The sequence below is a fragment of the Panthera leo genome, chromosome D2 (genome assembly GCF_018350215.1).
Source record: "Panthera leo isolate Ple1 chromosome D2, P.leo_Ple1_pat1.1, whole genome shotgun sequence".
NCBI lineage: Eukaryota > Metazoa > Chordata > Mammalia > Carnivora > Felidae > Panthera > Panthera leo.
The window spans coordinates 50,667,137-50,955,494 of record NC_056689.1 but is presented as its reverse complement, the minus strand read 5'-3'; the positions used below and the strand labels follow the sequence as shown (position 1 = coordinate 50,955,494).

The 288,358-nt window shown below is 41.1% G+C and overlaps 3 protein-coding genes across 20 annotated transcripts; 2 read left to right on the top strand and 1 right to left on the bottom strand.

Moving 5' to 3' along the window:
* Positions 1-40,127: 40,127 nt before the first annotated feature.
* On the top strand, positions 40,128-49,482 carry ANKRD1 (ankyrin repeat domain 1). Its single transcript, XM_042908341.1, has 9 exons — positions 40,128-40,359; positions 41,034-41,213; positions 42,104-42,241; positions 42,371-42,478; positions 43,941-44,039; positions 45,596-45,694; positions 45,903-46,001; positions 46,140-46,238; positions 48,794-49,482. Exons 1-9 carry the CDS (start codon positions 40,333-40,335, stop codon positions 48,902-48,904), a joined length of 960 nt encoding a protein of 319 aa, XP_042764275.1. The 5' UTR covers positions 40,128-40,332; the 3' UTR covers positions 48,905-49,482.
* Positions 49,483-57,440: 7,958 nt separating this feature from the next.
* Positions 57,441-83,713, bottom strand: RPP30 (ribonuclease P/MRP subunit p30). Its single transcript, XM_042908700.1, has 11 exons — positions 83,627-83,713; positions 82,159-82,214; positions 81,487-81,543; positions 80,767-80,841; positions 77,475-77,546; positions 71,254-71,343; positions 62,329-62,445; positions 61,730-61,759; positions 61,296-61,333; positions 60,834-60,913; positions 57,441-57,641 (listed from the first exon to the last, which is right to left on the bottom strand). The coding sequence occupies exons 1-11, from the start codon at positions 83,706-83,708 to the stop codon at positions 57,532-57,534; spliced, it is 807 nt and encodes a 268-aa protein (XP_042764634.1). The 5' UTR covers positions 83,709-83,713; the 3' UTR covers positions 57,441-57,531.
* An 11,842-nt stretch (positions 83,714-95,555) lies between these two features.
* On the top strand, positions 95,556-249,958 carry HTR7 (5-hydroxytryptamine receptor 7). 18 transcript variants are annotated; one of them, XM_042908292.1, is made up of 15 exons: positions 95,556-96,150; positions 164,650-164,739; positions 171,270-172,028; positions 178,227-178,410; positions 183,237-183,405; positions 206,395-206,455; positions 207,951-208,144; positions 208,400-208,476; positions 211,731-211,872; positions 212,470-212,590; positions 219,825-219,968; positions 227,284-227,421; positions 229,417-229,665; positions 236,372-236,505; positions 249,861-249,958. In XM_042908292.1, exons 1-4 carry the CDS (start codon positions 95,606-95,608, stop codon positions 178,267-178,269), a joined length of 1,437 nt encoding a protein of 478 aa, XP_042764226.1. In that variant the 5' UTR covers positions 95,556-95,605; the 3' UTR covers positions 178,270-178,410; positions 183,237-183,405; positions 206,395-206,455; positions 207,951-208,144; positions 208,400-208,476; positions 211,731-211,872; positions 212,470-212,590; positions 219,825-219,968; positions 227,284-227,421; positions 229,417-229,665; positions 236,372-236,505; positions 249,861-249,958. The 18 variants fall into 18 exon arrangements, with proteins under 18 accessions (XP_042764226.1, XP_042764227.1, XP_042764229.1 ...); XM_042908293.1 differs by lacking the exon at positions 249,861-249,958 and having other exon boundaries at positions 178,227-178,303; positions 236,372-236,880; XM_042908295.1 differs by lacking the exon at positions 249,861-249,958 and having other exon boundaries at positions 212,501-212,590; positions 236,372-236,880.
* Positions 249,959-288,358: the final 38,400 nt, after the last annotated feature.

Genomic DNA, 288,358 nt, shown 5'->3' with positions numbered 1-288,358 from the left:
AAATGACACATCACAAGAAAGCTAACAATTCAAGTCTTTATGAGAATAACTCAGAGAGGCTAAGTGCATTCCCAAGGGCACATAGCTGGTAAGTGATGGAACCAGCATTCTAGCCCTTTGTAAGACATCAACTTTGTAGCCACTGAAGGCAGCAGGGAAGGAATTCTGTGCCATTCATCAAACTCCAGGCTCCAGGAAAATGGTTTCTGAAAAATTAGTGTCAAAAATCCTGGATTAGGATCTGGGACTCTGACTTTTGGCTCAAATTGTTGTGAGGTCTGGAAATTATTTCAAAAAAAAAAAAAAAAAATGGCCAAAGATGTCTGAGTGCTAAGCAAAGGTTCACTTTTTCTTATTGAAAGTTAACTCTTTGTCAGACCTTAACATGGATGATAGGTTCTGATGCTGTCATTATTTCTAGCCCATCCTTTTTAATGATAGCTTTAAGTCAACAGGTCACCTATCTGCAGAATCATGAACTAGGGACATGGGAGGCTTTGTGCCTTGTTTAGATTGTTCAGGGAGTTGACAGTTTTCAATCAACTCTCCCTTTCTCTTTATCCAGTGCTTTATCACTTTGTTTCCTTACTAGTTATCCTAAAGCACCCCAAACTTAATCTTCTTAGGTACCCCAGAAATGAAAGCCATTAAAACTAAATGCATGAGTAACTAAAACTCAAGACTCAATTTCATTAGAAAAAAAGTCTCACTGAGATATGCACATTTTGTAGCAGGCTTTTACATCCGGTTGTCAACCCTGCCCATACCTCCTCCCCAGTAATAGGGAAGTAGATATGTGGAGAAGAGCCAAGATAAGAGACTATGTGCGCCTGGATCACTGGCAAGAAGGGGCCAGTCCCGTGGAGCCTGCTGTCCTGCCTGCCCTTGGGTTCCAGGAGATCCCCATGTGTCCTTCCAACAAAGCCACCTCTCAGTCTTCAGATCATTTTAATTGTCCTGGACAAAAGACACCCTTTCTTGCTCCTTATCCATTTGTCACTGGACTTCTTTAACATATTCTGTGAGTGTTAGTTGATGTCTTTGCCATGCCTTTCTAATTTCATGAGTTTACTTACTGGCTTGAAGTAGTTACTTGATTTTGCTTTTATTTAATCAGGACAAAATATATCTGGCTTAACTCACAATGGAATATAACAGTAAGCCAGAGAGTAAATTGGGGATATTTGAGATAGGAAAAGATTATTTTAGGTTATAAATCTGAATTCTATCTCTAGTCACAAATTGCACAGGGGATTTCCAAATAGCTTTTAAAAAAATGCTTGTTTCTTTTATTTATACAACACCAGCACATTCCATCATCTTAACTCTTAAAAATCTGAGCTGGGAAAACCATGCAGGCTAGTTCAACTCTAATTTTACAGATCAGGAAACTGAGTCTTAGAGAGGTTAAATATCCCATTAGAATGTTTTGCCCCGAAAAGGTTACTTTAGGCCAGAATTTCCATCGCTGGCCTTGACATCAGTGGGAAACAGATATTTCCACATCTCTTCTGTTGGTAGGAATTTCCCTAGTTGCCTTGGGCAGTGGCCCTCATCTGTGATATAAGTCCTTAGGGACAGACAGGGGTCTCTTTATTGCAACAACTCATCCTGTATGTAATGGGATGCTGTGAATAATTGATCGAGGATGTTTTCCTACTCCTTTGCTTTATGGTGCAGATATAACACACTACTGACATATGAATAAGTTCTCAGAGCTGCTGGAATTCAAAGAAAGCCCCACTCTGAGCCCCTCTCACCTGCCACTACCCACCACCTGTGCAAGAGAGGCCACACTGGGGCCATGGAGAGAAGAGATATAAGAAGGGACAGGAATCTAGAAGGAGATTGCCTTTGAGGTAGCCCATGATTTTCAAAAAGAGGATGCCCTTCTCTCAGGAAGAAGGCCGCCACTAGTCCCTCTCGAGAACTATGGTAGTGAGGCCCAAGAGAGTTGTCTTATAAACTCTGGTGGGTGGACTGCCATTTTGATCCCTAGTTGAATGTCTGCTCAGCTTTTTGATTTGCAGATCCACCCCAGGGGTATCTGGGCCCTAGGGAGAGAGCAGAGGCAGGTGTGGAGGCAAATAAAGTTAATGACATCACCCTCAAGTTCTCATTTCCCTAAAGGCACACAAAATGAGTTTTTGTTCCCAAAGTCTCCAAAGGATAGATAGGATTGGGAAGAGAGGAAGAGCAGGGCTGTGCTCGTTGTCAGGGACCACCACAGTCAAAGACACAGAAGAGTTTGCCCCAGAGAAACGGGGCATGAGGTCCTCAGCTAGTGGAACAAATGGATTTTTGCCAGGGGCTACTCATGCCTGGGGTTGCTACCTGGGGCTGAATAACTGCATATTGCAGGGGTCCCTGAGCCCACCACTTCTCTAGCTCATGGAGAAAGGGCCCAGATCCAGGCAGGATGTTGTCATAGCTGCCGCATTTGGAGTCTTTCACCTCCCTGTGCCATATCCCAACACCAGAGAAGCAAGCGCAGAGAAGAAGTAAGAGGGCAGATCATTCTCTCACTGCACCCCTGCCCCATCCCAGGCAACCAGAGAGGCCTGTGCTGAGCAACAGGTTTGGGAGCAAGAGAGCTTCGAATTGGACATGTATGGATGTTTTAAAATGAATGGTCCAAGTTTAAGGACCCGCCTAATGAGGTTGTTTGAATGACTGGAAGTGATGGGAAGGGTATAGAATCAAAATCTGATATTCCTCACTGGCTGGAAAGGATGGCTGGAAGGAGCTGCTATTTCCTGAGGGCACTTCATGGGCTTTGCACTATGTTAAGTATTTTCTGGGCTGCAGCAATATAGTGGTTTATAGATTGGTGGGCAAAGAAAAAGTCGGTCCAAACCTACTATCTGCTTCTATTATATGCCTGATTTATTGAGTCAAGGATCCAGAAACTTTGAGAAGCAGGTAGCTCCATAGGGGAGGAGCAGAGGAAGTTTATACTAATAGATTTGCCCCTGCTCTAACAAGGGGTTTGAGCTTCTGGTGACAGTTATCTACACAAAGTAAAGTCTTAACAGATGTGAGAAGCTCACATCTGTTGCTCTGCCGTTGCCCTTTCACACCTGGGATTGTATTACTCTTCTGGAAAAACTGGCGCTTACATCTATGTGTTTATATTTAAGAAAATGTTTACAGACATTGGGTTCTTCTGCTTCTTGACTAAACTTGCTGGCAGCCAGGCCACATGGGGAAAAAAAGCAAGAGTGTGATATTATGATTTATAATAGGAAATAGATATTTGGTATTCATCCCATTCCTGGCACAGAGCTCCTAAAATCCTTAGAATTTCCTGAGTGATAAGAGTGATAAAAGTGTCTTGATTTACAATAAACCCCATTTCAACCACACCTGAGTTTATGCTAATGAGGTGAGTTTTGGAAAGAACCTAAGGACGAGGGCTGGTTGCCAGGGTGAGCAACCCTGTGGTTGGAAGGTTGGAATTTCCAGTCCCAGTCCCCTTGACCTCCAGGGAGGGAACATGGGCTGGAGGTTGAATAAATCACCAGCGGACGATGATTAGTCAACTGTGCCTGTATAGAGAAGCCTCCATAAAAACTTACAAGGATGGGGCTCAGGGAGTGTCTAGGTTGTTGAAAGCACAGAGGTGCTGGGAGCAAGACACATTCAGAATGGGCGTGGGAGCTCTGTGCCCTTTCCCCATACCTAAGTATCTCTTCCATCTGGCTATTCTTTTTTAAAAAAAAAATTGTAATGTTTATTTTTGAGAGACAGAGCATGAGCGGGTAGGGGCAGAGAGAGAGGGAGACACAGAATCTGAAGCAGGCTCCAGGCTCTGAGCTGTCAGCACAGAGCCGGATGCGGGGCTCGAACTCACGGACCGTGAGATCATGACCTGAGCCGAAGTCGGACGCTCAACCGACTAAGCCACCCAGGTGCCCCTCCATCTGGCTCTTCTTGAGTTACATTCTTTTATGACAAACCAGTAATCTAGTAAGTACATGTTTCTCTGAGTTCTGTGAGTCACTCCAGCAAATTAATCAGATCCTAGGAAGGGGCCATTGAAACCTCCAGTTTGTAGGAAGTCATTCCAAGCACAGGTAACAACTTGGACTGAAGTGTCGGAAGTGGCAGGGGCTAGTAGGGCTGTGTCTGCTAGGACTGAGCCCTTAACCTGTGAGATCTTATGTTATCTCCAGGTAGCGTGTCAGAATTGAGTTAACTGCTTGGTGGTGGTGAAAAACACACATATTGTACAGATTTAATGCCCATCTGTCCCTGATGATTACCTCTTCCTCCCGCCCTCCATTCCTTGACATGTGTATCATCCAGGGAAACTCATTATCCCAAACAGATATCATTTTGGTAGTGTCTACCACAGACTCATGAAGTTGGGCAAAACTGAGGCTTAAGACATTACATAAGTTGCCCCAAATCACACAGCTAGTAAGTGGCCAAGTCAGATTTTGAACACTGGTCTGACTCTTGGCAAATACTCCTACTGCCTTTTTCAGAAGGTGGCACAGGGCTTCCCCCCCCCACCCCCACCCCATCTTCTCCATCTGGTGACTGAGTCAGAGTGGAGCCAATGAATTGTAGAATGTTGCATCTGAGGGATGTGGGAAGCTAAGTCCCCATGTCCTGTGAGACCTCTAGATGTGGCCAGTGTGGATCCTCAAAAGCCAACCCCCAAGACCAAGTGGTGAGGGAGAGACTTTAGCTCTGGGCTACCTTAAGGGGTCATCCCCAGAGCATCCTGACTGTATATAAGTAGCAAAAGGCCTATTAACCCAGATATACTCTTCATAACTGGAGCCACCAATTTTTTAAAGTCCCTCATGTTTCAAACACTATACTAGGTACCTTACATACATCTTATTATTTGATCTTCCCAATAGCCTTTGAGATAGATGCTACTGTTAAGTCTATTTTGCAGTTAGGGAAACTGAGATGTTACTAAGCTACTAAGGTTTGGGGTGGCTTACTACATAGCAATGCTGGGTTGCAGTTCTAACCACAAACCTGTATCTTTTCCTCCCTAAATCTCCTGGGCTCATAACCTTATATTGGAGGCTGTTGAAGAGGGACTTTACGCGTCAGGGGAAAGGATGGATTAGATGACTTCTAAACCACCCTTTCTAAAGTTTCTTAACCTTCAGTTTAAGTTAACCTTAAGCTTCAGTTTCTTCACCTATAAAGTCAAAATAAACCTTACACTAGGTCCTGATATTAATCTGGCAGAAAAACTTCCTCAGTTAACATCAATAAGAGGACAAAAAATAGTTTGCATTCATTTTCATCAGAGAGCAGTACACATCCACTGTCTTGTTCTAGGATTATATCCCAGGAATATCTCTATTCTCTGTCACGATATAGTTTAAAGAGCCTTGATCACCTTGACATTCTACAGAACCTCACCCAGACCCACCATATTGATTGGATTCGAACCGCAGGAAGTGGTAAGTAGTTTGGATGCTGTTGTAAAAACTACATATGCCAGAGAGAGGTTGCTACACCTTGTGAAGACCTAGCTACTCTCCACATCCACCAAGTTTGGGGGTCCAACAGTCCAGATTATGCTGGCACATCCCCTCCAAGATAAAGGGCAAGTCATTGTATTTTGCATTCCTTTCCACTAATGACAGGCACAGCACTGAGTGGGTTTCATTGGATCCTGGAGGTAACATGTACTCCACTTGGGGATACTTCTGTACCACATTTACCGAAGGACTCAGAAGGCTACCATTTTTGAGTGGCACCCAGAGCAAGAGAGTTTCAGGAGATTCAAGCTGCAATATAGTCAAGCTGCCACTTGGGCCATTATGACCCATTAAACTCAGCAGTGCTAGAGATAGTTATGGTAGATATCAATGTTGTGTGGAGTCTCAGCCAAGGGCTAATAGGAGAGCCACAGCACAGAGCCCAGCCACATCATCTATGGCAGAGAACTAATTACCATTTTCAAAGCAGCATCTGTGGTAGTACTGAGCCTCCATAGAGATTGAGCACCGAGCATGGAACATAAAAGTACTAATAATGAAGTAAGTGTTATCAGATCCACCAGGTCACAAGGTCAGGCAACCCATCATTTGATGGAAAAGTACATTCAGACTCGGATCCAAGAAGACCCCAAAAGTACAAATATGTTTTGACGCCAAAGGTAAAAACAAATCAATTGTTACCCCAAAGGTAACAAAGACGTTCATGTCACCTCCATCTGTTGTACCAATGCCTTCACCGCAGCTCTCACCTATGGCCTCATGGGGAAGCCCCTGCAACCAACTAACAGAGGTTCACAGATGGGTGCTAGGTGAACGTTTTAGAACCACAACACAGAGGGAGTTCTAAAAGTGCAGAAGGAAAAGCCTCCCAGTTACCAAGGCTTCCAGCAGCGCACTTAGTCATGCAATTTGTGAATAGCTTGACGCACAGCTATACACACAGAAGTGGAAAAGAGTATGGCTGGATGGTCAGGACCCAGGAAAAGAAAGATTAGAAGTCCAGAGAAAAGGCAGTTTGGGAACGAGTCATGTGGAAATGACTTGCGTCTTTGAAGAGGAGTCACCACTATACGTAGGGAGGATAAGTTGCCCTCTGGATGTTGCCACCTTCTCCTCTCAGTCACTGCAGGGCTCCAACAATGTGCCCACGAGTGGCTCTTGTGGCGGGGGCGGGGCTGTAAGTGGACCTAAGATCATGGGATTCCTCTCATTAAGGCTCTTCTCTCAGCTGTCACTCATGAATTTCCACCCTCACGACTGAAGAGACTGACACTGAATACTTGATATGGCACTCTATCTTGAGGAAACAGGCTAGCCATGTGGGGGGCATTGGTTAATGATTATTGATTATTGATTGCTAGATTGCTTAAAGGGGTTAGATTGGTCTCTTTCTATCCCGATAGAGTAATGATTCTTCCTTACCAGAGTTGATACCTACTTCTTCTGTGTAGGGGTTTGCTTTCTCTGCCTGCTGCACCTCTTCCTGCACCACATCCAAGGTATTATATAATGCCTGATTTACTGATATGGGATCCCTACATAACTTTGTATCAGATCAATAGATCTATTTTACAGTGAAGAAGAGGTGACATTCGGCATATAACTATGGAACTCATTTTTTCTACTATATATCAAATTACCTGGAAGGCACCAGCATGATATAATGATGGAATGGCCAATTAAAGACTCAGCTATGGCATCATCTCAGGAAAAACACCCTGAAGAATTAGGAAACTATCCTCCAGGATGTAACATATGTACAGCACTGATGGCTGATATATGGTGCTGTGTCCTCAACAGCTAGAATAGATGATTCTAGGAACCAATAAGGTAGAAGTAGGATTGTCCCCTCTCATCATAATTCCCAAAGACCCAGTTGTAAAATTTGTACTTCCTATCCCTTTAATCTTAGGTTGTTTTGGATTAGATATCTTTCCCCCAGTCATACTCCCCCATGAGTGGTAGGGGAAGAATATTTTCACAAGAGGATTCTCTAAGTGTCCCACTGAACCTGAACTATCATTGGCATCTAGTTATTTTGGTTTCTTAAGCCAGTGAACCAAAAGGCAGAGGCAGGAATCACCGTATTAACTCATTTCCCTGATTATCATGAGGCTCTGGGATTACCTCTATATAGTCAGGGCAAGAGAGAGTACATCTTGATCAGGGGTGTTTCTTAGCACCTCCATGTCCAGTGATAAGCATAAATGGGAAATTTCTGGCTTCATGACCCAACAAGGATAAAGCAACTATGAGTTCTAGACCCTCAGAGATGAAGTTCTGGGCCACCCTACCAGGCAAACATCCTATACCTACTGTAGATCAGCCGAAGGTGAGAGATATATAAAAAGAATGGTGGAGGAGGAAAAGGATAAATATCTATCAATCATATCAGAGGATCAGTTGCAGCAGCAGAGACTGTAGCTTGTTCCATTTAATCTTCCTGGATTGAGTATTCAATAGGCCTTGAGACTGGTCACCACTTTGTAAGCTCTCTGATGGGCCGGACTGAACAGAGTCCACAAACAGATCCAAGCAGTGGATTGGATTGAGCCAGATTTGCTCCTTGTCTCAAATCCTCTTGGCCCACCTTTATACTCCGGTCATTGGTGCCACAGTCTGCAGGTATAACCCCAAAACCCTATTCTCTGCCACTCTATTCGTTCCTTTGGCTGCTGTAACAAATTACCACCAATCTATGTGCTTGTCTCTTCCAGCTCTAGAGCTGCATTCGTTGTCCTTGGCTCATCGCCCCTTCCTCTGTCTTCAATGCCAGTCATGTAGCATCGTCTCTCTATGATCCTGTGTGAAACACATGACTTTCTTTTCCAGTGTGTAGTCAAATGTCCCTCTTATAAGGACGCTGTGCTTGCACTTAAGGCCTACCTAGGCAATCCAGGATAACCTCCCCATCTCAAGATCCTTAATTTAATCACATCTGCAAAGACCCATTTTGCCATATAAGGCACACCTACAGGTTCCAAGGGTAAGGACTTGGATATCTTTAGGGACCATTATTTAACCCACTATAGCCACCATCATACTCTAATGCCTAAGGGAATCTACTCTGACGTTCTGGTGCATACACAAATCTGGGAGTTTGAGGACTTAACACCCCATGGAGCAAACTTCGACCAAGGGGGACTGAGATCCAGTGGCTTTTCCTCTATCCCACATCTCAGACAGACAATTCTGAGGCATATTCTACATAGCTCTTCAAAGTACCTTCAGCACAATGGGGGCCTAGTTGCCTACAGTGATTACAGGCCAAATAATGCAGCCAATTTTATGACTTTAAATATGATCTCTATGCTGACAACTCCCAAGTGTATCTCCAGAGTGGACTACTCCTCTGAACTCCAAGTGTCTATGTCAATACTATCTTCTCTACGGATCTCCTAGATGTCTAATTGAAAATCTCAACACGTTAGAAACAAAAAACCAACCACCCTTCCCCTTCCCCGCCCCGATTCCTTTTCCCTTAAAACATGTTTATTCCAGAGTCTTCTCCATTTCCATACATGGCAGCTCCATCCTCCCAATTACTCGGAGAAGAACCTTGGTGTCATCATTGACTCTTTTCTTTTTCTCACACTCAACCACTTCTCCACTAGAAAATCCTGATTGGTTCTACCTTCAAACATATCCATCATCTGAACATCCTTTATCCCTTCTACCTCTACCAAGCCACAGTCACTTCTCACCTGTGTTATTGCAATAGCCTTTGAATTCGTTTTCCTGCTTGCATCCCTGCTCCCTTGTAATCTACTCTCGCCATAGTGGACAGAAGATCCCTTTAAAACCTATGTCAAAACTTGTCACTCCTCTGCTCAAACTCACCAGTGGGTTCTCATCTCATTCCGAATAATCTCAAATACTGCCTGCGAGCTACAAAATCCCATGTGATCTGGCCCTGACAACCTCTCTGCCTTTCTCATTCTGCTGTAGCCACACTGCCTCTTTGCTATTCCTTAAACATGCTAAGCATACTTCTACCTTAGGGACTTTTCACATGCTGTTCCCTCTGCCTGGAAAACAACACGTCCTGCAGATATCCATCCCTAGGGCTCCATCTTCCTTCAGACTTTGGTGTAGCTGTTACCTTACTGGCGAAGCCTGTCCTGATCACCTTGTGTAATACAGCAACTCTTAACCTTGTTTTATTTTCTTTCCTGGCACGTATTGACTTTCTGCATGGCACATGCAGCCTACATATTTGCTGGTTGATATATTTATTGTTATCTCCTCTCATTGTAGAATTTTATCTCCTTCATGAGGATCTTCATGAGAGCAATGACCTAATTTTATTCACTGTTCTGTCCCTAGAACAATACCTGACACACTGTTAACATTCAATATATGAACGCTAGGTCATGGTCAGGTATTACTAGGTACTACTATTGCCATGTGGCATGCTACGTAATATTCTATTTCTCATCTGTGGAGAAGAAAACGCCTAAGGTGACACAACATGAGAACCTACATCTTTTCACTGTTAATGTTTTATTTGTTTGTTTTTTGGTTTTTTTTTTTTTGAGACAGAGAGAGAGAGAGAGAGAGACAGAGACAGAGACAGAGTGCAGGTGAGGGAGGAGCAGAGAGAGGGGGAGACGCAGAATCCGAAGCAGGCTCCAGGCTCCGAGCTGTCGTCACAGAGCCCATCACAGGGCTTGAACTCACTAACTGTGAGATCATGACCTGAGCCGAAGTCAGACACTTAAGAGACTGAGCCACCCAGGCGCCCCTACGTCTTTTAACTCTTAACTCAGTGATGCTTCAGATAACCTTGTGGGAACTTGGCTGCTGTGGTCAAGGCAGTGGCTCTACGTTAAGTGGGAAGATTCAGACCCAGGTTTTCCCAGATCTCATGAGTCCCAGCTTTCATTGTTAGAGGCCGGAAACTGCTTCTGTGGTTAGACTATGGCTGTGTCTCCTGCACAGGAAGTCAGCTAACCATGGCAGTCCTCAGAAAGCAAACTGATGCAGCGTGTTTCGTCTGGGTTTGTCTTGCAGCAGTTCAATTCTGTGAGCAGTGAGGAGTACACAAAGGGAGGGAGCGAGCTTTTGTTTGCTGTTTTCAGGCACTTTTGTCAGAATCATAGGCTACTAGTCACATAGCATGAAATTCAGAAAATTGGTTTAGGATGAAATCCAATGTAAACCTGAGGACATTTAATATAGTTTCGGGAAGAGTTTTGATTCGACTAATTATTTGCTCCCTGTACCGTGAGTTAAAAAAAAATAATTACCTGAAAAATTACAACCATGCATGTGAAAAAAAAAAAAAAAAAAAAAGGTTTGAGAAGTTTGGTTCAGGTTCCCAGTGGGTTAAGAGATTGATTTGTTGTTGTTATTTTTGCCTGCTGGTTTTTGCAAAGACAGACACGTTTTGTTTTGGTTTCATATTAAAATTATTTCCTACTTAACTTGAAGTCTGATGCAGAAGTATTTTGGTTATCTATTGTTGCATAAGAAGCCACACACACGCAAGGATTTGTTCTCCTGCTCCTGTGGGTAGGCTGGGCAGACCCTCTGCTTGCTTTCCTTTGGGCTCACTCACGCAGCTGCGTTCAGCTGGAAACTCGGCGGCACTTCAGACAGGGGTCAGAAAACCTTACCTATCAAGGGCCAGATATTAAATGTTTTAGGCTTCAATGGTTATATAGTCTCTGTCACAAATCCTTGAGTCTGCCATTATAGCATAATAGCAACCACAGACAATATACAAACAAGGGAGTGAGGCTGTGTCCTAACGAAGCCTCATTTGTGGGCTCTAAAATTTGAACTTCATATAATTCCCATATGCTATAAAATAGTACTCTTCTTTTGATATTTGCCACCCATTAAAATGGCTAAAACCATTCTTAGCTCATAGGCTACACAAATATAGCTGGGCTGGATTTAGCCCATGGGCTATGGTTTGCCAACTCCTATTTAAAAGGTCCGGGATGGTCTCACTCAATGTCTGGCAGTTGTTGGTGGCTGTCGTCCAGGGCATCTTGGTTCCCCTCCACAAGGCTTCTTCTTTAGGAAGCTGGTCCGGCTTGTGTTCATGGTGGTCTCAGGGCTGCAGTCCAAGGGGCAGAAGGCAGAGGCTGCAAGGACTCTTGAGGCCTATGCTCTACACCTCATGTAGTGTCATTACTGTTACATTCACTTAGACACAGTAAGTCACAAGTGCTGTCCAGACTTAAGGGATGAGACAATAAACTTCAGCTCTTGACAAGAGGAGCTGTAAAATATTGTGGCCATATTTTTCAACCTCTCCCAATAAGTAACTGTTACTGGTTGAATTGTGTCTCCCCAAATCTTAAACCCGGTACCTTAGAATGTGACCTTACTTGGAAATAAGGTTGTAGCAGATGTAATTAGTTAAGATGAGGTCATGATGGAGCAGGGGATGGGCCCTAATCCAATATAACTTCTGTTCTTTATCAAAAGGAGAAATTTGGAGACACACACACACACACACACACACACACACACACAGTATGCCACGTGAACTTGAAGGAAGAGACAGGGGTGCTGCGTCTCCAAGCCAAAGAATGTGAAAATTGTGAGTCTCTCAGTTTCCTGGGGCTGCCATAACAAAGTATCACAAACTGGGTGGCAGAAACAAAAGAACTGTATTGTCTCACAGTTCTAGAGGGTTGAAGTCCTGGATCAAGACATTGGCAAGTTGCCAAGTCTGGTTCTTTCTGAGGGCTATGAGGGAAAGAGATCTGTTCCAGGTCTCTCTCCTTGGCTTGTAGACATCTTCTCCCCGTGTCTTCACATCACCTTCCTTCCGGATGAGTCTGTGTCAAAATCCCCCTTCTTATAAAGATTCTAGCCCCATTGGATTAGGATGCACCCTAACGACCTCCTTTTAATTTGATTAAAGACCCTGTCTCTAAATAAGGTTACAGTCCGAGAACTGAGGGTTAGGGCTCCAACTTATGAATTTGGGGGGAACGTAATTCAATCCAGAACAGCCAGCAAACGACCAGAAGCTAGGAGAGAGGCATGAAACCGATTCTTCTTCAGATCCCTCAGAAGCAGCCAACCCTGTTGTTTAAACCACGCTCTCTATGGTACTTTGCTGTGCCAGCCCTTGGGTACAAGTACAGTAACTGTAAGTAAAAGGCAATGTTCCAAGAGCTGAAACTGCCACTAAAACAATAACGAGAGGTTATAACACGTTGAAGATCTGAAGTTCGGCACTCGGATGCCTCTATCCAAATCTGCCGACAGATAAAAATATTCCAAAAGTCACTGTGAGTGATTTTACATGTGTTAGTTACAAATACCAAGGTTTGGAAGTCCTCACATTTCACACTTTTTCAAAATAGAAATCCAGGCAGTAATATTCCTGATCCTAATTTATATTCCTACACAAAAATGGAAACGTAAATTGAAGCAAACCAACCATCAAGCCCCAAAATATTTAGGGATCAAAAGAGGACCTTTAATTAATTTCATTTAATAGTTGAGAGAAATTAATTTTTTAAAAAAATATATGGTTCATCTAAATTCAGGGAGTTAGAGCGCTAGGTCACTCACTGAGACCCACTATGCAAATACTGTGATCTCTTTATTCTTTTTTTTTTTTAAATTTTTTTTTTTTAACGTTTATTTTATTTTTGAGACAGAGAGAGACAGAGCATGAACAGGGGAGGGGCAGAGAGAGAGGGAGACACAGAATCGGAAACAGGCTCCGGGCTCTGAGCCATCAGCCCGGAGCCCGACGCGGGGCTCGAACTCACGGACAGTGAGATCGTGACCTGAGCCGAAGTCAGACGCCCAACCGACTGAGCCACCCAGGCACCCCTGTGATCTCTTTATTCTTAACCAAGCGCTCTTTCAGCCAGCCAGCTACCTCCCTCCTTTGTTTGAACTCAACGCAGAAATATCATACCATATAATTTAAATGTAGGGTTTAAAAATATTTTTTACATATATATATTCTCATCTTTGTCCTAAATGGTAGGATTTGTTATATCAGTTTCATAGATGACAAAATGGGAGCTTAACATCACTCAAGATAATCAATTTAGATGGACAGAACCTGAACCCTGGTCTTCAGGTTCCAAATACACTACACATCAGCTGCCTTCCTAATACTAAACAAAGGTATCAGAACTCAAAGTCAATTGGTTCACATAATCCAGAAATCAGATCTTGCTTTAAGTGGTGAAACTAATGCTTCAGTATGAAAGTTTCTGTGAGTCACTATTTTCTTTCTTCTTTTAAATTTTTTTTTAATGTTTATTTATTTTTGAGAGAGAGAGAGAGAGAGAGAGAGACAGAGTGTGAGCAGGGCACGGGCAGAGAGAGACAGAGACACAGAATCTGAAGCCGGCTCCAGGCTCTGAGCTGCCAGCACAGAGCCTGATGCAGGGCTCGAATTCCCAAACCATTAGATCATTACCTGAGCTGAAGTCGGACGCTTAATGAACTGAGCCACCCAGGCACCCCTGTGAGTCACTATTTTCTTAAACCAATATTGTGCTTTCTTCAAAAAATTCATATATGTTTTTCAAATTCCTGACTTCTTATAAATTACTTTAAGTCTTTCGTGGGACCAAGTCAAGTATGTCACTAGGTTACTGAGGAGTTTCAACCTGTTGGAGTATAAACATGAAACATTTTTTTTTTTTTTAATGTTTATTTATTTTTGAGACAGAGAGAGACAGAGCATGAACGGGGGAGGGTCAGAGAGAGAGGGAGACACGGAATCCGAAGCGGGCTCCAGGCTCTGAGCTGTCAGCACAGAGCCCGACACGGGGCTCGAACTCACAGACCGTGAGATCATGACCTGAGCTAAAGTCAGACGCTTAACCGACTGAGCCACCCAGGCGCCCCAACATGAAACATTTTGATTTAAACATTTGAACCCAAGAGACCTGATGCTCTCAGTTCAAGTTCCAGTGCAAGTCCAAAGGCCTGAGAACCAAGAGAGCTAATCGTGTAAGTTCCAGTCTGAGTCTGAGTCTGAAGGCAAGAGACCAATGTGCCATTTCAGAGATAGTCAGGCAGAGTTCCATTTACCTCTTATTCAGCCTTTTATTCTACTCCAGCCATCAAAGAACAAACTGGATGAGGCCCAGCCCCTCTGGGGAGGGCAATCTGCTCTATTCAGCCCACTGATTCAAATGTTAATCTCATCCAGAAACACCCTCACAGATACACCCAGAGTAATGTTTCACCAAATATCTGGGCAACCTGTCCATTACGGTTGACACGTAAAATTAACCATCACAAGCGGGGAAAAGGAGAAAGGGCAAACTTGTCTTTACTTAACGGGTTGAGGTCTTCCCTTGCTGTATTGCTAACTATCCAGCTCATGCCAGTCAATGACCACACCTCCAGTATGATAGATATTCATGCAGAGGTTCTTTGAAGCTCCTGAAGCCCCCCTCCCTCTTCGTACTTTACAAATCCCTCACTAGCAGATGTCACTCCAGCTCTACTTCTACTCCTGGGCTCTCCTTCCACTTCAGTTCCCAGCAAGGGTGGCAAATGCAACATCAACTTGTTGTTGGGTGTCTGCGCAATAGATAATCCTCTCAGTGGGATAACAGCGAGATGGCTCAAGCCCAGATCCCTGCAATCCGCTGTGTCCAGCTTTCCCATGGGAAATTCAAGCTCATTGCCAGGCCCAGTGGTGGGCGGGCACGCAGCTGCTCCAAGTTGTGGACAATCTCTCTGTACCCTCCACATCTCTCCAATTCTCCTCAACACAGATGCAGAAGAGGCAGTCTGCTGTGAATATCCAACCTGGGGAGCGGGATGTCAGTCTCCTTTTCATGGCGGAAGCCCCAATCTCTATGCCCAATTCTCTTGACGATGCCCCCCACCTCCCCTTACTTGGCTTAGGTAGGAAGCCACTCCCTCGATCTCATCCAGGGAAATGCAATAGTAGCTATGCCTGATAACACTTTCTTAGACTTTGATTTCTTTCTTGGTCTTCTGTGTAGAGGACAATGTCTGCAACAAGGGTAACACCATCTCCAAGGGGCACTTTGGAAATATGTGAAGCGATTATTGGTTAACACAGTGAATGGGAGACTGCACTGACACTTAATGGGCAAGGCCAGGGATTCCACACTGCCAGGAACGCATGGGACAATTCCATACCATGAACTGTCTCATAACCAGCATGTCTTTCCAGTTCCCTGCAAGACATTTTATAATTATCTGAGCCTGGAACCTAATTCCATTTTATAGAAAAACTACGAAGTATTTTTGTCAAAGTATTTTTATATAGCTTTAACAGACCTTGAATTCTCCAGAAATGTAACTACCATTGTGAATAAAGGGAAGATTATAGAGTGCTTATTTTTTTGGAATTTTACCAAGAACTGTTGACAATTTTGGACCATCAAAATCACTGATGGCGAGGCCATTTGTACTGCCTAAGTTGCGAATCTATCGATCCACATTTTCTCTGTTCCATTGACAATAAATCTATACAAAAAACCAAATTTACTTATTTAGGTCTTATTTCAATATGTTAAGTATAAAGACAAGATGTTAACAATATTCAACTTTGTATTGGCTTCCTCTTTTTTTTTTTTAATCCAAACTTATTCATTATAAGTAGGCCAAGCAATCGACTACTCCATTATGTCTTCTAGTGTTCTTGTGCCCCAGGAAATAAGTACTAAAGCAGATTATTACTTTAATTACAAATTATGTCCCTTTTATTTATATTATTTCTGTCAAGTTAGGGCATTATATTTGGTGTTTAGGGTAATTGTATGTATATACAAATTATATCTGTCAATTACATTTTGTGATGGCAACTTGGCATTGCATAATATTTGTTGCTAAAGGAGGTGTATTGTCCAAGGGACCTGACAGTCATTCAGATAGACTGAGAAGGTACACTGGGAGGAGTGGTAATGGGGCTTCTACAGGGCTTTCTACTATCTCTTCCCTGTGGTAAGGATTTTGGCCCCAAATCTTATAGTATGCAGATGCTCACTTCATTTTTCAGCCATAGGTCATACATACCACATCTCAACATCTTATTATAGGTGTAAATTAATTAACAAAATTTACTATTATTAATTTATTGGTGCTTTCTAGATATTGGGAGTGTGGGATAGGGCGATGCTTTGTATTTTCTTTCTCACCAATTCTAGCTGATTCCTCTTTTATTTAAATATTTCATTGTGTAATATATCGATCACCAGGCCTAACATTATTATTTTGGTCCAGGTACATTAGTTTTTCACTTCAGTTCATTCAATTCTGTTCCAGTTCAATTGGAATCAACTCAATTCAAATTCTGAGTATTCTCAGAATTTCTGAGATCAGCCTTCATTCCTTCTTCTGGAAGATTTGAGATTGTACAAAATAGATCAGAAATGACATAATTATGGTAAGTGCACTGCCACACCCCACTTTAGTGTCCGTGCAGACATGGCTAATCAATCATGACAATTTTTCTCACCAAGTCTTGATCCATCCTGAGACTATTTTTCAAAAATATTTCGGAGTAGTCATGATCAATTGACTGGAGTTGGCCCAGATTGGTCAAAGGTCACTGGACAAAGACTTAGGTGGACTTGGCCCAAGCCTTGGCTCTGAAGTTACCAGATATGTGACCTTGAGTAAGTACCTCACCTCATTAGGTCTTTGTCTTTTTTTCTGTTAAAACAGGAATGACAACCCCTAAGTCATAGAGTTCTAGAAAAGATCATCTGAGATAACAGAAATCAGGCTTTGCAAGTGGTATAGGGCTTGATGAACCTGGGTGGTTCTTCCTACAATGATCCCCATAACATTCTGAGATCTACTGAACAGGCCTAGGGAGGGTGAGCAGGCTCCCCATCTGGGACATTTATTGCCACTGGTGCTCAGAGCCAATTTTCTCTCCGTATCTGGACTCTTATGTGGCGAGTCTGGCCATGAGACAGGTATTTGAAAACATAGACTGTAAGGTTAGCAGATGTGGGTTTGAATCTGAGATCTCTTCCTTCTTAGCTGTGTAAACAAATTTCTTTAACCCATCAGGCTCCATGTGTTCATCTGTAAAATAGGTAAAATAATCATATCTGTATTAAAAATGACTATGAGATGTATGCGAACTAATTAAACATTTATCCCAGGGCGTGGCGTATGGTGAGTGCTCAATAAATGGTAATGAACAGGTTGGGTTGAGGGAAAGTCCCAGTACAGTTCAGAATTTGTCCTAGGTGGAAATTTCCACACCCTACATAGCCCTTCGACGAGACTTTAAAAGCCTTTTTTAATCAATTTCATGAGCCATGAATTTAAGGGATAGGCTTCCCAGCTTTTCTGACTTGGACTCCCCTTCAAAAAAGAAATCACAAAAGGGAAATCTAGAAAAATGAAGCTGTACCCTTTACATTCTTCACAATTGCCTGTCTTCGCTCACCTTCAGTGACGCTGTTTTCTGCAGCTGAAATTGGTGCCGTCCATTTTGGAGATTTCCCGCATATTCTAGAAAGATTCGGTAAAAATAAAATCCCTAAAGTGCCACGGAGGAATGATTGATTAAGCACACCTCTTTAATAAAAAAGTTGTTGTTGTTTTTTTTTTCCCATAGATCGGTTTGAAAGTTTTGCAGCCAGTCTTGACCTTGAGGAGCACCTTGGAAAAATACTTCACAGGTGGGTTAAATCTCAGGCAAATAATCCTCTATCCTTCATTGTAAGGAATGAGCGATTGTAGTGTTCTAGAATGTTCCTGGCATTAACTCCAGCAAGAAATGAGAGGAATTCTTGACATTTCAGAACTCTGATGTGGCAATTTCTTTGAACATTCTTTTAAAAGGAGGGTGGATTAAAAAAAAAAATCTTTCAATAGTTGCATTGTTGTATCTGAGCATTCCTCTTCCAGTGGATTTACTCTAATGATCTAAATGTTTCTAGGGAAGATGGTTTCCCCTCCAGTAAGGGCACAGCCTAGTGATCATAACAGAGACATGAATGTAAATTGCTTTAGGATGGAAAATTGACTGAATTGTAACAAGTGGCAGCTGCCAGAAGAAAGCCACTGCTGCCTTTTATAGACCAGGGTCTGGCTGCATCACTCTGCTTCCTCTGATCTCAGGAGGCTGGATAGAAGGTGGGCCCGTGTTTGTGACAGTCCTGAGTTTCCTGAGCACTGCCTGAGCAGGGTGTGAGCATTGCCTTGCTACCATGATCTCAACCCTGACTGAAAGCGTTACCATATTTGGGCATCCTTAATGCTCACTCCATCAATAGAAAACACATCATAGCAGCAGCAGCCATGGCCAGAGCAAAAGGCAGGAATAAGGAAGGGAGGAGAACAGAGAGAGGAAGGGAGAGGGGCAGGCAGCCAATGACCAAGAGAAATACACTGAGCCCCATGGAGAGACACTCAGAGACAAGACCTACCTACCAGCAGACACACAGGAAATGAAACAGAGAGTCAGATCAGGGAGGAGAAAGAGAAAAGAGGAGGCAAGGAATGGAGAGGAGGCAGAAAGAGACCCAAGTTGATATCTATTTCTACCTTTCCTTCCTTCCTTCCTTCCTTCCTTCCTTCCTTCCTTCCTTCCTTCCCCCCTTCCTTCCTTCCTTTTTAAAAATTTTTTCTTGATTTATTTTGAAAGAAAGAGAGAAAGAGAAAGAGCATGAGAGGGAGAAGGGCAGAAAGAGAGGGAGGGAGAATCTCAAGCAGGCTCCCTGCTGTCAGCAGAGAGTCTAATGTGGGGCTCGATCCCATGGCCCTGGGATCATGACCTGAGCCAAAATCAAGAATCAGACACTCAACTGAGCCATGCAGGCACCCCTCTCTCTCTTTCTATGTGAAGTTATATATAGAAATATATACACATGTTACGTGTGTGTGCGCGCGCGCGCGCGTGGTTAACCCTTTCACAGCCAACCTTGCTGGTCAATGACCTAGTAGGGTCTCTGGTCCCTGTTTCTACAGAGTTCAGAGGTGTTCATTTGGTTTGGTTGTAGAATGTAAGGTCCTAGTGACCTCAACTGCATCAAATCCCCTTCAAGTACGGGGATCTCACCTAGGTACCTGACATAGGATCAGGAGGAAAAAGTCCTCTTCTCTTGAAAACTATTAGCATTTCTAACCAATTCCTTGTCTAATTTATACTTATCAGAATATATAAACTCTAGATTAGCACGAACGAGTTCTTGGGTTTTTCTTCAATATCAGTTCAAATTGTGTCCCTTCAAAAGACATCATTTAGATTCCTAGAGGCCCAAGTTTGTCCACAGACAACCTTTTCCCTCATTAGCTTCTTGGCCCCTTTCCTCCATTGCCCCATGTCCTGCTGGAGAAGATGAGATTTAAGGATTGACTGCTTTAGTTACTTACTTTTGCTAGGAATTTCATCTCACCTGTGAGAAGCTCTAACTGAAGCCTTAACTCTCTTGCCCAAAATGTGGTAGATATGAATTGAAGTAAAGTAACTGGTTTTCTTTCTGTCTTTATTTCCATTTTTGGCAGGAAGGGGTTCAATAGTCTGGCATAAATTCCTTTCCTGGATTCATGCCCACAGCCCTGGAAGAGTTTAGCTATCAATCCTCTAAAGTTTGATTGATTTGTCATGTTCTGATGCTGGAATGAGTTTGTTAGGGGAAATTTATGAACACATTACCCTAACTGCCAAGAGCCTTAAATGCTTGAGGATTTCCTGAAGAGACACTCCAAGAATCTTCTTTGGCTTTTTGTTTTTCCTTAGGATGTGGTGTGATTTTCACGGTCTATTTGTCATAATGCTTCCCTGACGTAAAATACTCATACAGCATAAATAAGCTCTCCCTGAAATACTTCGAGTCTTTCCAATCTGGAAGTCTGAGCTTAAGTTCCCTGCTTTAAATACATGGCAGACACATTAGCCATTATTGGAAGAGATGGCAAGTTTCTATCAGGCCTAAAAGGAACTTTTTATTATGTGTACCTGTTTTTAGCATGCCTGAGTACACAGATTTGGTCTTTCAATGTTTCCAATGTTATGGTATCGACTGCATGAACCTTAATTATCTCTAGAACTTCTTGTTGGGTGGAGTTTTTCATCTCTCTTTCTCCCACTTGGTGCTTTTTGCTTCAAAGTTATTTTGTTTGGTACTAATATTTCCCCTCTGCATATTTTGGTAGCATTTACACAGGATCTCTTTGCCCATCCCTTTAGTTTCACCCTCTCAATCTCGTTCTGGCACACATGTGTCTCTTATAAACAGCAGATAGCTTGCTTTGTATTGTTTCACCCCATATAAGAGTATTTGTCTTTTAAAAGAGGCATTTAACTCATTCATATGTATCCATTTGGATGTATCTCCTGCCACTTGATTTCAGATTTACGCCCGTTCGTTTGTTTAGCAAATATTTCCTCTGCTTTCTTGTTGTTTCTCAGATATAGAGACTTTGTCCATCATATGTGAGTTATGGTGTAACCACAGTGATGTTGATGAATAATGGAATTGTACCTTTTGATACCATGCCTTGAAGAAAGAACACTTGTCTCCCAAGTTAATGATACCCAAACTTGGCAAATCTTGATAGTGACTGCCTTCAGAGACAGGCTTAGTTCTGATGGGATTTAACTACAATAAAGGTTCTTTGGACTTGGAGTCAGCCCGGGCTTTGAATTTTCATGCTCCCCCTGCACGCGCGCACGCACACACACACACACACACACACACACGCGCTTGCTATGTGACTGTGGGTATTTAATTAACCCCTGCACCTACTAATTTCCCCATCTGTAAAAATCTTGAGGTGATTGAGGAGATTTACTGGAGCAACATGGGGAAGCACTTGCCATAATTCTAGGCTTACTGCCGTCTTAACAATGTCTCTATAAAAATAAAACTCCATCTCTCTTGGTTTGTGGTGCGTTTCCTTTTCGGAGCTGGGGTCTGGTTGGTATGCAGGAAAAGGAGAAGGCATGTGAGCTATGTTATCTGCTTGTCATCACAAGAGGAGCCAAGTGGCAGGCCACGGATTGAAGCACATCCGGAGCATATCGGGGTAGGCCGTGGAATTCCACAGTAAAGACTCTGAGATAAGGAAGTGCCAAGGGTGGGGGCTGCTGAATGGCCTGGGCTTCTGCTGACTAGGGCCAAGTCCTTGTGAAAAAAGAGATGAGGAGGGAACGTGGCTTCTAGAGCCACCAAATAAGGAAGGACATCTTCTCTCTCAACTTTATCCAAGGACAGATGTCAGCCACCAGAGCAACTCACCCAACACCGTCTAGTATCCCCCAAACACCGGTTTCAAAGTGACGAGGGAGCATGGGGAAAGCTGAGCGCAAAGGGCAGGCTAACAGCACCCGTGTCCCCGCCAGGTGGGATATGTGTGCTATTCCTCGGACACTCCTGGCTGCCCAAGAACAGGGGAAAGGAAAGAGAGCAAATGGCTGACGGACAGAGGTCACAGTCACGCGGGACAGGTGTCTCCTTCAGTTTACGGATAACTTAGTAAACTGCAAGAAAAAAACCAATCTTATCCATAGGCTAATCTCCAGACACCTATAGACTCCGTTTCCTGGAGCCCTAAGATCACCCTCATCAAGATGTAAAGGGGTTTAAGCGCTTGCCATGGTGATGTGGGAAACAAAGGCAAATGGAAAATTAAATTCCCTTACTGCCTAAAGCCCACTGACAAGTCCTTCAAACAGGCAGTGTGACCTTCCTCTAGGAGCTGAGCTGCCTCAATGATGACACTTTGCTAGGCGCAAAAGAGAATCTTGGCTTAACATTATCCTGGCCCCCAGGATCCTGTAAGTCTACTTTAACATATAAAAATTCCTCTGGAAACTTCCTTTATCTCAACTCCCCCCAGATATATGTTAGCAATCATACTCCCAGCTATGGCCCCCTGATATACATCTGAAGGGTCTCATGACTGAGGCTTTACTAAACGGTAATAAATGCCATTTTCCTAACAACACCTAGCCCCTCGAGGTCCTGGAAACCTCGCTTCCAAAATTCCTTAGAGACTTAACTCTATCCCTGACCCCCTCCCAACCTAAGGATATAGAATCAGTTACCCACCACAACCCCAGTGCAGCTCTTTCTGCCCACGAGCGCTGTCCCCATGCTTTAATAAAATCACCTTTTTGCACCAAAGACGTCTTCAAGAATTTTTTCTTGGCAGTGGGCTTTGAACACCACCATCACCCCACAAGGACCTAGGTCAAGCTCTGAGCTGAGTGGTGCAGTAGGGAACACTTTCATGAACAAATCAAACATTTCTTTTATTTCTCAAATGATTTCTAACCTCTCATTGTGTTTTCCTTTTCCTTCATCTGCCATGCAGAACCTACCTAGAAAAGAGGACAGCTGTCCTTTGAAGCTCCTGTAACCTCAGCCCCCTCCCCTTCCCTTCCCCACCCAGCACGCTTTGTCCAGGTCGGTGGTTCTGATCAGTTACCAACCCAAACTGAGTCCCCAGGGAGCAATTGGGTTGTACCTCCAGAGGTCATTTTCTTGCCAAACATTCCTTTTCAGTGAGAGGACGTTTTCATCCCCTGGTAAACAATCCCCAGCCTGCACAAAGCAGAGAAGGGTGCCTGTCCCTCTGCACGGCTCTCCACTCAGTCCTGAGCTGATTCCAACCCCAGAGGCGTCAGTCTGCTCTATAAATTCCTTTGTGAAACCTGAGAGCTTGGGCTCCGAAGGAGAGCAAAGATCTTGGAGGGGTTACAGTTTCCCTCCTCCCTTTTAAAGGTCTGCTTGTGTTGGCAGCAGAAAAGTGTGTTTTTCCAAACAGGCTCTTCCCTTTCTTATGGGAATTCAGTTCAGAAAGCCCTGCCAGGCTCCTTCTAAGTGGGAGAGGTAAGATCACCTCCCTTGCAGGTCTACACAGGAAAGAGATGCCATGCCTGGGGCCGGGCTTTCCAGTTACCAGGGTCTGAACCTCTTTCTGAAACAGGCACTTATTAGGAGGGGCATGGCTCCACTTACCAGGTGGTAGGGGGTGGCGGCTGGGCTCATCTGAACTTCACCCCTGCCTTTAGTTTCAGTCCCTGTTGTTTTTGAGAGAGACAGAGTGGTACAGACAGAGAGACAAGAAGAAAGAAGGAAGAAAAGAAGGAAGGTAGGAAGGGAAAGGAGGGATGAAGGAGGAAAGAAAGAAATCTTTAGCTGGCCGCCCTTGGGCTGAACCACTGTGTCGGCACCTGAGTCCCTCACCACCGCCTGGTACTCTCCTCCTCCACGAACCTCCAGGGCCATTTTTGTTTTATTCATATTCTAGCCATTAGTACACATTCAGCCCCAGAATTTGGAAATGAAGTGAGAAGTCATCAGCTGGTGGAATGTTAGAAAACTCATCTTTTGAAAACAATACACGGTTTTGGTGGCAGCGAAGGGGATAAAATGGAGAGAGAAGTCAGCTGCTGCCCTCTCCTAAGCCTTTCAATTTCACCACCTTCGTGGGGGCTCTCGGACCTCACGACCCCGGAGGTTTAACAGACAAAAAGTTTTCCCTTGATCCACCGGGTGCCTGAGCAGGTGTGTGCTGACAGACGCCACATTTTTAATCTCTCATCAGAAGCATCTCCTTGCCATTTCCCGTTGGAGGTGGTGGGAAAAGCGGGTCATGGGCAAGCCATTCTGGCTGAGTGACGCTTTCCCCAACCAGCTGCCCGGCTGGCTGCTCGGAAGCAGATGCAGGCAGAGGGCTCCGAGCGGGGCATTCCTGAGGCTGGAGGTCTGCGAGTCGCTGATGCGCAGGGCGCGGTGCCCGTAGGCAGCCTGCTCCTCCCCCCCCCCCCCCCCCCCCCCCCCCCCCCCCCCCCCCCGCCTCGGGCCTCAAGCCTGCCTCCCTCTTCGTGTTTGCTTTGCATTAAACACAGGTTTATTGAGTGCCTACTGGGTGCCGGGGTCTGCTCCAAGTGCCTGGCATAGATCGGTGAGAGCAACAGGCAAACAGACACCCCTTGCTTCACGGAGCTAATGTTCTAGGGTTCCTATTTCACTAAAAGGTAGTATTTATTTTAAAATTTGCAAAGGTTCAGAAAAATTGAAACGACGACAGTAAGAACCCATACACACTTCACCCAGATTCAATTAATATTTTACAGTTGTGTTCTTTTTTCTTTCTCGGCCTTTTTTCTCTATACATACATATACACACGTAGAGGTTTTTTGTTGAAGCCATTTGGAAGTAGGCATCATGACACCTCACCACTAAATAATTTAGAATATATAGGGACGCCCTCCTACATTACCTCAAAACCACTACTGCACATAATACTATCATTAGGGGGACCTGGGTGGCTCAGTCGGTTAAGACTCTTGATTTTGGTTCAGGTCATGATCTCACGGTTGGTGGGATCCAAACCTCCATCAGGCTCTGTGCTGACAGTGTGGAGCCTGCTTGGGATTCTCTCTCTCCCCCTCTCTCTATCCCTCCCCTGCTCGTGCACGCTCTCTCTCTCGCTCTCAAAAATAAATAAATATACTTAAAAAACACTTTCATTAATAGTGCTTAAAATACAAGTTATATTCAAATGTCTTTAATTGTCCCCAAAATGCATTTTATGGCTTTTGTTTTTTAGATAACAGGATCCAAAGAAAGTTCATGCATTTTGTTTGATTGTTATGTCTCTTTCAGTTTCTTTTAATCTAGAACACCCAATTCTTTTTTGTTTGGCTTTTCAAGTCATTGACCTATTTGAAGAGCCCTACTGGTTTTGTTTTTGTTTCTGTTTTGAATGTCCGACATTCTGGATTTGTCTGAACGCTGTCTCGTGATTGGATTCAGGTTAATCATTTTGGGTAGGAAGAGTACATAAGGGATGGGGTGCACTTTTGATTTCAACACTTCAGGAAATGCATAATGTCAGGTTCCACAGGCACAAGCTAACTAAAACTGAATGAATAAATTGTATAAAAGGTGCATTTCTTTCCCATAGTCTTACTGCCACAATTCTGAGACTGTGATCAGGATGGCTTCAGTTTACTACAGCTTCAAAAATACATGTCTATGTATATAATACACACATACTCGTGTAAATCTCAACCCTACGATGGTATTCTCAACTCTAGACTGGAAAAGAGAATCAGCTGGGAAGTTTAAAAAATTACGAATACCGAGCCCCAGCACTTCCTCTGATAATCAGTTTGATCATTCATGAAAGTGGGGTTTGTTGGGTCTCTCCATTTTAAAGATGCCTTTTGTCCCTTATTATTTAATAAATAATCTTTGTGATCCGGGAGTACTAGGAGAATATCCTGATGCCCGGTGGCCTTTCATAAAATCACTTTAGCATTCACTGATGATTTTTGCTTGAATCAATTATCTTACAGGGGTGAACTTTCTAATTTTACCCTTCTCTCTACATTAACTAGCTGGCATTCCGCGAAAGGGGAAGGGCTTCCCCTTTCCTGCCCTTTCTCTATTTACTTGTCTATATATTTATATAGAAACAATCATTTATTGAATGTTGCCATGGACCCAATAGATTGTTTCATACATAAGTTACCATCAGTATTCCTTTTGACGCTCAACATATCCCAAATTCAGACAGCAGGAGCCCCTTATGGCTGCTCCTTTAGCAAGTACTACATTAGCCCATGAGCACCTTTTTACTTTTTGGCATCGAATATTCTAAGTTCATCTTGTACCTTCCCTGTCCCAAACCTGGAAGCAGCAATTACTCCAAGGAATGGGAGCCAATACACACACACACACACACACACACACACGCATCTGTATATATATATTTAAATATACATGTTTAAAGTGACAGAGATATAAACTCCTGTATAAGAGGACACAGAAAACATGAAATAGTACATATAGGAACATTAACTTTGAAGGGAACAGAGCACCAGATATTAGCTAACATATCTTTGTGAAGAAAAATACCTTTAATCTGAGGATGGAGTGTGAGCCTGGAAGTAGGGAGACTTGGATTTGTATCCTGACCCTGCATGCAATTTGGGACGAGCCACTTCTTCAGGTACCACTTGCCCCAAGGCAAGTTTAACTAGGGGACTGGGCTAGACAATACTGAAGCCTTCTCTACATTCCAAAAGTCAGTATGCAAAAGAACTCGACAATACCTAGTTATAAGAAGCGTTTTGAACCAACTGAAGGCCCTTAGTTCCTGTAGGATTTCAGTGGCAGGAACTTCACCTTTTAGCTCTGACTCCCTTGATCTAGTAAGACTCATTGTAAAATGTGTTCAGTGAATGTTTTTGTTGGTGATGGTCTTTTCTGAAGCTAGAATGAGACAAACAGATAAAACTGCCAAGATTTTAGGTAAGCCACGAGAAACTGTGTTGCAGTGAGATTGTAACAATCAGGATTTTGACAAAGGGAGGTCTCAGTCTTTAAAATAAGGGTCCTGCCTACCTGAGCCTGGCCTCTCCTGATGGCCAGACAGTGGACTTAGTGACCAGTCAGTGCTTTTACTGGTTTTTACTAAACTTCTCTGCTTCCCAAAGAGCCCATACCTAAGCTGTCTTGCAGCACTTTCTCTTTTATTAGGAAACTCCAAACTATACCGAGACATTTTTTTCCAATTCTCCTTACCTGAAGTCAAAAATTGCATTTAAAAAATAATTCTCCCTTGCTTTAATAAATTGGCTAAAAAGGTTAAATGGATTTTCCTTCTATGTTTGCGGTCACAGAAGCACTTATCTCTCACCCCAAGTGGATGCCCTAAGTAATTGGATGTGAAGTTGCATCAAAATCTTTTCAAAGCATTGCTATGACAATCAGACTTCTTTTTTTTTTCCCCCTGAAATGGCTTCAATGCAAACTCTCCACCATCCCGCTGTCCATTCAGTGAAATTTCATCTTATGAAGTAAGTTTAGCTTTTCAGAAACTTTAGGGGCAGGAAGGGGTATCATTATGCATTCAAATTAGCCGATTCTCCCACACACCCACTCTTCTCCAAGTGAGAGACAATCCACTCAGCCTTATCACCCTCTGCGAGTTTGATTGTTAAAGGCTCTGCCTTACTAAGACTATGGAAATTAATGCAGGGGCCTAAAAAAGAATCCTTGTTTGGGGGAAATAACACATTTAATACAAAGTCTCTGACAGTCCTTCCTGTCCATTTATCAGCCTTTTTTCTACATGGATTCCAAAAATGCAAGAAGTTGTTTGGGCAGAGATTCTCAGAGGGGAAGAAGGAGGGAAGAAGCTTTATGAAGATCTCTAAGGTCTGGGGAAGATTGGAAAAGCATATTCAAAATTACTATTGCTTTGATTTGGTTTTGGCCCCAAGTTGATCTTGACATTTCTATTCATGTTAACAGAAGGTGTGAGATTTTCATGTTTATCAAATGGGGGTATGTCTTTAAAATGGCTGAAATACCCAGGGCTAGTGAAGGCTTTATGGACCATTTTCCCATTTTAGAGGCTTTGGAGAATCAAATCTGCCATCTGCATAGAATGCTGTAGTCATGAATGTTTATTTCTTCTACCTTTTGATTCAGTGGTTTGAAGACCTCAATAAAATTTTAGGGCCCCAGAGATCATTTCATTGAAAGCTCTCCTTTGGTAATTGGAGGATTTGAGATTCTAAGAGGTTAGAGGGCTTGCTCAACTAGACACAGAGCAGGACCAGGATTAAAAGCCAGGCTCCCTATTTCCTCATCCCACACCCTCCATACTTTGTGGCAGAAGCAGCATGTCATATGGTCTGCGGTTTCCTTTAAATATTTCAGTAAAGCTGTAAAAACTCCAAGAAGACAGGGGAATTTTTCTGCTGTGAGATTTGGTATATCTCAGTTCTTTAAAAATGCCTGACACACAGTAGGGCCAAATAAATATTGAATGAATAAAGTGTGTGTATGTGTGTGTGTGTGTGTGTGTGTGTGTGTCTTCCATAGTCTTAGCAAAGGCAGAGTCTTTAAGAATCAAAATTCAGAGACTGGGATAAGGATCGCTTAACTGCCTCCTCCACCTTCAAGAAGGTATGTATGTAGTGGGGAGGGGCCAAGATAGCAGAACAGTATGGAAGTTTTTTTTTTTTTTTTCATCTCTCTTCCCTTAAACGTAGCCAGATCAACACTAAACCATCTTGCACACCTAGAAAACTGATTTGAGGATTAGCACAACAATCTGCACAACCTGAGCCACAGAATTCAGCAGGTATGTGGCGTAGTGAGGTGAACTGGGGGAAAGAAAAGCCAAGGAGGACAGGAAGCTGTTTTTGCTTGTGGAAAGAGGATGGAGACAGGGAGAATATGGAAAAAGCACCTCCCCCCAAAGCAGCTGGCAAGAAAGTGGAAAACTGGAAACAACAGCAGGGACTGAACAAAAAAGGGAGAAAGGAGAAAGGAGAAAGGAGAGGATTTAAATTCCATTAAGGCTCTATAAACAGGGGGAGTGCAGAGTTGGAAACTCCACAGCTCGATACCTGGCAGTGCTCTAGTGGGAAGGGCAAATGCCCAGGAGCAGAGAGCGAGGTCCTCGGGGTCGTCAGGCCACATGGGGAGAGGTGGTTCCCTTGCTGGGAGGACATTTGCTAGAGGCTGTGCAGCCACCCCACAGGCAAAGATCCCAGAGGACTCTGGAAAACAACCACATTTGCTGGTGCTGGAACAAGGACCTTAAGTGAAGCTTGGTGCCAGGTGTGTGTTGTGATTTTTCCATAATCCCTGAAACACTGCTGCTACATGATTGCGTGAACTTTTTCCTGGGGTGGGCTGGCACCTGTCCACAGTCTCTAGGCATCAGCAGCAGCACGGTCCCGCAAATGTTCCTGGATGCAGCCGGCACCCCAGCCATTGCTCAGTGAGACCCTCCCCCAGAAGGTCAGAACAGGTCAAAGCCAGAGTCCCTCAGAAGTGAGGGGTTGGGAAACACAGCAGTATCTGAGATAAAACTCAGGAGGGAGGTACAGCCTGGTAAACCTGACGGCTTAGTCACGGACAGTGTAAAAGCAGGGAGTGGACGGAAGTTGGAGACTGGTGCACAATTGCTGACCAGGGAGAACAGAGTTCCAATACTGGAGACTGGGTAGCTGGGTGACACCATTTTCACCCCTCCCACGCATGCACATACAGATCTACAGGCACCACAACAATCCACCCCAGTAAGCTATGTAATGCCATCTAGTGGAGAACGGAATCGTTACACTAAGCCCCACCCAACTGGGCCAACCTTGCTCTTCAGGAACACAAGTCTCTCTACCTGCTTAGTTTACGGACTATAAAGTGCTTTATAGTTTGACTTCTAGAGGAAAACGATGTAATTTTAATCGTATTTCAGTCTGTTTGCTGGTCCATCTATTCAATTTCTTTTTCTTTTTCTTTTCTTATTCTTAAATACAGAAAGAAAAAATTTACTTTTATTTGCCATTTTTATTAAAAATATTTTTCTTTAATTTTTCTACCATATTTTTTACTTTTTGTAAATTTTCAAATTCTATTTTATTTCCATCATTTCATTTTCTTCTATTTAACTGTCTTCATTTTTTCAAATTTTCAAACATTTTCCTTTTTTTCTTTCTTGTTTTTTCGTTTCTTATCTTTCCCTTTTTTCTTTAATCTATCAAGTTCCTTTCAACAACCAGAACAAAACACACCTAGGATCTAGTATCATTTATTTGACTTTTTGTGTGTGTTCTTTTTAATTTTTTTAATTTTAATTTTTTTTACCTTATTAATTTCTTTTCTTCCTTCAAAATGATGAAATTAAGGAATTCACCCCAAAAGAAAGAACAGAAGAAACAATAGCCAGGGACTTAATCAACACAGATACAAGCAAGATGTCTGAACCAGAATTTAGAACCACGATAATAATACCAGCTGGAGTTGAAAATACATTAGAATCCCTTTCTGTGGAGACAAAAGGAGTAAGAGCTAGTCAGGATGAAATAAAAAATGTTGTAACTGAGCTGCAATCATGAATAAATGCCACGGCAGCAAGGATGGATGAGGCAGAGCAGCCAATCAGCAATACAGAGGACAAACTTATGGAGAATAATAAAGTATAAAAAAAGAGGGATACTAAGGCAAAAGAGCATGATTTAAGAATTAGAGAAATCAGTGACTCATTAAAAAGGAACAACATCAGAAGCATAGGGGTCCCAGAAGATGAAGAGAGAGAAAAAGGGGTAGAAGGGTTATGTGAGCAAATCATAGCAGAAAACTTTCCTAACCTGGCGAAAGACACAGACATCAAACTCCAGGAACCACAGAGGACTCCCATTAGATTCAACAAAAACTGACCATCAACAAGGCATATCATAGTCAAATTCACGAAATACTCAGGCAAGGAGAGAATCATGAAAGCAGCAAGGGAAAAAAAGTCCTTAACCTACAAGGGAAGACAGATCAGGTTTGCAGCAGACCTATCCACAGAAACTTGGCATGTCAGAAAGGAGTGGCAGGATATATTCAATGTGCTGAATCGTAAAATATGCAGCCAAGAATTCTTCATCCAGCAAGGCTGTCATTCAAAATAGAAGGAGAGAAAAAAAAAAAAAAAAAAAAAATAGAAGGAGAGATAAAAAGTTTCCCAGACAAACAAAAATTAAAGGCGTTCATGACCACTAAACCAGCCCTGCAAGAAATTTTAAGGGAGACTCTGAGGGGAGAAAAGACGAGTTGAAAAAAAAAAAAAAAGACCAAAAACAACAAAGACTAGAAAGGACCAGAGAACACCACCAGAAACTCCAACTCTACAGGCAACATAATGGCAATAAATTCATACCTTTCAGTACTCACTGTAAACGTCAATGGACCAAATGCTCCAATCAAAAGACATAGGGTAACAGAATGGATAAAAAAAAACCAAGATCCATCTATATGCTATTTACAAGAGACCCACTTTAGACCTAAAGACACCTTCAGATTGAAAGTAAGGGGATGGAGAACCATCTATCATGCTAATGGTTGACAAAAGAAAGCCGGAGAAGCCATACTTATATCAGACAATCTAGACTTTAAAATAAAGATTGTAACTAAAGATGAAGAAGGGTAGTATATCATAATTAAGGGGCCTATCCAGGGACGCCTGGGTGGCTCAGTTGGTTGAAACTCCGACTTCGGCTCAGGTCGTGATTTTGCAGTTTGTGGGTTTGAGCCCTGTGTTGGGCTCTGTGCTGACAGCTCAGATCCTGGAGCCTGCTTCAGATTCTGTGTCTCTCTCTCTGCCCCTCCCCTGCTCATGCTCTGTCTCTCTGTCTCAAAAATAAATATAAACATTAAAAAAAATTTTTTTTAATTAAGAGGTCTATCCACCAAGAAGGCCTAACAATTGTAAACCTTTATGCTCCATATGTGGAGCACCCAAATATATAAATCAATTAATCACAAACATAAAGAAACTCATTGACAATAATACCATAATAGTAGGGGACTTCAACATCCCACTTACAGCAATGGACAGATCATCTAAACAGAAAATAAGCAAGGAAAATAAGCAATGGTTCTGAATGACACACTGGACTGGATGGACTTAACAGATATATTCAGAACATTTCATCCTAAGGCAGTGAAATACACATTCTTCTCCAGTGCACATGGAGCATTCTCCAGAATAGATCACATATGAGACACAAATCAGCCCTCAACAAGTACAAAAAGGTTGAGATCATATCGTGCATATTTTCAGACCACAACGCTATGAAACTCAAAATCAACCACAAGAAAAAATGTGGAAAGATAACAAATACTTGGAGACTAAAGACCATCCTACTAAAGAGTGAATGGGCTAACCAAGTAGTTAAAGAGGAAATTAAAAAGTACACGTAAGCCAATGAAAATGATAACACCCAGCCCAAAACCTCTGGGATGCAGCAAAGGCGGTCATAAGGGGAAACTATATAGCAATCCAGACCTTCCTAAAGAAGGAAGACAAGTTTCAGATACACAACCTAACCTTACACTTTAAAGAGCTGGAAAAATAACAGCAAATAAAACCCAAAACCAGCAGAAGACAGAAAATAATAAAGATTAGGGCAGAAATCAATGCTATCGAATAAAAAAAAAAAAAAAGAGTAGAACAGATCAATGAAACCAGAAGCTGATTCTTTGAAAGATAAACGAAATTGATAAAGCCCTAGCCAGTTTGATCAAAAAGAAAAAGGAAAGGACCCAAATAAATAAAATCAAGAATTAAAGAGGAGAGATCACAACCAACACAGCAGAGATAAAAACAATAATAAGAGGGGCGCCTGGGTGGCGCAGTCGGTTAAGCGTCCGGCTTCAGCCAGGTCACGATCTCGCGGTCCGTGAGTTCGAGCCCCGCGTCGGGCTCTGGGCTGATGGTGGCTCGGAGCCTGGAGCCTGTTTCCGATTCTGTGTCTCCCTCTCTCTCTGCCCCTCCCCTGCTCATGCTCTGTCTCTCTCTGTCCCAAAAATAAATAAAAAACGTTGAAAAAAAAATTAAAAAAAAAAAAAAAAAAAAAAAAAAAAAAAAAAAAAAAAAAAAAAAAAAAAACAATAATAAGAGAATATTATGAGCAATTATACACCAATAAAATGGGCAATCTGGAAGAAATAGACAAAGCCTAGAAACATATTAACTACCACAACTGAAACAGGAAGAATAGAAAATTTGAACAGACCCATAACCAGGAAAGAAATCGAATTAGGAATCAAAAATCTCCCAAAAAACAAGAGTCCAGGGCCGATGGCTTTCCAGGGGGAATTCTACCAAACATTTAAAGAAGCGTTAACACTTACGTTCTTGAAGCTGTTCCAAAAATAGGAATGGAAAGAAAACTTCCAAACTCTTTCTATGAAGCCAGAATTACCTTGATTCCAAACATAGATGAACATAGATGTAAAAACCCTCAACAAGATACTACTAGCCAACTGGATCCAACAATACATTTAAAAAATTATTCACCACAACCAAGTGGGATTTATACCTGGAATGGAGGGCTGGTTAGATATCTACAAAACAATCAATGTGATACATCACATCAATAAAAGAAAGAACAAGAACCACATGATCCCCTCAATAGATGCAGAGAAAGCATTTGACGAAATACAGCATCCATTCTTGATAAAAACCTGCAAGAGTGTAGGGATAGAAGGATTATACCTTGACATCATAAAAGCCATATATAAAAGACCCAACGCTAATATCATCCTCAATGGGGAAAAACTGAGAGCTTTCCCCCTGAGGTCAGGAACAAGATAGGGATGTCCACTCTCACCACTGTTATTCAACATAGCATTGGAAGTCTTAGCCTCAGCAATCAGACAACACAAAGAAATAAAAGGCATCCACATCAGCCAGGAGGAGGTCAAATTTTCACTCTTTTCCAGATGACATGATACTCTATATGGAACACCCAAAGATTCCACCAAAAAACTGCTAGAACTGACCCATGAATTCAGCAAATTTGCAGGATATAAAATCAATGTACGGAAGTTGGTTGTATTTCCATACACCAATAATGAAGCAAAAGAAAGAGAAATCAAGGAATCGATCCCATTTACAATTGCACTAAAAACCATAAAATACCTGGGAATAAACCTAACCAAAGAAGTGAAAAATCTATACACTGAAAACTATAGAAAGCTTATGAAAGAAATTGAAGAAGACACAAAAAAATATTCCATGCTCCTGGATAGGAAGAACAAATATTGTTAAAATGTCAATGCTACCCAAAGCAATCTACATATTCAATGCAATCCCTATCAAAATGACACCAGCAGCATTCTTCACAGAGCTAGAACAAACAGTTCTAAAATTTGTATGGAACCAGAAAAGACCCCGAATAGCCAAAGCAATCTTGAGAAAGAAAACCAAAGCTGGAGGCATCACAATCTCGGACTTCAAGCTGTATTACAAAGCTGTAATCATCAAGACAGTATGGTACTGGCATGAAAACATACATTCAGATCAATGGAAAAGAATAGAGAACCCAGAAATGGACCCACAAACGTATGGCCAACTAATGTCTGACAAAGCAGGAAAGAATATCCAATGGAATAAAGGAAGTCTCTTCAGCAAGTGGTGCTGGGAAAACACAACAATGACATGCAGAATAATGAACCTGGACCCCTTTCTTACACCAGACACAAAAAGAAACTCAAAATGGATGAAAGACCTAAATGTAAGACAGGAAGCCATCAAAATCCTCGAGGAGAAAGCAGGCAAAAACCTCTTTGATCTTGCCCGCAGCAACTTCTTACTCAACACGTCTCTGGAGGCAAGGGAAACAAAAGCAAAAATGAACTAGTGGGACCTCATCAAAATAAAAAGCTTCTGCACAGCAAAGGAAACAATCAGCAAAACTAAAAGGCAACCGACGGAACGGGAGAAGATATTTGCAAACGACATATCAGATAAAAGGTTAGTATCCAAAATCTATAAAGAACTTATCAAACTCAACACCCAAAAAACAAATAATCCACTGAAGAAATGGGCAAAAGACATGAATAGACATTTCTCCAAAGAAGACATCCAGATGGCCAACCTACACATCACTCATCATCAGGGAAATACAAATCAAAACCACAATGAGATACCACCTCACACCAGTCAGAATGGCTAACATGAACAACTCAGGCAACAATAGATGTTGGCGAGGATGTGGAGAAAGAGGATCTCTTTGGCACTGCTGGTGGGAATGCAAACTGGTGCAGCCACTCTGGAAAACAGTGTGGAGGTTCCTCAAAAAATTAAAAATAGAACTATCCTACAACCCAGCATGGCACTACTAGGTATGTATCCAAGGGATACAGGTGTGCTGTCTCAAAGAGGCACATGCACCCCTCCGCCCAATGTTTATAGCAGCACTATTGACAATAGACAAAGTATGGAAAGAGCCCAAATGTCCATCGATGGATGAATGGGTAAAGAAAATGTGGTATATATATATATATATATATATATATATATATATATATATATATATATATATACACACACACAAAGGAGTATGACTCGGCAATCAAAAAGAATGAAATCTTGCCATTTGCAACAACGTGGATAGAACTAGAGGGTATTATGCTAAGTGAAATCAGTCAGAGAAAGACAAACATCATAAGACTTCACTCATATGAGGACTTTAAGATACAAAGCAGGTGAACATAAGGGAAGGGAAGCAAAAATAATATAAAAACAGGGAGGGGGACAAAACATAAAAGAACAAACAGAGGGTTGCTGGAGGGGTTGTGTGGGGGGGGGGGATGGGCCAAGTGGTAAGGGGCATTAAGGAAAATCATTGTTGCACTATATGCTAACTAACTAAATTATTTTAAAAAAAGAATTTATGTACGTATATTTACATACACATTCACTGAAATCTGTATCTTATGCTGGTATTCTCAATGCTGGCTGGAAATTAGAATCAACTAGAGAATTTTTTTTAATGCCAATACCTGGATCTTAGGGCAAAGAGTCAGATTTCATGTACCTGGGGTGAGGCTGGGGTATTAGCATCTTTTAAAAGCTTCCTAGCCAATTTTAAGATGCACCCAGCCCTGAGAACCACTGGGGAATACTAATTTATACCCGAGGTGCCCTAGCTGGCACATTACACTTGTTGTGGTTAGGATTTATAAGATGCCAATCAGCTGTGCATGTTCCAGAAGAGGCTACCCCAAGCACTTTAACTATCTTTACCTCTCATTAGTACTGAAGAATTCTTTGTTAATTAGCATTAGAAATGGTACAGATTATTTGTCATCGAAAGGAGGATTCAAGACATGCGGTTTGGCTAGAAGAGCATGTAGCAACCCTGCTAGGTGTCAGCTAAATATGGCGCTGCTCTGGGTCAGACGTTCTGTTATGGCCCTTGGAGACCTAGCCCCACAGTGAGTACGAGGACTCTGTCAGATCGTGTATCGGGCCATACCTGAAACGTTCTGTCATCTGATTGCACCAGAAAATCAGCCAAAACGTGCTGCTAGGATGCGGTGTCATTTGCCTCAGCTGAACCTTGTATGCTGTTTGCTGTATGAGGGCCTAAGATGGGGCTGGCTTCATTGAGCGTGCAGAACAGTCTGTGTGGCTGTGTGAGCCTATTGGTTGACATGGATTCAAGTGTGTAGCAGAATTTGGGTTGCGACATGTAATTTACTAGAACAAAGCACCTGCTCTAAGGTGTGGCGGTGAGAACTACAGCCCTCACCTACCTCTCTCGCCAGGGGCCACCGATACCCACAAAAAGGAAGCTTGTGCCCTGTTGCTTACAGCAGGGTGCATGCACTTTGTATCCAGAGCCCTGGGTAGAAGAGGACTTTAGTCTTGACTTTGTCCTTTGAGAGGAGGTGAAGACAGATACCACAAGCCTGCTCAAAATGTCCCCAGGCTGTTCAGCTTTCCAAATACAGGTGATTGCATTCCCCGTTGGTGGTGGAAGGGAAACAACCTTGAACCTTGTTTGCTTCACTTTTATGACCTCCCTTTGGCATTTTCAAGTGTGTAACTGAGCCATGGCTTGGCTGTAAGGATACTTGGATTCCTAGTTAGGCAAAGTCAGCCACTTCTCTGAGCCAGGGGAGGTGAGTAGCAGCTGGCTCTGGGAAGGCTATTAAGAGGGACAGCAAAATGAGCAATTATAAGTGCGACAGTGGAACAAGGTGTCTTCTGAGCCAGAATCTGGCCACAGTCCTTGGAGTGCTTCCTTTTAGTATCGAAGTGGGGGTTCTAAGGACAAGGAGTGTTAATAACAATAAAATTTTATGTGCCATGAAATGCCTTTGATTGTAGCAAATAAAAGTGACTGTTTTGAAAAACAGCCTAAATATCCATAGATGGGAGAGTTGGCTAAATGAGCAACGGTCTGTCCACACAAGGAAATCCATGCAGTTGATTAAAATAATGAAATAGGTTTGTTTATGTTGGTAGAAGACAATTCCTAAGACATGTTATCGAGTGAAAAAAATCAAGTATCAAATCAACACTCAGTGAGACTGCAATTAAGCAACACTCTGTGTCATTTTTAAATTTTAACAATAACATGCATATATTACTTACAGAGTGGAGAAAATATAATAAGAGAAAAATCTTAGTAGACATATAATGAAGTACATAGAGGTACGGTGTCCAAAAATTTGGAGACATGAAATTGGCCTTGGAGCTGAGCTCTGGCACCACAGCCAGGGTGGTGTCTAGGCAAGTTTTTGGAACCCTGGGTGACAGTAAGTGCTGTATATGCTCTGCTCCCCTGCCTCACTTTCTCCAGCTGTAAAGAGGGCTATAATTCTGGCCCCACTCAAAATGCATAAACTCTGCAGAAACTGGGGAAAAGGTTCATGGGGGTAATTCCGGCAAAGCTCAGGAACCATTCCCCTGTTCATTCTGTCCATAGGTGGTTGACACTGGGTTGTTAAATAATTGTAGAACTAACTTGAAGGTTTTTTGTCTTAATTCATCTTGGATAGGAAAGGTTATGCCTAGTTTGAGAGTACGATCCAGCCAAATATACACTTTTCAGAACTTACCCCACTAGGTGAACTTTTACAGGAAGGAGGTTCTTTAAAAATTTGCCTCTAATTGAGAAGTTCTCAATTTTGATGAAAAGGAATGATTTGAAAATGCAATTTTGTCTTATGTGTTATTAGGGAGCTAAATGTATCTAGAATTTCTTCTTCTTTTTTTTTTAATGTTTACTTATTTTGAGAGAAAGAGAATCATTTGATGCAGGGCTCAACCTATGAACTGTGAGATCATGACTTGAGCTGAAATCAAGAGTTGGGGGTTTAATTGACTGAGCCACCCACATGCCCCTGGCACCACTTTTTGAAGAGACAATCTCATCTTGGTTTATAATGCTGACTGGATCAACATGGGGGAAAGGGGAGTGGAGAGGTCCGACAGGGATTTTGCTGACCTGACAATAAGGGAGGATCTTCCCAGCTCGCTCCTTTCTCTAGGTTCAGCCCGTTCGGTCAACCGTCCTCAACTGTCGGCCTCTGTGAAGTTCTTTTCAAGACTTCCTGGAGCTTCCCAGACAGAATCAGCCAGGCTTGAGGGGAAAACTCAGTGACTGGAGGAAGAGCAGAGCTTGATGAGCCATCCCCCCCACCACTGCTTGCATTTTTTTGAAGTGATCTGAACACTGAAGAGCCTATTACCTACCAGTTTTGGTTGGGCCCTGAGTGGGTCTAGGTATGAACTTTCCTTGAAAATCTGCTCTGTGCTCAGTGATTCTCTGTTCCTATTGGATGCAATCGAAACTCTTCAACCCAGTATCCACCAACCAGCTGTGTATCTGCAGCAAGTTACTCAACATTTCTATGCCTCACCACCCTCTGTAAAATGAAAGCACTGGTCTTTCTCAAACTTTGAGGGTACAAATAGCTGTGAGATTCCATATTCTAGACCCTTAAACACCCCCTGGCCCTTCCCCAAAGATGTCTCCTAATACTGTCCTCAGTTTGGGTCAAGCCTGGAACAAAAAGCCATGAGAAATGGTAGGAAAAACTAAAATGGCCACTTCTCACTTCGATGAAGAAATCAATGAAGACAGGAATAGCTGTGTCCACCTCAAAGAAAACACCAGGAGATTTCCTTTAAGTAAAACCCCTTTTAGGAAAGAACATTAGGGGACCAGAACAGATACGGGAGTTATTAGGAGGGTTCTTTACCATTGCTTTTCCTTTGGGGGTCAATGTCTCATTCTGACAGTTCCAGAAAATGTCCATGGGCTGATCAAGGGGAGAAGAGACTGGCAGCCATGTTTTGTGGGGTGGGTAAGTCTGAGGGGTGACAGATCCAGAAAGGTCAACATAGATCCTAATACTCCCCTCCATTAATACTACTTTTTCTCTCATTCTTCCCCTTTTTTCTCTTACTGAAAACACTAAGGTTCTGAATGGCTTTGAAGGTACAATCCCAATCTCTTCTTGAACCGTAAAAGGACCTAAATATTTTTACATGATTTAACGCCTCAGATGAGAAACCAGAAACAGAGGTCCTCTTCATCCCTCCCTAGAGCAAAGCTCTCTGCCCCTCTAGCGATGTGTCTCAAAGCCTGATGCATCAGAGTTATATGGGTGCTTTGAAAAATGCAGGTTCCTAGGACCCATCATAAATCAATTCAGAATGCCTGGAGTGGGGCCAGGGGATCTGCATTTTTGACAAGCTCCCACAGGCGAGTGTTTTACCGATAGCATCTGAGAACTTCGGCTCTATGACCTAATCGACACCATGCCATTGCTAATACTGATCTCCTATAATCTTTCTTGGGACCATCTGAATCAAAAAGGCTCCGGTAAGTATGCAGTTTTAGATGACAGCGAGCACGTAATGTGCTAATTATGGCCAGTGACACCATGAAATAAAAGTGCATCACTGAATGCTTTCAATTTCTTACAATGATGGTAAGATGGCATGTCATGGGGCCTTTTTAGCCCCAGACATCACTCCAGAGAATTCCAAACAGATATAGACAAGGGCCATTAGAACCCCGGATCCTTTCCTCTCAGACTGTTTACCCACGAATAGGATGTCCTGAAGCAACACTTCCCCCAAGTGAAGTGTTGATAAGTCTGGTTATCAGCAAGATATTATTGGCAGTGTGATATGCAGGGCATTTACATTTTCTTGATAGGGTTAGTCATATGAAAGCTGACAAAGAAGGAACAGGAGCAGTGCTGTGGTGCAATAGCAACAGACAGCTGTCCCCTGGCTTCTCGATAAATAGATGGCTCGCATTGCTGAGCGGTGTGGTCACCGCCAAAGGAATGGCCCTCTCACATTTCTTCCTGATTCACATATTAAGTGGGGTTACTGGTCATCCCCTCCCTCTTCGGCTTCCCAGACACTGAGTCTGGAATGAAAATTCACCTGCCTCTGAGTTGGCCACGGGTGGGGGCCGGGCTGTTACTTGGGTTCCCAGGTTGGAAGATTATCTCACCCAGCCCTCGCTATATAAGCTGGCCGGGGTGGAGGGGCTCGGCAGGGCCGACTCAAGGGATTCATTCCACGGGGGAATAAACACACAGACAAACCGAACCTCAGGCAGACATGATGGTGATGAAGGTAGAAGAGCTGGTACGTAAGACACGTTATTTCGCAGCGAAAATCAGTTCGGTCTTGATTTGTATTTGAAAATAGAAATGTCCTTTTATTCAGGCATGATGCGCAGGGACTCTGATGTCATCTACGGAAAATGGTTGGCTTATGTGATGAAATAAGTGAAACTGGAAAAATGGAGCTGGTAGTAATGAGTTCTCTATTTCCGATTTATTATCTTCTCCTTTGGTTTTCTTACCAAAGCGCAGATTCACAGGCAGGTATGAGGATGCCTCAGGGAAGAAGTTTTATTGTGAGGATATGTCTGGAAACTTTACAACTCAAGGCCAAATGTCATGGAAGAATTGGAAGAAATTATGAATGGAGCAATTTTAAATAATCACGGAAGAATTTTAAATAATCATGGAGGGGTGGCAGTTTTCCTAGGAGAAATGGGATTGAGTGGGTTCAAAGTGGGTTTAAACATATCAACCTAATCTAAGCCTTGATTTAGCTAGAGAAGAGGACGATCACCTGAAGGTAATCCTAGAATCCTGCCGCAGTGTGTCCCAGCCTGGGATCTGAAAGCACATCTCACAGAGGAGGCTGTCACCAGCCAGGGAGGACCAGAGCCCTCCTGCAGCATCCTCTTTGAAGAATGACTCCAGGACAGGTCTTGCTCCTTCTGACACTACAGTTTTCTTCCCTCATAGGTTACGGGGAAGAAGAACAACAGCGGAGAGACTGGGGAGTTCCTTCCCGAGGATTTCAGAGATGGGGAGTATGAAGCTGCTGTTACCGTAGAGAAACAAGAGGACCTGAAAACACTTCCAGCCCACTCCCTGAGCCTGGGGGAACAGCAGTGGAAGATCGAGAAAGAGCGAGAGGCAGAGGTAAGGAGATTCCCTGGATTCCACTAATGGGAAGTTGGGGACGGGACAGAGGAAAGAGGTGCCAGGCAGGAAGGAGAAAAGAGAGAACCAAATAAAAGCAGCCGTTCCAAAGATGTTTCTCTGCCAAATTCAAATCCATAAAGAGGCAACTTTTATAGGACAGGTTGTAGGAACTAATTCTTTAGCAAGACTATGACCTCTGGATTCCAAATCAATGACAGACTGTTCTATGATCATCTTCTGCTTGAAAGACTTGGAAAGAGAAACATGTCCAGTGACTTTCTGATGTCATACACGGTCTAGGTAGTCCGAAGCAAGAGAGACCTCTTTTTCTCAGTAATGTGGCTTGTGGTCCATGAATCATTGTTTGGCTGCGTTTACTATCTGTGTTGACAAATTCTGTGTTGCTGGGTGAATTTGCATCGCTTACTAATCACAGAGAAAGCATGCATTAGTTAGCAGTAGTCCCAGGACAGTCGGTTTCTTACTAAGCCACCTGAAAGAGATTGGCATTGATATTTCAGGGCTTAACGCTTACTGTTGGATTCTTTTGAGTTAAATAAAAAAGTCTACAGAAATCTGGGGTTTGTTTATGGAAAGGGTTACAAGATCGTCACTTATAGACTAGATCCTATCTCCAATTAGTCAAAAACTACAAACAAGAGATACGAAGGTGAAGGCAATTAGCTGAAAGATTAGACCCCAAATACTTGAGTAAGAAGTCACTAAGTCAAAATCAAAGATTAGTTTTAAAGTTGTTTTGTTTCTTCTCTTTTTTTGCTCAAACTGTTCACATACTTCTCTCAGACCTTGCACAATTTTGTTTAGACACAACCAGAATGCCTGTCAGTAGAACTCACCATATTTTGAAATATGGATTTCTTTTTTAGCTCAAGAAGAAAAAACTAGAACAAAGATCAAAGCTTGAAAATTTAGAAGACCTTGAAATAATCATTCAGCTGAAGAAAAGGAAAAAATACAGGAAGACTAAAGTTTCGGTCGTGAAGGAACCTGAACCTGAAATCATTGTAAGGACTGTCTGCTTTTTGTGGTACTACACGTCTGGCATTATGCTACAGGGGAAGAAATATCTGTGGAGGGTTTGGGCAAATGCTGGAAAGCTCGCGGTAACTCTCACGTTATTTTTTTGGCTTTAGACGGAACCTGTGGATGTACCTAGGTTCCTGAAGGCTGCCCTGGAGAATAAGCTGCCAGTAGTAGAAAAATTCTTGTCAGACAAGAACAATCCAGATGTCTGTGATGAGGTAAGGCTTACACAAAGCACTGCAAAATCCAGCTCATTAATTTTGTGTTTCTTATGCTTAACTTCAGCCTTGCTAACATGATGCCAAAAACCAATCCACCTGAAACAGTTTCCCCAGCTGTTACCACATATGCGGGTAGCATATTAGGATAGCACGGCAATCCAGAAAAAAGAGGCTGGATTAGCGCTGTGGATTGCATCTTTTTTTTGGTACTTCTGACTGCTTTTTCAGTTTGTCTATAACTTTTTATATTCCTGGGATAGTCTTTTAATAAGGCAGGGCCAACGAATCCCTTTTGGAGAAATACATAACAGCATCATCTTTTTTTTTTTTTTTAATAACTTTTTTCTTTATTTATTTATTTTGAGAGAGAGAGAGAGCATGTGTGCAAGTGGGGGAGGGGCAGAGAGAGATTCCCAAACAGGCTCTGCACTGTCAGCTCAGAGACTGATATGGGGCGCGAGCTCACAAACCATGAGATCATGGATGACCTGAGCTGAAACCGAGGGTTGGACACTTAACTGTCTGAGCCACCCAGGCACCTCAGCATCATCCTTGATTGGACCCAAACACATCAGCCTTACACAAGGAATCTGTGGACTGGAGTTCAAGTGGTGGCTCTTTCACTACTTGGCTATTTGATTTTTGGCAGCTAATTTGCTTTTTCTAGACCTCAGTTTCCTTATCTGTAAATAGAGCACACTGGAGTGAATAATGCCAACAATTGTTCTAGGCCAAATAGGCTATGAATCCATTCATACAAAGCCTTCTTCTACTCCTTTTTGCATCCTTTCCCGGCTGGAGAATCATTTCAGGCGGTGAACTAAAAATGACTCCTCCATTTTTTTTTAATTGTTTTTTAATGTTTATTTATTTTTGAGGGAGAGAGAGAGAGAGAGAGCGCGCGAGTAGGGGAGGAACAGAGAGAGAGGGAGACACAGAATCAGAAGCAGGCTCCAGGCTCTGAACTGTCAGCACAGAGCCTGACATGGGGCTTGAACCCACGAACCACAAGATCATGACCTGAGCCGAAGTCAGAGGCTTAACCCTCCCCCCAATCTCTTAAAAAAGAATTGAATGCTTTTTGATATTCAACCTAGCAACAGTCCCAGATGGAAGAAAGCCATCTGATCTGCATGGCAAATTCTACACAAACAATGAAGGCACAGAATTCAAGAAAGGGAAATGTCAGCATGTAGGTAGTTTTGAACTTTAAATTCATATCCCTCCACATAGACCTCTGAGGGCTTAGAAATGTACCTGTAGGAAACTCAAACCTCATTTGTAGGATAATTGTTCTAGTTCTGCAATTTTAGTAAATTTGACATTTCTAATTCCAAAAGAAGCACTCGAGTTTCTATTAATTAGGTCACTGGAGTCCCCAGCTCCACAGCCCTTAGAAGGATTTATGCTCATTTTTATATGCATCGCTGTCTCTCTTTTTAAATCTCTATTCTGACAGTATAAACGGACAGCCCTTCACAGAGCCTGCTTAGAAGGACACTTGGCAATTGTGGAGAAGTTAATGGAAGCTGGAGCCCAGATCGAATTCCGTGATATGGTAAATATATTTCTTTGTTTGGAAATGAGCCAAAATAAGTAGACTATACGCTCGTGAAAACCTACAATGAAAAACGGGGTTGATTGGATTGAAAATTGATCTGAGAGAACAGGGCGAAAGCTCATTTCTCCATACAAAGGGAAGTTGGGAGATGGGACTAGGTCATGTGGAAAGTATTTTCCATACATACTGAAAAGCAGAGGAGTGTTCCAGGGAAAAGAAGGCAGTGAAAGCCTCTGCACAGAATTCAATATCCTCATCAGAGAGTTGGGTCAGTATCAAGTCAGTAGCATTACTGAGAAGTAATACAGTCAGCACTTGCCTCTCAGTGTCCCTGTCCTTCCATTATCCACGGCAGTCTGCTCATGGCCCCGTGGCTGCCAGCAATGTGTCAGAATTCTCTAGCTGTACACCTTATATGATAGATGCCATCAGTGAGGTTGGGGGCTAAACTGCCTACGGAATGAATTGCATCTATGGAAAGTAGCTGCTATTCAGACCTCAATAACTCAACCACTGTGATTTCTACAAAGACCAGCAGACAGCATATTTCATGAACTGCAGATTGAGCTGGGAATAGGCTTTATTTATTTAAATGCAACTCAATTTGACTTTATAGCAAAGTGGAAAAGGGATATTAAAAAAAAAGAAAAAGTCCAAAGAACTTGAATGAAATTGAACCCAAAAGACGAACACACAGAAAAACAATAAAAAATAAATAAAGTTTGCATGAAAAGACGCTCAAATTCTTGAGTGTGTGATTTGGAAGGCCAGGAATATACCAGAGTGGGGAAGAGGGCAGCTCTTAAGAGTAAGGGCAGTGTGCAGTGACCACCGGCGGTGGCAGCTGAGTTACAGACGCTGTGCTGGTGCAGATGACAGCAGAGAACCAGCAAGAGATGAGACAAAACAACAGGGACACAGGAAGAGGTGACAGCTCCAGATTAAAATCTTGGAAGGGACTACTTGCATTCTGCCAGAATTTTAAAATGCGTTTGTCTAGAACTTCTGAGTCTATTTGGCAAAAGTGGATGAAAGTTCCGGGCAGATGTGGGTTTGAATATCTATTCTGATACTTGCTAACTGCGCTTCCTCGGGCAAAAAACTTGACTATTTGGGAGACTTGGTTTGCTCACCTGCAACATGAGGGCAGTCACACCTGCTGGGAGGACCAACCCATTGAAAGTGTGTAGCACCTTTCTGGCAAGTGGAAATTCTCTACAAGTTGTAGTTTTTATGCTTTTACCAAAAAAAAAAAAAAAAGAAAGAAAGAAAAAAGATTTGTTAGATTTGAGTTTTCTAACGATGCAAATACATGCACACAGATACACACATAGGACTGCATACACTCACGTCCACACACGTCCAGTTTAGCGAATGCATCTGGCCAGAGCCTTCTGCTACAATACTTAGAATTAGCAACCCAGAGGGGGACAATCCAGTGTCACCATGGATGCCTTAGCAAATCGGGTATTTCTGGCCCTCAGAACCAAGCACTAATTCCTCTGACCAGTTCTTCTTTACATTAAGTCGCACCCCTTTACCTTCTGCTATAGCTTGAATCCACAGCCATCCACTGGGCAAGCCGCGGAGGAAACCTGGATGTCTTAAAATTGCTGCTGAACAAAGGAGCAAAAATCAGTGCTCGGGATAAGGTATTTCTCCTCTTCTTGCTCCTCCCCTCCACCACCTTCCTCCCCTTCCCCTTTCTTTCCCAAAGCCACCTCACTGTTTGGGTCAGCTGGAAGCTCAGGCTGTGTGGGACACCAGAGTGGCCACTTGTCCCCCTCCCACATGCTTTGGGGTCTGGGATGGCCTCTGTCCCCGCACCCAGCGAATCGGTTGCATTCTTCAATTTCCCAGTTGCTCAGCACAGCACTGCACGTGGCGGTGAGGACCGGTCACTACGAGTGTGCAGAGCATCTCATCGCCTGTGAAGCGGACCTCAACGCCAAAGACCGAGTGAGTACCTGGGCCAAGCTCCGCCTCCTGCAACTTTGTCCCTCACTTATCTGGAATCCCTCCCCAAGCTAGGTGCCCTTGTGGGACTCACTTCCTGGCCTCAGGTCCACCTTTAGCCTGTTGACTCTGCTTCTCTAGGAAGGAGATACCCCTCTGCACGACGCCGTGAGGCTGAACCGTTACAAGATGATCAGACTCCTAATTATGTACGGGGCTGACCTCAACATCAAGAATTGTGTAAGTACCTGAACTAAGCCGTTCCTGCTTGGGGGCTTTCTTCTTAACAAAAACATATCTCATGTACTTGAAAATAGTCCCACAGCTGTAGGATTTCAGGGTTGGGGGCAGCCTTTTGATGTTTAAATGCCCTGTAACAATGTTGCTAACGTTGCCATGAAGACACTGCTAACCTTGGCAAGGTCACCTGGTCAGAGATGGGTGTAGCCCGCCATGACTGTTTTGGCGCTGGTATAGTGTCTGGTGATTCTTTTAAAATTTGGTCTTGAAAATACAGGTCAAATTGTTCCCTCTCCCAAGCCCAAGCCCAATCTGCCTTGGCCACCCCTGGCTGAGCCAGGCCTGGGGTAGTCAGGTATAAAGACAGACGCCATTCCTGAAGTGATAAAATTCCACATTGGTCAATGTGGCCAAGAGCCAATGAACTGAAATTAATCAAGATCTAATAGGAGTAATTCTGAGTAGTCTCCCCCACCCCCACCCCTTACAACAGCATGCCATGCTACCCCTTTCTTCCAAGGCTAGACATGCTGTTGCCTATATTTTTGAGATAATTTTTATCCATTCTCCACTTTGGTTTATCTGCATATCCCTCAAAATAATTTCCTATATTTAGGCCCTGAAAATGCTCGTATAAGTCCCTTCTACAAGTACGTGTTAATTTAGCTTCATCTGCAAGCCAGGGAATAGAACCAACTTTTTCTCATGGTCCCAATTTCCAGACAAACATCATCTAATATAAGCTTTAAAAATACCACTGAGAGGAATGGATATAAATTACTAAAGAAATAATTTGAAAGATTTGGTGGAGAATCACTTTACAAAGAAGGAAAAGAAAACCCCAGTCATCATATACTGTGAATAATTTCTTCCCCTTATTGTGTTACTATGAGACCGAGAGGAATATTTTATCATTAAAAAAAAAAAACCCACAAAACTGTCTCGGTGATAAGAACAAAAGATAAAAGCAGTAAATAGAGACTGCTTGGATGGGATTAATAGTAGGCTCCCTTGATAGTGAGATTGGTCTTATCTAATAATGTAAATAAATTACCAGAAAAAGAGATTTAATGAGATCTCTGAAACTGCAGAAAAAATGATTTCGTTTAGGCAGTGAGACACTACCAGCAGAAAGAAATAGCGTACATACTTGGGGAGACTGTGTAAGTAGCTAGAAAATTAGAAGATAAATTCTAACAGAGAAGAGTTGAAGGAACTCATGGAAGAATAGCCCAAAATATACCAACGGTTCTGAATTATCAGACCACAGCATAAGCGCCCAGAAACGATTAATGTCATTGGCCCAATGGCTGGATGTTGCCCAATGGACCTGTGAGCCATTGGACACCATCTTGAAGGGAACTGGAAATGACACACAATACATTATTCTATTGTTGTCCAAAACTCCGCCATCACGTGTCCGTGAGAGTGTTTCTCAAGGAAGATGCTACAGAGGTGGGAAGTTCCAAAATCAAGGTTACAGGGCCACTAGTTCAAATAAGTACATGGCAGCAGAGCACCTAAATTACTTAAATGGCGGCTGCAGGAGTCTGTGCACAAAACTTTAAAGGGCTTGTCCCTAGCCCAGTCCATTGCTGCTCTGTGGATCCACAGGGATCATGCTACCAATTCTTCTGATTTCTTCAGAGAGCTCACAAAGTCAGTTGGGAAATCTAATTTCCAACTGTTGCCAATTATGTCCAGCTTTTAAAAAAAAATCTAAACTCTGGTTGGGCCCAAACAAAACAGGTCTCTAGACTGATTTGCATCTCAAAGCTGCCAGTGTCTGAGTTACCGTCTCTGAGTTAGAGAGACTTCCAAATGAATAGAGGTGGAAAAATTTAAGACTTCTCATATTTAAAGGCAAGAATTGAGAAGTGACATGGTTTTCCTTTTTATAAATGTCTTGAGACACATGCATAAGGGACAAGGAATTTTGGTCTCAAAAGTTACTTCCACACTGTTGATGTCACCTCCAAGAAAAAATGAAATTTCCTGGGAGATCCCAATGTAACTTCTGAGCAGTTGTGAAAACTCTACCCCTCTGAGCAGTAATTGTTCTGAAGGGTACCTGAGGACACCAGCCAGGGTGTCAAAGCAGCTCACTTACCACCAGTTTTTATCAATTGGGAATCATTTTCCAAATTGATCGGAACTGGTTGTTGACCACCACTTCCCCGTGCCCATTCTGCAGGATCCTGAAGATGCATAGAGCCATTTTGTGAATTTCAAAATGACTTTGCATGCTCTTGCCATTTACTACCTAGGGACCAGGGATTTTTACCCAAACCTGGGATAGTCCCACAGGGAAAAACAACAACAACAACAACAACAACAACAACAAACATTGCTAATCTGAAATGCCAAAAGCATTACTGTGAGAAACAGTGAAGGGCTGATTTGAATATAAACTGCAAATCACTCATAGTGGAAAGCATAAAACAGTTCAATAAAGCATACACCTATCCATTACCTCATTAAACACACACACAGAGGATGCGAATTTATAAATGCCTCCCATCTGGAAGTCAAATTTCCTCATGTATTTTGATTAGGCTGGGAAGACCCCGATGGATCTGGTGCTACACTGGCAGAATGGAACCAAAGCAATATTTGACAGCCTCAAGGAGAACTCCTACAAAACCTGTCGCCTGGCCTCCTTCTGAAGGAAACCACGCCTCTTTCATCGTTGTTCACTGGCATTTTGAGGGCACGGCCCCAAAGAAGAGCAACTAGTCATAAAACCCAGCTTCTATCCACCTGTTGTAAAGCTGCACCTAATGAGGTTTTGAGAAAGCACGGGGCTAGAGGTATAGACATGTCCCTTAGTGAAGCACACTCTATTTTTATTTGTTCCTGGTTATTTATTTATTTATTTACTTCGACACCGCTGATACTCAGATCCTTCACAATCATCCATTTGGTGAGCAAAGCTTCATTTGTATAGAACACTTCAGATCCTTCCGGCAGATCTTGAACCATGTTAATGAGCAATGTGGTCAGTGTCTACTTATGTGCGCCTCGCTCGTGGAAGCTATTTCAAGGTGTTTTTAAAAGACAAGGGTGATTATTGCAGCCCTCTTTTCTCCTGAATTTTCAATGCTGAAGTTCGAGGCAACGGAAGGCATGACGTGACAGGAAAGGAAACCGTAGAATGAAAGGGATTCTGTGAGAAGGACGGTAAAGCCAATTGTTTTATGCCTGGGTCTGGTATTTCTTACCAAGTCACATGTGGTACCAAGGTGAAGAGAATGTTGTGAGTGTAAGGGGTGGGATGTAGTGACGGGAGTGGACCGCTGGGCCGTGCAGAGTTGAATCTGCTCGAAAAAGATGAAAGGGACTGCGAAGTGTAAATGTGTAAATGTATATTATGTTGTATGTCTATTTTATATTCATAATAAAAGCAAATTCTGAACCTCTAAGTACTTCTATGAGTGTGGTGGGAAAGAACCAGATGAAAAAGGCCATTTCGATGAAGTGTTTTTTTCTCTTCCGAGTTTTTCAGATTAGAAATGTCCTGTGAAATAGGACCTCTCAGTATTTAATGTGTACACAGACCGCCAGTGGTCTAAGCAAGACCACCTTGCTAGAATGCAGATTCTGATCCATCCCGTGGCGGGCAGGGCCTGGGACTCTGCATTTCTGATGAGCTCCCAGGTGATGCAGAGGTGGGGGTACACCACAACAGCACGTAGAGCAACAAGGCTGTGAAAACCATCGTCAAGATACAGGGGTGTTCCAGAGTTCTTTTGGCCCCAGTGATGGGGAGAAAGAGACCCCTGGTGGGCAGAGTGATTACTGCAAGCTAAACAAGGGCTCTTTACGAAGTTCCCATCAGGGCTAATCTGGGGTTTAGTGATTATTGTGGACACCGACTGTTGGTGTCAGAGGCTGCCCATGGGGAAACACACCTGGTCAATGCTATTTGACCTTCAAGGGGAGCCATTTTGTTGCCAGATGCTGGACCAGGTGCTAAGACCTGTGATGAGAAAACCGGATGGTCCTTGCCCTGCCTTCCTGGAACAGATAAATATTAAAGAAATAATCCTAGAAATATATAGGAATGGTCTGAGGTAAGTACAGCGAAGTAAAAAAACAGAGTCCTGTGAGAGTCTCAGCTGCAAAGGGCAGGGATGTCTACAGACTTTTCAGGGGAGTCTGAAGGATAAACTAAACCATTCAAGCCCAGTGTTCCAGACAGCAGAGAGACACAGGCAAGGGCAAGGTCATGGGAAAAGTCTGGCCCTTTAGGAAATGTATGAAGGCCAACGTGAAATGCTGGTACTGGTACCCCTCCCCTCAAAACTCATCCCAGATGGGATAACTAACACACAGCCTCAGCTTTGCCTCTAACACCGAGAGTGTGTACTCACACCGTCCACAACCAGAAGGTGTCCCAGTTAGCTGGTCATGGGCACCTAAGTTGTGAGGACAGTCTGAAATATTTTTGGGTCTTTTGTATCTAGTCTCCTAACCTCCAAAGGCATCAGGAGCTTCAGTCCCTCCGTTGTCTCCCTCCCTCTCAATCAATCCCCTTTTGCCATCCCTCTGTCCTCCTGCTAGGGTCCTGGCTCTAACTAGTCTTGCCTTAAGGCTCAGCATCCTCCCATTTCTTCCTAGTAAAGCACCTACGACGAGAGTCACAGTTCTCTTGCTGGTACTGGTGTCTCCCACAGCATAACTTAGTGAGTTATCATGTGACCAAGTTCTCTATGATACCTTCAAGTCCCCCTCCCCGCCAGAGCTGGGAGGGGAGAAGAGGGTAAGGGTTGAAACACTTCCGTGTCACCACAGAGAGATTTCCAGTAGCACAGAGGCAGAGAGCATGAGAAACAGCATGGGTAAGTCCCACTGGAACAAGGCCAGCTCAGTCACCTTCTGTTAATGGAAAAGATAAACGCTTTAGGCAAAACTTTCAAGTTTCTGTCACACAGGTGGTCAACTTGTAAGCTCCTCCTCTTCCCACCTGACCCAGCTCCTTGCCCACAATCTGTCTCTCGTCTTGTGTTTTCCTCAGTGAAGGGAATGTCCCATTGACCGACAGACTCCTGCTAGTTCTTGATTCTCTTTTCTTCACCCCTCTCTTCCAACCCACCTCCAAGTCTTCTTACCAAGAATCCTAAGCAGCTCTGTAGTCTGCCCACTTCCCCCATCCCAGGAGCCACACGTTCAGACGGCCACAGTGTCCCCCGGATTACTCAAATGGCCCCTTGCCCAGCTCCTGGCTTCTGGTTCTCTTCCCTCCAGTCTGTTCTTGAAGTTTCGGCCAGAGTGACTTTGCTAAAATGCAAATCTGGTCAAGTCATCCTCTTTAAAATTCTTCAGTGGCTTCCCGTTTCCCTTAGGATGAAATGAAAACTCCTTAATGTTTTCAAAAATCCTTGAAATCTGACTGCTGTTAACTCCCTATTCTCATCTATTTCTCATCACTTTCTTAGCTAAACTCTGAATTTCAGCTCTGGAATTTTCAGTTCTTACAAAACCCAGGCACTTGGTTTTCTGTTTTCATATACTGTGCCAGCTCCCTGGGAGGCTCTCCTTCCCACCCCACCCTACCCCACCATTTCTCCTCATTCCTCCCCTTCGGGTTAGCTGTCTTCTTTCCACAAAGCCGTCCTTGACCCTTACGTACACTGTGAGTCCCCCATCCCCACCTGGGTTCCTGTTGAACTTTGTTTTTAGTCCAGTGGTGTCTTACATCTATGGGATTGCCTTTACCCGTCAAGGGGAAAAAATCTCTCTCCCCTTGAAGAAGTAATACCTACTCACCAAGTATTAAGCCAATTAGAGAAATGAATAATGAAGAAAGCAAACACCCCCAATAATCCTTATTTCATACTATTTCTGTGCACATTACACATAGGCACTGTACATTTAGTTTTGTAACTTTGGTTTCAATTGAACAATTTAGTCTACACATCTATATAGATAGTATCCTTGTTTCAATTTACGATGATCACTTAACTAGGCCTATATTGGGCATTTAGGTTGTTTCCATTTTCCCATTATTTTACTTTAAGGTTTATTTATTTGAGAGAGAGAGAGAGAGTGGGGGGGTGCAGAGAGGGCATTTCCCATTATTTTAGACATTGTCCAATGAATGTCCTGATGCAGGCACCCTTTACACCTAAGCAGCTATTTCTGAAGAAATACATTTGTAGAAGAAATTTCCCCCAAATCATGAAGTTTCATTTTATACATTTTTATCTTTCTTTTTTTCCATTTTTTTAATGTTTATTTATTTTTGAGAGAGAGAGAGACAGAGTGTGAGCAGGGGTAGGACAGAGGGGAGACACAGAATTTGAAGCAGGCTCCAGGCTCCGAGCTGTCAGCACAGAGCCAGATGCGGGGCTCAAACTCACAAGCTGTGAGATCATGACCTGAGCCGAAGTCAGATGCTCAACTGACTAACCCACCCAGGCGCCCCTAAATTTTTTAGTTTTCAACCTGATCAGCAAAAGATCTATTTTTGGTGGATTTTCCTTGATTACTTAGAAAGTTCAGCAGCTTCATGTTTATTGAGCGTTTTTCTGGTTCAATCTTTGTTGCATTTTCTATTAAGTCAGGTTCCCTGGAAGCAGCACTTGGAATGAGGATTCTTGCGCAAGTGATTTATTGAGCGTGCTCTAGGAAGGCAACAAGGGAAACAGGACAGGGCAGAAGAAGAAACAGGCAGAGATGTGCTTTCAGGAGAAGTCTCTCCTCAGCCTTATCCCAGCTCAGGAGCATAAATCATGCCACAGAGGCCAGAAAGCCGGCTGGGAATGCCCTGCGTCAGGCATTGGCCTCGGGCCAACTGCAAGGGGTGGGGGGTGTAAAACCTCCCAGGCATCCCTGGGTAAGGTAACTTCCATCAGCCCAAGGGCAATGCTCTGGGGAAGAGTGAAGATCAACCATTAGTGCCCAAATCTGAAGCAGCTGGAGGAGGGGTACATCAGCCTGGTCAAAGGGACCTGTCGGACACTAATAGCATTTATCATGTTGCATATGTTTTTTAAAAACATTTTTAAGCTTTTACTAAGGATGCTAGACCTCTCTGCTCTATAAGATGCATTATAAATGCACTTTCCTAGTTGTTTGCACGTTTCTAACAGAACATTATATTTATATGTAAATTAATCAAGCTTCGCATTTCTGGCTTTGATGACCTCATTTAGGTTTCTTCCAACACAAGGTTGTTTTAGACAAAAAATGTACTTACCTTTTCTCTAGTATTTTACAAGTTTTTTTTTTAATTTCTTTAATCCGCTTGAATTTAGTGTGGTGTATATTGGGGAGAAGATAGGGATTAGGCTTTTTCTTTCCTAAATGATAGAACAATAGCTGATACTTAAAGAGTAGGTAATTCTGTCGACCGATCCTCCTTGGAGCCTTCTACAAATATAAATCTACTTACCCCTTGCAGTAGCACCACAGGTATGAAAATAGATGAAGAAAGTGAGGCACAGAGTGGTTATGTGATTTATGCAAGGTCCCAGGCAGTAAGTACTAGCAAGTTCAGATTTTAACACAGGCAACGTCTCGTCTTTGCACTTACTTGGTATGCCGCGCTGCCATTCCCACATAGGGAACCAGTTGTGCCAATGCCACTGAATTGAAAAGTCCCTCATTTCTTCTTACATTTGGAGTCATTCTGAACTCCCGACTCTTTCATTGATCTACATGCATTTTTGCACCAGTCATGCAGTTTTAATCACTAGGGTCCTGCTGTACGCTTTAGTATCGGGGCATACAAGTCCCTCCCAGTGTTTTTCTAAGAAACTTCCTAGCTGTTCTCATATTTATTCTTTCAAAATGTAGTTTAAAATCCAAACGTATACAGAAGCAAATATATGCAGACACTGTTTTGGATTTTATTAAATTCATACTCTGGGGGAGACTTTGGTGAACAATGCCTCCTCACGCAAAAAAAGAGTGCCTCCCTCTGTCAGTTAAGCATCCGACTCTTGATTTCAGCTCAAGTCACGATCTCAAAAGTTCGTGAGTTCGAGCCCTGTGTTGCACTCTGTGCTGACCATGCAGAGCCTGCTTGGGATTCTCTCTCTCAAAATAAGTAAGCTTTTAAAAACATTGCATGTAAAGAGTTTTCTTCACAGAGGTCCTATATATATTTTTATGTAGGCATGATCTGTGTCTTTGTGAAGAGAGTCATCTTAAAATGACATTTTATAGTAACTTATTAACTAAAACTATTACCTTTTGGTGCACTTAGTTCCTAACTGACCACTGCGCTGAACATTTATTTATGGTATTGTCATTTTGTTGCAATAAATCAGTAGTGCGTCATGTTCTGACAAGAATAAACCTCAAGAGGAAACCCGCCTGCTGTTCTCGCAGGACCGGCCAGCACGCCCTCCGATTTTGCAACAGGACGAGCACCTACGCGTAAGTAGAAAGTGGGCACAACTGCAAATACATAACAAACGTGCAGAAACAAAGAAGTACCTGCATTTCTAATCTTTTCCCAGTTGCTTCTTTTATGAAGAGGACAGTCACATCTGCAGTAACTTCCCTCAGTTATGATATCTGGTGCAACTGGGGCAAATAGACACACGTAACTAGTTGGCTGAAAAAGTAGACTAAGGTGGGGCATCAAAAGAGGTTGAACATACGACCCCTTAAATATTTTGAGTTTAAAATACATAAGTGCACACTCACATGCTGGTCTGTAAAGATGAGCGCCTGTTCTTGGGAGTATGGACCCTCCGATGGGAAATCTACAGCTGTCTTCTTGAGTCCCTGTCTCTTTAAAGAAGAAAGAGAACTTAAGACTTGAGCGAAGCAATCCAAGTGTGGAATTTTTACTGGATCCCCCCAAATCCTAGTTGTCCTGTTCACACCTACTTTGACAGCAGGTATGGTTTTTTTTTTTTTCGATGTTTATTTTTGAGAGAGAGAGCAAGCACGAGCAGGGGGAGGGCGCAGAGAGAGGAAGGCACAGAATCCAAAGTTGTCTCCAGGATCTCAGCTGTCGGCACAGAGCCTGACGTGGGGCTCAAACTGAGGACATATATATATATATATATATATATATGTTAACTAAAAATTGTGATAACTGTTGTGCTAGGAGAGACAAAAAAAGAATTCCTGGGAAAGCATCACCTTGGATTTCCTGGGAATTCTTTTTTTTGTTCCTCATAGTGCAATAGTTTTCATAATGTTTAGTTAGCGTATATTATTTTACAACGCTAGTCACAGTGGCATAAACAGACTTGTGAAGAAACACACACCTAACTTTCGGAGAATCCAAGTGGGGTGGAGGGAGGCGCAAACTGGCACTCAAGGAAGTGGCCGACTGTGGCATACGGGCTCAGCGGCGGCGGCCATCAGTTTTACAGAGGGGAATGGAGGTGACTAATCCATCAAATTGCTCAAGAGGAAGTCAGACAAAAATGCTTTGTCTTTAGAGACTTCATGCTTAATATAAACAATATATAAATATATATGGACACACATACATATGTGTGTGTGTGAAATATTCTTTTACTTGTGTTCTGCCCTGGTTATGATTACAACCAGGAGTGGGTTTTAAGTTTTATCAAATGTCTTTCTGGCACCCGTTAAGACAACTCTGATTTTCCTTATTTGACTAATAAATATGAAAAAGTACATTAAGAAGAACTGAAATATCCTCACATTCCTAGAATAAATCTCACCTGCCATGGTATACTGTTTTAATAGTTTCTCTTTACCAATATTTTACTTTAGCAACTATATTCATAAGTGAGACTGACAGAATGTTTTTTTTTAATTTTTTTTTTTTTTTAACATCTATTCATTTTTGAGAGACAGAGACAGAGCATGAGTAGGGGAGGGGCAGAGAGAGAGGGAGACACAGAATCCGAAGCAGGATCCAGGCTCTGAGCTGTCAGCACAGCCCGACAAGGGGCTCGAACTCACGAACCGTGAGATCATGACCTAAGCCAAACTCGGACGCTTAACCGCCTGGGCCGCCCAGGCACCCCAAAAGCTTTCTTTTTTTAAATTTATTTATTTTGAGAGAGAGAGAGAGAGAGAGAGAGAGAGAGAGAGAGAGAGAATGAGAATAAACGTGAGTGGGGGAGAAGCAGAGAGGGAGACAGAGTCCCAAGCACGCTCCCTACTGTCAGTGCAGAGTCTGACACGGGGTTCAAACTCATGAACAAGAGATCATGCATGACCTGAGTCAAAATCAAGAGTCAGATACTTAACTGACTGAGCCACCCAAGCACCCCGAAAACTTTCTTTTTTTAAAATTATCTTTCCTCTTTCACAATAGTGTTCTTTTTCTCACTTATTTTCTTCATATCAATATAACATAAATGCACATTATTTGTAAAAAAAGGCAACTTCTTCTTAATATACTGATTCTACTACTTAAAAAAAAATTATTTCCAAAGTTGGTTGAGTACAATGGTTAGATATTTTTAATACTGCTATTAGGAAAATCAGTATTAGGTTTTTAGGGACTTTCAACTTAAAGGAGGGAATTCTATTTCAAGAACATCATGGAGGTAAGAACCAGCAAAGGAAGAGGCTGTGATTTTACATGCACTTTCTCCTTCCACAACCTTTACAGCAATTTCTTTTAGGAAGAACTTTGATTTGATGAATATAATGAGAGAGAGGTTTACAACAAGAATAGATTGACTAACAGCCAACCCCTTAGTATGGCTTAACAGGCCTCAAGATAACCACTTTTTGCATAAGACTGAAAAATAATAAGCCATGTATATCAAGTAAAGCAGCAAAGCATGTACTTTTAAATGAAGAAGAAACATTTTTCAAGAGTCTTGAAATATTGAAAACATCTTAAAAAACATTTATTTTTAATGTTTGTTTTGGGGGTGGGGGGTGGGGGGGGGGGAAGGGAGAGGCAGAGAGAGAGGGAAACACAGAATCCGAGGCAGGCTCCAGGCTCTGAGCCGTCAGCACAGAGCCCGACCTCACAAACTGTGAGATCGTAACCTGAGCCAAAGTCGGACGCCTAACAGACTGAACCACCCAACTTCCCAGAAATACTGAAGCATCTTACTCAATTATACCTGCTGTTTATCCTTAATACAAATAATAAATAAGCCAGTCTCTGTTTTTCTCTTAAAGTATATCAAAATTCTATTAAGCTGGCGGTCTTCTTTTTTACTGCTTCACTAGGTTTTGTTATTTTAATGGCTTGAATATAAAATTGTTTTCATAGACTACCAATTCCTAGCTCCAAAGGAAAACAGTAAAGCATACAAAGCTTTTATTTCCATTGTGGTGGACGGACTACCAAATGGAGGAAGGGAGCGCTGACAAGGACTGGGGATTCTTTTCAGCCCTCACACTTGGCTTTCTTGCAAGCTGGAAGAGAATCATCATCTGCTTCCGATGGCCGAGGTTTCTTCACTGTGGAAATAATTCCAAAAGCAGTTTTTCTAGTTTCTATAAAACAAACAGGCAAACCGTAGTGTTTAAAGTTAAGACATGAGTGAAAAAGAGGTGGTTTAACAAGTCTCACACCCTGTGACTTTGCCTTACAGTATCTGTAAGTGATAAAACCAGAATGAATGGCTATGGATTCTGATGCCATTCACCATTACTACCTTCTCCCCCCAAGGTAGATAAACATCAGTATATTATTTACATCTAATTCCCTTTGAAGGGATTACTCAAGGGTAAAACTGCAGGGCAGGTTCTCCTTAACGGTGCATCCATGGCATCTTCTGTAGTCAGGACCCAAGTCACAGACCTTGGCGTGGAAGACGCTTTATGCATGGTAGAGAAATGAATCGAGACAGCAAGGTCAACAGTCAACTGAATCGCTCCCATGGTGATTATGTGTGCTCACTTCATTTGACAGCACGTACCATATCTGGGTCCCTCACTAGGTCATCAGTGTACCTCTGAAGAATCAATCGTATTGTACAGTCAAGCTCCCAGCAATGCCTGTTATCTAACAGGTGTTCAATAAATACTTGTCGAGTGAATGAAGAAAATCAAGCTCACGTGTTTATGGATCTCTTGTATATTAGTGACAACAGAAAAGAATGGGAATTATGAGATGTTAGGTCAGGCTGGCAGCAGAGTTCGACTTAAATCTACCCAATTTCAGCTCAAAAGATACTACTGGGCCAGGCAGAGATACCTACCTAGTGTTTCTTCCTACCGTACACTGAGATAAGCACATTAGGGGCAAATGTAATAGAAATGGAGGCACCCAGAAGAAGCTGCATCTGCCTGGATGAATCAGGAAAGTATTGTAACAGAAGTAACACTAGGAATACGAGACAGACAGACAGAGAGAGAGAGAGAGAGAGAGAGAGGAGAGGATTCCTTTGCAAAAGCATGGAGAGAAAAGTAGGAAGGGCCTAGTATGTTTAAGAGACAATAAGCTGGTGTGAAGGAGGAGTGTGAAAAAAATTAGGGGGAAACAGGGCAGGAGGGAGAGCTTGTGAAGAACTACCATGCCATGAAAACACAGATCCAAATTTAATCCTTATGAAATAAGGAAGGACTAGGGAGGAGAGAGATCCATTAGCACCAAAGAGGCAGAATCAAAATAACTTCATGAACATAAATTTAGTTAAGAATTATTTCTTGTTTGAAGTAATAAAAGTAAAGTTAATTCTAAAGAGTTACGCAAGTTACGCAAGAGAGTTACTTTCTCATTTATCAGGATTAATTTACCAGGTCTACTAGATCTTTGCCAGTTATTTAAAGCATTTTAGTTTATAAAAGGGACAGAACTTCTGTCAAGGTCATTAAAATGCCAACTTCCCCTGTCCCTTCTCTACAACCTCCTTAGAATTGCTCTTCACTGGTTTCTGGAAGCCCAAAGGATCCACCTAATTCTGATTCCCCATAACAAGCCTTCCGGTGTTGAGTGGCAGCTACTACGTGTTCTAAGTCTTCTGTTTTCCAGGAATGCATTCCGGCACTGCTTTTAACACTTTCTCTTATGAGGTTTCCAAGCCCTTTCAGAACCTACTGACCATCTTCTAGAAGAAGTGCTCCTGTGTACTGCTGCCCTTCTGACATGTGGTGCTCAGGATGATACACATCAGCTGGGACCTCATCTATGCAGAGGGTAATGAGACTTTGAATCCTCTTGCTTCAGATTCCTTTATTTCTTCTAGTGTAACCTGAAGCCGAATTAGCAATCTTAGGAACCCACCACACCACAATCTAATACTGATCTCAATGTCAACTAAAACCTGGGTAACCATACTGTCTCCTCTAGATGTGTTGATAATTCTGCAGGGACAGCAGGCATACACTGGGACTGTCACACTAGGGTGAAGATGACTGCTACCTTAAAGTCCATAGGGCTTCCTTTAGTTTAGCTTCTAGAAAAGCCGAGCTTTATATATGACCCATGTTGAATAGTTGAGTTTTTTAAAGTCAAAGGCAGAACTTCATATTTTTCCCATTATATGTTCTTATTAGTTTCCTTTCTTGTTTAATCTATTTTGGAAAACCAATTGTTATCCAAAATCTCAAGGATTCCTTATGTTCATTTAAAACAGACAAAAATAATGGCAGAACAACCAAAGCATGAACCAACTGTTCCCTAATTTCAAGCAAATCTTGATGAAGTCCTAATTAATGTGGCCATTCCCAGAGCTAATGTGATGGAGTCTAGGCCATATAACAATCTCAAACTAAAAATGTTGAAAACTGAAGGAAAATCATCTAATTCATGGTAAGGCAATACAGTACCCAGTTCTCCCAAGTGGAGATGAGATAATTAAAATCTAGACACAACAACACGGGCCTCAGTAACTCACCTATTCATATGCCACATAACCTCATCTACATGTAGCAACCTATTTCTGAAGTTTAAAATTCATCTAGGTGATATCAAGTAAACTGGCTCGTGACCACTACTACTAATGCTAAAAATCACGAAATGAAGATAGGACAGCAGATCAAAGTGTACATTTTTTTCTTTTAATAAAACCTCATTTTCATTCTCCAAAGTCTTGGCATATCAAATACTTGTGGTTTAATTTTTATCATCTGATGAATAGGAGGTTCCGTGGCTTCAAGTAGGGGCATTAAGGTGAGGAGGTAGATATAGGTAAATGAAATGGGAGTAAAGAGTATCTATAGTGAGCACATAGGTGAGCATGTAAACAAAACGTGAGAAAAAGGATCACGAGTTGTAATACGTGTGAAAAATGACTATTTGGGTTTGTTGGTTGGGTTTCGAAAATGCATCCGCTGTTTTGTGTTCCTAATAAATGGCTTAACATCAATTTTTCATGTTTCAGTTCTCTAAAACAGTGATTTTCAGCAGGGAAGCATGCCCCTCCGGAGAGAAGGCAGGGGAGAAAGGGAAACTAGAAGCCTATCGAACTATAGACAGGGATACACACACACAGAGCTGGAAAGACACATTCCGTCCTTATTTCTGCAACACAGGCTATATTCATTCCACAGACTACACAGAGTAAAGCCCAAAATGAAGGGCAAAAAGCGTTGACAGGTATAGTTAAAACAAGTTGAGCGAAGGCGACCCTGAGGGAACTCTGCAGAGCAGGACGGTAAAAGCAAATATGGCTCTGCTGTCTGATAACAAAGACTGGCTCCTAAAATGCCCATTTGGTGTCTTTATTGGAAGAACCTGCTCACCTCCGTGTAGAAGTGCTGCTCGGCAGTTGGTGGACACGGCAGCCCTGGCATCACTCTCAGACAGCCCGAACAGCAACCCTCTGGTGGGGCCATTAAAGCTTTCAACCCAGCATCAGCCAAAGACGGGAGATGAACAGAAACAGAACTGCCAAGGCCAGCCCAACCTGCTCGCGCCAAGAGACTCTCATTCTACAGCAGCTCTTGGCCTGAACGGAACAGGCATCTGCAAGGAGACCCGCTCTAAGCTTCAAGAGTCCCTCGTTCCCCTTTTTCTACTTCACCCTTGACCCAGAAAACAAAAGGATGAGGTTCTCTCTGGCCTGATGTAACTTGCTTTTGAAGCTATTAATTGGTAACCTTATGGTAAAAGGTTAAAAAAAATCTTGCTAAGCCACAATAGCACATCAAATTCCAAATTTCCTAAAAGAACATTTCAACAACTTCTAATGCAGAAAAGGATACAAGTTCGCCACATCGTATGGGCCTCTTATTTCTAAAGGCTAAAATAAAATGAAAAAAAAAAAAAATAGAGAAGTTATTCATAACATTTCAATGATTTCACCTGCAGTTAATTAACAGGATGCTTAAGCATCCAAAAATAAAGAAATCAATTGCATAAATTTCAGTTCTTATAACTTTGATGGTTTTCTTAAGTTGCTAAAAGTTTCTAAAAGAACCTTGAAAGCATTTTAGAATAGCATAAAAACAAAATTTCATATAAACAAAAACTGTAGCCCAAAAGGAATGGGGATACATTTTACTCTTCAGCAATTACAATGAGCAAATGCAGTTCAATATGAAAATACACAATAAAGATTCATTACATGACTATTTTAAATTTTCCTCTGGATTTGTAACTTGAAAAGTGAAAACAAAGTACTCAAAAGCAGACTTACCCTTTCCGCAGCACTAGACAGAATTACATTCTACAGGACAGAAAGTGACCAATATTATTAATCTTAGATAAATGTAAACCAAAAAAAATTGAAATCTTCTAATACAAGTAACCAGTAATCACTTTATAACATTTTAAGGTTCTACAAATACCAACCGCTTTTAAAGATAAGGTAAAAAATCAAAGTCAAAGAATGAAAGAGCTTATCATTAACAGCAGCCTATATATAACAAGAAATAGAATAAGCCTTCCCACCAGATCTTAGAAAAGATTAATTTGTTTAAAAAACTAGTCGAAAAGGTCATATAATCTTAATTCAACTCACTGATGACAAACTAGACCATTCTTTTCACAGTAGGTAAACTGCAAATTCCTTATTGGAAGATAAAGGGTTTCAACACATCTCGCCACCCCACCTCATGTTATTTTCCTTCGGTATTTTTCTTTCCCTTAAAATTTTCAGGGCTCAGTGAGATGAGAGAATTTGTTTCTGGGCCTCAAGAATTTTGTGCTTTAGGGAAAAGGAATTAAACAATTCTAGTGTATTAATAATAATTAACCGCTAGATTTGAAAAACATCTGAAAATTATGGGACCATACCTTTCCTTTGCAGATCTGCATCAAATTGAGGGCATTGGAAATTGTGTACCTTCTCATTGTGGAATCTTTGATGGCAGGGCTGTAGACGAGTTCAAAGCCCACACCTCGGTCAATTGCCTTCACAGGAAATAAAGAAAATAAACCGTCCCGGATAAAAACACACTGCCCTACTTTATTTTCACTAAGATTCTCCCTCATCTTCCTCCTCAACCCCACCGCCCACCTCCTGCATGTCAAGGTACAGCCTTAAACAAAGGCAGATTTACGCCCGGATGGCACCATCCACAGGAGAAGGTAGGTATGTGGCTCTGTTTGATCAACAGTTCATCTTGGCTGTGGAAAAGCTGACTTTATATTAACAGGAATCATGGGGAGGCTATGGAGAGCAAAGTCCCAGGGCGGGTAGCAAATGCACCATTCCTCCATGAACTATTAAAAGGAAAATGGAGACATGCTCCCTATAGTTAGGGTAAATAAACTATTTGCAAATATAATAAAACCAAAAAAAAGTAATTTGACCCATTAATGAAGAGACAAAGAAATGAAGAGCTGAAAAAAAGCTCCAAGAACAGGCGTGGGAAGACATCTCAGGTAAGTCAATTATTACATACGCTGAATGAAGGAAGTAGTGTGAAGGAAGTGCCAGGCACTGTGCTAAGAATCTTCTGCATATATTTAACCCTTATGATACCTTTATCAGGCCTTGTGGCACAGACTGCTAACTGCCCCCAGTATCTGTTCTCCCCCACCTTTTTTTTTTTTTTTCCTGGTTCTCTCCTTTTTCTTTATTTACTAATAGAGTCCCTGAGTTTTGGCTGGGCTCATGGATGCCCAACAAAAAAGATGAAGAAACCTGGGCTCTTGACGATTTCGCCCAGATCACCAGACAAGCTTGGCCTCCCACGCAAGGAAAAGAAAAGTTCTTTCCAACTTAAGGCATTCTCAATAGATAGGCATCCACAGGTAAGAAAACAGCCTGGAAGGAGTGGAAACAATTGAAACCCACCACTACACTGTTTATCTCTTCTGAGGAGCAAGTCAGTTATCTTCATCCATTCACAACAGATATGTGTTAAGCCAACCACGTGTGGAAATGGTGAGCAAAAGCTAACATGGCTCCTCCCTTTTCCGAGCTTATAGTTTAGTAAGGGGACTATCAAATAATTACACAAAAGCACAAAACTTCCAACTCTGAGAAGTGCGATCAAAGAGAAATTTAGGAGTGGGTGAGGAAGGAATTGAGGCAACAGTAGAGAAAGGAGCATTTTCAGAGGGAGGAGCACATGGAGAGGCTCTGGGTTGGAGGGAGTATGGGAGCACTGGGAGGAGGCTGTGGGCTGGGGAAGACAGAGTGAGGGGGCCCCTATGGTGGGAGTGGAGGCTAAGGAGGATGGGAAGGGCCAACTGCGCAGGTCGTTAGGACTGGGGACAGGACACAGCAGTGGGAAGCATCTGAAGGATGCTACCACGGGCAATGGCAAAGTCACTCGGTTGCAGCGGTGTTCTGAATGAACAAAGGAAGGACAGCAGGCACAAACCAGGCAGTATGGTCCAAGTCTGTGTCTGGCAAATGAATTTCTATCACCCAGAGGATGAGTTGGGGGTGGTGGGCTATGGCCGCTGGAGGTCTACTCCTGAGTGTCCACAGGGAATGGAAAAACCTGTCTTCTTCCAGAACTGGGAGCCCACCTTGATTTAATTCAGGCTCCTACTTTCCTCCCTGAACAGACACTGCCTTTCTCCCATCCCCCAATCTTCTCTTCACTTAACTTGGCCTCCTGCCTTAAGGCTCTGAGATTTTATTTTAGATTTCCTTACATATCTGATATTAGTTAAAATTTACATGCTATTTTCCATACTGCAACCTTCCCCTCTCCCCTTTTCTGACAACTTTTTCCCACTCCTAATCCTTGGGCCTGTGTTGTTTATTTCCAGGAATGATGTCTGTTATGACAGTCTTTGTGCCATAGTTAAATATACACCTCATTCCTCCTGCCTGTCTTGTACACTTCTCGAGAGCTGGTGTCATGGTACTGTGTAAAACATGTAACTGTCTTTTATATAAAAAGCGTTTAATATATGTATATTCTGAGTACACAGTAGCTTACAGAAAAGAGGTTATGTGATAATGCTGCTCACCAAGGATTATTCATATTAAAAAGAAACAGGGTGAACTTGGCTAATTATTCAACAGAGAAACCAAAACACTTCCTTTAGCCATACTTTCAACTATTATCCCGTTGGATACTTCTCTTACCAGAACTACTAGTTAGCCAAAGAAGCTGACATTTTTTCTTCATCCTTCTATTTGCTGAACTAAAACACAATGCAGTTGAGTAGAGAAGAGGGGAAATAAAAAGATGTGGACGAAACACACAACTGGGTGATCAGGTCATAAAGTATTCCTAACTGTATCTACAATTTTAGCCCCCACTGGGGATAAGATCAAAATGAAAAACTCCTCTTTTTGGGGATGGGAGGAAGAAAAGTGACAATTATCAGCTTAATTAGTTTCTAAGAAAAAAGTTGCCTTTGCTCTTAGTACATTAATCAAGTTTGCTTTTATTTTTTTTTTTTTGTTTTTTTTCAAGTTCACTTTTAAATAGCTAAAAGTCTGATACAGAAATCATACATAGTGTGCTATTGAAGACTGTGAATATTTCCTTCATAATACTACCGTATTTTAAATTTTAGATAGATAAAATACAGACTCATTACCTGGGCCTGCTTCCAAGACCATTCTAATGTAAATTGCCTTACGCTCATCAAATGATTGTTCCTAACAGCCTCTTTTATGAAGAATGACATTGCCTGCCTGATTGGCTTTTGTTCATATCTCTGACCAAGGTTCTGGAATTGGCAGATGATTAGATTTCTTTACTAATGAAAAATAACAGTCATAATGACACTACAAACCAAGGGCAGGTGTGTGATACTTGAATCGAGAAATACTGGTGGTAAAATTCCAAGAACTAAGCAAAGCTTAAGATGACAGGAAGAAAATAGGCAGTTGATTACTAGGACAATATACGGATTCTCTGTTAATTTCATAAAAATTCTTAATTGAATTCAAAAGGATTCAACACCCTTTTGGCGTGTCATTTATTTAAGACAGGTAGTTTGTTCATATAATTCACAAATGAAAGGAACATAAGAAAGCAGTATAAAGGGGCGCCTGGGTGGCTCAATTGGTTAAGTGTCCAACTTGGGCTCAGGCCATGATTTCATGGTTCATGAGTTCAAGCCCCACATCGGGCTCTCTACCATCAGCGCAGAGCCCACTTCAGAAACTCTGTCTCCCTCTCTCTCTGCCCCTCCCCTGCTCATGCTCTCTCTTTCAAAAATAAATAAACATTAAAAAAAAAAAAAAGAAAGAAAGAAGGCAATATAAAGTCTTACTTGTACCTCTGCTCCCATCTGCCCCATCCCCACCTCCCATAATTTCTATTAATTTCTGTGTCTTTTTCCAGAGTGTCTTCAAATAAATATGAGCAAATATGAATATATGTAATCTTTCCTCTTACTCAGAAGGTAGCCTACCACATTCTTGTTCTGACTCAAAGGGTTTTCCAGGTCAGCTCATAACTTCTGCACTGTTTTACAGCTGCATAGTATTTCATTTTAGAGGTATGGCATGTAATTAAACAAGCCTCTACTGACAGACGTTGGGTTGTTTCAATATACTTGTAGAATAAACACTAAAGTGGGATTGCTGGGTATTATGGGTTGACAACATACCATAAAAGGTATGTTGAAGTCCTACCCTTCCGTACCTCAGAATGTGACCTTATTTGGAAACAGCGTTGTTGCAGATGTAATTACTGAAGATGAGGTCACTGGCGTCTACTGGATGACTGGTGTCCTTACAAAATGATGACCATAGGGAGAACACACTGTGAGGACAAAGGCGGAGACTGCAGTAACGCAGCTGTAAGCCAAGGACTGCCAGAGATTACCAGCAAGCCCCGGAGGCCAGGAAGAGGGAGAAAAGGATTCCCCTACAGGTTTCAGAGGGAGCATGATCCTGATGGCATCTTGATTTCAGACCTCTAGCCTCTAGAAGCTTGAGACAATAAGTTTCTGTTGTTTTAAGCCACCCAGTTTATGGTACTTTGTTATGGCAGCCCCGGAAACTAAGACACAAGGTCAGAACGTAAAGCATTTGGGATTTTGATGGTTGTTGCCTAATTACCCACTTCCCAATAGCGATCGTTCCAATTTACACTTTTCGAAGCAATGCATGAGAATGCCTGCTTTCCCTCAACCTTACGACACAGCGTATCATCAGACCTCTGGGTTTGTGCCAGTTAGGTGATTTGAATGTGAGTTTTTCCTATTCTGATGAATTTAAGTACCTTTCATGTTTGAGAGCCATCTGTATTTCCTTTCCTGTGAATGTCTTTTTCATTTTCTTAATCCATTTTAGAAAAGGGATTGTTCATCTGGCTTTCTTAGCTTCTTTTCTAGGAGCTCTTTATATATTAGAGAGATTAGCCTTTTGTCTCTGATCTAAGGCCAGTCTGTCATTGGTCTTTTAATTTTCTTTCTGGTTTTTATGCCACACAAAAATTTTTGAGACCGGCAAGTTTGCTAGCACTGGTGGAACATTGGATCGATAAAGCACTCAACACACTTAGGTTCATAATATGTGTGATGAAAAAGAAAGTTTACAGAGCACTCTCACCCAGCTCAAGAATATATGGCATGATTCCTGGAACAATTTCACCGCTTGAGACACTATTTACTGGACAGTTCTCAGTGGGGACTAATGGGACCATGAAGAGAGAAATGTATTACAGTTAAAGGAAGTGCTGAGAGGAAACCATCAGAGAGCAGAACACATACAAGCACCGAAATAACTCCATAGACTGGAAGTCATTGTTGAATGGCAATAACACTGAAAAAAAAAAAAAAAAAAAAATCAAAGCGAGGGTAAAAGTATGTACTGCTTAAAAAAAATTCTTCTCAAAAACCTGAATTCCTAAAGATCACATTTTGAACTATGAAATTATTCTATGCTTAACAAAGAGCTCTGCTGTAAAGTAATTTTAAATAGCATTTCCCAGTGGGAAATGATAGCAGATTTAGAATCAGAGCTGAATACAATTCCCAAGTCAACTTTCCTTATCTGCATAACAGAGGTCATCAACATCTACCCACCCTACAGCTACTGGGCTAGAGCAGGTGAGTGCCCTACACCATAAGTTAATTACAAGTCATCTGATTGTCCAAGAAGAGGAGCTGAATTCAATTTTTTTGAAATCCAACTATCACATGGTAAAGTTGTGGTTCCCATACAAGTTACCCAGGCTCCAGAAGAGGTTTGTAGATTTTAGAGGAAATTACATAATTGATATCATGGTGCCCTAAGCACGTGCTGAAGACAACTGAGGGGTTGTGAGCTGTAAGTTGTACAAATGGAGTGCTCTGGTGTGCTGCTCTAGCCCCTCCTTCATAATCCCAACCGCCTTCTTCTTCTGTCTTTATTGAGGAATAACTGACAAATATAATTGTACATGTTTAAAGTATACCATGCAATAATTTGGTACACATACACATTGTGGAATGGTTACCAAGATCCACATAATTTGTACAGCCCTCGCCTGACAGTTAACGTAGTCAATACTTTTTTTTTGGTGAGAATGCTTAAGATTTACTCTCAACAACTTTCAAGTACACAACGCCATTCCTATGAACTGTAGTCACCCAAGTACATTAGATCCTCAGAACTTACTCTTCCTATAACAGAAAATTCACATCCTCCAATCATCCCAGCCTTTTGAGCTGATAACTGTCCCATGGCTTAAAGCCTCTGGGTAAAGGACTAGTGAATAAAATATCTTAATGCTTTTCACCACCACAAAGAAAAGAGTACAAATCCTATCCAAATTAAGATCTGTGCCCCATAGAGTGATCCTTATAAAGCCAACCTATCAACTTCTCATGGCCAAAGACAAGTTTACTCTCAAGTCCAAAGAAGCATGCAAGGACTAAGACTTAAGACTTAACGGTTACCCACATACTACATGTTCCATACTTTCGTGGTGAATGTTATTTCCATATTTTGATGTAAACACGTTGCTCCATATCTAGAATAGCTATTATGAGATACAAATAATACATACGCATCCATACAACTCTCATTCCCCCTGAACAATAAGCTAGCTACCTTATTATATGTTTCCAGTTTCCTCTCTCAAATGAAAAATGGATGGTGAATAAATTAATAGGGACTTTTCTGCCTCCTGACCAATTCACACCACAGCCTACTCCTACACTAGATGAAGACTAAAAATAATCTTGCACAGCCTTTCCTTCCACTCCATCATCTAGTTTTTATTAAACAACATATGTAAAATGTTCACACCAGATTTTTTAAAAAAGCAGACACTATGTTAAATACTGCATATCCCTTTCACTTGTCAAATTTTTACTTTTCAGAATTCTTAAATTGAAGTATGTGGGAATTAAGCCAAAAATATCCATCAGTTTTCCTGAACTTACAGATGGAACCGGACAGTGGACTGTCCTAGTGCCACTGTCCCCAGTGCCATCCTCCTCGTGCTGCCCCAGTGCCCCACTTCCCTCCTGGCCTCTGCTTCCTGCCACATACTGACAACCCGCTCAAGACTAATGACGAGCAGGATTTATCCATGTTCCACGAGCTGCACCTTAGGAAGCTAAATTAGACATATATTCATTCCACTGACAAATTTTAGGAAGTATCCAGCATAGGCAAGATATTAGGGTAATTTCAAAAAGGCCCAACCCACAGGTGGTTCTCTCTAGAGGCTCACAATCAGGGTTGAACAGTAGGGCACATTCCAAAGAAACAAAGTGAGGGGCGCCTGAGTGGGTCAGCTGGTTGAGTGTCCGACTCTTGATTTCGGTTCAGGTCGTGATCTCACAGCTCATGAGTTTGAGCCCCGCGTTGGGACTCTCAGCTGGAAACGTGGAGTCTGCTTGGGATTTTCTCTCTCCCTCTCTGCCCCTCCCCCACTTGTGCACACATGCCCTCAAAATAAACTTAAAAAAAAAAAAAAAACCAAAAACAAAAAACTGAAAGCCTTTACCAAAACAGCCACTGAGAAGCTTTCCACTGTCATGGGACGTGAGGAACTGTGTGCGGTGCACTGCTTTCCAGACCATAGACCTGGCCTTAGAATCTACCACATGCTACTACGTCCTCCCAACCAAGGACACGGTTGGTAAAACCACACGTGGGTTTACTCAGGCCAAGGCCTCTGGAAAATGGCCTTCCTTGTTCATGAAGACGAAGAGAAAGGTAAACAAGTTGCAAGCTGAATAGCAACTGCCAGTGGCTGCACCTCCTAACTCTAGGGGGTGCCATTTACGTGGAAACTGGACCGGCGGGTTGAGGCTGGTAAAAAGCCTTGGCAAACCTCTAGAGAGACTGGTACCTCTGGAGAGGAACAATACGTGAGGCCAACAAGACTGCCATCACCTTGGGTGCTGTATTAGTCTGTGCCTTTTACCACAGGTAGCTGGGGCAGAGCAGAGATCTCATCTGACGGGGTATCGACCAGACCAGTCCCAACCCTATGACTGAAGAGCTGCACACCTTCTCCATGCTGGCCTTCATTCTACCATGCTTCATAAGCGAGCTGCTCAACAACATAGATCTCCAGCTCCAAAATGTGATGATTTGGGGTTTTCTCTTACTGTCTACTTATTTATCTATAAGTACCAGTAAGAACATGGGAAACAATGATTTGAGCTTAATGAATACTGTATGTTCAGTAGCACTCTCTATTTATCAAAAAAGCCATGGTTTATAGCTTCCCCTTTACATATATGACTTTAAAATTCTGAGTACTTTTCAAGTTTTTTAGTAGCATATTTTTAGGGGTAGAACATAAGCCAACTGAAATTTTTCCACACGGATTCAATTTTTGCACACCACATAGATCAATGTTCTCCTCTCACTGTCTCCCCCTATTCTTGGCATTGAGCCAATTCCTTAGCAGCGGCGACAGCAAAACAAAACCCAACGAAGTTGTGATTCTACGGAGACAAAAGAATAGGGGAGTTATCGATCTTGAAAAAGTGCATACATTTTTAATTTTCCAATTCTGACAGGACTGGGCATGTCATCTGGACTGTCTGCTGAACCCTTTTTCTCCTTCAAGAGTAGTTTTGGAGAATGGGAGCCAGGTTTCGGGGCTGCAATTCTAAAATAACGTCCTAAGCCTCCCGCAGGATCTGGCTGCCCAGGCAAACAGCTGACAGCGTGCTGACCTGCCGGCTATCGATGTGAGCTACTGCCACCTTTACGGTGAGAGAAGACGGACAAGAAGGTGTGACAGACGGAAGATAAATGGCAGGGAAAAACAAGAGAAGCTACGTAGAAAGGGAATGAGAAACCTTCTATCGCAGGGGAAGGAACAAACTTCCCTGCACACATGGCCGCCCTCTTAGGTGATTATAAAAGTAACCCTGGGGCTTTTGTGCGAAACGGCAGGCATCAGTGCAGGTTTTCATTGTGCTTGGACTTTGCCTACGGTGCTTTCCGTGCCCTGCTCCTTCCTGTTCCTACCCGTCCTCGCTCACTGGTGCCTCAGGAACCCTCGATGTATTTTTCCCCCCTACCTCTTCTTTCTCAACTGCCCAGTCCCCTTCATGTTCCACGTTCAGGCTCTAAGTGTCTGTCATTATGGCTATCCTTTTAAGAAATATCCTTCATAAACTCGGGTTTCTAAAGCCTTTTAAAAACATCTCAATAATTTACTGGATAGTTTTTAAGTTCCCTTTCTACCTTTGGTCAGCTTCCAAAAATAAAATCCTCTTTTCTAAACTGCGTTTGCTTTTTCCTTCTAAAGAACACTAGTTCCTTTTGCCCCTTTTCCAGTTTGTTAGTGCAAATTTGTACAGATTCACATGTGGAATGGAAAGTATGACACTTACCACATTAATAGGGGGTCTTTTGAAGTAAAATGGTAGTTTCTCTGTTACAGTTATGCAGACTAAATCCACATCTAAATGTGTACAAGCAACCTGTCAAGAAGAAAAAAAATAGGTAAAGCCAAAGGAAAAACTGGTTCATCTTAAGAAATATGGTTGTACTTGATTTAAAGGAATATAAATAGACGTGGTTCACTCCAGAGGCATCATAATGGTTCTGTGTTGAAATGTGTCTGTCAGTGATTAGCCATTCCTTCACGTTTGGGTGAAAGGTCTAATTGTAATCTAGCTGAAGCAGTGATATGTCCACAGACCATCTCAACAGACGGAGCCTAGAGACCCTCTAACTCCTGGTCTGCTACATAAGGATGGGTTGCTAAGAGAGGCTCAGTTTCTGGAAAGTAACTTCAGATTGTTCCAGAAAAGAAGCAATTAGTTGTTCTGAAATCCAAGGGGGAAAAAAAATAAGCCAAAGGAATATAGGCATGGTCCATTTATTCCACAGATTTATTTTTGTGCCAGGAATTACCCCAGGCCTGTGGCTACCATCAGTCTACTGAGTGGCTAGAGGAACACTAACATGGCCCTACCAACAGCATTCTGTTCAAATTCTAACAGAAATAGTCTACATAAATGGTCCAAGCAGAGCTGTTACAAATCAAATGATACTGAATCCATTTTTCAACTTTTAGTTTCCTTTTCCTTTGTTCTAATTTTTGCTCTTATTTACTGATCAATAGTCAGCATTTACTTCCAAAAGGCTTTAGAAATGGCTTACCAAGAACAAAACCAAACAAGTAGATAAGGAAAACAGGATAAATGGAAAATCAGGGAAGCAAACAAAGCTGGGGAAAGGTTACGAGCATGAGTATAAGGCCAAAACCACTGCTAGAAGATGCAGATCTGGCTCTGACTTCACCATGACTTGATTTACGGTGACAGAATTGGCCATTTCATACCGTGTTAAAAATAAGCCTTACTGACAATGTGGTGCATATAGGCTTGATGAACAAATTCAAACTGCCAGGATGGCTATGCTGACAAACCAACATCAGGGACATGCACGGAGGGGAAGGACAGGGTAAGGAAGAGGGGTAAAGAACATGCAATAATGTCCCCCATATGACTGGCCTGGCCTTCTACCAGTGACAGGAATGTCACACCTCGCCTTTTTTCTTCAGAATTCCCACTTTGGTCATTCCTACCCCCACAGCAGGGCTTTAGGAAGCAAGCAGTGATCAGAGACTGCTTGGCTTTAGACAGTCATAGTAACCTAGTAAGCCTGGGAAGTAATGCTGTTTTGGCAGAAACATTTGGCTTATAAAGAATCTGCCCCATCCCAAATGCTACAGCTGTCCAACTCATAAAAGACTCATTGAAAATTTGATAAGAATGGATGAAAAGCTCCGAACAGAAGACAAAACAAGTTCAGCTTCTGGTCACCATTTTCAAACTACCAGAATAGCAAAGATCAAAAAGTTCAGTAATCCATTGCTAACAAGGGAATGAATAAACAGGCACTCGCTGGGTCTTTAAATTAGTACGGGGTCTTGAAAAGCATTTTAGCAAAAGGTATCAAAATTTTAAACACACATCAGCAATTTCACCTGTAGGAATATATCCTATAGAGACCCTCTAGAAATATATTCTATAGCCATCTGCCCTACAAATGCTCGAGAATACTAATTAGTGCAAGGACAGTCACTGCAATATCACAAAAGACGCAACTAAATATCCCTCTATATTAAATAAATTACAGTCCCTGTAAACAATGGAATATGCTGCGTCCTTCAAGAGAATAAGGTACATCTCTAATTGATATTATGGAACCATATACACTGTTAGATGAAAAAAAAAAAAAAAAGCATGGTGTTAAGAAGGGAAGGAGGGAGCGGAAGGAAGGAGTAGGTAAATACCTATTTCTAAGATACACAAAAGCTGTTAGTAGCGGTTGCCTCTGGAGACAAGGGACTGAGAATTTTAGGTAGGAAGAAAGCGTACTTTTCATTGCACACTGCTCTATATTGTTTGAGTTTATTATCGTTATTTTTCATTTAAAAACAGATTTACTTTTTCAAAGTCTGTTAAGCATTCTTCCCCACAACAAAGCTAAATTAGGTTACATTTTAACTTATGTATTGCTTTTTCCCCCCTCTTATGTAACAGCAGCTAATTCAAAAGTATCTCTTGGGTTGGTGTAAATACGTGTATTATAATAAACGCTCAGTTGCTCTATCTAACACCTCAAATGTAAAATGTCTCAAGCCGAATTCTTTTGTTATTTTTCTATTAATACAACTGTTTAATTGATACATTTCGGTAACTATAAAATAAGAGCTAATTTCACATTATAATGAAATACTTTCCAAATCATTAAAATGGACTAAATTATGTTCAAGTAATATTTGCAATTAAGAACTTCATTATGGTGGTTTTGGCAAGTTGCATATGAATTCATATCAACTGTTCTTCACCTTTTTTTTTTTTTTTTTGACCAAGGACTCTTACAAGGATTTAAGGGGTTTGCACGTACCCCCAGATACATTTACCTTTGATTCTATGAAACAAGGGAAACAGGAGGGTAGAGATTCAGTCTTCCCCAAATCCCCTTCACGGGTGTCAGTTTAATACATGGTGGTACTTTATGATAAGTAACATGCAAGAGAGAGCCAGACTTACCCAGGGAAAAGAGAGATGTCCATAAACAGTACCTCCCAATCTAAAGTGTGTGTGTGTGCGTACATATATGTACGTATATATGTAAATATATATATACAAACTCCATTTATTTAAAATGGAGATTACCAGGCCTTCCTCCCAGTAATAAAGTCAGTAAGTAGGGCCTAATAACCTGCATCTTACAAACACCCCTACCAATTCTGAAGCTGGTGGAGTCAGGCTACAGCTGAAGCAGCACTGCCTCACAAGGTACCCTGTCTCCTCAAGGGCCTCAGGTGTTGGGAGCAGACTCTGCAACACAGCTCTTCAAAGGGTAAGGCACGGATTTTGGAAGGAAGAACTAAACAGAACTTCTATTTCCATTTACTTTTAATTCATTCTCTTAAAATCTGTTTTGTGTGTGTATATTCTTTCGTAAATCACACTGATATAATGGAACATACAAACAATTTATACGAAAATAAACATACATGTACTGGGGATGAAGGTTCAGCATGTTTTTAAATCAATAGGGAGACCCCTTTGGCGACCACTGCACTAAATAACTTGAATTCTCCTCGCCTCTCCTCCAGTTACTTTAAATCTCAAATGGGAATAACTAACTCAAAAGTTCCTGAAGCTTCTGTATAACACTGTCTGCCAAATTCCACTGCCATCTCCCATCCCAAGAAGCCTTGGCTAATGGACTCCCCTCACAATCTTTCATCTCCGCCTTTATCCCCTGGGGTAACTATGGAGAGGGAGGGTTTATCCATGAGACATCTTCCAGACACTCAGAATGGAAAATCATATGTTATTTCCCATGGAAACAATGCTATTTAAGGTGGTTAGGTTTTAAACTACTAATTGTTAACATATGTGTGTGTGTTTGCTTTTATGACTCATTTTAGAGACCTCAGTTTTAGAACATTACGTCTACAAGGACGCTTGTTTAAATTCTAGATAATCAACTTAAAAACCAAACAAATAAAATCCCTTATAGAATACAACCTGTTAAGGAACAAACTGCTTGCATCTGACCCAATTCCAGACCGTGATATACCTACGTTATGATTAAAAGAAAAATGTCTTTTTTAAATTGATTTTCTGTGGAAAACGGGGAGAGTGCTAACTTCAACTGCGTCTTAATGAATGGGTAAGATCTGGACAGAGAAGAGGAAGATGTTCCAATTTCAAAAACTGTCACCATGTCACTTTCTGAGTATATCTGTATAGTCAATTCCAATTATCTTGCATGTTATTTATAGCTTTAATCATCTCCCAGAGTATTTCTGACAGTTCTACCCACCATATAAAGCATGTGTTCATGCTTTTGAAGTCACACTTTTGAATAATCTGAGAAGAACAAGGATAGCTGAACCTTGGATGTGAGGGTTAGGGGCGCCAACCCCCCACTTCTGACTCTTTAAAAACTTAACTACGAATAGCCTACTATTGACTAGAAGCATTACTGATTACATCAAGGCCCGATTAACAGGTTTGTATGTTTTATGTATTAGATACACTATTCTCATAGCAAAGCTAGACCAAAAAAAAAAAAAAAAAAATTAAGAAAATCATAAGGAAAATACATTTACTTATACATTTATTCAATGTATTTATTGAAATTACATTGTACATTTATTGAATGTATTTATTGAATTACATTGTACATTTATTCAATGTATTTATTGAAAAAACTGCATAAAAGTGGACCTGTGCAGTTCAAGTCCATGTTGTTCAAGGATCAACTGTCGTAAGATAAAATGGCGAAATGAAATTTTAATGTACTCTAAAACCTAAAGTCCTGGCTTTACCACATACTACCTGAGATTAATAGCAAATCATTTAGCCTCTCAATTTTCTCTTCTAAAAAATGATGATAATAAAATATATCTGTCCAGTTTACTCCCGGGATTGTTGTGTTAAAGATAATACATAGAAGTCTTTGGAAGTATATATAAGTGTATGTCTTTTTTAAGTGTTTTGTTCGTTTCTCCAATCACCAGTAAATGGCTATGGAAATGAAAACTGTGTGCTTCAGAATCAATTCAACAAACAAATGGACAACACAAAATGAGGTACACAGCCAACTTTCAGTCTACATTATAACTAAGTTGCTGTTACTTAATAACAAAACTAAGTTGCTATTTAAAGAAGCTCCACACACCCATGCCTCCTCCTTAGGGTTTCAACACTGAATGAGAGTCTCCTGTGGAACCTGAAAAAAAAGATACTCAAGCCCAAGACCTACTACATCAGAATCCTGAGTAGTGGGAGATCTGACTTTCCTGATTTTTAAAAATTCCACAAGGGCCTCTTGAAAACAGAACCACTTGATCCAACTCATCTTTTCCTGAAACAAAATTCTTGAGAATTACTATAATTGGGTATTTTACGAAGGGAATTGTCAAGAATTTTTTTAAAAAGGCATTCAAAGATAATTTGTGCTGTTTCATTCATTTGTGCTAATTCATTTTGTGTGAATTAATATGAATAATTAAGAATTGATAGTTGCCTTAAAAACTAAATGTAATCACACATCAGCCTCCCTAGTCAACAGCTCCATCTACTGGATAAACTTAAAGGAAAACTTCCTATAATTTTAGAACAGACTTTGCTTAAAAATTAACCATGCTATAAAATTAAAACATCAAATACCAGTACATTTTTTTCCCTACAATATCCGTTGGGTGGATATAGGTTTGGTAGATGGCTATTTTCTTGCATCTAGATGAAGACAACATTCAGAACTTTCTGCTGTACCTATTACACAGAGTGAAACATATTCCTGGAAAAAAAAATTACAGTTGGATTTTTTTCTTTCCTGTAATCACTTAAAATGCCCAGTGTGGAAAAAAAATAAAATAAAATGTAAAACAAAACAAAATAAAATACTCAATGTATTTGGTCTCAATTTGACTAAATGACCAGACATGTTTAACAACCTTTCCTCCTGAGAAGTCATGGAAATGGCAATTTTAAAAGTACAAAGGGAATTAAATTCATAAAGGCTCTCAGAACAGGAAGGGTAATAGTAGGAGCAGATGGCTGATGCTGAAGGATTTCAAAGACTAAAGGCTGACTAATCGTGCTGGCATATGGACCACACCTCAGAACATGCAAAGGAGAAAGCTAACAACAGGGAGGAGATCTTTTATGCCATAGTAGAACTTTGCACCTTTCTCTCCTCACAGGCAGCAGTGAGCAGCATGGAGGGCAGAAACTGAAGTGATTTCTGAGCTAGAAAGAGACGGACCAATATTTACCTAAGGGCAGTTTCAAATGGATGAACGAATAAGTGAATGAAGCAGAGAAAAAGAAACAGAAAAACACCCAGAGGGACTCTTTCAATCTGAGCCCATAAAATATCCAGCAAGATGAATAAAACAAAACAAAAAACCACATGCCACCTAAGCACCCTCTCATGAAATTCCAGAATTCCAAGTGTAAATGAAAAATCTTAAGTTTCCAGACGGAGTGAAACAGGGCACCTGCAAAAGCACAACATCAGACTTCTTACGTAAAATAACAAATCCTATTTTCTTTCACTAACTGTTACTTACATGAAATAGTTTTTCTGTCTTTGGAAAAACAGCAACGATATCATACAGCCGGACCCTTGAAGACGTTGCTCTCTGGCAATACAAAAAGAATGTTATTGTACAATAACGACGAGCACACACATGGAATTCTGACTCAGGGCCTAACTGCACTTACATTTCAATCATGCAATACTTCTTATATGCCATTTCTGCTTTGGTTCGCATGCTGACAGAAAAGACTGCCTAAGCACATGAGATTTTAGATCCCACCAATTATTCTCCTTCCTACATTGTTACACTGTGACTGGGTACCAAACCGTGCTTGAGATAGAAGAATCAAATTGGATAGCTCTTGCTCCTACAAGGGAGTGGAGGAGCCTGCCAGACAGTGAGCATCTCCTGTGTGCAGGGCACGAGGGATACAAAATCATTTAAGGTGTACCTCTGCTCTCGATGAACTCACCATTTTTTTGTGAGACAAGAAATACATGTACTAAGTATGATACCGTCAGGTTCACAATGAGAATACTCTTAACTAGAAATTGAAATGCTAGATGTGCAAGAATATACCTGACAGTCCTAGGACAGAAAGGGAAGAACACTGGGGTGCCTGGGCGGCCCAGTCGGTTAAGCGTCCGACTTCGGCTCAGGTCATGATCTCGCGGTTTGTGATTTCGAGCCCTGCATCGGGCTCTGTGCTGACAGCCTGGAGCCTGCTTCAGATTCTGTCTCCCCCTCTCTCTGTCCCTCCCATGCTCATGTTCTGTCTCTCTCTGCCTCTCAATAATAAATAAACATTTAAAAAAATTTTTTTAAAAAGGGAGGAATGTATCAGTTAGAGTTACTGCTTCAAAACGAAAATCCCCAACTTAAGCTGTATGTGTGTGTATATGAAAAGGCTGGAAATCCACGCAGCTGACCCCTAAAGACGGGTTTGCACTGCACAGGTCCACTTACACATGGATTTTTTTTTCTTGATAACATTTTCTTTCCTCTGGCTTATTTTACTCTAAGAATATGGCATATGATACATATAACATACAAAATGTGTGTGAACTGTTTATGTTATCAGTCAAAACTCATACACGGATTTTTAACTGCGTGGGGTAGGGGTGGGGTGTCAGTGCCCCCAACCTCAGTGTTGTTCAAGGGCCAACTGTATACTCAAACGGTCTCTGAATGATGGGATAATATGTGATATTTATTCTTTGCCTGTTTGCACCTTTAAAATGTTTACTTCTTACTTTGTAAAAAGAAAAGGCATTCTAATAATCAGAAGACGAAAGGGGAGGGGTGAAGAGAAGCTGAAGCAGACAGGAAAAGCTGCTGGGAAAACCCATGCTAACACAGGGCAGCTCCTGGTCTTTAGAAAGTCCAGATCTAGGATTCTTTGACCTCTACTTGGCCTCTCCCAATTGGAAACGGGACAAAAAGGGGCCACCAGGATATTATGGTAACAAGAAAAAAATGAACGTGTTTGTGACCCACCAAAAGTCAGCTCCTTTACACCTACCTGGGCCTAGAGAACCAGAACCCTGCCTTGCAGCTGTATAAAATCCCCAAGTTTGGCTTTCCACAATTTCTTTAGCAATACTAATCATTATAAAGGAGGCCAGCCTTTCCCTGATGACTCCTTTTCTATGGCAAAGGAGTCTGTTCCAGCTCCCGATAAAACTCAGTTTCTCAGGGATCTTTCTCTCTCCTTCGTGAGATTCTTCCCATTCGCAGGAGTACTTCCCTCTCCCACCTGACTAACCCAGACAGCAGGTTCTCATCCAAACTTCCCTGTGCCTTCTGTTCCCCTGTGGAGTCAGTTTCTCAAGCAAAGTCAGCATCACACGCCATCTGCACTTCCTCACATCCCTACCATTTCCATGGAGATGGTTTTTGCTAAGGCAACCAAGGAGTTCCTTGGCAATAAATCCAAGACATGTTTTAGCCCTTCTCCTGCTGGACTGCTTGGGCCCACTGATGCTGCTCACCCTTCCTCACTTTGCTCACTGTCTTCCTATTTCTTACAGTCCCTCCTCAGTCTCCAATCCTAGCTCCTCCTCCTCTGCTCTACCACTAAATGCTGAAGTTCCTCAGGCTCTGTCCTAGAACTTCTCTTTATATACATTGCACTTGGACCAGGGATTCTCATCCATTGCCATCACTTCATTTGTTCTCTACAGGGTGACCACTTCCAAATCAGTATCTTTCATCAGACCACTCTTCTGAAGGCTACACCCCTTTTTCCAACTGCGCATTTGACCTTCACAATGATGTTCCAAACATGATGCCCTCACACCTGCTCTTTGTACATCCCTTCTCAGGAAAGGGTACCGCCATCTACCTAGGAGGGTGCTTAGGCCATGCCTGGGGAGTCATTATTCTATATCCAATCAACCATCAAATCCTGTCAACCACCCCCCACCCCATCACTCTGTCCAGTCAACCATCAAATCCTGTCAATTACCCCCCACCCCATCACTCTGTATCCAATCATCAAATCTGTCAATCACCCCCCACCCCATCATTTTGTATCCAGTCATAAAATTCTGTCAATCCCCCTCCCCCCCCCCCCCCCACGACCACCTCACCAAACCTCTCAAATCCACTCAACCCCTCTGATCCATTCCTAATAATGCAAACATCATAATTTCACTTCCTCAGTTAAAACCTTCAAGGGCTTCCAACTGCTCACCCTCACCTACCTCCCTAACCTCATCTCAGGTTAACCAGCTCACTAGGCTCAGCCCTACTGGTATTGTTTCATTTCCCAGAACACACCATGTTTTCCTTGGATCCAGGACCTGTACAGAATCCATCCTGTGTGGGAACACTCTCTCTTCTGCTCAGTACTATGTAACACTTACTGGTTCTTCTGGCCCCAGTTGGAGTATCAACTTCCTTAGGTTGGCTCCCCCATTACACACTCCCAGAGCATCCTTTATTTACTGCCTCCACCTTTTTTAAATATTCCTCACATTTTAAATTATTTGTTTAGTGCCTGTCTTGCCCATCAAACCATACTTCCTAAGTTCAATAACTGTGTATCATTCACAGCAGTATCCCCAGCACCCACCTTAGGTCTCATTCATGTAAATTCAGCGAATAGCAGTTGTCAAAGGATTCTTTAATTACGGTATCCCTATATATGTGCCAAGAGTAGAAGAGATTGTTATGCTATGTGGATTCTGAGGACAGGGAGAACAGGCAGGTGTCATGCCCGGGGGCAGGGAATGTCAGAAGGGGGTGAGATGAAAACACTGTTACAACACTGTTCAACCAATACAACTTACAGGATCAAAAAGAAGCAAAATTAACTTACCAAAACATTGCAGTGAGATGGATCCGAAACGATAATTGTCAGTCTAGTTAAAACTTTAATCGGTCTTGATTTTCCCTGTAATCAAAAACATTCTATCAAAAAAATCTCAAAATACAAATGAATGATTTTCCATTTTGGAAAATGGCCATTAAAAGGCACTAGCAATAGGGGCGCCTGGGTGGCTCAGTCGGTTGAGCGTCCAACTTCAGCTCAGGTCACGATCTTGCGGTCTGTGAGTTCGAGCCCCGCATCGGGCTCTGGGCTGATGGCTCAGAGCCTGGAGCCTGCTTTCCATTCTGTGTCTCCCTCTCTCTCTGCCCCGCCCCCGTTCATGCTCTGTCTCTCTCTGTCTCAAAAATAAATAAACGTTTAAAAAAAAATTTTTTTTAATAAATAAATAAAAGGCACTAGCAATAAAGGGTAGGAACGATCAGTAAAACCTATTCTTCCTTCTCAAGGAATTTATAATATAATAAGTGAAATAAAGACATACATATGTTAAACTACACAATGAGATTCTTTAAAGGTTATAGGACTTCAGGAAAAAAGACCATTAAGGAAGTATTGACTCGATAGTATTGACTTGATTCCTTCATGAAAGGGCTGAGTCTTGATGGAAAAGTAAGGCAGGTAGGAAGGAGCAAAGCAGGTTAGAGAACCCTACATAAAACTGGGCATGTCTGAATAGGTATTATACTTCTTAAGCAACAAAATACCCACCTGTACAATTGGCAAAGTTGTAAAGAGTTCAGACACAGCTATTGGTTTTTCAATTTCCTACAACAAATGATAAACAGTTACCCTAGATTTTACATGTGAATGGAATGAAGCATAATAGAAAACTTATAAGGGCTTTTCAGAAAAGTTCATTTCTGGCATCCAGAAACACTAAATATATTTTTTGTTTTGTTTTGTTTTGTTTTGAAAGGAAGAAAGCTGATAAGCAGAGAAGCAGCTGAGAACATCAATGGATAAAAGGGATGAAAAATCGTTTTTAGACTGGAATAATCTATAAGGTACAGCTGTTGGCCTAAAGAGAAACATACATATTTACTAGCATGTTTAAGAAGGAAATCAATTAGTAACGAGTCCAAGTCAGTAAAATAAAAAGGACTAAATACTGTGATTACCATTCAGTCAATAACAATATACTTTTAAAAGTTATTGCAAGTTATTTAATTAACATCAACTCAACTTCAAGAATCCTTCCATGTGCCCTGGTACTTGACAGAAAACTCTGCATCTCCCCCACTCTTAACATACAAAATAAGATAGTGCCAAAGAGCTTGCATTTAAGAAATATGCTCATCTGTAGCTTCTATATTACCCATATAAACAAAAACAATTGTAAAAGCTGATTATTATTAACTTCAGAAAATGTTCTTTACCTACCTGTTTCTTTTCCTTAAATTCAACAACATGATTGATGGCAACAACTGAATAGCCCACTGAAAAGAAAAACTGAACATTCTTGTTAAATGTAACAACCTCTTTGCTGTACACACAGGCTCAGCCTGACTCAGGTCAAGATTACGGGTCAAGAGGGACCATGTGAGCTCTGGCTTCAGACTGCCTTCTTCCGAATCTAAGCATTACCACTTACAAGTTACTCAACCTCGAGTTTCAGGTTCCTCAACTATCAAATGGTGCTAACAACAGAACTTCTCTTACACGGCTGCCATGAAAATTAAGATAATAAGCAGAGATGTTTTAGAGCAGGTGCAGGCACAGAGGCAGGGCTCTGTTTGACCTCTGTGGTGTATTATTAGCGTGACAGCTTTTTTCTCGCTCATTTCTTTTGCTTTTTACCCTTACTACTTCCTGCAGAGGCCCTTTTTCTAGGGAGAAATGGAATAACAACTCCCTCACGCCACTGCTCACTTCCCCTTTCCAGCTATCCACCATCAATAGATTGGGAACTCTGTGAGGGCAGGGCCTGCCTTTATCAGCCTCAATGCGGCACTGTTATGGACATTCAGACAACCAAAAATACGTCTAAATCATGACTCCTATCTTCAAGTTATTTAAACACCAATGGGGATGACAGGATACTAATATTAAAAGATAATGCTTATTAATGCCAAAAGAGTGGTTCTCCCTCTCATCAGATTTGGTCCGATTCCCTTCCTTCCTTCCCCTCTCAAATAGTTATTGAGCATCCAGTATTTGACAGGCTCTGCAGAACCTCTTTATTTTTAAACCTCTCTATCCTCACACTTTACAGTGGAAGGAAGAAGGCAGCAGTCACTGTCATTAACTCCAATAATTAAAACAGGATCTTATCTCTCAGGGCTTCTGCTTCCCTTGGATTCAAATATGAGTAACATTCTAACACGCTGGCCATGCTGCTTCCCTCCCTAGTACGACCCCACCACCCTCCCCTTTTTAATAACAGTATTCCAACAATGTCACCCTCAGGTCCCTGCCCCCTTCTCTGAATCTCCACAGCATTCCCCATCAGTGCACCCGTTTCCCAAATTGCTGCGATACTGCCGTGAGGCAGGAAGGGGGGGGGGGATACTAAAAGTACAAGCTAAGCATTATGTATATACTCGGAAGCCCTGGCTTCTTCCATCCATCAGCCGTGGGGCTCTACACAAATCTCCCATCCTCTCAGAGCCTCAGTGTTCCTCAATGTGCAGGAGAGAAGGAGCTAGACTGGATAAAAGCTCCCAAGTGCCTTCGAGTTTCCCGCGCCCGGGATCAGAGCAACACCGCGGGGGCATCAGCTTCCAGGGACATCCCAGAGATCCCAGGAGACCTGGACGAGGACAGGCCCCGGGCTCCTCCGGATTGTGGCCGATGGTCTGAGGGGCAGCGAGGCTGGGCAGGCACCGCCGCCCGCGCCTGGGAGACTCACGGTGAGCGGCGTTCTCCACCAGCCCGCGCAGAGCCTTCAAGTCGGAACCCGCTCTCAGGTCCAAATCCGCGAACACCGCCATGCTGAAGTCACATGAGCGCCGCGCGCCCGTTAGCGCAGTCGCGGGGCCCGCCCCCTCTGGCATCCTGGGAATTGTAGTTGACCTGCACAGTCCGCCCCTCCCTCCTCCTAAGTAGTCACTTCAAGGTTATACGGCGCTTGCCTCGCCTTCAAGTACCAACAAAAGTTAGTGTGTCCGAATCAGCAACCTCGCTCCAATCCTTTGCCTCCTTCTGAATGAAAATGTTTGGTTCCCCCCCGGAGGGGTTCACAACTCCCACCATTCCTCCTAGAAAATACTGTAGAAAGTGATTCTTTCGAAATGCACGCTTACAACGTTTATTGAGCGCCTGCCACGAACCAGACCCTTTTGCCAAGAGCTAGAAGCGCTTTCGAAACACTCGTGAGAAACCCTTTTCCCTCCTCCTGAAGTCCATTCCGTTGTTTAAAATGGACTTGCCGAGAAGAGGGAGAACTGACCAGAAGACCTCGGAGAAAGCGTCATTTTGCCAATCAGAACGCGTGGTGCCCAGCACGCTGCTTAGTCTTGCGGTGGACATCTGCAGCCACGAGATGGCAGGGCTCTCTCTGGGACGAGCGGTAAGCTCCGGTAGTGGTTTAGCCAGACACGTTCGACAGGGGAGGTGCAAAATTAAAATGGGTCGGTTTTCCATCTCCTAAGTGTACAAGGTGGTGTAATTCCCACACATTTGATGTTTCCACATTTTTGGACCTCGTATAAATGAACTTTTGAAGACTGATAAATCAATTATCCGACAATGTAAAATTGTGGAACTATAGTTTACATCGGTGCTTCTCAAACCGTGCGGAAGGGCCAGTCTAACTTCCACCCCATCCTATGGTACCTTACCCCACGTCCTAATTCTTCGCGGACCAGTCGTGGTGCCTTGTGAATTACCGGTGAGGAGCTCCTGCCTCAGAAAACTAATTTGACAACAACCGAATTGCCCTACACTCGACTGAGTAAGAAGACACCACTGATTGGGGGCTTGGGTATCCAGACAATACTAAAGTGCTGTAAACGTTTCTAAACATTTTCAATTTCAGTACTTAAAACAAGGTAGAATCAATGGATCACACCTTGATTAGTCCTCTTTCACATGATTTCTTTCCTGATTTCAGAAGGGAATTTTAAGAGGGATCTGTTCCGTGTAGTAGCACGCAATTCTCCTTTTGTTTAAATTTTATAAAGAAGAAATATTTTGCTTTTTCTCATACTTGATATTGCCTCAGAACAGAAGAATTTTTTACTTCTGCAACTAGAACAAGGTCATACAAACTGTTTTTCATCAAAAAATCTAGTGTTAATTTTGCAAGATCATACAGGCATCTTCACCTATGACCACAAAATCTAGATTGGTTAGAAATAAGATTCTTTGATGCCAGCATTAGGCTAAAGAGGGCTTCTTTGAAACTCATGGTGTTCTTATTGTGAACTGTACCATTTAGACTTTTTCACCTTCATCCTGGGCCTAGGTGAAGAGGAACAGAAGGGGAGGGGAGAAAGAAAATGAATAGATAACAATCACTGAACCCTTTACAGAGGGCCAGCTAATTTGGCCAGCCAGTTTGGTAAGTCTCACTTATATATCTTATTCAATTTTCAAAGCAACTGTGAATTAAGTACTGGTTTTTTTGTTTTGTTTTGTTTTGTTTTGTTTTGTTTTAGCAACATCTGCACTTTACATCTGAGAAATCTATGGCTCAGGTAATAGTGATAGATAGAACTACATGTAGATATGGGCAGTTTGGTTCAGTTTTCACTTCGCATACAGTCAGCTGGGCAGAGCAAGCAGTGGGGAGAGTTGGATGGTGGGAAGGAGGGAGCGAGAGAAGAGAAGGGGAAGGAAGAAAAGAAAGGTGGGTCGGAGGGGAGAGAAAAGAGGAAGTAGGGAGTGAGAGGGAAGGGGAGGAAGGAGGTGGAAGAGTAGCCGGAGGAGTGGGAAGAGGCAAAGATAGGGGAGAAGAATAGGGAAGAAGGGTCAGACGTTGGCCTGCAGGGGAAGCTGAGGCAGCAAGGATCTGGAATTTGAAGAAGACCCTGAAAATTTCTGCCTGGAAAATAATAGTACTGCATAATTTATGTACTTTGTGTCCATTATCTGACTTATCCAATTTTATCCACTTCCACTTTGTATCCATTATCTGATTAATACTCATAACCAGCCAATGAGGGAGATATTGTTATTGCTATTATATCTGGAGATGGATGGCTCTTAAGTCATTTCCTTTTCTTTGGGGAGTTTAAAAAGAGGGGATGGCTTTTGACATCCAAAGCAACTTTTGAGCCCTTCTCAGTCTCTCCAAAGACCTGTCTTTCTCAAGCTGGTCCCTAAAAGTCAGTGTGTGTTCACTAGCCTTTGACTCTCTCTTTTCATTTGTTCCTCTTTCCTGGGTGAGCCAAGAAACACTCCACTGGGCCCCTGTCCTCTGACAGCTTATGGCTGAGGTGGGCAGCAGGGGAAGAAAGCAGTACTATAACATGATTTGTACAGGTGTATCAGGAGCATCTGGCAGGGTAAGGGGGAGTTTGGGGGATTTGGAGGAGATGAAGGACAGTTTCCTGGAGAAGGGAATGCTTGATTTCGATTTTGATACATGGAATTGAGAAGTAACAAGATGCAGAGGTCTGGGGTATATCCAGAACTGGCACAAAGTAGGCGGTGCTCGGTCAAAATTTGCAGATTTAATCAATGAACCCATGAGCTCTTGTTCTCCTTCATACCCACGTCATTACAGCCATAGCTGTCGGATGTATTCGGTTATCTAAATACGTGGCCAGAAATTCACTGAACTGTGCATCTAATGCACTGGTATGATACACCAGCAACCCCCAAAGAACCCCCTTTCTTGTTCCCAATGATGGAGCACTTACAGGAGCTCCTATGCAGTCCTTCCTCTAGGTAGACTTGTATTTGCCCCCATTCACCACATGGCTGGTAAGTCTGTGCAGTGAGCAATCTGCCCAACTTTTCACAGAAATTTTGATAAGGCATACTAGAGGAGGTAATTGCTAAACCTCGAAGTCTAATGGGACTCCATAAGACATCACCAATCCAGGAAGGCTGTATCAATAATTCCCTCTCATCTTCTTGTCTTCCCATAGAAAACCCCATTACTGACCTGATATCTTCAGAATTGGTCCATCTTCTGAGCTGGGGTAGTCTATCTCTGTTTGCAATGTTAGTTAGTTTTTTATTTATTTATTTTAATGTGCAAGTGAAATGAAAGAGAAAAAAATTTTTTATATATGTACTTCTATCAAAAGTTTGGAAATGAAAACCGGATGGAGAAGGCTGGTATATTATAAAAATTAGCATTGTGAAAAATAAAGAATATTCTTATGTCTTTAAGATGCAATGTATACCTGTGACAAAAAAAAAAAAATACAACTTAAGAAGACATTAGGAAAGAAAGTGAAGGAAGAACTGGTATTTGGAAAAGATGTGTAATGATAAACTTAATGAATGGAAAAAGGACTTGAAATTTCAACAGGATTGGTTTTTTTTTTTAATTTTTTTTAAATGTTTTTTATTTATTTTTGAGACAGAGAGAGACAGAGCATGAACGGGGGTGGGTCAGAGAGAGAGGGAGACACAGAATCTGAAACAGGCTCCAGGCTCTGAGCTGTCAGCACAGAGCCCGACGCGGGGCTCGAACCCACGGACCGTGAGATCATGACCTGAGCCAAAGTCGGACGCTCAACCGACTGAGCCACCCAGGCGCCCCAGGATTGGTTTTTTAATACAAGTAAAATAAGTGATTGTATTAGTCAAGGTCTCTAAAGAAACAGAACCAAAAAAGTGTGTGTATCCACATATCACATGAGGAATTGGCTCATGGGATTATGGAGGCTGACAAGTCCCCACAGTGGCGGGTGGCAAGCTGGAGACCCAGGAGAGCTGATGATGTAGTTCAGTCTGAAGGCTGGCAAGCTCAAGGCCAAGAAAGAACTGATATTTTAGCTTGAGTCCAATGACAGAAAAACAAACAAACAAACAAACAAACAAAAACATTGTCCCAGTTTGAAGGCAGTCAGGCAGGAGGAATCCTCCCTTATATGAAGAAGGATCAGAACTTTCTATTCAGGCCTCCAATAGAGGATGAAGCCCCTCTATGTTAGGAAGGTTAATTCTGCTTTACTCAGCCATCTGATTCAAATGCTAATCTCATTCAGGAAAAAAAAAACAAAACCCTCATACATACCCATAATAATGTTTGCCCACATATCCCGTGGCCCAGTCAAATTGACAGATAAAATTAATCATCACAGTGATGCTGCCTTGAAATTGTTGCATATTAAGTGAAAACAAAAATTTCCCTGGCAACAACTTTTTAACCAAAGGCAAGTTTACAAAGAATATTTATTGAAAACAAAAGAACAGGTCCTGAACAGAAATTAGCATTTGCAAACATAATAACTATAAATTCTATTGCTCAGTATGTTGGAAATACAGCTTGGAACTTGCAGGATAAATTACATTTAAAAACCAAGTTATTTGGGGGGTGCCTGGTTGGCTCAGTCAGTTAAGTGTCCAACGTCGGCTCAGGTCATGATCTCACGGTTCCTGAGTTCAAGCCCTGCATCGAGCTCTGTGCTGACAGTTCAGAGGCCTGGAGCCTGCTTTGGATTGTGTCTCCCTCTCTCTCTGCCCCTCCCCTGCTTGTTCTCCCTCTCCTCAAAAATAAATAAACATTAAAAAAAATTGTTAAATCAAGTTATTTGGGGCATTTTCTATTGCAGTTGATAATCAAGTAGATATATAAAGGCTATTTGTGTTGTTGAAAATTTCGATATGACTAAATATCTTCTGGAAATGGTGCCCCAAAAAAGGCACATCATTAGGAAGTGGCTTATTTTTATGTTTGGAGAAGAATTTTGAGAATTTTTAAGTAGATTTGTCAGAATTGGTAACCATGACTACAGATGGGATTCCTGCAGGGGTCATTTTTAACATCAGACTTATGAAACATAAGCACAATGTCACAAGATTTTCTCAAGACATAGAATTTTAGCCAATTTATTGTACCATTGACTAGAAACTATTTTGAGCTCTAAACTTAAATACTGTACAAATAATGGCTATGGTAGTTAACCATGGCCCACACATAGTTCGTGCTCCAAATAGCTGTAAATGGATGTAGTGGACACTGAGAAAATCTTGAATTGCAGAAAGACATCTACTTATTAATGTTATCAAGGAAAATCTCTCCTGACTCATCAGTGAAGACTGGACCAGATTTAGTTCTATCTCCTTTAAATATTCTGATTCCCTGCCCCCACCCTTCTCCTTTTAAAAAAAGCATATAGGGGCACCTCGGCGACTCAGTAGGTTAAGCATCTGACTCTTGATTTTGGCTCATGTCATGTTCTCATGGTTCATGAGATCGAGCCCCGCATCAGGCTCCATGCTGTTAGCATGGAGCCTGCTTGGGATTCTCTCTCTCCTTTTCTCTCTCTCCTCCCCCTCTCAAAATAAAGAAATAAATAATTTTTAAAAAATAATTAAAAAGCATGTAAACTGATTTTTTCACGTATAGCAAAATTGTGCTTTTGGTAAACTCATCTGGCTGGGAATAATCTAGGTCATTTTCTGCATAGAAACTGGTTTCCTGGTATGAAAATTATGGGCTAACCTCATACTGTAGCATCGAGACTATGATCCAAAAAAAGTACTCTGATGCAAACATTTAAACTTTATGATAATACCACTTAACTTGTCCTTTTCAATTAATATCATTAGTAGGAATGAAAATTACACAAGGAAGTTTTGCTATTTAAGGACCCATATTACAGCCTCAATCTGGCATCTTGGCCTAGAAAACTTAAAATACATATGTGATATTTTACAGAAAATGTTTGATGAGCCCTTCTTGAAATCAGTGTTCCACAAGGGTTCATGTCCTCTCTTCCATCTCCTAGCCAAACCTGGGGTCACTTGAAAATTTGTGTGTGTGTGTTTTTTTAGGCTTATTATTGTCACAATAATTGAGAGATGGGATAGCTGATACTAGCTTTAGCAGGAAGGGTCCAGGGACGCTAACTACCCTGCAGTGTATGAGAAAGTCTCGTACTATGAATACTTGTTCCTCGCCTGGCATGGGTAAAGCTTGTTTAGCATTTTTTTTCCATCTAGAATCTAAATAGGTTTTATATATAAATGCACAGCAATTTTTTTCACAATTTTTGTATGCACAGAAGATTCCAGGAATGTAACTATTGAGTAAACAGAGGGAAGACTGTACTTTACTTTGCTTGGAATTAGGAGTTGTTGGAACTGCAAGAGAACTATAAGAGCTGTTACTAATTTCAAAAAATCATGTCATTGCAGTAACACTGCTTTTGTTATTTGGGTTGACAATGCAGCACACCTGTATCACTCCACACTTTTTTTTTTTAATTTTTTAATGTTTATTTACTTTTGAGAGAGAGAGAGAGAGAGAGAGGCAGAGTGCGAGTAGGGGAGAGGCAGAGAGAGAGAGGGAGACACAGAATCTGAAGCAGACTCCAGGCTCCGATCTGTCAGCACAGAGCCCAACGCGGGGCTTGAACCCACCAACCACGAGGTTATGACCTGAGCCAAAGTCGGGTGCTTAACTGACTGAGCCACCCAGGTGGCCCTATCACTCTGCATTTATAGCAGTTACATTTATAGTTACTCACTTATATACATATTACATATATTACCACACGTACCCTTATATACATACATATATGTATATCATCATCCTATATATAATATCTAATATGTGTTAAATAAGTTTATATATTTAGCCTAAAGGCTAAATTTTAAGTAAAGTGAAAAATATTACATGTACATTAGAAGTGCTGATGATATTCAGTTAGTTATCTTAATTCTAAATTTAAATATATTAGAATCTAAACATAATTATTAGAAAAGTGTCCCACATACTTGTGGAACCTTGTCCCCTTTCCTCCAGTCTACTGATGAAATTTGTACTTGAACTGCAATGTTGTCTCTGTGAATTCTTTGGTTTTCCCAGTCAGATCCAGCGCCTATTTCCTAAGGACTCCCACATCTTCAGTTCAGACCTATATTATGAGGCTTTTCATATAGTACTACAACTTGGAGTATTAGACACTTAATAAATGTTGACTCAACCAGAGTGAATGATGCTTTTATGGGTTTTTCTTTAAACTGCTTTAGATTAAAGAACTTCATTTTTCTTCTTTTGTATATTTTTCAATATTTATTTTGAGAGAGAGAGAGAGAGAGAGAGAGTGTGTGTGTGTGTGTGTGTGTGTGTGTGTGTGTGTGTGTGCACGAGCTGGGGATGGGTAGAGAGAGGGAGAGAGAATCCCAAGCAGTTTCCATGGTGCCAGCACAGAGCCTGACGAGGGGCTCGATCTCACCAACTGCGAGATCATGACCCGAGCCGAAATCAAGAGTGGACGCTAAACTGATTGAGCCACCCAGGCGCTCCCATTTTTTAGTTAGTCCTTCAGGTTCAGCCTGTGAAAGACAACATTGTTGAATTTGTTCCCTGACAGAAGCTTTCCATGGAGGTTTTCTCTTTGTGAAATTTGTATTGAGGAACAGATTTCCCACTAGGGGGTGGGCATGTACCGCTTATATTTCAAAATGGTCCTAGTATGAAAAAATTGAGCAATTTAAAAATAAACAAGTGTTCTTGGATCTGTCTGTTCTTTGATTTTCTATTTATCTTTTTTTTTTGACGACAATTTTTTAAAGTTACATTTATTTTGTGAAGAGAATGAAAAATTTCTAAATGGAAGGAACCAAAGAAATAAAGTTCATTTTAGTATTCAGCATTAAGGGATAATACAGACAAAGGTGGCATCATTGAAGGACGCATGTATCTAAAATAAAACAAAGCCCACAATTCACTTTTAAGCTGAGGAATTATTTTAAATCATGAATGACTTGGCTATAGGCATTATTCTACCCTCAGTTTATTTGACAAATGTTTATTGAACACCTAGCATGTGGCAGAAATAAAATACCCTTGCCTTGGGGAGTTCGCAGTCTAATGGGAAGATAGTCATGTAAAATATAAAGCATACTGCAAAGGTAGGTGCTGTAATAAAAATAGGAAAAAAATGCTTCAAGAGTCTAGAAAGGATGACACTATAGCTATGGTAAAGGGGGTTGTCACAGAGAAAGGGGAATTTCTGGTCCTGAACTAGCTGCTTGTATCCCAACTGAGCCTCCCCGATGTCTGTTGACAGACTTGAGTCCTTGAATGAGGATGTGTGTTCTGTCTTCTCTCTCTGTGCCGCTGCTCACCAGCCCAGCTGGTAGCCACAGGGTATTATTTGGATATTTATATGTACTAATCTTAGCACTACATTTGCCCAAGCATTCTGGTTTTCCTAGTCTTTTCTCATCCAATTCTGGGATCAAGGGACACCCAGGCAAATCATTTAGTTGAGTGAGGCAATGGGGTGTAAAAGTGAGTAGCTGAAAAACTTCGGGGAAGTAAAAGAGTAGCTGTAGGAAGTCAGCTGTGTCGGGCATTGGACGTTACTGGAACTCCAGTCAGCATGACGTTAATACGCTTAATCGATTAATGAGTTGCCAATGGGTCCTATGGCATAGAAAGGTTTATCTTACTTGTGTTTCTTAAAGTAAATCTACATTGTCAGAGTATGCGGGTTTTAGGGCAAAAGACTCTCCCAAGCTTATGTCCTATGGTTGGGTACGTGTGCGTCTGTGTAGATATGAGTAAGCATGTGCATGTAGATGAGCTAGATGTGTACCTAGAGGGAAGAGCTTATAAAAAGATGGTAATGCCTGTTGTAGGACTCAGCTGCTCTTCTCTGCTACCCTTGAGCGGTTCTGAAAGAAGGAGATTACCAGTTGGAAGCATCAGAAAGCTATAGTCTCAAGTGCCCTCATTGACAATTTTATGAGACTGCTGTTATAGGAAATGAGAGTCTAGACAAGGTTTGGTACTTTTTAAAGCAGCAGAGTTATTTTTTAAATGAGAGAAATAAAACGGATGAAGACTAAAGACATGATTTGATTTAAATGCCAACGCTTCTCTTACTGTCTTGAGTATAACTGCCAAAGAGTGGGTAGGCAGGGGGAGGGGGAGGGAAGCAACACCTTGAGATGGATTTTAAAACGCGAGGAAACAAGGGGCAAAACCCTTTTTTAGGTGGATGCTTAGGTATTTTATGAATATTTTGTGAAGCTGTATCTTTAGCTTTTCTTTATGAGGAGATTATGGAAACGTATACGTGAGATTTTTAGCATTTTTATGAAGAGAGGATGATTTGTTAGTCAAGGTTAGAGGGAAACAAGGAATTCCAGATAGTTCTGTCAGGATTTTGGAATAGTGATGGATGAAATTTAAACTCAACATAAGCAAGGTAATGCTGCAGAAGCTGAGATTTTCAATAACTATGTTTATGCATTGTGACAGCTTATAAATTAAAAACTTAGCCACTCTAAGAAAATACACTCAGCCATCACCAAGGATAATATAATAGAGGTGACTGCTCTATAAAAAGGGGAGTTTGGACCTGATGCTATATGGAAAATGGAAGAGGAAGTAAATTTGAAAGTAGTATTTTACTGAGTATTTGGTGCATTTATATGTCCTACACTTAAAAAACAAACGTAAAAAACATCAGAAGCTGCTATGGATTGTAAGCGGGCTGGGTAAGAGCTGGCAGGAATGTGGGTGGCAAATTATATCGACTGTAGATTTAAATAATAAAACTATACAAATTCTTTGTATAATTATGTAACGTGGAATATTACTTAAAAGAGCCAAGACAGAATGTAAGTTGCTCTGATTACTCAGGGAAAAAAAAAATACGAGGAAAGTCAAAAAAAGTTAAAGTGAGTTAAAAAATCAAAATGAGGAAAGTCAGAAGTAGCTTGTGAAATTACCACCTTAAAGAAATGTTTAAGAGGCCCTTGACACAATTCTAAACTGAAAACCAAAAAATTAAACCATTTCAATGTAGTCATGTGTGATCTTGGACAAGTCATTAAACTTCTCCCAACCTCTCTTTCCCTCTCTGTCTTGAAGGATAAACAAATGGTGTCTTTGATGGCTTCCAGCTGCAAACTAGTTTCCTTTTGTCTGAAATTATGTTTAATACTCACATCAGACTGAAGAAATTTCCTCATCCATTTCCTTAACCATTAAATGGTATTGCTTTGTAGCCTACATGCAGTCTCTTCCACTCTTCCTCTGACACAAGGTATTGACCTGCTTATCTCATGCAGAGGAGAGCCCCTGACCTTTTCATGGTCAACACTGGCCCACCATTTAGGGACTTTTTTTTTTTTTTTTTACTTAAAAAAAAAATCTGTTTTTGAATGGGTAGAGAGAAGAAATTGGACATAGTAATCAGGTAAACCTAGGTTTGAAGCCTATTACCAGCTGAAGGCAACTGTATTTCTTTATCTGGAAAAATAGGGCTACTACCCACCTTGAAGAAGGAGAGTATTAGCTCTCAGATCAATACATTTTGAGGTTTCTGTTCCTTTTCTTCCTATTTATAATCTGCTAGGGCCTAACTAGAAAAGAAAACAGATTGGATTGTTTCCAGAGTCTTAAACTAAAGGAATCACTGCTTGCTTCCAATAAAACCTTTAAACAAAATGGAGTGGAGTAAGTCTCACAAATGATAGAAATCAGCCACTCTTACAGGGTTTGAATACCAAGGGGATTTTAGGCAATAGGCATTAAGTCAACATACACCTCCAGGATTCTCCTGCAGGGCATTGTAACCGGTCATTTCTTCGCGTATGTGCAACATTTCCAGAATACCATGGGATAAATTAACCCTCATTTCAATATATTAGGCTTTGAAGTCTGAATATAAAAGCAGCCAGGGATTATTTTCAGAGCCCGAGAGGCCTGCTTCTAGACGCTGGGGGGTTAGTCAGAATGGGTTGAAGCCCATGGAGGTCCCTTCCCCAGAGCCCAGCCCCCAGCCCCCAGCTCCACCCGGGTACCAAGACCTGAAGGCATCTCACCCTCTCCCTGTTTTCTTTCTTCAGATCTCCCACCCCCCACCCTTTTGGCTGCTTCTCCTTTTCCATCTTCGCTTTTTCCCATAAGTGGTCAAAATAGGAAACGGAAGTATCTATTTGTTGCTTGGTGTAGTGCTCGAAAAAAGGTTTTTTAATTAAGAAAAAAAAATCCTCTCCAGGTTCTTCATTTCGCAATGAGTCCGAACGTCCTCTGGCCCCCGAGTCCTCCCCCATCCGAGTGTCGTTCATACAGTGAGGAGGCTCGGGTCTGTCGGAGGGGGTCTGCGCCTCCAGCCACACGGCAGGATCTGCGAGCGAGCGAACCGGCTCGGGATCCCGGGAGGCGCGTGGAGCACCGCCCCCCGCCCAGCTGGGAGGCGCGGGAGAGGCGGCGGCCCGACACAGCCGGGGAAACCCGTCCCGGGAGCCCGAGGGGCGCGGGCGGCGGCGGCGGCGGCGGCGGCGGCGGCGGGGACGCGGCGCGGCTGCCGCAGGGGAGCGGCGGCGGCGGCGGCGGCGGCGGCGGCGGGCGCGAGGGGCGGGGCGCACTCCGCAACTTCTGCCGCTGCCTCCCGGGCGCGCTCGGCCGAGGCGCGCGGCTGCTGCGGGCTGCGGGCTGCGGGGCGGCCAGCCGAGCCGTGCCCACCGGCCCGCGAGCCGCGCGTCCCGGGCGTCCGTCGGTGCCGGAGGCGCCTCCCGCAGGGAGACTCGGCGCGGCCGCGCTCCCGCGTGGTCCGCAGCGGCTGGGGGCCCGGGACGTGCGGGGCCGCGAGGCCGAGCCGAGGCGCCCCCCAGCGGCCGGCGCCGGCCCCATGGCTGCGCCGGGCGGAGCGGAACCGGCGAGGTGAAGCCCCCGGGCCGGTGGCCGGAGCGCGTGGCGGGGGCGCCGGCTCCATGGGCAGCAGCGCACAGCGGCACGATGATGGACGTTAACAGCAGCGGCCGCCCGGACCTCTACGGGCACCTCCGCTCTTTGCTCCTGCCGGAGGTGGGGGGCGGGCTGCCGGACCTGAGCCCCGACGGCGCCGGCCCGGTCGCGGGCTCCTGGGCGCCTCACCTGCTGCGTGGGGTCCCAGAGGTGACCGCCAGCCCGGTGCCCACCTGGGACGCGCCGCCGGACAATGCCTCCGGCTGCTGGGAGCAGATCAACTACGGCAGAGCCGAGAAAGTTGTGATCGGTTCCATCCTGACGCTCATCACGCTGCTGACGATCGCCGGCAACTGCCTGGTGGTGATCTCGGTGTGCTTCGTCAAGAAGCTCCGCCAGCCCTCCAACTACCTGATCGTGTCCCTGGCGCTGGCCGACCTCTCGGTGGCCGTGGCGGTCATGCCCTTCGTCAGCGTCACCGACCTCATCGGGGGCAAGTGGATCTTTGGCCACTTCTTCTGCAACGTCTTCATCGCCATGGACGTCATGTGCTGCACGGCCTCGATCATGACCCTGTGCGTGATCAGCATCGACAGGTAAGGTAAGGGCCGGGCCGCCCGGTCCCGGGGTCCGCCTGGGGATGTGCGGGCTGCTCCCCCCCTTCCCCCGGCGCTTGCCTTTCTTAGGATAAGCCAGACCCCTCGGAGGGATGAAGGGCTGCGCCTAAAATATCAACCCCCACACACCAACCCTACACCAACCGAGCAACTTCAGTTACAGCATAGCCTATATACACCTTTAAAAGAAGAGTCCAAAATGTTCTAGTTTACTGTAGTGAGGATTTTAAGACCAAAGTTAAAGTATTTTAAGCATTAGCAGTTCCACCAGGGGGTCCCTTGGCTTGGTTTTCAGACGGAAGGGATTTGATCCTCTCTGAACTTGACAAACCCTTGCTGTGAGCCTGGAAGTGTCATTTCTTACTTTAAGAAATCAGTCGTTGAAAAGCCTCCTTGTTTCCTGATTTTGGGAGCTGCTCCCCAGGGCCAGTGAAGGAACTGAGGATGGTTCCAGAATTGGGGGTTCTACATGTCGGAACGTTGCACTCCTATGATTGCTGATTCTGAATCTCATGCTTTTGGAAGTCTGATTTTAGTGTTTGGCATCGCTGTCTGTATCCTGCAGGCGTGCTGACTGGAGCCTAACTCCGTATCTGAATGGTTGGTTCTAGCCCTTCATCATATCTCTTGGGAGTCTTCTCTTGAGAACTCCCCAGTGGAGTAATTGAAACAGAGGCTGACCATCTGTCAGAGATGCTGGGGGAAAAATTCCTGTCCTGGGTGTCAGATCGGGCTAGGAGACCCCAGGGTTTCTTCAGACTCTAGGATTACAGAATTCTGCAGTGGAGCATCTTTGGTCCTAGAAATACAGTGCAACTGACAGCTTGAAGTATGGTCCCAGTGCTCTTTGGCCACACAATAACACTGTGTTTCTCTTGAAACTGAAATATTAAACCTTAATATTCACCCACATAATTCTGATGTTTTAAAACTAGCACAGGGCTGGCATCCTGTTGTGTTTAATGATACAGAGAAATGATTGCTTATTTTCTTTGTGGACCTACAGAACCTTTAAATGTGTAAACCTTTCAGCACAGAAGAAATAATTGGTGGCTCCACATTTAAAATGACAGTGCCTCAAAGGATGGTGTAGCACGAAACTGAGGTTTTCTTCCTTTTCCTCCCTGTAAACACTGCTATTTGTGGTTTGTTGATGTTTAACATGTTCTCCTATTTTACTGCTTGACCAGGGTTTAGAATTACTGAAGAAAGGGAATGATAGGAAAGGGGATATTTTCAAGAAAAAAATATATATTGTATCTGCGTTTAAAGATCTAGGTTATTTTTAAAAAATTGATCCTGCCATTTTCTATATCATGCTAGGTTGGAGCCTCCGACAGCAAACAAGGAATTAGTTTTTAGAGTAGTGCGTGAACAGCATATATAAGAATATTAGCTCTAAACTTGACAGCTGAAGTTCTGAATTACTGTAGTTAAGAATGACAAAAACATATGCACTCACAGTCTGGCTGTGGCAACAGGAACTAGGAGAGTGCACTCAATATACATAGTAAGTATATACATGAATTGTAAGCATAAAAATTGGACCGCTAAGCCTGTCTGAGCGTCTTGCATGAATGCAGTCCTTTTAAATGGAATTTAGTGTAATGCAACAAATATTAATTTATGGTGCAAGAAGTACATTTATAATTTTTTCATTTCATAATTGATACTAACTCGTGTCCTAACACAGCCAGTGCTTCTGTTCTGCTGGGCACGTTCAGGTTTGGCTTGGGATGACCCTGAGGTTCCTATATATGAGCCAAAGGCTTTCTTCACTCAGTGTGCACATGTGACTTACCAGCAAGCAGCAGGCATGTCTCAGATACAGAGAGGTTAATCCTTCTTGGCAAGAGCTTCTAATTTCTTTGTCACGTATATCCTTACAATTGTCACAAATTGTGATATTACATAGGGATATAGATTCTGTCTCCTTATTTCCTCCTATAAGAAGTGTCCCATTGGTGAATTCTGCTTAAAAATTATTTCAGAGGAGGAACATATCATTTTTTTTTAGATGAATGAATAACTTAACACTGGAAGAAGACACAGATTGCTTTTCTTCCAAGAACACACAGAAATAAAAATGAGAAAAAATAAAAAAAAGAAATAAAAAATAAATTTAAAAAAATGAGAAAAAAGAAAATGTGTTTGATGTCTAAGGTGAATTATTTCTTTTTTTCTTTTGTAAAGTTTATTTATTTTGAGAGAGACAGAGAGCTAGTGCAGGGGTGGAAGAGGGACAGAGAGAGAAGGGGAGAGAGAGAGAGAGAGAGAGAGAGAGAGAGAGAGAGAGAGAGAATCCTAAGCAGGCTCCACGCTATCAGCACAGAGCCTGGCTTGGGGCTCAATCCCACAACAGTGAGATCATGACCTGAGTCCAAGTAAAGTGTCGGATGCTTAACCAACTGAGCCACACAGGTGCCCCTAAGGTGAATTCTTTCTAAAGAGGTTGTTTTCTTCAGTTCCATTGTAGAATATGACCAATGATACAAAAATGTGCTAAGAAAATATGAAAAATTTTAGTCTTCATTTATTCATTCCATCTTGAGTTCAAGGTTAGGTTACAGTGTGCTTTGTGCAGCATAATTAAAGATGAATAATAATCTTGCTTTTGAGCTCTTACTGTATTGCAAGAGTTTGGCTATCTATTGAGCATTTCACTTATCCAAAATGGAGCCTTTGATTTTTCTTAGCCACACCCCACCTTACCTGGATGCTTTTCTAGCCTTTTCCAATGCAATTTCATGCCATTCTTCTTAGGTGGCCGCATTCCCTTCCCCATCCTCTTCAGATAATGAATGATTCATGATCGTTGAAAAAGTAACAGTCATTGGATGGGAACGCTGTAATCCTTCCACTACCAAACAGTCTTTCATGTTATATCTGTACCTGTTTTTATTTCTGTCCAGTTAAAAAATGAGATGATATTGTGTCCCGGCCAAGGCCAAACCACCTACACCTCACATCTTCCCATCTCCTTTTACCCCAAGGATTTTGTTCCTTCCTTGATCCCTCCGCTCTTGTCTTCAGTGTTTTCTCTCAATGGGCCAAGCTTGATCTTCTATTTTCTTTTGGCCTCACTTCTCCCTCCAGTAACTGGAGTTAAGCTGCTCAAAGAACTGTGCCCACAACCTGTCTTTGTTTCCTTCCTCCTCAGGTAGGTAAGTTTGACACTTATCAGGTCTACTGCAATATTTTAACTCGCCTTCCTAGCTTCACTTCTGTCCACCCTGCATCCATTGCCCATAAAGAAGCTAGAATGATCTCTTTATTAAAAAAATTGTTTAAAAAAAATTGATTCTAAGTGAGATAACATTTACATGTAGTGAAATGCAAAGATAATAAATGCATAGTCTGATGAGTTTTGACAAATGTCTGTACCCATGTAGCCAACACTCCAGCCAGGATGTAGAATATTTTTATAATTTCAGAGAGTTCCCTTGTACCCCTATTAGAATGATCTTTTAAAAATAGAAATCACATTATATTTTATATATAGTTCAAAAACATGCAAAACAGTTCTTTTTTTTTTTAACGTTTATTTATTTTTGAGACACAGAGAGACAGAGCATGAATGGGGGAGGGTCAGAGAGAGGGAGACACAGAATCTGAAACAGGCTCCGGGCTCTGAGCTGTCAGCACAGGGGCCCGACGCGGGGCTCGAACTCACGGACCGCGAGATCGTGACCTGAGCCGAAGTCGGCGCTCAACCGACTGAGCCACCCAGGCGCCCCGCAAAACAGTTCTATATGTTGTTTAGGTGAGCTTATCTAAGTAATAAAGGAAAAAATAGTGCAGAGGAATGGAGAACACCAAATTCATGAGAGTGGTTATCTCTGGTGGGGTGGATGGAGGTGTCATGAGGGACTAGCTCACGGAACTATACTGGTAATGTTTTGTTTCTAATTCTAACGGTTGATACAGTCTTGTTTTTCTTTGTATAACTTTCTGTATGTCCGAAATACATTTTTAAATGTCTTTTGGAAATACATATGGGAAATGAATAAGCCTAAGCATAGAGCGTGCTGAGTTTCTACAAAGTGAACCCCTTAGTGTCGTCTGCCACTAGATCAAGAAATTGAATATTACAGCCTTCTGCCCCTTTCCAGTTTCTGCTGCTCCCGAGGATGACTGTTGTCCTGACTTTTTAGCATCATGAATGAGTTTTACTTGGTTAGAACCTCATATAAAGGGAATAGTAGAGTATGTACTCTTAAAAAAAGTTTTTTTAATGTTTATTTATTTTTGAGAGATAGAGACAGAGACAGAGGGCAAGCAGGGGAGGGGCAGATAGAAAGGGAGACACAGAATCCGAAGCAGGCTCCAGGCTCTGAGCTGTCAGCACAGAGCCTGACGTGGTGCTCGAACTCATGAACCGCGAGGGATCATGACCTGAGTTAAAGTCAGACGCTTAACCGACTGAGCCACCCAGGAGCCCCTATATAGAGAATATACTCTTAATTCTGGCTTCTTTTGCTCAGTATATGTGTGATTCATCCATAGATTTTAGTCTGTCAGTATTTTATTTATTTGGTGAGTAGTATCCCAGTTATCTTGCTTATCAATTCACCTGTAGATAGACATTTGAATTGTTTCTAGTTTCTGGTTATTACTAATAGTGCCACTATAAACATTTATTTATACGCATGTCATTTTGTGGACATGTTTACATTTCTTTTGGATAAATATTATGCTGTATAGTAATGTACCTTATTGTATTTTATTTATCCCCTTACATCTTTTGTGTTATTGTCGTCATGCATTTTAATCTACATATTTAAAAGATCTAATCTATTATTTTTGTTATTTTAAACAGTTAATAGCCACTCTTATTTACCCACATGTTTAGCTTTGCTTTGCTCTACATTACCGTGTTTTTATCTGGGATCATTTTCTTCTGCCCAGTTAAACTTTCATTAGAATTTTTTTAATTAATTAATTAATTAATTAATTTTTTAATGTTTGTTTATTTTTGAGAGAGACAGAGACAGAATACGAGCAGAGGAGGGGCAGAGAGAGAGGGAGACACAGAATCTGAAATAGGATCCAGGCTCCGAGCTGTCAGCACAGAACCCAACGTGGGGCTCGAACTCAGGAGCTGCGAGATCATGACCTGAGCCAAAGTCAGTCGCCCAACCGACTGAGCCATCCAGGCACCCCTCATTTGCATTTTTTTAAATGACGGCTTGCTGGTAATAAGTCCTCTCAGATTTTACTTATTTGAAAATGCCTTAATTTTGCCATCATTTTTGAATGACATTTTCTCCGAGTATGTAATTCTATATTTGAGGGTTTTTTTTAGCACTTTAAAACATCATTCCATTGTCTTCAGGCTTCCATCATTTCTGTTGAAAAATCAGCCATTAACCAACATTATTATTATTCCTTTGAAGATAGTGTGTCTTTTTTTCTTCTGGCTGTTTTAGGATTTTCTCTTTGTCTTTAGTTTTTATTAGTTTTTCTGTGCTGTTCCCAGGTCTGGCATTATTGATTAATTTTTGCTGTTTATTTGCTGTCAGCCCTGGGTGAGGTTCTTAGTAATTTTTGTACTTCTGCATTGATATCTCCAATCAGTTGGATATTATCTTTTTAAATAATTTTACTGTCTCATTCTTTCTCTCTTCTTCTGTGTCTCAAATTTACATAATTTGGAACTTTTACTCTTATCACACATGTCTCTTACACTCTATTTTCCATTTTCCTCTGTGCTTCATTTTTACAAAAGTTTTGACCTGCCTTCCAATTTATTAATCATCTCTTCTGGTATGTCTAATCTGTTGGTCAGCATTATTTATTCAGTTATTAATTTCACACTCCTAGAAATTTCATTTGATTCTTTTTTTTTTTCTGTATTTGATCTTTTTTGTTGATTTGAATTCTCTGCCTTTTCATGTAATTTCTCCTTCTTGTTATTACATTCTTGAGTATACATAGGCTCTTTTTATACTAATTCCAGTATATGAATCACTTGTGGTTGCTTTGTGTGTGATCTGTTTCAGTTTTTTAACTCTGGATTTTGGGTCTATGTCTTGGCATACCTAGTAATTTGATTATACACTCAACATTTTTTATGAAGAATTATAGATGCTGTAGATGATGTTATTTTCCTCCAGAGAAAATAGCTCGTAGCCAGGCATATTGGTGGAATGATTATTGTAATCCAATTAGGGTTTGTGTTACTATAGACTGTGTGTTAGTGTTGATAGAGTTCTGTCTGCCACTGGCTGATGCCTCTTTCTGGGATGTAGCCTTCTTGGGATTTCAGCTGAGAGCAGGGGGTGTTCCCAGTGACTTCTCCCCCTGGCTTGTTCAGTACTCTATTCTGTCCTCAGCACTGTAGATTGCTAAAACTCCCACTGAAAGCCTTTTGGGAAAAGGAAAGCCTTCTTCCTTGGCTTCTTAGCCTCCTGCCATATACAACTTCAGAATGCAACCACTGTCTTGAGGGGAATACCAGCCAAGTGTTGGGCTTAGTTTTCTGCCCCTTCCTTATTACTGGGATGTTGGCCTCTGAGGTCTTTAATTTTGTCTTTCTGTCCTCAAGAGATTACCAATATGTCTTCTGACATTGTTGCCTCTTCACAAGCAGCTCTGCTGAGGTTTTTTGCCTGGATCCTCAGCCCCTTTCCCTCACCTAGTTTTGGCAAATGTCTCGAGGGAAAGAGTGCCTGCAGGATTTTGACTCACTGCTCTGTGGTTCTGTTTTCTCCAGGATTATTTTGTTTTCCTTAATTCCTGGTTGTCTCAAGAATTCTGTGGTGGCTACAAGCAGGGGTGTGTGTATGTGTGTGTGTGTGTGTGTGTGTGTGTGTGTGTGTGTGTGTCTTTGTGCTTTATCAAGCTTTTTTAGTTGTTTCAGCAGAAGCATTGGTCTGAAGCATCAAGTAGCTTCATCATAGCTAGAAGTGGATGTGTGCCTGAGATATTTTAAATATATACAAATACAGAGTACAATTATGTAAATTGCTCTTCTGAAAACCTTTCATTGGCTTTTCATTTCACTGGGAATAAAATGGAAAGTGTTCAGCACATCCATAAGGTCTCTGCTTTGTTTCTGCCTCACTTATCAATGGCAGTTTGTACCAGAGTCCATGTTGCTTTGCAAAGTATAGTCCCACTGATCTTTTCAGTTTCTCTATCAGGCCCATTCCATGCAAACCCACCAACTAACATATTTGCAAAACTATGATTTCATGTCTGGAGTTCTAGTTCCTAATATATCTGTTCCCTAATATATATTTTTTTATCCCAAGTTGGGAAGCTTAAAAGCGTTTAATGCTCTAGAAGGGCAACCATTAAAATCTCTGAAAAATACTAAGTATTGACAAGGATGTAGAACGAAGGGCACTTCCGTACATTACTAGTAGGATGGTGAATTGGTAAATCATCTCGAACATAGTTTGGCATTATTGTGTGTGGTTGAACATACATGCACCCTATGATTTTGCTATTTTACCGTGAGGTATGTATCAAAGAGATTCTTGTCACCAAAAGTCTTGTACAGGAATATTTGTAATATCCACAAACTTGGAATCCTAAAACTTGAAATAATATATATGTGTATCAATAATAGAATGGATAAATAAATTGTGCTACATTTACACAATAGAATACTATTCAATAGTGGTTATCCAACTTGAGCATGTATCAGAACTATCTGGAGAGCTTATTAAAACACAGACTGCTGGGTCCTACCCCAAGAGTTTCTAATTCAGTAAGTCTGGGGGGAGCCAAGTAATTTGCATTTCAAGCAAATTCCCAGATGATTCTGAGGCTCCTGTGTTGGGGGCCCTCCTTAGAGAACCATTACCATATGGTAATGAAAATGAACAAACTGGTTAAAACAAATCTCACAAAGTAACTTAAACAATATTTGCTTATAAAAATTTGAAACATGTTTAAAAGTGAAGGGTATAGTATGAAGAATCTAATGTGTCCATTGCCTGGCTTCAACAGTGATCAATTTATGGCCAATTTATTCAACATATCCTTTGCAGCTTCTTCAATCTTCACAGTATTTTAAATCAAATTTTCAATGTCATGTCATTTCATCCATAAATACTTTGGGGTCACAAACACAATGATGAGCAGAAGCCGCAGAGTCCCAAAGAACACGTATAACGCAATTCCATTATGATAAAAATTTGAAACAAACAACCCTGCTTAGAGACCTACGTAAGTGGAAATTTTATAAAGGAAAGGAAAGAACTATATATCATGAGAACTAGGAGAGTGATTACTTCTGGGCATGCTTCTGAAGTGCTATCATGTTTTATGTCTCGACCGTGGTGGTAATTACATGAGTGTTCATTTTTAAAATTACTGTAAAAGCATCCATGTATGTTCTAGGTGATTTCCTGCATGTACCTTTTGTTTTATAATCAAAAGGGCAAAAGGATTTATTTGGCGACATCTTGTGAGGTGTATCTGGATTTACATCAGATGGATGGTTAATCTGAGCCGGTGCAGTTACTGTTCCAGTGCTGTCAGCGACCGTTCCTTTTTTTAGCTTCGTGTGTGAGGGCAGGGGTCATCTTTGGGCTGTTAACAGTTAAAGGAACTCATCTGTATTTGCAGGAGCCATAACCTTAGTTCTGACTGGGGTCTGGCTGGAGTCTTGCTTCCTCGCCAGGTACTGTGACTCATTCACTTTGACGATGTGAGTTGTGCTCTTGGCTTTAATTCTGCTACGATCAGCAGCACAGGGTGCATTCTGGCTTCTCTGGATTGCCTTTTTTTTTTTTTTTTTTTTTTTGAAGAAGAAGTCATCCTTGCTCATCTCTAAATTAATTTTCAGCTTGTAGATACACTTTATGAGTTGATAGAATCCTCTTCTTCCTTTGCTACGAAAGGGTGAGAGGGAGGAGATTAAGCAGGTCTTCCTCTCTTTTGTGAGTGACAATTCCCATAAACTACTTTTTAAAAAATGTTTATTAATTTTTGATTGAGAGAGAGCATGCGCATGCACACACAAGTGGGGGAGGGGCAGAGAGAGAGAGAGAGAGAGAGAGAGGGGAATAGAGGTTCCAAAGGGGGCTCTGGGCTGACAGCAGAAAGCCCAATGTGGGGCTCGAACTCACCAACTGAGCCGAAGTTGGACGCTTAACCAGTTGAACCACCCAGGCGCCCCATGTGAATATATTTAAGGAAAAGAGTAGAAGTTTAGGTATGGCCGCGATGGACTTAAATCCTGACCGAGGTCTCAGGAGAAATGTTGAATTACACTGGTGATCGAAGGGCAGGAGAGTTTCCAGGCAAGGGGAACAGCAGATGCCAAGAGGCTGGAGGCAGTGAATCAGTCTGTGAGTGAACTTACAGAGAGGGAGCCAGAAGGCATCCACGTGAGGAAAAGCCCAAGTCTGCTTGTGGCAGATGCTGCTGGTTGCCTTTGCTTGACGCCCGTCACCCCCTTCCTCCTCAGTTACAGGAATTCCTGTTTTCACCTGGGAATATGGCTGCCCATGATAAAGTCTACATTTTCTCATCTCCCCTGCAGCTAGGTGTGGCCATGTTACCAAATTTTGACTCCAGAGACGTTAGTAGAAGTATGTGTTTCAGCTTCTTGGAAACTTCTTTCAAGACATTTGGTGTGGGCCTTCTTCCTCTTTGTGTTTGTCTTTGCTTCCATCTTGTCTCCTGGAATTTAAGTATGGTGACTGGAGGTCTCGCTGTCATCTTGGTCGACAGAGGGCCACACTGGGGAAGGAGGAACAGCATGCTGGAAGGGTAGCCTGGACCCTGGAGGGCTGTGGATTCCACAGGGTTGCTAGAATCCTGACTTCTTAGTAATGGGTGAACAGATACCATTATGTTGTCTCTCACAGCTGCTGAAGGTGCCAGTTTCTTACTCCACTCGCTTGTCCTTCCCGTGGATGTCCACATGTATACATCGTAAAACATCATTGAGGGTATCACAGTACCATTCTTTTTTGGAAACCCTGTAGGAATAACAACTACCATTTTTGAGAGCCTTTTGTGCTACATAAATTCCTAGAGACTTGACATATAATATCTCATTTAATCTTCATAGCAAGGGTGTTTAGTGAGTGTCGGTAAGCGTATTTATTTAGTGTCTGTCACTGAATGTCTCTGCTGGCCAAAGATGAACAAGAGAGAGTGTGAGCATTTTTAATCCCATTCTGTAGATGAGGAAGCTAAGGGAACACACACCTTCTGTGTGGGAGGAACAGTGTCTACCCCATGGGTTCCCCTATATCACTGTAGCCATTTCTTGCTGCATGAGGAGAACAGTCAAGGCCCTTTATGATTTAACTCCAGCCTCCCTTATAGCCTCAGTCTGACTAACTCCATCATAGGCCCCTCCCTCTCAATATGTCAGAACAGAGCTAATGCTCTCACCCCCCAAACTTGTTCTTCTTCCAGTGCTCCCATCCCAATTGGTGACATCAGTCTGTACCCATTTGCTTTGCTAGACATTTGGGTACCATCTTTGAAACTTCCCATTCAGCCCCCCACTCTCACCATCCAATCACCAAGTCCTGCTGATTATCCTTTCACTTTCCTTCTCCCCACTGGCATCTCCAGGAACTCAACCCAAGCCTCTATCATCTTTCATATGGACCACTCAATGTAGCCTCCCAGGGGGCTCCCTGTATCTACTGCCCCATGTTAATGCAGCATGTGTAACCCCAGCTAAGGATTAGAGTCACCTGGGCAATTAAAAAACTAGCAAATCTTGGAGAGAGAGATCCTGATTTAATTGGTCTGGGTGGGCCTGGCCAGCAGTATGGTTGAAGATACCACCCAGGTGATTCTCATGTATAGCCAGATGGAGAAACCCTGAGTTAGGATGATCTTTTAAAAAGGCAAATGCAAGGGGGCACCTGAGTGGCTCAGTCAGTTGAGCGTCCAACTTCAGCTCAGGTCATGATCTCATGGTCCGTGAATTCTAGCCCCATGTCAGGCTTGTGCTGCTTCAGATTCTGCATCACCCTCTTTCTCTGTTCCTTCCCTTCTCATGCTCTGTCTTTCTCTCTCTCTCTCTCAAAAATAAGTAAACATTAAAAAAATTTAAAAAGGCAAATGTAGGGGGGTCTGGGTGGCGCAGTCGGTTGAGCATCTGACTCTTGATTTCTGTTTGGGTCATGATCTCACAGCCTTGAGATCAAGCCCCACATTGGGCTCCATGCTGAGTGTGGGGCCTGCTCGGGATCCTCTCTCTCCGTATCTGCCTCTCCTTTTCTCTCTGTGTCTTTCAAAATAAATAAATGGGAAATAACTAAAAAGTAAAAAAAAAAAAAATGAAAAAGCAAATGCGATTTTATTTGTGGTTCCCGAGCTTACCTGCACTTTAGAATCACCTAGGAATCTTCAGAAAATTCCACAGTGCACACCCAGGGCATCATAAGCCCAACTAATGCACAGTCTCAGGGGGTAGGACTCATGCACCCCTATTTTGGAAGCTCCAGGCTAGTCCAATGTGCAGACGGGTTTGGGCACTACTCCATGATGGTGTTTTCCTGCTTCTTTAATGGGTTAATGAGTTCCCCTACTCTTGAGATAAGGTCCTGAATGTTTAATGTGACCTAAAAGATTATACAATTTGACCTCTGCCTTAGTTCACTAGATTAGGGGTTGATAAACATTTTTCTGTAAAAGGCTAGATAAATATTTCCATAAATATTTTAGGCTTGTGTGCCATGTGGTCCCCGTTGTAACTACTCTGCCACTGTAGTTTGAACATAGACAATTTGTAGATGAATGGGAGTGGCTGTGTGCTAATAAAACTTTACTTATGGGTACTGAAATTTGAGTTTCATGTAATTTTCACATCTCATTAAATATTCTTCCTTCTTATTTGTTCAACTTTTTTAACATATAAAAACCATTCTTAGCTGGGGTTGCTATACAAAAACAGGCAGGCCACATGTGACCTGCTGCAGTCTGCCAACTTTTGCCCGAGATTTGATTCCATTCCATTTTCTACCCATCTGTCTGTCTCCCTATCTATCTACCTACCTACCTACCTATCTCCCCCAAGTCCTGAATATTCAGGCAACCTTTTTGGTTTTTTCCTCCTATTCCTTGACATTTTGATGTTCAGGGCCTTCACAGGTCTTTTTATTGTACCCCCTGCCTCCTCCCCCCACACTGTTCTACCTCTTTGGCTGGCTAATTTTTACCACTTTTCAGACAGGTCCTTGATTAGATGTTACTGTCCCATGCAAGTTTCCTAGAATCTCCAGATTGTCTTAAACAGTCTTTTTTTCTTACTATCCGCATTTTTTCTTACTAACACCTTAATTTGTAAGGAATGGTTTGTGAAATTAACTGTAATGAACACATGATTTGTGGGATCAATCATCCATACACTCCGCATGGCAGGATGTCCTGTTGGAGACTGTGTCCCCATCCCCAGCATAGTACTTAGCACATGGTAGGTGTTTAGTTAATCATGGTGGGTTGAGTTGAGAAGGTTGGGTATCTCATATTCTCAAAGGTCCGGCAGACCTTGACTTCTTATTCTCCAGCATTCTGTGAAACCTTCTTGGTGATAATGTAGAAGTTTCCTTGGGAAACCAAGTTAGGGTCTGGAGATTGCTGGAACAGAAGTGGTACGGAGGCAGTGGGATAGCCCCAATGGGTTGTCCTATCCGGGTGTAGTAGGCTGGTGAGTCACTCTCTGCTCTCCATACATATGCAGAACACTGACTTTAACAAAGCCCTAGTGATATGAATCCTTACCAGTTTCGAGCCACGGATTGTGTCTTTATTATCACCATTGTTGTGCCATGAAGCAGACGGAAATGCAGGCAAAATTGAATGAAAATCCCAGAGCCTTTTTCTTTCAGCCGAAAGACACATTTGCAGCCAAGCTCACACATCCCAGAAGGAGAGCGACAGGTATCAGGCAGGAAGATGCTTCCCAAGTAGCAGAGCACAGTAACTGGCTGTTGCGATATTATTTGTTGAGTGCACACTGTGGGCCCGGTCCGCTGCCGGGGGCTTCATGTAATTCATCTCATCTCATCCCCATGACCACTCCGGGGGCACTCTCATTCTGGCCACCGGTGTGATGAGCAAAGGGAGGCTCATAGAGGTTAAATACCTTGCCCAAGAGCACACAAGAAGAAAGTAGTGGGATCACAGTTGGCTGGGAAAATGACTGACTTAGGTCTTTTGGGCCCGAAGGGTGTTGCCTTTGGAATATCATCAAGCACTAGATAGTTTCTGCTGACTTCCACAGAGGACAGCGATGACAGTAATTATGTTAGCCCAAGTGCAGAGCCTCTCACCTAATATCCTAGGGGCCAGGTGTGTTTTGGCACCCTCTCCTCCGTTGCTGATCCAGGATGTCTCCACTCCAGGCCATCTGTTAGCTTTTGGGTTGGGGTTAGGGTAAGTCATTACGGAATATCAGGATCTGCTTCTTCACAGGTTTAAGATGGACTCTTGAGCAGCAGGTCCTAATAGAGAGCCAGGTGTGTGTGTGTGTGTGTGTGTGTGTGTGTGTGAGGGAGAGAGAGAGAGGAAGAGAGGAGAGAGAGGATGCATGAGCAAGCTAGAGGAGATGGTGGAGCTGAGATTTCTTTAATAGGCAAACCCTTGTTATTTGTCTACTAGATATTTAAGTACTGGGGGGGATACAGAGGTGGGTAAATACATGGCCCCATCTTCAAGAGGTTGTCGAGTTGAGCATAAATTAAGATTATTCACATATCAGAAAATTTGGACCCTTAAAAAGGTAGCTTATACCTTTGCTTTGCAGTCAATCCCTGTGAGTGATGACCTTTTTGGAAGAGTTTGAGTCATTTAGCTTCTGGTTGCAAACAATTGGTTTGAGTGCTTCCATCAATAAAAACCCAGGTACTCTGGTCTGTTTTTTGAATAGTCTTTCTGTGCCTAAAGAATTCTTGCTGAGGACTGCTGCAAAATGATGGCTCCTGGGTCAGACCTAAATGCTCACTCTTCCGATGTTGTAGTGAAGCACAGGTTGACCGCCTCTGGGGACAGAGCAGCTGGGGGACCTGGGGGGCACATTCCCAGTGCATCTATGTGGGGAGCTTTATTTTGGCCCATTTTGCCGGTTTGCATTCTCACTTTGATCATGGGTTCTGTTATGATTCACATTCCTGAACATTCTATATTTCTGGGCATTCTGATAATATTTTCTGCTCTTTCAGAGAATGGTAGCTGGATAGCTTTCTTCCTTCCAAATGGTTCTTTCATCTGGAACATCCACCAGAACCACCCACTCGCAAGGGACTGCGAGTATTAATGCTTAAACCTGAGAGACTTCAATGGTGTGCTCCAGTCCAGCTATAATCTATCTGGTCCAGTTGCCTGAATACATGTTCTGTATGTTTGGTGTGAAAAAGTCTCTGATATTCTCAATAAAAGTCTTTGAAAATTCTTCCATTGTGATAAGTAGATTGCCTTGTGCTTTCATACTTGATTGTTTTGGGGATACTGCTGGCCCCTGCCACTCTGGCTTCCTTTCTGGGTCACAAAGGCAATAGTCCTTTAAAAGCAACTTCTTAACATATCACAATTGTTTTTTCTTATTGTGGGAGTCATAGGGGATTCATCTATTCACTTCTTCAACCTTTATTGATTGATTACTCAGTCTTCATTAGTTACTCTTCTGTATCCTAAACAAGGCAAATAAGGTCTCTCTCTCCTCTCTTGGATCTTATATTCTAGCAAGAATAAATAGGACACAGAAATGTTTTTAAAAGCACACTAATTCGTTGGTAATATGTGCCATATGGAGAATTAAAACAGAGCAACGTATGGATTAGAGTGGGTACTCATGGAAGACCTTTCTGGAGAGGTGACATATGCACTAGGTGTAAGTAACGTGGTGGAGCTGGCTCTGTGAAGATCAGGAGGAAGAACACTCTGGAAAGGCAGCAGCCGGTCAAGGCCTTGGACCAGGTGATTGGAGTAGGGGATCACGGGAAAGCCTGGAAGGAAACACAAGTAGAGCAGTGGTCACGAATTATGTTGGGATTTGGGCCAGGCGGAGTTTGGATTTTATGCCACGTGTAGTGGATCCATTGCGGAGTTTGGAGTGTAGGGTGACATGATCCCGTTTACAATTTTAATAGTTCACTATGGTTACCTTGTGGAGAATGGATTGGAGAAGGGTAAGACTGCAAGCTGGGAGGCCAATTGGAAGGCTTCTGCAGTAGTCAAGAGAAGAGATAATCGGTAATGGCGAAGATAGAGAAAAGTGGAGGGATGCAAGGGGTGTTGATGGTGCATCTGCAGGACTCAGGGTTGGACGTGGGGAGTGAGGGACAGAGAAGAATGAAGGGTGACGTGCTTTGGGCTCAAGCTACCCAGTAGCTTTCACAGATGCTGTTTACTGACTTTCCCAGTCCGTAAACAGGAATGAGGTTTAGTGACTGTGAAAGTAGTAGGACTGATGGTAAAAAGAGTCCAACTTTGGATGATAAGTTTGGTCTTGGTGGACATTTTGATGTAAGTGGTTAGAGTTCCAGAGAGAATTCAGGACTAGAGATCCAAATTTGGATGTCATCGTAAGTGATATTTAAAGGCATAGGATGGGAGAGAATAGATAGGAACAGGGGCCTGGATACCAAGCCTTAGGGAGAGAAAACATTCAGAGGTCAAGAGGAGAGGAGAGGTTAGCCACATTTAAAAAGGGATGGTCAGTGCAACATGAGGAACACCTGGAGAATGTGCCATCGTGGAAATTAAGGGAAATGTATTTTGAAAAAGACAGAATATCGACTATGTCACATGGTGTTGCAAGGCCAGGCCAGAAAAATGGCCAATTTGGTGATCTTGAGGCCTAGTCATCCTGAGAAGAGTAGTTTCAATGGAGCAGTGGAATGGAAGCCCAGATGGAGTGAGGCAGAGACGATGAGAGGAAAGACGTGGAGACGGTGACTAGAAAAAGATCTTTCAAGAAGTTTCACTGATAGCTACTTAACCTGGGAGTCAGGCAACGTACATTTGAGCTCTGCGGCTGCTGCGTTGTATCCTAGTGATAATTCCTTAAGTACACGTGTTAAGTTCCATTACAATGGGCGAGAACTTTGACTTTGTTTTTTACTTCTACTTCTTCTGCACCTACAACATTCCTAGCACACAGTGGGTGCTTAATCATTAGCTGAATGAATGGATGGATGAATTAATGAATATCCTACTAGAGCAGAAACCCTTTAGCTCAAGACTGTGTCTAATTCATCATCTACAGGCTCATGTAGACCAGGCGGGATGCAAACATACTCCTCAATGAATAAATGTATCTGGTAAACTTGGGAGTAAAATAAGGCAGTTTGGGTTAGGAAAGGTCCCAGAGAATGGGACAGGATACAGATTCTGTCTCTGTGATTCCTGTGACCTTACATAAGTCACTATACCTTATCTCTAAACCTCATTCCTCATAATGATATAAATATCTCCATAGAGTTAATATGAGGAATAAATAAGATTATATCCAAGAAGAGTTCAGCTGAGGGCTTGCCTCTTATAAAATGCCCACAGATTGAGAGCATTGTTATTATTACTATTATTCATGTCCAACTCTGGGCTGTGGTGGGGACTTGAGTTCTGCCAGCCAGTCAGGACATCATCCTGGGGTTAGAGCTGTTTGAATTGGAGGGCTTACTGGTGCCCTTCTTGACTCTCCTGTCTTCTTTCATTCTGAAAGTGATAAGTAAATCAAGTCTGCCTGCAGGAAGAGTCTGTGTGGGGTCTTGATGAGGCTTCAGGGAATGCCAGCCTGCCCCCAAACCACCCTACCTGTCCATTGATGCCAGAAATAGGGGCTAAAGTCAATTTCATGATTAAGTTCAGACACTGCTTGAGGCAAGTCAGGGACTTGAATTTCTTCATGCTGGGGTGTGTTCAGTGGGTCAGTCAGGAAGGGTAAACAGCTGGTACCTTACATAATGTTGTAGATAATGGGGAGAAGGTGGTTGGTGGCACATCATCCCCCGTCAGATGACATCCTAGCTGTCTCCTGCTTTTGCTCTTTCTGTGTGTAATTCCTGAGTGTCACAGAAAGTATGGGGGCTGTTTCCGTTTTTCCTGAATATACCACATCCTCCCTTGCCTCTGTATCCTAATAGCTGTTGTCTCCTCTGCCTGGAAGGCTCTCTCCTTTCCTCCTATTTCCTAAACATTCTTCAAGATTCAGCTAACACATCATGGTCTCTAGGAAGCTATCCCTGACACCGAGGTCTGAGTTGGGTTCTCTTCGCACACTCTCCCTTAGCACCCTGAAATTCATTCTCTATTATCATCATGCTGAAATGTACCTGTTTATATTTCTTCCCCAAGTGCTGAGGTCCTCGGGGACAGGGGCATCTTATTCATCTCTGTTTGTTCCCAGCTTCTATTGGCATGTGGAAGGTGCTCAGTAAATATGTGATGCGTAAGCGAGTGAATAAATGAATGAATGAAGCAAGCAAGTAAAAAATTGACTTATTTGATTGGGTCATGGGTATGAAACAAGTAGGCAGGGAAAATGAGGGACATAGAAGCCATGCCATTTATGATTCAGTTCTGCTCTGGTAGGCCTTGTTTCCTTTCTCCCTGAGTGGGGACCTCATCGTAGCTTCCAGGAGCATTTTTTTCTGACTTTGAAGGCACAGTTCTGCTTCACACGATTTATAAAGTCACTGTGGATTCCATTTTCAGGATGTTCTGTCATTAAGGTCTATTTGTAAAGGTGGCCAATATAACAGAGTTTTTAACTGCATGGTGCATTACATGAACATCCCCAGCAACCTTATGGGGTTAGCATCTGAGTCCCAGAGGCAAGACTAGATGCTGGAAATAGTATAATGGGATCCACTACAGCTATGGATAATTCAAATACACTTGCACAAAAGGGGAAATCACATAATAAAATGTAACCTTGCCTCCAGAGCCTCTCATTGCTTTATCTTGGGTGAGTCAGAGGCATTTTTACATTTCCACATTGGTTCCTGTCTTGATTCTTCTTCCAGGGAATAGCTCCTATCCTGGTAAATTCCTAAGAGACTGTTATTAGATTTCCCTCAAATGTCACTTATGTGTAAATTATGATAAAAATGTCCCCAAATTCTTCCCATTCTTTTATGCACGTGCCTTTCGTGTGAGACTTTACAGCCCTTGTCACATTGACTCTAGGCTTGGCCTTACACCTTGCTTTGGCTAATGGGACTTTAGCAAACATGACTGAGGTGGAGACTTGAAAAGAGCATGTGTGCTGGAACTTGCCTACCTTTGCTGCCTTGGGGGACCCTGTGACTACTACCATGTGAAGAAGCCTATGCTGGGTGATGAGAGACTCATGGCTTAGTCCCCCTATTTCCTTGGCTGCCAGTCCCCAGTCAGGCAGATGAGATTTTCATGAGCTGCTATCAACTGACCACAGACACGAGAAAACCCACTTGGGATGAACTGAATCTTCCGGGACCAGAACAGTGCAGCTGACCTACAGAATAGCAAGCTGAATATATGGCTGGTGTTTAAATATATGGCTGAATATATGGCTGGTGTTCATGTTACGGCACAATGTCCGTCATGTTCTCTGGATGATTGTTTATGAGTCTATCTCCCCCTATAGACCTTGGATACTCCAAGAGCAAAAGCAATGTCTGGAGGGCTGGTAAGATTTGCCCACCTGACGCCTTCCCCAGGGCCCGGGACCAAGAACGCACTCTGGAAATGTGGGCGGGCTGGACGAATGTGTGCACAGCTCAGTTGCGATGTCTTAGAATCTTGGCTTCTGCAGCACCAACAGCCTCTTTACTAATTTCTTCCCCTCTCTCCAGCTAGGTATCCAAAACGTGATGTTCTCTCTACTCTTAACATTTTGTATTTCCATACTCTCTTTTATAGTCATGGTGGTCTCTTACCCATCCTTATAATTTCTTAAGTGTATCTATAGGTAATAGCAAAGTCCCCCAGGTTTTTAAAAAATGGGATTATGGGGGCGCCTGGGTGGCTCAGTCGGTTGAGTGTCCGGCTTCGGCCCAGGTCATGATCTCACGTCCGTGGGTTCGGGCCCCGCGTCGGGCTCTGTGCTGACAGCTCGGAGCCTGGAACCTGTTTCGGATTCTGTGTCTCCCTCTCTCTCTGACCCTCCCACATTCATGCTCTGTCTCTCTCTGTCTCAAAAATAAATAAAACGTTAAAAAAAATTTTTTTTAAAAAAATGGGATTATGTAGTCACAAAAGACACTAGCCAAAATGAAGCTTTTTGAAAAGAATCCAAGTTTCCTTTTTATAATTATATTTTTCAAATGGCATTATGTGCTGATTGATTTTTATTTTATTTAGATTTGATTTGATTTTCGCTGTGTAAGATTTACATTTTCAAAATGAACAGTTTTCCACTGAAAGCTATTAATTTCCTTCTGTCTAAGGTGATGACTCTTCAAACAAATTCATTTCGTGGTTGTAACTTCAGTAAAAATCCCTGCCCAATTGTTGGCATTTTAGGAACCCTAGAAAGTTGTGTGAAAGGAATCCTCAGAGTCAGAATGAAGGAAGAGAAAGGTAACGCAGGCAAAAGTCATTAACAGTTGCTAAGAAATTTTTGTTAGATAAGTGCCCAGTGAAGGATTAAACATTACCCTGTAGCTGTAGGACTCTGTGCTACGTGCTGATCATTTCACTGACTCGTCCCAACAGTCTTGTGCACTAGGTTCTGTTACTCCCATTTTACAAATATGGAAAAGCTTAGATAATTTCATCAGGTTACTCAGGGTCAGAATCTGGAATCAAACTTGGGTATGCCTGATTCCAGAGCTGATGTCTTAACTCTTACGCTTCACAGAGAAGGGAATCGAAAGTATGGTCTGTTCCTGGTAGATCATGTGTCTTCTTTTAAAGACAAAAATCAAATAACGTATCTAGACCTTGGAGGTTCACCTAGAGCCACATCAGCATCTTGAAATATTCTGTACAGTGATAGGATAGGGGTTGGCCTTGGTGTGTGTGTTGGTCCTTACCTACCCCTGATCGTCCAGAAGTTCCAGGTTTGGCATGCCAGAGGCCAGGTGGGGTCAAGTTGTCCCCCCCAAATTACCAGACAAACAGAATGAGAGAATATTAAAACTGGAAGGGACCTACGCTAGTTCAGATCTCCGAGTCTACTCTCTACTTTGCTCTGCTCTGCTCTCTTCCCTGGGAAACCGATATGCTCTGTGGCTTCTAGTTGGGTTCAGCTGGTGGCAAGGTTAAGGAAGATATGATATCAAAGGGAGATCCTACCCTTCCTGAGGGTCACCTTGTACTTACTGTGCTCCTTGACTGGAAGTCACTGTTCCCCTCAAGGTGGCTCTTGCTCCCTGACTCCTTCCTTCTGGGTCCTGTAGCTGCCTCCTGCCCTCCTCCCTTTGCGTGTGGGGTGATGATTGTTCTATTGCTGCACTGTCCTTTATAGCTCCCCTACCCCTGCTCATACCTCTGTAGTTTCCCTGAATTATCCTAATTTGAGGGTGCAATTTATTTCTTGCTGAGATTTTGATTGATATAAACTTCTAGAGATCACGTAGTCCAGCCTTCATGTTTTATAAAGAGAAAACCGAAGCACAGAGACAGTAAGTGCCTGCCTGAAGCAACTGACTGCTAAGTGGCAGAACCAGAACTTGGAAGGCACATCGGACTAATATCTTATCCAGTGATTCTCCCATAAGCCCAGGTGAGGAAAGACCAGTGAATGCCACTATATTAGTTGAGACAGTTGCTTATTTTATTTCCTTTTCTTGTAGAACAAGAACTTAACTGAGTCACGTTTTCCTGTAATGACTCTGGCCCAGGTTATTGCTCAACTGTAATTGGGCAACTTGTTAGCAATGACTTTGGCCTTAATCTTGGACGCTCCAGAATGAAAAATGCCATGAATGGGCTTCTGTGTTTATCTGGTTATATATTTAAAAGCAGTGTAGGCAGATGGTTTGTGTGTGACTGTAATTAACATCTTTCAGGACACATGGTTTTTGTTCTTTAGGAAACATGGGGTTTTCATTAGCTCAGGAATGCCCACAAACCACAGTGGCAGTGAATCAGGTTCTTACCGTCAAGGGAAGAATACCATCACGCTATTTATCAGTAGCATCATTGAATGGTATTCAAGCTGGAATTACTGAAACTTGGCTTTTGCCAATGTGCTGGCTCAAGATAAACAGTCAACATTTGTTGAATGATTTAATGATGAATATTCATATTGTCGATGAGCAGGAAATAGTAAAATTATCAGTAGCACCTACTCTGTCTAGAGTACTGCTCATTAATTCTTTGACTTCTGAGGCGTTCTCTGTTGGCTATTGAAACCTAATGAAATTAATTAGAATTCTGATGCCCTGACTCTCTTTATTTTTTATTTTCTGTTCATTTTGCATACCAATGATGATGTAGAAAACGTTACATCTGGAATCCAAAGGTCCTGCTTTGAGGTCTCATTCTGTCACTTCCTTACTAACTGTAAGATATCATTTCACTTTCTTTGAGCCTCAATTTTCACATTGTAGAGTTGGGTTGATAATACCTTTCTCATAGGATATTTTGGTGGCAAAAATCAAAATGTATGTGCAAGGGTACTTTTTTGTAAGTGGAGAATGATGCTTAGCTGTAGTATTAGGATGTTATAACTGCCTTTGAAATGATAGACTTAGTGGGACTATGGGTCCTATGTTGACGTTCTGATCCGTGTGTGTTTTACTAGTTCAGATGCTTGGAATCTCCCAGTATCTGTGAAGCTCGCTTGTAATTCTTATGATTCTAAAGAGACAACTCAAGAAATGGTCAGAAAGCACGTTTCCTGGAGTGGATTTCCCATGCTGTGGGCCGTGCCTGTCTGACAGCATCCGGGTCCTTGCTCCAAGAAGTAATGATCTGAATTCGTGCTCAACTCTCTTCCCATTGAAGCTTTCCCCCTCAACACTTCTTTCAGTATATTGGAGTTCTTCCTCTCTTTTGCCCACGCCCCCAATAACAAAACAATATCTAAAAGCTACCACTCCCTTAAGCTTCCTGAGAACTACTTGAGAGATCTTTATTATTTTATGATGCAAAACAAATTATTTCCCATCAATCTCTATCTCACTCATCAGATTAATCTTGAGCCTTCCCTTTCACAACTTAAGTCTGCATCATCTTGAGGAAAAAATTCCCCGCCCCCCCCCCGACATGAATTCTGCACTTTCTCAAAATGCAGAAGCAGCTGGAGTTAAGTATTTCTCCCTTTTAAAAAATAGCAGATTTTCCTTCCTGGTAAATGTAGATGTGAGTATGATTAATACAATGCAAATTTACTTAAGAGCATTTACGCTAGCATAGCGTTTTGTCATTCTGTACTTTTTTAGTCAGCTGGTACTAAAAGTACAATTACTACTGAGTGTGGGTTTGAAAAATATTTTGACATTTAAAAGGGGTCCTCATTTTTGAAGAAGGATGAGAATCCCTGGGATATACCCTTTAGCTTATGAGATACTGCCGGAACTCTATTTCACCCCAGAACTAGGGAGAAGCTAGCTGATGCCAGTCTAAATAAGACTCTTGGCCTGGGGTCTGGAATGGTGTATAGAGTTTTTGTTTTAGGTTTCTGCATTGAGGAATAAGGCTGAAATAAAACCAGTGTCCAGGACAGAATTGAACTTGGGAACCAAGAGATGCAGTTGGGAGTGGATAGACCCCAGAAGTAGAAACCAGATACCAGGTTCAGCCTTCATGATGAAATTTAGGATTATAACTCTAAATTATCCACAAATCAATGGATATGTGGGAGATGTGAAGGGGGGATAGGGTACGTTGTTCAAACACAAGGTCCCAAACCTGGCAGTTCCTGTTGACCCTCAGTCCCCAGTCTGGGGCATCTCTGCTTGTCACAGTGGATAAAGAGACAGTATTTTAGTGAAAAGGGTGTAGGAGAGATTTTTCTGGGAAGAGATGCAAATGAACACTTGATTTCCACAGTGGTTTTTAGTTCTTTTTTTTTCCCTTGGTGTTGTTTAACAGCTTTAGTGAGGTATAATTTACATACCATAAAATTCGCTCATTGTAAGTACACACATTGGTGATTTTGAGTGAATGTATGGAGTTGTGTATTATTTTTTAAGTAGGCTTTACACCATGCAGAGCCCAACATGAACTCACCTGAGATCAACACCTGAGATGAGATCAAGAGTCAGATGTGTATTTATCACCACAATCCAGTTCTGGAATATTTCCAGTACCCCCCCTCCCCCCAGTATATATACTGGAAATATATATTTCCAGTATATATATATATATATATGTATATATGTATACACACACACACACACACACACACACACACACACACACACACATGCAGTAAAACCTTGGTTTGCAAGCATAATTTGTTCTGGAAACATGCCTGTAATCCAAAGCATTTGTATATCAAAGCGAATTTCCCCATAAGAAATAATAGAAACTCAGATGATTCGTTCCACAACCCCAAAATATTAATATAGAAATGATTACAATACTGTAATGTAATACAAAATAATAAAAAAAATCCAAACTGTAGGGGCATCTGGGTGGCTCAGTCGGTTAAGCATCTGACTTTGGCTCAGGTCATGATCTCATGATTTGTGGGTTCAAGCCCTGCATCGGGCTCTGCGCTGACAGCTTGGAGGCAGGAGCCTTGGGGTTCTGTGTCTCCCTTTCTCTCTGCCCCTCCCCTGCTCACACTCTGTCTCTCTCTCTCAGAAATAAATAAACATTAAAAAAAAATCCAAACTATAAAGAAAAATAAATTAACCCGCACTTACCTTTGAAAACCTTCCTGGCTGTTGTGAGGGAGACTAGAGAGGAGGGGTATTGTGTAGGATGACTTTCACTAACAGAATCACTGCTCTCTCTTGGTTCAATGGAATCAGTTTTCTGCATGGGGGCCACTGTATACGCTCGCACAGATATTGTCTACAGTACAGTATTAATAAACTCTTGTCATATGCTGTATTTAATGTAACTGGCAATAAGGCAGCAGAGGAAACGGTCTGTATCTGCAGGCTGCCTGATCTAGAATGAAGCAAAGTATTCCTAAGCTTACTCTTGTATGGAAAAGCAAAGACCTGTCCATAGGTGCTTGAAAGTGACAAAAAATACACTAGTGCCAGTTGTGGGCACCTTCCGATGTTCTAAAAATCACTGATTTCTTCCACATACCACGGCCTGAGACCAAGCATCCAAGCATGGGAGACGATCACCCACCATCACGCAGAGAGAGAAGAACCATTGGCTCAGTTGTGATCACGTGATGTTCAGCATCACATATCACTAACATTGCAAGACATCGCTTGTTTATCAAGTTACAATTTATTAGAAATGTTTGCTTGTCTTGCAGAACACACGCAGTCAGTTACTCACAATCCAAGGTTTTACTGTATGTATGTATGTATATGTGTATGTATGTGTATCTTGCAGTACAGCATGCTATTGTATGGATATACCACATTTTGTTCCATCTACTCATCAGCTGAAGGACATCTAGGATATTCCACTTTTTGGGTATTATAAATAGTTCTGTTATGAACATTTATAGACAAGTCTTTGTATGGACATTATTTTTATTTCTTTCGGGTAGATAACTGTGAATGGAACTGCTAGTAAGAATATGTTTAATTTTCGGGGCGCCTGGGTGGCGCAGTCGGTTAAGTGTCCGACTTCAGCCAGGTCACGATCTCGCGGTCCGTGAGTTCGAGCCCCGCGTCAGGCTCTGGGCTGATGGCTCGGAGCCTGGAGCCTGTTTCCGATTCTGTGTCTCCCTCTCTCTCTGCCCCTCCCCCGTTCATGCTCTGTCTCTCTCTGTCCCAAAAATAAATAAAAAACGTTGAAAAAAAATTTTTAAAAGAATATGTTTAATTTTCTAAGAAACTATCAAGCTGTTTTCCAAAGTGGTTATACATTCCCAAAAGCAATTTATGGGAGTCCAGTTTCTTCACGTTCATGCTAGTCTTTTTTGTTATAGCTACTCTAGTGGGCGTGTAGGGGAGTTTTGTTGTCATTAAATTTGTGTTTTCCTACTGACTAATGATGTTGAGCACCTTATTAGCCAATTGGATATTTTATTTGGTGAGGTGTCTGTTCAAAACGTCCCCCTACTTTTTAATTGGGTTGTTTATGGTTTTATTGTTAATTGGAGTTCCGTGTTCTGGATACATGTCCTTTATCACATTTAAGATTTGCAGATTTATTCTCCCATTCATAGTCTTTTTAGTAGTATTTGAATTATGTTAATCATTTATTTTTAACAAATATTTATTAGCACTTACTTTGGAATGGATACTGTTCAACACATTGGGAATTAGCACACAAACCAGACCCGTCCTCGCTCTCACAGAACCTTGGATCTGGTGGAGGACGTCAACACATAAATTAAGACAAAACAACAACAACAACAACAACAACAAAAAACACAATAGGAAGTAATTTGTACTATGCAACAAATTAAAACATGGTAACATTAGGCAGAGAAGTGCTGTTTTAGATGGAGTGATGTGGGACATTCTCTGATATGAGGACATTTGAACAAAAAGATGTGATAAAGTTAGGAGGCCAGTTGTGTGCTGTGTATGCAAATGGGCTCACCCATAAGCTTTATTTTTTTATTTTTTATTTTTTGTAGTTTCAAGTTTTTATTAGTTACCGTATAGTATAATCATTAGTTTCAGGGGTAGAATTTAGTGATTCATCATTTACATGCAACACCCACTGCTCATCACAACAAATGTCTTCCTTAATCCTCATCACCCATTTAAACCATCGCCCTGCCCACCTCCTCTCCAGCAACTGTGTTTGTTCTCTGTAGTTAATAGTCTATTTTATGGTTTGCCTCTCTCTCTCTTTTTCTCCCCATGCACATCTGTTCCATTTCTTAAATTCCACATATGAGTGAAATCATATGGTATTTGTCTTTCTCTGACTTATTTAGCTTAGCCTAATGCAGTCTAGCTCCATTCATGTCATTGCAAATGGTAAGATTTAATTCTCTCTTTTTTAAAAATTTTTTTTAACGTTTTATTTATTTTTGAGACAGAGAGAGACAGAGCATGGACAGGGGAGGGGCAGAGAGAGAGGGAGACACGGAATCCAAAACAGGCTCCAGGCTCCGAGCTGTCAGCACAGAGCCCGATGCGGGGCTAGAACTCACGAACTGCGAGATCATGACCTGAGCTGAAGTCGGACGCCCAACTGACTGAGCCACCCAGGCGCCCCAATTCTCTTTTATAGCTAAGTAATATTCCATAATATACATTATGGAATATGCATAATACCATATATGTGTATATGTGTTATACATATATGTATTATATATGTATTATATATGTGTAATATACCACAACTTCTTTATCCATTTATCAGTCGATGGACATTTGGGCGCTTTCTATAATCTGGCTATTAATGATAATGTTGCTATAAACATCGGGGTGCATGTATCTCTTCAAATCAATATTTTTGTATCCCTTGGGTAAATACCTAGTAGTGCAATTGCTGGATTGGAGGGTAGTTGTATTTTTAACTTTTTGAGGAACCTTCATATTGTTTTCCAGAGCTTGGGGCAGCAGCTGTATCCCAGCTAGAATAGAAATATTATAATATTTTAACAACTGTTACAGTCATACCCATGTATGTACCCGATATGAGATGAGACTTACACCTGATATTGTCAAGCAATTTGGGGGAAATAGGACCTGAGTCAGGGCAGGGTGCCTAGGGTATCAGTGTGAATACCAAGAATAAATCAACCTAGAGTCTCACCAGCGGACAGTAGGGCTTTTAGGGGTCCTGATCTGATTCAGGCAGGTATGGAGGCTCAGCAAGGTGCAAGATATTTCTCTGGAGCATTAGTTTGCAACCTGGGCTCTTATGGGAATCATCTGAAGACCTCTGTGCCTAGGTCCCAGCTCAGGCCAATTCAGTCCGAGTATCTGCAAGTGGGACTCCCACTCTTGTTTTGAGTGAGATTGCACCTCGTTCTGAAGGAGCTAAATAAATGAAGATACTATGTTCACTTTTGCAAACATGTCTTCTCAGGGTGCTTGGGGGAATGTGGACAGAAACCGCAATATCAACTCCCATTTTTGAGCACTCTTTAAAGCACATGACCTCATTTAGTCCATTGATTATTGTCCCACCCAGGTAGACTTCATTCCCATTGTACATGTGAGCGCACCGAGGCTCAGAATGATTATGGTTTACTCAAGACCACAAGTTCACGAGGGGAAGGGGTCCTCCTTCTCAGAGGATTAGCGTTCTCTATATGACAGTCACAGAAGCCTTTAGTACTGTATTGTAAACACAGTCCCCCAACCTGAGGGATGGAGAAGAGGCCTCCACATTCCTACAATGTATGACCCAAGAGAACAACATTAAGACTCCTACTTTGTGTTCTAAGAATAGTTTTTCATTTAGATCGTGGTTATTTTTGGTATAATTCTAATAAGGTTGCTTATCTGGTTTCCCAGTTGTCAGATTAGAAGCAGAACATTAGAAACCGGAGAGGCGCTGCTCACAGTAGGCACTGAAACAGCAAAATGTTGAAGCCAGAGCCTCAGAGCGGAGGAGGAATAGTTTGCTCCTCTGTGAGATGAGTAGGTTGTATTAGTTAATCTCTGAGGTCACTTCCAGCTTTAAAACTCCATGTGTTTAAGATAAAAGCTATAAAAAGCTATAGAAAAGCACACAAGAGTGAAAAAAAACCTAGAAATCTGGACCAGTGTGGGGGGATATAGTCTCCCAGAGAACTTGGTAGCTCCTGAGGGCATAACTGTGTCATAGACAGCACAGTGCTTGATGCTTTTGATGATGACACTGAGTCATCGGGAAAACATTAGATTTTGTTCTGTAGATGCTGTTTCAGAATGCAAAAAAAGCACACAGTTATTTTCGGCAGATTTCATTCAATAATGCTTATCAAAATGCTACTTAAAGATGCACCGTTTGGGAATTTTCCTTCGTGGGATGTCTTCCTTGACACATTCCTCATTGTTCTATGGAGTTTTTGTTCCTTGATAGAATAATACAGATAGTTGTGACAGTGTCTTGCATCCATCTGTTGTTTTACACTAATTCACAGCATTTTTCCATCCTAGATCCCAGTTAGTACTTCTACTAGATGTGAAATTCTTCTTATAGTGTATCTTTAGTACAGAGCCTTCTTGTGCAAATGGTTTTGTGGTTGGCTGCTAATGAGTCTGTAGACCGATGGCTCCTTGAGGGCAAGAACAGGGTTTTCTTCATTTTGGTAGCCTTTGTGCCCCGATAAATGTGAATTGCTGAGTGAATGAACTGCAGAAGAATCAAGTCCCTCGGTCCTGTTGCTAAGTAATGTAGATTCATCTTCCACAAGGAAACGCCTGTTGCGTACCTTTCTCTCATTGCCATCACCGCTACCCAAGACAACCACTAAAAAATAAATGCCTGCATGCTTGTTGTAGAAAACGCATAAAGGAATACACCCGAAAGGGAGAAAAAAGGCCATCAGGAATCCCACTATCTAGAAAATAACCATCTTTCCAGTCTTTTTGCTTAGATATTTCATGTATAACCCAGTTGTCAGCTGTCACCAGCCTCCTCTGCGTTTCCCTGGAGGAATCCACTCGCATAAACGTACTTGTAAGAAATTTATAGTATATTGTAAATTTCCTTTGGTGACAGAGTTTTGGGTTTCTCTTTTACTCTCCTTCTCCCTTTTGTGGACTGCCATTTTTGCCTTCTTTCTCTTAGTTATTTCCTAGAGACTTCTAGTATCTTCTGGCTGTATTGTTTATTATTCAGAGAGCCTTTAAACCTTTGTGCTCATGCGCCTGGGTGGCTCAGTCAGTCAGTTGAAGGTCCGATTTTGGCTCAGGTCATGATCTCAGGGTTCATGAGTTAGAGCCCCACATGGGCTCACTACCGTCAGCACGGAGCCTGCTTTGGATCCTGTGTCTCCCTCTCTTTCGGCCCCTCCCCCACTTGCATACACCCACGCTCTCTCTTTCTCAAAAACAAATAAAACATTAAAAAATAAAGAAAACTTGGGGCACCTGGGTGGCTCAGTCGGTTAAGCATCCGACTTGGGCTAAGGTCATGATCTCACAGTTCATGGGTTCAAGACCCACGTGGGGCTCTGTGCTGACAGCTCAGAGCCTGGAGACTGCTTCAGATTCTGTGTCTCCCTCTCTCTGCCCCTCCCCCACTCGTGCTCTGCCTGTGTCTCCTTCAAAAATAAATGAACATCAAAAAAATAAAAAATAAAATAAAATAAAATAAAATAAAATAAAATAAAATAAAATAAAATAAAATAAAGAAACCTTTGGGCTCATATCTAGGTTCTCCTTAGAAGTTAGCGGTGGTGGAGGTGGTAGAAGGACGTGATCATTTTTTATGAATGTCTTTCAAATGGTTTCATACCTAGTTTTTTTTCCCCATTTAAAAAATTATGGTACAATACACATAACATTTACGGAAGTTAGCCACTTTTAAGTATGGTCCAGTGCTGTTAAGGACATTCACATATGCGTGCAACCAATCTTCAGAACCCTTCTCATCCTGCAAAACTGAAATTAGAAACATTAAAGAACTCCCCATTTCCCCTTCTCTCCACTCCCTGAAACCACCATAATACTTTCTATCTCTGTGAATTTGACTGCTCTAGGTACCTCACAGAAGTAGAAATGATACCACACTTTTGTCTTTTTTCACTTAGCACGCTGACCTCAAGGTGCATCCACGTTGCAGCATGTATCAGAATTCCTCTCCTTTTAAAGGTGGAATAATATTACTTTGTATGGCTAGATCACATCTTGCTTATCCATTCATGTGGCCATGGACCCTTGGGTTCCTTCCGCCTTTTGGCTGTTTGGAATAAAGCTGCACGAGCGAGGGTGTAGGAACATGGATCATGGGTGTACAAATATGTCTTTAAGACCCTGCTTTCTAACTCTTCGAGGTATATACTCAGAAGTGGAACTGTTGGGTCATATGCTAATTCTGTTTTTAATTATTTTGAGGAACCACCATATACTGTTTTCCACAACAGCTGCACCATTTTACATTCCCACTGTAGACAGAGTTTTAAGTCTTGCTGTTTTTCACTCAAAATTATGTTGAGAACGGTTGTCACAACCTCAAGTCTTTTTTCAAAATTACAACTTCTGATGTCTGCGTAATTATCTACCAGAATTTATTTGGTCATTTTCCTGTATTTTGATATTCAGGTTGTTTCTAGTTTTGGGCTATTAGAGAGAATATTAATGAAAATACTTCTTTGCTGCACTGATTATTTTCTCAGGATAATTTCTTATAAGTGGAAATAGTAAGAGTTTGTGTGTTTTTAATATTTATGGCATATATTGTTACATTCTTCAGAAAAATTGTGCCACTTCAGGTTCCACCACCAAGAAGAGTATGCAAAAGTGTCTGTTTCACTGCATTCTTGCCAACACTGGGTAGTATCATTAAAACAACTTTTTTGGGGGGCGCCTGGGGGGCTCAGTCGGTTAAGCGGCCGACTTCAGCTCAGGTCATGATCTCGCGGTCCGTGAGTTCGAGCCCCGTGTCAGGCTCAGTGCTGACAGCTCAGAGCCTGGAGCCTGTTTCAGATTCTGTGTCTCCCTCTCTCTGATCCTCCCCTGTTCATGCTCTGTCTCTCTCTGTCTCAAAAATAAATAAACGCTAAAAAAAAATTTTTTTTTTTAAACTTTTTTTTTTTTTAACTTTGGCGATTGAGGAAACAAACATGGCATCCCATTTTGGTTTGTATTTTGATTACAGGTGTCCAACTTTTATCATATATTGACTGGCCTTCTATTTCTTCTTTTATGAATTGTCTTTGTGTGTTGATCTTCATTTTACTGATAGAGAAATAACTTTTATTTCTGATTGTAAAAATACTAGGTTCATTGCAGAAAATTTGGGGTGTACAAAAAATATAAAAGAAAGAAAATTCTTATGTTAACCACTTAATGATAGATACCATTAAAATGGTGAATATTCAAATAATATTTTTTGTTTGTATCTCAGTGTCTGTATTAATTAAAAATTAGCTTTTTGGAGCGCTTCATATTTGAAGATATTCCTCTTTTGTCATACATGTTATAGATATACTTTTCTGGATTATCATTTGCTTTTTAATATAGTCAAAGCTACCTTTTATTTTTTAGATTGCTTTTTTCTTATGATATTTTTGTTTATCTTTTGAAAATTGAAATATTTGTGATTTATTTTAGATAATTCCTGGATTTTTTTTTTTTTTTTTTTTTACATTGAGTTCTTTAGTGATTTTCATCATTGTAATGAAGTTTGTTGTCCTTTTCTCTAAGTACGTTGCGGTACCAAGGTCTGTTTCTGGGCTATAATTCTATCTGGTTAATTATCAATTTTTTAAAAAATACTCAAAAAAATTTTTTAACGTTTATTCATTTTTGAGAGACAGAGAGGTGGAATATGAGCAGGGGAGGGGCAGAGAGAGAGGGAGCCACAGAATCCTAAGTAGGTTCCAGGCTCTGAGATGTCAGCCTAGAGCCCGACATGGGGCTCGAACTCCTAAACCAGGAGATCGTGACCTGACCTGAAGTTGGATGCTCAACCAACTGAGCCACTCAGGTGCCCCTAAAAATATTTTTTCATGTTTATTTTATTTTTGAGAGAGAGAGAGAGCACAAGGGGGAGAGGTGCAGAGAGAGAAGGAGACACAGAATCTGAAGCAGGCTCCAGGCTTGGCACTGTTAGTGCAGAGCCCAATACGGGGCTCGAACCCACGAACTGTGAGATCATGACCTGAGCCGAAGATGGACACTTAACCAGCTGAGCCACCCAGGCGCCCCAGTGATCAATTGTTATACCAGTACTTTGCTGTTTTAATTTATTATCTAATAGGACTGTTTCCTTTTCAAAATTTCTTGGCTGATATCATCTAAAGATTCTTCTAGATGAGCTTTAGAATCACTTGACTCATTCTAAGAAAACAAACATCCTACGTATTTCTTTTTTTTTTTTTAATGTTTATTTTTATTTTTGAGAGTGGGAAGAGAGGCAGAGAAAGGGGGCAGAGGATCTAAAGCGGACTGCACTGACAGCAGACAGCCTGATGGCACTGCTCGAACTCCTGAACCATGAGATCATGTGTGACCTGAGCTGAAGTCAGATGCTTAACTGACTGAGCCACCCAGGTGCCCCTATCCTATTGTATTTCTAGGATACAATTTTCTATGCCAACTTTTACTTTTTAATGGATTCAATATGTAGCCTGATCCTTCTGAGGATATTAATTATGCTTTCAAAATGTTTGTTTGTTTGTTTGTTTATTTATTTATTTATTTATTTATAATCTGTACACTCAGTGTGGGACTCAAACTCATAACCCCAAGATCAAGAGTCACATGTTCTTCCAACTGAGCCTGCCAGGCGCCCTCAAAAAATGATACTATTTTAAAGTCTCTACCTGTTTGCTGTAATAATTTTTTTCCCCCTCTGGTGTCAAGTGTTTTGGTTGAGTTTAGGGCTTCATTTTGGTGATTTGGGTTGTCCCCAGATGGTTTGTGGCTTTTGGTCGTGGGCTCATCTTGCCTTTCCAGGCAATATGTTCTACTAGGTAGTGTTGTAAGCATGGGGCGGGAGTGGAGAGTGATAGGCTTATGTGTCTGTTCCTACTGGGATAACCATCTCCACTCAGATCACACTGTTGGTTGTTCTGGATCTTTCTTCCATATCCATCCAACTTCCTAGCACCTTCAGAGGCTCGCCCACATTTTTCAGTAGTCATTTTCTTTGAGCATTTTGGACTGCAGTTCCTCTTTTCATTTAATCCAATCTACTTTCTGTCTTTAAGGGGTTCCATATGATTTTTGGTTCATCAAAGGCACCTCTTCTTGCTTTCCAATACTATTATGGATTTTTAAAAAAACTCTCTTTGTACATTAAGGAATTGGAGTATAAGAGTTGAAGCTGCAGTATACACTGCTCTGTTGAGCTGATCTTATTTTTTTGTTTAAGAGTTTTTTAAAAATTCTTTTTAAATACAGGGTGCCTGGGTGGCTCAGTAGGTTAGGCGTCCGGCTTTGGCTCAGATCATGATCTCACGGTTTGTGAGTTTGAGCCCTGCATCAGGCTCTGTGCTGACAGCTCAGAGCCTGGAGCCTGCTTCCGATTCTGTGTCTCCCTCTCTGTCTGCCCCTCCCCCACTCACGCTGTGCCCCCCCCCCCTCTCTCTCTCTCTCAAAAATAAATAAACATTAAAAAAATTCTTTTTAAATATAATTTTTTTCATTACCTATATATTACTGAATATGTATATTCAAAATGGTCAGCAGGGGCACCTGGGTGACTCAGTTGGTTAAGCATCTGACTCTTGAAATTAGCTCAGGTCATGATCTCATGGTTGGTGAGATCGAGTCCCATGTGGAGCTCTGGCTGACAGTGCAGAGCCTGCCTGGGATTTTCTCTCTCCCTTTTTCTCTTCCCCTCTTCTGCTTGTGCATGTGTGTGCCCTCTCTCTCTCTCTCTCTCTCTCTCTCTCTCAAAATAAATAAACTTTAAAGAAATGTTAGCATATGTGTGTGTGTGTGTGTGTGTGTGTGTGTGTGTATATATATGTTGATATACTACTGTATTATATAAATTTCCTAACATTAAACTATGCTTGCATTCCTGGGATTACTTCCTTCATGTTTATTATGAACAATTATTTTAGTTTATTTAAAAATTCTGTTGTCAGTATTTTGTTGTGATTTTCACATAGTGCATATCTACCCCCATCACATTTATAATCACTTGTTTAATGGCTAAACTGCAAGTACCAGGAAGACAGAGACCATATTTTTTTTTTTCTTGTATTTTAGCGTAGTGCAGGGTAGATAACAGGCTGTATATAATCCCTCTTGAAATTAAAGACGTGGGACTGGTCTGTAGTTAATTTCAGTAGTTTGTTCGTATTTGGTGCTAGTTTTTTCAGGTATTAGAATTATATTAGATTCATAGAATTAGTGGATTTGCACCTTTCTGTCTATAGTAGCACATCTGGTTCTGGAGCCTTTTTTTTTCCTTTAATCTTCCAGTTTCCTTCATTATTATTGGACTGTTTACATTGTCTGTTTCTCTTGGGCTCAACTTCGGAAATTTATATTTTCTTATACACATTTCAAGTCAGCTGAATTATATACCCTACTTTACCAGAAATTATTTTTAAAAAAAAAAAATTTTTTTAACGTTTATTTATTTTTGAGACAGAGCATGTACGGGGGAGGGTCAGAGAGAGAGGGAGACACAGAATCCGAAACAGGTTCCAGGCTCTGAGCTGTCAGCACAGAGCCCGACGCGGGGCTCGAACCCACGGACCGTGAGATCATGACCTGAGCCGAAGTCGGACGCTTAACCGACCGAGCCACCCAGGCGCCCCTTTACCAGAAATTATTATGACCATCTGTGCTCTTTAAAAATTGTTTGCCTGATGAATCTGTTTATCCTTCAACTCTGTGTTTTTTAATAGATGTGTGTATTTTAAGTTTTATCTTGTTGAATGTTTTTGAAGATCATTTGAGGATCCTTGTTAATAGGCTATTCACTTAAGTGATTTTTGTAAGTTTTATGTTTTATAAGTTTTATGTCTTTGTTTCTCTTGGGGGGTATATATTTTACAGGGAGTGGCTACTACTAGAATGTTGACCAGATGCCATTTCGGTGATATTTTCTTGTACAACTCTGAACTGAACTTCCCGATTTTGGCTTCCCTCTCTTCGGTCTATTTTGTCTGTAGACAAAATCAGCAGCAGGATGTCCTAAAACACTCCTTTGATCATTCATTTCCTCATTGAAATTCTCCCTACTGTCTTCAGAATATGCTGAAGATAATTTAAGTGGCACATAGAGTTCTCTGCCCATAGGTGTATCTTCTCTTAACCCTCATTAAACCCTTACACAGATTGTTATTCCAGTTGAATTCATCTTCGTGTTCTCCCTAGTCCCGCCTCAAACCTGCCTTGGACTTTCTTAGGTTTGAACTTTGTTCAAGCTTTTGTCCGTGTTTGGATATTCTTTTCCATCCATCCAAATGACACTGATCATCTTTGACTGAAATCTGACCCGCTCCATTGAGTCTTCCCATATCACAGCATGAGGGGACTTCACTCCTGTGTGAGGGAAGGCAGAGAGAGGGACAAGGGAGGTGCCCGTGTATAGATCAGGTTGTGTACATTCTGGTTCTTGGAACGGATAGCACATTCATGGTGATCATTGTATTACGTTTAAAGATAAATAAAAAGAGGGCCATGCCTGGAACAATGTTGACAATATGTTATAAACCAAGAATTATGATTAATTTCCATCTGGTATGGCTGTAGTAAAAACAAAACAAAACAAAAACAAAAACAAAACAAGAACCCACAAAGAACAACCAAAACACCTCCTGTTATTTTTAGACCCTATCTTTTATCTCCCCAATTAGACGCTGAAGTCTTAGAACCCAGGACTTTGTGTCTTATTTTGATTCTCCACTGCACCCTGCATGAAGATAAGCTTGGACTGCAAGTCAAGAGACCTGGCACTTTGGATCGTGATATCGTGGTTATGTTCCTAGCACTGAGACCGTGTGGGATGAACTTGTGTGACACTTGAAGAATTTTTAAGTACGTTTGAGTTAAAAAATGGTTTCGTGTTCTGTTTCATTTCATCCTTTCATCAGAATCATCCCAAGCTGTATGGGTCATAGACGCCATGGAAACGAGGAGTTGGAGTTGCACGATTGTACGGTTCCTTTCCTCTTCAAAATTTTTTAATTTCATTGTCCCTTTTTTTTTTTAAAGGCTTTATTATTTTCTTCTTTCTTTCCTCTTTTTGAGAAAGAGTGAGAGAAAGAGAGAGAGAGCACGCACACACAAGTGGGTGAGGGGCAGAGAGCGAGGGGAAAAAAGAATCTTAAGCAGACTTACCTAGTGCAGAGCCCAGTGTGGGACTCAGCCTCACGACTGTGAGATCGTGACGTGAGCCGAAATCAAGAGTTGGGAGCTCAACTGACTGAGCCACCCTGGCGCCCCTAAAGATTTTATTTTTAAGTAATCTCTACGCCAACGTGGGGCTCAAACTCACAACCCTGAGATCAAGAGTTGCACGCTCTACCAACTGAGCCAGCCAGGTGCCCCTTTAGTTTCATTCTGTCTTTTTATAAAATCTCCTGAAAACAGATTTGGAGATTTCCCAAGTAAATAACAAAGAACTATAGGGAGCAGCTATGACCAGGTATTTGACATTTGAAAAACCCGAACTCCTGTCACGTATCGTAGTATTTTCATGTTTGTGAGACATTGTTGGGAAAGATCAAGAAACAAGCGGATTATCAAGCTTCAATTTACTGGAAATTATAATGGTATCTTGAATGAAAGAAAAAAACTGAAAGGGAATATCAGCAGAGTTCACTTTAAACATTTTTCCCTTTGGGCTCATTAGACCTAGGATAAATAGAAAATGGACATATTTATTCTAGCTACAATTTTAGGAGCACAACATGTTTCACTTTAGGCTAGCCTTTATTATCTCATGTTGTATTCTCTCTGCCACTTCCCCCTTCAGTGAACGTGAACCCAAATGTATACACGTGCACTTGGACCACTTCTCTTTCTTGAGTATTTCCTGAATCTTCTACCTCTTAATCTTTCCTTGGCAGTTTCCGTTAATTCTCCTATTAAATTCTGTTCAGTATTCAATGTGCTACATAAATACTGATTTTTTTATGTGATTTATGAAAGTTTCCTCTAACTTCCTAGTTGAAATTCATCATCCTACAATCTACCTCCTCGATCCTTTAGGTATTAGATGTATAATCTACATACACACTTTGAAGGCCCTTTGCACATATTGCTGTAGTCTAAATATGTGTATGTCTGTCTTCTCTAGAGTTAAGCCTTCTTGTGGACAGGTACTTTGTGTGTCTCATTTAGGAACCATTATAGTTACTAGCCTATGATAATTGCTCACTAAAGAGAATAGCTTGGAACAAAGTTTTCTGAACCTCCCTTTTAAATATCATGTGTAATTCAAATATGTAGAAGGGATTAAGGGGACATTTTATTAGTGTAAATTTGTGACTTCACATTTGTGACAATCGATTATTAGAAAGTCATCCAAAAGAGCGAGGAGGCTGACTTAAACTTTCAGTGAAATTTGTGTTTATGGAAGACAGTTCCAGTCACATCAATTCTAAGCATCCAATTTAATTTTCCCTTTCACTCTCTTTCTCTCTCATACCTACACATACTTTCTTTGCATGGTGTCAGGAAAATGTGGACTCACGCTGATGAGTAGTTGTGAATAACAGTATTTTCAAAAGTAGCTTTCTTTTCAATTTAATGGATACAGTAACTCACAAGAGTAGGAAATACTCGTCTCAAATTAAAATCACAGCGAGTAACAAGTGCATGCGGTTATTAATTAAGTATCCAGCTTAAAGGATCAATTAATGGGTTCCTCAGCCATTTTAATTTGTCAGCATCTGTCAGAAAATACCATGTGAATATATCTTCTCATTTAACTGAGTGGAGCACACATATATTGTAGGATTGTATTTGCTTGTATGATTGTATGTAAGTAAGCACGTGCAGGTGAATTGTAACCAAACAAAACAGAGGGAAACAAAAGACCTGCAGTCTTCGTAATCAGTGTCATATTCCCAGGAAGTTCAAATACATCCACAGAAAAGCTTTATCATGAGGTCTCTGGAGTAAAGCAGAGGCAGCACCTATTAAGTTCTTTGGGGTCTCCTTTGAGTTAAAATATGATAGAGAACGTAAATGAGTGTGGCTGATGTTTCACATTACAGTTTTAAAAACGATTCATATATTTTAACTGTGAAATTTGAATCAAACGTTTGCAGAACTCTGGGAACACCATTAGACTATTCACATGGCTAGGATAAAAGACGTTGGCATGGGAAAATTTCATCGTGTCTGATCCTTTCATTTTTCCAGATAGGAGCTGCGGTGGTACGTGTGACAGTCTTCAGCATAATATCCAGGGTGTGCAGTCAATACTTATTTTCTTGAAGTACTGAATAAATGAGAAAAGACAAAGAATAATAGTTAATATTTATTGAGTGTTTACTATATGCCAGATGCTCTGCTAAGTGCTCATAACAAACCAGGATTGTGCCATTATCACTCCCATTTTACAGATGAGAAAACTGAGGCATAAAAAGATTAAGTAACATGTTTTAGGCCGCCCAGTTTATGCGCGGCCAAACAAGGATTTGAATTCTGGCTCTGTGATGTGCCCCAATCCAAATATTTTTAACCATTACACTATACCAGCAAGATACATTTAACCAAGTACAGTGCTTTTCCTGGTGATTTGTTTTTGTTTAATTGTAGCTGATTTTATGTAACTATGCAATTCGATCCTCGTGTTTTATTTCTCATTTTCATGGAGCGACAGCGATTCTTAATTGTCTGTTAACCTTCGGCAGTACATTTGCCAACAGCATTTAAATAAACAGATCGTGTCCAGGCACTTGGATTTATAAAGTGGGTTTGATGCTCCCAGTGAGCCTTTCCACATTCTTTTCAGTTCAGGCGGATGCACTGATGTGTGTGCGGTGTCCCTCCTGACAGAGTTTTATCGTAGGCAGAAGAGACAAAAATAGCACTGGAAACTAAAGCCCTTGGTTATTTTTTCTGCTTTACATTTCAATGATTGTCGATTTTGTAACTTGGGAGGACTCGTTTTGAAGACGATGCACACACACACACACACACAAAATCACAAAAGGAAGAGTCAAAGCAAAGGCCTTGAGAATTGCTGGGTCTTTAAGCTACTTTCAAGTGCTTTCTGTTGTATAACAATACAAAGTAAAGCTTGGGAAGAAGGAAGTGGCATTTGTTTCAAATGATCGTTATTTACTTCTGGTTTCAGTAGTCACTTAGCTGGCAGATGTGCTGAGAAACTTCAGAAGAAAAGCCTCATAGTCCCTAGAGGACAGGGACAAGTCAGTGCCTAATTATGATATTATATCATCATGTACATGTCAACCTGGGGTCTCAATGGTGAGAGTAAACAGCTGGAGGAGGGACACAGATAGGAAAAACTTCACAGTGGAGTGACCTTGAGCACGGTCTTGGAGGATGAATAGGAGTTTGCCAAGTTATGAACTGGGGATTAGAACCATATAGGTGCCTGAGTGGCTCAGTCAGTTAAGCGTCACACTGGATTTCTGCTCAGGTCATGATCTCACCGTTAGTGAATTCGAGCCCCGTTTTGGGCTCTGTGCTGAGAGCACAGAGCCTGCTTGGGATTCTCTCTCTCTCTCTCTCTCTCTCTCTCTCTCTCTCAATAAATAAATAAATGTATGTATGTATGTATGTATGTTAAAAAAAAAAAAAAAAAAGCATAGGGGTGCCTGGGTGGGTCAGTCGGTTAAGCGGCCAACTTCGGCTCAGGTCATGATCTCGCGGTCCGTGAGTTCGAGCCCCAAGTCGGGCTCTGTGCTGACAGCTCAGAGCCTGGAGCCTGTTTCAGATTCTGTGTCTCCCTCTCTCTCTGACCCTCCCCCGTTCATGCTCTGTCTCTCTCTGTCTCAAAAATAAATAAACGTTAAAAAAATTAAAAAAAAAAGTAGCATACAGATTCTTCCACGTTTTCCCACTTTGGCCTATAACTGTGTTTCCCTGCATTTTTCATATACCTCTTCTCTCCTTTCTTTCTCTTCACCTTTATGTCAAAGGGAGAAAGCAACTTAAAATGACTAATTGAAATAAAGTACTCATTTATTTTTCCTGTTTGTTTCGAGGAAAGGTCTTTTAAAAAAAAAAGTATATTCAATTGGTTTGGTTTGTCTTACCTTAAACAAAGTATAAATAGAGCCTTTTTCTGATACTGATACGTTGATATTACAATGAGCTAATATTTATTAAAAGAATGGGCAGAGAGAGTTGAGTTCCTGTAGAAGCAGAGATCAGGAACAATCATTGTCTTTTAGGCTTTATATCTGGACCCAATCTAATTCTTGGTCTCCAAATGACTGGTTTTATCTGTATTAACAAGATTAGTGCAGTTATTTGTAGATACATATATGAAGGTCTCTTCTGTAAGAGTTTGAGGTCTTCCCTGTTGTATTGTGACCATGAGCATGACCTTTCTGGAAGAGTTCCTTCTGCTTTGTTGATCCCTTAAGAATACCAAAGCTTGAAAAAAAAAAAAAAAAAAAGAATACCAAAGCTTGATCTGCTTGGGATATTGTTAACTTTATATACTAGTTGAGTAGCTTTTGACTATCAAGTCAAGTGTGAGAGGTCTGTAGAATGATGGCGAGGTACCTGCACGAAGACGTTTACCTGAATTATCCAGGTGATGGCTTTAATCTCCAGCAGCCTTTGTGCTGTCACCTACTCAGAACAGTGGTCTTTCCTGTGCCGGGCTTCTCGCCACTAGATGGCGCTAATATTTGCTGTTGTGGCTCCAGCCCAGGGTAATTTAGTAATATAGGTGAATCATTTATTCGGTAGAAGTTATCAGTTAATTACCCACGAACCACACTCTGTAGGGGTTGTGATTGGTGGGTTCCAAAGATAACTAGGGTGCAGATCCTACCCTTGGGAGGATACGCTCATTGTTGTACACAGATAGCAAGGTAGCAAGTGAAAGAGGGCATAAAAGGGAGGCAATTTCATGAAGGGATGAAGCATGCAGGTTCTGGGGCCAGAGTGCCTGGGTTCGCATCCCAGTTCACCCACTTACTAGTGTGCCAGCTACATTACTTAACCTCTCAGTGTCCTCATTTGTAAAATGTGAATAATAATATTAGTACCTCCCTCACAGGGCTGCTATGGACATTATCTAAGCTAAATTTGTAAAGTATTCAGCACCACAGCTTATATAATTGTTGGCTATTCATTCCCTACCCCCAGCTGTGACAGGTAAGCCCAATGAAGACAGTGAACTTTGTCTGCTTTATTTATTGGTGGGTCCTATAAGTGCACCAAGCAGAGTGGGCGGTTCTCCTGCGTAAATATGTCGTACTATATGGGAAGGTTTGAGGATGGGCTTTGTGGGCTTAGCTGAGTGAGTGAAGTGTGGAACTGTAGGTCTGAAAGGGGCTCCAACTTACTGCTTTATTCAGTTTGTTTTCGATTTCTGTCTGGCTTGTTCTAAAGAGGTACGTTTATTATTCAAGAATGCTGTTTCTATGGGGAGGTCTTCCTGGGAAAATGCAGTAATGCAGAGGAGGATGGTTTTCCCCATGTTCTGCAGGAGGAGGGGAGCTCCTAGGGTGACCTTTCGTTTCCTAGGGACCTCTTATGGAGGGCTAACCTCCTGCGCACTGTGGTAGCCATTCCTCTTGTCCGCTTCTCTCTTGCTCTTTCTCTCTACGTTGAACAAACATCTTGAAGGCAAATGTCAAGACTAGGAATAAGAAGAGCTTAATTTGTCACATTGAGTACAGCTGTGTGTGGAACTGCAATTTGCATTTTAATGTCCTGCTTATTCCAGAAAAGTGGCGTTTTACAGATTTCCTGTATTATTCATGAATTTCAAGGCTTTGTAGTTTAAAAATAAAAGTTCAGGTAATAACCGAGAATAAGGGAAGTTAAACTCTGTCAGGTTTTCTTGCTCTTTGCTTATCTCATCGCTTTTTTTTTTCTTAATTTGAGCATTTCTTAGTGCGTTCCTCTGTCGTGTGCCCCAATATCAGGAGCAAGCACACGTGGAAATGTTAACCAGGCACCATATCTGGCCACCTCATAAGCTTCAGAGTTCCCGGGAGAACCTGTGTGGGAAATATATAAATAAACAAATAAATAAAAATCGCTGACCTGCATAGCGAAACATGAACCAAATACCTAGAAGCAGGCAAGTATGACCAGGTATTTTCCTGCTGATGAAGTGGATGAAGCATCCCAAGGCAAGGCCTGCCCTTGGCCACTTGGCCTCCACAGAGTGCTAATGCCCCCATGGTGGGTAGCCTGCTTGTTGGACATATGGGCAAATGCTGAGCAAAGATCGGGTGTTAACCTGCCTGCTCTTGTAAAATATGTGTTTTTAATGAAAACACAGGTTGGTTCAGGTCAGACATAACCTGGGCATAATGTGCTGTGAAAGTTCCCACAGCAGAAATGCCTGGAGTGAGTAGTCTTTAAGATAGAAGCCAGGTGGTGTGGAAGCACCTTGCAGAAAGGCCAGAATCTGGGGGTCACATGAATTTGGGTGAGGAAGCACACTCCAGGGGCAGACACATTCCGATGCTGGGCTGCTCCCAGGGAGCCTGGTGACTGCTTCCTGGGCTCTCCTGAGCAGCAGCCGTAGGACCTCGTGCATCACTGCATTCTGGGCTGAGTCCTTGTCATCGGGCATTGTGGTACAGCTTGAGGAACAGTAAAAAATGTTGGGGAAAAGATAAACACAACTTCAAGGACCAAAGAATAAGAATACACCATAGTGTTACTTAAAATAGATCACAGGGGGAGAAAAAAAGAAAAAGAAAAGGGGCTAAGCATCCAACTTCGGCTCAGGTCATGATCTCACCGTTCATGGGTTCAAGCCCCATGTCATGCTCTGTGCTGACAGCTCAGAGCCTGGAGCCTGCTAAGGATTCTGTGTCTCCCTTGCTCTCTGCCCTTCCCCTGCTCACTCTCTGTCTCTCAAAAATGAATAAACATTAAAAAAATTTTTTTAAATAAAATATATCATGGGGTACCCAGGTGTCTCAGTCTGTTAAGGCCTCAACTCTTGGCTTCTGCTCAGGTCATAATCTCGCGGTTCGTGAGTTCGAGCTCCACATTGGTCTCTACGCTGACAGTGTGGAGCCTGCTTGGAATTCTTTCCCTCTCTTCTCTCTCTCTCTCTCTCCCCCTGCTCCTCCCCCATTCATTCTCACTCTCAAAATAAATAAAGAAACTTAAAAAAAAATACATCACAAAATGGAGGCTCAAAGTGGATTGCGGGAGTTCGGTTACTGGTTCTTGGCCAAAGTATCTATTGCCATAGGCAAAGTGTTAGAATTTGATGGGGGAAAATGGCAGGGGTGCCATTCAGTTAGGTAACATTTATTTGGTGCTTATGTGTAAGGTACTGAGCCATGTACTCTATGGACAAGTGTGTGTGTAGTGAGTATTGGTAGGAGAGGAACAGACAGACTGAAGGAGGACATTACACAGGTAGCAAAGGAATTTGCATCTAGGACTTAAAAATCCCCTAGATTCTACTTGGCTTTCACAGAGAAGACAATGTTGAAATGTATGTTCTGTCACTTCTTTAATTCGATCATCTCAATTAGATATTTAGGTCTGTCTGAATGACCAAACACTTCTAATATTTCTCATGTCTCTAAGTGATGTCTAATAGGGCAAATAATAAGTATTTTACTACAGTTCTCTGCATGTTTCATTCATTCATCCAATCAATATTTATTTAATGCCTGTCATATCAGCCATTGTACTAGGATTGGGATTTAGTGCTAAACAAGGAAAAACATGGTTCCTGTCCTAACGCACCTTCCATTACTGAGGATCCAAACAGACAAGCGGATGACCATGGTCCAGGGTAGTTGCTGATGTGATGAGGCAATGCCCCTGGAATTCTGAGCGGGGCAGTCAGCGAGACGTGAGTCTGTCTGGAGGAAATGGCATCCAAGCTGATCTCTACTGAATGAGTAGGACTTAGCCTGAAGAAGACTATGGACTGTTCCAGACACAGGAGCAGCCTGTGCAATGGCCAGGAGCTTAAGTCTTCCCCAGAGTGGTCATAGCTGACGAATGAACTGGGCAATAATACAGAATTGCGAGTACTATACTCCAAGAATTGCTAATGATGCCGAGTCACACGGTCAGCTGTTACACTTCCTGAACCAAGGCAGGAACCATTGACTTCATCCTGACTGACCATCTTGGACTGCGGGTTGACTCCACAGAGGGCCAAGAAGAAGAGGTGGGTAGGTTAGCACATACTAATCCCCACTCCTTAAACAAACCTCTTGGTTTCCTAATCTCTGATACTGGCTCAGTTCTGGTCGCTATTCTGGTGGGGATAATGCTAGATGAATATATTTTTTTAATTAGACATTAATAGATTATTCTTAAAGCTGGCAATTACTGCAGACAGTCTGTGTGTCAGGCCCTGTACCAAGGGTTTTACAAACATTCTTATTTCAACCCTGATACGGTCACGTGAGGGAGGAGCAGTTATTCCCATTGTGCAGATGAGGACCAGAGGCTCTGGGAGATGAAGTGACCTGCTCGTGCCGTCTCACCTGGTAAGGATTAGAGCAGGGATTCAAACTCAGGCTGTCCCAAAGTCTGGGCATGGAACCCCAATGTTTGAGCTTCAGAAAAGAGACCACATGGAGGTATTTAGTATGCGATGCAAGGGTTATTAATAGATCTTTCCAGAGTCCTTTGTGGTTAATTTTAAAACAATGAAAGGTTTATAGTGGGTAGATGGTTATATTTCCTGAGGTGGTTGGCAACATGATTAGGCATTTTTGTATGTCGTGTATTTTGTGACAGATAATGTATAAAATGCTATACTATTCCACATCATCTATTTAATGGGACTTGTCTTAGCAAGAAGGTAATTAATCTCCACCTTTCTTTGTGTAATTGTATTGTACCTAAATTTTTTAGAAATCTTGCTTGAAATCACAGTATAAAAATGATAATTATATACTAACCTTTCTCCTATGGACAGACCTAGTTGGAAAACTTCGTGATAAAGTGCCACAGCTTAATGGCAGATGAGAGGAGAATATAAGAGAAAACTCAGAGGGGAGTTAGTGGGGGCTCCAAAGGAGAGAAGGAACATCATGTTTATTGAAGCAAGATGACAAGGAGAGACAAACATAAACCACTCAAATAATAGGGTGAAGAAAATACCGAGTAGATTTTAACATCAAATTAAAATCCAGGCTGTTTGTGGTAGTATTATGGACGGACTAGATATTCTGTAAAGCTCATCTAATGCAAAACTCTGAAAATGCTGGATAAAAATTTAAAAATACATGTCATTTTAATTGCATGGCTGAGCTGGCAAGAAACTAAGAAGAATCCTCAGAGGCCTAAAATGGAGAGGCAGCAAACAGAGAGGTGAGCCAGTTTGGAAGCTGGTGGCCTCCCTTGGGGCTAGCTGCTGATTTCTGGTGACCTAAAGCCATAAACATAAAGGCTTCTTGCATTCCAGAGGCAAGAATAAGCCCAGGGGTTTTGCAAAGTTCCTTGCACAGCAAAGGGAGTGAGATTGAAGCTGCTACCCAAGTCTTTGAGAGGGTGGCTTTTGAAAGGCTGACCTAAGGGGGGAAGACTTGCATGGGACTTTCACAGGGAGATTTGCCTTTCTTAATTAACCCTGGCATTGGGGGTGAGAAGTCTCTCTTGAGAATCTGTAACCATAAGCAGGCACTCACAGCGTTTGGGGTCACCTTTATACTACTCCTGAGGTCCAGGAAAATCAAACAAGCAAAACCTCCAAACTAGACTTAGGTTTAAAGGGGCCCTGGATTGGCTGTGCTGCCTCACCGGGCAGAAATAGATGCAAATAGTCTGGAGAAGTACACCTTCGATGTAAGCCCCTGAGAATTCCCACCGTTAAAGTTCCAGGAGGAAGGGGCTCATATTCACCAAATCATAAAACTCCTCAGGAAACCAGTCACTACTGGCAAAAACTGCACACAGCACAACTGGACCTGCAGACTTTAGATGTAATCATCAAATGTTGAACACAAGATGCCCATGTTTACTGTGCTTAAAAAAATTGAACCAGAAGTGAGAACGAGGAACAAAAAAGCGCAAAAATGGTCAGATTCCCTCTAAGAGAAACCTTTCTTAGGATGGGTGTTAGATGATTGTACAAGCCTCAGATGCACTCTGGAGGAGCCCCAGGAGCATGGCATGGGCGAGGATTTACCTTGTCTCAGAGGATCCTGGTTAAGTCTAGTTGGCCAGTTAAGGGCGCCATCGTGGCTTTTTCAGAGTACCTTTTCCCCTGGAAGGATCTGGGCCATCTCGTTCCTTGAAGCATAGGAAAGGTGACGGGGCCTGATTCGAGGGGGTCCATTGCTCAAGGAAGTCAGGAACTACACACACTTTTTGGAGAGGTCAGTGTTGTCACCATTGCCATCGTCGTCATCTCCATGAACGTTTATTAAGTACCAGCTGTGCTTTCTGCATTGCGATGGCCACACGACATGGATTGTTTAATCTTATTAAGTAAGGTTATACTTTGTTTAATCTTATTATATAAGTGTTATTAATAACCGTGTTACAAATGAGGTCATGAAGTCTTAGGAAAATGGCCCACTCAAGCTTATGAAGTTAGAAGTTGGGTGTGAACCCAGTCAGCCTGACTTCTGAGCTGACATTCCCACACTTTGGCACTTCTGGAGACTGATGAGCGCCCTCTTGGAGAAGCAGAGCACTCTGCGTGATATCCTGAAGAGTCTGGGGTATTGGGTGCACTGTCTCTTGCCTGTGACTGTGGAATTGGAGGTGCCATGGACCCAGCCAAGCTAGTATCTAGGAGCTTCTCCAGGGTGTGGGATGGAGCACTCTTCCCTATTTTTGTGATGTCCATTAGTGGCAGGAATTGGCCTCCCAGGGGGGAACCAGAGCACAACGAGAGGTCACTCCTTGGTCCTGGAGTCCAGCCTGATGCAACCTAGGCAGAGGCATGAGAGACCCAAGGCCTGGAGCCAAAGGAAGATGTGCCCAGAGCAAAGAGCAGGGCCGTGGGAGTAATGCTTGAGTAAGGTGCAGATTGGGACTTGCCTGCTGCCCGTACTCACTGTGGCAGCTTGTGCCAGGAACATTATTGTGGTCAAAAAATAGTAAATTATTTCCCAGCTACGTCCTGATTTTGATCCAGAAAATCTGACACATGAATATTTAAGTTGATGGGGGAAGGCTTTTAATTCAGATTCTCTTTCTTGTGAGGAAAAAAACAACAAGAAGAGTCCTTGTTACATAATAAGACAAAATGTTTGAAATAAGGACATTTGATATCAGATTTCTTCTTCTAATAGAATCACACACAGAGTATTTTCTATGGAAAGTAAAACATTTACTTTCTCAGATTCTTATCTTCACTTTAAAGATGAATAGTTACAATAATGTTGACCATTTATTATTACCCTTCTGATGTCTTATGGATTTTCTGTGGAATATGTTTTCTCATTGTTTGTTGAGGACAATGCCTTGAAGACTTTCTATTTGAAAGATATATTTAAAACTCCAAAAAGTCGTGGCCTCTTTGCTAGGGGTTTGGCTCAAATTCTTTATTCTCACTCTTAGCTTTAAGATCAATGAGGTGTGTTTATATGTACTGATTCAGAGGTGTCCAAATGTATAGCAAAAAGAACAAATTGTGGAATATGTAGAATATGATCTTGTTTATTTGAAAAGATTATATATCAACATGTAGGAATATAATATGCATAGAGATTTCTGGAAGAATACACTGTTAACAGTGATTACTTCTGAGAGTGGTATTAGGGATCTAGGGTGGAAATGGGGAGGCTCCCACTTTTAAATTCAGGTCATTTTGTATTATTTTAAATTTTTGCTTTGGGTCCCATATTACTTTCTAATAAAAAAAGAGAAAAATTTAAAAACTTTGAAATTTCAAGCCACACGTCATAGATATAAGCACTTTCTTTGTGTTTCCTTTGCACAGTAAGGAAAATACCAACAACAAAAAAAGACAACCTACTGAATGGAAGAAGATATTTGCAAATGACATATCTGATAAGGAGTTAATATCCAAAATATATAAAGAACTTATACAACTCAATGCTATACAAATAATTCCATTAAAAATGGCAGAGAGCCTGAATAGACATTTTTTCCAAGAACACATACAGATGTCTAACAGACATGTGAAGAGATGCTCAACATCACTTATAATCAGGGAAATGCAAATCAAAACCATGATGAGATACCGCCTCATACCTTTCTGAATGGCTAAAATAAAAACATAAGAAACAAGTGTTGGTGAAGATGTGGAGAAAAAGGAACCCTCTTGCACTGTTGGTGGGAATGCAAACTGGTGCAGCCACTGTGGAAAACAGTATGGAGGTTTCCTCAAAAAATTAAAAATGGAATTATCATATGGTCCAGTAATTCCACCACCCAAATTCACCCAAATAATACAAAAACTGTAACTCAAAAAGATATATGCGCCCCTATTTTATTGCAGCATTATTTGCAATAGCCAAGGTATGGAAGTAACTTGGGGTACCTGGGTGGCTCAGTCAGTTAAGCTTCTGACTCTTGATTTTGGCTCAGGTCATGATCTCATAGTTTGTGGGTTTGAGGCCCACGTCAGGCTCTGCACTGCTAGTGTGGAACCTGCTTGAGATTCTCTCTCTCTCCTCATTTTCTGCCCCTACACCTGTCGTGCTCTCTCGCTCTCTCTCTCTCTCAAAACTAAATAAATGTAAAACATTGTAAAAAAAAGATATGGAAGCAACCCAAGTGTCCATTGATAGATGAATGGATGAAGAAGTGGAATATATACACAATGGAATGTTTTTCAGCCATTAAAAAAAAAAGAATGAAATCTGCCATTTGCAGCAACATGGATGGAGCTAGAACGTATAACGCTAAGTGAAATAAGTCAGTGAGACAAAGACAAATATATGATTTCGTTCATGTCGAATTTAAGAAACAAAACAAATGAACAAAGACAAAAGACAAACAAACAAAAAACCCAGACTCTTAAATATAGAGAACAAACTGATGGTTGCAAGGGGAGAGGTGGGTGGGGGAAGGATGAAATAGGTGAAGGGGATTTTTTTTTTTTTTTAACGTTTTATTTATTTTTGAGACAGGGAGAGACAGAGCATGAACGGTGGAGGGTCAGAGAGAGAGGGAGACACAGAATCTGAAACAGGCTCCAGGCTCTGAGCTGTCAGCACAGAGCCCGACTTGGGGCTCGAACTCACGGACCGTGAGATCATGACCTGAGCCGAAGTCGGACGCTTAACCGACTGAGCCACCCAGGCGCCCCAGGTGAAGGGGATTAAGAGTACCTTTACCGTGATGACCACTGAGTAATGTGTAGAATTGTTGAATCATTGTATTGCTTCCCTCAAACTAATATAGCACTGTATGTTAGTCATACTTCAATTTAAAAAAAAAACTTTAAATTCAAGCCACATACATTGTAGAACATTTATTTCTTGTGAGGGAGTTTTGTTTTTCTGTGTTTTCTTCCTCAAACCAATGGTGTTCTTATGAAGGATAGAAGCCTGAAATAATGTTCTAGGCATTGGGCTCTGTCATTCTCTTGCTGGGACAAAACCAAACCAAACCACCCCCCCCCCCCAAACAAAAACAAAAACAAAATCACATCCCATAATTCATTGGATTTTACTTTTACAGATTCACAAATGTGGAAAGTTTGATTTTGTCCTTCTTGATGATGGCTGACCTTCATACTGGATGTGGGTGTGTCCGTTCCACTCCCCTGTGACATTGTGCTCTTGCTGTTCTTGGCTCTTCCTAGGTTGCTATGTGTTTATTCATTTAATCATTTACCACACATTCTGGAATCCCTCACCATGTGCCACACACTGAGGTCCATACTTGTATTTTCAGAACACAAGTAATAGGCCTCTACAAGTGTGTAATTTTGTGAGTCAAGAGAAGCAAATAATGTGGCAAGTGTAATGAGAGCAGAGAGTTCTGATAGCCTGGGTGCAGGCCTAGAGGGTGAGGAAAAACTGATAGGAATACGAGTTAACCAAGGAAAGGGTGGGGGTGGAGCATCTTATGGAGAGAAGCCACTTTGAGGAGCTAAAGGGTGGAGGTGAAACGATAATATGGAAGGAGTGGCAGGTTATTCGTGTGGCTCAGCAGTATTTCCATCTGTTCTTCTGCACTTGTGGACCGACTTCCTCACCGCGCCGGGGTTAGTCACCGCCATATAATACATTTTAGCCAATGGGATGTGAGTGGAAATGGTTAAGTATTCAGCTGTGGGTGTGGAGTCTCCAGATACTGTTTCCCTGCCACGGGATCCTGGAAGCGTGGCTTGACACAGAGAGGTACTGCTTAGCCATCGCTATGGAGGAGAGCTGGCCTGAGGAGTTACCTGGACTCATGGAAGATGTGACATGAGTGAAAAAAATTCGTTGGGACTTCGGAGTGTTTTGTTTTGTTTTTTTATGACAACAGAAGCTAGCTTCTTTGAGCCAATACAAAAAAACAGGTATAGGAAAGGAGTGCCCTACAATGAGGTTGGAGCAAATGGCAGGGGGTTAGAGCGCGGAGAACCTTGTCCATGTCTTGCTGTCTTCTTCCGGGGATAAGACACTGACCACTCCCTGCAATCACATCCGATTCTATTTCTCAGCAGATTTAGAAATGGAGAGCGTTTGATTTTGTTATTCCTGATGGTGTTGGTCCCTCTTCTGTCTGTCTGTCCTAATGTCTCTGGTCCAGCATGCTCTGCTCCAAAGAGGGGCAATGGAAGAAGAGAGCTTACCTTTGCTGGAATTCTTTTTAAACATCTTCAAGAGGCATACACACTTCCTCAGGGACTGCTCCTAAGGGCTGTGCAGGGCAGCACCACCATCAAGTGGCATGTTTAATATCTCCCCCCCCCCCCCGCAAAGGCCCTTCACCAGTGTCATGACCCGAATCACGTAGACAATGGCTGTCCAGGTATGGAGCCACATTTGGATGCTGGAAGAAACAGGAAAGCCCAGTGTGAGAGGCAGTGGGTGTAGGCAAGTGGAGGTGGCCTGGGTTAATTATAGAGGTAGAGGGCACGTATCCAGTTTGTGTTTCTGTGGGGCCCCAGTTTATTTAAAGGAGTCCTTTTTGAGCGGCCCAAATGGTGAGACTTTGCTTTCAGTGCATTACTACTCAGCATGTCCAGTAGTCTGCCCTGCTAACCGAAATGGCTGGTGCAGACAGACATGCCCTCGTCCTTGTCCCCTGGGGTCCATGGCTTGCCTAGTTAGAATCCACTTCAGGGGCAACGGAGGAGGAAAGAACAGTATGGAATTGTATACTGGGAAGTGTCCATGGAGCCTAACATTATCTGAGGGGGAAGAGACCAAGAGACACATGTGGTTTGGGATGGAGGGTCAGGAAGCGGCACGGTTACTTGTCAACACAAATTGTGTTCTCTTGTACTGATGCTCTCTGCTCACTTCCCGACCCACTCCCATGAGACGTAGGGAATTTGGAAGCCATTTCCCCTTCCTCCACAATTATGCCGTAATTCCCTTGTGTGCAACTGCTGGTTACTTTTGCCAAACCCATTGTGTTGTTTTCCTTGATCACCAGGGCTCTGGTTTTGCTTAGAATGGCAATGCTTCCATTTGAAATACTTCTCTTCCAGCCTCTCTTGGCGCTGTGGTGGTCAGTTTACACAGTCCTGGCCAGTAGGACTGACACTTATCAAGTTCTTGGGGGTGGCTCCTGGAGAAGTGCTCAAATACGGGAAGACTTGGTTAGCTTTATCTTTTTTGCCTTTTGGCCTTTATCCTGCCTTCTAGCCTAGAACATGGATGGCATGCTGTTTTTTGATAGGTGCCATCATAAGGCTCCAAGATAAGTTTGTTACAACTGGGAATTTAGAAGAATGGGTTCCTGATGGCATGGTAGAGACACCACAGCTATTCAGGACTCCTCCAGAGGAAAACACATCCCACTTTGGAGAGGTTATTATATTTAGCCAAAAGCATTCTTAGCTAGTTACCCTCACTTATTCTGTACAAGAATAACTGTTCTCGGGGCACCTGGGTGGCTCGATCCGTTAAGCATCTGACTCTTGATTTCAGCTCAGGTCATGATCTCACGGTTTATGGGTTCCAGCCCCACACCGTCAGCATAGAACCTGTTTGGGATTCTCTCTTTCTCCACACCCCCCCCCCAGCCCCTCCCCTGCTCATGCACGTTCTCTCTCATCTACCTCAAAATTAATAAATAAATAAACTTTAAAAAATAATAATAATTGTTCCCTTTTGCCATGCTATAGGGAGTTCTGGCTAGACCTCAACTAAACTAAGACTTTAAATAATTGGATTTTCTTTCCTTTGTATCTCTGTACCTAGATGGCTATTATTCAGAATAATAATGCTGAGACTGCATAACTTCTGGAGTCATCAAAGAAAAATCTGTTATAGGCAGCAGACTATGCTTCATTAATGGAAATCTGCCTAATATATTTTAGAAAGATTTTTCACAATAAGGAGCAAACATTAACTTTAGAATTCAATTAACAAAATCGTCTTAGTCCCTAAGTGTTCTAGCTAATCAGCATTTTATAACTGATAATTTAATTTTACTCTGCTTAAATGTCGATTAAAATTTTTTCAGGAGTTGTGTGCTTTCAACCTATGTGAAAACTGCTATGTGATGTGCGAGGTATGAAGTTTATGAAATTACTTATATGATTACATCAAATTTAGGTCACAAATTTAAGAGAAAGAAAAAATACTTAAGTTTCACATCTTTTCTAAGGTTAATAGAATTTATCTAGTTAGTTGAAGCTATAAAGATTTCCAACATTTTGTTTTTCCTGAACTGAAGCTGGCTAGCATACATATATGTATGTATTTGAAAATAAAAAGTGAATCTATTTTTTTAATGTTCATTTATTTTTGAGAGAGAGAGAGAGAGAGAGAGAGAGGGAGAGAAACAAAGCCCAAGCAGGGGAGGGACGCAGAGAGAGACAGACACAGAATCCAAAGCAGGTTCCAGGCTCTGAGCTGTCAACACAGGGCCTGAAGTGGGGCTCGAACCTATGAGCTGTGAGACCATGACCTGAGCTGAAGTCAGATGCTTAGCTGACTGAGCCACCCAGGCGACCCTAAAAAGTGCCTCTAAAGAGGCAGTAGAATGAGAGACAATGTCCATCCAACAGATCTGAGTGATACTGGAAATTAAAGTGGGTCAGACCTTTTATAATGAAAATATTTATGAAATTAAGTCGTCACATATTAAAGGCATGAAACAGCATAAGGGACACATTAGAAGGAATAAAGAACAGGTGGAAACTATTGTCCCAAACTTGCACGTCCAGTAAGGTAGCCAGAAGCCATATGTGGTTTCTGAAAGCTTGACAGGCGGTTAGCAAGAATTGTGATGTGCTGTGTATGTGTGAAATAGACATTAGATTTCAAAGACTTTATAAAAGGAAAGACTGTAAAATCTGTCATTAAAAATTATGTGTAGAAATGATAATATTTAGGATATATGGGTTAAATACAGTATGTTATTAAATTTAAGTTCACCTGTTTCTTTTTTAGTCTTTTTTTTTACTAGAAAATTTAAAAGATACGGGGCTCACGTTGGTGGCTCACATTATATTACTCTTGGATGGTGCTGGTCTAAAACAAGTAATTGAAACAGATGCCCAGAGATACAGGAGAAAGCTGGTGAATAAGAAGCATTGTTCTTGTAAATGAGGAAAAAATGAACTTAAAAAGCTGTCAGAGAATCTTGAAAAATCTGCTTCCTAGAATCTTGTCTCCACATAGGTCTCTTCTCCACAGAGCAGTTCCAGTTGACCATTAAAAATGTAATGCAGGCCCTGTCTGCCCTGCTCAGCTCTTTGGTAACTTCTCACTTTACCTGGACTAAAACCCAAGGCTCCACAATGGCCGCCAGGCCCGTAAGGTTTGGTTGCTGACCACTTTGCCAATCAGTGGCTTCTATCTCCTTTCTTGCCAGCATTTCGTGCTGCTCGGGTCCTTTTGCCTTTGTGAGCATGGCCTAGTGCTGCTCCCAGGGCCTCTGCACGTAGGATCTGCTTTCTCTGGACCCACAGGTGACTCACACACTCGCTTCTTTCAGGACTCTGCTCAGGCCTCTTCTCAACTCACTGTCTCATTCCATCCCACTGTACCCCCCTTTACCCTGTAAAATTCATCTGCAAAGCACCTAACACTGCCTGAAAAGAACATGTAAATTATTTGTTCCTTTGCCTTTACCAGTGCCAAATCTCCACTGCCTTAAACAGTAGTGGAACATAGTAGGTCCCCAATAAATACTTGTCAGACAAATGAATAAAACAGTTTTAAAGGAAGCAAACAGAAAAGGGGAAGAAACAATAACAGTTTGGATGGAAAAACACCAATATGTTAATAAGATCTATTTCTCAGTGATGGATGATTTTCTTTTTTTTCTGCTACCTACCCAAGCACCTGGTTAAAAGAACCTATTTTGTCCAGGCCTTCCCTCTTCTACCCATTGCCTTGTTTCACCAGACCATTCAGGGCAGTCTTACATTTCTGTCTGCAGTTGGTTTGAGAATAGGTATGTGATATACCTATTCTTGCTGGTGAGCTGTGGGCAGAGGGCTTCTGAGAAGGAGGCCACTTGGGAAAGATGACACTTAAAAAGAGATGCTTATGGGGCACCTGGGTGACACAGCTGGTTGAGTGTCCGACTCTTGGTTTTGGCTCCGGTCATGATCTCACAATTCATGAGTTCAAGCCCCACGTTGGGCTCTGCATTGATGGCGTGGATTCTGCATGGGATTCTGTCTCTCCTTCTCTTTGTCCCTCCCACACTTGTGCTTGCTCTCTCTCTCTCAAAAATAAATAAATAAACTTAAAAGAATGCTTATGAGGGACTGGTATGTTGGTCTGCCACAGCGCTACTGGTCTTGGTTTGTGTGTGATGCTTGGCATGGCAGTAGCCATATTAGGTCCCTGGAGCTGCTGCGTCTGAACACTGAGAATGGCAGATTCAAAAGCTGGAAGGAAACCCAGTCCCTGATGATGTTGTCGGGCTGACAAATTAACTGTCTCAGGGATGTCCTACTTTGTGACTTCTTGTTTGGGGCTATCATAAATCATTTTCATTGGTTAGGTCATTTGGAGCTGGGTTTTCTGAAAATGTTTTTCCCAGCCAAATGTAACTGATGCGACACTGTAACAAAATTCAGGTGAAGCAGCCTCCAAATTATAAACTTGTCAGACAAAAGTGCAGAAGTCATAATAAGAGATACTGTTGTATAATAGTGTCTCCCTAAGGAATAGGCTAGGGACATAGTTGGCTCAGAACTTAAGAGAAGAACAACTCCAAAAAAGAAGAAATACATTGAATTCTTTTTTATTTTAATGTTTATTTTTGAGACAGGAAGAGACAGAGTGCAAGTGGGGGAGGGGCAGAGAGAGAGGGAGACAGAATCCAGAGCAGGCTCCAGGCTCCGAGCTGTCAGCATAGAGCCCCACGCAGGGCTTGAACTCATGAATGCAAGATCATAACCTGAGCCAAAGTCGAACACTTAACCAACTGAGCCACCTAAGCTCCCCAAAGAAGAAATGCTTTGAATTATCAATATAATTATATAAACTTGAATTATAAATATAACACAAAAATGTGAAGAAGAAAAAAAAAAAAAAACGATTCCTCTTTTTATGTCATCTGCGATGATTCAGACACATTTGGAGTCCTGAGTTCACTTCTGTAGTCATGCTGTAAGGTTGCTGACAAATTCTACTGAAAAGAAGGAAGGTGTGTGTAACAACTATTATTTTAGTGGGAAACTACCCCACCCTGTTCTTACTCTGTGTGTTTTAGGGGGAGTGGATGCTACCCCAACTTGGCCATTGGGTGGGAAGGGTGTGGTTTTCCGGACCTGTATGATTGGCTCAGGGATGGGCATGTGAATGAATCAGAGACAATAAAATGAAAAAAACAAACAAAAAAAGACTTTTCTGGGTTTGCTGGGAGAGAGTACACTTTTGAATCAGGCTGAACCTTACAAAATATAACTCTGTGGCTGCTGGCAGCCATATTGCCATATGCTGAGTTTGAGAATGGAGCCATGTGGTTGAGTGTAGAGATGAGAATTGCAGGGAACCCAGATTCTAGTGCATCATTTGAGCCCTGGATCAAGACATGCATGAAACATAATCTTAACTTTCTTTATTCATAAGCCATTATATTTGCCTTCTTTTTTACTCCTGTTTGAGCTCAGGGTTCTGTCATCTCCATAGAAAAGACCTAACTGAACAGAAGAGTGAAAAGGGATCATAAATGTCTGAAGCCATCTGAATAGCTGTCATATAAAAAAGGTTGACAATTATTCTCAGTTGCTCTAAAAGAATGGCACCCACAGAGGGGAACCATCGAAAGGCACATTTGTCCTATACCTAATGTAGAACTTTTAAACACATGTGACTATCCAACAGCATAGCTGTTTGCTTTAAGCTGCTATGACTTTTCCAACAATGTATGAGTTTAACCAAAAGCTTGGGATGTTCTAAATGGGAATTTCTGAATTGAGTCAGTTCGGGCTTCTAAGCTCTTTCCAACTAGACTTGCAATGATTCTCCAACATAAATGGAAAAAGAGGGATTATACGAGGGCACGTAGACAGATGTGACTTGTAAATGATTAAGTAGAAAATATGTATTAGTTAGGAGGAGGCTCTGGAGTCAGAAAAAAAGCTGTTTGAAATCCAGTTTTGAGCTTTATTAGCCATGTGAAATCATTGGGAGAGTAAGTTAACCTCTCAGAGCCTCATTTTCCCCATTTGTGAAATGTGGCTAATCCCTACCATATAGGGTTGCAAGGACCGAATCCAAAGCCGTAAGTATGCATTTATAACACAGCTTGGCGTTTTGCGTGCTCGGTAAATGTTAGCTAGTAGTATTCAAATGCTAGGAAAATATGAGGCAGAATTATTTTTTCTCTTCTTAGTCTTTTAGCATAATCATTCTGGGGATAAAAGGAAAAGTATATGCCATATTTCATTAAACTCACACAAAGCGGGTTGGGTTTCTGGGTAGACACGTGTATAAAAGAAACCTAAATTTTTCCCCATACGAGTAGAAAATAAGCTTATCAGCTGTGATTTTTTTTTTTTTATTTTTTATTCTGGAAGAGTTTTGCCTTCATGTAAAATACGTCATGGAAAAAGGGGCTAAGGGGAAGAAGGGTATCTGGATTAAAGTTGTGGTGGTTTTTTAATGGTTAAGTGTGCTAAAAGGGGAAGGAAGAAGAGGAGAAAAATCTTGTGTTTCTAAGAGGAAGACATATAAGTGGTTAGACTATGTTGGCTTATGTCAGCGGCTAGTACTGAATACCATTTCAACCCAGTAGAGTAATATCATTTTAAGGAAAAAATACTGAAAGGCTATGAGAATAAAGGATTAATATTAAAGAAGAGAATAAGTAACCAACCAAAATACCTGATGCCTGTATGCTTTTTTTTTTAAGGTGGATAAGTAGATATTAAGATTATTAAGCAGATCAGAACAAAAATTATGCTGTTACAATGTGCAGTTTTGTTTTTAGAACTTTGCTCTAATTCTGTCTAAATTTAGGAGTTTTTGAATTATTTTATGGTAATTTTGTAAGCAGTTTTCAATTATCTTCCTAAATACTGTTTTTATACAAGCAGTGATTTATCATTCTTACCAAAAGGTTCTTTTTAAAAAAAAATCTTTGTTTTAGGCTTTAGTTTACTTTGAAAGCTGTTGATCTTTTTAAATGCGATATTCTTTCTCTTTCATTTCTTTTCTCTTTTCATCCCTTTCTCATTTAATAGTCTACAAAGGGTCTTTTCAATTTTATTCATTTTGTTCAACAAACTCACTCTTGGTGTTTGTTATTTTGCCAACAATTTCTGTTGTTACTGTTTTATTTTTCCTTTAGTTTTTAGAATCTAATTTTTAAAATTATGTTTCTAGGTTGGAATATATTATATAATTGATTTTCTAATTCTAAAAATTCTTTTGTTCATTCATTCTCATAATTATTTTCAAGTATATATTTTGTATAGGTACTTATAAGGTCCAAAGCTTATTATGCTAAAACTTAAACCAGAAAATACATTTTGATAATTATGTGCCGGTTTATATTCTATTTCAGTGGAAATATGTGAACATTTGTGATAGGCCTAGAGCAGATAAGCAATCTAGTTCAGAAAGAAAACATTGAAATTATGCATATATAATATGCATTTCAAGATTAAAATATATTTGCTAGTTGATTGCTTTGGAGGAAGATAAATGGAAATGGGCAAATTAATTATCAATGGTAATAAATCGGAAAGAGAACACAGAGTAAATTTAATATATAACTTTCCATACAATTCATTTCAGAAAGGAAAATGGTGTTATCAAAGTATTAAATACAGAAATAAACGTCTTCCCCAGAGGTCTAGGTGCCATATTTTTATGTGCTTTTTAAAAACTCAAACATTGTTGAGTTTAGACTATCGAGTATGATATTCATGAAGTAGGAGGAAAATAATGCTCACATTCAAACAGTGCAGCAACTTGAGCTACATTGAAGAAATCTGTCTTCTTGTCTTTTCTGCAAGGATGGCTCAGGGACACACACCCTGAGCCATTGCAGGATTTTTGCAAACTAGGCTCCAGACTCCAGTTAATGGGAGTATTCTTGGCTTGTAGGAAGAAACATCAGCTCTTTGCTCTGTCAGTGGGATCGTCAGTAGCTGAATACCAGACTTGGCCAACAACGTCCTCCCTTTTCTTCAAAGGCCGACCAAAGGACAGGTGGCCACTAAGTTTGAGAATTGACATCACAAGGAAGACACTGGTGTTGTTTTGTGTTTTTTCTGCCTGGGTGTTTGCATCTCAAGTGTGGATTTCTTTTTGGCTCTGATTGGTGGACAAGCGAGTATGAATGTTGTGGATACCATTAGAATTTATTTATACCATTATTTATTTATAACTGGATAAATAAATGATGGCAAAGTCCCACAATAGAATGCTATTCAGCTCTAAAAAAAGCACAAGGGAGCTCTTGATGCACCAGTGTAAAAGTATCTCGAGGATATATTTTTAAGTGAAAAAAGCAATGAACAAAACAGTATATCCAGTATGCTGTTCTATATATAAGAAAGTTGAAGAGAAGAATCATATTCTTATTTGCTGGCATTTGTACAAAGAAAAGGTAGAAGTGTACGAAAGATTCTAATAAAAATGATACATACAGGGTATAGGGGGTGAGGAGGATGGGGCAAGATTTGAAGCAAGGGACTTCTCAGTATACACTCTTATTTTAATTTTTTAAGTATGTGAAGATGTTACATATTCAACATTAAAATTAAAAAAAGAAAAGATCATGTTGGATGTAGGAGGAGATTGGATTAGGAAGGAGAAGAATAGGTATGAGAGGCCAATTTAGAGGCCATTGCCGTAATCCATGGCAAGATAATGATTCCAGAATGGTGGCAGTGGAGACAGAAGTAGGTAGGTTTTAGAGCTACTGAAGAGGTGAAATAGGCGGGACTGGGCCAATATGCAGGGGAAATGACGAATGAGAAGGAGTCCAGGATGACTCCCAGGGTTCCTGAACCATAACCTTAGGTGGATTCACTAAGTTGGGAAAATAGAAGGAGGCTCAGGTTGTGGAAGTGATGACTAGACACGTTGAGATGGTGCTAGACCCATGAGGGTGTTTAAAAAAGTCTGTTGAAGTCGTGCATAAGATGGGTTCGAAATAATCAAAGTAGAGATGTGAAGGAGGCAGCTGGACTTGTGAGTCTGGAGCTCCATGGGGAAGTCTGGGCTGGGATCATCAGCCAATAGAGGGTTTTAATGCATTGGCAATGGATGAGCACAACTAGGGAATACAGAGTTGGAAGGAAAGTGGGGTTGGAACCCAGCCTGGAAGAATTCTAAAACCTAAGGGCCCCAGAGTAGAGGACAAGGCAGCCAAGAAGACTGGGCAAGAGTGGGCCAGAGAGCTGGGAGAGTGGGTCAGTACTGAGCCAAGGGAAGTTCCAAGAAGCAGCCAGTGAATACATGCTAAGGGCCGCATAGCTGTCGAGTATGATGCGGATAGAGCAATGTCCCCTGGGTCTGAAGAGGTCATCGATAATCCCCTCGATTTCTGTCTCAGAGACCTCTTGTGCTGGGAGGTGGGTCGCTGTAGGCTGAGAATGGCTTATTTCAGATAATGGCCCCATCCTCTTCCCAGTCTGCCTGGCTTGAAAACTGATGAGCTTCTTCAACTCCTCCTTTCCCTTAGTCCGGTTTTCCGCCCAGTCCTTGCTAAATCATTTTCTAAGTGCTATCTACTCTGTTTCAATAGTACCTTCTGCTTCTGTCTTCTTTTCTCTATTCATACTGCCACTTGCCCACTTCGAGTCCAGTTAGCCCTCATACCAACAAGTCCCACAGACCCCTGTCCTGCCCTGCCAAGCTCTCGTATGTGGGGCATAACCACCCTCTGCTCTTCCTTTCCCAGATGCTTTGTATTATAGTCCTCTTCCTCTCCTTTGGGATCAACTCCTGTTGCCGGCTTATTTGCCAGTTCCTTTCTTTAAAATGGGGTTCTGAGGGAAGGAAGTCAGCTCTATTTTTTGAGCGTCTGTTAGATAGTGGGTGGTGTGAAAACTTCACATGCACCTTCTCATTAACCATCAAAGTGACTCCATTCTTTCCCCCTTTGTCACATGTGAGGCAGCAGAAGCTTGGGATGGCTGAGTATCCTTTTCAGAGTACTCTAGCTAGTAAAAAGGACAGAGCCAGAATTCAAATCAGATCTGCCTGATGCAGGGTTTAAACTGTTTTCATTTTAGGGGCACCTGAGTGGCTCAGTTGGTTGAGCGTCCGACTCTTGATTCTGGCTCGGGTCGTGATCTCACGGTTCATGGGTTCAAGCCTCACATCAGGCTCTGTGCTGACAACGTGAAGCCTGCTTGGGATTCTCTCTGTCCCTACCTGACTTGCGCGCGCACGCGTCCTTCTCTCTTAAAAATAAACATTTAAGGGGCGCCTGGGTGGCTTGGTCGGTTAAGCGTCCGACTTCGGCTCAGGTCATGATCTCACGGTCCGTGAGTTCAAGCCCCGCGTCGGGCTCTGTGCTGACAGCTCAGAGCCTGGAGCCTGTTTCAAATTCTGTGTCTCCCTCTCTCTCTGCTCCTCCCCTGTTCATGCTCTGTCTCTCTCTGTCTCAAAAATAAATAAACGTCAAAAAAAAAAAATTAAAAAAATAAAAAATAAAAATAAAAAATAAACATTTAAAAACCAGAAATAAGTAAACTGTTTTCCTTTTATCCAGACGTTGAGTGTCATCTAGCTGCTATGTGGGGACGGTGCTTCTCCACGCAGCCTGAGGTAGAGAAACCGGTGACCGCGGTGCCACGCAAGTGAAGAGCGGAGAGCCTTTCAAGGAAGGCTGGGCAGTCTGCCACCGCATTTCAGGGATCACAGTGCACACCTGGACTGCAGCTTGCCCCCAGCCCATCCTCCACTCTCTGTTCCCCTCCCCAGCTTCGTTTTTCCCCATTGCACTTACACCATTTCTGACCTATTGTATATTCTGACTACTGATTTATGATCTCTCTGCCCCACCCCAGGTTGTAAGCTTCAGAGATTTTTTAAAATTCCACTTATTTATTTGTTTGTTTGTTTATATTGATGTATAGTTGGCACACCAAGTCCCATTATTTTCAGGCACACAGCATAGCGATTGGACAATTTGGAACATGAGGCGACGCTCACCACCATGAGTGTGCTCACCACGTGTCCCTGCACAGCGATCTTGTGATATTATTGCCTTTCTTCCTCGTGCTGTGCTTTTCACCCCCGTGGCTTACTTATTTTGGATCTGAAAAGTTACAGAATGTGTACCTCTTTATTCCCTTTACCTATTTTGCCTATCCCTCCAGCGTGCGCCCCCCCCCCCGCCCCCCACCTCTGGCAACCACCAGTTCTCTCTATTTATCCTTGGGTTTCTGTTTTTGTTTGTTCACTTGTTTGGTTTTTTAGATTCAAGCTTCGTGGATTTTTGTCTCTTTTGTTCACTACTGTATTCCCAGTCCTTAAACAGTACCTACCGTATCGTAGGTACCCAGGATACATTCTTTGATTGAACAAATGAATCAGTTAAGCTGGAGTCCAAGTGAAGGAAGGCGTAGAATGAATTTTGGAGTTGCTTCAAACACCAGTGAGTGTTTGTGGCTCACTTTTAGGGGCTGCAGATGCCAAGAGTGAGGTGAAGTGCTTGTCAGCAAATACAATTTCTGAGATCACGTGCTAATTAGAATATGGCATTGGTGTTCTGTCTCAGTTATTTGTTGTTGAATGAGAAACCACCCTGTAACTTTATTTTATTGATTACTGTTCCTAATTCTGTGATCGGGAGTTCATGTGGGTGGTTCATTGACACAAAATGGCATCATAAGGGCTTATTTACTTGGTTGGACCCAACTGCTGTCTGGGCCAGACTGGAAGATCCAAGAAAGCTTTCCTCACGTGTCTGCCTCCTCTGTGCTCCTCTCCACGGTGCTCTCCTTCTTAACATGCTTAGCTTGGGCTTCCCTAGCAGCGTGGTGGGCTTCCAAAAGGGAGGTTTCCAAGCTGTGAAGGCAGAAGCCACAGATCTCGTAAGGCACAGCTTCGGAAGTCACACGTCACTTGCCCCACTCTCTGCTGGAAAAGATGAGTCACAAGCCTAGCCCAGAATAAAGTAAAGGGGAAGAGTTTACCTCTCAAAGACAGAGTGGCAAAGAATATGTAGCCCCCTGTAGTCCACCACAGCTCGTTAGGAGATTAGACTGTTAAGATGCCCAGAACTGGCTTCCTCCCAAGATGTACTTGACATTTCAAGAAGTTAATGAGAACTTACAGTGCAAAGATAATTTGCACAATTTTCTGAGAAATTGAGTATGGCTAAATCAGCAGCTAATCCCAAACTTGCCAAGTTTGTAGAGAGATCTGTAAAGAAGGACCAACTGGCAGGTGAATGAAATTACCGGCTGAAACCATAATTTTTTTTTAAAAAGGACTTTCATTATTTTAGAGAAATAATTTAATTTTGTACAAATTATATATGCTCAGCATAAAGATTTCAAGCATTTGTAAAAAACACAAGGAAGGAGCAAATCATCTAAACTCTCCCTGTGCAGATGAAGGAAAAAAAAAAAGTGCTAACACTTTGTGAGTATCATTTTGAGGTCTCTTTATAATTCCATTCACTTAGAAGGATTGCTGACTCTCTTGTTGACTGACTCAGCAGACAGAGAGGCAGAAAGTTGACAGAGGGAAAAATTATAAGAAGGAGATCATATTATGCCTGTTATTCTAACAAAATATTAAAACACAGTTTACTTGAATTTAAAAGAAAAATAAAATTAAAATGAAGGAAGTAAAAACCTGAAGTAAGGGCTATAATTTTAGACCTGTTAGTTCCTCAAAGATTACATGAAGATAATGGCAAAAATATGCAACCATCAAGAAGTCGGATTTATATAAACTATATGTTAAAATTTTATAGACAGTGTTAGTTGTTCCCTACTATGAAAGTTGAAGCGATCAGTCTTCTAACACTGTATCCTACACCACTCTCCTCAGTTCCTGATTCTTGTGGCTTCTGCTATTTTGACTTTGTAAGATACACATTCTGTTTTCCTAATATAATTCCCACAGGTGTTCGTTCTACATTTAAACAGGTTCAGTGATAATCATGGTTCCTTTGGTTCTCTTCATTTTGACTCATCCTTTGGTTGATGAATTTCGTCCTATCCCCCGTCCCCCCGAAATGAATTTATGGGTACCATATTCCCCAAATTCTTTCATGTTTGAGAATGTCTACTTGTTGACTTTATAACATTAAATAACAGGTATAACGTTATTGCACACTCACAGCTTTCTAGACATCTTTGTGTTATGTTCCATTATGGAATGATGATGTTTGAATCTGCCCGATTGTTTTCCCTTCAGACAATTCTTAATTTCTTTTTACATTGTAGATGCCTGCATACGACTTTCCATGTGTTTATTTATTTATTTTTATTTTTATTTATTAAAAAAATTTTTTTAAACGTTTACTCATTTTTGAGAGACAGAACAGAGTGCGAGTGAGGGAGGGGCAGACGGAGGGGGAGGCAGAATCCAAAGCATGTTCCAGGCTCTGAGCTGTCAGCACAGAGCCTGACGTGGGGCTCGAACTCATTGACCGCGAGATCATGACCTGAGCCGAAGTCGGATGCCCAGCTGACTGAGCCACCCAACCGCCCCTATTTTTATTATTTTTTAAGTTTATTTATTTATTTTGAGAGAGTGCAAATGTGAGCGGGGGAGGCACAGAGAGAGAGAGAGAGAGGGAGAGAGAGACTCCCAAGCAGGCTCTGTGCCCTGTCAGCGTGGATCCTGAAGTGGGGCTCCATCTCACAAACCGCGAAATCGTGACCTGAGCTGAAATCGAGAGTCCACCCCTTAACTGGGGGGCCATTTAGGCGCCCCACATCTTTCCGTGTCTTGAAGTTCAATAACTTTACCTGGCTAGGTCTTGTTGATGATAATTCTATGCCATTTTTTTCCAGCTGTGTTGTGTCTCCCTCTGATCATGACGTTAACCTCTTTCATGGATTTAAGGAAAATATCCTATGCTGTATCCCTGTGTACTTTTTACATTTTGCACCTCTACTTATATTTTGTTGTTGTCATTTTGTTTGTTGGGTTCTTTTGTTTTTTGGGAGCACCAGTTATCCTTCTGTTGTATTATCTTTGTGTGTCCTCCTTGTCTATCACCTTCCCTCTAATTCCATGAATAAATTTTTCCCTCTGCATTGTTTTATTTTACCTTCAGCCTTCATTTCATGCCAGTGATATGCTTTTCAAGTGTGTTTATTCTATTCCTAGCTGCTTCTGATTTATCTGTTAGACCTGAACTGGTGGTGTTTTGACCTCAACTTATTTCCTTAATGACAGTCTCTTTTTCTGTCTCATTCTGCTGTTTTCAACCTCTCATCTTTGAGTCTCTGCTTTAGTGATTACGTATATATGTGACCAACACTGGTTTGAACTGCATGGGTCCACTTATACATGGGTTTTTAAAAATTAAGACAGTACATACTGTAAATGTATTTTCTCTGTCTTATGAGATTCTCCTAACATTTTATTTTCTCTAGCTTACTTTATAAGAGTACAGTATATAATACATATTACGTAAAAAAAATATGTGCTGATCAACTCTTTATGTTATCCGGAAGCCTTCCGGTCAACAGTAGGCTATTAGTAATTAAGTTTTGGGAGAGTCAAAAGTTAATATGGCTTTTCGATGGCATGGAGGGACAGCACCCCTACCCCCTGAATTGTTCGAAGGTCAGCTGTACTTGGTCAGCTGTACTGAGGTCCTTTACAATGAAAAGTGTTTGTAAGAAGACTGCTTCTAATATAAGGGTATGCTCTCTTTTTCATTTGGCTTTTCAACAGTTTTGTGTGTTCTCTTGCTTTCTTCTTTCACTGCTATTATTGTAGTATGTTTGTATAGATGCTGTAACATTTTTTTCCCATTTGGCTCATTCTTAATGTGAGTTATTTAAATCTTAATGTTTGTTCTGACATCATGTAGTTGAATTCACCTTGATGTTCTGTCTCATTCAATAGCAGTTATTTTCCTCGCTTTAAGCTTTAAGCTATTCATCGTATCTACTTTTCTGTAGCCTGAGGGTGTAGGGTTGGGGGAGGGAGAGGGACTGGACTTCACTGCAGCTGAGTGGAAAGGCCTCAGTGGAGGACTGTTCTTTATTCTGCATCCTCATTAAAGGTCCCGATCAGAGCACATTCCACTATGCATGCTAAGGATTTACCCGCCTTATGGACCTTGGCGTATTTCCCATTTCAACCTCAGTGCCTTGAAAGATAACAAATTTTTGTGCCCCTTCTCACCTTTGCTAAAACGATATGTCGGGGCTCCCCTTGTTGATGATTTTTCATGGCTTTACCTTACAGTGGCTCCTCGTCACCTCAATTTACTTCAAATAAATCCTGGTCAGACATTTAAGGATTTTATTCACTTACCCTTTTTCTTCAATACTGCTTCTGTGGGGCAGTGTGCACTTAGAAGCCACTAAGTACTATCATAAAACAAAATACATATTTTTTCCCTGCCTGTACTCTTTTGAAGTTTTAACTAAAGTTTTTTGCCATTCCTTTGTTTTATTGTTGTTGGTAACATTTTGGCTCACTCTTTACCTTTCCATTTCTCTCTTTTTCTGAGGAATAAGATTCTTCAGTGGGAAAATTCAGACTTTAGTGTAAGTTCAGACACAACTGAAGTGATTAAACACCAAGCATAATTCAGGGGTCACTATTAATCTCTTGCGTTATTTATTTTCATGACTTTATGTAATTATAAAAAAATCGTTAGGTAGTTTTTGATAGACAAAGAGTGTTACATATTAGATAGCTAAAAATTGAGTTGATGGTAAGAGAAAACTTATGTTTGGGGTGTTTTTTTTGTTTTTTTGTTTTTTGTTTTTTGTTTTGCATTGAATGATGGAAAATTCAGCAGGAAACAATTGCCTTACAATAGAGTACAGACAAGATTAGTCTCAGTGGAAGGTTTGTGTCAGCTTGAGTAAGGAGTAAATAGATCTCTGTTGAGCTCACTGGGTGGAAATTTTTCTGTATCCTTAGCTTCTGTTATCAGTGAGTATCGGTGGGGGGCAGAATTGTAACATGGCCCCGAGATTCTCTTTTCCTTGTGTGTATGCCCTGTATAATTCCTTCCCCTTCAATATCAGCGGGTCTGACCTAATCAGGTGAGCCCTTTGCAAAGAGGATTTAAAGATCAGAGAGACTGAGACATGTAGCAGGTGCTCTCCTGCTGGCCTTGAAGATGCAACCTTTATGCGTTCTGCAGCATCCAGGAAGTGAATTCTGCCGACCATGAACGCTTTGCAAGAGTTCTCTTCACGTGACACCTCAGCCCCAGCCGACACCTTGAGTTCAGCCTCATGAGACCCTGAGTAGAGAACCCAGTGGAGCTGTGTCCAGTCTTTTGACCTACAGAATTATGAGAACACCTGCTGATTTGGTGTTATTTTAAGCCACTCACTTGTGGTAATGAATTATGTAACGACAGCAAACCAATACAATAGATGAATTTTTAAAAAGTACTTTTAGCTTTAAGTGATTTGCTTTAATTAAGCCTAATTTTCTCCCTACAGGGAACTATCATTTCTTATAATTTACTTTTTCAAAGAAAAAGCTTTTGTTATTCTGTTTTCAAAATTTTATTGGTGTTTTTGGTATTTTTTCCTTCCCCCCCCCCTCCCCGCCCCCTCCGCCCAGTTTTCTTCCTCAATACTGAGGCCACAATGGGGAATCTAGGATCTAGAATGTTTACTGGTCCTGACTGTAATTACAGCCTGGAAACACTGATGAAAATGGTTTAAAAGTGTAGTGGAACCCCATTATAACAGCAGTTTAGAAAACAGGTCAACATGTAGGTTAATGGCAAATGGTAAGTTTGATGTGATCTTAAAATTTTACTTTTAATTTTTAATGTTAACCTTATTTATTTATATTCCCAACACTGCAGAATCATGATACACAGCTCACTTAATTTCTACAGAGTGGATGTATTTATGTAACACACCCAGATAAAGAAGTAGAACATTTCCAGAACTCTAAATTTTCCTTAGGCTCCCTTTTACTCATTAACATCCCCTGTCCCCTCAAGGTAACCACTATTCTCGTGTCTAGTACTATATGTGAGTTTTGCCTTTTTTTTGAAATGTGTGTTCTTTTTTTTTTTCTCGCTGTTTTAGCTCTATATTATGTTTGTGAGAATCATTCATGTTGGTGCATTAAGCAGTAGTTGGTTGGTTCACTCTTGTTGTTTTATAGAATTTATTGCATAAATATACCACAATTTACATACCCATTGTACTATTGTAGAATTGTACTTATTTTATTCCTGTGGAATGGGTTGGTTTCATTTGGGGCTCTTATCATTAGTGCTGCTATGAACATTCTTATGCAGGTATTTTGGTGTTTTGATGAATGTTCATAGTATACTTAGAAGAATTGCTGGAGATTATATATATCACACACACACATATATATATATATATAAGCTTTATGTATAACCTATATATACATATATATGTGTATATAGCGTGTATATATATATATATATATATATATTTATGTTTGATTAAAATCAGCTTTAATACATGTTAAAAAAATAGCTTCCCAAAGTTACTGCATCAATTTATATGCCCACCAGCAATGTAGGAGAATGACAGTTGCTTCCTGTCTTCACAAAACTCTTAGCGCTGCAATTTTTACCATCATTGTCATCATCATTTTTAATTGTCACCATTCTGATGGGTGCTGGTGGTATCTCAGTGAGTTTTAATTTCCATTTTCCCTGATGACTTGTGATATTTAACGCCTTTCCGTATGTCTGTCGAAGGCCAGTAATTACTAAACTTTGGGTCATTATCTATTATTGGGTCATGAAATCAGTTGAGTGCATTAAGACCAACATTGGAAAAATCTGAAGTAGAATAGCATGGAAGAGGGTGAATTGCAAATTATAATGGTAAGTTGCTATTGTGAAATTTTTGTTTCAAATTTCATATACAAACATATGCAGGTCTATGTCTGCATACCTACGTATGTATACATATGTATGCCTCAATTTCTTATTTGTATACGTAAGTCTCTGTGTACTGAGTGACTGTGGAAAATATATTTCTTATAAGAAATATTTGTTCTTATTTCTTATTGTCAGAAAGGTTTACAAAACCCTGCTATATACTGTGCATTTGAAAAAATCTACAAGTTCATTAAGACATAAAAACCATGCTTATCTCACTTGCATGTAGCACACAACTGGGAGACAGAAGTAACAGCTGGGATAATGGAGATGTGATCCATGATGTCTTGCTGGGCCAAACTGGAAGCAAACCATTAAGGTGAAATATGTAAAGCGAAAGTAAAGTCCTTCATACAAGAGTGAATCTGTACTTTAACAAGGGTAGGCTACTCTGAGAGCAGTAGGGGGGATAAAGAACAGAACAGCCCTAAATACAAAAAAGCCTTGGGCCTCCAGACCTTCTTGAAAGAGAATCTGTGTTGGGCACCTGGGTGGCTCAGTCGGTTAAGTGTTTGACTTCCCCTCAGGTCATGATCTCCCCTTTCAGAGTCTGAGCCCCAGGTCAGGCTCTGTGCTGACAGCTCAGAGCCTGGAGCCTGTTTCAGATTCTGTGTTTTCCTCTATCTCCCTGCCCCTCCCCCCCCCCTCAAAAATAAATAAACTTTAAAAAAATTAAAAACAAAGAGTTTATGGATGGCGATCTGGGAATCTGTATGTTTCAAAAACTTCTCAGTGATTCTGATATCCTGACAACTTTGGGAACCACAGAGACAGGCTATGGATTTCACCTGTAAGGAGGAGAGTTCTCATGCAAATGGTGTCCTCAATGTGCAAAACTTTTTTAAGCCTAACATTCCCTGACGTGTAATTCTATCCTGTTTCTTTTACCCCCTAAATTATTATTCTATAGCAGCAAAACTCAGGAGAAGCCGTTTAATTGAAGAACCATTATCTATAATTTCTATACAGTTAGAATGGAAGACAGGCAGCAAAGTTAATTTGCTTTCTAATCCCCCTCCCTAGATTAGAACTCCCTAACCCTCTTTTTCTACAAACCCCTTCTTTAGTAGAGCCCCTATTGTGAGTTGCATGCATTTCTCAATTATATAATACTTTGGTGACTTTGTCTCTGAGATTTAATGTATTTTCACATTTGTATGCATTTTAAAGTTAAATTCTGAAGGCTTTATAAGCACCCTGCTTTCTAATTAACAGTGAGCATAAATGTTCATAAAAGGTAGTATGACAAATATTAACTATGCATATTAGGGAATATTCAGAATCAATCTAGATTGCCTCATTCACACCCCCCCCCCCATCCCAAAAGTAAGACTTACACTATACAAGATTTGGGAGAATGAATGTATAATTTGGACAAACACTTCCTTGAATGCCAGTATTACTTTATATACTAATTATGGGATTTCGAATGCTGGTGAGTTCTGTTTCCTTTGTGTGAATTTATGAATGTAATAAAACACTTGTGGAAAGTTAATCAAATAACACAATCTAAGATTTAATTATCAGCTTTTTAAAGATTTTATGAACCAGGTCATCTGTATTGTCAAAATCACTTAGGTGACTTAGGAATCACAGAATCCTCCTTAATGTTTTATTGTATTCTCAGAATCAAAATGGTTTCTTTCTTTCTTTCTTTCTTTCTTTCTTTCTTTCTTTCTTTCTTTCTTTTTCTTTCTTTCTTTCTTTTCCTTTCTTTTCTTTCTTTCTTTCTTTCTTTCTTTCTTTCTTTCTTTCTTTCTTTCTATCTTTCCTTCCTTCCTTCCTTCCTTCCTTTCTTTTACATACGGTTAACAAACATTTAGCATAGAAAAGTACAAAGAGGGGCGCCTGGGTGGCTCAGCTGCTCTTGATTTCTGCTCAGGTCATGATCTCACAGTGGTGGGATCGAACCCTGCTTTGGTCTCTGTGCTGGGTGTGGAGCCTGCTTGAGACTCTCTTCCTCTCTCTCTCCCCCTCCCTGCCCCTCTCCTGCTCACATGTGCACACGCTCTCTCTCTTTCCAAAAAAAAAAAAAAAAAAAAAAAAAGGAAAAAGAAAAAATTTAAAACTACTCAAATTTCTATAACTCAGATAAAAGTGCCATTTATAGTTGGTAGATTTTCTTCTAGGCATCTCAGTATACACACACATACTGACACACACTCACTCATACACACACCTAGTTTTACATAAAAAAATTAATACTTGTTACTTGTCTTTTAGGGCTAGACATTGTTTTCTATCCACTTTTGTGTGCTTTCATGTCAGTCAATAGTACCTGATAATTTTTAGTGGTTACATTATATATCCATATCTATCCATATCTATCCATATATATGTATCCATATATATCCATGTATCTATATATACATGCATATACTCCCTAATTTAACCTCCTATTGATAGACATTTATACTGCAGCTTCTCCCTCTCTGTTATGTGTTTAGTTCACATTCTTGCACATTTATCACTTTGCACTTGTACAGTTATATTCTTAAATTCCTGGAAGCCTGATTGCTGTGCCGAGAGGTAAATGCCGATGTATGTCAATTCCCAGACAGCCCTCCAGAATGGTTATCTCAGTCGCAACTCCTCCTAGAAAAATGATAGAGTGCGTGGTTTTTTTTCACACTTTCTCAATATTGGATTTTGTCTTTCTTAAAAATTGACAAATGGCCAAAAATTCTGTCATCGTTTCAAAATGTGCATCTCTTTGATTCTGAATGAAATTGTACATATTTCCAAGTGCTTGTTGGATATCCCTATTTCTTCTTTGTTTAAACCCCTTCAGTATTTTTATTGGGATAGTTTTGCCTGTTTCTCATTGACCTGTAAGAGATCTGTGAATATTGAGTTTTTCTTATTTGGACTCCAAGTTTGTCGTTTGACTTTTAACTCCGCACACAGTGATTTTTAATTTAAACTAAATGTCACTTATTTGTTCTTATTCTGTATATAAAATTTTTGTCCAAAATTTATTACTGTGTCACTTAGTAGTTTTAAGCTTTGGTATCATAGTTAGGAATGATGATTTTCCTTCCAGGATTGCAGAAATACCCATATTTCCTCATAGTAGCCTTAGAGTTTAATTTTTTTACATGATAATCTTTGATCCATCTGGGATTTATTTTTGAGTAAGGAGAAAGATAAGCCAGTTTTATTTTTACTTACCCCCAATTGCTAGTCAGTTGTCAGACTGCAAGAATACATACCCAATTTACTGCTGATTTAAAGTGACTCATTTTCTTACATTATTCCCTTATATATTTGAATCTATTTCTCGGCTCTGTTCTATTCAGTTGACCTATTTCTGAATAAGTATTACTGTGTTTTGTTTCTGTGGCTTTACACTATTTTCTTTCTTATTTTATTTATTTTTGAGAGAGAGCATGAACGGTGGAGGGGCAGAGTGAGAGAAGGACAGAGGATGCAAAGTGGGCTCTGTGCTGACAGCAGTGAGCCCATCGTAGGGCTCTAACCCACAAACCCTGAGATCATGACCTGAGCCAAAGGCAGACTGAGCCACCCAGGTGCCCCGGCTTTATACTTTTTTTTTTTTTTTTTTTTTTTTTTTATGGAATAAGTATCCCTTCAGTTTTCTTCTTTTTCAGATTTTGTTTTTTCCATGTTTACTTGATGAACTTAAAAATCATTTGGTCAAATTAAGAAAAGCCCTGCTGGAAATTTCAAGTAGGGTGGTCCAATATTAATGTATAATCGTATTTGTGTGTGTGTGTGTGTGTGTGTGTGTGTGTATACTCTTTGTATACATATTTTTGTAAAATTATATATAGTTGTAGAATTGAGGGAATATTGGCACTTTTATAATACTGAGTTTTAGTTTTTAGTTTTATAATACTGAATTTTAGTTTTAGCTAGGTCTTTCAGTAGCATTTTATGTGTTCTTCATATAGGCTCTGGCATTTAAAACATTTAACTAGATATTTTAGTTGACTGTTGTCTTGAATAGAGTTATTTCCTCTCATATTTCTAATTATTAATTGATTTTAAAAAAACTACTGACTTTTGTTTATTTATTTTATTTCCAGACACTTTAATGAGCACTCATACATATTTTTAAATCATCTTTTGGTGGATTTTAGCCTTCAAAAGTCTCACCAGGTGGTACCCAGGAGACTCAAAAAGTAAATATAATTGCCTTAGTGTAGGACATGACTTGAGAATGGACTCTAAAATAGGAATTTATGCAATATAATTTGTACCTCCAGGAAGGACCAAATGTGGGCTGACCCCCATCATGGAAATGCAGTATAAGTCAAACTAAGTGTATTAGAATGAATAAGCATGCTGTGCTTATGAGATTATTTAATATTGTGAGATGTCCTTGGTACTCAATCTCTCAGGTATAATCTTTGTGAATTCCATATTATTTATGTGAGCAGAAGAAAGAGTGGATTTAATTAAGCCTGAAGATAGAATTCCCTGTTTAAGTAAGGACTATGGGAAGAATGGAAGGGAAAACTGAACCAACTTCTTCAAGAATAGGAGTCTACAAGGCTGTGAATTCCAGGCTTGCTAATATTTTATATGACCCCACAAATAAAATATAACTTTTCTTGTTGAGAGTGATCCTACTTCCTCCTTCTGGTAGACACCTACCTGCCCTAACTACCCACATCCCAACCCCCTCCCCTCCCCCCCCATAAGTAGGTGTAAGATGGTCTGACAGTGCCATCTGGTGGCCACCTGGGGAACTGTAGGAACTGGTCTCCTGTTGCACCTCCTGCCTGGGTTGGCTAGATCCAGGCTTGGAAACAAGCAGCTTCTGCCTGTGGCTACAGGCAAAGAGAGAAGATAATCAAATCAAAATCCAAGTCCTGGCAAAGGCTTGCCGGGGCAGTGGGGAAACAAGGAAGAAGCCAAAAGGCTACATCCACAGGAGTTGTTAGAGAGCAAATATGAGATATGAAAACAGAGGTCTGCAAAGCAGTTGCAGCAGGAAAAACCTGAACCAGAGAAATTGGTTCCAACACCTTTCTTCAGGGGTTTCCTCATCTACCTTTTTTTATTTTTATTTTTTATCGTCTTAAAGTTTTTCTCCACAGCTTAAAACTCAGATAATTTCAGATAATTCCAAAATGGCACAGTCTACTCCACATTTCCCTTCCTTGCTCTCTCTTTCCCCTCTTCCTCCCTTGCTGCCTACTTCCTGCCTCATTTTCTCTTTCCCTCCTTTGCAGCTCTAATTCTTGCATTCTCAGGAAAACCTCCATCTTTCTCGTCCTTCATTCTGTTTGAGAGCCAAAACTTAGTCCTAACATTGCCTGATAAGCCTAGGGATACTGCTTGTGGGTTAGCTTTATCAGGGAAAGGGACCTAGAGGTTGTGAAATGAAGAAGCCATGCCAGTAACACCCGAATCCTTGGAAAGAATCAGGAGGTCCCTTCAATATTACCACGAAGCTCAGTCCTCCTGTTCAACCCAACATTATTTCCCCAAGTGCATTCAAGATTTTTGTCTCTTTTATTCACTGCCGTATCCCCAACTTTGAAGACAGCACCTGGCATATGGAAAGAGCTCGATTGATATTTGTGGAAGGAGTGAATAAATACTCTCGACAAATAAGCAAATATGGCCGATTCCTCTTTACTGATGTTTCCGTTTTAACTTGTTATAAGTGCTGCAGTGATGCTAATTTTCATTGGGAAAGCATGATTTCGACTTTTGTGGGGTAATGTAAGCAAAACACATGAGGCTATGTCTAGCACAAAACAATTATTTTTAAAATTTCAACCTACCAACTGAGAGACTTTCAGAAAATAACCTGTTGGTAAGTTGGGGGACTCTGTACCCTTCCTTTTCATGTGTGAAGAGTGCATCTTTAACATACATCCATGAAATAAAAAACCAACAAAATGATCAGCTTTTACCTGTCTTGGCTTCTTACGGGCTCTTGGCATCCTCCTCCAAATAGAAGCTAAGACCATTAAATACAGAGAAGAAAACGAATTTGGAAAGCTGAAAACCATTAAACATTTGGTAAAACATCTTGCTGTGTATGTTTTCTGTTTGCTGAGTCTCTTTTGCATTGGAAATCCTTGATAACGGAGACGGAGAAATATTTATTCTCTATCTAGAACTAAGCACAGAAAAAACGTTGGCTTTACCTCATATTTTTCAGAATTGTGCCCCTTTTTTGTGATCCTTCTCAGGAGAGGAGAGACGAGGTAGGCTGTTTTTATTTTATAGATTGTTCTTCTGAAATTACTCTTGTGTGAGAATTTTCTGGGCATAAAAAATGATCAGTTGCTGCTTTGCATTCCAAAACCCTAGGATTTCCTTAATATCTCACAAATCTCTGTGATCCTTAGGAAATGCTTTTGCTACAGTGCAAAGGGGAACTTAAAATGAATTAAAAGCCTGTGTGAATTAAGACAACCCAGGAGATCAGTGGGTGTATACTATCAGAGTGTGGTAGACCTTGGTTAATTTGTGAGGATGTGTCACAACATCCCACGTCAGACTTGACATTTTCTTCCCAGCTGATTTTGGTGGCGGTGGGGCGGGGGGAGGGCAGATGTTTAATCTTTAGTTCATTGACTGTGTGGAGTAGGCTGCAAAGGATAAGGAGAGCATGGCCTGGCATCATAGAGGGCTCCCACGCTGACCCCTGGCAGTACCTCGGGCTAATTGTGACCTGGAAAGAAGTAGGTAACATCTCGGAGCCTTAGTTTGCCTCTCTGTAAAATGGGAATAATGGTGCCTGCCTCGAAGGGCTGTCCCGAGGAATGGACTGCCGGGTGTAAAGCCTAACACCTGGCCAGTCGTGCTTCTCGCTGCTCAGGTGGGATCCCAGGGTCACATGTCCGCTTTCCATTTCTCACCTAGGTACCTTGGGATCACGAGGCCGCTCACGTACCCGGTGAGGCAGAATGGGAAGTGCATGGCCAAAATGATTCTCTCCGTCTGGCTTCTTTCTGCCTCCATCACGTTACCGCCGCTCTTCGGATGGGCTAAGAACGTCAACGATGACAAGGTGTGCTTGATCAGCCAGGACTTCGGCTACACCATCTACTCCACGGCAGTGGCATTTTATATCCCCATGTCGGTCATGCTGTTCATGTACTACCGGATTTACAAGGCCGCCCGCAAGAGCGCCGCCAAGCACAAGTTCCCCGGCTTCCCTCGCCCCGAGGAGCCCGACAGCATCATCTCCCTGAACGGCATGGTGAAGCTCCAGAAGGAGGTGGAGGAGTGTGCCAACCTTTCGAGACTCCTCAAACACGAGAGGAAAAACATCTCCATCTTTAAGAGGGAGCAGAAAGCGGCCACCACCTTGGGGATCATCGTCGGGGCTTTCACCGTGTGCTGGCTGCCCTTTTTCCTCCTCTCGACGGCCAGACCCTTCATCTGCGGCACCGCCTGCAGCTGCATCCCGCTGTGGGTGGAGAGGACATTTCTGTGGCTGGGCTATGCAAACTCCCTCATTAACCCTTTTATATATGCCTTCTTCAACCGGGACCTGAGGACCACCTACCGCAGCCTGCTCCAGTGCCAGTACCGGAATATCAACCGCAAGCTCTCGGCCGCAGGCATGCATGAGGCCCTGAAGCTCGCCGAGAGGCCGGAGAGACCCGAGTTTGTGCTGTAAGGTCGTTTATCACTGTTTTCCTTTTCTCCCCCCCCCCCCCCACCCTCCCAACCCCTTTCATGGAACTTCTTGAAGCGTATCCCAGAGGGCTAGCTGATGTTCTACCAAGCAGATCGGGTCAGAATTGCGAATGCTGTGAACTCCAGTCCTCCGCCCAATAGAATTCCCAATCCCCAAAGCCAAAGTCGGGTACTTTGCGGGACTGGAGGACAGGACTGATCTGTTGACGAATTGCAGGCGGTGTGATGGGACAAGGAAGGTGCTGTGTCCCATCCTTTTCCCATCAACGACATCCAGATCGTGTCCCGGATCTCCCATCCTTGAAACACTATTGCTTTCACTGCTGTTCCTCTTCCATCCAGTAAAGCTGTTTTGATGACCTCATCCTTGGCTGATAAAGTCGTTTGAGAAAGGGAGCAAATTCATACAGGCTAAAAGGAAGCAGCCCGGGACAAAGGAGAGCGGTCAGCATGGGGACGTGCCAGGATGAGGCCGAGTCTTGAAAGCCTGAAGAGCTTTTAGGAAGCGTTGCCCACCTTTCGGGGGAGGAGAGAACCCATAATGTTGCTGAGTCTGTCTAGGAGGCCTCGGTGACCTTCCCAGGAGCGATTGCAGTAGGTGCTGGGATCTGAAAGGGGATTTGCACAGGGCCAGCGGTGACAAGGAGGTGGGTGTTCCCTGTGCAGCCCGCACCTGGTGGGTTTGGCATCGTAAAGCAGGAAGGAGACAGGAGAGTTCTTTAGGGCGCTCAGCTGGCCACACCCGATTTTGCTTTAAATTTGAGGCAGTGGCCACGTCCTCCTGTGGGAAAGCTGTTTGGGGGGGCGAAGAAATTGGGATGAGAGGACGGAAGGTGCTGGTGAGAGAGAGAGAGCAGAGCAGTGTTGGACAGGAGAGTAGGAGGTGCTACTTTTCACCCGACCCGGAGGGAGGGAGCAGCCAGAGAACCGTGGGCCGCCGTGGCCATCTTGTCCACGCCCTTCATTTGGCAGACGAGGTAACAGAGCTGGAGACTAAGGTGGCCCCCCAGTGAGCTAGTGCATCATCTTAATCTGACTTCCATGAACTCTTCATATATTACATTCCTTTATGTAATACGTGTGACAACATATACACATATGAGCATGTGTAACAACCATGGCAAAGGATACCTTCCTGCTCCCAGCTGTCTCAGGGGAGCAGCCCCGCTCCAGGAGGACACCAAAGTGCCAGAGGCTCCAAACCTAGCATACACCCCCGCCCCACACTGCCCCCCGCCACCCACCGCCAACTCCACCACCAATGACTAAAAACTTCTAGGAGCTCCACTGTTCTCTGACTTCACCAACAGAACATACTTGCCTCTGGGTCCATAGCTTTTTATGGAGGCTTGGATATTGTTTTCCTGTTAGTCTAAGACAGGGGTCAGTGAACTTTTACTGTGAAAAAGATGGTAAGTAGGTCAGGCTTTGCCAGCTGTAGGTCTCTTGAAACTACTCATCTCTGCCTTTGTTGTGAGAGAGCAGTCATAGACGTAAGTAACCAAATGAGCACGGTCCTGTACCAGTAAAACTTTATTTACAAAAACAGGCAGCCAGGTGAATTTGGCCCACAGGTCATAGTTTGCTGTCCCCTGGTCTAAGAAAAATCACTATCCTCTCATTACATCTCTCTCTGTTTGATTTGGTGTTATTGATTTTATTTAGAATTATAGAATCTGAAAATCATTTGGAATAATTGGCCTAAATATCCGTTAACTTCAGGACTTTTTTTTTTTAAGTTTATTTATTTATTTTGAGAGGGAAGTGGGGCAGAGAGAGAGAGGGAGAGAGAGAATCCCAAGCAGGCCCTGCACTATCAGTGCTCAGCCCGATGTGGGGCTCGATCTCACTAACTATGAGATCGTGACCTGACCCAAAATCAAGTGTTGGACACTCAACTGACCGAGTCACCCAGGTGCCCCAACTTCAGGAAATGTCTAATAAGAGAGTTGGAATAGCTGCTGATTGAAAGAATCTATACCAGGCAGCTTTCTAGTCCACCCAATGTGTGAAGGCTCCTTTTTAAGTTCTTGCTTACAACTCTGCCATACATTGAGAAGGATGTAGAAAGTGCATGATCTTTCCCATCCTGCGTATATTTCTATTGGACAGACCAAACATAAACATACACATATGCACACTCATCCTGTTCGTAGTAAGAATGAAAGAAAGGTGGCAACAGGAAAAGCTATGGGATTCAAAGCAGAGGAACATAACTCAGAGCTCACCCTAACCCTGACCAGGGAAGACCTTGGAGGATGTGGTCTCATGTATGTCTCTGAAAGTAATCAAGCATTTATAGCTAAAGGAGAGTAGAAATGTAAAGGCAGCAGTGTGGGACCTTATGCAAAGGACAGTCTGGCTGATGCTGAGCACTGGGGTGGGGCAAGATTTGGAGATGACAACTCAAAGGTAGCATGAGATGAAATTATGAAGCCTCTTCCATTCTGGCCCCAGGAATTTGGGGTCTTAGTGTAGACAAGTGGTTCTCAACCAGAGTTGGTTTTGCCCCCAAGGGACACTTGACAGTGTTTAGAGACATTTTTGGTTGTCACAGTTGGGGGAGGGGAGGGCCTACCAGCCTCTAGTGGGATGCTGCTAAACATCCTGGAATGCAAGGGCAGCCTCCCTCAGCAAAGAATTACCCCACCCTCGATTCTGTAATACTGACGTTGCAAAGCCCTAGTGTGGACAGCCGTGAGCTCTTGACTGAATCTCTGTAAATAGGAGAATGGGAATCATCAAAGTGACAGACTGATCCAGGGACACAAGGTGAGATGAGTCAGAAGGTGGAGGCTGGAAGTAAAGTCTCTCCAGTGGCTGGTTTTCTCCAGAAACATTTGAGGCCTGTTCTGTGCAAGGCATGATGCCAGGCACGTCGGGGGATGGAAAGATGAGGAAGTGAGCGGGCCTTGCTTCTGGAAGCTCATAGTCCGGTGGGCCAGGGTGGCAGGAGATGTGGCGGTGGTGTTTAGTAAGAGACTAGTAACCAGAGACTAGTAACTAGTAACCAGTAAGAGAACAGTAACGCGTGCAGTCCACACTGCGTGCTTGCGCTCAGGCACACACTAGCTGGATGACCCAAACAACTCATAACTCTCCTGGAGTTTCTGGAACAACGATTAGTGTCAAATCCATAGCTCACAGCAAACCTTCTCAGGATCCTGTCTCCACCCCCTGCCTTTCTATTCAGCACCTACACTTGTTGGCCAGCCTGTAGACTCAAGGTCCTCCCTCCAGTCTCTCCAGCCCTTTCCTCCTTCTCTGGCTGCTTGGGTTCTACTCTCGTTCTAACTCTGCCTTCTTGGCTCTTTTTTTTCCCCCTACATAATAGTTTTCTTCCTTCTCGGTGTAAACAGTCTACTAGATTGTGTATTGTTCTTTCCAGATATCTACCCATTTCTTCCCGTTTTCTTGATCAGTGTAACGAAAGACTCAGGAGTCCAACAGGCAGTAGGGAATCTTCCTTGATGGAGGGAGTGGATAGAGAGAAAAGCTCTGTGTGCCTCACTGGTAATTTTAATTCACTTCTAAATTATAACCTTTGTCCCCTTTTCACAAGTGTTCGAATCTGGTTATACAAAACCAAGTGTGATACTGTGACACAAGCAGGGATCCTTTTTTCTTTTTAATTTGACAACCTTATCTATGGATTTGCTTTGAATCGCCGTCGATTATTTTTACGTGTCACGTTGTGACAGCTTTGGTTCTTGGACACCATTATGGTGAACTATATGGAAAAGCAATGTATGAAATACTTCCATATAAAGGAATTTCACGGAGTTGTGCTGATGTAGCTCTTCCTTCCCCTCTCCCTTCTTCTCCTTGGTGATCAGAGTGTCTTTCTCTTCAAAACAGACTTTTATAATCCTGTTGATTTCAGCGGTGAGCGATAGCAGAATAATCTTGGGTTCCTGTTACGAATTCTGTCTCTGCTGCCCCACGCTTGGCGCTGCGGCTTTGGAGTTCAGGGTGATTCTGCTTTTTCTTTATGGAAACCAGTGATAAAAACAAAAACCAAACAACAACAAAACAACAAAATGGATCCTAGTGGAAACTGGAAGGCCCTGAAATTCTGGGTTTCTGTGGTGGGACGTTGCCTTAATGGCAGAAATGAACAAAAAGTTTGCTGTTTCGGGGATTCCCTCCCCACCCCCATGGTAGTAGTTTCCTCATCATTAACTAACTGTAATTTGGCTCTTTATTAAATCATCAGTTAGTAATAATAACAGTTTGTTTGTGTCATGCTTTGGCAGCGACCTGCATTTTAACTTTGCAATATCTCTTTAAAATAGGAAAGGCAATGGGGCGCCTGGGTGGCTTAGTCGGTTAAGCATCCGACTCCGGCTCAGGGCGTGATCTCGGCTCAGGTCTGTGGGTTTGAGTCCCACTTTGGGCTCTGTGCTGACAGCGCAGAGCCTGGAGCCTGCTTCAAATTCTGTGTCTCCCTCTCTCTGCCCCTCCCCCGCTCGTGCTCGGTCTTTCTCTCTCTCTCTCAAAAAAGAAACAAGCATTTAAAAAAAATTAAAATAGGAAAGGCGGGCAATTGGCCTCTCATGCTTTTTCTAACATACTGTTTTGTTTTCTGAGTAGATACACACTGCACCAAATAACATCAAACGGTACAGATGGGTATACAAGAAAAATAAGCCTTGGGGGAATGTTTTAGAGAGAAATCCTGAAAGAGGTGGTAGTTGGAGTGGGCCATGAATAAAGAGCAGGAATTTAACAAGAAGGAATGGCAGGGGTGGAAGTAGGGCTGAGTCTACTCATAGCAGACGGGACAGTGTAGACACAGGGGCACAGATGTGGAGGGAGGTAGATAAGGAAACTGGGGCAGGTCTTCAGCACTACCTGGAAGCTGGGTAGAGTCAGCACGGAGGTCCAGGCAGGTAGGAGGTGAGATGAAGGCTTTTGAACAGGAGTGAGAGCAGGACTGCAGTGTAGATGGGGCTTCACAATAGGGGACGGGAGATGGGTTAAGAGACCAATATGAACGTGAGGTCTCCTGCCACAAGGGCCCACATGAGAAGGGTGGTATTGAGACAGGAAAGAGGCCAAGGATGTCTGAACATTTGGTAGTTGGCTGGTAGGCGGGTGGCAAGGGAAGGGGGGCCTGGGAGATGGTGCTACGGCTTGAGGACTGGAGGGATTCGGTCCGTTTCCCGAACCGATGTGAGCCGAGCTGAGCTGCAGAGAAGTGCAGTCTCCCCTCTGTGCAGAGAACCAGCCGAGGCCCCAGGCCAAGAATAGGCGTGGAGCATCATCAGGGACACGGCCTGTCTCCGGTGCCTGTCCCCACAAACCCAGGAGCCTAGGGCTGCGGGTTTGAGCTGAAGTGTGGCGCTTCTCTTTAGGCACCATTCCGTGAGGTGACGGACAAAGCAAGAGACGGTGTCGTCTGGAGAAACTGAGCCTGTCACCAGGCAAACCCATCTGCCCAGTTTTGAGAACCAAGTGAGAGTAGCACTGTCGATGAGATGGGGAGGCAAAGCCCAGGGGTGCAGGGCCGGTCCCCACAACCCCGATAGACTTAGGTCTCAAGCTCACATGTGGTGTTCAGTAAGTTGAGTCCTTTGAAGGTAAAGAGTTAGGGGAGTGTGGACCTGGAGGGAATGTGGCTCTACACCAAGGAGAAAGAGTCTTGTCCTCAGCTGTTGGCCAAGACTTCTCCGTGACTCATGCCAGTTCCGTGAATCCGGGAGGAAGGAGGTGAGGGAGATGGGGTTTCCTGGCCTTTGTACACTTGTCTTTCTATGAAGCACCCCCCTAGGCTCGAAGGGAGGAACACTTCTCATAAGCGGTCATCATTATCCTTTTCATGCGGGGCACGTACAATAGTATTTTGCAGGGATTTTTGAGAGTGGAGGCATCTTTGCCTACAGCTGTATTATCAAAGTGAATTTCTAAATGGGTTATCCGGGGCTGATTTGCAAATATATTAAGGCCCCGGCAACTTATAGAAGTTATAAAATTTATGAAAAGAGCCACAGCACCCTTTCTTCCCTTTTAGAAAAGCTCCTATAACCCCTTAAAAGCCATAACTGATTCAAATTACTGAATGCTGTAAAAAGTGAATCCACCCACCACAAAACGAAACCTCACATTTACGGTTCTGCTAAATCATTTTCTTGTCTTCTCTCTCTCTCTCTCTCTGTCTCTTTCTCTTTATAGACAAAACTCTGACTACTGTAGAAAAAAAAGTCATGATTCATGATCAAAAGCGGAATAGCGGAGACGAAATAAACCAGGCAAGACAGAGGTGGAAACAATGCAATCCTTTGCTGAGACTGCGGAATGGAGCGTGGCTTTGTCCTTTCCTGGGATGGCTGACACGTGACAAGCAGGGTGATCTGTTGTACAAAGCATATTAGGAGGGAGATGGTGACCTCTCCTCTTCTTCTGTGGATCAGTGCTCTTGTGTGCCAATGAAAATAGTGCTCAGTTCAAGACAGCCAGATCGGCTCAGCACTAAAGCATACAAACAGAGTTGAGTCTCAGAAAGGAAACAGTTTCTGGTGCTGTGCGTGTGTCCAAGTCCATACAAACAGAAGAAAGTTCCAATGCTCACTTCCCATGCTTCCGAGTCTAGGCATTGTGGTGAATATTCAGGAATCACTCACGAGACAGAATGTATTTTGTGGTAGGACAGAAGGGTGTATTTCCAAGCAAACTGTGGTAAGCGTAGTGTTGAATATGTTGCATGTCTGTGTTAGAAAACAGAATCCCGTCATCAGCTAATATAAATGATTTCCCAGAGCAGTGTCTGGTTTAAAGCTTCTGTCAAATAGTTTTCGCTTTTTTTGCAGGATTCCTGTCACTTCCCCACCAATGTACTTTTCTTTGTTAACTCATTGATTGTCACGGTTTAACTCAGGAACAGATCTCAGGATGGAGAGAATCCTAAAACCTGAATAAAGCTTTTTCTTGCACTCACACTTCTTCTGAAGGGTCCTAAGAGATGAAGGGGATTCCTTCTGAGAGGAAGGATGTGTACCTGGACGAAGAGGGAGTGCTACCTAACTGTACTGTATACAAGCACGGTTACTGGCACAGAACTTTTGGCCCTCGGGTTCTCACCGATGCAGTGGGCTCCCGGGCTCGTCCATAACTCTGTTCTTCTGGGGAGGAAGTGTGGGAATAATGGGGTTTCCATGAAAGGTTCTGATGCTTTCAGAGACAGAGCATCAGTATGTTAATTCTTCTTGGGCAGCGCTGTATTAAAGTGAGTGGTGCGAGTTGGACGTCGCTGGGGCCGCTGCTGGGAAACACTCCGAATACCATTCCGTTCCTTCAGGAGGATTTGTTTTTTGTGTTCTCTGTATCCTAAAACAAATGTGTGCCTGGCCAATTCTGTTCTTCTTTCCTCTCTCTCCCCAAGGTGGTAGATGTTAAGGGCAGGTCAGGAAACAGAAGAGGCCCTTTGTGGATGGTATTTTTTTTTTTTTTTAACGGTACTATGTAATACGTAATGAGACAGGAAGATGGCTGACCAGAAGGGTACCTCCGAGGGGAAAGAGCGAACACAAACCTTCATTTGATAAAAGAGAACTGACAGAGAAAATTATTTTCCTACAAGAAATGTGGCCGTTCTCTCACTGGAAAATGTGGAATTATGGATTTGGATTGTGGGCAACGTGGGTAACGTGGATTATGGATTTCTTCCGCTCTCACTGACGTTGCCTCTCACCAGACACAAAGAAGGGTCTGGAAGGGGAGGTGGGCTTCAGACAAAGCTTGTACAAATTCCTGAACCGCAGATTTGCTAAAGTGACTGTATATACTTACATTCATAATTTAAATTATTAATTCTGGTCAGATAAATGTTGTTAAATTTGAAAATGTTTTATTACATTACATCAAATAAAGTTTATTTGTAGCTGTAATAAAGCAACTTAAGTAATGATTTTTAATTGAAGGTCTGCTGTCATAAATATTGCTGTCTGTAGACTCGCAAAAGGGCAAGCTTTGTAGGTTCTGCTGAAATCCTAACAGGTAGTTAAGACAGTCTGTAATTCACTGCATGTCACTTGTCACTTTTTTTTTTTTTTTTTTTTTTTTTTTTTTTTACGAATGACTGTTGGGTCCTTGATTTGATTAATGGGCATTTATTGGGCTCCTGCGACATTCAGCATTGTGGACATAGAGGGATCAAAGATGGATAGTGCAAGTCCTTACTTTTAAGGAGTGTGCCATCAGGTTGAAGGGAGACGTTCCCCAGATGGTCACCATATCATTTAGGGAGGGCCATGGCAGTTTGGAAGGAATGACCGGTTTCCTTCCTGTAGCACAAGACAAGGCATTATGGTTAACTGGATTGATTCAGGTTCTCAAATGGGTTTAATTTTTGAAATTCTGACATTCACATTGGCTCTTTATCATGCCTGACTTGAATGCCTGGTGATTGAACTCTCTGGCCACACGTGCTTTTGCACGCATGGCGGCCAATTGAAAGGGAAAGGTAGAAGCCGAGAGAGAATGACAGAAATATCAAACAATTTATACTATTCCACACAGGACAACGTTTGTGCCAAAGGCACAGCTTTTGTTTTAACCAAGAATTGGGAGAATCACTGAGATAAGCACTGTACACATATTTTATGACTGTTCAGCGAGAATGACTGTTAGGACTTATCTCTCGACTCACTCAAGAGTGTCAGCTGTCACCCTGCAAGGCTGGGTATTGCAAAATGGTGCTCGGGAAGGAGAGTGCTCGTAAGCTGTAACTGAATGTCTCTTACCTCGTGTTTAGTTTAGTTATGTAAATATTAAACAGGGGTACTCATAGAGTTCCTAGGTTTTCTGGAAACTGTTTCATAATTCTTAAAGCCTTTACCACAGTTTCATGTGCTTGAGATGCGTGTGTATGTTTTCGATGATCATATTTTCATGGAGTTTTATTAGATTCATTGATTACAGGCATGATATCAACAATATGAATAGAAAATTCAGGCCATTTTATAGATAGTTTATGCTAATGTAATGATTGTTTGAATTCCCATCTGGCGGTGGTAGGAATTTTCCTTGCGGCATTTTGACTGTCAACTGAGTCCTCGACTTAATGGATAGAAATGTTTACAAATCCTGCATTATTTATTTATACTTATTTATGTTTCAAGTTTATTTTTTTATTTTGAGAGAGAGACAGAGAGAGCACGTGAACAGGGGAGGGACAGAGAGAGAAGAAGAGAGAGAGAGACTCCCCAGCAGGCTCCTTACTGTCAGCACAGAGCCCGACCTGGAGCGCGAACTCACGAGCTGGGAGATCATGACCTGAGCCAAAGCCAAGAGTGGAATGCCTAACCGAATCAGCCACCCAGGCACCCCATAAATCCTGCAGTTTTTAAACAGTCTAGGCTTCCCATCCCAGGACCTTCACACACGCTTTCCCCCTCTACTCAGAATACTTCTGTTTTCAAAGATTTATTTAATGTATGTCTCCATCATGGTTTAGTAATTCTTCAAGGGCAGGGACTGTGTCTGTTTTCCTCACCAATATGCCCAGCACTTAGCATTGTGCTTGCAACATATATAGGAGGCGTGTAATAAATGTTCTTAATAGGAAGGAAAGAAGGACAGAAAGGAAGGAGAGAAAGGACAGGGAGAGTGGAAGGCCAGAGTTCCCTTGGCTTCCTTTTTAATTTTCGGAGGAGACAGTCAAGGAAAGTTGGTGCGATCAAGTGACATGCTCCGTGAGTGGGACAGAAGGGGCTGGAAGTAAGGTCTCCCGTGTGCAGCGTAGGGCAGGCGCTCCACTGCACGGTGCTGCTTCTTTTACATGAACTTCTCGTGTCAAGAGAGCAACCTTTTCTTAATTTTCTGCACGAGTAGTGCAGAGCCACGTATGTGTTATGGCCCATATGTTGAAACTTGTTTATGTACAGCTAGCCAGATGGTCCCTACCAGCACACAAAGAAGACATTCCACAACCTTCAGGGGGTCAGCGTGCTGAGGAAGCACTGGAAGAAATACATGTTGTGAGGTCATCCCTCACTTAATCCAAGCGGTATAGATCCAAAAAGGAAAACCTGGTCAGACATTCAGTGTGAAGCAGGGAGACCTGGAGAACCAATTCCGGGGATCCAATTCTCAGAGACAGAAGTTGACGTAACTGGATCTCTCTTTAAACTTACTTTTGTCCACATTTTCTCTGGAGCAGAAAAGAATTTCTTAAGATACTTTGCTTTTTAAGCCCCTGCTGGCTAAATAAAAATTTTTAAAAAAAAATGCTTATGCAGTACAAGCGGCAGGGATGTGATACAACCATCAATAAAAAATGTAAAAGGAAAATTCACGGAGCTAATCTGAAGCAGGAAGTGAGAGGTTGACGGCCATCAGAATAGGACTTGCAGACAATTGTATTGGGGATTTGGCATTAAAAAAATGCTGAGTTGAGGGAATTAAGAGGTATTGTAACCGTGGCTCTCTGAACACACTTGAAATCTTAGATTCTATTCGAACTATAAAATTTATGCTCAGAGATTATAGAACCAAAAAAAAAAAAAAGTAATGGGCAAGAAATATAAAGACTATAAAGAAATGAAAGCCTAATCCATGGTTCTACCACTAAGAAATTCATTCATTCTTCCATTCACTCCCTTATTCCAATACATATTTATTTAGTTATTTTAATTTTTTTAATACTTATTCATTTTTTGGGAGAGAGAGAGACACAGAATCCGAAGCAGGCTCCTGGCCCTGAGCTGGCAGCACAGAACCCGACACGGGTCCCAAACCCACGAACCACGAGATCATGACCTAAGTTGAAGTCGGACACTTAACTGACTGAGCCACTCAGGCGCCCCCATACATACTTATTAATATGTCAGAGACCGAACCCTAGGACCTAGTGGTTAAGACAAAGATGATCTCCATTCTTGTGAAGCTAAAAATCTAGCAAGGAAGCCTCATGTGACACAAATGATTAAAATCCAGTGCGAGACATGTGATGATGAGGCAAATACAAGGAGATCCAGAAAGAAATGCATACTTCAATATATGGATACGAACATTTAAATCTCAGTGGAGGAGAGAAGTGAGAATCCAAAGTAGCAGATGGTAAAAATATCTAGATTTTTATCTTTGATGTGTATTACATAATATTTTGGGTGCCAAATTACCTTTGTTAATTACATTTTGATTGCGCTATTATTAAAATGCTCTTTATTCCTTAAACCCACACAGTCTCACAGTGGGAGAGATGGTGTAGAGGAGCGACCGGACAGCAGGAAGTCCACTTGGAACATAAAAGTTTGTCACCTGTAGGAAAATGAGATATAACTGTATCCACAGAGAACTGCAGAGCTAGAGGAAGCTCATGGGTGACCTAGGACAACCCCCTACTGTTTAGCAGGTGAGAACATGCTGGAGTAGAGCTGTGTTTTGTCTGAATTTGTTTAAAGGAACATGGTGGACGGCAGTGCTTTGCAAGCTATCTTTCGGGAAGCATTATTTAAAAAAATGTGTTGCACAGCTGTGCGTTTGCAAACTACAATAAAAATGAATTACAAGAAAAGTGAGAAGAAAATATAAAATATAAGTTCAGTTTTTTTCATATTAGGATCAGTAGACCTAAAAGTGCAGCTCAGGAAATACGGTCAGAACAAACATAACATGGAGAACAAGAAAAAAAAGTCAACCCTGGCCGTCGTCCCCCGAAAGCGTACGGTTAGGGACAGCCGGACGGTTCCCGGACTGAGAAACGACGAGCATAATCATGACATGTGCAGGACACTGTGTGCAAGGCCTGTCCACAGCATGTGGTGGTGAGCGTGGTGCAGGGAGGCTGTAGGGGGTGTGGGTGGGGGGACTACACGGAGCAGCTTCCTTCTAAGAACTACGCTTGGGGTAGGAGTAATGCAGAGAAGTGACCTCCGCTTGCGAATCAGAGCCTTCCAGTAACTCAACTCAAATAACTCAACTTTTCCCCTGTGTTTCTCCTCTTTCATTATCTACAATTAAATTGAATCCAGAATGCTGACCTGAAGGCACTGAAAGGTATTTAATTTTTAGAATGATTATATTAATCAAATGGTTCTTTTTTGAAAAAAAATTTTTTAATGTTTATTCATTTTTGAGAGAGCACAAGCAGGGGTGGGGCAGAGAGAGAGGGAGACACAGGATCGAAACAGGCTCCATCCAGGCTCTGAGCTGTCAGCACAGAGCCCGAGGCGGGGCTCCAACCCACAAACTGTGAGATCATGACCTGAGCTGAAGTCGAACACTCAACCAAATGAGCCACCCAGGTGCCCCCCACATTGTTCTTAAATAGGGCAAAGAAAGAGACTAAATTTTGACAGGGTCAATAATAGTTTAAAGGCAAAAGATTGTGGTAAAGGAGAGGCTAAGGGTAATATCAAGTGACCACTCTGCCTTCTGCCTTACACTCAATATGTTCTAAACTTCACTCTGAGTACGAATTATCTAGGGAGCTTGTTTTTTTTTGGTTAGGTTAAGGTAAGCTCTATGCCCAACTTGGGGCTTGAAGTCACAAGCCAGAATCAAGCATCGCATACTTTACTGATGGAGCCAGCCGGGTGCCCCTAAGGAGCTTGTTAAACATGAAAACTCCTGGGCCCCATTTTCAGAAATTCTGATTCATTATGTTGTGGGGTGTAGCACAGGGTGAAGAATGTCTTTAGCCAACCTACCAGGTGATTCTGCTCCAGCTGAGCTGGGTGCCACGAGTTGAGAGTTACTATTCCCAAACATGTTGGCAAACTGAATCATGTGGCTGATACTGTGTGCAGTTTGTGTGGAAAAGCACAACTAATATGAAATAATAACATCTAAATCATTTGTATATAGTTACGGCATTTGTTAGAGAAATACACAAAATGCTCACAGGTTCTCTTACATACCCTTAAATATTCAGTACCTGCTGTTGGCACCAAAAAAATCCAGCAATTTGTGGAAGAACATAACCCACAGATCACCTTAGGTTGTTTTCAACTTTATTTAAAGACACATGGAGTTTGGTTTTAAGTGCAGTCCTGGTTAATTCCTACATTACTGAGTAACTCCTGGCATTAACTAATTCATATTGGTGCTAGCACAAGGTCAGCTGAGAATCAATGCATCACCTTTCTGTCCCCATGCTAAGCAGCTGATCAAATGTTTGTCAACAAAGCAAAGACTAGATCTTTGAACATAGGTACTGAATATTAGCCAATGAGAATGAGATGTTGACTTTGGCCAAGGTCCATGCTTTTACGTGTGTGTGTGTGTGTGTGTGTGTGTGTGTGTGTGTATTATGGCAGTGATTAAAACAGCTCACATAGGTTGAATGTTTATCACTCGTTAGTCATTCTGTTAGTAAAACAACCCTAAAAGGGGGGGGGGTGTTATCTCCATTTTATGAGGGACCTGACATTTATAGAACTCAAGGACATTAACTTATAAGTAGCAGAACAGCCCTCCAGCTGATTTGTACTTTCTCTTACATCCTCCGTTCCATTCCACAAAATGCATCTCAGTGGTACCGACTGGTTTTGTGGGCCTGGAAATATGCGTCTGAACCCTGAGAGGACTCTTGGGTCACTGAATTCCTCAAAATGCTTGTTCAAGGTTAAAGCCCAGATAATGTGAAGGGGGCAAAGGTTGTGATTCCTAGTCCCTAATCCTACTCTTGGATTCCTCCAGATCTGTGCACTTAGCACCTCAGTGTTTTCTCCTGGTTTGCATTTCTATTGCAGCCTGCCTGTAATGGTTAATTTTATGTGTTAATTTGACTGGATCACAGTGTGCCCAGAGATTAGGCTCCACATTATTTCTAGGTGAATTTGTGAGGGTGTTTCTGGATGAAATTAGCATTTGAATCCATAGACTAAGTAAAGCAGATCCTCTCCCCAGTGTGGGTGGAATCTATCCAATCCCTTGAGGGTCTGAATAGAACAAAAATTGGAGATTGGGAGAATTAACTCTGCCTGACTGGCTGAGCTGGAACATTGGTTTTCTCCTGCCCTTGGCCTGGGACCACCAACCTTCTGGTTCCCAGACCTTTGGACTTGGACTGAACTATACCACCAGCTTGCAGGGTCTCCAGCTTGGGTCTCCAGCTTGCAGACAGCACATTGTGGGACTTCTCAGCCTCCATAATCACACGAGCAATTCTTTAATGAATCTCTCTGTATATAAAACTTCCTATATAGATTTCAAGGATATATATATAACTCTATCAATAGAATATTGGTATACACACACACACACACACACACACACACTGCCCTCATTGCTATTGCGTTATAATGTGTGCTTTTTTAGATTCTCCTCATTAAAACTTATATCTTCTGTGTCCCACTTTCTTATCTTCTGCTGTCTCTAAACTGGCAGCCAATTAATCACATACACTAATCCATTATTCAGGGGCAATATCCCCTTCCTACAAGGCACATAGTTACACTGAGACCAGCAATCCCTTAGATCAAGGTCTGAACCTGAGAAAGTGTTGATAGGAATTTCAGACAGTGTGACAAGTTGGTGGTGGCCAGAGCGGTTCAAATCATACCCGTGTGTTTCCCTCATCGTCTAGGATTCTGCGAATCCTACAGCCGTTTAGTTACTTACAGACTCCCAGGGGCCTGTGCAGCTGAAAGCGTGCTGTTATCCAGACCCATCTGTGTGACTTGGGCCGGATCTTTCTCCTGCTCACGATGGAGCCAACAACTAGCTTTCGAAAGCAAAAACGAGTGAGGGTGAGTCAGTAACAAGTGAGATTTGTCAGGGAGGTTTGGCCAGTTGCCGGCATCCTAGTCTCTGTGGAGACGTGCTTCTGTGAGACAGTTTCGGCTGCCCTTCCGGCGTAAGAGAGCAATCCCGGTGAAGAATGTTGACTGTCCTCTCCATTATTCCATCAACTTCCTCATCAACGGCTTGGGATGAAATGTTAGAATAGATTTTGGAAGTGGAGATAAAATGAAGACCTGAAACTATTCTGGATGCATGAATCAAAGACTACTCTTTATACTGCTTATTCTCCTGGCTCTTAGAAATTTAATTGCAGCAAGCTTTTAAATATTGGCTTTTAACTTATCTACAAAAAAAAAAAAAATGAATAAATAAAAAATAAAAGATTTAGTTAATTAAATCAATTGAGGGAAGATGGGGCCCAATTCCCATTCATCCATTTGGATCATGCAGAGCATAGATTTTATGGATGAAAACCATCCCTAAATATTATACCATAAATTGTAGTGGGGCACGGAAGTTTACGGCCATACTTGTGTAATATAGACTGAGATAAAATGTCTCCACTTCTATCTCATCACACAAAAATAAAAAGAACACTCATTTATGTAATTTATCTACTGTTGGTGAGGACAGTTGAGATAAAAATCCATGTTTTCATGAAAACTCATAACCAGAGTTTTAGAATGATCTTATTAGGCAAGTTTGAGCTTCTGAAAGAATAAAACAGAACTTTTAAATTTGATATTTCAAAAAAACAAGAAAAAGAATGAGGTATCATAAATAGCCATTCATCTATTATATTGTCGTTTTGTCATATTTCAAGTCCTTTTTAATAAAAGAAGATTTAATATACACTTAAGGACCCTTTGTATCCTTTATAGAGGTGTGTGACCTTGGGCAAATCCCCTAATCTCTGTGTTTCTGTACATCAGTCACTTCATCTGTAAAATGGGGATAACGCTATCCAGCACCTCATGGGGTTGTTGACAGTGTGTACAATGAATAACAGTGTAAAGAATGAAGAACAGAGCCTGACCCACTGATGCCCAAATGGCGTTCTCTGTGATAGCTCTTATGCAATCCTACCTGTGGGTAAGATGCTCGAATTCCTAGAAAGGTAATTTTGTTAAGAGTAAGGTTTTGACAGTGAAGTTGACTGTATAGAGTTCTGGTATATATGGGCTGTGGAATGCTCCAAAGAATAAGATTGTAGTGAGGATATTTAGTATGATAATATTGGCATATTCTGCTAGGAAAAATAGGGTGAGGGGACCTGCTGTGTATTCAATGTTGAATCCAGAAACGAGTTCTGATTCTCCTTCTGTTAGGTCAAAGGGAGCTTGATTGGTTTCTGCTAATGTTGACATGAACCATATCATGGCTGAGGGCCATGTGGGGAAAACTATTCATATGTGTTCTTGGATGGTAATTGATGTGGCTGGTGTGAAGGATCCATTTATTAGTAGTTCTGATCGGAGGGATGATGGCTAGTGTGACTTCGTATGAGATTGTCCTCAATCCCATTCTTCTGCCAGAAGCAGGCATTTTCCTTGAAGTTATGGTACCTCCTTCTAATCAGTGCTTGTCTGCTTTTAATACATGACAGTTGTATTTTTTTTTTAGTTTCCCTAACTATGTAAATTTTACACGTATTGTCATAGTGTGTGTACCATCCTTCTGTGGCCTGCTTTTTTCTCAGTGCTAGGTTTTTGACATCTTTTCATGTTGAGAGTTATAGGTCAAGTTTTTCCATTTTAATTGGACGATAATACTTGGTTAGCTGAATATACAGTGACTCATTCCTCCGTTTTTGCTCTTATGGACATTTAGCTTTCATCTAGATTTTTGTAACTAGAAAAAAATGCTGTTGTGAGCATTTATGGATGTGTCACCCTACACATATTAGGGAGCATTTGTAATATATGGGGTTTCCCAGCCCTTTTCACTTGGGTCACTCTGCCAGATGTCACTGTGCCTCTAATCCAAGGCTGCCCCGAGAGCTGAAGAGGTCAGCATCTTGTGTCATGACCACTGCCCACTGACCTGTTTAGTGCAGACCTGTTGGGAAACTCTGCCCAGAATACTGGTCTTCAAATTAGGGTATATGCACTGCACCAATTTCCATCCCCACTCCACTGCCTACACACACATAGACGCGCGCACTTGCGCGTGTGTGCGTATATATATTTACGCACACACACACGTTTTCCCAATATGGATGGTTGCTAAAGTAGTTGATTTCCACATCCTAAACTTGACCTGCCTGAGGGCCACATGCAGTTTCCACCTCATCATTCACTATCTTTTTCTCCCATTTTCTAAAAGAAAGGTCTCTTACCCACCTAAGATCTTAATATAATGTCTCAAAGGGACAATTCAAAATACTGGGATCCACATGGTCTTCTTTAATTGAGGGCCTATAAATCTGCTATAGGGCCTCCTGACTTTCCTTGCACATATTCTGTTAAAGGCAAAAACTTGGGTAGAATTTAAAATTCATATGAAATACAGGATGTCTAGTTAAATTTGAATTTCAGGTAAACCACAGGTAGTTTTGTATTACTTTAGTATAAATATATCCTGATCTAGTATGTCTCAATATGAGCTGTGGGAACATTTATATTAAAAAATTGTTGTTTACTGAAATTCAGATTTAACTGGGCATCCTATGTGTGTATGCATGAGAGAGAGAGAGAGGCAGATAGAAAGTTTGCTAAATTTGGCAACCCTAGTGGAGTTAGAGTTGGTACTTTCATCCATGGGATGATCTGGATTCAGATATAATGTCAAGCGGGTGTCAGGACATTTTTTGTTTAATGATTTCTCCTGTTCTTTCTCCTGATTGTCAAAGAACACATCGCTCCCGAAGAGGAGTTGTGTGAGCAAAACAGGTAAGAAATTAGAGAATTTTGTGTCTTCTTTCACTGGGACACTGAACTCATGGCAACTCCTTGGTCTTTATCCATCTGTGTTAAACTAAGAATATTCAGGAGTTGTAAAAAGAATGCTGGGAAAACACCAGTCTATGAGAAGCGCGGCCTGTAGTTCTCATTCTTTTTTAAAAAATGTTTGTTTGTTTATTTATTTAGAGAGGGAGAGAGAGAGAATCCCAAGCAGGCTCTGTGCTGTTAGCACAGAGCCCGATGTGGGGCTCAATCTCATGAACTGTGAGATCATGACCTGAGTCTAAATCAACAGTCAGATGCTAAACCGACTCAGCAATCCAGGCGCCCTTCCATTTCTCATTCTTAAAAGGGAGAAAGTTTAGAGACTGATTACTCACAGGGCTTGGTCTTGACTCACCTGCATTGTTTGCATGATTTAAGGAAGGAGGAGGTAAACACTTTTGTGTGTATCTCCTAGAGGTCGACATTACACCTTTGAGTAAAAGAAACTCACGTTCCAAGTAAGTTAGTGTTTTATATTTTCTCAAACACTTCATCAGATTTGTAGAAGAAATATTTGCATTACCTTTATAAAAAGATTATCGGACATTATAAATCCATATACACTCTTCCTTTGGACTTAAATTTCCTGCTCAGTGTTGCCCATCAACCAATTCTCAGCTCATTTGTTCATTTTGGCCATGTACTTATTATATTTATATAACTTAGGTATATTTAGTAGAATTTATTGTAAGAAAATCCACTTAATCATGAATATACTGTTGGTAAATTCATACTGCTGGTGGCTTCATTCCTTTTATTTTGTTTTCATTTTAGCAATAAGCAATAAGTGCCTGTTTTCATTTTAGCAATAAGCAATATTCATATCTGGATACATGAACTAGACGAAAAAAAACCTCTCCCTTCATTTCATTAAAAGCATTTGCAATCAAAACTTACATTTTTACAGTTAATACTTATCAGTATGTGCAATACATTTTGGTTTTGGCCAATAGGAATTTAGTAGTTCATTTAATAGTGATGAGATTTAATAAGAATTAGTAATGTAAATTACCACCTAAAATAGTTATTTAGTGATAATTTTTTAAATCAAGAAAAAAATGTTTAGACTTCAGAGTCTTAAATGCACTTTTTTTTTTTTTGCAATTTATCATTATATACACATTTGCGTAACAGGTGATAGGTTGATCAAAAAAAGATGTTCAAACATAATAACATGTTACGTTAAAATAAACTTCAGTGTAATGTGGAATGGAAATACAAGTTAAAAAAAAAAGATAAAATTCCCAAATGTTAAACAAGAGCAGTTTGTGTAGGGTTTTTGGTTTTTTTTTTTTATGTTTATTTTTGAGAGACAGAGAGACAGAGTGCAAGCTTGGGAGGGGCAGAGAGAGAGGAGACACAGATCCGAAGCAGGCTCCAGGTTGATGTGGGGCCTCAAACCCACAAGCTGTAAGATCATCACTTGAGCCAGGCACTTAAACGACTGAGCCACCCAGGCGGCCCTGTGTAGTTTTAAAAATAGTATTTGTTATCTGACACCACTTTTGAATAGATGTAAAAGAATGACATCACCGCTTTATTTTTTTTAATGTCAGTATTTATAACAGTTGCCAAATTATATCTTCTGCAACTATTTACATTTATGATTTGAAAATTTACATGTCTAAAATTTGCAAGTGGCTGCACAGTTTTTCACAATTATCTTATGGAGTACACGCTTAAAAAAAACGCAGGAATGCGATAGCCCTACCGTGTGCCTGACTGCTGCATAGGAGGCAGGTATATCCTTAACTAGATTTTGCCAAATTCTGAGTCGTTGCCCCATTTTACACTCCCCCAATGGTATCTGAGAGTTCTACTTTTACATTTTCTCAAACACTTAACATTGTCAACTTTTAAGGGTTTGCCCGACTGAAGGGTGTAAAATGCTATCACTTTGTACTTTTAGGTTTACACTGTCTCGATTATCGGTGGGATTGAACTTCTTTTTCACGCACAGTTTGACCAGCTGTCGTTTCCTCTTCTGCGGGTTGTCTCCCTCATATCTTAGCCTGTTTGCCAATTGTTAAGGTACGTATTTGTGATGCAGGGAACTCGTTTTTACATGTTGACTTTTGCAGCTTGTTTTGGGGAAAGCACTTTATGCTTCTGTACCCCTACTAGTTACAATATGAAATGTGTGCATCAGATGTTTCATATATGGACGACTGGAATTCCTGGGAATATTTGTCCACGGTTGCTGTTGCAGGTAGGTGCAGTTTGTTAGATTTGAAGGATGTTAGGCTCGGTGGGGGATGCAAATAATATACAGATGAGCCTATTTTCCTATTTGCCCTAACAATGTTGATTAATCCATTAACGAATGAAAGCCAGAAAACCCTCAGAATGGGGTTATTTTTCAGATAATTCTCATTTTAAATACATCTTATTTGTAACTTTGGAATATTAAAGAATTATCTGGAGAAGTGTGTGTTTGAGGGAGGTGGGCACCTTTGACAAAATGCAACATCCCGGCCAGTCTGTAGGAGACATGACAGATACTCAGGTGAAAGAGAGTTAAGTAACAACTACTACAGTCCTGGAAACAGAGATCTTTGCATGTAGAGCAGTTGTTATAATCTGGAGAAAAGGATGGGAGGTAGAGAGAGGAGAGAATTGCAAGAGATTTGCCAGTATAAACAGTACAGGGAGTGCAAAGCTCTGACTCTCCTTGAGATCCTTTTTAATCACTTTTATTTTTGGTAATATAATCTCCTTTTTTCCCCTTCTTGACACATTTCAATAATTAGAATTATTGGAAAAAATAGGATTTATTTTTATTGAAATTCACTTGGTGGTCATCTTTTGAAATAATATTTTTGTTCCAAAAAGGTTTTACTGAATTTTTATAAAGTGGCTTTCCACAACCAAATAGAGTCTGCACACTCCTTTTTGGTAACTTTCAGAAGAATCCGTAACTGATCAGACAAAAGCACAAACGTGTCCCTTAACCATTCCGACTTGAAAAGAATATGCCTGGTTTTCAGTGCAATGTACCTGTGGTATATCTGGCAGAATTGAAGTTGCTAAAATTGTTAAGCAGATTCCAAGATGATTTGGGAAGTTTGGCTTGCTTCCCATCACTGGCATGCTGGGATGTGCTAAGATTCCCACCACTAGCATTCAGGGAAGTGCTAAGATTGGACTCCTACATAAAAGTGTTCAAGAAATAGGTTCACCTAATTAGGTTCAAAACTATATGAAGCCCAAGTGTCCCCAGTCTTCAGGGATCTGTCTTTTCCTTTGACACCCTGAGTCACATGTGGCAGCAGGGTCATTATCTTTCCCTCCCTAGGTATCTGAGAAATCTTCGAGTGGCTGTGTAGTTACTTTATGGAGTACATGTGCAAAAAACTGTAGGTGGCCAATAGGTCTTCAGTGTGCCCAAAGTAAGAAATCACCCGTGCCCCTCCTTACCCCGTGTAGAACGTTCCTCATCACTTCCATCAACTGTCCACCCTTCTTAGGTCACTTCTTGCTGTTTGGTAACCATTTTCTCCCTCTCACTGCTCTTCTATTTCTGCTACACGACACAGGTAGGTTTGGGCCTTGCTTATTTCAGAGATAAGATCAGGCTGTTACAAGGAGCAAACATTGAATGTATGTCTATAGCACAAGAGAATTACGACATAGAAAATATGACAGTGGATCACTGCCCCCACAGTCCAGTGCCCGTACCCGTCTACAACATGGAATATTCCTGATGTCATATTTTAGCTCCCAGCTCCACCAGCCCCTCCCCACGGTGGGAAGGCCTTGGACAGGCTTGACTTCGTTCATCTTGCTGACATGTAAAGTAAAGGAAAATCAGTCAGTTCTAAAGCTGTGCTTCATTACATAATCTGTTCTAATATGCCATTAGTTGTAAGATGTAGCATTATACTGGGGCGTCTGGGTGACTTAGTCGGTTAAGCGTCCAACTCTTGATTTTGGCTCTGGTCATATCCCTGGGTCTTGGGATCAAGTCCCATGTCAGGCTCCCTGCTGAGCACGGAGACTACTTGGGATTCTCTCTCCCTCCCTCCCTCTACCCACCCCCCTCCCACTCTCTCTTTCTCTCAAAAATATAAATAAATAAATACATAAATAAATAAATAAATAAATAAATAAAAACTTTATGCTTCAATGCTAAATAATAGTGTAATTCTTTGAAAACGTTTTGTACCAGATATTTTTTTTCCCAGGGGCCACGATAATAGTTCTTGTCCCACATGTGCTTCTAGAACCTTAACTACTTCCACATCAAGAGGGAAAGCCTAATTTCTTCCTGCTTGTATCTAAGCTAGTTTGTGACTTGCCTGTAACCCATAGAAAGCACCAGTTCTGCATGACTTCTGAAGCTAGGTCTGAAAAGGTGATACGGATGCCACTTGGCTGGCTGGAATATTTGCTCTGGAGCCCAGAGCCTCCGTGTTAACAGCCTCAGTGGTCTGTGGCTGCCATGCTGTGAGGAAGCCCAAACCCCCCCGCCTCCAGAGGGATCATGTGGAAAATCCCGGAGACTACATGAAGAGAGAAAGATGCTTTGCCAGTTGCCAGCTGATCCTGCTTCCCCAACCTCTGCTCTTTTGGTTACGGCTTCTAAAGGGCTGCAATCTCATGAGTGATTGCTTAACCAAAACCACCCAGCCAAGCCCTTCCTGAATTCATGGCCCACAGAAACTGTGAGAAATAATAAAGGGATTGTTGTTGTTTTAAGCCTCCGAGTTCTGAGGTGATGAGTTAAACAGCAGTGTTAACCAAATCAATTTTAAATGTCAATTAAACTCAACAGAGGTTGTACTGGAAGTCATGGCAATATGAATAACCATGACCAAGTTTGCACATACACAGGCAATGACACCCATGTCATGTTGGTCCCCTGGCCAACAGCAATTGTGAAATGCCATCTATTTTGAGATGCATGGCAGTAGGAAAAAAACGTATGCAATTTAGCATTGAAAAAAATGTGGTCAAATTGGTGCAAAGGAGGGACAAAGACAACAAAAAGAGTTAAGGAACTGGTAGGTAAGGTGACTTATTTTGAAAAAGCTTAATATTTGGTCATTAAGATGATACATGCACATTATCAAAAACATAAAAATAAAATAAAACATAAATTGCAAAAAAAAAAACCAATAAAATCACCAAAATGTCATCATCCAGAGATAAACTTCCAGATTTCTAAATGTACATAGACAACACGTATAGAAATGTGGGCATATGCATGCTTTATAAATAAGTTCATCCTACGTTGCAGCCTTTTTTTTCCCCTCAGTTGAAAACATGTTGGTTTCATGTTTGTACCTCAGCAGATAAAACACTACCTAATTTTTTAATGATAGCAGAATATCTTATTTACTTAGCCAGTCATTTAAATGATGGACATTTTGTTTAGCTTTATCATTTTGGTTTTGCTTTTATGATTATTAAAACATCAGGCGTATTTATGCACATATGTTTTTCCTATTGTATAACTACCTCTTTGTGGAGAATTTCTAGATACAAGATTATTGGATTGAATAGATTTCCCCAAATAGAACTGTGGTATGGACTGATAAAAATGCCTCCCAGAAAAGTTGTATCCATTCAGACTTCTAGCAACAGCTTTTGAAAATGCCTATTTTCTGTCTCCTTTGCCAAAGGAATGGAGAACATATCACCCCAAAGTGTGCTGCTTTGGTATGTTGATTATTTTGAATTAAAGGCACTTGAGAAATGGCAGATACAAGAGGGCATTCTGACCCTCCTTTTTATTTCTGAAGGCAGGAGATAAACCTCCCATGTGAAAGGTGTCCACCCTGTACCGGGAGAAAGGAGAACATTTTTATCACCAGTGACAAGGAACTGAAGCAGAAAGAAATCTGTTCCAGCAGACCTTGTTCAAATACATCTTATCTTCCTTTGGCCGCTCCATATAGTTACTTTGCTACAATTGCCTCTTATTGTTCAACCTACTATAGAGGTTCTTTATCAGTTCTTTTGGTAAAGTTCAGAGGAACTTTACCAGTTCTTTTGGTCTCAATCCCTATGAGGACTCTTCTGTCATGTAAAATAATATAAATGTGTGTGTGTTTCTCCTGTTAATCTGTCTTCTGTCAGCTGAGAAACCCTAAGAGGGGTGGTAAAAATTTGCCTCCTCTACACCAACATCTGGTTTTAGTCATTCATCTAATGCCAATATTATGGTTTTTAAAGATTTCTTTTAAAAAAATTGCAGGATACAAAATCAAGTACAAAAATCCATTGTGTTTCTCTACATTAATAATGAACTGTCATGAACGGAAATTAAGAAACCAATCCCATTTATAGTTGAATCCAAAAGAACAAAATACCTAGGAATAAATTTAACCGAGGAAGTGAGAGACCCATATACTGAAAATTATAAGACATTAATGAAAAAAATTGAAGAAGATACAAATAAGTGGAGAGATATTCTGTGCTCATGGATTGGAAGAATTAATATCGTTAAAATTATATACTACCCAAAGTAATCTTCAGATTCAGTGCAATCCCTGTCAAAATTCCAATGGCATTTTTCACAGAGATAGAGAAAACAATACTAAAATTTGTAGAGAACCACAAAAGACCCATAATAGCAAAAACAATCTTGAGAAACAAGAATAAAGCTGAAGGCATTGCTTTCCCAAATTTCAAACTATATCACAAAGCTATCATAACCAAAACAGCATGGTTTTGGCATAAAAATACACATAGATCAATGGAGTATGATAGAGTGCCCAGAAATAAACCCATGTGATTAATTTATGACAAAGGAGTCAAGAATATACAGTGGGGAAAGGACAATTTCTTAAATAAATGGTGTTGGGAAAACTGGACAGCCACAAACACGAAAGGAAATGGGACAAAAATACACAAAAATTAACTCAAAATGGACTAAAGACTTGAAGGTAAGACATGAAACTATAAAACTCCTAGAAGAAAGTATAGGCGATAAGCTCCTTGACATAAGTCTTGGAGATGATTTTGAATTTGACACCAAAATTAAAAGCAACAAAAGCAAAACAAAAACAAAAACAAACAAAAAACACAAACAAACCCAAGTAGAAAAGGAAACCATCAACAAAATGTAAAGGCCAACTATTGAATGGGAGAAAGTATTTGCAAATCATGTGTATGGTAAGGGGTTAGTATCCAAAATATATAAAGAACTCACACAACTCAATAGAAAAAATATGATTTAAAAATAAGCAGAAGATCTGAAGACATTTTTACAAAGAAGACATATAGATGACCAAAGATATGTGAAAAAACGATGATTACTCATTGTCAGGGAAATGCAAATCAAAAACCACAATGAGTTATCACCTCACACCTATTAGAATGGCTATTGTCAAAAAAGGTAAGAAACAATGCGTATTGGCAAGGATGCGGAGGAAAGGGAACCTTTGTGTACTATTAAGTGAGAATGTAAATTGATAACAGTTTTTGTGGAACACAGTACAGAGTTCCTTAAGAAATTAAAAATAGAATTATCATGTGATCCAGCAATCCCATTTCTAGGTATTTATCTGCAAGAAACAAAAATACTTACTCAAAAAGTTATACGCACCCCATGTTTATTGTAACATTATTTGCAATAGACAAGATATGGAAACAACCTAAACATTCACTGACAGATGAATGAATAAAGAAAATGTGGAATATATACACAACGGAATATTATTCTGCCATGAAAAGGAACGAAATCTTGCCATTTGCAACAACATGGGTGGACCTTGAGGGCATTAGGCTAAGTGAATTAGGTCAGAGAGAGAAAGACAAATACTATATAATCTACTTATATGCACAATATAAATACAAAAAAAAAAACAAAAAACAAGCAAACAAATAAACAAAAAAGAAGCTCACAGATGCAGAGAAAAGCTTGGTGGTTTCCAGGGTGGGTGTTTCATTGTGAGTGAAATAGGTGAAGGCAAAAGGTACAAACTTTCACTTATAAATGAATAAGTCATTGAGATGTAATGTATAGCATGGTAACTATGGTTAATAATACTGTATTGCATATTTGAAAGTTGCTAAGTGAGTAAATCTTAAAAGGTCTCATCATAAGAAAAAAGAATTCTGTAACTATGTACGGTGAAGGATGTCAACTGGACTTATTGTGGCGCTCATTTCACAGTATATACAAATATCAAATCACCAAGTTGTATACCTGAAACTAATGTAATGTTGTATGTCAGTTATACCTCAATAAAAGAAATGGGAGGGGGAGCTTACCATAAAAATGTGTTTCTTGTTTTTATTTGCATTTTAGAAAATAATGAAACTGAACAGGTCTTTTTTTTTGGCCCAGTCTAACTTATTTTTTTGTAAGTTGACTATTTTATAGTCTTTGACCATTTTTATTTTTATAATTGATTTGTAAGAGCTCTTCATACAGTGGTAGTAATTCTTTGTCCATCATGTGTGTTACTAAATAGTTTTTCCTAACTCTCTCAAACTTCCATAATTGTGGTATTTTGTTTTTGTTTTTGCTGCCAGGAAATATTTAACTTTGATGTAAATTTTTTTCCTATAGTTTCTGGCTTTGGTGTCAAGTTAAGAAAGTCATGTTCCACCCTTATATCAGAAGTGTTTTCTCATAATTTTTTTTACATTTTTTACATTTATGAATGCATTTTATCTAACTGGAATTTAATGTGTGAAATTTGACTTTTCCTTAAAGTGGCTGGCCAGTTGTCCCAAATTATTTAGTGAATAACAAATCTTTCCCTTGTGACTTGAAATGCCACATTTATTTTACTCTGAATTCTCATAATACTTGAGTGTTTCTGGAATTTTCTGTCCTGCTCCTTGGCAGTGTGTCTTTTCCTATATCAGGACCATCCATGTTGTTCTTGTGGCGGTTACTACTATTACTGCTGAATACAATGGGCATGCATATATCTCCTTAATTTTTTTCAATTTGAGTTTTTGTTGTGAGCTGCTATTTTAAATGTGGTAGTTTTCTCACTTGTTATGGTTGGTATGTGAAAAGAGCAATTGCATCTTTGTATCTTTATTTTGAAACTAGCTATCTTCCTGATTCTCTTAACAGTTCCAAAAATTTTGCAATTTGTTTTCCAGGAGTTCACACGTATAAAATACTAATACTTTTGCATTCTCCCTTCAGATATGCATGCTTCACTTCATTTGCTTGATTAATTGCATTTTCTTCGATGTTGAGAACAGTATTAAATAATTGTACTGATCTAAGATATTCTTACCTTATTTCTGACTTTAAAGGAAATACTTCCCATTATTTAGCCACTAAGCATAACGCTGGCTTTAGAGTTACATTGTGTATTGGGTTTTTTGTTTGTTTGTTTTTTAAATGTTTATTTTTGAGAGAGAGAGAGAGAGAGAGAGACAGAGACAGAGACAGAGTGTGAGCAGGGGAGGGGCAGAGAGAGAGGGAGACACAGAATCCGAAACAGGCTCCAGACTTCTAGCTGTCAGCACAGAGCCCGATGCGGGGCTGGAACCCACGAACCGTGAGATCGTGACCTGAGCCAAAGTCGGACATTCAACTGACTGAGCCACCCAGGCGCCCCAGGCTGTATTGTTTTTTTTAACATTCAGGCAATATCCATTTAATCCTACATCAAGCTTTTCAAAAAAATCTTAAATAGATTTGGAATCTGACATGTTTTGGGTAGCTAAGCAAGAATAATATGGGAGTTTATTTAGTAATGTCAAATGGCTCTTGCAGTCTAGAATGAATTGCACTTACTTCATGATCTGTTATCCTTTCAGTATTTCATTCAGTTCTATCTCCTAATGTTTTGTCTAGGATGGCTTTGATCAACACAAGTGAGTTTGGTTAGTAGCTTTCTTCTTGTTAAGGTTTGACAATAATGCCATGTTGCTTCTAACACGTATTTGGAATGTATCTTTTTTCTTTAAACTGTTTCAGGGCTCAGTAGAGAAGTTTATTCCATCTAGTTTTTAAAGATTTGCTCACATGATTATACCAGGTGACTTAAAAAAAAAAAAAAAAGCTTTTTCATTTTCTTCTGACTTCGGTTTCAAGGTAAGAAGGACTTTCCAATTTAATGTTATTAAAAGTGTTTGGTCACACTTTTGTATTACCTGTTAAAAAATTCTATCTATAGTTAATTTTGTGCTTGTTCTTCTTGAAATAGATATCATATTTTGGGTTAAATACTAATTAAATATTTTATGAATATTTTGGTAAAGAATGTATTTTTCAAGCAGCTCAACAAGTCTCGCAACAACAACAACAACAACAACAAATATTTGGCTGAGTTGGCCATACCTGAGTTAAATTTTAACCGATGACAGTTACTCTAATGTCACAGTTGAATATTATTGTCTAAGAATTGCCCTATGTATGCCAGGCTCAAAAAAAACTTTTCCTCCTTAGGGAAATTATTTTAAAAAAAATTTTTAATGTTTATTTATTTTTGATGAAGAGAGAGCACAAGCAGGGGAGAGGCAGAGAGAGAGAGAGAGGGACAGAGAATCTCAAGTGGGCTCTGTGCTGACAGCAGAGCCCAGTGTAGGGCTCAAATCCATGAACCACAAGATCATGACCTGAGCTGAAGTTAGATGCTGAAGATTAAGCAGATTAAGGGGCGCCTGGGTGGCTCAGTTGGTTAAATGCCTGACTTCGGCTCACGTCATGATCTCGCGGTTCATGAGTTCGAGCCCCGCATCGGGCTCCGTGCTGGCAGCTCGGAGCCTGGAGCCTGCTTCGGATTCTGTGTCTCCCTCTCTCTCTGGCCCTTCCTTTCTCTCTCTCTCAAAAATAAATAAACATTAGAAAATTTTTTTTAAAGATTAACAGATTAAGACTAAAATGAATGCTGGGCAGGCAAAAGGAACAAAAGAATACAAAAAACTGATTTCACTTCAGTTTTCACACTTGGCATTTGAAAAGCACAGGGAGGACATTATGGAGACCACTGTGGTTCCTCTTGTCTCCCATCTGTTCCTCTTCCACAGCTACTCCCACATCTTATCCTCAAATTCTCAGAAGATTCTTCTTCCGGTCCTAGACCACACACCTCTTACTCTTCAACTTCAACTTCACCTCTTTCCTTCCAAATCTACATCACAAAATCTCCAAGCATCATTAGGCAAAGCCGGACTCCCTCTGAGGGTGGGAGATAGAGACTAAAAAAGCTGTCAGCAAAGGGGAAATAGTGGGAAAATTCATGCATTAACAATGTAATACTTATGGCAGTGAAAATTTGGAAATGACCTAAACATGAAACAATTGGAAAATGGTTAAATAAATTATGGCATATGTGGTACTGGCTGTATGAACAAGATATAGTCCCTTTGTTCATGAAGTTTATAGTCTAATAGAAATATTTTATAGCCATCAGCAACAAACATGTTTTGGAAATAAATTTAATAATGTGACAAGAAAACTCATGGTATAATTTTGAGTGGAAAACTCCAGGTAAGAAGCTGCATATATAGTAATAAAATCCCAATTTAAAAAACTGATATACGTAAGTCCTTGCATACATATGTGTATGTACATATATATGTGTTTATATCAAACTGTTAAAAGTGATTATCTCTGGATATTATTACAGGCGATTCTTGTTGCCTTTTTTTATACTCTTCTGTATGTTCAAAATGTTAAAGATAAGTATATTTTAATAGTAAATGGGTTTACAAATTATTGTTGTTCTCTCCTTATCATTGCCTATGTTTTCCAAATGTTCATAAAACATATAAGTGGAAAAAAGCAGCAATCAATTCACAATATTTGATACGACTGTGTACTGAGATACAGAAGTGGCTTCCTGATTTAGTAGACTTTGGCCTCCAGTAGCTCTATAGACCTGAATAATATATCTCTCAGTGTGTGTGTCTGTAATCTATTGTGTATTATATATATTATATTATATTATATTATATTATATTATATTATATTATATATTATATTATATTATATTATTAATTATAACAATTATAATATATTATATAATATATATTATATATATAATGCATTCTATATCCAATTAGATTATATATAATGTATTATATATGTAATGTATGTAATATAATGTATCATATACATATATATGTATATGATACATTATATATATATATATATATATATATATATATATATATATATATAATTGGATTTTTACAAGAGTGGAGTATTCCCAAAGCACAAACAATTCGCATGCATATGCTTTCGCGTGCATATATATATATAATGTATTATATATGTAATGTATATAATATAATGTATTATATACATATATATGTATATAATACATTACATATATATTTTATATATATACATATATAATAATATAATATAATATTTATATAAATATATATATTTTATATTTTATATATATATTTATGTATATATATATAAATATATGTATAAAATCTAATTGGATTTTTACAAGAGTGGAGTATTCCCAAAGCACAAACAATTCGCGTGCATATGCTTTCTTTGACTATGTCACCATGGACTCTAATGAGATCAAGCTTATTTGCCCTTCAAACTACAAGCACTAGAATTTCATCAGATGGCTTTTAAGTAAGCAAATTCATATCCTTAAAATATGGAGATGTAACGATGAATAGCACTGAACAGTTCTGTTCAAATTTATGTAGAAATTTTGCTATGCTTTCCTCTTGCCAGTGTAGAAATCTATAGAGGCATTAAAATGCAATTTACATTATGCTTAAAGAAAGTGACTTTGCCTAATACAATACAAAGCCATTGAATGCTAACCCCATGACATGTACGCCTCCTTGAACCACCAAATACCATTGAGAGGAGCGAGTGAATTATCGTAGGTGATTTTAATTTAGATTACTAAAACATTTCCATAGACATAGAAGTCTGGGTTGATTAAACTTTAAACTTATCTGATTATAGCACTTATTATATTATGGTTGAAGTTACAGGAAAGTACTTCAATTGATTGGATAATTATGAATAAATAGGGAAGGATATGACTTTTAAAATTTGTTTCAATTATTTAAGTGATTGCTATACGAAGGAAATTAAGAAACTGAAATGGTCTTGACACTGTATCAAATTGCCAGACAGAAACTCTGAAGATGAATAACTTCATGGTGTCTATAGTACCATCAATTTAGAAATAGTTACTTTAAGAGATAAAAAGATAAGGATAAAAACATGAAAATTCAACTAATTGAAGTATTTTACCAATTGAATGTTATTGGCAATCTGTTTCTAGCTCATTTCCTCAGTTGATTTCAGAGAAGTCTCCCTACAAAAGTGTCATTAGATGTGCTATACAGATCTCAGAAAAAGAACCGTGAACAACATTTTTATTGGTTCATTTGGTCTCAGATTTGTGATTCCCATTGACAGAGGGGATCTTGTGTTATAATTTAAATACTCATAAGATGTTATTCTAAGGAATCTTTTCTTTTGCTGAAGATGGTGGAGGCTGGGAGTAATTGCATAACTGCCCAAGGCCATGTACCTAGAAGTGGGCAGGAGCAAGTCAAAGGCTGCTTCTTAGATAATAAAGCCCAGACTTCCTCTCAGCTCCCAGGATGCAGGCTGCCATGTCCCATTGCATCAGACCTTGACCAATTCAGAGGACTTTTTTCAGGTTCATCAGATCTTTCTTGTCACGTGACTATAGATGACTACATCTCTCATTAGAGTGGTACATTTGTTACATCTGAACCGAAATTGATAAATTATTATTAACCCAAGTCCATAGTTTACATGAGAGTTCACTCTATGTGTTATACATTCTATGGGTTTGACAAATGTGTAATGACATGTATCCACCAATTCAGTGTCCTACAGAATAGTTTCGCTGCTCTAAAAATTCTCAGTGCTCCACCTGTTCACCCCTCCCTCCCCAGGCCCCGGGAAGCCACTGATCACTTTGCTGTCTCCATCGTTTTGCCTTCACCAGAATGTCATATAGCTGGAATCATGCAGTATGCAGCCTTTGAGACTGGCTTTTTTCACTTAACAACATGCACGTAAGGATCTTCCATGTCTTTACAGGGCTTGATAGCTCATTTATGTTTAGCACTGAATAATATTCCACTGTCTGGATGGACCACAGTTTATCCTTTCACCTATGGAAGGACATCTTGGTTGCTTCTAGGTTTGAGCAGTTATGAATAAAGCTGCTATAAACATCCATGTGCAAGTTTTTGTGTGAACAGAACCACACAAAAGTTTTCCATTCCTTTGGGTAAATACCAAAGTGTGCAATTGCTGAATCATTTATAGGGATGTTTTTAGTTTTGTAAGAAACAGCTAAATTGTCTTCCAAAGTGACTGCATCATTTTGCATTACCACTAGCAATGAATGAGAGTACCTGTTGCCCCACATCCTTGCCAGCATTTGGTGTTGTCAGTGTTCTGGATTTTGGCCACTCTAATAGGTGTGTAGTGATATCTCATTGTTGTTTTAATTTGTTTTTCCCTAATGACATATGATGTGGGGCATCATTTCATATGCTTGTTTGTCATTTGTATGTCTTCTTCGACAAGGTGTCTGTTAAGGTCTTTGGCCATTTTTTAATTGTGTTGTTTGTTTTCTTATTGTGCACAATCTAATGTAGTTTTTAACCTTTATTAATAAAATCTTTTCCCTTGTTTCTTTTGTAACTCCCACCCCGCCCCCCGCCTTTTCAAATAAATTACTAGATTTGTTTCGCTAATACATTGTGTAAAGTTTCTTGCATTTATGTTCATGAGTGAGGTTCTTGTAACTTTCTTTTCTTGCAATGTTTTTATCAAGCTTTGATAACAAAGTTATTACGTTGGTAATATGGTCATAACATAACAACATGGTCATAAACCATGTTGGATAGTGTTCACTCTTAGTATATCCTTTGGTAATATTGTCCTGTAAAGTCAACTTTCTTGAAACTATGATTTTTTTTTGGTATAGGTTTTTTTTTTTGTTTTCTTTTTTAATTTTTTTTTTCAACGTTTTTTATTTATTTTTGGGACAGAGAGAGACAGAGCATGAACGGGGGAGGGGCAGAGAGAGAGGGAGACACAGAATCGGAAACAGGCTCCAGGCTCCGAGCCATCAGCCCAGAGCCTGACGCGGGGCTCGAACTCACGGACCGCGAGATCGTGACCTGGCTGAAGTCGGACGCTTAACCGACTGCGCCATCCAGGCGCCCCGGTATAGGTTTTTAATTACAGACTCAGACTTTCAAATTGTTGTAGACTGTTCAGATTTATTATTTCTTCTGTATCAGTTTTTATAAGATTTATTTTTCTAGGAATTTATTTCATCCCTTCTTTTTTCTTTGGCTAATATCTCTAGGAATTGATAAGTTTTATTAGCTTTTTTTCAGCACACAAGTTTTGGCTTAGTTAATATTTTCTACTTTAAGTATTATTTCTGGTATGTTAATTTCTTCTTTTCATTATCTTACATTTTCTGCTTTATTTTAATTATTTTTAAAGTTTGTTTTGAGAGGGAGAGAGAGCAAGTGTGAGCAGGGGTGGGGCAGAGAGAGAGAGAGAGAGAGAGAGAGAGAGAAGGAGAGAGAAAATCTCAAGCAGGCTCTACACTGTCAGCACAGAGCCTGATGGGGCAGGGCTTGAGCTCACGAACCATGAGATCATGACCTGAGCCAAAATCAAGAGTCAGTTGCTTAACCGACAAAGCCACCCAGGTGCCCTTCTGCTTTATTTTTATTCGCTATGTTTTTATACTTTCTTGAGATGGATGTTTATCTCACTGATTTATAGTCTTCTTTTCTGATACTTACTCTAAAGTTACAAATCTGTCTCCAGTTGTATTCTGAGTTTTGACATGCCATTTTTTGTTAATTGAAGTATAGTTGACACATAATGATACATTAGTTTCAGGTGTACAACAAGTGATTAGACAAGTTTATGCATGATGCTGTGTTCGGCACAAGTGTAGCTACAATGTGGCACCTTACAACACTATACCGTTGACTGTAATCCCTAGGCTGTATCTTTCATTCCATGACCAGAAGCCTTACCACCCACTCCCCTTTGAACATTTGGTCCATCCTCTCACACCCCTGCCCTCTTGCAGCCATTAGTTTGTTCTCTTGTTCCACCCGGTTATGGGTCTGTTTCTGTTTTGTTTGTTTGTTTATGTGTTTATTTATTTAAATTTATTTATTTATTTTGAGAGACGCAGAGACAGTGTGAGTGGGGAGGGGCAGAGAGAAAGGGAGACGGAGAATCCTGCAGACTCTGTGCTGCCAGCTCAGAGCGCGATGTGGGGCCCAAACCCACGAAACCGTGAGATCATGACCTGAGTGGAAACCCAGAGTCAGAAGCTTAACTGACTGACCCACCCAGGTGGCCCGTCTAGTTTTTAGATTCCACATGTAAGTAAAATCATATGGTATTTGTCTTTCTCTGTCTGGCTTATTTCACTTAGTATAATACCCTCTAGGTTCATCCATGTCGTCATAAATGGCAAGATCTCATTCTTTCTTATGGCTGAATAATGTTCCATTATATATATATATATATATATATATATATATATATATATATATACACACACACCACATCTTTATCCATTCATCTATTGATGGACACTTTGATTGCTTCTATATCTTGGAATTCTAAGGGACCCTTTTTCCCAACATCTTCCACAGCCAAGGTCAAGAGAGTCATGTATTCCTATTTCCCGACGTTGAAAATCCTTGGTAGGGGGAGGAGTTTCAGATTCAATTCGAGTCTCTGCCGTCTTACCTTGTTTTCACAGATTTGTTTCCAGTCTTCCTTAGGCCTGTGAAATCCTAGACTCTACACCTCCTGGAGTAATGGTAGGCTAATGTCTGCTTTTGGCTCTTACACAGTTCTTTCCCTACCAACTCAGCCGTGAATTAAAAAGAATTTAAAAAGATTTCATGCAGAATTTTAAGTTTTAGGGCTGTTACAGGAGCAGTTTCTATAAAAGTCTAGTCCGCCATGTTGCTGGCAGAAGTCTCCCCCTTGTCATTCTATAATTTGTGATTCTAAGATGACTTGATTAGTGACTATTATATTATGATTACATTTGTTACACACCAGCCGTTCCCTATCTGCATGTACCTAGGTCTACACGAGTCCACTAGATTTTGAGTAAAAGAAGGGGAAATTCAGCCATTAATCTGGAATTTCAGTACATTATTAACATCAAACATTTAGATAATTATTAGATACGTCATCATTTAGATGTGCCATGTTGTTTAGACACAACGGTTTTTATGTCCTGACTTGCCACTTTTGTTTTAGATTTAAAAATAACTCATCCATTTTGGTTTTGGCTCATCTTGTCCTCTCACTGCTGCTCTATCTTTTGTTTAAAAATACCAACTGCATTTTAAAAATAGGAGGCATTATTTTAGAACTAGAGGTTAGTATAAGAGTACAGTTAAGCTGTGGTGGCATATAATTCTGATTATAATCAATTCCCTTCTTGGCATATTCTCTTGAGGATGGGATGACCTAGCAGAAGGCATTAGTACCACCAGTTACACTGATACACTACTGAAATGTTTATTTTGGAGCATTAGGAAAAAACTTGGAAACCAAAGAGTAATTTACAATTGTTAGGGAGTTCACTGAGCCATTTCGGTTATAATTTATTAATCCCATTTTACCCACAAGGAGTTTTAATCAGATGATTTACCAATGTATTGAGAAGTGCCACAAACTAGGAGAAAAATAGAAGCAAACATATTAGTTCTTATGAATAAACCAAGCTTCTTCCTCGAATTTTCTTCAGACAGTTTCTAAATAAAGAGATGTGCCAAGTTTACAGTAGAGGGGCCATTGCATTTATTGTTCCGTTGTTCTACAAGTTGAAATCAAATTGAAACATGTTCCGTAATGTCTCTCTGAAGTCAACAAGGCACAATGAGCACTAGAAACAATTTGTTATTGTTCTAAGCTCTCATTGGTGTCCACAAATAACCTTATGTGAAAATGACACACAACAATAATTCACCTGAAGAGGGTGGTTAGGGTTTGGGGATTGACTTCAGGAATAAAGATAGATTTGGTCCATACTACCTACACCCCACCAGTTGAGCTAGCCCAACACCTCATCTGATGACAATAATAAGAGGAATAATAATTCAACAAGCTGATGTTGCTGTAGTGTTTTATAATTTACAAAGAGGTTTTTATTTACCTTATTCAGATTCTCCCACGAGCCCCTTGAGGTTGACGAGGCCATGATTATAATTTCCTCCTGTCACAAACAAGGAAACCAAGGCTTAGAGAGATTGCACGGCACAGCTGAGACTGAATTTCAAATGTCTTGATTCTCCGCAGAGTGACCTGTCCCCATTCCAATCTGGTCATTTGGCAGGACTCTTGTTGCTGCGGGAGAAGAGTCCAAACAAAACAGAGGATGGATCCTGTCCACATGCCCTTGACATGTTCTGGGACATGATTCCCTGACACTCTCATGTTATGAGTTTCCTGAGGACTCTTCTGTGATGACCTCTGTGTGCTCAACCAATATTGTAAGCATCAATTATTTTGGAATAAAACAAAATAAAATCAACCACATAAAAAAACTTTTATCAAAAAGCATTTGGTGAGTACAATAAAGGGAGGGATTGGAAAAGTGAGAAGTGTGATGCTTTGAGAGTTTTATCTTTGTCTTTTCCTGTTATTAATCAAGTTAATCTTGTTTCCTTGCTTCTCAAGGTACAGAGTTTGCTGGAAAATTCCTCATGTTTCATGTCTCCTTTTTTTATCCCATTTTTGATTGACAGTGGATGGAGGTGGTCAATATACCAGAGCGCCATGAAGTGACAAAGAGCATTTCTTGAAGAAACCTCAGCAGAGTGATGTGAGTGTTTGAGAGCTTTTCTTTCACTTGTATGAAGACTATAAGCTACTTTTCTAAGCACTCTCCCAGTTTTGACATGCAGGCTCCTGTCCAAGTGTAGACCAGCTTCCTGAAATATTAACTTAGAAATTGTCCAGTAGAGAGATTCAGAATGGCAATAGAAGACAGCATTCTGAGATTCGTCAGACTGTTGATTTAGCATGTTTGGACCTAAAGTTTCTAGTTTCACTGAATTTTATTGTTGTATTTGGGGGCTTTTCTTTTTTTTTTTTTTTTTCAATATATGAAATTTATTGTCAAATTGGTTTCCATACAACACCCAGTGCTCATCCCAAAAGGTGCCCTCCTCAATATCCATCACCCACCCTCCCCTCCCTCCCACCCCCCATCAACCCTCAGTTTGTTCTCAATTTTTAAGAGTCTCTTATGCTTTGGCTCTCTCCCACTCTAACCTCTTTTTTTTTTTTTTTTTTTTTCCTTCCCCTCCTCCATGGGTTTCTGTTAAGTTTCTCAGAATCCACATAAGAGTGAAACCATATGGTATCTGTCTTTCTCTGTATGGCTTATTTCACTTAGCATCACACTCTCCAGTTCCATCCATGTTGCTACAAAGGGCCATATTTCGTTCTTTCTCATTGCCATGTAGTACTCCATTGTGTATATAAACCACAATTTCTTTATCCATTCATCAGTTGATGGACATTTAGGCTCTTTCCATAATTTAGCTATTGTTGAGAGTGCTGCTATAAACATTGGGGTACAAGTGGGGCTTTTCTTTTTCAACTGCCATATCCAACCTGTCAGAAGCCCTGTATGGCCCACCATTTCATCATGTGTCTCCCTTTCTCTCTCTGTGATCCCACTATCGTTGCCTCGTCCAGGCTTGTGCACTTCTCAAATACATCAGTCCATCAACTTTCTTACTGGTCTCTCTGCCTCCATTTTGGTCCCCACCCACACTTACTCTTCATGGTGCTATCTGAGTGGGATTGTTATAAAATATGATTCTAATCATGATGCTCCTTATTTTGACTCTTGCGCTGTTGTCTTATAATTTTAACTAGTTTAGCTCAGAACACTTTCTAGATGTTGACTCTTCCCTCCTCTATAGCCATGTTTTTCACTCAAGTACCCTTTGTGTAGCCAAAAGAAACCACATGCCATTGTCTGAAGGTACCATGGTATCCCAGAGAAGTTACTTTAATCCTCTGTCAGGGATAACCCTACTGCACACCCAGGTGCTGCACTGATTCCAGAAGGTTTGGAAAGTCAAGGATGATGCGGCAGTGCCGGCCTGACAGCTGGCTCAGCTCCTGCCTGCTTGTGCAGAGCAGCTGCCCATGTGATAGGATTCAGGGACAAGCAGCTTCCCTCTCCTCCTCCTTCTCTACATGCCTGCAACTGTGCTGCAAATACAATATTTCCCGGTGATAGTCCTTGTCCCATTAAGATTTTGGCTTCCAATGTCAAATACAACGAAAGTGTAAGTGGTCATAACGATGTTTAAATCCATTCTTTCGAAAACTGAACCAGGGGCGCCTGGGTGGCTCAGTTGGTTGAGCGTCCGACTGTGGCTCAGGTCATGAACTCACAGCTTGTGAGTTCAAGCCCCACATCGGGCTTCATGTGGACAGCTCAGAGCCTGGAGCCTGGTTTGGATTCTGTGTCTCCCTCTCTCTGCCCCTCCCCCACTTGTGCTCTGTCTGTCTCTCTCTCAAAAATAAATAAACATTAAAAAAAAATTAAAAACAAAAAAGAAAAGAAAACTGATGCAGAGGCTCCTTTGAAAAAGTTATTTCCCTAGGGGCACCTGGGTGGCTCAGTCAGGTAAGCGTTCGACTCTTGATTTCAGCTCAGGTAATGATCTCACAGTTCCGTGGGTTTGAGTCCCACACTGGGCTCTGCGCTGATGGCATGGAGCCTGCTTGGGATTCTCTCCCTCTCTCTCTGCCCCTTCCCTGCTCGCTCTCTTTCTTTCAAAAGAAAAAAAAGAAAAAGAAAAAAAAAAGTTGTTTCCCTAAGACCACACAGTGGGCTGGAACCCGGGGGTCTTGGCCTTCAGTTCTGATGCTTCCTATGCCGTGATTCTGCTGCCGGTTAAAGAGGTCATTCTCAGTTCTACGTGTGTAGGATGGCCTGGCATAATGGCTGTGGTGTAGATTCCTGGGCCCTGCCTTCTAGAGCCCTAGAGTTACTAGGTCTCTGTGGACTTGGGAGTCTGCATCTTATGCCATCCCCTGGGGCATTCAGATGCAGGACAGAGATGAAAGGCTAAGCTCATTAGAGTGAAGATAGTTCCTTTCTCAGGGGATTTGTGTCTGTTGGGTAACCTAGGTCTGCCAGTTAGGCTTGTATGAAAGCTAAATATTTGAGAGGGGCAGGGATGTAATCTGCTGCCTTATATATGCTTCTTATATAAAATGTTACTTATTTCTGGGGCCCCTGGGTGGCTCAGTTAGTTAAGCGTCCAACTCTTGTTTTCGGCTTAGTTGATGATCTCACGGTCTCGTGAGTTCAAGCCCTGTGTTGGGCTTTGTGCTGACAGTGTGGAGCCTACTTGGGATTCTCGGTCTCACTGTCTCTGTCTTTCTCAAGATGCATAAATAAATTAAAACTTCTTTAAAAATGTTATTTATTTTTAAAAAGAACAGAATTAGGCTCTTGAAATCTACCCTCTACTTAGAAACAGTAACTGCCATCAGTGGATATAAGAGGAATAGCAGACAAATGTGTGGGGGCGATGTGCACTCAGGGTTCATCAATTCTCCGTCTACCACAGGGCCCCGCTGTCATGCATGGCTCTTGGACTTTCACTCAGAGCCAGTCCCAGTTAGTCACAGTATGGGGAACAGTTGTTGGCCACTTTCCAAGCCTCTGTGGTTTGGGCTATTTGTAGCTTGTCCCTCGATTTCCTGGCATTTTGTCCACAAAGTGCATAACAGAAGGGAGTGGCATCTTAATCCTTGGCACAGGTTTTATAACCTTCTACAGAATTTCCCAACACTGTGAAAAAAATGGTTCCACGGTTCCTCTTTCTTCTAACTAAAGGTTTTGTTTTGTTTTAAGGAGACTGGACTGTTTTCTTCTAACTATATAAAACTTTCAAATTAAGTAGAAAACGTTCTTGAAAGCACTATTTATAGACTAGAGGGAGCCCCTTAGGGGCAGGATTTGATACTACTCATCTTGTCCCCTTGGGATCAACACTGAGCACGTGTCTTAGTGAGTCTTAGTGGTGTGGTTTTTCCTTGCAGGGGTGATCATTTGGTTCGATAACACCAAAGGCTGGATGAATTTACCCGGAGAGGACCGTAATGAAAATCTGAAATAACTTTTATAATTTTCAAGTGAGGAAATGAAGGCCAAACATGAGAGGCTACAATAAGAGTATACTGGGTACGTATGAATCCAGGGGGCTCTGGATAGGAAGAAAGAAAATGGGTTACATTTCAAGGCATTTATGATTCTCTGATTAACCAGCCTCCCAGGCTTGCCTCCATGGGGTCCATAGGCCCCTAAGATACTGACACATCACCGGACAGGCTGATTGTAAGATTCTCTGGGGTTTTAAATCCAGGTGATCTCCTAACAGCTTTCTGAGCACTTTCATTTGATCTCCTGTTTGTTTCACAACAGGAGATGTAGAGATATCTATGAGAAGGGGAGGGCCTTTGATTTTGAAGGGCAGCATTCCTGGCCACAGTCATGGCTTACTTCTTTTGAAGAGAGGAGGTTAGGGTTTTAGTAATAGTGGAATCATTTCTCCTTGGCAGAGAAGGAGCTTCATTTCAGTTTAGCCTGCGTCTTAGTGATAATGAGTGTGTGTGTGTGTGTGTGTGTATGTGTGTAGTATATGTATGTATATATATGTATACTAGGTGTATGTTATATGTATATTATATGTATATGTGTATGTGTATGTATATGTATATGTATATGTATATGTATATGTATATGTATATATATGCTAACAGTGTCTATCTGTCCCTGAAGTTGTGGATGTTTCCTGATTTTATGGCATTAGTGTCTCCTGGCATCTCAGTGGAGGACACCTCACTTTAGATTTCAATCCAATGGAATCTGGACTCTCTCTGATCCCTCAGTGACTCGTCAGGTAAGGACACTGGTGGGGAAGGTGGATTGGAAACCAATGGAGACTTAGATGGGAATCCCTTATTAAGTATGCTAAAAAGATAATTTTTGACGTTCCACTCTTATAACATTTTATCTCTGTATTAAAAGAACAGGGTAAACTAAGTCTGTGATAGCCTTTAACACCTTTTTCCTTTTCCCTCACTTTCCTTCTTATTTAAAATTAAATCTTTCCAGGGACTGGACACTAAGAGCTGACTTATCTGTGCAGTGTCACAGTGTTCCTGGACTGTTCCCCTCTATTTCCTAATCACAGTCCCTCAACTTTCCCAAGGTTTATTCCCACTTCAGCTTCAGTCTCTGCTTAACCCTCTACTCCTTAAAAATAAGGCCTTCCCAGGCTCTTCTTCATAACCTAACAATCCCTTATCTCCCCTTTCTCAACATCCTAGTCTCATTTCCTGCTTGTTTTTTTGTATCACCACTCTGTTAGTTCGATTTGTTTAGCTAGAAATTGAGCTCTCTAAGGATAGGGATTTTTATGTGTTTTGTTTATGTGCTGTGTCCTTAGCACCTTGAAGACTATCTGATGCACAGCAATTGCTGAATAAATGTTTGTTGGATGAATCAAATGTGTGGGGAGGTGAAATACTGAAGTAAAGTACTGCCAGAGCAAAGAAAGAAGAAAAATGTAAACATAAGCTTAGCATCTCCTCTCCTGCTGCCGGCTTCTTAGCACTCCCAGATCCCACATTCTGAGACGTGTGACCAGAGTCTGTGTTAGATAAATAGGTTAAGGACAAAAAGGCAAGGGGCACCAAACTGTGTCTTGTAACCGAGAAACACAGGCTTGGGTCTGGGGATGCAAAACAGCTCAAGGACCCTGGCTTTCCAGCAGTTTGTTCTCTGCTTCTACGGTACTTCTTGGCTTCATTCTTCTGGTGCCCTCACATGGCAGAGAGGACATAGCTGCTGCGAGCTCTAAAATAGTATCTTTAGGGGTACCTGGCTGGCTCAGTCAGTCAAACATGTGACTCTTGATCCTGGGGTTGTGAGTTCAAGCCCCATGTTGGGTGTAGAGCTTAAAATAAGTGAGTAAGTCAGTAAGTAAATAGTACCTTTATAGCTCTCAGTTGGAAAGAACATTTTTCTCACTGTCTGCATATAAAATGCTGGAAAGTAACTCCATTTGGTCTAACTTGGCCAACTCTTCCAACTACGGTCTCTAACCAGTCCAAGCTCCTCTGCTCGCCATATGACAGACCAGTAAGTCAAGAGGCAAGATGTTGGGGCAAGGAAAGCAACTTTATGTGGAAAGCCAGCATACCAAGGAAATGGCAGACTACTGTCCCAAACAACCATGTCCTCTAACAATGAAATTTAACCTTCTTTTATGTCACCAAAAGGGGGAAGCGGGAGAGGGTTGAGTCAATGGGTGATTAATATCTGTAGACATCTGAGGAAAGTCACGTAACTTCTTTGTCCTTGGTCAATTGATCTTTGTGTACAGACATCTGGTCATGTTGTTCCTGTAAATCGTAGACATAGCATAGTCATTTCTGCATGTACTTCCTTATTTCCCCAAGAGAGGTAGGTTTCGGGGTGTGGGGGGAGGGAAGCAGTTTTCACAAATCTTAGCTGTAAGCAAAATTCCTTCAGTGATTAACATGCCTATGTGGAGGGCCCATCAGAAGTTTCTAAGCTGTAGGTCACAGCACCCAGGGAGATAGAAACAATATGGAGTCAGACATGCTAAGCTTCTCCCTGGAACAGATCTAAGCTCTAAGAAAGCAGGAACATTTTTACTTTTGCTCACTGCTGAGTTTTAAGAGCCTAGAATAGTACATGGCACAAAGTAGGTGCTTAATAATTGCTGAAGGGACAAATGAATCACTGTGACAGGAACAGGATGCTGACTGGCAGCTGCACTATCATCAGATGAAATGAGGGAGGTGTTGTTAGCCCTGCCCCCCACCAAAAATATTAAATAGACCAAGAGAGGACGGGATGCTGGGCAGCTAAACTATTAGGTGACCACCATAGAGTCTAAAAGTCTTTATGATTATTTTTTTCAATCAGAAGTAGTAATTTTCCATTGTAATCTAAGAGTGCCTTTCTGGGAGAGCTTTGAGTGAAGGGGTTAAGGATTAAGATTGACATGAACTGTGGCCATCTTCCACGTGTTAGCATGTTGGGACGAAATGCCATCTTTCTAGTAAAAACTTTTACAGAAATAAGAAGATTAAATGTGTAAAGGGACTGACGGATGGATACATAGGCACACTTAGATCATTTTAGAAATTGGTAAACAATATCACACTTGAATTTTAAAAAATTTAAATGTAGGAAGGAATATATGTAGTGCATTTTCACAGATTAAAAGAAGGAAAAGTCCGGGGCGCCTGGGTGGCTCAGTCAGTTAAGTGTCCGACTTCGGCTCAGGTCATGATCTGGTGGTTCACGAGTTCAAGCCCTACATCGGGCTCTGTGCTGACAGCTCAGAGCCTGGAGCCTGCTTCCGATTCTGTGTCTCCCTCTCTCTCTGACTCTCCCCCTGTTCGTGCTCTGTCTCTCTCTGTCTCAAAAATAAATAAATGTTAAAAAAAATTTTTTTTTTAATAAAAGAAGGAAAAGTCCTCTATGGGCAACTCAGCAATATTTCCTAACATTTACATTAGAGATTTAAAAATCTCTAAAATTATTTAAAAACATTTTTTAATGTTTTATTTAATTTTGAGACAGAGTATGAGCAGGAGCAGGGCAGAGAGAGAGGGAGACACAGAATCCAAAGCAGTCTCCAGGCTCCGAACTGTCAGCACAGAGCCGAACGCAGGGCTTGAACTCATGAACCGGGAGATCGTGACCTGAGCCGAAGTTGGACGCCCAGCCAACTGAGCCACCTGGGTGGCCCTAAAATTATTTTTATATTCTGGTTAGTGAAAATAGGAGTTTTTTCAAAAATGTCTCCTGAGGAAATAATAACAAATGTGCAAAAAATTATGTAAAGTCACAATTACAGTTACTTATAATAGAAAAAAAACCCCACAACTGCTAAAAAACAGGAATTAGCTAACCTGTGGTATATTCATATATAGAATAAGACCAAAGTCATGCTTTAGAACACAATAACACAGAAAATTATTCCCAGGATACTGTTAATTGAAAAAAGCATGATTGGAGATCATGATGTGGAGCATGATTCCAGTTTTATTTAAATACCTATCATTTGAACAGTGTGGTTCTCTTGACAAAAAGGATTAAATTATTACTGGTGGATTTTATTTTTTTTTCTTTGTGCTTTTCTGTGAATTTTGAATTTTTTGTGTGTGAACATGTATTTCTTTTGTAACAACATCGAACACAAAAGACCTTAACATATTTGTTTGTAATTTTTCCAACATTCTTTGTATATAGAGCTTAAATAGCTAACCAGTCTTATGAAGTACTCCTGGTTATATTTGACATGCTGAAATTTATACTGAGGCATTTTTTTTATTAATTTTTTTCAAAATATACTTTATTGTCAAGTTGGCTAACATACAGCGTGTCGAGTGTGCTCTTGGTTTGGGGGTAGATTCCCGTGGTTCATCGCTTACATACAACACGCAGTGCTCATCCCAACAAGTGCCCTCCTCAATGTATACTGAGGCATTTTAAAATGTATACATCCTGTGGACCTTTTCTTCTTTTTGGCTAGAGGGATTTGGTCCTGCAGCTTTTGTTTCTGCCATAATTGCACATGTTACCACTTTTCAAATGATGTGCACCAAAATTCCCTGCAAGAAGAAAGCGTCTAGGAGTTACTGCAGAGAACCCACAGGAAGCATAAAATGAAACTTTACCTGTAACGGAAGTAGGTAGGAGCGCCTGGTTGGCTCTGTCCATGGAGCATTGGACTCTTGGTCTTGGGGCTGTGAGTTCAAGCCACATGCTGGGTGAAGAGATTACATAAATGTGACAGAAGCCTCGATTTGCTTTCTCTTGTAAAATCTACCACCAATGGGATGCTAGCAAGCACTGTGAACAGCTCAACTACGGGATCTGTGGATAGAATTAGAACAATGTGGGAGGAATGGACAAGGTAACTTCAAGAGGACTGATTAATTAAAAGAATAGCAGAATGGTGTAAGGCACATGGGAAATCAGAAACATTTCTTGTTTTCATGCAAACAGGCTTGAGGCTGGGAGGTGGGGGCAGACGAAACAAATAGAAGCTGAAGCAAATCCACTTTATTACTTAAGAAAATGTGTTCCTAAATCTGTCTTCACAGGGCTGAAGTGATTCCACAGGTCCAATATGTTTTGTTCTTTCATTCAAGCCCAGAGAAAACACTGGTATCACCACTGATCCATTTTTTTAATGTTTAATTCTTAAAGAAAGTACAACTTTTATTTTCGAGTGTTTCAGTGATGTTCATGGTTCCGCATTTGTGTAACAAAAATTGACAGAAAAATATGTTGTTTACCTTGAGAGGAACAAAGCAGTCAGAAAAAATTGTAGAGAAGTGTCAGTCACTCAAGAAAGAATGTAGATTTAAGTAATAGTTGCAACAAAAGTCTTTAAGATTTTAATCATCTTAATTGGCAAGAATATACCATAGTTTCAGCAAGAAAGCCCAAACTTAAGAGAAGATAGATTATTTAAAATAAGTTTCCTACACCCAAAAAACAAATAATCCAGTGAAGAAATGGGCAGAAGACATGAATAGACACGTCTCTAAAGAAGACATCCAGATGGCCAATAGACACATGTAAAGATGCTCAACGTTGCTCCTCATCAGGGAAATACAAATCAAAACCACACTCAGATACCACCTCATGCCAGTCAGGGTGGCTAAAACGAACAAATCAGGAGACTATAGATGCTGGAGAGGATGTGGAGAAACCGGAACCCTCTTGCACTGTTGGGAATGCAAACTGATACAGCCGCTCTGGAAAACAGTGTGGAGGTTCCTCAAAAAATTAAAAATAGATCTACCCTATGACCCAGCAATAGCACTGCTAGTAATTTACCCAAGGGATACAGGAGTGCTGACGCATAGGGGCACTTGTACCCCAATGTTTATAGCAGCACTCTCAACAATAGCCAAATTATGGAAAGAGCCTAAATGTCCATCAACTGATGAATGGATAAAGAAATTGTGGTTTATATACACAGTGGAATACTACTTGGCAATGAGAAAGAATGAAGTATGGCCTTTTGTAGCAACGTGGATGGAACTGGAGAGTGATATGCTAACTGAAATAAGTCCTACAGAGAAAGACAGATACCGTATGGTTTCACTCTTATGTGGATCCTGAGAAACTTAACAGAAGACCATGGGGGAGGGGAAGGAAAAAAAAAGAGAGGGTGAGAGCCAAACCATAAGAGACTCTTAAGAACTAAGAATAAACTGAGGGTTGATGGGGGGTAGAAGGGAGGGGAAAGTGGGTGATGGACACTGAGGAGGGCACCTGTTGGGATGAGCACTGGGTGTTGTATGGAAACCAATTTGACAATAAATTTCATATTAAAAAAATTAAATAAGTTTCCTATAGAGAACTACCTTAAAGAAACAATAATATGGGAAGACTACTTTGCTCAGAATAGTTGAAAAGTTAGAAAACTTTGTATGTCTAGTAACAGAGCAGCGGTTATATGATACATTGTCATATATCCACCCACTGTAACAGGATAAAAATATTAAAATGATGGTTATAAACACTCTGTAGCAGCATATAAATATTTATGCCCTAACGTTAGTTAAAACTATAAAGGTGCCTGGGTGACTCAGTTGGTTAAGCATCTAACTTCGGCTCAGGTCATGATCTCCCAATTTGTGAGTTCGAGCCCTGTGTCAGGCTCTGTGCTGACAGCTGACAGCTCAGAGCCTGGAACCGGCTTCTCTCTGTGTCTCCCTCTCTCTCTGCTCCTCCCCTGCTGTCACTCTTTCTCTCTCTCAAAAATAAATAAACAGGGGCACCTGGGTGGCTCAGTCGGTTGAGTGTCTGACTTCAGCTCAGATCATGATGTCATGGTTTGTGGGTTTGAGCCCCGCGTCGGGCTCTGTGCTGACAGCTCAGAGCCTGCAGCCTGCTTCAGATTCTGTCTTCAGCTCTCTCTGCCCCTCCCCCACTTGTGCTCTGTCTCTCTGTCTCTAAAATAAATAAACATTAAAAAATTAAATAAACATTAAAAATATTAAAAAAAACTATAGATATAGCTTTGTATGGCTATATATATATAGTTAAAACTATATGTATTGTTTTATATATATATATATATATATATATATGGCATATCTTAAAAAATTAATGGAAGGAAACACTCCAGTATATATTCCATTTCATTATTTTTTTTTCTTATGTGTGCTAATAATATCGGTTAGAACAGGGGTGTTTTATTTTTCATCTTCCAAAATTTCCATACTGTGATTCTATGAAAAAAAAACTTTTAAAAAATTCAGTCAGGTTTATCCCAAGATTAAAAAAAAAAAAACAAAAGAACTACTCTGAGTTAGGCCCCTCTAAGAATCTGAGGTTAAGCTGACCTCATGTTGATTTTCTTATTTTATAAAACATAACGGAAATTATAAAATTTACTGTATTTTTACATTGACATGGAATATATAGTTTCCCCAGGTGTCCACATTTCTTTTAAGGCACAGGCATTTCTTCTACTTAGGATTAGATGAGTAATGCATTTGGAAATTATTTAAAAAATAAAAATTTTATTAAAACGAGAGCTAATAGTATCATTATCTCTATTAGCTGTGGTATAGAGTTGTGAATACACTAGACACATGCTCACTAAATGTGTATTAAATGGATCAGTGAACTCATGGGATTAGAGACACCTGAGTCGAAAGATGGTTTTTCACGGGATACCTGGGTAACTCAGTTGGTTGAGCGCCTGACTTTGGCTCAGGTCATAATCTCATGGTTCTTGAGTTCAAGCCTTGTGTCGGGCTTTGTGCTGACAGCTTGGAGCCTGGAGCCAACTTTGGATTCTGTGTGTGTGTGTCTCTCTCTCTGTCCCTCCCCCCACCTCCATCTCAAATAAATAAACATTAAAAAAAATCCAAATTTATATCCGGTTTAAATTGATTTCGAAGGACTATCAAAGGAAGCTTGTATTAAAACAAGGACTCAAGAACCGGTCTAAGGGCAGCATGGATGGCTCGGAGGTTAGACCTACTGAACTAGGTTGTGGGAATTAGAGGGAGAGGATAATGTGAGCTCATAGGAACCTCAATTCTGTGATTATTTTTACTTAGCAACATCTGGAAGAGCCAAGTCCTTCTCCACAGGCCATATGTATCCACGAGGAAATGCCAGAGCTGTCCATCACTGGGGCCTCTCCCTGCTCACCAGCCAAGGTTGCTACCAAGAGTCCTCAATCTGCTAAGAGTAGGATTGGGGTAACTACCTTGATAAGCTGGATTTCAATTTTTGTTTGTTTAGGATAAAGAATCTTCCTGCCTTGATAGGATGTACTGGACTATTTGAAAACTGTGTCAGTTGGGTGAGGCCTAGACACAAGCTGGCCTATGTGAAAAATTTAGTTTAATGGGTAAAAGGATGCCTCCACCTTAAGCATGAAAACCAGAGTTTACAAAAAGTTAAACATTCATTGTAGAAATGGCCCTTCTTTAATAGATGTGAGGTGATAGGTCTCCCTTAGTAACCAAATTTGTCTGTAGAAATTCCAGTGTATTCCACGGTTCCCTATGTAGGTATATCTGGGATTCCCTGCAAGATGCTTATAGGGCAGAAACTGGACACAGTTTTTGCCACTTCAACCATCTAGTTGCTGCTCTCTGTCCTCTGTCAGTGTATTTTCTGCCAACTCATCTGAACCCACTGCTTCCATAGATCTCATCCCCTCTAGCTGGATGCCTCTTGACTATTTTCCCCCAGGTGGGCACAGTCAGGTCCCTTAATCCCCCATAATCGCCTATTAGATGGTCCAAAGCTTTATGAAGGCTTGTAAGGCTTTAAGACTTGAAGGTTTTATGAAGGTTTCAGAAGAAAATAACAGCAAAGAGGATACAAAAAGAATGTTAGTTACGGCGGCCTTCAAAGCCCCTTCATGAGGTCAAATACAAGGTGTACCTCTTTCCCCAACTCCCCCTCCAGTGTAGCCCCCAGCCTGCTGCTTAGCCACCCCCAGGGCAGTGCCCTCTAGCACATCTCTCTTAACTGGAGTCTAGGCCCCCAAACACTAAAGGTCCCCAAGCATCCATGTTTCCCCATGCCTTTCAAGGATGACTGGCAATATTCATTCATTGAAGGGAAGAGGCCACAGGAATAAGGTTTTTGTGCCATCTTTCCTAATCAGATGGGGCCCCCAAAGGTGGGGTGACCCGATTGGGTGGAAGCTGGAGGTACTGGCAGTGAAAGAATTCACCCAAGGCAGAACAAAAGAGACAGAAGTTGACTGAATGAGTACACCACCAGGGAGCCACAGGCAGGACAGCAAAGGAGACACTGTCTGCCATGAGGGAGTGGTGAGGGGCCACAGTTATAGGATGGAGGGAGGGAGGATGGGGATAGAATTTTCCCTTTTTGGTAATCTTAGGAACTGTGCCTGGTTGTAACTGGTCTCTTAGGGCCTATGGTTGTTTCCAGGTGGCCACTTAACGAGACCGTTTGCGTTCAGTTCAGTGGTCGGTGGTCGCCATGGGCCTTTTTGCATTGCTCAAGTTTCCGTTGCTCAAGCGTGTTGCCTAAAAGCAGCCTCTACAGTTTTCTCAGAAAGCTCTGGAATGAATCAGAACTCTGAAGCTTAACAATGATACATTTTCCTAATTCAGGGTGTTTCATTGTCCATGACGCCAATTATGAGATAAAGAGCCGAGGCCCGGGATGGGCTGCACCAGTCCCAGCCTGTTCTTTTTTTGACATTCTTGGTGGCGCTGTAGGGTGAGGAGAGCATCAGGACTCCAGACAGACCTCTCTTGGATGCTGGCTCTTCCATCCCATCTCTGCAGCCGAGAGAGACACATTACTTGGCCACATGCATTCATGTACCACATGCACTCGTGTGTACGAATAGGACATTAAAATTCCACACTCAGAGAAGAAACATTTCTCTGTTGGCTATATAAACTGTAGAAAGCTACATCTGTTTTTTAAAAATCTGCCCACTTGACATTTCTAAACAGAGCCTTTGGCTTGTGATGGAACAGAGTACATCTGCGTTTGCATTTTAGGTGTTTAGGTACATGTTTAGGGCTATGGGTGGGTACTGCATAACCTTAGGACCTACTCAGGTGGCTTTTCATGGAAGAGAAGAGCGCTCACCCCGCAAAGCAAACCCAACCCACCGCCCTTGAAGAGCCAGTCTGCTTGCAACTTTTCCAGCTTGAAAATAAAACATACGAAAGAAGAGTTATGAAGAAAGACTAGCCCTACCAGATATTGAAAGGCACAATAAAGTTGGAGTAATTAAATCAGCTTATAATCAAGGTACAAGTAGCAAATCAATGAAACAGATTACTGAGTCTAGAAATAACCTGCATATGTTTTGAATTTGACATGTAGGATAGTATTTGGAATTAATAAGCCAAAATTAGATTTTATAATAAATTACATTTGAACAACTGCAAATTTAAGAACAGTATACAGTTGGTTCCTTACTTTATGTCCTACACCAGTGTAAATTGCAAATGATTAAAACACACTTAAAGAATTGAGTAATGGGGCGCCTGGATGGCATCCAACTTTAGCTCAGGTCATAATCTCACGGTCCATGGGTTTGAGCCCTGCATCGGGCTCTGTGCTGACAGCTCAGAGCCTGGAGCCTGCTTCAGATTCTGTGTCTTCCTCTCTCTCTGCCCCTTCCTGCTTTCACTCTCTTTCTCTCACTCTTGCTCTCTCTCTCAAAAATAAATAAACATTAAAAATTTTTTTTAAAGAATTGAGTAATAATAGTGCTGGAAGAAAATACCCATAATTTAAAAAATAATTTGGAGTGGGGAACCTCTTGGGGTCTGATATGAAACCCAGAAGTTATAAAGCACAAGGTTAATAAATTGGGTTATGTTTTTAAGGATGTGAAAACTTCAGTGTTGTAACAATACTGCAAAAAAGTACAAACAGTTCAAAGGCTGAAGTAGGAAAAATTGTGAATGTATATGATAAAGATAGAGTAATTTCATAAATACATGTGTATATTCTTACAAGAAGAGTAATGAGCAATCCAAGAGAAAATGAGGAAAAGATACAAATAGGTAGTTCATGAAGGAAATGTGTTTCTGGGTATGTATCTGTGTGCGTACAACCAGGGCGTTATAAATGCACACTTAGGATTTGTGAGTGGGGGTGTTCTTAATTTCATTCATAATTAAAGAAATGAAAAGTAAAAAAATACAATTTTCACCTACTGGCAAATACTGCATGCTGGCAAGGACGTGGAAAAGCCAACATTTTGCTTTCAATTATTATTGTTGAGAGCAATATGATTTCATCTATCTAAATTTGCAATGTGCATCCTTTTTAAGCCAAAGATTCCACTTCTAAAGATATGCTGCCACAGGTACACAAAGATATAGGTACAAATAATTTAACCTCAACATGGCTTGTAATAACAAACGACTGGAAGTTACCTAATGGCAACGAATGAGAGGGCTCATTAAATTATAGTCTGCTCAAACAATATTCAGTTCTTAAGAAGAATGAATTAGATCCGAGTATACTGACATGGAAAAATGTCCACGTATATTGAGTTTAAAAAGCAAGCGATGGAACAGTATGCTTTGTGTGATTCCCATTTGAATATTTAAAAAAGTATTATATACAATTCAATTACATGGATATAAATCATTTCTTTTTTTAATGTTTATTTATTTTTGAGAGAGAGAGAAAGAGAGAGAGAGAGAGAGAGAGAGAGAGAGACAGAGTGCGGGTGGAGGAGGGGCAGAGAAGGAGGGAGACACAGAATCTGAAGCAGGCTCCAGGCTCTGAGCTGTCAGCACAGAGCCAGGTGCGGGCCTGAACTCACTAACTATGAGATCATGACCTGACCTGAAGTCAGACTTAACCAACTGGACTGAGCCACCTAGGCACCCCATTCATTTCTTTTCTTTTTCTCTCTTTCTTTCTTTCTTTCTTTCTTTCTCTCTCTTGTTCTTTCTTTTTCTTTCTTTCTTTCTTTCTTTCTTTCTTTCTATTTTTATTTATTTATTTATTTATTGACAGAGAGAGTGTGTGCAAGCAGGGGAGGGGCAGAGAGAGAGGGAGAGAGAGAATCCCAAGCTGCACTGTCAGTGCAGAGCCCGACATGGGGCTCAAATTCACCAACTGTGAGCCAAAATCAAGACTCAGTCTTGACCCCATTTGGCGTAACAGACTGAGCCACCCGGGTGCCCCACATGTATGTGCAGAAATTATTTCTTGAAGGATATAAAGTAAACCATGGAGTGTGGTTGCCTGTGGCCACATTCACTGAGGAATAGGGAGAGGGATTTTACTTTTCACCGTGTACCATTCTGCATAATTGAAGATTTTACTCTGAATATGTACTATTTTTATGATATATGTCAAATTTAATCTTTGGGAATAGTCTTGGCTAGGACAGCAAATTATATATAGGAGGTGTAGGTATCTGTGTTTGCCTCAAGGTTGAGGAAGCCACATGGGGTTAGGAGCACATGTGATCACTTCACAAACGGCTTCTCTACCTCTTGCCTTGCTAAGGAATCCGGTGTGGCAGATCACCTTTGGGCAACCCTGAGGTGAAACAGGAAAGTCTCCAAGGAACCTTCTGTCCATCTTTCCTCTTCTCTTTCCCTTTCCCTTTCTGCAGCTCTGCCCTGCTGTGGTGCTGAGCAGAGGGTGGTCCCTGGCACCGCTCTCCCTCTCTGGGCTTCAGAGGGCCCCCACCCTGGGTTTGGTACTAGCCTGTCACTGTACCCCCATCTTACCTCCCTCTTGAAAAAAGAGATGGCACAAGAGAGTAGCCATTGTAACTGAGAAGACTCTGCCAGACTTCATCTACTAGGCTCCAGCATGAAGGTTCTGGAACGGAAAGAACTACCCCACGTCTAATTACTATAAATGTGCTTGTGCATTAGAAAACATTTGAGTCGCTCAATGGCAACAGCTTGAGAACTGCTCAGGGCATATTAGGAAAAATGAAAAGTCTTTGATGTAGCCTGCATTTGTTGTCACTGTGGAAAGAAAGTTCTTACTGAAGGAACTCTGGAGTTTGACAAGTCTTGAATGTTTTTGTCTTTCCTCTTTCCCCTTTCTTCTCTGGGAAGCCAGACAGCATCCTTATAGCTGAGTGTTCATAACTGCCTGAGGAGATGGCTGCTGAATATTCTTCCAGCTTTACTTCCTTTTCTTCTATACCCAAAGCAGCATTTAAGCTCCAGTCAATGGTGTGGAAATGACAGGATTCTCATGACAGGATGGGAGGCTAAGGACCTGGAAAGTTTCATTATGGATAAGTCAGTGCCCTCCAGGAAAAGCTGGTTGGCAGTTGTTTGACTTTGCTGGTGAGGGGGGCGCTCTGAGCTCCCTGGGCAGAGAGGGTAGCTGCCTCTGGCCTACACATTTTTTTCAGTCTGGGATATATGCCTGAGAAGTCACTCTCCATAGTTACAGTGACTTATTTGAGGTACGGAGCTCCCAGTGGGTAGGGAAATGTCAGGTGTGTAAGCCAGAGGCTGTGTGTTGCAGTGTGGGCATGTATGTGGGCTTCAGACAGGAAAAACTGAGACCAATTATATCATTTCTTCTTCGGGCTCTGGTTCTGGAGGCTTCCTGCTTCAGATGGCTCGTTCAGGAGGAGTAGACTCTCAGTCCCTCTCAGTGTGATGCTGTGATGTACCTGCATGGTCACGTGGTAGAGTATATATGTGTGTGCATGCACATGCGTGTGTGTGCGTGTGTGTGTGTGTGTGGGTGAGAGACAGAGAGAGAGAGACAGAGAGAGAGACAGATGGGGAAAGAAAGTGATAGAGCTAGAGATACTTTGAGAAAGAGAGAGGTTTAGGCTATACGTGAACTAATTCAGACAAATGAATTGTTGTCATATATTTGTCACGTAAGAGCTTATAGGGACACCTGGGTGGCTCAGTCGGTTAGGCCTCCGACTTCAGCTCAGGTCATGATCTCATGGTTCGTGAGTTTGAGTCCCATGTTCCCATGTTGGGCTCTGTGCTGACAGCTCAGAGCCTGAAGCCTGCTTCAGATTCTGTGTCTCCCTCTCTCCCTACCCTTCCCCCACTCATTCTCTCTCTCTCTCTCTCTCTCTCAAAAAAATAAACATGAAAAACATAAAAATAAAAAGAGCTTACATTTTATGCAAACTCTGTTAATTAGGGTGTAGGCTAACTTTTGATAAAATTGCTTATATCTGCTTCTCAAATTAAAGAGTCTTCTCCAAATCATCTTATTGGTAATTGCACCATTCTTGGTGACAGTAGTGTTAGAGCCAAGGAATTCAGAACATCTGCCTCCCACCTATCCAGCCCATGTCCTGTCCTCCCTAGAATATTCTCTGGGAAGGCACACCCCAAATGGAACACATGGAAAGTAAATGGCCAAAACCACATGTTTGGCAGTTGGTTTTGAGCTTGAGGTCTCAGTCCACGGAACTCTAGTAAAGCCAACTGGACCGTATGAGCGCAATGTTTCATTTTCCCCCAGCTAGTTACCCAATCCTTCACCTGCCAGCTGCAGGGGAATCGAACACAGTGGAGAGAGAGAAGAGAGAGAGACTACGGGAAAAAATGCGATTGTTTCCAACCCAGTGCCTGAGATGGCCTAAGCTTCATCTGGAGGCGTGGGTTCCGGCTTGGCTGTTGACAGAGAAGAGGGGGCGGAGCAGTGCAGAGAGCAAGCCCTGGGTCCTCTTCCCCCTCCAGCTGCAAGCCTGAGAGCAGGAAAGGAAAGCCACTTCCAAGTGCATTCTGCTCCTGAGTGTGCATTCCCCTGCATGATGACCCTGCCCTGTGGTGTAAGTGGCCCCATCAGCATCCTGGAGTCAGACGACCAGACCAGTTCACACAATCACTGCTGCTTCCGGTGGTGTTTGCAGTGGGAAGGGGAAGAGGTGAAGAAGCCTGGGTGTGAACGGGGTAGAGGGGTTAGAAGGAGCCTCTGGAGTTTGAGGCTCCTGGAGAACCTTACAAACCACTTGGTCTCATCCACACAGTTTGGAGATGACATTTATGTAAACGAAGTGAATTCTACCAGCAGGAGCAGGATTAGACAGAAGATCTCAATGGGGAAACCATGCACCGCACAAGTCCACCCCCGACCCCCCGCAGCCCCCACTCCCTGTGCTCTGGGACCCATCATATAAACAAATATCCCGCAGAGCCTGAGTGGCTCAGTCGGTTAAGCGTCTGACTCTTGATCTCGACTCAGGTCATGATCTCACAGTTTGTGAGTCTGAGCCCCGTGTCAGGCTCTGCACTGACAGCGTGGAACCTGCTGAGGATTCTCTCTGTCTCTCTGTCTCTCTGTCTCTCCCTCTCCCTTTCCCTCTCCCTCCCTCTCTCTCTACCTTCTCCACCCCCCTCTCAAAATAAATAAATAAACTTAAAAAAATTCCAGCAACTGGCAGACTATCCCATCTTTAATAATCATGACATTTGCTTTTGTGATGCAAATTTATGTTTATAAGAATTTTTTTTTTCCCTTAGCACGTCACATAGTCCCGGAAATTATAGAGAAGAATTGTTATTAAATTAGAGCTAACATGGATATTTTTCTTTTTAGTTTGGGCTTCCAGGCCATGCCCGCTGAAACATGTTAAGAAACCAACTACTGTATGCGATGCGGTGGTTCTAAAGGCTTGCGACTGCTTTTTCACAAACCGCTGTCCTCATTTAGCCACAGTCCATGGAGATGGAGAAGGTAGAATCTTCCCAACATAATGACTGTTCTTCAGAATAATTTCATAAAAATAGACCTAGCACAGCCCAGTTATTTCTACTCTTGTGAAAAACAAGTGAAGGGTCTAAAGCATGCCTTCAGGAACCAGTCCTGGGGGTGGAATTGGCATTGCTGTGATTCTCCTTATATTTCTGATTATGAAACCTATTTATGAAAATACCCAGAGAAGGTTTTGGAGGAAAAGCCACGAGCTAGGAGAAGATGGTGAGTGAGTGAGGAAAACTTGCTTTATGTGACCCGTTGAGCTGAAATTGGACCATGATACAAACACAACAAAATCATTGTCAGCGGGGACTCTGGGATTTCAGAGTTCTGTTAGAACCTGTTGATCTCTGGTTCAAGCAAGGTCAAGATCTAGCTTATTTCTCATTTGACAGAGAATTGGGGCTGCGTCTTCCATCTCAGGGGTAGAGAGAGGCCATGCGGTTGTCCTCCTATGTGATAGTATCTGTTGTTGTAAAACTTGTATCCTCTACCCCTACTCTTTCCAATTATAAGGGTCAAGATTTTACCATCTGCTTAAGTCAATAGTAGGGCACGTGAAATTGTAGCATGGGAAATCTTAGATTTCGGACCCAGATCTTAGGGTTTAAGTTCTGAATTCACCACTTCTTAGATAAGGAACCTTGGGCAAGTTATCCCTTTCCTACTGTGGTTTCCCCACTTGGAAAAGAGGGATCTATTTAACCAACATCAAAGAATAGGTGTGATGATTATATGAGAGAGCATGGGCATAAAGGTGTAGCATAGAGCTTGGCACCTGTTAAGCTCAGTAAAAGCCAGTAGTGAAGTGCACCTAGCTTCTGGTACATTGTATTAATTTTAAAATATTTGCCTCATTTCCCTTCCTTTACTCCTGAAATCCAACAGTCTACCTCCTAGGATCACATTGCTAGTGTGCGCAATAATCGTTTTAAGCTAATTAAATGTTTTTATCTGTAACACATGTCTTTTATATTTTATGACTCAAATCACCAAATAAGCACAGATATTTTCTGTGACTAAGTCAGATTCTCTCAGTACAGGAAACAAAATTCCTGAGTGGGATGGAGAGACCAAGAGGCTCCTGAATGTGTTGATATTAGAGTAACACGTTAGATCAGAATCCTCATGGTATAGAAAAGTCAAGAGCTCTTTTCATTAGAGTTGTTTGGAAAGGCAGCCTGAGAATAACAGAAATGAGGACCCCTGGCTTAGAAACAAGCTAAGTATTTCTGGAAACCACATACATTCTTTCATTTAGTGAAACATATTCTCCTTATGAGCATAACACAACCGACCTCCCAGTGCTGTGGTGATGTGTCCTAGTCTTGCCAGGGCTCCCTTGGCACGTTGCTAGAAGATATCAGAATTCTTTTCTGAGAGTTTCAATGACCTGCAGGGGACACAAACAGACTGTTTAAGAGAAAAATTGGTAATCAACTAGTCCATGTGCTTTTAATGGTAGAAATATTACATGAGAATGAACCTCAGAATGAAGGAGTATTCAGCATGTTTCCACTGGACCCTTTCTAACCATTTATTAGGCACTTCCTTATAGTCAGGCACTCTGCTAACCTCTCCCATATGTTTTCTCATATAAGATGGGTGGATGTCTTTACTTTCAACCAGTGATCAAATGTCAGTATTATACTCTACAATCCTGGGACTGCTGAAATAGTCTTAGGGGTATATACATTTGAGCAAAGACTTCCCTTCTCTGTCATGTTTTCAAGTTGCAAATCCTACAGAAGGAATTCTAGAATAAATTTGTGTAAGGGTGCTACCCATTTCCCTTAAACCGGGAATGGAACCAGACTCAGAGAAGTCTGTTGTCCCAACTCATTCACTGACCAACTTTCACTCAGTGCATTCAGTGCCGGCTATCTGCTGGGCGTGCTTCTAGGCACCTGTGACACGTAAGTGAGCAAGATAAATAAGGCTCAGTCTCTCCTTATATTCCGGTTTATATTCTAGGCTCTAAAAGTTCCAGAATCATCCTAGCTCTCCAAAGAAAAATGGCATGTGCTAGTTTGAAACTCTGCAATGGAGATGGTCCAATGACTTGATTGCCTTTGTAGACTACAGTGAAATTTCCTCTTTGCTCCTTGGGTCTAAGTAAATCTCAGGAATACTGAAAGGTTGGAACTGAATGGTTCTATCAACAAATCCATACCGATTGGATGTAGTGGCATAAAATGGACTCAGAAACCCATCACCCTCCAGGTATGCTGCTCTGCTTCTATCATTTGTGACCTATGTTGGTGCTTTTGGAGTTCACTGGCTTCTTCAATTGTCATAGCTATAAGTACAAATGGGGCCTTAACCGTTGTTTACTCCTGCCCTGGGAGGTCACATATATGTGTCTACAGGTTCTCTGCTAGGCAAACATTATGATAATTATGATAAGGAGTCTTTTTTTCCAGTATCAAAAAATGATGTCTCCCTTCAAAAACAAATGAAAACTCAAACACAGGGTTTTCTGAAATTCACCCTCTCGATGAACCCTCAGGTGATTTGACCATTCCTTTCTTTACATCTCTGAGGTCACAAAGAAGAGGACAGTCAACGTTAAACTTCTATTCTGACAAGAAGTTGAAATATAGTGGCTAAGTTCAAGGATCCTGAGGCTGGAATGCTTGGATCCAAATGTTTGACTCTGCCTCCAACTAGCTGTGTGACCTTGGAAAGTTACTTAACTTTTCTGTCCATCAGTGTTCTCATATGTAAAATGTGGATGATAAGAATAGTACCAATTCCATCATTTGCCTATGAAGACTAAATGAACAAAAACATACACAGCATTTAGAAAGGAGCCTGGCACAAGATGAGTATTCAAAGTTAGCTGTCATTGATTATAGGTTTTATTGCATTGTGAAGCCTCTAATCATCCTGACTTTTCTCTGTAATGTGTCCGCTCAGACTTATACCTGTGGGTCCCTATAATAAACCATGTACTTAACATTAGTCTGAGAATTCTCTGACCTGTTCTATTTCTTAAGCCCACAGGGCATTGTCTATGAGATGGTCATATCCCCTAGGTTCAAGGGCAGATAGGGATGGGGGGAGGGGGAGAAATGATGTGTGTTGTTTCCCATTTCCAGCACTAAATGGGTCGTTACTTTAACAGATCCTTAATTAAATTAGCTTCATCATTTGGGGAGCAACATCAGGGACTAAAACACAAGCTAAGGAGCTATAAAATTTCCTTGTTGTACCTAGTGGAACCTGAGGCCATTTGTTACCTTGAATTTGCCTAGTATTTAAAATATGGCAAATATTTTGAATTTAAAATTTTTTTATGTTTATTTCATTTTTGAGAGAAAGAGAGAGAGAGAGAGCGTGAGTAGGGGAGGGCCAGAAAGAGAGGGAGACACAGGATCCAAAGCAGGCTCCAGGCTCTGGGCTGTCAGAACAGAGCTGGATGCAGGGCTCAAACTCTCGACAGCGAGTTGCTTAACCAATTGAGCCATCTAGGCATCCCAAATGTGGCAAATATTATTTTGGAGACCATGGTCTGTATAATTGGTTTAGGTTAAAAAAGGCTCACTTAAAATGTACAAGATAGTTGCACAAGTACTAGTGAGGGCAGCAGTAACTATATTTTAAAACTGCTTTTGGGGCGCCTGGGTGGCTCAGTCGGTTAGGTGGCCGACTTCGGCTCAGGTCATGATCTCGCAGTCCGTGAGTTTGAGCCCCGCGTCGGGCTCTGTGCTGACAGCTCAGAGCCTGGAGCCTGTTTCAGATTCTGTGTCTCCCTCTCTCTCTGACCCTCCCCCGTTCATGCTCTCTCTCTGTCTCAAAAATAAATAAACGTTAAAAAAATTAAAAAATAAAATAAAATAAAATAAAATAAAATAAAATAAAATAAAACTACTGCTTTTTCTAGGGGCGCCTGGGTGGCTCAGTCAGTTGAGCATTCAACTGCAGCTCAGGTCATGATCTCAAGGTTCGTGAGTTTGAGCCCCACATTGGGCTCTGTGCTGACGGCTCAGAGCCTGGAGCCTGCTTCTGATTCTGTGTCTCCCTCTCTCTCTGTCCCTATCCCTCACGCTCTGTCTCTTTCTCTCAAAAAGAACATTAAAAAAATTTTTTTAAATAAAAATAAAACTACTGCTCTTTCTAAATTGCTCTTCTTGGGGCGCCTGGGTGGCTCAGTTGGTTGAGCGTCCGACTTCGACTCAGGTCATGATCTCACGGTCCGTGAGTTCAAGCCCCGCGTCGGGCTCTGTGCTGACAGCTCAGTGCCCGGAGCCTGTTTCAGATTCTGTGTCTCCCTCTCTCTCTGCCCCTCCCCTGTTCATGCTCTGTCTCTCTCTGTCTCAAAAATAAATAGATGTTAAAAAAAAGAACTATTTAAAAAATAAAAAATAAATTGCCCTTCTTAGGGGCGCCTGGGTTGCTCAGTCAGTTAAGCGACCGACTTTGACTCAGGTCATGATCTCAGGGTTCACGAGTTTGAACCCTGCATCAGGTTCTCTGCAGTCAGCGCAGAGCCTGCTTCGGATCCTCTGTCTCCCTCTCTCTTTGCCCCTCCCCTGCTTGTTCTCTCTCTCTGTCTCTGAAAAATAAAATAAACATTAAAAAAGGAATAATAAGTTGTCCTTTTTAAATGTATAGGGACGAGGTCCCAGTAAGGAAGCATCCTTTCTAAGCACAGGGTAGCCAGAGCATGAAGCGCTATACCAAGGAACTCTCTGGTTGTTTGAATAAACCAGAGACCTGGTCTCTTACTAAGTTTTTGGGCAGGGAGATGATAATGGCTAGAATGACCATTTTGGGGACTCGGGGATTTTAGAAGTCTCCATTATTCTGCTTCTGATGCAGAAAGAGAAAGAATATGAAATCGCCCCTGATAACACAGTCCACATACACAGATAGCAGTTCTCTTTACCCACAGCATGAATATTTAGTGAGAACGAACCTCAGTTTAACTTTGTCAGCAGGAGGATGCATGTCTATTGTAACATGCAAGCTGCTAATAGCTAGGAGGGCAGGCCTGGCCTAAGGCAAGGAGGTTTTTGCTTTTCTTCTTTTGTTGAGAATATGAACACTTTCCTGAGCCAAATTTTAATTAAGTGGTGATGGAAACAAAATTTGGTGACCAGAGGTAGTATTCTCTCCCAACTCTTTTTATTCCAATATCTTTCCAACGTACTTATTGTGTGACTGAAGCTTACTTATCTCTCAGTGCCTTAGTTTCCTAATATGTGAAATGAGATGAATAGGGGCATCCCTTCCATGGGGTTTTTATCAGAACTCCATGATATGATATATGTAAAAGGTTTATGGTACCTGCTTGCTCACAGTAAGTGGTCTGGTAGACTGACCCTTGAACAACATGAGCGTTCGGAGCCCCATGCAGCCAGAAATTCATGTATAACCTTAACTCCCCCAAAACGTAACTACTAATAGCCTACTGTGACAGGAAGCCTTACCGATAATATCAACAGTCAACGAACACATATTTTGTAGGTTGAAGGTATTCTATACTATATTATTACAATAAAGTAATCTAGAGAAAAGAAATCGTTATTAAGGAAACCATTTGGAAGAGAAATCCATTTTTAGTCAAAGAATCCACACTTAAGTGGGTCTGCGCAGTTCAAACCCATGCTGTTCAAAGATCAACTGTATTTGCTTTTATTGCTGTTATATTTTCATGTTTCATAAGTACAGTGTTTGGATGACCACATAGACTATTATTCCAACAGTTTCTCTGAAGAGAAAAAACCATCAAGAAGCATGGAAGTATGCTTCATCTCATTTTCCTCAATGACTTACCCCAAATGGGGACCTTCTTGGTCTGGTCAACACATCCACAGCTGACTTAGATCTTTGAGGAGGGGAGCAGTCTGTGTAGGGCTGATCTTTTATTTCTAAACCTATTAAGTGATAGCAAACATCTTTCAGACACAAATAAAAACCTAATTGAATGACTTACTTTATTTACCAGCATCACTTAGCCCCCAAGTGGTATTAGAGCACAATTTTGCTTTATTTTATTTTATTTTTTAAATGTTTATTTCTTTATTTTGAGAGAGAGAGAGAGAGAGCGCACATGAGTCAGGGAGGGGCAGAGAGAGAGAACCCCAAACAGGTTTTGTGTATGGGGCCCCCTGGTGGGCTCGATCTCATGACCATGAGATCGATAGTGACCTGAGCTGAAATCAAGAGGCAGATGCTTAACCAACAGAGCGACTCAGGTGCCCCTAGGCTGTTATATATACTACTGGAAATTTTAGATAAGGATCTGAACTTTAGAAATTCAGCAGCAAAATAAGGATATATGAAAGGCGTGCATCTCCTGTATCTATAATAATTCCGTACTTATTGTTCCTGAAGAGACATACAGGTTGTACTGTTCCTGTCACATCTGTCTTAAAAGAGTGGTTGGCGGACTTAAAGTGGTAAAATAGCCAAGAAAATAGCCAGGATGTATTCTGATTAAGCAAACTGCTGAGCCATATTTTGTTTGAGGGAAATAGAAGGAAATAGGCTCTCGTCTCCTTATATCAAGGCTTCATATAAAGTGATCAAAAAGCCTTGTTTTCACCTTCTTGTCCCAGCTGCCTTGGGGTTTGGGCTCCTCCCAAGAGCAGCAAAGCAGAGGGAGAGGGAGTCCTGTTTTTCTCAGGAGAATGATGGTGAGTCAGCCGGCCAGCAGGCCTCCACTGCACGGGAACGCTCAGTCCTGCTCGCTCCCTCCTCCACCTGGTGTTCTGGCTGTCCCTGGATTAGCTCCTAGTGCTGTATGCTCTGCAACAGACTTCACCGTGGGGTTCTAGGCTCCCCGCCCCAATCTCCTGAAATTCTTGGCACTGACTGTGTTTTGTGGCCTACCGAGAAATATCAGAAACTGCATGATGACCCGGACCAGAAGCATGGAACCCCCCATGCCTAGCTCCCCATAGTATGCAGTACTGAAACGGACAAAGAGGACTTGAGAAAGGAAGTGTTCCCTAATAGCGAGGAGTTAAAACAGCAGGCTTAAAGTATAGGTTCCTGCCACCAATATAGAATTAAGCTGGGCAGGGTTAAACAGAATACCAGGAAATAGAAGAAATTAGCCAATAATGAAGAGTAATTATCTATAGTGACTCAGCATAATTGCAATTACACAGCATAGAAGGCTTGCCGCTCAGGCATGGGGATACCTCCACTCAGCCTTTCCCAACTGATCACAGAAAATGATTTGGGTGACTATTTTCACAGTTTTCCTAAAGATGACATAGAACATTCTAGATGCATAAGAGAGAAGTTAATTTCTGACATAGTAGATGCTTCAGGCCATTAGAGCTTAATTCTCTCAGGTGAAGAGAGGGTCCCCATTGTTCTTGTACTTCATGGATGTCTTTTTTTTTTTTTTTTTTTAGTATTTCAAGTTTTTATTTGAATTCTAGTTAGTTGACATATAGTGTAATATTAGTTTCGGGAGTCGGATTTAGTGATTCATAGCACCCAGTGCACATCACAACAAATGCCTTCCTTAATACATATCACCCATTTAGCCCATCATCCCCCCCACGTTCCTCCCCCCCCAGCAAACCTCCATTTGTTCTCTATAGTTAAGAGTCTCTCTTATGGTTTGCCTCTCTCTCTCTCTCTCTTTTTCTTTCCCCTATGTTCAACTGTTTTGTTTATTAAATTCCACATATGAGTGAAATCATATGGTATTTGTCTTTCTCTGACCTCCTTCACTTAGTCTTGCTCCATCCACATCATTGCAAATGGCAAGATTTCATTCTTTTTTATGGCTGAGTAATATTCCATTGTGTATATATACCACATCTTCTTTATCCATTCAGCAGTCAATGGACATTTGGGCTCTTAACATAATTTTCCATTGTTGATAGTGCTGCTATAAACCTTGGGGTGCATGTGCCCCTTTGATACAGTATTTTTGTATCCTTTGGGAAAATACCTAGTAGTGCAATTGCTGGATTAGAGGGTAGTTCTATTTTTAACTTTTTGAGAAAACTTCATATTGTTTTCCAGAGTAGCTGCACCAGTTTGCATTCCCACCAGTAGTGTAAGAGGGTTCCCCTTTCTCTTCATCCTTGCCAAAATCTATTGTTTCCTGGGTTGGTAATTTTAGCTATTCTGACTGGTGTGAGGTGGTATCTCATTGTGGTTTTGATTTGTATTTCCCTGATAATGAATGATGTTGAGCATCTTTTCATATGTCTGTTGGCCATCTGGATGTCTTCTTTGGAAAAGTGTCTATTCATGTCTTTTGCCCATTTTTTAACTGGATTATTTATTTCTTGGGTGTCAAGTTTGATAAGGTCTTTATAGATTTTGGATGCTAACCCTTTATCAGATATGTCATTTGCAAATATCTTCTGTCATTCCTAAGGCTTCCTTTTAGTTGTTTCCTTCACTGTGCAGAAGCTTTTTATCTTGATGAAGTTCCAATAGTTTATTTTTGCTTTTGTTTCCCTTGCCTCCAGAGACATGTCTAGTAAGAAGTTGCTATGGCTGGTGTCAAAGAGGTTGCTGCCTGTGTTCTCCTCTAGGATTTTGATGGTTTCCTGTCTCACATGTAGGTCTTTAATCCATTCTGAATTTGTTTTTGTGTATGGTGTAAGAAAGTGTTCCAGTTTCATTCTTTTGCATGTTGTTGTCCAGTTTTCCCAGCACCATTTGTTGAAGAGACTTTTTTTTCCATTGGATATGCTTTCCTGCTTTGTCAAAAATTAGTTGACTATATAGTTTTGGGTCCATTTATGGGTTTTCTACTCTCAAAGATGTATCTTTTTCAAAGATAGTAATGTAGATAGCCTATGGTTGGGGCTGACTGTTTGGTCAGGGAGTAAGGTATATTTTCCTCATCCCCTGACTCAGGGCAGGTTTTGGATTTCATACAACTGTGAATTACCATTCGTTCATTCACTCAACAAGTAACTATTCATCTCCTTTCCTTTTCTAGGCATTGTGCCAAGAACAGGGGATATAATGATGAACAAGAAACAGATACAAACAAATAAGGGATGATCTGTGCTACTTTGAGGAAAAACTCAAAGCGACCAGGAAAGAAAGAAAAATGATGGATCCGGGAGCATGGTGGGTGTGTTGGGAGGTAGACATACTTCAAAGAGGGACGTTACTAAGCATACACAAATGTTGTTGACCCAGCTTGGCCAACGCACCTATCTGGAAGGTGATGGTATAGCCATTCAGGCAATGTTTATGTATTTATGCACAAAAAAAAAATATTATCTCTCTGCCTCACATGTATTTTATAAACACAAGCAATTCCTTCTGTGTATCACTGCCACGATGCTGGAAACACTGCATCGCCAGTAACCAGCAGAGAACCTGGGACATAGCAGGCATGTGATCATGTTGAATAACAACACTCACGAACAAATGAAAGGCACTTTTAGAACAATAGGATGTTGAATTTATGGTGTCATAAAATAAATCAGTTCCACATTTTGTCTATTGTTGAATTTTTGGTGACTATGAAACACCTTCATTTTCTTCTCGATCTTATTTACTGAAGCCAAAGCAATCACAGAGAATGTAAACTTCTTTAAAAGGTTGTACTTCTCTTTCCTGTAAAAGGGAAAAACCTGCTGGTATAGCATGTCTTGTGTGTGTGTTGGCTTTAGCTGTGTTGCTTCAATTCCAGAAGTCGTATACTTCTGCAGTGATAACAGTATCAGACATCTACCCTTAGAATGTTTTCAAATTCCAATTTATTTCTACATTTAGTCCTATAATTTATTCCTATATTTAAGGACCTTGCAATGCTTTAGAGATTTTCTTTTATCTTTAAACAACTCTGAAGCTTGCAACACAATTTTCTCCTCTAAAGGGTCTGTGCTATTTATGAAGCAATCATTTTGACGTTTCTTGAATTTATTTTAGAACAAGAAAAATCACATATTTATTAACCTGGTAGAATGATATGTAAAGAATTAATTTCTGGAAGATCAACAATTTGACACACCAGTAGGACTGATGCATGATGCTTAATTTCAATTGTCAACGTGGCTAGGCTATTGTGCCTAGTTGTTGGATCAAACACTGGTCTAGATATTGTCAGGAAGGTATTTTGTAGATGTTATTAACATTTACAATTACAGTTGACTTGAGATGAAAGCGATAGCCCTTGATAATGTGAGTGGTACTCACATAATCAGTTGAAGATCTTAAGTATAGAAACTAAGGTTTGGGGGAGAAGAAAGAATTTTGCCTTGAGACTGTAACATAAAAATCCTGCCTGTGCTTTCCAGCCTGCTAGTCTTCCCTATAGATTTTGGACTCAAGACTGCAACTCTTGCCTGAATTTCTAGCATACTGGCCTGCCTTAGGAGTTTTGGGCTTACCAGCTCCCACAATTGCATGAGCCAATTTCTTGAAACAAATGTCTTTATTTATAAAATATATATATGGAAATATATTTAAAAATATATAATATTTAAATATATAATATTTAAATACATATTATATTTTACAAAAATAAAATATACCCTATTGTCTCTCTCTTATCTCTTATCTGTATATATATCCCTACATATATGTGATTCTTCTTCTCTGGGGAATTCTGACTGATGTAGGCTGTTTGATTCTTCTCTCCTGAAACTGTGTCTCCAGTCAGATCAGGGGAAAATTCGTAACAGTTTCTAGACTTCTACTGCTTTGAAGGGAGACCAGAGGGTTGAAAGCAGGCTGAGAGAGTGCTCTACATTTCAAGCCGCCCCCTCCCAAAAGGAGAGGAGCTTGGAGCTGGGGAGAGGAACATGAGCACACCCATTCATGTGATTCATCAGTTCTCTATTTAGCAAACCAGAAAAATATGGGGAAGATTTTGAACCTTCATAAGCTCCTCTGGTTTCCTTCTAATAACAGCGTGTTTTATTTCATGTCAAGGAACATCCCCCTCTTCATAAAAATCATATTACGCTTTTAGCATTAGCTAGGGTCCTGCATGAGAGGAGTCAGGGTGGATCTCAGGGCAGGTGGTTTTTGTTGTTGTTTGTTTGTTTGTTTTTGTTTTTGTTATTTAACTAGGACTTTACATAATATTAAAGTAGCTGGAAGCTGGATTATTATTTCCACAGGGATAGGAGAGGCAGTGTATCTCAATTGAATTCCAACAAATGACATTTATTTGAGACCAAGTTCACATGTTTAATTCCCAGTTTTGCAAAAAAAAAAAACAAGACTGGGACCTCAAATTATACTACCTAACAGGTATACTTGTAATGGGGTCCAGGTGAGTGGTGTGGACAGACTTATTCCCATTGCTGTGGAAAGTACTCACATGATGCCTTCTATAGACACTGGGTTGGGAAGACCATCCCCCTGTACAAGAAAAACAATGCCTTACTTTAGTATTACAACTCTTAGAACAGCTTTGATCATGGATTTTGGGGGGGGGGGATTGAATAAAAGAAAGATGTACATAGAAGTTAGTTTCTGCTACCCAAATATTCTATTGTATAAAGATCATTTTTTTAAAGAGCACGTAATCATTTTAAACATATTAACTTGGTAACATTTTGCCTGATGAAAAATATTAACCTATTAACCAAAGGTACATTCTTGCCACTTCCACATGGAAAATGGTGGCAATGTGTGATTATTTCTTGAGTTTGGGCTCTGAAGATTATCGACCTGGATAATTACCCAATCCCTCCTCCAGTTTACTTCATAATCAGGACATATCCCTCTTCCATAGCTTCAATTATAAAAACATGCTGTACCATTAAATGAAAATTTGGGTGACTCAGATGGACTATAGCACAAAATACCCAGATGCCAAGTTCCACAGACACCACACTTTTTGAGGTAAAATATGGTGGGTTCTGACTAGATGACTGTGGCCATACCTTCTTTCACAGTCTGGGACTTCCATTCTGCAAGAGCATTAATACCTTTCTTGTCTCACGTTTTGTCAACCTGAATGGGCAGGGTTAGTTCCATATTCTCTCCCTCTCTTCCTGAGATCTCCTTTCTATTCCTTTTCACCCAAGACCAACTTTACTCCACATTTCCAATAACATCCATCTTACAGACTTCTCATGTACTTACTTTTTCTTGATTTATAGATCTATAGAGACCACTGCAATCTTGACCACTAAAAGGCCAGTTGGGGAATGATAGTGTAATTCAATCATGGAGTTTGATTTCAACTTTACAGAGGATACATGGGGGTGTCTTTCCCTAGGACACACAACTACTACAACTTAAACTTACACCTAGTTGCTACTCTCTTACTTGATTGTTGACAAACAGAATGGCAAATGTTGAAATTTTACTGTTCTAGAGTATGAAAGATTGCTTGTGTTGTCTCTCCTAAATTTGGGGGGTAAAATGATTTGTAGGTGAGAATGAATAATAGAACTGAAATGGATGTCAGGGTATCTAATTGCCCTAACTGCTTTCAGGTAGTTTCTAGACCAGTGACGGCAGAACAAGCTTTTTCTCACATAAATCGTCTAATTAATTGCGGGTGACTGCCTGGAAGCCCATGTTGATATGAACTCTGTGTTCAAATCTAGGCTCTGGGTTTGCTGTAATCAATTATTGATGTCTGCCATGGGTGAGGGATAGGACAGTGTGGACGTTAATGACACCTCGTTTCCTTTTTTTCGGATAGAACTAACAAAGATGGAGAATTACTTTTTTAGTTTAAAATGATTTCAAACACTGAGAACACATTCCAGGTGAGAAAGACAGGGGAGGGGGAAATTCAACTTGATACAGAGAAAAGAGGAAACTGACAAATAGCCATGTTTTTTGAATCTGATAACTTCTCTGGAAAGTGCTAAAATAGTACTCTAGGGATGATTATGTGGACACTAATAGAGACTTTAGAGGCTAACAGAGTGTCATCGTTTGCTTTTCTAGCTCAGAAGAGCAAAATGGTGAGTGAAAGTGTAAAGTAGAAGAAAATTGGCCTTCTTCACAACTGAGTGAAGATGCTCTTTCTGTGTTCAGAAAACATTCTTGAAATGGACTTTCAGTGATCTAAATTTAAACATGTAAACTTAAAAAAAAACACTATTTTGCTGAACTCTATGAAATAGCCATTTAATGGAATTTGGCATTTCATAGAAAATCCATTTCCTCATGAAACTATAACTTGCTGTTCTTGGTGCAAATATCTTCAGGAAGACTTTTTTGTTGTTGCTTTGTTTTAAAATGTCAATACCCTATACTTAGCTTAGAAATAAAACAGAAGCCACAGTAAATTTCTTTCAGAGATGTTAGCCTGGAAATATGATTATATTGTAGCTAAGCCCTAACAAAATGTCTGAAGGACTAATGAAGTCTTCGTAAATGCAAGCAAATGGACTTACAACTCCATCTATAAAATATGAATAGTGACAGCAATCATAATCATGACCACTTATTGAACAATAAACTATCATTTATTATTATATGCCTGCTTGCTTCCTGACTTCCTTCTTTCCTTCCTTCCCCTTCCCATTCTCCCTCTTCTTGTTCCCACAAATGCTGACTTCCTACCATGTTCCAGGAACAATACAAAGCTCAAGAAACAATGACATTGGTGATCCTACAAGGATTCTGACTTCATAGAGTTTATACTCTAGCGGGGGAAAGCTGGGTATTCATCAAATATTAACAATAATGTGTTGTGTCAGGATGGACTGAGATGTCTGTTTCCCCTTTGGGGGATAAAGAGGAAATTTGAGGACTAGAAAGAGTGATTTCAGTGTGCAACTAGATGGTTGTTAATATGAGGAAGGACAAATGTATCTTTATTGTGAAACAACTTGGATATTATTTTGCAAGGAATTGGGCCAGATTCAGATTAATAGGAGAAATTAAACTTAAAAAGTAAGTATACAGCTATATTTGTCTCTAGAAAGACATTTTGCCTGCCAGTGGTAAGTTTTATTTTGCTGTAATGTGCTAACTACCAACAAATGGTTCCAGATCTACTCAGTTTCTCAGTAATCTACATATAGGCCTCTCTTGATTCCAGGAGGCTGCTTAAGGGTGACAGATGTTATTGTGCTATGGAATGTTAATTGTTAATTAAATATTTTTACTAAACAAATTAGTCTGTCATCAATCCAGTATAGCTTAAAGAGTTTTAATCAAAAGGGCATAATTTTGTGGTTTTCAAAGTTATGTATTAATTTTAAAAAGACAAAGAACTATTGCAAACTTGGAGATGAACAATTGAAGCCCTTAGTTTCTCTAAAAAGAAGATTGTTCATAATGAAACAATTAATACTTTTCAATTAGTCCAACTTAGGAATATCCAAATATCTCAAGACATAAAATGGATGTGCTTCTGTCTTTTGTTGCCATGGACTTGTGTGAACAGGGATTTTTAAATAATGCCACGGTGAAAACAAATGTAGGAATAATCTTGGTACTGCAGTGGAATCCAAAATATACCTAATATCAGAGGGTAGGTAATAAAGACTACAAAATTCACTTCTTGTATGAACATATTTTATATCAAAAGTTTGTAAGAAAAATGTAAGATTAAATATGTTATTTTGATCTTAATGAATTAAGTTGATTTAAGTTCTCTCATATTTTTGTTACTTTATAAGGTAAAATATACTGAGCCTTTCTAGCATTGCTGAATATATTTGAACCATTCATTCAAGTATGGAGTACACATCATGGGTACCCATCTGAATGTTTGTTGAGCTACCCTTTTCAGAAAGCCGGGGTCAAATGAATGGGATGGAAGGTTGCTGCTTTAGAATGAAGGCTCTTCAAGATGGTCTCACCTACTCCTGGTTTTATAAGTGTGAAACAGAGGGATTAGAAGCTTCGGGAAAAGAGACAATTAGAAATTTTAACCATGCAGTTATTTGACTGAACAGGAACATAAAGCAGTGGAACCAACCCTTTAATGGGGCCCATTGGTGGAGAAACTGTATCCAGCACACTTGTGGTTAGCTAATTTTCTCTTGTGACTAATAAATCACCAGGCAGTGGGAGGGCATTCCCTATGGAAAGTTGGAAAGACGGTGCCTCAAAGCAGGTGTGTGTGTGTTGGGGGGGAGGGGTGGGTGCTAGGGCCCTAGAAGGAGATGGTGTTGGAGTTCACGCTCTGTGCTCTCAATCTGCCTCTCACCCCCTTGAGTTGCAGTTGGGAAGCATAACCTCTGAATTATTTCATTCTGTACCTTCCTTGGAAGCAGCACAATTGCTTAAAACTAAAAAAGTGAGTCGTTTAAAAACTATTCTGCTAATAAAATTGAAAGTTTAATTTCTTTATGTATGTTTTATATATGCATGTATATATAATTTTGCAGACATTCATATACACACATAATTTTGCATAAGTGTGTATATGTGTATACATATGAAATTTTTTTTGCATTTGAATGTTACCTGGCTTTTCCTTCCTGCTCTTCTTCCTTGACTCAGTTCTTTGATACATGATAATCCAAAATAATATTCTATATATCTTTCCATGTTTAACTATCTCTCTCCCTTTTGAATATTTTTTTTGCTTTTGTTTTAGAAAACGAGATATTATTCCCACGTTAGTACATTTTGATTTTTTCACTCAGTGATGCCTATGGAAATTTCTCTACGATCATTAGGTTTTCTAGGTATAGGTGCATGCATCAACAGTAATATATTATTCTGTTTTTCTTTTTCAATACTTATTTTACTTTTTTTACTTGCTGAATTGTCTAGAGCTTTCATGATAATAATTAAGAATCTTGGTATTATATATCATTTCTTCTGTAATGTCTGATTTTAATTAAAATGCTTTATGACATTAGGGTATCAAATGTCTTTTCAGCATCTGTTAGTATGCTATAAATATTTTGATTTGTTGTCAGAGTCTGTTTGCTAACACTTGTTTTTAGTTTGGGCATCTTTATCTGTGAGGAAAACTGGTCTATTATTCATTCAAAAGATGTTTAGTGAACACCTGCTTTATGTCATGCGTTAGTCTGGGTGGTGAGGTTACAGTATTTAAGTGTAAACATCTCTGTCCTTACGGAGCTAACGTCTAGAAAAAAGTTTTCTTTCTATTCCTCTCTTCTTTTTTTAAAATTTTAGTTATCAGGTTTGGTATTAGAATAATTTTATCTTCCAAAAGTTAACTGGAGACATTTTCATGTTCTTCCCAGGAATGGAATATATTAAATAAATATGTATCTATTCTTTAAAAGGTGGCTAAAACATAGTTATAAACCCAGATGGTCTTGTACTTTTTTAAATGGTGGAATTTTCATCTCTTTTCCAATTTGAGGGTGATTGGAATATTCGAATTTTCCTTTTCTTCTTAGATCAGTTTAAAGAATAAGTGTTTTACAAGAAAAGCATTTTCAAATATGTTTCCTTAGTTTCATTGTGTTATAGATTATCTTAATTTCTCCCACATCTGTGGCTATATTTCTTTTCTTAATTCTAATATTGTTCTATTTTTGCTGTCTTGTTTTTTTTAATTCAAGATCCTGATGAAAACCTTATTTTTTCCCTTCAAAGAGTCCATTTAAGTTTTTTTTTTTAAATCTTTTATGTTCTGTGTTTTCTATTTTATTAGTTTCATTTTTATTGTTATTAGTTCTCTTTTCATTGCTATTTGGTTCCTTTTGTGATTCTTTCTAATTTCTTAAGATGAGTTCTTCTGCTCTTCGTGCAACTCTTTCTTACTCTTTCTTTAATAATCAATGCATTTAAGGCTATAAAATTTCTTTGGAGTAGAGCTTTGTCCCATAGACTCTGAATGAATGGTTCTCCCTTTCCTTGCTTTCTAGATGATTCTGAGTCCTTTCATTGTGCTTTTTGATCTAATACTTATTAGAAACGTGTTTCTAAATTTTCAGTAGTAATTCACGGCGCTTTTTTATTACTTATTTCAACTTTCATTGGCATATGTGATCAAAAAAATATAGTTTGTAAAAACCTCCAGTTTTAGAATCTGTTAAAGTTTTGGATCAAGTGCATGATTAATTTTTCAAAATGCTCCCTGTGTATATGAGAAAAACTGTATTCTCTATTTAAGTGTAAATTTTCATGTGCAGACCCAGTGGTGTGCTGGTAACAGCAAACTCTCTGGATATGATGATTTGTAGCATCTGTGGCATTTGCCATTTCCATGGTGTATATATGACCACCACGGCCTGTTTCTAGCTACCAACACGACATCACTCAATATGGAAATGGGTAGAGATACTCACAATTGACTCTCCAAAGCTGGTACAAACCAACTTCTGTGCCCCACTACATATACTATTAAATCAAGTTTATTGACAGTATTATTAAATTCTTCTATTCTTACTCACCTTTTTTTTTTTTAAGTTTATTTATTTCGAGAGAGAGAGAGAGAGAGAGACAGAGAGTGCATGTGTGTGCACGCACGGGGGAGCGGGAGGGGCAGAAGGAGAGGGAGACAGAAAGAATCCCAAGCAGACTTCACGCTGTCAGCATGGAGACCTACATGAGGCTGTCAGTGCAAAGCCCTACAGGGTGCTCTATCTCACAAACCTGAGCCAAAATCAAGAGTCAGTTGCCTAACTGACTGAGCCACTTAGGCGCCCCTATCATTATTTACCTTTGAGGACTAGGTTCTGAGACAACTGGATTAAAGGCTCCTAATACAATCTCATTTTCTTCAAGTTTTCCTTGTATAGATAGTAGTTTTTGTTCCATATATTTAACTCCCGTGTTTTTTGTTTTTTTTTTTAGTATATATAGTTTATAATGATTTAGCTAAATTCCTAAACTGTGCTTTTTATGAGTACATAATGATTCTTTCAATCCTATATACCATTTTAACTTTAAATTTCACCTTATCTGGTATTAATATTGCCACATCTGTTTTCTTTTTGTTTGCATTTGTCTGGTATCTCCTTGCTTATCTTTTCATTTTCCATCATTCTTTATTACTGAAATGTGTTTTCTGCAAACAGATATATATATGTATACATATATATCTATATATCTATATCTATATCTATATCTATATCTATATATATATATAAAATCTAGTCTGACAGTCTTTGTATTTTAATAGGATACCTCAGCATATTCAAATTTGATATAATGACTGTATTTCTTCAGTCTCTGCATTTCATTACTTGCTTTGTTTCCCTTTTCTTAACCTAGCTGGTTTAAGTTGATATTCATTCTATGTCTGTCCCCTTGTTAATTTGGAAGTGGTAGTGTATTTTTCCCTTTTCTTAATGACTGTCTTCCAGAAGATGACTAAACTGACTATTTCCCTCATTTGGGGTGCTTTCAACGTTTGGTGTTCTATTTCTCGAGTTCCCCCTGCCCTAGAGGGTGAAATTATTAAAATACTTGGGGCACCTGGGTGACTCAGTTGCTTAAGCATCTGACTTCTGCTCAGGTCATGATCTCATGGTTTGTAAGCTCAAGCCCCACCTAGGGCTCTGTGCTGACAGCGTGGAGCCTGCTTGGGATTCTCTCTCTCTCCCTCTCTCTCTGCCCCTCCCTGCTCTCCCTCTTTCAAAATAAATAAATAAATAAATAAATAAACTTTAAAATACTTTTCCTTTCTTTCTCCTCTTTGTACCATTAAACTTTTGGAATGCTTTCATTCTTCCTCACTCTCAATTCCTAGATTTTGCTGGGAGTCAGTCTCTATTAGTGTTTTCCTCCTCTGCTATTTCAAGCGTCCTTCTTTAACCCTCTGTTTGAGCAAAATCAGATAGTTTATCATCATTTTCATATCTTCAGCTTTATGTGTGTCTGCACCCATATTTATATACAAATCAATCAGATTTACTTTTCACTGATTTTTAATTTTTCTCTTTTTTCATCTTGTGATTTCTTTTTGGTTTCACTTATTATTTAATTCATATTGCTGAGTACTGTCCTAAGACAGACTATATGCATAATTCACTCTCTGAAGTCTCGGACATCCTCCATGGCAGGGTGATCATATCTTCACAGGGTACAGAATTCAGCTTCAGCCTTTGCTCATAGCTGTGGATTTAACCTTACTGCTTAACTTCCAAGGTTGTAGGTGCCAGTCTGATTTTTTTTTTCTTCCTGTGTAGGCAGCTTTTTTTTTTCTCTTGGTGGTGTGTCAGATTTTTCTCTTTATCCTTAAGAGATCAGAAATTTTATTAAGGCATGCCTAAGAATCTTCCAGGCTTGAAATCAGAGAGCCCTTTCAATCGTGCAGATTTAAGTTTTTTGTTATTATCTCAGGAACATTTTCTCTGTTTATGTGTCTAACTACTACCTCCTATTATCTGTCTCCCTTTAAACTTCTAAAATATTTATTATTAATTTGTTAGGTCTTCTGGAAATACAAGCTTTAAATCTCTAAGCTTTTCCTTCATGATTTCTATATATTCTTTTTTCTCAGGTCTTTGATCTATTTCTTGCTGGCCATTTTCTAGACTACTAATTTGGGGTTTACAATAATGATCTTCCTTGCCCCCCCCCCCCGAAGAAAAGTAACATTGTACTTTTGTTTGATAAAATTTGTCCTTTAAATTAACACAAATTTCAAGAAGGGTGGATAGGTTTTGAAGTCTCAGAGACCAGGTGTTGGAATCCTCACTCACCCCTTACCAGCTCATGACCTCGGACAAGGCAGTTACTTGCTTAAAACTTAGTTTCCTTATCTGTGGTAAAGAAGCTGCTACCCCCCACCTAACTGAACTATACTAATAATTACATGATAGGAAATAAATAGATATTTTTTGCAAGGTACTAGGAACCTAAAGAATATTCCATAAATATTTGACTAAATATCCATATTAAATAATATAAAGTTAAAGTCTGTGTGGGGGGGAATTTAAGGCTTTTTTTCAACATTACTTATATGTTCTTATGCTTTTTTGTGGCTTTTGCATAGAAAACTTTTAAAACTTTGCTAATAAAATCATAATGCCTTCTATCTGTATAATACTTGACAGTTTATCTGTAGCTCTGTGATTGAAAGCAGGTATTATTATTTTAACTGCTGCTGAGTTAAATGATTTTGCAAACTTTACAGAACTAATAGGTAGCATAGGCTGCTGTCAAAATCTCCGAGCTAAAAACTTTTCTCCTGTTGACCATCAATACCGCAAATATCAAGAACTATATTTTTAAAAAATGTAATCAAACAGTTTCTGGATGGATTTTATTCAGTCAGTTATGTATTCAATGAGTAGAAATAAAAAAAAATACATACACGCACCTTACTATGTGCCATGCATGCTTCTGAGTGCCGAGGATAAAATAGTGAGCAAAAGCAGATATATTTCCTGCTCTCAGGAAGCTTTCAATCTAGTGAGAGAGATGTCCATTAATCAAAGAATCATATACATATGTGTAAACTGAGAGCTGAGAAAAAGTACAATTGACAAGGGGATTTTATGTTGTTAGGAAGGTTAGAAAGGCTTCCTGGGGAAACAATGATAAGGTGAGGTCAGAAGGAAGAGTTTCTGTTAGGCAAAGAAGGGCTAAGTGGGGAGATGAGCCTTTGAGACAGAGGGAAAGGCAGAGACAAAGGCCCTGTGTCAGGAAGAAGCCTTTCAGAGTGAAAGATTGAAATCAGACCAGTGTCATTGGAACTCGGAGACTGAAGGAAAATGTGTGAGGGGAGCTGCAGAGAAAAGTGGGGACCAAATGATGCAGGATTCTGAGAGACATGTTAAATATTTTGGTCTTGGGGCGCCTGGGTGACTCAGTCGGTTAAACGTCCGACGTTGGCTCAGGTCATGATCTTGCACTTTGTGAGTTCGAGCCCCGCGTGGGGCTCTGTGCTGACAGCTGGGAGCCTGCAGCCTGCTTCGAATTATGTGTCTCCTTCTCTCTCTGCTCCTTCCCTGCTCATACTCTGTCTCTCTCTGTCTCTCAAAAATAAATAAATGTTAAAAAAAATTAAAAAATATATTTTGGTCTTTCTCTTAGAATAGAATGCCAGCTAGAGTTTTAAGAAGTGTGTGTGTGTGTGTGTGTGTGTGTGTGTGTATGCATGTGCTGACGGCACTGTGTTTACTTAGCAAACATTACTCCGCTTGAGGTGGAAAGTAGATTAGAAGGCCAGAGTGGATACAGGCAAAGAAGTCGGAGGCCCTTGAAAAAGTCCCGTTGAAAGAAAATGGTGGCTTTGTGTAGCAGGTGGCAGTGAAGACAGAGAGAAGGGGAAAGATCTGTGAGGTAATCAGAACGCAAAGCAACAGGACCTGATAATGGGTTATATATAGAGGCTGAGGTAGAGGCTTTGAAGAATGAACTCTAAACTTCTAGCTTGAATAGCTCCTAGATGGTAGATGTACTTTCTGTTTTAAGGAAAACTGAAATAAGGCCAGATGTGGGGGATTACAGATGATGAATTTGGTCGAAGATTTTCAAGTTAAGGTGTCTTTCAGACACCAGATGGAGATAGGAAGTAGTAGTTGGCTACATATGTCAGCTGCTCAAGGAATAGGACTGGAGATAAAACGTGTTGAGTCATCTACTGTAGATGATTATTGATGTCGTGGGTGTAGTTGGAATAAAATCGTCTCTCCCAAACTTTCTCAGACATTTACTTCTTGATTTGTTTTGACCACTAGAATCAGTAGGTTAAGGAGCAGGGGCCAGCACGATACCCTAAATTAACCAGGCTTAGCTGTGTCTCCACAGACACTGGTAGAAAGTGCCTAGGAGCCTTTCTGCACCAATGACATGGACGCTGTAGAGCAGTGAGGGAAGGAAAGCAGGTAGACCAGATGGCTCACCCTGCCAAGCAGCAGATACGTAATAGACGTCTCCTCTACTCAGATACTATACTGTGAAGAGGGAAGAAAAAGGAGAATGTTGAGACTAAAGAGAAAGGGAGTTTGAATTAACTATTTGTTCAAATGAAATTATTGCACTGAAGGAGACTTTTTCACAAAACTCGAGACTAAACCCCTTTGACTTGTGGAATTTAAGTATTTCATTTTCCCCTAAGGTATTTCCGCCATGGAAATGAGAGCCTCACGACGATGTGTGTAGGTGAGGGACAAATAGGACTTTTGTTTGTTTTGTCATTATTCCACATCTGCATTGTATTGTTGTACTGTGCAAATCAATGCCCTGCCACACCATAAGTTAAATTGTCTGACCCACATGCTGTTATAGACCTCACTGTGTCTTACAGAGTTCACAGAGCTAGCTAGCAGCAGAGATGGAGAAGGACCTAGTTCTTGTTACCGTATCTCCTCTCAAGAACTGTGATTAGATAAGATCTATATTCCTTTTAAATTTATGCTTTGGAGAGTTTTATAACCATTTTATGGATTAATTCAGTCATGGTACGGCATATTTGATTTGATATATAAATAGTTTTAACTTTTGTGTACATGCAGCTGGTAATTGGGCTCTGATATATATATACACACATATAATATCAGATATATATTATTTATTATTAGTTATATAATATATATGTTGTATAATATGTAAGACTATATTATAGAACATAATATATTATATAACTATATATTTTTTTTCTTTAGATTTGGTTCTCAGCAGTCTCTAACACCCAATAGCAGCAAAATCCAGAAGGGTGAGGAAATCTCAGCTGTATTCAGATAGCAATGATTAAAAACACTCAAGACAGGGGCGCCTGGGTGGCTCAGTCGGTTGAGCGTCCGACTTCGGCTTAGGTCGCGATCTCACGGTCTGTGAGTTCGAGCCCCGCGTCGGGCTCTGGGCTGATGGCTCGGAGCCTGGAGCCTGCTTCCGATTCTGTGTCTCCCTCTCTCTCTGTCCCTCCCCCATTCATGCTCTGTCTCTCTCTGTCTCAAAAATGAATAAAAACGTTTAAAAAAAAAAACACTCAAGACAGCAGAAAACTGAGGACAGCTGTCTCCACAAATCACCTTGCACAAAGGGACCGGCCAGCAAATTAACAGCTTCAAGAGCGCTGGCCTTACAAATGTAAATCTATAAATCAGTTGCAACCATTCTGCTTCAAATGTGCATCTCATGCTCTTGCAGTCAGTGTGCACCTGGGAGCATCCTCTGCATGACCTTTCAGCTGTCTCCTGGGGCCAATTCAGAGCATAAACAAGCCAGCCCAACCTCAGGCAACTGTCTGCACCCATCTATGGTCTCCTCTGACCGATCAGCTTATACAGCCTGTGGAATTTTGGAGAAACGGAAGCCCAGTGTTGAGATTTTTATTCCAGGTCCCACAGCCAGTGAGCAGGAACATGTTTTACGCTGGAGTTCATACTCTGTCCATGGTCCATGCTACCTCTCATGGGGCAGTGGTGAAAACAAGGGCATTGGATTCAGTCCTGGACTCAAATCTACTTCCAAGCTGCTTGGAAAAGCTAATTAGCATACACAGACTTCAGTTTGCTGGTCTAGAAATTGGAGATGATAATACTTCTATCATGGAGTAGTTGTGAGGAATGAAATGGTGGAGGCCACCTGCCATTAGCATGACGACTGAAGTGTGGTTAGGGCCCAATAAATACCATTTTATTGGTGTTGGTGTTTTTGTTATTTTTGCTATTACTTGTAATGCCTTCAGAGGAAAATTCCTCCAAAACTGCCACAAAAGTTCCAAATTCTTAAAGGGATCAACACCTGACCTACAGCTTTCTGTAAATGACTTTTGGTGCTGATAGTATGAGCCATATGGGTTCGGTAGAAGCACTTCAATTGAAAGTTCTCCCTCAGATTGGGTTTAGTATGCTACTCTTTGGGTACAACACGATTTTCCTCAGCTAGTTCAAGCACTGACCTTTTGATATTTTCACCAAGGGAAGTGGAGACAACAGGATTTGAGTCAGATAAACCCCTGGGAGATGAGAAAGGATACTATTGTCGCTGGCAACTTAGTAACATCATGAGTACCCTGAGAAGTGCTATTTAGGGCTCCAATTCCCATCCAGTTAATGTCTAGAACCTTCCAAAATAGGCACTGCACACTGAGGAAGCTTGTTCATGCGTCTCTGGCGGGGCACTGTGGTAGACACTGTTGATGTGAATGTCTGTTCAGAACAGAGACCCCAGTAAGGGGTGGGATCAAGAATAATATGGGATGTGCAAAGGAGCATGGCTGGGTCAGAACAAGTGCCCTGGCTACGCTGGTTAAAGGCTGTCTCTGTGTTGCCTGGTGATGGGGAACTGGAGACTGACATCAGAACCCAAAGGGTCTTTCTTTCCACTGTATGCCAACTTACCTCATAGCAAGCACATTTGTCTTTACCATCATCATCATCTTCACCAAATCCTCCCACAGGTGAAAACAAAACAATACAAAACCTTGTTGGACTGAAGGAAATCAAGTTAATGATTTCAGCTAATGCTGGTGCCCAATGGAGGAGAAGCTGGTAAGTGGTCACCCTGCCCTCTCATAGAAAACAGTTTAACGGGGCTTCCTTCTGTCTCTGTGTGTGAGATATTATTCTTTTAAAAAGCAGAACCCAGGGGCACCTGGGTGGCTCAGTTGGTTAAGACACCGACATTAGCTCAGGTCATGATCTCATGGTTCATGGGTTTGAGCCCTGCAATGGGCCCTGTGCTGACAGTCTGGAGCCTGCATCGAATTTTGTGTCTTCCTCTCTCTCTGTTCCTCCCCCGCTTGCACTCTGTCTCTCTCTCAAAAGTAAATGAAGATTAAAAAAATTTTTTTTAAATCAGAACCCATTCATGGCTTGATCTCAGAATGTAAGAAGACTCGACTTCCCCTGACATTTCTGCAGCATTTTCAGAGTGTAATTTAATTGCATTTAATTGGGTCTCAGAGTAGCTCCAAACTTCCGAGCCTCTCCTGGAACTCACTTTTGCTTCTGCCCCCAGGAGTTTCCGTAACAAAGTCCCTTGTAGTTTCAGTCCAGGAGCTCCCTGAGAGCCCACCAGAGCCATTTAACTTCCTCCTGTTAGAGATAATGAAGGGGCAACTGCTGGGAACTTTCTCCCTGTTTCTTAGCCCCCTTGTATCTAATACTGTGAATCTTAACTCTATCAGATCCGACACCTAATTATAGCAAATATTTTGTAATCTCTTTACTATCCTAAAATGAAATACCTATTCACACAATTAAAACGTTAATAGAGGGGCATCTGGGTGGCTCAGTCGGTTAAGCATCTGACTTCCACCTCAGGGCATGATCTCGCAGGTCGTGAGTTCGAGCCCCAAGTCGGGCTCTGTGCTGAGAGCTTGGAGCCTGGAGCCTGCTTCAGATTCTTGTGTGTCCCTCTCTCTCTGCCCTTCCCTCGCTCATGTTCTGTCCCTCTCTCTCAAAAAGTATATAAACATTAAAACTTTTTAAAACATTAATATCTTAGCAATAATATAAAGGAAAAATAAAAAGAAAGAAATTTCTAAAATGAGGTGTGTTTCAATGTGAAAATTTTCAACCATGGCCACAGTAGAAGACCTACTTGCATTTGTATTTGGAACCGCTGTGAATGCTGAGACTGTGAAAAACAGGCACACAGAGTCTAGTACTACCATTTGTGCTGCTGTAAGTCATGGTACTGTCCAAAATGATGAACAACTCTTGAAAGTTTCAAACAATGGAAACCCTTTCTTTGATTTACATGGTGGTTGGGTTTCTGCAAACTTAGTACCTTGCAAAAGATACTTTGTGTTTATATGTATCGCACGGTTATGTTCTTGGCTCTGATAATTATACATAGGTTTTGTTCCTCATGGCTCTCTGGAGTGACATGTGTAAAGCACGTGGAATGGAGGACAGTTGTTTGTCCCAAATGTTGTGAGACAGCTAGAATTTCTGTGGCTTCCCATCATCAGCACAACCAAAACTGCTGAGTGGATGAATTCTGCTCTTTGTGGATTTCATCAGTTAGAAATTTAATCTGCACCCTTGAACCCATAACCCACAATGCTGTTCCTAATAACGTGGTAGTATGCTTGTACTTCTGCAAAAAGTGATGAAGAACTGTATTCTTATTTTAACAGCCTTTCTAGGCTGCTAGTCTGTGTTCAGGTTGGAGTCTAATCCTTAGGGGATTTCCTTCAATTTATAAGGGCATTTCCACTCTCACCCCGACCTCCACCCCCAGCCCAGTGTCTGCCACCTTCCTGCCCACACTGCCTTGGTGCTTGTTCACATGGACCACTACACAGGCTGGAGACAGCCAAACTTGTCATCCAGGCCAAGCTTTATTGGCTATTTATTCTGTCCATTCCAGGAGAAGTCTTCTGACTCATAACGGTAAGTTCTTTCTCTCAAGTCATGAATCTTTTTCTAGAAAGAGCCTTTTAGCCATCAATAAATTGAACCCAATGACAAATGGAATTAACATAGATCAGGTCCAGTATTTTGCAGCTGTGATTTCTGGCAGTGGAGGGACGATGGCCATTTTAATTTAAAGAGATTGTATTCACACTGCCTCTCAGCAGTGTTTCCTGCTGCTTTTCTTTTCCGACCATCCACTTTTGGAATGGTTTTGTTGGGCTGGTCCCCCTTTGGCCAGTGAGGTCCAGTCCTTAGTCTAACTGCCAGGTTCTTTCTGATTTGCCTCTTTCCTTGTGGCTTTCCCGTTTTGTGACTCCTCGCTTTCACTCATGATGCCTTGACGACACCAAGAGCCTCAATAGTTTCCAAGTCTTTACTCAGGCATTCCCTCTGCTTAGGAAGCCTGCCCTGCTGACCTTCTGATTCATTCCTGAAAACTGCAGCTCAGACAATGCCTCCCTCCTAACACCTTGCTTAACCACCCTCAACATTGGAGTTGATCTCTCTGTGCTATGTGCAGCACATTTTATATGCTTCCATTGTCACATGTACCACACTGCCTTATAATTTATGATTTAATCACATGTCTCCCTTTACTCTGGGACTTCCTTATGAACCAAACCCATATGGTTTTTTTTAAATTTAATTTAATTTTTTATTTTTTTAGTGTTTTTTATTTATTTTTGAGAGAGAGAGAGAGACAGAGTGTGAGCAGGAGAGGGGCAGAGGAGAGGGGAGAGGGGGAGACACAGAATCTGAAGCAGGCTCCAGGCTGTCAGCACAGAGCCTGATGTGGGGCTCGAACCCATGAACTGTGAGATCATGACCTGAGCTGAAGTTGGAAGCTTAACGGATTGAGATGCCCAGATGCCTTTATCTTTTTTATTTTAAATAAACTTTAATTTTTACAACAGTTTTGGGTTTACAGAAAAATTGCAAAGACAGTACAGAGACTTCCCATATATCCCCAGCAGCTGTTTTCTCCTTTTGCTAACATCTTACATTAGGTAAAGTACACTCATTATAATGGTTGAACCACCATGATACACTCTTAACTAGATCCATATATTAAGATTTCTTTGGTTTTTACCTAATGTCCTTTTGTTTGCTCTAGGACCAACCACATTACTCGTTGTCTCCTTAGGCTCCTCTTGGCTGTGACGGTTTCTCAGACGTCCCTTGTTTCTGATGACCTGGGCAGTTTTGAGGAGTACTGGTCAGGTATTTTGTTGAACGTCCCTCAGTTGTGATTTGTCTCAGGTTTTTCTCATGAGTTGACTGGTGTCAGGGTGCATATAATCAACACGATTTATCACTGTTACGGAGAGCTTGATTATTTGGCGGAGTTAGTGTTTGTCAGGTTTCTTCACTGTAAAGTTGCCAGCCTTCCAGCCCTTTCCATACTACGCTCTTCGGGAAGAGTTGCCGTGTGCAACCCACACTCGAGGAGGAGGTTCTGCTGAGGATCTATTTGGAACGCTTCTGCACGGCAGATTTGTCTCTTCTCCCCCATTTGCCCAACTGTTCTTATATCATGAATGCTGAGTGCTCAGCTCAGGACTGAGTAAAAATGGTAGTTGCTTAATACATTTTATTGGTTCTGATTTTCTAAGCAACCACCGTAAATCTCTCTCAGTATGAGTGTAACAATGCTAGTAACTTCAACAATAAGAACGCTGAAATAGGCAATGTGGTCTTAGAAGCACTGTTCAATGTGTTTTAGCTCAAGTCGTCATCACACGATCCTGTCAGGATGACACTATTATCACCAAAGAGAATTTGTTTAGCTCATCTAGGGTCACACTGGTAATACGTGGTGGAGACCAGATTCAGATCCATGGTGTTTGATTCCAGAATGCACACTCTTAAGGCAATAAGAGGCTGGAGTGCCTCTTTGGTTTCTGTTCCAGTTACCTTGGCCTTGCTGTGTTGAACTGATCCCCTAGGACTACAGGGTTCAATATGCAAATAGTCCCCAGCTGGCAATCCTCCAGCAGCATCTCCTTGTTTATACCAAATTTTCCTTTAAATCTGTGAGGTCTGCACAGAAATTCTTAAGAAATCGTAAGAGGCCTCTCTTTTGAAGCTTTCTTGGGAGCACTGATCAAGTTCCCCAAGTTATGGAGTCCAGACCCCAACACCATACCTTGGAAATGGGCAGAGGGTACTCAGCTGTTATGAATAGGAAGAACTGCCTGGGCTCATGGTCCTTAAAATAGGACACATGGCTCCTCAGGGTCATAGAGGAGATGCAATAAGAAAGTTCCTAGATATTGGAATTTTGGGATAATTTTATAATTTCTGCTAAGAATAGGCCAGAGTATTTAACACTGGAACTGTGATAGGAAATCAGGATCTATGGCCAACATTCTAGTTAGGTATGAGTTGAGGACATATGGATGAGCCTCAAGCATCTCTATTTTCTATGATGCATAAAATCTGAGAGTAATTCCTTTGGGTCTGGAATATCCTGCTTCAAGGCTGAATAAAATGGATGGATTAATGCTTCTATAGTCTGTCCCTTGTATTTCAGAGTGAAATTAAAAATTAAAAATGAGGAAAGGAGAAAGTAAAGATAGGAAGCTGAATTTTTTTTTTTTTAGCAACCAGCTGTTATTCTTTGGTAGCAAGGAATTACAGTAGTTTGTACAATTTATCTTTGTAGAGTTTGTTTATATACTGAGTAATAATACCTCAGAATAGAATCTACTCTGAGCCCAGAGTTTAAGAGAGATATTAACAGTTTATTTTTAACTCCATTTAAAAACACAATAAACAGCATCTCCCAAAGCATGATCTTGTACTTTGATTTATAGCCATAAGAAATCTAAGAATATTCTAAGTCACAGAATTCCTTTAGACCAAGAATTACAAAGATTTCAAACCATGCAATGAGCCTTTCAGATATCCCTATGAAACAGGCCAATCTGTTTGTCATCAAATTAATGTGCTAAGCTCCCACATGTGCAGGCAGCCAGAATCGGCGCAGATGAAAAAATATTATGAAAATTACTTGTTTCACTCATCCTTTAGAGATGATTGATTGGGGAGGCGATATTCTGTAGGCTATGGTATGGGGCCCCATAACCAGTAGCTCTGTCACACCACTCTTGGTAGCTAACATTGCTAAATAATGACCAGGAAGGTATTTTCCCTGTCTTCCTCACCATTTCACCTGGATGTTCATGATCATTTTCTTATCTGCCTGCTTGCAGGATGGTTTTAGGCCATCAGGAAGGGGGCTTCACTTCACTTTTCTTTTTGGCTTAATGGCAGGCACTACTCTGAACACTTCAGGTGTATTAACTCTTTTCATCCTCGTAACATCCCTGTGATACTATTATTTCCCCCTTTTTATAGATGAAGAAACTGAGGCACAGACAGGTTAAGCAATGTGCCTGAGGCTGCACAGCTAATAAATGATAGAGCTGGAATTTGAAGCCAGGCAATCAAACTTCAGAGCCCATGCTCTTAACCAAGATACTAGGCTGCCTTAGCACATTTATTGGCATAAAATCATAAACTTTGAGGATTTCCTTAAATCATCTTCCATAAAGACCTCCTCCACTCTATTTTGTGTGCTGGCAAAACAAATTTGGTGAAAACTGCAGCTGCTCTAGTTTTTCAAGTTCTTCTAGAAGTTTGTGAAGTCTCTCCTGTCGGGAAAAAGGAGTGGGGCTGCACATGAACATCTAAACATTTCAGAGGACTACTGTATCTTAAAAATAGTCAGAAACATGGAATAAGATTAAAGTATAAGGATGTTTTTCAGACGGTTAATTTATGAGGGTAAAAAAAGAGGAACAATTGAATGTTGGGAAATCAATTTAATTTTTTTATTTAATTGGAAAATAGGTGTATCATATTTACCATTCATCAGACATAGTTGTAAAAAATATTAGCTTGTTTAAACTTCAACAAAATCCTGTAAAGTGGATATTATTATCACCAGTTTACAGATTTCGTGCCTGAGGCATGGGTGGTTTAGGAAATTCATCCCATAGGATGGAGCCAGGATTTTAGCCCCCCAGGCCATCTTGGGACCAGCTTTCACTGCTTTGCACCTGAATGCTTGGAGGCCCCTATAATTGTGTTTTTGAAGAATTTTGTATTCTGTTTTTTTGTTTTTGTTTTCATTTTTCTGTCTTTTTTTTTCTTGCCTTCTTGTGAATTACTTAAATTCAATTTTGATTCATAGATAGTGTTTTTGAGTGCTTCCTTTCGTACAGTTTTTATAGTGATCGCTCTAGCTATTGTCCAAGCTATCCAACATTCAGGGAACTTAGTATAAAAGACACCACAGTCTGTTGGTGTCAACATTCACCAGTTTGACTGAAGCGTAGAAGCCTTACCTCCCTTTACTCTCTCCCACTACACTTGTCTTAAATTCCTTTATATACATTGAGAACCATAGCACACATTGTAATAATTTTTGCTTCAACCCTCAAACATAATCTAGAAAATTTAAGAAGGAAATATTACTGTATTTGCCCATAATTTTTATTTTCCTGCATTCTTTCCTTCATCCGGATTTTCAAAGATTCCTTCCCTTATTTTCTTTCTGGTTAGAGAGTCTCCTTTAGTCATTTTTATATAGTTGCTTTGCTGGAAACACAGATAGTTGCTCTACCTCTGAGAATATCTTCATTTCTCCTTCATTCATGAAGGTTGTTTTTGCTAATGACAAATTTCTGGATTGACTCTTATAGTCATTCAGCATTTGAAAAATGTGGTGCCGCTTCCTTCTGGCCTTCATGGATTCTGATGAGAAGTCTGACTCCTTTAAATTGTTTTTTTCCCTACAAGCAAAAACAGGCTACTTTCAAGACTTTTTTCTTTGTCTTTGGATTTCAGAAGTGTAACCGTGGTATGCCTTCACATAGATTTCTTTGGGTTCATACTGTTTGGGTTTCTCTCAGCTTCTTGTATCTGTAGGCTTATGTCTTGCCAAATTTGGGAAATGTTCAGCCATGATTTCTTGAAGTACTTTTTCAGCCTGCTCTCTTTCTCCTCTTTTTCTAGACTTCAGAGACATGAATGTTAATCTTTTGTTACAGTCTTTCATGTCACAGAGGCTCTAATCATTTTTTTTTCTATTTTCTCTGTCACTTCAGATTGGGTAATTTCTATTGTTTCATTTTCAACTTTCCCGATTCTTCCTCTGTCCTCTCTATTCTGCTATTAAGCCCATCCGCTGAGTTTTTTATTTTATTTAGGATGTGTTTGAGTTCTAAAATTTTCATTTGGTTCTTCTTTAGACCTTCTGTTTCTTTTCTGTTACTTCCTATATTTTCATTTGCTTCAAGCATGTTCCTAGGCTCATTGAAGCACTTTTATGATGGGTGCTTTAAAGTCCTTGGCAGATAATTCCAACATTTGTGTCATTTTGGCATTGGAACGTGTTGTTTTTCTTTTCTTGTTTGATTTGAGATCTTCTCTGTTCAACGGACTGATTTTCCGTTGAAATTTGGACTTGTGTAGTGTTATAAGACTGGATATTTACTTGCTTATTTATTTACTTATTTATGCATATATGTATGTATGTATTTATGTGCACAAACAGAGGAGGGACAGAGGGAGAGGAAGAGGGAGAGCATCTTAAGTAGGTTCCACCTCCAGCATGGAGCCTGAGAAGAGCTCGATCTCATGACCCTGAGATCATGATCTGAGCCAAAATTAAGAGTTGGATGCTTAACTGACTGAGCCACCCAGGCACCCCTGGATCTTATTTAAATAGTTCGTTTTTAGAAGGTTTTTGTTTTGTTTTGTTTTGTTTTTGTTTTGTTTTTTTAATATGGAGCCTCAGGGCTCCAAGCAGGGAAAAACAAAAGCTGTAAGTCCTCTTAAAGCCTAACACCATTAGGGGCACTTGGGTGGCTCAGTCAGTTGAGTGTCCAACTTTTGTTTTCAGCTCAGGTCATGATCTCACAGTTTGTGAGTTCAAGCCCACATTGGGCTCTGTGTTGACAGCGTGGAGCCTGCTTGCGATTCTGTTTCCCTCTCTCTCTCACTCGCTCTTTCAAAAATAAATAAACATTAAAAAAAAGCCTAGCATCATTATTTGCACTATGTTACTCTGCAACATTCTATTGGGAAAACCACCTGCAGTGTCTGCCTTAACTCAGTGGAAGGCAAAATCAAACTCTACTTCTAGATGAAGGGAGTGGCAAAGTCAATTGCAAAAGGGCATGCACAAAGGGAGGGAGGGCTATGTCCAGCTTTGAAAACAATCTGTCACGTTAACAGCTATTTTGCCTTATGGAATTACGGATTACTCTTACTTCATCAATTATTTTTTTTCTATGGTTTCCTAGTTTTCTATATAGGACAGTGCTTCCTTTAGTAGCAGAAAAATGTGTCATAAATAGCCAAAAAAAGTCATGTACTTGTCAAATTATACTGTGTCAGGTGATCTACAAATGGAATTCAACAATTGTGATCTTTGCTCTTTGAAATTGTAAAATGTTGAAAGGTTGTGTCTGGGATGATTTCCAACCCTTGAAAGTGATGATCTGCAACGTGTGTCTTTTAGTCCTGATCCTCCTGCTTCAAGCCTGAGATAGGGGCCACTCTGTACCTATCACCCTTGCCTTTACATAGCCTCAGGCAAAGGATAACCCTCGCAGCCTTTGCACCTGCTGGGCTGTAGGCCCTTGGAAGATGCCTGATTTCTCCAAGCATTGCCCCCTCCGCATTCCTCCATACATCTTATTGGCACAGGTAGGAAACACACCTCTGTCACCATGTAACTACCATGTCCATGCACATAGCAGCAACTCTCTTTTCCCGGATATGCTCTGAGGGAGGACAAAGACATAGGAGGGATTCTCCAGGCTCTCCTTAGGGGTACATTAGGGCTCTCCATGGGGATCAGGAACTCCTTGAGGGCAGAAGTTGATTACACACAACCGTGGGTGTTAGAACATGTATGTTCAATTGGATTTTAAATGCTAGGATGAAAATCCACTACTTTAAGTAGATTCCTTCTTTTTGAAGGGAAGAATTGGGAGACCTTATTTTCCTCATCTTGAATAATTATGGCAGCTTGTGCTAATGTAGCACCATACAGTTTTCACCTCGCTTTTCCTCCTCACATAACTTTCAGTGTCTTGCATAAAATGGGATTAATGATACCTACGTTGGAATGTTGGGAGTTAGATAACAACTACTGGTTTAGGTACATACTAAGGATTTTTGTTTTTTAGAATTAAAGGTGATGATAAATGTGAAAGGAGTATTTTAAATTTTGTAATATTCAGGGCGCTCAGCTCAGGTCATGATCTCATGGATGGTGAGATGGGGCCCTGTTTCAGGCTCTGTGCTGACAACATGGAGCCTGCTTGGGATCCCTCTCTCTCCCTCTCTCTGCCCCTCCCCTGTTCACTTGCTCTCAAAATAAATAAATACACATTAAAAAATTATTAAAAAATGTTTATAAGATTCAAATATTAACTATTAGTATTCTTATTCCTTTGAGGCACAGTGAATACCATTTCCTTTTCTTTCTTTTTTTCATTCTAAAATGAAGGAACTTAGATTTGCGGAAGCTAAACAATTTGCCAGTTTGTTAAATGGTGGACTTTGGCTTTGACCTACATCTTGTGGCTCCTATTTCAGTGATCTTCCAAAGGCTGTCATTTCAATCTGGGGTCAGCCAACTGCAGCCCATGGGTTAAGTCCCCACTGCCTGTTTTGTAATGGAACACAATCTGCTCCTGTGTTTTGGGATTATCTGTGTCTGCTTTCACACTACAATGGTGGAGTTGAGTGGTTGCAACAGAGCCTAGGCTGGTCTAAAATATTTATTATCTGACATTTTACAGAAAATGTTTGCTGCCTCCAACTTTTATTGTCGTCCCAAATATTATAGAACCAGTGCCCACAAAGAATGATATTCTGGAGTTCTTGAATAACGTCAGCTGGTGCCCTTTTCAGCTCTTCACTCCCAGCTAAGTCAAGGTGAGCAAGTGGGGCTCTTAATTTTCCTCCCTAGGAGAAGTTTGGAAGCACTTATTCTTAGGAATCCCTCTGACCCTAGCTTCACTAAACATCAACACAGGAAGGAAGGCAACTTAGAAACAAGTTGCTCAGTATCCTCACATGAAGGAGGAGAAAACCAAGACCCACCAAAGGGAAGCAATTCCCCTTAAGTTAGGAAGTGGTTGGCAGTTCGATAAGAGCCCAAGTATCCTGACTTCTAGTGATTCTACCACACTGAAAACTAAATTAGACTGAATTATAGTTCCCCACCTATGGATTGCAGGTGTGAATTTCCATCCAGGTATTTTGAGCTCTTTCTGAAAAGGCTGCAGACAGATTAAATGAATCACAAGACACTAGCCAGAAAGTTCACATTAGGATCTGGAGCTCTTGAGCCTAAATATATAGACCAAGCATCTCCTTGTTTTGCTAAGAAAAATTACAAAGAACAGCTTGCAGTATTCATTGGTCTGTTTTTGACCTTGATTTCCCTCATCTCCTAATTTCCTCATGGATAAACATAGTGTAGATGTTACTGTCTGACCCAAAGTCATGGAGGGCTCAGGAGATCAGACCAAGCCTATGACAGCTGTTGAAATAGCATGAGTGAGTTCACAGAGGGAGGAGTTCTTTCATGAAGGATACACTATGTTCCTACTCTGGTTGCTGAGTTTGTGTTGTCTCTGGGTGAAGATCAAAGATTTTAAATTTACTGATTCATCAATTATGTGGGGTTTGTACAGTTTTATAAGTGAAAAAAAAATGTCTTGTGTTAGGGGGAACCTAGGCCTGCTCATTGTATTGATGCTGTTTTAGGCCTAGTTCAACAGCATAAAGAGCTTTGTCCCTTAAGGTAATTAAACTCAGCAAGGCTCTCAACTGGAAACTGTCTGGAACCCAGAAGGGCCAATAGGAAGGGAGGTAAGGTAGCCGGAAAGGTCATGGCAAGGACATAGCTAGGGGATAATATCATTGGCTAGGCCATTTAAAAACAACAAAAACAGGGGCACCTGAGGGACTCAGTCGATTAAGCGTCCAACTCTTGATCTCAGCTGAGGTCATGATCTCACAGTTTGTGAGTTCAAGCCCCACTGGGCTTGCTGCTGTCAACACAGAGCCTGCTTTGGATCCTCTGTCTTCCTCTCTCTCTGCCCCTCCCTGGCTCATGCACTTGCACTCTTTCTCTCACACGAAATAAATAAATAAACTTTAAAGAGATTTGAAACAATGACAACAACAACAATGACTTTGGGATCTAAACTTTGTGTGACAAAGTCCTGATAACTCTCAGGACTGGGCATGGAGCTTATTTTCTGTCTGCCTACCATCCCTTCCGTTGTTCTAGAAGTAGTGTTTCCTTCCTTTAGGGAGCTCACCCTTCTCACTTCATGTGGCCCGAATGGGGTTTTCCACCACAGGGCTCTTTGCCTTTGATCAGATGTAGTCAGATGATCTAAATGAGGCCAATTGGGGTATCTCTCCCAGCAATTTACATCCGGAACACAGAGACCCAGGTAAGAATGCTCACTCTACTGTGGAAGTACCCAAATCTGCCCTGGGCCAAGGCTTTGGTTTTGGTTTTGTCTCTTTAGTTTTTTGAGCTCACTCATATCATTCCAATGTATTATTTTTTTTATTTTTTATTTTTTGCTTAAGTTAGTTTTCTGTTTTTATTGCTTATGGGATATTTAAATGATACCAAGGAACACAAAATAAATGGGCCTAATATACATTATCTTATATATTTAACAAAACACTATCTATTATTATATATGTAGGTTAGGTTACATTATTAGTTCTGTTGCATGCATAAAGAAATTAAAATTAGAACTTAGGTACACCGTCAAGGTTTATGCTGGTAATAAGGGAAAGAGCTAAGGTTGGGGCTCAGGATTGTCAGATCCTGAATCCGTGACATTGTAGGGTCCATGAGTGCAGGGTGCAGCCCACGGAAGGCACTGGAAGCTGGGTCTCCAGAAGCATCCAGGAGAGCTGCAGGGAAGCCAGCTGCTCTGCAAGGAACAGCTTAACATCAATCCTGCCCCTCCCCCACCCTCTTTGATTTCCTGGAAGCAGTCAAATTTTACCTGAAAGGGTTCAGCCTTGTTTTACAGAAACATCGTTAAAAAAAAAAAAAAAAAAAAAAAAAAAAATGTACAGGCAAGGAAACAGAGCTTCAGGGATGTCAAATGAATGTTGACACTTACGAGGTCACAGAGCAAGTTAGTGCCAGATCAGGGATCAAGCCCAGGGCTTCCTGACTCTTGGGGTAGCACCCTTTCCAGTTCTCCACATAGCTCTTACCTACTTGATTACTCTGGAACTGATGCCATGTTATCCTTTCCCAAAACAGTGGAGTGGAGTTGCACCAGATACGCATTTAACTTTTGTGAATTTAAGTGTTTGAACACTTGGCAAAGAGAGGAGACAGGAATAGAGAAAGAGCAAATTTCAATATCTCAAGTGGTTCCATCTGTCAGTCTGGATTATGGGCCAAACGAGAAATGAGATGGGTGAGTATGATGATCATTCAGTAGGTTTCATGTCCCATGCATCTCCCATAGTGTGAGCATCTAGCCATGTATAAAATACATGGCCATGTATGTATGTCTTTTTTTATTCAACATGGACTCTGAAACACAGTCCACCTATTTAGACTGACTTCTCTCCCTCCCTAACTGTAGCTGTCTGTACAATATTGGTGGATAAAACTGACTCTGGTGGACTTCCTGACAGCTGGTGTTACAATTTATAGACAAAGACATTTTCAAGAATAATTTGGACTGTAGCTATTATTTGCTTAATGTACTGACTTAAGAATTTCAGCCCCATGTAAGGTGCAGTTCCACGCCTTACCACAGTGGAGGCAGTTGAATATGAAAAGCTTCAGGACATGGGCTCTGGTGTCAGAAAGATTTACATTCATATACTAGGATTCTGAGCAATCCTTTATGTCCTCAGATTATAGGGAAAAAATTGACGTAAAACGTTTAGCATACTTCTGTCTACATCAAGTGCCTAAGTGCTCTCTATTAATATGGCTATTATAATGAAGCTGTTCAAAGAAATTTTGTAATATTAGCTAAATATAGTAAAGAAGAGGGCTGGTACTTCTGATCCTTAGTTCATGTCCTTTATGTTTACCTTTACATATATTCATAAAGTGAGAAAATTAGACCAAAGATTCTCCTCAAAGATCTACATCTCTAATCATGGCAATATAGATAGCCTCAAATTTCCGTTTCAGTTTGTTGTTGCCTTAATATTTGGATAGCAAACCATCCCAAATCTTAGTGGCTTAAAAATACAAATAGATCTAGTTTGGGAGTCTGCGGGTCAGCAAGGCAGGTCTGGACTCCTATGGGCTCATTTCGTGTGTATGATGAGCTGTGGGATGGACAAGCATCTCTGCTGATCTTGAACAGGCTTTTAACATGTGTGTGGATCTGCTGGTTGTAGGCATGTCTAGGACAGTCTTGGCTAGTACAACTGAACTCTCCTTAGCTACGGTTCGTTAATCTGGTGGTGGCAGGGTTCCAGGAAAGAGAGGGGAAGGCACACATACCTCTTGAGACTCAGTCTCAGGACTAGCACAACGTCACTTTCTCCATATTCTATTAGCCCAAGCAAGTCACGGGACTGGCCCAGATTCAAGGGGGTGAAAAAAGAGGTTCATCATTTTGATAGGATGAGCTTCAAAGTTGCATTTTCAAAAAGCATGGGTACAATAAGGAATATAATTGGGACTATTTTTTAAATCAACTTTTCATAACTTCAGATGTCTTAGTATCTGTCAGCGGGCTCTGATGTGTCCTACAGACAATATTTTTGTCTTCCCTGGGAGAGAATTCAGGGTTTCCAGCAGTATGATGGTGACTGACACATGTAGGCCACCAGGTTTCCCTCAGTCAATTTTCCCCCCAAGCAGAATTCCTGGGGTTGAGACAAAGTTTCTATCAGAGAGTCCTGTCAGAACTTGACCTGGAGAGGCAAATATTTGTTTCAGATTTGGAATAAAAGTCCTCCTGTTTATTCATAGAATCATGACCATCTGCACATGGCCTAAATTTGCAAATGCATTTGTCAGTTACGATTGTATAAAAAGGCAATTATTGCCCAAAATAATGACAGACTGATCATTATTCTCCCTCATGATCTTCAGAAGAGGGGAACATAGGCAAACATATGGTATAGAATACTACTTTCAATACTACGATATAATTTTTGTCCTTTGTTTAGCCATGGTAGAGGTGGTGGTGGTGGTATGTGTGAAAAATAAATTTAGAATGTCCTGAAAATGTTCTCTAACCAGAACAGTGGCTTCTTCTCATCAGATGTCAGCCAAGAGGTCTGTGATGTTCATGTGGCTACCATTGCCGATAGTACAGGTTCTGGTGTTAGTCAATGATGATGATGAGGGGGCTACTAGCTTTCGAGTTCAAGAATAGAGTGTGACCCCCTGATGCCATGTGACAGATTGCAGAGGGCATGACAAATACAAATATGAATAGTTCCATTAATTGCTCAAAGAAGTAGAAAATGCAGAGTCTGTAATCGTGTTCTTTTAATTACAGTACATACACAGAATGTGCATAGATCATTAATATTCAGTTTGATAAAGTTTCTTTGCATGAACACAATTACACAATTAGTACTTACATCAAGAAATGAAAAGTATTACAAGGACCACTGAAGCCTCTCTCATCCCCTCCTAGGCACTACCGCTCCTCAAAAGTACCACCATATTGTTTTCTAACAGCACAATTGGTTTTGTCAGTTTTTCTGCTTTAAATGATGGAATAATACAGATTTTTTATCACCTAGTTCCTTTTCTTCAACATAATGATTCTGAGGTTCATCCAAACTGTTGCATCTATCAGTAATTCTTTCCTTTTAATATTCCATTGTATATGAATCATCATGATTTGTTTTCCCATTCATTTGTTGACAAACTTTTGGGTTGTTTCCAGGTTTTGGCTATTATAATTAAGCTATGATGAATATGTTCTGTGCAAGCCTATATAGGAACATACATACATATGCTTTTCTTGGATCAATTCCTGGAAGTGGAATGGTTGGATATTATGGTAGGTATACATGTAACATTTTAACAAATGGCAAATTTAGGTAATAACCTTCTTTTTGTTCCCACTATGGGTGATTTCTGTTCTCTGGTTTTTTTTTTAAGTTTATTTATTTATTTATTTTGAGAGAGAGAGATGGCAAGCTCAAGAGGAAGAGGAATAGAGAGAGAGAGAGAGAGGGAGAGAGAGAGAGATTGAAAGGGAGAGGGAGAGAGAATCCTAAGCAGGCTCCATGTCATCAGTGCAGAGCCAGACCTGGGGCTCGAACCCACTATCCTTGAGATCATGACCTGAGCTGAAATCAAGAGTTGGACACTTAAATGACTGAGCTATCCAGGTGCCCCTCTGTTCTCTCTTTTATTTCTTGATCAGTCTAGTTAGGGGTTTCTCCATATTACTGATATTTTCAAAAAGGCAACCTTTGACTTGTAAATGTTTTCTGTTAGCTATCCATTTTTTTTTTTTTCATTAAATTCTGCTTGATTTTCTCCTTTCTTCTACTTACTTTGGGATTACTTTGCTCTTTTTCTAGCTTATTTTTAAGGTAGAACATTATGTCATGGTATTTAGATATTTTGTCTTTTCAAATTCAGGCGCTTAGAGCTATAAATTGCCCTGTAAGCACCACTCTAACTTCATCTTTCACGTTTTGATGTATTGTATGTGATGGCTAATTTTACATATCAGCTTGGCTTGACTTCAGAGTACAGTTGTTTGGTCAAATGCTAGACTAGTTGTTACTGTGAAGGTATTTGTAGATGGATATAGTTAACATTTGTAATCAGCAGACTTAAGGAAAGCAAATTACCTTTTGAGTGGGTTTCACCCAGTTAGTGGAAAGCCTTCACAGCAAAAGCCGAGGTTTCTCAAAGAAGGAATTCTTCCTGAAGACTACCCTGACTGAATTTCTAGCTGGCTGCCCTGCTTGCAGATTTCAGACTCAAAAGACTGCAACGTCAACTCTTACCTCGAATCTCTAACCTGTTGGCCTGCCCTACAACATACTTTAAAATTTCCCTGTGATTTCGCCTTTCACTCACAAATTACTTAGAAATATATTGGCCCCAGGGGAAAAAAAAAAGAAATATATTGGTTAAACTCTATGTAGAGTTTTCCTAGATATATTATTTTATTGATTTTTAAATCAAATTCTATTGTGATCAGAGGATACCCTTTGTATGATTTCAGTACTATAAAATGATTGTGACTTGCTTGATGACTCAGTGTGTGGTCTCTCTTGGTGAAAGTACCATGTGAACTTGAAAAAATATATATTCCACACTTGTTGGGTGTCATGTTCTATGAATGTCAATTAAACTGAAGTGTTTAAAGGTATTGTTCAGGTCTCTATGCCCCTGCTAACATTTTAAGGCTAGCTGGTCTAGCAGTTATTGAAAAATGGATGTTAAAATCTTCTACTCTAATCATACAGAGGTCTCTCTCTTCCTTTAATTCTTCAACTTTTGATTCTTATAGTTTGAGGTGCCATCATTAGGTGAATATACATTTTATTTTATTATTTTATTTTATTTCTAAATGTTTATTTATTTTTGAGAGAGAGAGAGAGAGAGCAGTGGGGGGGGGTGGGCAGAGAGAGAGGGAGACAGAGGATCCAAAGCAGGCTCGGTGTTGAGAGTGCAGAGCCTAATGTGGGGCTTGCACTCAGGAGCCCTGAGATCATGGCCTGAGCTGAAGTCAGATGCTTAATCTACTGAGCCACCCAGGTGGCCCAGGTAAATATACATTTTAAGTTATTATGTCTTCTTGATGAAATGATCTCTTTCATCATTATGATTGTCCATCTCACTGTTCATCATTACGAAATGTCCTTTTTGTCTTAAAGTTCATTAATTTTTATAATCGAAACCTTTTCTTCTGATATAAAAATATTAAATGATAGTCATTCCAGTGCTTCTGGAATTCATTCTAATGCTTCTTGTTTGCATGGTATATCTTTGTCCTCTTTCCCTCCCATTTCCTTTGAAACTATCTTTGCCTTTATATGTAAAATTTATCACTTTAAGGCAGCCTATGGTTGGGTCTTGCTTTTTAAAAATCTACACTATTAATTTTTGCCTTTTAATTAGAGTGTTTTCTTTAGGCCTATAACATTTAATGTAATTATTGATATGGTTAGATTTAAGACTACCATTTTATTTAACTTCTGTTTAACTTTGGTTTTTGTTCCTTTTTTCTTTCTTTCCTGCCTTTTTTAGATTTTTGGATATTTTTTAGCATTCCATTTTAATTTACCTATTGCCTGTTTGGCTATATTCTTTGTAGTGGTTGCTCTAAAGATTACACTATACAGATCCAATTTCTCACTGTCTGTTTAGATTTAATACCATACCACTTCAGGTAAAATGTAGAATTCTTGCAACTGTACATGTAAATGTGCTTCCTCTCATTACCCTTTATGTTAGAGGTGTCATATGAATTTCTTTTACAATTATTGACATCTCTCTTTTTTTTTTTAATTGTTTAATGTTTAGTTATTTTTGAGAGAGACAGACAGACAGAGCACCAGCAGGGGAGGGGCAGAGAGAGAGAGAGACAGAATCCAAAGCAGGCTCCAGGCTCTGAGCTGTCAGCACAGAGCTTGATACAGGGCTCGAACCCACCAAGGGTGAGAGCATGACCTGAGCCCAAGTCAGACACTTAACCGACTAAGCCACCTAGGCGCCCCTACAATTATTGACATCTCTTGAGATAATGTTATAATTTTTGCTTTCATTGGTTATACATATTTTAAAGAGCTTAAGAGGTAAAGTAGGTTTTTACATATGCACAGATATTTATATTCTCTTGCTCTTCCTTCATTCCTGAAGGTTTAACTTGTCCTTCCTTTGGCATCATTTCCCTTCAACCTGATCATCCTCTAGCAATTATTTCAGAGTGGGTCTGTTGGCGACAAATATTCTGTGTTTCCCTCCATCTGATAACATTTAGTTTCGCCTTCCTTCCTGAATGGTATTTTCACTAGATAGAAAATTCTGGACTGAGCTCTTTTCTTTCAGCACTTCAAAGGTGACTTCTACTGTCTTCTGGCCTCTGATAAGAGTTCTGTAGTCATTCAAATGGCCCTTCCACCTATAGCGGATTGCTCTTTTGCTAGCTATTATAAGATTTTCGTGTGTATGGTGTTCTGCTGTTTAATTTTGATGTGTTCAATTGCAATTTTCTTTGAGTTTATTCTACATGGGGTTCAATGAACTTTTTTAATCTGTGAATTTATTCCTTTCACCAAATTTGGCATGTTTGGGGACATTAGTTATTAAAATATTTTTTCTACCTGGATCTTTTTTCCTCTCTCTCTAGGACTCCAGTGATATATGTGTCAGACCCGAAGATATTGTGCCATAAAATTTTTTAAATCTGTTCTGTTAATTTTTTAAATCTTTTTTCTCTGTTGTTCAGATTCCATAATTTCTATTTCTCTATATTCAGGCTCACTGACTTTTTTTGTCTTTCATCTCCATTCAGCTATTGGATGATCTAGTGAATTTTTAGTTTCAGATATAGTTTCCACTTCTAAAATTCTCCTGTGGGTTTTTTTTTTATAGTTTCTATTTCTTTGCTTTTTGAAAACTGTTATCTTTTCAGTCATTTCCACACATTTCTGCTAGTTATAATAGCTGGTTTTACATCTTTGGTGATTCTAACATCTGGGCCATCTTGTGGTTGGCATTTACTGAGAATCTTCCAATGAGAATTAGTCACATTTTGTATTGTCCTTTAGTTAGTCAGTAATTTTGGAACCGTTTGGGTTCAGACCAGAAGTGTCTTTCCTTCTGTGGGATGTGTTTCTAATTTCAGTTCTCAAAGCCTTTGCTATGCTGCTTTGATCTGCCCTACGAATGCATAATTTATGGTTGAGTCCAAGTTTGGGACAGGTTCATACTGCAGAGTTAGGGAATCTCCTGTTAGCTCTCTCCTCTCCAGGACTACCCCACCCTCTCCAGACTACTACATTCCTATTTCTGGTGGCTAGAAAGGACAGAATTTCTATCAGAGATTTTTCCACCAATGCCACTCATGTACAAAGCAGTTTAGTGATTTCATTCTGTCTTGAGTGAACAGCCATGAAAGAAAAGGAAAAAAAGGAAAATTCACCTTTGCATAGGTCACTTCTTACAGTTTGGGCTCCTGTCCACAATTTACCTTCTTTTGTTTACTTTTTAAGGTACTTAGGTAAGTGATTTTAGTTAGTTTAGGTTTTAGGGTTTTTTTTGGTTTGTTTTTGTTTTTCTGTTTTTTTGCCTGACTACTCTCTTTTTCCTTGCCCCAAGAACCACGTGTCTCAAATATAGTCTACTCCTTAAGCCTAATACCAAAAAGAGCAGAAGAGGAACAAAGCCATAGTTGACCCACAACTGTAATTAGTGCTAATTGTTGCAAGCCACTGAGATCATGAAATTATTAATTAATGCAGGGCATCTTCTGGAAAGATACTGTTCATGGATTTGAAGAATTCACCTTAGTGGGGTCTGGATTTTCCTCCCTCAGACTTCAAAAATCTGACAGTAAGCATACACTGAACATGGATCCATTGCTTAGGTCAGACTTACAAACTCATAAGGCTGATGTATAAGACCAGACTGTCATTTCATTAATTTATTTTGAAAATATAATAGGTAAGTACTGAAATACTAAAACCTACATGGATAGCTCTTTATTTCTTAACCAGAAAGTGCACAGGGGAAACCAAGTCATAATTGGAAGGTTGCTTAGTAATTATTATAGGAGAGGCTGAATAATAGCCCCTAATGTGCCAAAGTTCTAATTCCTAAATCTATATTACTTTATATGGCAAAAGGGACTTTCAGATGTGGCTACATTAAAGATCTCGAGATGGAGAGGTTTGCAGGCATAAATGATCCAGGTGGGCCTGATGTAATTCCATGGGTCCTTATAAAATGGAGGCAGGAGATTGGGTAGAAGAAGGTATTGTGACAATAGAAACAAAGACCAGAGTGGTGTGGTCACAAGCCAAGGCATCTGACACCCATCAGAAGCTGGAAGAGGAAAAGTAGGGACTCCCCTGCTGGGAGGCTCCAGAAGAAACTAGCCCAGCTGATGCTTTGATTTTAGCTTCATTTCAGACCTCTGAGCTCCAGAATTATAAGAGAATAAACTTGTGTTGTTGTAAATTACTTAGTTTGTGGAAATTTGTTATATCAGTGATAGAAAACCAGTACACATGGGATCAAGAAAAAGGGTCAGAGGAGTCAAGTAGTTAATGGAATTAGCCTAAAATGGTTTGATTTCTCCACATAACAATAGGAATGAATAATTAAAGTCTAGTGAACAGAACTTCATGAGGTGTGGGTGTGCACTATGATTTGATGACCCTGAGATCAAGACCTGAGCTCAGATCAACAGTTGGACACTTAACCAAGTGGGCTACCCAGGTGCCCCTGACTTTCTAAAGTCTTTTAAATGCTATGTTGACTGACCTATTCATTCATAATTGTCACAATCTTACTGTGGATATTTATTACATTCATGTAGGCCTCAGATATGCTGCATTTTTATGAGACCAATTCTATTTTGTAGGCTTGATTTTTTGCATACTTGAATCGATTTCATTCTCAGAGATCAAACTAATTCCCATTATTACCAAGTGATATGTCAGAGCCTCATCCTGGACTCTAAACACCAAGTCTACTTATCAAGAAAGAGGTTCATCTCCAAACAAATCATTTCTTGAATTATAATATCACTCCTCGATCATGTAAAACAGAAAACTTGTTACCTAACAGCTGCCTGATGATCATGGAGGATAAGGCAGCAGTAAATGTTTATTTGGATAAATCTTTAGATCACCCCCTACCCTCTAATTTTTTGTTGTTACAATGTAATAAATTTCACAGTAAGAGAAAAACTAAACTTTGCTGATATTTCTTAGTTTTGCCTTTATAATTAATTACTTGCAACATCTTTAAGTGAGGAAAAATGACAACAAAAACTTCCAGTGTGTAATGTTATATACTACAACTCACTAGGTATGCTTCATGGAGTATAAGAAATAGTATGAAACATAAATTCATAAGAAAATTTACAGGAATAAATGATAAAATAATTAAACTGAATAACCACGCAATGCCAAAGCTCTGTAACGTGTTTGTGTGTGCAGAGGTGCATTAGCAATCCAGATCCAAAAGGAAGATTTCATTTCTTCATGTTAATGCTAAAATCCTTATATTTGCACATCTTCTGAAGTACAATTGTGTTCTGTTCAAAATATATTTGCATTTTAAAAGCTTCCCCCCACCCCCAAAAGAGTGAGAAAGAAAGTCCCTTTAAGCAGAGGGCTTTTAAGATTGCTAAAACTGCAAGGGAAGAAACGTTAAGACTTTTCCTGGCATGGTAAAGAGGATTCTTGGAAGAAGGTAAAATACTAAGTGATGTCTTTTAAGTAATAACTCCTGATTATAGGTAGCAGTCTCAAAGTGGGGAGATTGGCAAAGAGGACCTATAAAACAGACGCTTGGTCTCGAAAGGGATAATTGCAAACGGCTCAGTCAGGAAGCAAACCAAAACAGGATGGGAAACAGAGACAGACAGTGCAGCCTGAAGTCAAGTTCTGAGGCCAGGATCATGGAGAGCACCTGGGGATTCAGAGGGAGAAGCCCTAAGGCAGGTGCAGTGGATTGGTTCGGGGGAAGGTTCTGGGGCTGGCCTAGAGGAGTCAAAATGATAACAAGATGAGATTTAGAACTGGTACCTTGTCCGTTGCTGAGACAGATGGTGCTTGCAGGCCATAGTGGCCCCACTAGGGATTCTTGGTCCGAGGTCATGAACTCCTGAGGAATCTATGGATAAACTAGGAAATATGCAACTTCCTGAATTGTTTATGAAATGTGTGCATGTGTTTGTGGATTTTTTCGGGGGTGGATGTCCCATAATTGACATCAAATTCTCACAGGAGTCATGGCCTTCAAAACACTCAGACTACCAACTCGCGGCTCAGAAGTTACAAACGGTTGGCTTGTGGATTTGCTTGCCATTGCATTGTGGCTGCAGAGCATGTGAAGAGGCCTGTGATGAAGGCTGGTCTGAGGTTTAGTCCCAAAGCAGCCAGCTTATCACCGACTTTAAAATAAATGCAATCTGAGCCTTTAGGTAACCACATACCCCTAGCAAGCATTTGAGTTGTAAGTGCTGTGCCATTTCCACTCAGTGAACCAGTGTAAGGCTGGTGGTACAGGAACAATCAGAGGGGCTGGTGAAAATTACAGATCTATGGGGACGTCTTGGGGGTACTTGGGAATCTGTAATGTTATTGAGTTCTCTATGACATCACTACTCAAAGGGGGAAGAATAACAACCATATCACTTCAGAGGCTGTAAAAAATAGAGAATCCATGACCCTCTTCTTCTCCCCTCCCCCCACTGAGTCAGAATTTGCATTTTAACTACATCCTTAGGTGTTTTGTGTGCACATTAAAGACCGGGAAGTATTGCAGCAAATTTTAGGAACTACTAGCCTAAAAGTTCACTCTCACTCCTCACTGATATGAAAGGAACTCTAAATAGGATAATATTTTGTTAGATATGGGTAGTTATTTTAAAGCATCTTATATTTTTACATTCGATTATTTAAAAAAATAAGTTATATTATAATTGATGAGGTTTGGGGGGGATCATGGGGTTTGTGGGGTCTAGAGCAGACAACCAAGAAAGAATTCTTGAAGACGTCTTTAGTGCAAAAATGTGGTTTTATTAAAGCACAGGGACAGGACCCGTGGGCAGGAAGAGCTGCCCTGGGACCATGAGGAGCGACTGGTTATATACTGTGGGGTTGGGGGAGCTAAAGCCCAGGGGAAGTTTCCAGTGAGATTTTCATATGCTAAAAAAGACTCCCAGGATAGTGGAGGCCTTGCTATTGTCAAGCTAAGGTGGTTTTTCCCTCTAGCAAAGCATTAAGACAAGGAGTTCCTGGAGAAACGGTTTACTCTGACAGAGTCAAGGATTTGTCAGTGGGCTGCAGATTATGAGGAAATTTAGTTCTATCCGCCATTTCCTCCTGCCTTTGTTTCCCACATCAGTATGGAGGGGTGATGGAGACTTAGGTCCTGCAGGACTATGATCTCTATCAGTTAACCATTTGTTTTTCCTTTTTCTTTGTTCTTGGGCAGCCAGGAGTGCCAAGGAATATCACGCATATCCCACCTGGTAGGGCTGGGGGGAGTTGCGTCCTGTCAGCTTGCCTTATGCTCCCTCATCAACAATTTTTCTTTTTATTTTTTCTAATGTTTTTTATTTATTTTTGAGACAGAGAGAGACAGAGCATGAATGGGGGAGGGGCAGAGAGAGAGGGAGGACACAGAATCGGAAGCAGGCTCCAGGCTCTGAGCCTTCAGCCCCAGAGCCTGACGCGGGGCTCGAACTCTGTGACCGTGAGATCGTGACCTGAGCTGAAGTCGGACGCTTCACCGACTGAGCCACCCAGGCGCCCCTCATCAATAATTTTTTCATAAAGTAACATTATGTATTAGTTAATGCCCTCCCAGGAGACAAAAATACACATTGCAATGTTATGAGAAGCAAGCCAGAAAAAAGGGGGACCATTTAGGTAAAGATCGAGCTTCCTCCTATAAGAGCTGTGTTAATTTCTTTACAAATGTGCTTTCCATTTCACTTGATTCTTTTAGAAGCGGCAACTCGAACTTTCCAAACCCAGAGCTCTGTGTAGCAACCGGTTATAGGGGGCTTTTCTCATCAGACTGGGAGATCAGAAGACTGTACAACTCTCCTCGGGGCATTAAGGGGGGGCGGATGTTCTGCAACTACCAGTTCAAAGAAGAAACAAAATTAAAGCAAGTACATTTCAGCATGGGCTCACCCTACCCAGATTTTACTGAGGTCTTTTGTTTTTGTCTTTGTTGTTTGTTTGTTTTTTTGGTCTCCAGCCCCAGTCCAAGGGCATCTTAGCACTATGCTTCCTCTTTTCCATATGCCTGGAAGAGAAAACTCATAAGAATATGGTGCCCGTGTTTTTCTTTCTCCACCCTCTTCTAATCAGAATGTGATTAACTGGTTCAATGATCAGTCAAGAAGCTGCAGGTTTTTCCCCTCTCCTCTAATCCTCTTTGCTTCCTCACCGGTTATGAGTGAGCTGCTAATATTAAACAAAGTGATTTAACCACCCTCTGCGTTTTATAATCTCTACCTTTTGTTTCCTGTACAGATTTAATGCCGCTTCTTAGTAGAGACCTGGTCCTGTTTTGAACATTTGGAAGAAACAGTTTTTAAATATAACCTACCACAGCGATTCCTACACAGATGCTCATCCAAGCTGCTCAGTAACCCAGACAATACCACAGTCACCACACCCACGTGCTCTAGAAAGTTTCCAACCAAAAGAAAAAACAAAAAAAAACAAAAAAACATCATTACTTAGCCCTGAAAGTCAGCACCTGAAAACAACAAATTAATTGGAAATTGGACACAGGTGTTTACAAAGAGGTTCGCATGCTTCCTAATTAATTTTAAAATTTTGTCTTAAGAAAATGTACATGTTGGTAACTGGTACGGCCCCCAGGGATGTTCATGTCCTAACCCCCAGAACCGGTGCATATATTACTTTATTTGCGCGCGCGCGCGCACACACACACACACACACACACACACACACACACACACGACTTTACCTGTGAAATTACGTTAAGGGTCTTGAGCTGGGAAGATGGTTTTGGGTTATCCAGGTGGGCCCAATGTAATCACAAGGATCCTTATAAGAGTGGGAGCAGGAAGCCAGAAGCCGGTGCGTGGGTTGGAGCTTTGCGAGGAAGCCGCCTCGAGCCGTGGAACACGGGAGACCTTTGGAAGCGGAAAAGTCGAAGAAACGTCCTTCCGGAGAGCTTCTAGGAGGAGCCAGCCGTGCCAGCGTCGTGATTTTAGCCCAGAGAGACTGATTTTGGACCTCTTCCCTCCAGAACCGTAAGAGAACGAGTTTGTGTCGTTTTAACCCGTTAAGGTTGTGGTACGGTAGCGCCGCGTCGGGACGTGGAGGCTTTTCCTCCCAGGAAGCAGCTTTACGCGTGGCTAGCGTGCATTCTGGGGGCTAAGACCCGAAAGGCTGAGGCCCACAGATAGCGGCGTGGGGAGGTTGCCTTTTCCACGATTTCTTGTCTCTTTGTCTCTCCTGTCCGGCAACCTCCAGTCTGAAAGGGCCGTCTGTGTTCCAGAGTCGTCAGCCACGTCGGGCACGCGCACATACCTGGGTTGCCTTCCCTGGTCTTAGTGTTTTCACCCCCATTTCTTGAGGGGGAGGGGGCTCCCACTTAATTTTTTGGAGCAGTAACAAGAAAACTGCGGTTACGTAGATATTGCGCTAGTCACTTTCAAATTTTACCTAATTGCGTTTTTTTTAGTATGAAAAGGTTATATTGCGGGTGCTCCGCGAGTTTTCCCTAAAAATAAATACTGTGCGTTTTCACTTTTGCCTTGTCTTATCTATTATCTTGCCTGGTGGCGTTATCAATCTGGTGAGTGTTTAGAATGAAATAACCAACCTGTAAAGGCTAGGAGTAAACTTGGACTTCGTAGGAGTTGGCTGGGTCCCACCCCCATCTGGCACGGAACGCTGCATGGGTGATGAAATTTGGCGGGAGGTTGGGGAGCAAACGGCTAAGAAAGAATTGAGATGTTTTGGGTGCAACCAGGTGGTTTTCATTAAAGCACGTGGACAGGACGGGTGGGCAGGAAAAGCTGCATTGGGGTTGTGAGGAGTGGCTGGTTATATACTTACAAGCTGGGGGGGGTATAGGTAACGTGACTCCCCAAGGAATTTCTGGATGCCGGAAGCAGTGCCTCACGGGAAGGACCCTGAAGATTTAGCTGTTGTCAAGGTAAGATTGCTGTAAGTTTTAAGGAAGTGTAAACGCTACGGCAGCCGTAAACATTTTAAGGAGCGTTACATGCTGGTCTGTTATCATTGGGCTGTAGGCTGTAAGGGATTTGTACTTCATTTTTCTGGATTTTGTTGCCCTCGTTAGGGGCACGTCTTCCTTGGTCTGCTTTGTGGTTAACCTTTTACTTCTGAGAGTTAGAAATCCGTACGTTTGAATCCTGGCTCTGCCTCTGTGCAGTTTGTATCTTTAGGTATCAACTTGGTGAAGCTTTGAATTGCATATATGTAAAATAGGGAGTGCAGGGATGTTATAAAGACCATATAAAACAATACATGTGAAATGCTTACTATGGTTTCTACTACATAGTAACTGCTACCTACTCGATAAATACCATCCACTGACTGGCTGGTTAAAACTGCAATGGACTTGAATATGGTACACCAGTGTTTGGTTTTGCTCATGTTTGGGCCAGGCCTGATCTGTTCTGGGTAGGCTTGGAGGATTGAAAAAATAAGAAATACCTGGTAACCCATCAACCAGGTGGAAAGCATAATCTTGAGGTTGGAAGGAAAGGATTCTGTAAGGACACTTATTTGGAAACACCCTATTTTCCCAGGAGTGAAATGTGTATCCGGCTCTGTTTTGCATGTGACAAAACCTGTGTGATATGCTCTGTGTGGGAGGTAATTTTTAGGATTGTATTAATCCCCAAGCAGAAGATCACATTGTACCTTAGTTTTTATTAAAGAATCAAATGACTAGGAAGCTGTCAATGCAGACAAAAATCCCGTACCGTGTGTGAGTACTTACAGTGTTGGATGGAATTAAGCTTTCTGTTCACCGGGGATCACTGCTTAATTTCCACAGCATCTTCTATTAGGAACCACCTCAGGAGAAAACTCGGGTCACCAGTAGACTTGGCCCTTGTCCAGAGTGTGGTGTGACTAATCTAACAAGTACCCGTGACAGGCAGCTAGACTCTGCTGGGACCTGAGAATTCTTCAGTGACTGGTATAGCTTAAAATGCATAGATTTCTAGGAGGTACATTTACATTAAAAATGACGCTTACTTTAGCACTGCATGGTGTTAGCCCTCTTTGCTTTATGTCCTACAACAATTGAACAGGTAAGTAGTCTTTATTTTTGGGACAGAGAGACAGAGCATGAACAGGGGAGGGTCAGAGAGAGAGGGAGACACAGAATCGGAAGCAGGCTCCAGGCTCTGAGCCATCAGCCCAGAGCCTGATGTGGGGCTCGAACTCATGGACCGTGAGATCGTGACCCGGCTGAAGCCGGACGCTTAACCGACTGTGCCACCCAGGTGCCCCTGAACAAGTAAGTACTCTTAAGAGATCCTTTCCTAGGAGGAAAACAAATCTAAGGTTAAATAACTTGCCCAAAGTCCTACAAGTGGTAAGTGACCAGTCAAAATTCAAACCCAGGTTTTTTGCCTTGCTGGCCTGTTTTCCTAACCTCAGCTACCCTACCTTTGCAAGTCTTGAGACCCTCAGAAGTGAACTCCTTCGTTGTAGGAGCCAAGAAGAGGGGAAGGCTTTGTGTGTGGCTGTCCTCCTCTGTAAAGCCTTTTCCTGGCACTTGAAGCAGCACGTGTACTAGAGTCTGTCCCCATAGGGGTCAGGAAAGTTCTAGGTACTCCATCCCCGTGTTTTTCTGGTAACCTGTTAGGCATAAGTCAGCCTTTTGTACCTGTTTTCACCTGACCACAAGCAGAAAACCTGTTGCTTTTTACCGTGAGGGGTCTGCGATGTTACTGCAGTATAATTAAGGGGCGTGTTACCTATTTGGAAAATTGATGCTCAGGTGAAAGCAGCAGGCAATTAGATGTGGGGATTTGGCTTTCTTGTGGGGTGGGCGGGAACCCAGCAGCCAGGAACCCAGACCAAGGAAGGACCTGGTGAAGAGGGAATGGTTCCAGCAAGAGGCTAATGCACGAGCTACTGACTCTAAACCACAGCTAGTCCATGGCGGTGCTGGGCAGATTATTCACTGACCAATTGGACATCTTAATAGAACCAGGTATTCACCAACAAATGTTTCTCCTCGTTCGTGTTCTCTTGCCACAGCAAGAAGGCTTAGTAATAGAGCAGTGCAGACAGGTGAGCAGCTGGGTAACCAGGATCACAAGCCTAACCTGTAATGTGGAGAGCAGGATTGTATAAATCAGTTATTCTCCACCCTGGCTACACATCAGAATCATTGGGGGAGCTTTGAAAGACTGTCTTGGCTCCACCTCCAGATGTTGTAATCTAACTATGGCTCAGACATAAGTATTTCTTTAAGCTGCCGAGGTGATCTTTAAAAGAAGTGAGCCTTCATTTTTTTTTTTTCCTAAGAGGGGAAGTATTTCTCACTGGCAGTCATGTCTAGAAAATAACACCCAAGTTTTGAGGCCTGCGTGGTGGTTGGACTGGAGCATTTTCATTCTGGTCGTTTCTAGGTTCTTCGTGTGCAGGCCTGGCTCCCCTGTGCTACCCCCCAGGTGTCCCCACCCTCTCAGGGAGCCATGTTTGACCTTGGGAGGGCTGAGACCTGGAAGGGGGAGAACCCTAGAATTCCTGGCATGGAGTGGGTACTTGGTGGTAGAATATCTGTACGGCTCCTAGATTTATTCAACTTGGGCTAGGTGGTGGAATATCCCTACTGCTTAGAATTCTTCAATTTGGACTTTCATGTAAGAAGATTAAGTGTCCTTTTGGCTGGGCCGAGGGTGCCAACATAGTTGGTTAAAGGTCATTTTGGTTGAGGATGCTCTTGTGCTTTCATGAAAGTTGCTTTATCTCCACACCTCAAGTGGAACAGTTACAGGGACATGACCTCTTGTTTCCCTGAACCATTGGTGGTTTGAAGAACAAAAGTGTTTGCCTCAGTCGAGGTTCCAGGAGGGGGCCAAGAGGGCCTTAGGAAACCCATGCCTTATACATTTTTGGAGAGACCATGCACCTAGGTGCTAATGAACCATTCTGTACCTTAACCGACTAGGTTCAGTCATCTGGAATGCCTCCTGGGGGCCAAGTGGGCCTAGGGGTTGGAGTAACTTGTGCCCATAGATAGAGTCCTTAGTCACTGGAGTGGGGCTTTCAAATCCATCTGATCCTTCCTTGGCTGGGAAATAGGAGGCCATTCTTTTAGGTAGAGGAGTCTTTAAAGGGGGTGGCAAGGGCTAAATGTAGGGCCACACAATTCCCTTGCGGAGCCTTCTTTCTTTCACGAATGGTGCTTTTCCCAGGGGGCCTGTCGAGGGCAATTGCCCAACAGATGATTCCCCAGGTTCTTCTATTAAGGCCAAATTACATAAAAGCAGCAATTCAAGAAGGTTCCCTGTCTGTGGGCTGCCCTGCAGTCCCGATCTGTCCACAACCTGGGCCCTGCCATCAGGCTGGTTGGATAGCTCGGCTTCTGGCACTCCTGGGGTGAGTTGAACATATATTACGGATGGATTTTGTGGGGGGGGGGCAGGGTGGCTCAGTTGGTTAAGCATCTAACCGTTGGTTTTGGTTCCACTCTCCCATGGTTGAGTTTGAGCCCCATGTCTGACCATACAGAGCCTGCTTGGGATTCTCTCTTCTGCTCTCTTCCTCCCCCCACCTCCCTCCCTATCCCTATCAAAATAAACTTAAATCAGTGGACTGAGTAAAGGGATTTAGATGGGGGCCACTCATGGAAATCAGGTTAAGGTCTGAAGAGAACACAAGGCTGAACCCACCTTGAACATTCAGTAAGGGAATTCTTGAACTAGGATGTAAGCTTTTTCTACATCTGGATTCAACCTGAAACATTGGTACTTCCTGGGGCTCAGGCATGGGGGGCATTCAAACTTTGATTAAAACATTGGCTTGGCTGGTCTGGAGACTGGTCAGCCTTAATAGATGTCTTCTAATCTCCTACATAATACTACTGGTTCTTGGGAAAACCTTGACCCCTTTCTTCATGAGGAAAACTCATCTTGTATCTGTCTTCTAACTAGTGAGGACTACATCTTATCAGTCTTTGCTGGAATTAACCTAATCTAAAAACCAAACTTATTGAGGATGTACTAGGTGTTAAACATGGAGGTAAATACTGAATAAAACCTGCCTTTTCCCCAAAGGCTCACATTCTCAGAGAAATACTCCTTTAAAAAGTAAAACAGGTTTAAAAAGTTCATAGGTAAGGCCTATATACAGGTTTCTATGCAGGTGAAGGAAGGGAGGAGTTACTTTACCTTGACTTCAGGGGACCTTCATTGTGCAGAGTAAAATCTCCATGTCCGTGTTCTTTGTTCCTACTCCCTTACGTGACCTGGGGAAGCAGCCACTCAGGTGCCCTACTGTGGAGGGAACCATTGGAGACTAGCATGCTTGATAGGTTGGTCTTCTATGTAGTTTGGGTTGGGACAGATGGGGACTCTGTCTTGTCGGTATAAGACACCATATTTGTCTTCCAGTTTGGGGAGGGCTGAGGAGGTGACCAACATGGGGAAACCTGGTGGCCTTGAGTCTGGATGTTACTTGAGGGGAGTGGAGAACTTCTAAGAAGCCCGAGAATCTGAGGGCATCTTTGTTCAGCCACTGAATTTGGAAATCCAAGTTGCTCTAGGACCAAAGTAGTGCAATAGCTCTTCTCATGCTTTTTATTTTTCCCTTTAACGTTTATTTTTGAGAACTCTAGAGCAGAGGTGGGGGGGGGGGGGGTGGGGAAGGTGGAGAGAGGGGAGCCTGATGCAAGGTTCCCTATGACCTGAGCCGAAATCAAGAGTCACTGGGGTGACTCTTGGGGTGCTCAACTGACTGAGCCACCCAAGCATCTGTCTCCTGCATTTTCTTTTTCTTCAAATAGTCATGAGATAGGACTCTCATGGCTGATACAGTTTCTACCTGCAGGTCAGAATATATCCTTGGTTCTATTGGTCTGGTTGGATATGTTGCATGCACCAAGATACTTAGCCCAGATTCTTTGCCAGTACCAGATCAGTACCTATAAAGAAGAAAAACGGAGGGTAGTGTATCCAGGAGGCTGATGTCCCCACCCTCCTCCCATCATTATATGGGCTTGATAAATTGGAAGGTACAACTGAACAGGAATAGTAAAACCTAGTTCTAGGAGAACGTGGTTCCGTGTGTCTTGTTGAGCAGCCTGAATAACCTCCATTTTTGGAGCTAGGTTGTATATGCCTTTGATCCTTTATGTATTGGTAGAAGTCATGAGGTTCAGAACACTTTGCAAGATTTTTGTCCTCAAACAAAACAAACTTGCCTCCTCTAGGAAATCGAGGCTCTAAAGGCTTATTACTGGGCACATAAGTACTTAGGAAATGGCCATTCCTTTTCTCCTTAGGTTGATTTTGAGAGCTGGCACAAGGGGGGTAGGGGCACAAAGTAAGGCAAACAGAATCCCAAGCAGGCTCTGCACTGTCAGTGTGGAACCCATCATGGGGCTTGAACTCAAGAAACTGAGATCCTAATCTGAGCTGAAACCAAGAGTCCTATGCTTAACCAATTGAGCAACCCATATGCCCTTAATTCCTTGCTCTTTGACTCCCTTTCCTATGCAGGCAAGAATCCTCAGGGTTCTGGCAACCCACCTCTACTACTCCCTGGTCCTACTCCTTATCAGTATCACTTCCACCATTACAACAATAGCTTACCATATGCTAAGACTGTTCTGAGTACTTTGTGTTGTAAATCCCTTATCCAGCAACTCAGAGGTGGGTATTATCTTTATAATGAATCTGATGGAGAGGTTCAATAACCTGAAGGTAAGGAAGGGCTCACAGCTAATAAGTGGCAAAGCCCAGATTTAAAATGGAATCTTACTAGAAAGTCCACACACCTGTTAACCTTTTGATTTATTTATTTTTTTTTTTTTCCTTAGAAAAGGGGTGATCAACTCAGTCCCATTGGTGTTTGTAACTTCTTGTCTTTGCCAGTGGTCTATGCCTAATGTTTCCATTGCCCTATGGAATACATTTCTAATGGTGGAGCTCCAAGCTGGAGAAATGATAAACCCACTCTTGCCTCCCCCTGTGGGAGGAAACCCTTAACTGGCATCTCCTTTTACATAAAAAGCTCTGAGCTCTGATCATTCAAATCATTTTGTTCTTAGAACAAAGTGGCCATAATTTCACATAGGAGCTGTCTACTCGTGGAGTCCTGAGCAAGAAGTTGCCTTGATAACAGCATTTGGAAATGACAAAGGCTTGGGGAACTTCTCTCAAGACCCACTACAGGGTGCTTTGAGGCTCTGCCTCAGCTGGGCCTCCTTCTCTAGATCAGCTGCCTCTTTGCTTTTGTGACCAACTTAAAGGCCAAGTGGGGTAAAGGGCTGTAAGCATGGTTGGACCAGTCATTCGAGCATACCCAGCTGGAAGGGACCTCAGGACCATGAGCTCAAAATTCTAGAGGGTGTGAGCAGTGACTGGTACCTCAGTGGTTTGGGTTTGGGCTTGATGGTTAGAATTCTCCCATGAACTACAGAATTTTTACTTTAAGATCCTTCCAGATCTTCAGAGAATTGTTGCCTTGTTACTCTACAAGGTAGAGCTCAAGAAGTGTGCCTGGTTTCTCCTGACCATCTGGTATCTAGGGACAAGGAATCTGTTCCTTCTAAGGCCTCTAAGTTCCCGTGTCATCTGTTAGTAATAGGGCAGTTATAAAGTATCCAGCATCTTCAGTGCTCCACTCTAGAATCTTCTCAGCTTTACAGTCTCTTCTAAAGCATGGTTCCCCAAACTGACACATCACATGTGGTCGGTCTGGCCAGTGTAGAGACTAGCCTAGTCCTCTTACTAGATGGGAATATTACCCTATGTTGTCCAACAATTGACTTTTCTTCGTAGGCCTTCAGAAAATTTAACAGAACAAGGCCTTTAAACTTGTTACACTCATGACCAGAGTCCTAATTCCTACATTGGAAAATGGTAGTTTATCATGTATAAAACATGAGTTACTATACTTGTTTTTTAATTTTTTAATGTTTACTTATTTTTGAGAGAGACAGAACGCGAGTAGGTTGGGGGAGATAGTGAGAAGGAGACACAGAATCCGAAGCAGGCTCCAGGCTGAGCTGTCAGCACAGAGCCCAATGTGGGACTCGAACTCACAAGCTGTGAGATCATGACCTGAGCTGAAGTCGGACGCTCAACCGACTGAGCCACCCAGGTGCCCCGAGTTAACATTCTTAATTCTGCAATATGTTGATACAGAATGCTTTGACATAAATACTAAAAAGTATGCTTCATAGTATAAACAGCTTAGCCTTGTTCCTCTGATGAAAGCTAGGTGTTGAGATGTATGTCTGCTTTCTGACTTTAGACAGCCTGTTAAACTGTCAGAGAAACAGGACAAAGAGTGGGACTGGATTGATCGCAGGCTCTGTAGTGTTAAAGCGAGTATCTCCGAAGCCAAGGAAGGGAAATTGGGCAAGATCCCCTCTCTTCACCCAAGCTGGAAAGTAGAGTGGGCAAATGGAGCTGGAGTTTGCTTTGTTTCAGGAGGCAATAAAATACGGTGGAACAAAGGAGGCAATAAAATACGGTGGAAGAACCTTCAGTTAGAATTACATACCTGAGTCTGAGTTTGGTCTGATTCCAGCACATTGTTAGAGCTTCTGAAGTGGATTCTGTAAACCCAAATGTCTGCTCTTATATCGGGAATGGTGATGATCACCTCATGAATTTTATCTGCTAGATAGACAGATGTAAAACCTCTAGTTGAATGACCGGCCCCCAAATCCATTCATCTAACATTACCCTACCTCCCTTTAAGGAGTTCTGAGAGAAGGCAAATGCAATGTGCCAATGGAGGCTATTTTTGGAAATCGGACTCGGCTTGTCTGTTAGCATGAATACAATTTCTGGTACTGTATTGGATGTGGAGAAGTAAAATGGGCTTTTCTATTTTCTGGAAGCTTACCCACTGGGGACACAAGATTTTATAAAAGCTATACCAAAAATACTACAGTAGTGTACAAGAAAGTCTTATAAGTAGTTTGGGAGACTTTTCTTAAAGGGTTTTATCTCTAAGGTGCTCTTGGAAGAGCAATAGGAATTTGTACCCCAGAGAAAGTGAACTTCAAGGGGGGGGGGGTGGGGAGCCAAAGGCAAAAATGAGTGGTGGCAGTGGGGCAATGATAAAGTAATGTTATCTGACCCTCTGTAACTGAGGCATATATGTCCAGGCATTTATGCATTGTTAGTGATTTGTCCCAACTACAATTTCCTGAGTATTTCCCATGTGCCAGACACTGAGGTGTTTATGTGGAGTCTCCCTGATGCCCTGGTAGCCTTTTGAAATAGGTACTGTCTCCATTTTGGATGGAAAAAAGTCAAGATCTGAGTAGTTACATAACCAGCAAAGGATAAAGTTAAAAGGGGAAGCTGAGGTTTGAATGCCGGTAACCTCCTATCTGACCTCGTGTTTAAAGAGTTGAAGGAATAGAAGGTGTCTTTTATAGGTAACAAAAAGTAGGATCAGTTTTTGAACCTAGATCAACCTGATCCATGTGTGTTCTGTAAATGGCTAGTCCCCAGCCTGGAATAGGAGCATCTCAATGAGGATCTGTAAAAGGACCAGAGAACTGGACAGACTGCTTTGGGTAAGTGAGTTGATGGTTTAAGGTCTCCCCAGCTATTAACCAGAATGGGATTGTGATCAAAATGACTTCGGTTTCCTTGTAAGTTAACTATTTCTCAGGAATATACAATTTAATGAATAGTCTTTAATTTTAGCAAAACATAAACTTAGGAATGGGACACAGTACTCAAATCCTGCATATAACAGTTGCAAATACTTACATGCTTTCCATGGATTAACTCCCTTAATTGTCGTAGCATCCCCTATCTTATTTTGGCGTTTTTACCAAATCCTGTTTAATAGAAATAATACAACTGAAATCTGAGTTAGAGAAAAGGTGGTTGTGTTTTTTTTAAGCTAGGACTTGACCTGAGAGTAGTTCTTCCACTATAGCCATGTCTCTTGAGACCAGAGCTCCTGAGGGGGACGACGGGATATGGTGAACTGAAAGGGAGAGGAAGTGGTGAGAAATGAGGGACAATACAAGGTTGGAGACAAGTAGGTATGGAGGCTGATCTGAACTGAAGTTTCTTAGGATTCGAGGAACATCAAAAGAACATGTTAGTAAAACAACTGGATTGCAAATCTCGATCTAGGTAGGCAGCTTCTCCAATTCCCAAAGGATAGTTCTGTGGCAAAGTGGCTAAATCCTGATCAGTACCTTCTTGTTTGGCATGGTACTTTTAAACTGGTTATTGGCAGTCTTTCCCAAACCCCCACCCAAGCTGTATATTTTGTTTACTCAAACCTGTCTGTATCCTGAGGTTCTGCATTCCCCTCATAAAAAAAAAAAAAAAAAAGTCAAGAGGATTAAGTCACTTACTGGAAGTCTGAGTTGGTAAGTGGAGCCAGGCTTTGTTTCCCATTGTGATGCCTGCCTCCTTAGGGGAAACAATGTTATTTACTGATGAACTTTTTCCCTTTCGATGAGGAAAAGGCCCCTGGTGGTTTGACTTGGATGTTTTTTCTTAAGACTATTAGTTTTATTTTTTTCTTTAACACCTTTTGCTTTCCTGTTTCTGTTTTTGACTTAAACCAGTCTTGAGTTGGAGTCCAGGGCTCTGTACTCAGTGTTATTCTAAGAAATCTATTTCTCATCCTTGTCTAATGCTGTATTTTGACAGCTGGAAAACTGGGGAGCATGTTCCCAGGGGTAAGATATCAGCTGCAGAAACTTCATGTGTACTACACAGGCCATATATTTGAATCCTGTGCAGTTAAATGTGCTTCTAGGAAGCAGAGGGCGCTTGGTGAACCATGCTACCTGAGCTCTTCAAAGACCCGGTTTTGAGCCACATGATCTAGAAGTTTATCCAGGGGTAAACCCTGATCTTATGACCTACAGGACTGCTTATTGAAAAACAAAGCCAATTATTGAAGTAGTGGAAAATGGGGAGTTACTTCCTAGATGGAAAATCCTTAAAAGTTACTTGTAATGAAATACATAGTTAGAAGTGAGATTGCTTTGGGTCCTTTTGTATTGCCTTCTGCGTGTTAAATTTTTACCAAGACCATAGGCTCTATCCTTCCAAGACCTGAAGATGACCAGAACAGAAAGTCAGCATTAGTTTTTGTGCTCAGTGATTGAGGCAACAGGCCTTTTCTGTTGCAAGTAGATTGCACTCCTGCCCAGAGTAATGAAGAGCTAACAAGAAGTGAGAAAAGTTGTGCTGTCTGTGGTGGGACACTTCCCTGTGTGCATGAACAAATGACAATGTTGAAAAGCAACAGGTAGGTCAACAAACGGAGATGACCACTCCATCTGGCTGGGGTTTGTGGACCGTAGCTGAGGAAGGTCTCTCTACATTGTTTCTTTAGAGACCTTAAATAAAAAACACACTGGAATTTAAACTCTACAGGGATCTGGGTTGTTCTGATGAATAGGCTACTTGATATTTTGTGGGAATTGAGCCTTGTGGCCAGGACTTTGTGGGTGTTATACACCATGACACAGGTCTCCCCAATCATGACCCTACATTCCCGTGGTCTGAGTGATGTGTTCAGAGTCCCACACCTAGTCTAGGCTGATCATGGTCTTTAGGGACCTAGGATTCTTCTGGCAGCCCTAATGAAGAATAGATTGACATCAGAACATCTAAGGAAAAAGGTCTTTGGCCGATGCCCACTATACTTGGAAAATGGACAACAAGGTGTGAGATGGGAAGGGGAAGAAAATGAGGTTAGAGCAAAAGTACAGGGGGCCAGTGTGCAAGTTAAGAGTAAACTTGCCCAACTATTAGCAGTACTGATAATCATAAAGGGTAATTCTGAGGGAACTCTGCCTAAAGACATGTAAGTTC

What these genes read in the sequence shown, in the direction of transcription:
- ANKRD1 (XM_042908341.1), top strand. Translation starts at nt 40,333, where the DNA reads ATGATGGTGATGAAGGTAGAAGAGCTG. An exon ending in AGAAAGAGCGAGAGGCAGAG is followed by an intron (nt 41,214 to 42,103) that starts GTAAGGAGATTC and finishes TTTCTTTTTTAG; the next exon opens with CTCAAGAAGAAAAAACTAGA. An exon ending in AGATCGAATTCCGTGATATG is followed by an intron (nt 44,040 to 45,595) that starts GTAAATATATTT and finishes CTTCTGCTATAG; the next exon opens with CTTGAATCCACAGCCATCCA.
- RPP30 (XM_042908700.1), bottom strand. Translation starts at nt 83,708, where the DNA reads ATGGCGGTGTTCGCGGATTTGGACCTGAGAGCGGGTTCCGACTTGAAG. An exon ending in CAACTTTGCCAATTGTACAG is followed by an intron (nt 80,842 to 81,486) that starts GTGGGTATTTTG and finishes TTTTGATTACAG; the next exon opens with GGAAAATCAAGACCGATTAA. An exon ending in AAAGACCCCCTATTAATGTG is followed by an intron (nt 62,446 to 71,253) that starts GTAAGTGTCATA and finishes TTTCCTGTGAAG; the next exon opens with GCAATTGACCGAGGTGTGGG.
- HTR7 (XM_042908292.1), top strand. Translation starts at nt 95,606, where the DNA reads ATGATGGACGTTAACAGCAGCGGCCGCCCGGACCTCTACGGGCACCTC. An exon ending in ACTGGAAGCAAACCATTAAG is followed by an intron (nt 164,740 to 171,269) that starts GTGAAATATGTA and finishes TTTCTCACCTAG; the next exon opens with GTACCTTGGGATCACGAGGC. An exon ending in GAGAGACCCGAGTTTGTGCT is followed by an intron (nt 172,029 to 178,226) that starts GTAAGGTCGTTT and finishes TTCTCTTTATAG; the next exon opens with ACAAAACTCTGACTACTGTA.